At 44.4% G+C, this 288,358-nt stretch overlaps 1 protein-coding gene across 1 annotated transcript; it reads left to right on the top strand.

Moving 5' to 3' along the window:
* The first annotated feature begins 121,550 nt into the window (after positions 1–121,550).
* On the top strand, positions 121,551–261,045 carry RIMS4 (regulating synaptic membrane exocytosis 4). The gene is made up of 7 exons (XM_030212126.1): positions 121,551–122,012; positions 197,083–197,224; positions 208,745–208,840; positions 236,684–236,796; positions 247,535–247,636; positions 251,751–251,890; positions 259,800–261,045. The coding sequence occupies exons 1-7, from the start codon at positions 121,916–121,918 to the stop codon at positions 260,016–260,018; spliced, it is 909 nt and encodes a 302-aa protein (XP_030067986.1). The 5' UTR covers positions 121,551–121,915; the 3' UTR covers positions 260,019–261,045.
* Positions 261,046–288,358: the final 27,313 nt, after the last annotated feature.

Raw genomic sequence — 288,358 nt, 5'->3', positions numbered from 1 at the left:
GAAATATGTCCTAAGAAGCACTGTTACAATTTTTTAATCTGTGGATGAATAATAAGCCATCAGCAATCTTAGGATTCAGTCTAGCTCTCCTGTTTTCCACAGTCCATCCTGCAATAGAAGATGTCTTCTCGGAAGATGTGCTGGTAGTAGGAATGTACAGGATCCCCCGTGCACATTTTGCTTGTTTTTCCAAAAAAAAATTAAAACATCATCACCTGCATCACTTGAACATTAAAAACTGTCCAATTCATTATCAGCCTTCAAAGTAGAGAATGGCACGGGGACAAAGTGTGTTCCTGTCCCCACAGGCTCTGACCCCATCCCCGCCCTGATCTCATGGGATCTGTCCGCATCCCCACCCCGTCCCTTCGGCCTCTATCCCCGTGGGCCCTGTCCCCGTGCCCATCCCTGTGGTTACCGCAGGTCCCCGTCCCCATGTCATTCTCTACTCCCATCTCTTGCATCCCCTCCACCTTCCAGTATACAATAGGTTGTAAATGCACTACACAATTAGCCTGGGAAGTAGATGCAGTGCATTCTGGGTAGTGACTGTGACAGTTGGTAAGTAAACAAAACAGGCAGAGCTGGTGGGGAGGGATGAGCATGGAAATGGGGGGAGAAAGAGAGAAGGAAGGGAGAGAGAACAAGGATCAAGCTAAACGCTACCAAAGATTTGACAAACTTTGCAAGAAAGGATGCTGACTGAGAGTAGAACATAGAAAAGGTGACACCAAAAATGAAGCGGGAGGTGGTGGAAATGAAAACGGTAACAGAATTCAAACACGCGTGGGATAAACATAAAAGAATGTCCATGAATACTTCTTCCCCCCATGCATTCCGAACGTCCTAATCTCAGCTCAGAATGCAGTGGTTCCCAAAACCTGGTCCTGGAGGTGCCCCTGCCAGTCAGGTTTTCATGATATCCACAATGAACATTCATGACAGTGATTTGCATACCAAAGAGGCAGTGCATGCAAATCTCTGTCATGAATATTCATTGTGGATATCCTGAAAACCTGACTGGCTGGGATACCTCCAGGACCAGGTTTGGGAACCACTGCCATAATGCATATTTAATTTGTCCACAGAATAAAGTTTCATAACGTTATCTAAGTGTAGTGTATGGGGATAATTTTAGAAAGCATGTCCTTCTGTGTGTAAAGCATGTTTTTACATGAGAAAGTGATCTTATAGGTCGTACATGCATGAAAAAGTAGGCACATGGAAAGACTGTGCCTATTCATAGTTTAAAAGGAGTGTGGAGTTGTGATGTACGCACATTATCTGTAAAGAGAAAAAAAAAACACTGAAGTGGAGGAACAAGAGATGTCTTACAAAATACCCAAAATAGTAGAACAGTAAGGTCAGTGGATGAATCTTCCAACACTAAACACTCATTGAAGCCGGTAAATTCTCAGGAATCTAGTTTACTGAATGGCTGAGACCCAACACGGGACTGTGTTTCAGCTCAAAATACTCTGCCTCAGGGGTCTTCTGCAGATAAAATCTGAAAACTATCCATCCAGAGGATTTAAGCAAGAAACATTGGTTCCAACGATTTTGTCTGACACAGTGCTTAGCTGAGAAGCAGTCCCATGGATTTTCTTTCCGATAAGTACATAAATACACATGTACTGCCATACTGGGACAGACCAAAGGTCCATCAAGCCCAGCATCCAGTTTCCAACAGTGGCCAATCCAGGACACAAATACCTGGTAAGAGCCGGAAAAAGCTCAATACATTTTATGTTGCTTGTTTCGTGCTTATGTGCTGTGGACAGATAGTTTTCAGATTTTACTTGTAGAAGACCCCTGAGGCAGACTTTTTCAAGCCAAACCACGACTTTGTAATGGGCTTTGCTCTATGGAGCCTCTCCGCTTAACCATTGAGCTTCCTCAAGAGCTGCCCTTCTACGCCACTACATTCCTCAATGCACAGCTAGTACAATTAATCACACAGCAGCATCTCCCATCCCCCCACACAAGACCAGCATATCTCTCTCACTCCCCTCCACCTCTGATTTCTGGCAGCTCCCTTTCTCTCTCAACCTCCCACTTCCCTGGTCTAGCAGAGGTAGTGACTCATACACACTGCTAGCAGCCAGCCATTTTTCCCTTTGTAGTGTTCAGCCCATGTGGAAACAGGAAGTTACATCAGAGGGGGCAGGACGCTGCAGAGGGAAGATTCCAGGGCCTGCTGCTGCTGGAAGTGTATGTGAATCACTACCACTGGCAGGGGAAAGACACCTTTAAAGGTAGCCTGGGGAGGTGAGATGTTGAGACAGAGGGGGAGCTGTCAGACTGTGTGTATAGGGCGGAGGGGTCGAAAGGAGGGGGCATACTTGACTTGGGGATGGAGGGGAGGGAGAGAAATAGCTAGATGTGTGGGAGGTGGGAGATACTGCCAGGAACTTGTTTTCTCAGCTCAAATATTGTCAGTGCATTTATTGTAGCGAAAAAGGTGCTGGTACTCAAATGCCAGGCCACCCTTCAGGGACTGAGGTGATCACTGAGGGACCCACCCCACAATAGCCAGGCCCCTTGCAACCAGTCACAGAATCTATGACAAGGCAGAATTTGCATGTAGAGCCTGAGCTCTTTTATTAAAACTTGGGGTCCATGGGTCAATTTTAGCAGACAATGGAAAAGGTGCCGGTACTCAGTACCCCCAAGTACCCCCTCAAAAAAAGCCCTGAATATTGTAGAAAACCCATCACCAGGTTTGGAAACACAATTATCCAAGAAATTAAGCTTCGCATCAGCTCCCCCTCCTCCCAGCCACAACTCAAACCCACCCTTTCTAATAGCTTCAGCATCATCCCCCCCCCCATTCTATCCCCAGGATAAATAACAGTATCAGCATCCCCCCCCCTTATTAAAGTCAATATTGTTAGTTTCCCTTGCTTGCGCCTAATATCGGTCCTTTAATTGTAAGATTAACCACAATTAAAACTTTTAATCAAACAATGAATTACAATTTAAAATTTTTAATTGAAAAGAAGCCCTAATACCTTATCTATATCTGTATCTATACATTGGAATCAGGGGCGTATCTGAGGTTCGGTGGTAGGGGGGGCAGGGGCTAGAGTGAGAGGGCACATTATAGCCCCCCCCTACCGCTGTCAACCCCCCCTACCGCTGTTAACACTCCCTCCCTCCCTCCCCCGCCTACCGCCGTCACCTACCCCGAGGTCCACTTCCTCCGGCTTTTTAAAATATTGCTTCAGCTGGCGGGGGACCCCAACCCCCCGCCAGCCCAGCCGCGATCTTTAACTTTTTCATCCTCATCGTGCAGCGCGCCGTGAAAGCTGCATGCATCTTTAGTTCCAGTTGGATGGAGTCTGACGTCGCAGCACGTTGTAACGTCAACGTGCTGCGACGTCAGACTCCATCCAACTGGAACTAAAGATGCATGCAGCTTTCACGGCGCGCTGCACGATGAGGATGAAAAAGTTAAAGATCGCGGCTGGGCTGGCGGGGGGTTGGGGTCCCCCGCCAGCTGAAGCAATATTTTAAAAAGCCGGAGGAAGTGGACCTCGGGGTAGGTGACGGCGGTAGGCGAGGGAGGTAGGGTTAACGGCGGTAGGGGGGTCCGGGGCAAAATCTGCGGGGGCCCAGGCCCCTGTGGCCCCACGCAGATACGCCCCTGATTGGAATTATATTCAGTAGATGACATGATATAGGAATAGACAGAAACAGTGTCATAGCTCACCATGCATAGAGGAGAGACCTCAATAAATGTGCCGTGTTGTAGAGTTGTAGCAAGTCCGCTATTTATGGCTTTAAGTGCTAAACCAAAGCAATATGTGGACAGATACAGATTTCCTCAGAGAGGCCACCAGAATGAGAACAAGCAGACCATGAAATGCCTGAACAAATGAAAAGGAGCATGTCAAAGTGGCAGAGCGATACTAAAGAGAAATAGAACAGCCCAGGCAAGGGCTGGAATACATGAACTGGGAATAAACTGTTACAGCATTTTCAATTTAAATGTTATTTTTATTGCTTTACTTAAATTACGCAAGTAATAACTTGTTACATGCAACACAGGGAAATAATACAAATTCAATATGTCTTCACATACAAAGAAAAAATGAAAAAAAAAAACTTTTTGACTTCATTTTTGTTTCGTGTTTAACCCTTCCTTAGACCACAAACTTGGGGAGTGACCAAAACATTTAAGGGAATCAAAGTGGAATACAATAAACAAGGAAAGGCCCAGCCCGCCCTACAAAATGAAAAAAAAACCCTTTTTGACTTCATTTTTGTTTCGTATTTAACCCTTCCTTAGACCACAAGTGGAGGAGTGGCCTAGTGGTTAGGGTGGTGGACTATGGTCCTGGGGAACTGAGTTCAATTCCTGGCACAGGTAGCTCCTTGTGAGTCTGGGCAAGTCACTTAACCCTCCATTGCCCCAGGTACAAATAAGTACCTAAGCTGCATTGAGCCTGCCATGAGTGGGAAAGCACAGGGTACAAATGTAACAAAATAAATAAACTTGGGGAGTGACCAAAACATTTAAGGAAATCAAAGTGGAATACAATAAAAACAACGAAAGGCCCAGCCCGCCCTACAAAATGAAAAAAAACCCTTTTTGACTTCATTTTTGTTTCGTATTTAACCCTTCCTTAGACCACAAGTGGAGGAGTGGCCTCCTGGTTAGGGTGGTGGACTATGGTCCTGGGGAACTGAGTTCGATTCCTGGCACAGGCAGCTCCTTGTGAGTCTGGGCAAGTCACTTAACCCTCCATTGCCCCAGGTACAAATAAGTATCTAAGCTGCATTGAGCCTGCCATGAGTGGGAAAGCACGGGGTACAAATGTAACAAAATAAATAAACTTGGGGAGTGACCAAAACATTTAAGGAAATCAAAGTGGAATACAATAAAAACAAGGAAAGGCCCAGCCCGCCCTACGTTAAATCATACAACCTATTTAACAGCTGTTAATTCCCCCAATACCCTCTTCAGGTCTATGAAAGCCCTAAGCTGATCTGGTACAAAAAAAAACAACATATTTGATTCCCAAATATTTAACTATGCATTTACAAGGGTAAGCTAAAAAAAATAGCCCCCAGCAATTTTGTTTCATCTCTCATATCTAAGAAACTTTTTCGTTTGTCTTGAGTAGATCTAGTGACATCTGGGAATATCCTTAATTTTTGACCACAACATTTTTGGTTAACATTCTTAAAGCATAACTTCAAAATGGCATTAAAGTCTTGTTTAAGAAGGGTGGAGATACAGGGAGGGGGAGGGGGAGGAACGAGGGGGGAGGGGGATTCCATAAGGGTGACTACATGTTATGACTTGCAAATATCGATGGGGAGGCAGTTTGAATTTGATCCTTGCAAGAAGCTTAGAAGATAATAACAAAAAGGGGTGGGTTGGGGATAAAAAGCAATGACACATAATTGCGTCGTGTACTTTAATATAGGAATTTTTCTTGTGTATCATCAGACAGTGGATCTTGTAAATCTCAGTATGTCACCAATAAAAATGTTGAAACATAAAGAGGCATATTTTCAAAGCACTTTGGGAGGCTTAAGTTCCATAGGTTTCTATGGAACTTTGGGAGGCTAAGTGCTTTGAAAATGAGCCCAACAGTCTTGTTCAAATACGAATGATACCAATAATGTGGCCCTTTTTGTTACTTCTGATAATGAGTCCTCCAAAATCAAGGAAATATTTCTTAAATCGTCCAATTTCTCCTCTTCCTGGACCTGTTCCATTTCTTCATAAGAACCTACTTGTCTCTTCTTTTCTGGAAGAAAGAATATCTTATTTATAGCAGGGGCGTATCTGCGTGGGGCCACAGGGGCCTGGGCCCCCGCAGATTTCGCCCTGGACCCCCCTACCACAGACCCTCTCCACCTCCCCCTCCCGCCCGCCCGCCACCAACCCGTCGCCGATCTTTGCTGGCGGGGGACCCCAAGCCCCCGCCAGCCGAAGTCCTCTCTTCCGTGCAGGATGCAAGTTTCAACGCTTCCTGTTCTTCTGAGTCTGACGTCCTGCACGTACAACGTGCAGAACGTCAGACTCAGAATTTGGAATTCAGTCTGACGTCCTGCGCGTTGTATGTGCAGGACGTCAGACTCAGAAGAACAGGAAGCGTTGAAACTTGCAGCGGCGCAGCCTGCATGGAAGAGAGGACCTCGGCTGGCGGGGGGTTGGGATCCCCCGCCAGCAAAGGTAAGTGACAGCAGCGGGGGAGGGTGTCATTGGTGGCGAGGGGGGGTCCGGAAATGGTGGGGGGGGGGGGGATCGGTGGCGCCGGGGGGGGGGGGCTAAAATGTGCCCCCTCCCTCTGGCTCTGGCCCCCCCTACCGCCCGAGTCCAGATACGCCCCTGATTTATAGGAGGAATATTTTGAGCTGAAATTTTCAATAAGGTATTTTTAAAATAGTTCTAAAGGAAGAATTCCAACAGGCCTTGGGAAGTTGAATATCCTCATATTTAGACGACTTATAATTTTCAATTTGTTCTATTTTTTGACGTATAAGCGTATTATCTTTCATAACTGCTGAAACATTGTCCTTAATAGTCACAACATCAGTTTGATATTTTAGTACCTGATCATTGAAGTTCTGCTTTAATTTATCCATCGATTTGGAAAGCTGCTCCACCATTGAAACTAGTTTTGTTGTTTCCTGGGTTGATTTTGGAGCAGAAAAGTTCCGTTTCTCAATTGCCTGCCAGAGGGCGTCAAGGGTTACCACCATGGGAGAGTTCTATACACCCTTCTTATCCAAGGTCTCCACTTCCACTGGCGGCCGCCCTGGTGAGGAGCCGCTACCACAGGACCGAACTCCAACGCCTTACGCGTTCTTGGGACCCACGACTCGGCAGGACATGGTGGTATCTCGGCTTGCGGGGGGAATAATGTTGTTTCATGATCCAGGGGTATCGAGGTTCCTCCCTTGGTACATACAGCGGAACTTCCCCCGGCTATAGTCCGTGGGCACCGGAGTGCGAAGCTGTGGAGGGTTTGCTGCTTTGGGGAAGACGCAAGGGCTGGAAGCGGTAAGGACCTTACAATCCCCTTTCTTTTATAATGAGGCATAGCGGCAGCGGTAATCAATTCACTTCAAAAAAATCTTCAGCAAGCCCTCCTAAACAGCCTCACTCCTCTCAGCGTGTCGGCGGCATCTTGGTCACCCCCCCCCCCCCCAGCAGCATTTTCAATTTAATGCAAATTATAGGTCTCAGTCTGGCAAACTGAAAACACAAACATGCTCTGTAGGTTCCTTAGAGGTCATTGTCTAAACAGGGCATATTCTGCCCTCTCTCTGGGTGACTGGCAGTCAAACAAGGGAAAATAACTTATAGTTCAGATGTGGTGGACAAGAGGTTTTGTCTTGCAAACTGGGAGTTTGTTCTCCACCAGCGCTCTCTCTCTCTCAAGCAAAAGAGGCTGGGAGATTGCAGCAACACACTGAATAATGTTGCTGTTTATACTTTTGCACTTTTGATAGTGTCACAGTAGCTTGAGGAGGGTAATACAGCAAAATACAGCATAGGCAGTTTCAGTTCACGGTGGAGATATGCTGCAGACTAACTCTACAGATCTGATGGAGAGAGAAAGGGGGGGGGGGGGGGCAACTAGCCCAGCATGCACAGGGAACAAGGCAAGCCAATAGAAAGAGTCCCAAAAGACACAGGGAGCTGGATATGTACTCTGAAAGAACCTATTACAGGGAACTACAGGATTACAGAGTTTTTGTAGTTCAAGGGCATGACCCATTTCCCTGCCTCCATGCAAATGAGGGGCAGAACAGGACATTTTTTCACACACTAAGTCACTCAGAAATGAAATATAGATAACAGGGCTGATATCATAGGCAGTCGGTGGCCCAACTGTTTGGGGAGGCTAATGGGGGCGGGGTTAGGGGTGGGGCCAGGGGCGGGGCTTACATCCATAATTGTCTGACAACACAGAAAAAAAATAAGTAAAAATAAGTCACAATTAATACCTTTTATTACATTTAGATATTAAATATGTATCATATGTCAAAGAATAAAGTGGTTGCTCAAAGCATATACTAACCACAATTGCTCAACTGTAAAACACTATGCACAAATTTATGCAAAAACACACTCAGAACCTTACTGTACCATAACACTGGGCAGACCCTAATAAACCAATATACTACCCATACGGAAAATGCAGACCATCAACAATATGAAACAAGGGATCATAATATCACAATTCTCATGTAGAGCCACAGAACACCCTTTTAGGGTGGATAGTGTTCACAATGAGCTCCTTTTATGAACGACTATATGTAGATCCTTCAAGAGGTAGTGTGTCATGATTTAGGCTCTAAAACCCTTTCTGATGATTTGGTGCCACCTCAGTAAGGCCAATACACAATCTCTCCACTGCAAAACACTATACACAAACTTGTGCAAAAACACACTCATAACCTTAGCAAACCATAACAGCTCTAATTCCAAGGACAGGACGAGCTACAACCTTATGCATGGAAAGGCAGCACTGTAATTACATTGGGCTTTAAAACACCAGTACATAACCTAGTGAAACAAAAAAAAAACCCAAAATGGACTGTAAATACTACACACTAGTAGAATACTGCACCTTGATTACACATGAAAACCACATGACACAACAGATATGAAGACAAAACTGGAAAGTTACCTCAAGAAGTCAGACTCAGCATGGAGCAATACTAGAAAAATTTAAACTTACATGCAAAATATCACAGATGCACATTTCCAAAAGCTGATATATTCCAGTTAATAAATTCCGAATAAAATACTTTTTTCTACCTTTGTTGTCTGATCATTTAGTTTTTCTATTCGCTTTGGTCCCAGTGTCTTCTGTTTTATGCAGTGTCTTCTTTCCATTTGATATTTTTTCTCTCACCATGTCCACAATCCTCCTGTGTCCTTATGCGTCCTGTCTACCATCTGTAGCCCTGTCCCTATCCTTCAGTATCCTGATCCAGCTCTTAAATTCAACAGTTTTCCCTCCATCCATATCCAGCATTTCTCCTCACTCCCCTCCATCCATGTGCATATACTTCCCTCCCCTCCATCCATGTCCAGCACCTTCCCTCTTTCTCTCCTACCATGCCATCCAGTGTTATCCTTCTTTCTCTCTCCATCTTTCCACCCATTACCCTCTCCCAATCCTTCCGTCCATTGTCTTCCTCTATCTCCCCTTCCTTCTAGACAGTTCTCTCTCTTGACCCTTTTCCATTCAGCATGTCCTCTCTCACCCCATCCTTCCAGTGTCTTTCCTCTTTCCCTCCCTACCAGTTTCTTCCCTCCTTCCAGCATTTTTCCTCTTTCTCCCTCCTTTCATCCAGCCAGCATTTCTCAGTCTAACAGCTAGGGTCTCCCCCAGTTTCTCCCCAGCAGCTTCTCTCTCTCTCTCTCCTGCCCATGTCCCCTCTTTCTCTCCCCATCTCTTTCTGGCTCTCCCCTGCTTTTTTTCCATGTCCCTGGCTCTCCCCTGTTCTTTTCCATGGCTCCTCTTTCTCTCCCCATCTCTTTCTGGCTCTCCCCTGCTTTTTTCCATGTCCCTGGCTCTCCCCTGCTCTTTTCCATGTCCCCTCTTTCTTTCCCTATTGCTCTCTGGCTGTCCCCTGCTCTCCTTCTCTCTCCTCCTACCGTTCCCACACGTTCTCTTCTCTCCCTCCGGCCCGGGCTTCTTTACAGCAGCGCGGACATAAGAAGAAAAAGAAGCGCGGGGCCGCAGCAGCGTTCAGACATGCGCTGTCGGCTCTGCCGGTCCTCTGCCCCCAGAATGGGAAATTGACATCATGGGGCAGACACCAGCAGAGCCGACAGCGCATGTCTGAACGCTGCTGCAGCCCTGCGCTTCTTTTTCTTTTTATGTTATGCTGGCTCCGAGAGAAGCGGCTGCCGCTGCGCTGCTCAATAGAAGTGGCGGCAGCAGAAGATTTCGTTGTCAGGAGTCTCAGGGTACATTTGGAGAGGGAGGCAGGTGGGGCCACCGCGAAGCTCACAGCTGGGCTGGGGAGGCTTAGCCTCCCCAAGCCTCTTATACGGGGCGCCTATGGCTGATATTCAGACCATTGGAGGTAGCCGGGTTGCCTCCCGCAATCAGCGGTGTGCCCAGATATTCAATTCTGGGCTGTTTCCAGTGACCGGCATTGAATATCTGGGTTTGGCACTGACCGGTTAAGTTTAAACTGGCCAAAGATATTCCAGCTATTTTGGCAGCCTAATTTGGCCACCCATGGCCTGAATATTGGTAGATAGCTGATTATATCACGCGATATAACTGGCTATCCGCTAAGTTGTAACCACTGGCTCCCTATCCATTTTCGCATCCTGTTCAAACTTCTTCTACTAACCTATAAATGTACTCACTCTGCTGCTCCCCAGTATCTCTCCACACTCGTCCTTCCCTACACCCCTTCCCGTGCACTCCGCTCCATGGATAAATCCTTCTTATCTGTTCCCTTCTCCACTATTGCCAACTCCAGACTTTGCGCCTTCTGTCTCGCTGCACCCTACGCCTGGAATAAACTTCCTGAGCCCCTACGTCTTGCCCCATCCTTGGCCACCTTTAAATCTAGACTGAAAGCCCACCTCTTTAACATTGCTTTTGACTCGTAACCACTTGTAACCACTCGCCTCCACCTACCCTCCTCTCCTCCTTCCTGTACACATTAATTGATTTGATTACTTTATTTTTTGTCTATTAGATTGTAAGCTCTATGAGCAGGGACTGTCTTTCTTCTATGTTTGTGCAGCGCTGCGTACGCCTTGTAGCGCTATAGAAATGCTAAATAGTAGTAGTAGCAATATTCAGTGGGAGATAACCAGCTACCTCCTGCTGAATATTACCAGATAATGGTAGGGTATAGATCAATTGGACACACTCTCTCTGTAATAAAGGGGAGTCTCATACAGTCACAGAGGCACAAACGTTCTTGTCAATAAGACATGCCTTACTTATGTGCTGTTTCGCTCATATGTTTTGTCAAGGGACAGTCCTGAGGATATAAAATTGTATAAAGAAATATATTGTAACCAGGTGCCTCTCTTGTGCAGCCAAGGATAGAACAATCTCCTCCAGCCACAGTCTCCCGGCACAATGAAGAAATAGATGTCCACCAGTAACTTCAATCTTAAGAACTTTTATTCCATGCAGGTTTCTAGTACACAGTTCCAACAGCAGCATAGCACATACCAGGATTCAATACAGGCTTACAGGCTCCCGTCTGGTCTCTTTATTCAGTGCACAATAAACAATAATTCAATTCCCCAGACAAACAGTTCTTTCAGTTCATCATCACAGTTCAGTCACCCAGCAGCATTTTCTACCTTCTATCCTCTTTACCTTCAGGAGAGTTCAATATTTTAGGGACTCCTTCTACCCAAGGGTTTTCCCCTGCATCAGCTTCCCTCCTTCTGCTTCTCTCTCCTGAACTGAACTCCACTCCTGGGACTCCTTCCCACCTGCCTAATCAATCCCTGACTTCAGCTACCACCACCAATCATTCTCCTTCCATTAGCTTCCTCACACCCAAACCAGCTGAGTTGAGCCTTAGACTAATGAGACCAATGATGAGCTCCTGCACACAGGGTTTCCCAACTCTCTTTCCACCTAGTGGCAGCCACTCTACACAACCTGCCGGCTTACACCCATGTCTTCCCTGATTGCAGCTAGGAGTCTAGTCCGGGTTCTTCATCTCCCCCTCTGGCTCCTTGCCTGCACTGCCTTCTGGGACTTGTATTTCAGACTGAAACTGCCTTAACCCAACTATCCTGGAGGTGACTTTATCACAATATTAAGAGAAAATATCCACCTCATCTCCAGTAAATGAATTTTAGATCATCAGGACTGTCCCTTGACAAAGCATATGAGCGAAACAGGCACCTGTCAGGGCTGTGAGGAGTCCTGGCATTAAGAAGGACACATACACAGATAAGGGTTTATTATCTCCACTGCGGTGAATGAAAAATTATGAATGTGAGCATATTGGCCACACTCATAGAATAAGGACATTTAAAGTTGGATATAAAAAGTACACTAAGAGCACAATGAGCACTAAAAAATGAATTAAAAAGTATAATGGAAGGTAGGGGGTTGTCTATGATTATGCTTGTCACTTAAGTAAGGCATATCTTATTGACAAGAACGTTTGTGCCTCTGTGACTGTATGAGACTCCCCTTTATTACAGAGAGAGTGTGTCCAATTGATCTATACCCTACCATTTTCTGTAGAGTACGTTAGTACATTTGAGGTAGAGCGCAGCCACTTAGCTTTTCGAGAATATTACCAGATAGCCAGTTAAGTGCCATATCGGGCGGAACATGTTTGGACCCCATAGCTAACACCCAGTTAATTGAATCAGCTGATTGGTGACACACTTGCAAGGACTGAGGAGAGACATGAGGGGAGGTCTGTAAAATATAGTGTGGAGTGGAACAGGTGGCTATGAATCACTTGTTTACTCTTTCCAAAAATACATGGACTAGGGGCATGCAATGAAGCTACTAAGTAGTAAATTTAAAACAAATCAGAGCAAATATTTCTTCACTCAACATGTAACTAAACTCTGGATTTCTGGCCAGATAATGCAGTAAAAGCAGTTAGCATAGCAGGGCTTAAAAAAGATTTGGACACGTTCCTAAAAGAAAAGTCCATATGCCATTATTAAGATGGACTTGAGAAAAATCCAATGCTTATTTCTGGAATAAGCAGCATAAAATCTGCTTTACTTTATTGGGTTCTTGTTTTTAGACTGTGTATGTTGTACGTAATCCATGTAGTATACTAAGATAATGTAGAATATAAATACTTGAATAAATGAACAAACAAACAAATAAAAAAAGTACTTGTGACCTGGATTGGCACTGTTGGAAACAGGATACTGGGACTAATGGATCTTCAGTCTTTCCCAGTATGGCAGTACTTACGTTCTTATGTGTAAGTTAAAGTTCATTTCATTCCCGATATACTGCAAAATCACTAAAAAAATATCGAAGTGGTTTACAAAAATCATTAGAGTGGGGTTTAACACAGAAAAAAACAGAACAAACAAAAAAGGACAAAACCACAGAACATAAGTACAAAAGTAATGCCACACTGGGAAAAGACCAAGGGTCCATCAAGCCCAGCATCCTGTCCACGATAGCGGCCAATCCAGGCCAAGGACACCTGGCAAGCTTCCCAAACGTACAAACATTCTATACATGTTATTCCTGGAATTGTGGATTTTTCCCAAGTGCATTTAGTAGCGGTTTATGGACTTGTCCTTTAGGAAACCGTCTAACCCCTTTTTAAACTCTGCCAAGCTAACCGCCTTCACCATGTTCTCCGGCAACGAATTCCAGCGTTTAATTATGTGTTGGGTGAAGAAACATTTTCTCCGATTTGTTTTAAATTTACTACACTGTAGTTTCATCGCATGCTCCCTAGTCCTAGTATTGTTGGAAAGCGTGAACAGACGCTTCATATCCACCTGTTCCACTCCACTCATTATTTTATATACCTCTATCATCTCTCCCCTCAGCCGTCTCTTCTCCAAGCTGAAAAGCCCTAGCCTCCTTAGCAGGGGCGTAGCCAGCCTTCCGTGGGGGAGGGGTCCAGAGCCCGGGGGGAGGGGGCACATTTTAGCCCTCCCCCCGGCGGCGCCCACCCCCCGCCACCGACATTGCCGCCCCCCCCTCCCGCCGCGAACCCGCCGCCGCTGCAGCCTACCTTTACTTTTGCTGGTGGGGGATCCCACTCCCCGCCAGCCGACGTCTTCTTCTCAGTCGCTTCCTGCTCTTCAATTTGTTTGCTGACGTCCTGCACGTTGTATGTGCAGGATGTCAGACTCAGAGAACAGAACTGTTCTCTGAGTCTGATGTCCTGCACGTTCAGGACGTCAGCAAACAAATTGAAGAGCAGGAAGGACTGAGAAGACGTCGACTGGCGGGGAGTGGGATCCCCCGCCAGCAAAAGTAAAGGTAGGTGGCGGCGGGGGCGGGTTCGCCGGGCGGGGGGTCTGGGGGTGAATCTGCGGGGGCCCCGGCCCCCTCAGGCCCCACGTAGCTATGCCACTGCTCCTTAGTCTTTCTTCATAGGGAAGTCGTCCCATCCCCGCTATCATTTTAGTCACCCTTCGCTGCACCTTTTCCAATTCTACTATATCATTCTTGAGATGCGGCGACCAGAATTGAACACAATACTCAAGGTACGGTCGCACCATGGAGCGATACAACTGCATTATAACATCCTGACACCTGTTTTCCACACCTTTCCTAATAATACCCAACGTTATATTCACTTTCCTAGCCGCAGCAGCACACTGAGCAGAAAGCAAAACTAAGGAAAAAGAGTCAAGGAAAGGTAGTTCCAGCCTTAATAGGGTAAAAAGGCACAACAGGGAAAGAAAAACAAGAGGCAACAGGCTATCATCTATAAACGAGTCAGCACAATAGATGGTACTCAGTCGATTCTGGGAAAAAGCCTGAGAAGATAATTTGTTTTCAGGTGCTTTCCAGATGTCTCCACCGAGTACTACAATAAACCTTTGCAACTACCGTGGAGTCCTGAGATGTCTGATCCTCTCCTGGGTCATCACCGCTCTTCTGATTGTTTGCTTCCCAGAGGTCTCAATAAATCGATTTCAAAATGTGATAGATTTGAGAAATCACCACAGGCCTTAAGGAGGACACTTTTGAGTAGCAGCATTAAAGAATTCCACTTCGAATAGGTAAAATACTTCAGATCTTCATATGACTTTCCTGAAGATTGAATGTTCAGAAAAGAGCTGAACTCCTAAATAAGGATCCTACTTTTACACAGTAGCACTGTAAATGATGGCAGATAAGAAGCTGCACGGTCCATCCAGTCTCACCAACAAGGTGGTCAGAGCTCTATACAGGTTATAGTCATTCATGAGTAACATCTAGTAACATAGTAGATGACGGCAGAAAAAGACCTGCACGGTCCATCCAGTCTGCCCAACAAGATAAACTCATATGTGCTACTTTTTGTGTATATCCTACCTTGATTTGTACCTGTCCTCTTCAGGGCACAGACCGTATAAGTCTGCCCAGCACTATCCCCGCCTCCCAACCACCAGCCCCGCCTCCCACCACCGGCTCTGACACAGACCGTATAAGTCTGCCCAGCACTATCCCCTCCTCTCAACCACCAGCCTCGCCTCCCACCACCAGCTCTGGCTCAGACCGTATGAGTCTGCCCAGCATTTTCCCCGCCTCCCAACCACCAGCCCTGCCTCCCACCACTGGCTGGCAATTAGCCATCGTGCCAACCACATATAGGCATTTATAAATATGACAGTCTTGGAACAATATATATTTAAGTCAGGGGCGTAGCCAGACGTCATGGTGGGAGGGGGCCAGAGCCCAAGGTGGGGGGGGCACTTTTAGTCTGCCGCTTCGCTACCTCCCCCGCCACCCTGCAGCATCAAATACATGGGCTGGCGGGGTACCCATCCTCCGCTAGCTGAAGCATTGTCCAGCACCGGTCTCTGGCGCCACCAGGCTGCCTGCCCTGCTTTGTCTTCTCCTCACGTCCTGCATGCTCCTTTTAGTGAAATTGAGCATGCTCAGTTTCACTAAAAGGAGCGTGCCGGACATGAGGGGAAGACAGAGCAGGGCAGGCAACGGGGCGGCGCTGGAGACCGGTGCTGGACAACGCTTCAGCTGGTGGAGATTAGGGACTACTACTACTACTGCTATTAAACATTTCTATAGCGCTACTAGACTTACGCAGCGCTGTACAAATTAACATGAAAAGACAGTCCCTGCTCAACAGAGCTTACAATCTACAGCAAAACCAGGAGCCCACAGAAAATTTGAGTGGCCCAAGCCCCCGTGGCCCCAGGCAGCTACGTCACTGGTTTAAGTATTCTGTTAATATATGGCCTTCTTTCTCTTCTTTTTTTTTGAACGCAAGAGGGGATACTTGTATTGTGCGTTCAAATGTTCTATGTTATCTTTCTCTCACTTTTTTCTCATTTTTTCTCTTCTTTCCTTCCCCAATCTCCCTGCTGTTATTCCTTCATTTTTCCCCTATCACGGACACTGCCCACTTCAGGGGTATTGGGCACCAATGTTCTGTCCGTTCTCACCCCTACTTTAAATACTCTTCTATTCTTCTGTCTTTTTACTTTCTTCCCTGATTTTCTTCATGCCCTGCGCTGAACTAACACACCTGCTTCTCTGCCCTTTTCTATGCTGATCTCTTTTCCCTACTTTGTTAATGCAGTGGGGATGATTCTTTGAGTTCTAACTTTCACTTCTACTTTCTGTTCTGTTCTTTCTCACCCTCTTTCTTTCTCCTATCCTGTCCATCTCTTTGATTTGCGTGAAGTACGCAAGACTGTGCTTGTTGTGTGAAAGATGCATAACAACGAATCCAGGCGACTGCGATTTGGGGTTTGCTGTAAGTTTATTTCAATGTTCAAAATCTTTGGATTGGTCTTTATGCTAGCATACTCGCTTAACAATCCTTAGAGATTGTGCATTTTCTGTTTCCCATTCCACCTTGTGTTCAGTCTTAATCCCTGCTTTTCAAATCCCTGTCCCTCTGTTCTCACTCTGTTCTTTCTTTTTCTTTTCTCCCCAATCCCTTTTCTCCTTTATCCTAACTTCTTCTGCCTACCTCTGCCTATCAGTCCCCTGGGTCTATCCTTGCTCTTTTTGCTTCTGTATGTTCCCGGATCGGGGGAATTTTCTTTACTCTGGGAGAACAGCACGCTTTCAGATTGCTCTCCTCTAAACTCCTTCTGTTTTCTCTGTTCTTAAAACTGACAGCCCCCACCTTTTCACTGCCTTCACTCTGTGTGTGCGACTCTATTCCTCCTCATTCCTTCTCTTGAACTTCCTACAACTCTCTTCTTTTTTCAGCTGCAAACACTAATTACGGGGCTCAGCTTTGTAGCTGCTTACCTCCGTTCAACTGTTGTTTTCCCCTTATCTCTAAATTTCTCTGCCTCCCATGACTTTGAACAAGTGCAAGCCGTATCCAAATCTTTGCGTATTACACTTCTCATAAGACCCTATTCAGTTCTTTTAGTTCTCTGAACTATGCTTTCCCTCTAACAGCCCACAGCCCCCCTTCCTGTCTACATTTCTCTCGGCTATTTTTCCTTACGCTGCATTATAACCTCTGATTTCCGTTTCTCCTTACAGATATATAGTTTCTATCTTATGCTCCGGTGCTATCTTTTCAGCTGTTATGAATAACTGCGTAGTATCTCTTATTCCGTCCTTTTTTTTCCTTTTGCATCTTTGTGTGTGTCTCTGCACTCCGTCTGATTTGGATTCTTGTGTGAACTATACTGTTCCGTCTCTGCTTTTCTCAGTTCTTATCTCTGTATGCCGCTGTCATACCAGGCACTGGCTTCCACCTGTTTAAATCTGGCTTGGCTTTTTCACTTTGAAGCGCATTTCTTGTCCGTTATTATTTACTGCGTAGTTCACCTAATTGTCCTTTTTCACTGCTGCTCAGTCCTGTGCTCTCACCCCACCCCCATAGCCATTTCTTTTTTCCTTAAATCCAATCTGAATTCCTTCCTAATCCTCCCTGCCCTCTTCTCTGATGCTCCGCCGACTGTTCGTGGTCCGTGGAGAGTTTATAGGGATGTGGCCCGCACGATACTAATTGGGGTAACTTAACACCTTGCATGCACCTTTTTGGCTTCTGGTGCTAACTGGAAATCATTTTTTGATTCCCTGTGGGACTGGTCTTTTTCCTTCCCAGTCCCATGCGCTGTGGGTTTTGGTTTTCTTTCTGGAACACAGCTTGTTACATTGTTAGTAGTTGTTGTATTGCATGTGTGCTCCCTCTTGGGCTCCGAGTCTGCCTTTGTGGATCTGTTTGAGTTTGCCCGAGGAGCTGAAGTTCTAAACCCTTTTTTATTTTCCCTCACATGTTTCTGTAACTTTTAAGAGTTTTCCCTAATAAGCGCTGTAGCTCACTATCTCAAGGACACGACAATCTGGGAAGCTTGCCCACTTTAGCTGCCTTATCAGTTCAGAGGAGGCTCAGTTCATTTTTAAATGCTAAGAAAGTAATTTTTTCCCCTTCTCCGTCCGTTTTTTCTGTTCTATGCTGAAGCGGTACAAGTTAACCGGTCATTTATCCTCCTAAATTCATCTAACTATATCTAATTCTCTGGTATATTTCCTTAGCAGGTATCATAATTGTTAAATGACTTATCTTTTCATGCCTCATGCTGCCAAGTCCGTTAGACGGGCACCTCTGAGCATGTAACAATATACGGATGTATTCTTTTTCTTTCACTTTTAAGATTATGACACCGCATCTTAGTCTAAGACTCTGCATTCTCCTTTTATTAGGACGTTGTCTCCCACTCCCCAAAATTTATGCTCATACTGCTTTGACTTTTGTGCGTTGCCCTCTATTTCAGCTTACTTCCCTTAAACAATAGATACTCTAATGCTTTCTCACTCTGTCTCTAAGTCATGATTTTAAACCCGAGACAGGTTTCTTTATTTTTGCGCTGCTAGTGACAGCCTGATAGACTTCATTGTGCTATACCATGTGCCTACAAAGTGTTAAAAAGGTATCTTTCCTTCAAACATGCATAACTTACCCCTTGCAAAACCGGCTTTTTCCCTTTTTGTCCTACTGCGGCTTTCTGTGATTACATTGCAATGCTTCTTTAATCTGTTTTTGGTATTATGTTGATAGTTCATTTACGTGGCCCCCCATGATTTATGTTATATGATCCTGGTTTTCGTACTTTAAATGGTATTATTTAATTCCTACAGATGTTACTTTCTTTTGCCCTGCATAGATATATGTCTTAATGTTCCACTATCATGTCACATTTACCTTAGTATGATTAATACGCATGTATTTCTTGTTGGATGTTCAACCGGTAGTGTTTTAGGAAGACTGTTGCATATTTTGGTTATATTGTTGAGAAGCAACTGTTTTTGTTACATTTAAATGCTATCATATTGTGCTTGTGCTCTATAATACAGGAATATAGCGTGATTTCCAGAGCATGCTAGCTACAGACTCTTTCTTGTAAAAATATTTGTGCTCAAATTCTCATAACTTTTACTTCTATAATGGCAGTGCTGGCCCGCTGCCCATCTATAATCTTTAACACTAAGTTACGTATGTCAAAACTGTCCTACAAGGTTAAGTATTTCACAGTCTTTTTCAGCTTTGTTCGTCTTGCATGACTGAGTTTGTACTGCTTGCCCTAGCTTCCTTTCTGTTCCGCTCTACTACCTCCAAGCTTTCCTTTCATAGTTTGCTGTGTGGCAACCTTAGTATACACTGTAAACTAAGGTGCCTTACCCGAAGAGCTCACATGTTTTTCTCCCTTTAAAACAAAATTCTTTCTTGCTACCTTTCTAGCTGTGAACCACACTTCCTGCATTCTATTTAAAACTGCACAGCTACCTTTGTTTCCTCTTGTTATTACAGTTTCGTTCTGTGCACACCCCTGATAAGATTGCTGTTCGGAGTGTGTCCCTTTTTCCTCGTACCCGCTTGTATGTCTCCTTATTTTATTTGTTTATTTATAACTTTCTTTCACCGTTAGCTGGATACACCGATTACGGCGTTCAGCTCTCTAGCCACTTTTGTTTTACTTCTCTCTAATAAAGGAAAGGTCTGTTTCCTCTCGACGGCTGTTTTCAAGTTCTCAGCTTTTTATGACTGAGACTTCTCGCTCTATACTTGCAGTCTCATTTCTCTGTATTTTTGCTTTCCCCATTTACAAGTGCATAGCTGTCTATTTTTCTTTTTTTCTGTGGCTGTTTTATAAATAACTTCCCCTCCATTCTCTGCCCTCTCTGTCTCTCGTATCTGTTAATCTCTAGCTTTGGAATGTATTATCCTGTTTCTAATAATCTCCGGTAATAACCTTTCGCCCTGTACTGCAACGGCACCCTTCTTTTCTCCTGACTATGCTTCCTGCTCTTACATATAGTCTGTCTGTAAGGTTACGTTCTCTTCTCTGCCACTTATTTATTTTATTTTAATTTTGATAGTCTCTTGGCTACTATTTTCAGTTGTTTTATTAAATTTGTACTTGTCCTAGCAGTTGTTATCACACCCTTTTAATTTACAATTTATTTTGGGATAATGTTATACTCTTAATTAATGCTTAAGGTTTGTTATTTATTTTCCTATTTGAAATTTGTTTAGACGCTATATGGATTATATCTTGCCCCCGTTATAAGCTAGGCGCTATGCTGTCCCCGCCCATCAGCTTCTATTGCTTGCATTATCTATTTTACTGTTTGTGTTATACTGCGCTAGATATGAGGGGATCTTATTCACTCTCTAGATAAGATTCTCATATAGTTCAGGTTTCTTGTGCTCTGTTTTAATGACGTACTCGTTTTAAAGACCTTAATAGATATGCATATAAAATATGTTTTCCCTTTTCTGTTGAGAAGATGATGACTGCGTGCCATGAGAATACAGCGTTGCTTCACTTCTTCAGTTATTTCCTGTTGGTTCTTTATAACCCAATCCACCTTTTCTTTCCTTCTAATGCTGCAGCTGTTTGTCGTCATTTAGACATATCATTTCAGTCACTGATTAGTATGTTATGTTATAATGTCTTTGTTAATATACATTTTCTTGCCTTTTGTTGAAATCGGTTTTCCAGTTATATATATGGTTCTCCTCTGTTACCCTTATTATAGTATGTAGTAGTTTCATGTCTTGTTTAAGTCTATATTTTGTTTTCATATACAGCTTCCAACCTACCCTTACAGCTTATTTTTGCCTTACATTACAAATTAGGTAGGCCCAGTTTTTATCATATAATATGTACACTTATCTTTCCTAATTAGTTTTCTTCTTTTACTACAGGTATGAATGAATTTATTTGTACTGTTTGCCCTTGTATTGCAGGCTTTCTTATTGTTACTGTTCCACTCTAATGCTTTTGAGTTTCCTTCTCCTGGTTTGTTGAGTGGAAAATATATTGTCTAGTGAATGATGAACGTGGAATTTTTCACATTTTTTGTCCTGACTAAGGTGTTCCAACTAAAGGCTCTTTTTATGACTGTGACTTTCCCAAAGAGCTTACATTTGTTTTGCTTTGGAATATTTCGTTTTTCTCTCTCTATTTTTCTATCACTTCTATAGTAATTTTCAGGGGCTTTTTCCCTGGGACATACTATACTTTTATTGTTTTCTTATATACCAGTGTCACGCTATAACCATTGGGTTTGATACCGATGTCTGGGACTTACATCCATTGAGGGTGCTCCTTCAATGGATGACGGTATCTCATTTATTAGATTTTGAGCAGACTTCCATTCCATTTTCGGAGTGGCCTGCGGATTCGGCATTATTGCCCATATAGGGGTTACCTGTATAGATGATCGCCGTGACAATAAAGGGACGCCTAAGGCATTGGTTGAGATTGTATACAGGTTGACTGGGGCCCTAAATTTTTGTTCTCTTTTAGACGAATATTTAAGCATCTATTGGGGGTTAGCGACAAAATGGCGAGTGTATTCCCATATTTCTAACCGGCGAAAACCAATTAGATCGCTGCCCTTTAATTTTAGAGAACTTATTTTCGCTGTTCGCTAAAATCTTTTTTGGAGTTTTTGCTTCCCCCACTTTTGGGGTTTTCAATATGGCGAGTGTTATCCCATATCCAAATTCATGGCGAGTGTTATCCCATGTGCGATCCCAGGCGAGTGTAGTCCCATCACATGGCGAGTGTTATCCCATGTCAAAATTCATGGCGAGTGTTATCCCATGGTCAATTTCTATAGAAGCATACTCTGGAGGGCAGTATTTTTAGAGTAGGTTATATATAGTAAGTGACACAACTGACTCCTGCGCTATTCTCATATTCATGGCTATCATTTCTTTGTTAATATAACCTGCGGCAAAAGCATAGGGCTTTCCGCCAATTAGTAATTTATATTTTAGGTTCCACTTCTGGGACGCTCTTGAAGACGCGTGAGTATAAAGGTGTTTTCTATACGCATGATGCATGTTTTCCTTTGAATGATCTTCTTTTGCACCCTTTTTATTTATGTATATATATTTATAGAGGTACCTATTATAATTCTTCGAACTAGGATCTAATTTGAGATTTAATTTGCCATTTTACACTGCACACCTCCCCCCCCCCATGTGGATTGCTTTCCCCTTACTCCTAAATCCATTATGTCCACTCAGTCCTCCACTAGCCCCCTGGAAAGAGTTCTTAACTTTTTCCCCGCTGATAAAAAAGAACTTTCCCGTTTATGTCAGACCTGGCACACTGTTTGGTCCGCTAAAGACCCAGGACTAGAATGGCCATCAAGGGGCTCATTTGATCAGGGCAAACTCCAAGCCTTGGTCTGCTATAATGAATCCAACAAAACAGGAAAATCTAGGGATAAGCATTTAGCTGCTATTAATAAATTTATACTTATTGCACAAAACCAGCATGACAGAGCCCTAGCGAAGTCTGATTGCGATCAAACCCCTTGCCAAGAGGCAATAACACCTACGGCCCCTCCACCCTATGATGCTGCTACCGCTGCAGGTACTACCAAGCTTCTACCATGTGCAGTGGGATATACACCAATACCCCCAGGATATTGTGATAAACCTCAGCTACAGATTTCTCAGGGATCTCAGACACAGACCCCCTTATCTCAAGGATCTCAGACAGTGATACCCTCGCTGCCTGCGGTACCTCCCGCTCCTATGATATTTGACCCACCTACTACCGTACACATTGCCGGGGTAGTTGATCTATCTCTTCCCTCATCACCAAAGGACCCAATTCCAATATCTCAGGGGTCAGTACAAACTCAGACGCCTTTAACCCCTTCAACAATCCCAGTGGCCCAACCAGTAGCCCTGATTTCGGCCCAATTACCCACTGTTACCTCTGCTCCAACGATGCAAGCAACAACCCAGACGCTAACCCCACCACCGCCTCATGTATATCGTACTATTGGAGGCTATGAGATTGAAATACCCCCTCCCATTATTGAGCAATACCCTTGTGTCCCGAACCCACCGGTTCCGGTCACCGTCCAGCACCCTACCATCAATCAAATTGATGTGGCTGCCCAGACCTCCACTTGTCCTGGTCTAAGATCAGGATTGACCTCACACATGACCACCCAAACGACTACCTACCCACATATGGGACACACAACTCAGACATCACCTCCACCACTACGTTTGGACTCTTCTGTCCAAACTGGTCCCTTGCCCGCTGAATCCCTACAGTCTATCCTATCCCAATTACGACAGATGGGTTTCATTCCATGTAGTCCTGCTACACAGACACGGGCTATTTGTCAGGAACTCTATGATCGGGGTTTCATTAAACCACCCCCTGCTCCAGTGAACCCTTCAATGCCCATTCTAGAACCTCAGTGTTCTATTCCTCCTAGATGGGACACGTTAGGTGCACGGCCAATGCGTCCCTTGGTACTCCCAGCCAAACCAGCTAATAAGGAGCGACCGAAGGTTAGACTCTCCCCATTAGACGAAGCATGGGAAGTTTTAAAACAACAACTCCCTACAAAATCGGACATAGAGGATATTCGAAACGAGCCTCCTCCGATGTTCCATTTCTCCCCTTTTTCAGATAGTGAAGTAATCCCTTCCCTTACAGACGATTCACCTCGTTTTACGTTACCTAATACCCCAGTCCCCTCAGAAGAACAATACGGTCACGCATTGGCTAGTATGGGAGATGGCCTCGCGTTTGTTTCAGAGGGACTTCGTTCCTTACGCAAGTCCCTGACAACACAACCGCGCCCTGATACCCCGGACACCGTGGTATCTGTTGCACCAAAATCTGATTTTCCTCAACAACATGATCTTATTTCTCATCATACCAGACAACGCCACCCTCAAAGTTATCTTACTAATGAGGGATCTAACCGCTGCCTTACAGTCATTGATAGTCCCCATCATTCTACAGTTTTGCCCGCCCTAAATACCAGTACAGAACCTATCCTATCTGGTCCACCTAGCACACCTGCTCAATATGTGGCATTACATGAGAATTCATGGCATTATGTTCAACCATGGATTGATAACCTTGCAGGATGGTCTGAGGCACTCCAGCCCCAGTCCGCCCTTTTTCCACGTGAAGGATCCCTACGACCAGACAAGCTCTCATTAGTGAGAGACCTCATTTATGATCACCCTGACCCTCATTGGGATCAGAAAACAACACTTTATCTAATCCAGGGCTTTCAGGTTTGGAAAAAGTATGAGAATCAGTTTCCCCCAACCGCCACGAAACCATTGGAGAAAATAAAACTTTTTCCCCTGTTGAATAAAATGTCCGGAGGTGTCCCTCATACGGAATATACTCCACTTTCAGCGGTTGAATTGAATAGCCTTATACTACAGCTCCCGGATATTGCACAGGGAGGTAATCGATGGTTGAAGAAATTACAAGACATAACCCTGGGGACCACTCTGTCAGTCGGCGATATGAAAGCGCTCCTGGGCAGAACCCCACACGTTAGTGTCACTGACATATTCACTCAATCGGGCTATGCAAAATTTGTTACAGATACCCAATATGATGGTAACCCTTTGACTGAAATTCAGACAAAAATATTTCAGGAAATCCGGACCATGTATCCGACCCTTAAAGACTTTTCGGTTATCACTTCCCAAAGATGGGAAATGGATTCAGAGCCTATTGAGGCTTATTTACTCAGACTCCAAGACCTATATAAGGAAGAAACAGAGAAAAAATTTGACTCTGATAATGCCCTCCCAGTATTCTACCATTTACTGAAGGGAACCTTACCTTCAGAAATTAAACTTAAGTTGGAGAACACCGTGGGTCTCCACCTGGAAAAATGGCCTAAAATTCGTGAACACATCCTTCATCATTGCAGACGACTTATTAAAAGCAAGCAAAATGAAGCCCAACATCGTAAGACAGTACACACTAACTTGGAAGTGCTGCAGACTGAAGATCTCAAAGAGAAAAGAGCCTCTAGGAGCTCTGACCCTGATACCAATACTCCTGACACTTCTCCCCCTGTTATTGTTATGTATGCTGACCAACGCTATGACAATAATGGCCGAAATCGGCCCTACCGCCCAGACCGTAGAATTGATTACCCAGAAGAACGAGGTCGTCGCTCTCTACCCCAACGAGGTCCCCCAAGGGGCCCTCTTGAGGATACTAGGCGACAACGAGACTACCGTTCCCGGCCTAGCCCTGATCGCTATCCTGATGTGCTCTGTTATCGCTGCCAACAATATGGTCATTATGCTGCTGAATGTCTTCAGACACAGCCATATAGATTTAGAAAATCGCAGGTCCGTCAAAATCCCCCTGAACGGCAGTCATTCCCTTTATGGAACCCGGATCAACACCGTCCGCAGTGACCACAGATTTAGGGATCAATATTACCCACCCCATAATGACTAGGCGTTACCCCAAACCCGATTTGATTTTGTTGCTCTCAGTCACTCATACTACTCAGCTCCTCATTTAGTATCCAGAAACCATTTCTCTGTATGTTTCTGTTTCTATTACAGGTGACATGTCTTTATCTTATATTTTTTTAGGTTTAATTGCAAGTGTATGTTTATGGTACCATACAAATGACCTAACTGAGTCAGCAAGTTCTTTATTTGTTTTTTTTGCATACCTTCCCTGGGGAGTTCTTATCAACTGCAGGGATAAGCGATCCCCAGAGGATGTTCATTTTATGTTTTTTTATATAAACCTTAACTGACTTATTTATGCCATTTTTCTCTATACGGGATCCCTTTTAAATAAAAGCTGTGTATTGCACATTTTTAAAATGTTTTCTGCTTTAACTGTTATGCTGTTTAAATTAATGTGACATTCACTTCTTTAGTTTTTTCATGAATATAAAGCCTTCATTTTTGAAATTTCTCTATAATATGTGTTCTTTGAAAATTACTATGAAAGGTTCTATATTATATGCCATCTAAAACACTGTTTATTTGTGATGTTGTTTAAAATAACTAGTGCTGATATTCACTTCCTGGCTCTCTATTGAGATGAACGAACTGTTTTCTTTTCAAGTCTTATCTACAACTTTCAAACTTCCTTCCCTGCCTCTTAAAGATTTATAGTTTTACGATACAGTTCCAGCATTTTTGGTTCTCAATAGGGTTTGTAGATTAACCCTTGCATAACATAACTAACTGGTAAATCAAAACTAAAGAAATTAAGGTTGCTATTATTTTAAAGCTATGTTCAGATAAGACTAGCTCCAATTGCCAAATTTCCTTTTATTGAGAACCGTACCTCTGGAACCAGTTAAAGTAATTAACTTGTTTTCCTCTCCTGAAGTATTACTTTTATGAAGACTAATTACACCAGCATGAAGTATTAATATAGAAATTTCAACTTACAGTTTTTGTCTGATGTATAGACCTATTTTCAGTCACCATAATATCCACTGCTTGCAGTGAGCAATAAACTCAAATTAGATACAGGAAGCACCGTTATTTCGTGATTTCCTTAAGACTGAATGACAGAGATTAACCCTTGTAGTTCTTATTTTCTCTAGAGTTCATCTTTACAAATGCTTTGGACTCAGTATATGATACAGGAATTCATTACGTGTTTCAGATTTTTAATAACTATTCTATGATTCTGTATTATCCTTGTTACTTTTTGTTTGGAATTCAGATCATACTGGTCAATTTGTACATTTATTGCATTAATAAAAATTGTTATTATATCTTTGATTTTTGAATTTTACTAAAATGTTTAAAAAAAAAAAAAAAAAAAAAAAAAAATGTTTCTACTTGTTTGCTGCTTATAAAACTGCTTCTCCTCTGTATTTAAAATATACTCTAAATTGTAAATTGATTGCTGGGAATATATAAGCTTATTTTTAGCTATCCCTCTGAATGTGAATCTTGATATGCTGTCATAATTTAGGGCCCAAAATTGTGAAAGCATAGAAATGATCAAATTAAAATTTAATATAAGTTTTATTTTCCAAATTGGTTCTGACCTATTACAGAGGACTATAGGTTATTGTCCTTCTCATTTGACCTATTTTAACCTTGTAAAGGTCACGTGAGGAGGCCTCATAGAAATATATAGTTTTTTACATTTCTGATATTAGCTTTTCTCTATCTCTCTAAATATCATATTAAAAGCTGCATTTTCCTGGAACAGACTCTGACCACAATGTTTCCTCAGACTCTGCTTACTTCCCGTGCCAGCAACATCAACTTTACAAAGAACATTTTATTATTCCTACTGGTAATTTGTGATATTATATATTGACACTATGCTCCACCTACTGATGCGCAAAGGAACTAACAATGCATTTTATAATCTATTCTTTCTAATGGTCCTATGCTAAGATTTGACCACTTGATTTTACTTCTTATATCACCTCTATTTATTAAGTCCTGTAGGTTGAGTGAAGACTGTCAATCCAATTTCTGATCTACCGCCTCTAGTTTAGTACTTCTACTGCAACTGACTTCTGGCAAGAAAAAGAAGCACCAACTTCTCCAATGAGAATTTTCTTTTGTCCAAATGATGTCATTAATTTAGACTTTCTTGGTTATGCTCTCAAATAATTTGTTGTATTGAATATTTTTGCAGGCTTCTCATCTTTTTCAGAACCTACATGTCACTTTACGTATGAGCTCTCTATTACAGCGGACAGCGACCGTGATTTCAGAAGATACTTCCATCACTTGGACTACTTATGAGTTTTTAAATTTCTGCACATTAGACTTCTGCTCTGAATATGACTATTTGCTAATCTACCCTTCTGAATCATCTCACTCGTAAGTCCTGCTGGCCTCCTGCAGCTGAGGGCTCAACCCTTGGTGAATGGTAGTCATCGTAGGTGAAGATTCCATATCTATTGGCGATAGATTGCAACGCATTGCCCTCCATACATCAATAATTGAACATTTACCATCATCTCTAAATTTTAATTGTTTTTTATAATCTTCTCTTTTGTTCCATATACTTTACCATTGTTATTTGATCATGTCTTTGTCTTTGTAATAATTACCAATCTGTCTTGCACATTATGCAAGCCAGAAGTGTAGATATATTATGCAAATCCCAATTTCTAGTATTAAGAGGGTTGCAATTGACCCCTACCAAACAGGAGATATTAATGAAAATTGGCTTTTCATTATTGAACCCTTCTGGTTTCCCTTTTGCTTTTGCACTTAATTAGCACTGTTTTCTCCATGTTTACATTGTCTTTCATGTCTATTCAATTCACCCTGACTATGCCCACTAAGATATAGCAATATATCATTCAGGCATACAGTTATTTGCTTATTCCTTTGCCAGCCTCTGGCTCTTGATGGACTGATTATGATGGTGTATGCCTAGAATAAAGATCTATCCAGGCCCAAATGATGTTAGATCCCCCAAGGTTGTAGCAATAATCTTTACACCTTGCAAACTGCTGGACCACAAGTCTTGGGTCCATGTGAAAAATATACGGGTTTACTCAACCGCAGAACCAGATGTTACAAGCCTAACCATCTCAAGACCGGCAACTTCCTTCAGCAAGCCAGCCTGAAAACCCAGCCCTGTTAGATCTCCTTCCAGATTCTTCAACGCTTCCACCGCCTCAACCATGAACTGATACTTAATTTGAGAACTACTGTTGCTGTTTATGGACATTATAGATTCATATTTTGTTTTATTTTTAGTTTTAGCAGTAATCCTGTCTAGAAAAGGTTTTATTTTATTTTCCTATTATTTCCTTTATTGTTCTAATTGTTTTTCTAAGAGTTTCCCCGTTATTTCTGTATGTAACTCAAATTGAAGTTGATATTGCTCAGATACAAGAGTTATGCAATTGTTTAACTCTGGTGTAGGCTTACTTACGTTGCATGTCTTTCTGTAGGTTTGACTAAGCTCCAAGAGGGTAACGGATATATACAATACTTCCCATACTTCCAGGTCATTATGCATATGTCAAGATCCATGCAGACCTTGGTTAATATACCCGCATACCTATATTTCATGGGATTTTGTAAATGATCTCATGGATTAGCCCCATTCATAAAACCTCTCTCACTACAGTAAGCCTCAATCACATAGATATGAATAAGATAGAACCGGCATATGAAAAGGTTGCAGAAAATTATTAGTGTACTAACTATAAGTTTGTGTAGGATTGACATAATTGAAGTATTGTCAGGATGATGAGTTCACACCGTAAACAAAACAAATTGTACCAGTTGACCTTAAGACTCAGATAATTTGATGGCCTCATAGAATACCTTCTGGAATGGATGGTACCACGGTACGTTAACCCTGGTGTCACCCTATGGGATAGGGTGAAGAGGGGAATGTTAATATATGGCCTGGCTTTGGATCTACCACTGGAATAGTGAGGGCCAAAGCTATGAAGCCTAAAATAACTGAAGAAGTACTGACTAGGCCAAATAACAAGTACATGATTTAATATTTGAGAATCTGTAAAAAGCGGTTCTGAATAATGAGTCCTGCTACAAATTGGTACAATTTTTAATTCAAATTCAGCTCCTGTACTGGGGAAAACAAAAACAAAAAGGATGGCTCAGATGAACAAAATGGAGCCTATTACATAGTTCTTAAGATGAACAAAATGGAGCCTATTACAGAGTTCTTAAGATGGTGTGAAAAGTATGTGAAAACTATTGCAACAGGGAACAGGTGTCTCAGAAATGAGATGTGAAAAAAGAACTTGTTCCCAAAACATACTGATAAGCCCGCGTGGGAACGTATCATCTCAGAAATTGAGAGCTAGGTTTCCCACCATTGACTTCTATGGAGAGGTTGTGTATAAAAGAGGGGAAAATGTGCCTTAACTGGGAGTTTTTCTCAGAGGGCGAAGCTCTGTCCGGTTGTACTCAGAATCTCTCTGCTGAATGTACCTGATTAAAGTCTGATGTCTGTATTTGTACCAACTTGAAGACTTGTCTTTGGGTAAGAAATAAATAGTATCTATCTATTTAAACCTATCTCTGTCTTTATACTATCTTCTCTTTACCTTACATTTAGCTTACAAGGCAGATCACATACACTCAGTCTCTGGAGAAACTTAGACAGAATTTTAATAGGCATTATCTGGGAACATAAATGGCCCAGAGTATACCTAGATCCAGGAAGACAGAAAGCAGTAGTTATGGGAATTAGATTTCTATTACAGCCCCTAATGCAAACCCAGAGCAGACCTCCTTGTGATTGGGTGACAATGAAGGTGGGAGAAATCAGACAGAGCCTGTTATGTGAAATAGGTATCTTTAGTCCCCCGTGTGATCTGGAGTCAGAAAGAGGTCCAAGAGGGGGAAATTAAAACAATTCTTAACAGTATTTCAACATTAAGACATCTTCCCCTTCCCCTTGAGAAGCACAGCACCCTCGCTCATAGCATATGATAATAAAGTGATATACATTACACAGGTACGATCTTCACCTGTATCTTGCCATTTATGGGACACAGACCGTAGAAGGTCTGTCCGGCATTGACCTTAGTTCCCAGCTAGTGGAGTTGCTGAATCTACATCTGCCTTTGTCATTGAAGGACACAAACCGTCTGTCCGGCACTGGCCTTAATTCCCAACTACTTTTGCCTATCATAACACCTAAGTAGTCATGTTTTGATTCCATGCATCCTGCTTCTATTTAGGCTTCCCCTTTGTTTATCCCACACATCCTTGAATTCCGTCACTGTTTTAGTCTCCACCACCTCTACCGGGAGGGCATTCCTGATGTTACTATCAAGTCTACTGCCTTGCAACCAGGGCCGCAGAGAGACTGAGCTGGGCCCGGGGCAGGGTGCCGCCGCCCACCTCCCCAAGGATCATCGCCATTGCTGCCACTGCTGCCCCCCTGCCCGCCACAACTGTAAATACCTTGGCTGGTGGGGATCCCAAGGCCCCGCCAGCAGAAGAGGCTTCCTCCAGCGCTGCTTTTCTTCACTCTGCCCCACGGCCTGCCCCTGCAGCTGCTTTTGCTCTCACATCGCGCATGCTTGGCTTCAAAACCGAGCATGCGTGGCCTGAGGGGAAAAGCAGCCGCTTGGCAGGCGGGGCCTGAGAGGGAGCCCCATCAGCCTGCTGTGTCTGCTCTTCCAGGTCCTCCTCAGCCTCCAAGGGGGGCCCAGCGTAGAAGTTTTCTCTCTTCTGCTCCTGTCAGGACATGATCAGCCAGGTCCCATCAGGAGCAGGAGAGAGAGAGAGAGAGACCCCGGCGCCGGGTCCCCCTTGGAGGCCCAGGCCTGGGGAATTTTGTCCCCACCCCCACCCCCGCTCTCGGAGGCCCTGCCTGCTACATCTATTCTTGCTTTGGGTTTTGGACTACATGTTCAGGGGAACATCCAGCCTGTGACAGGGATACATGTTGTGTGTGTCGGGGGTACATCTAGCCTGTGTCGGGGGTACTTTCTTTTAAAACATGCCTAATACTGAATAGGCTGTGGGCAGCAGTTTGTTATGTAAGACTCAACAGGGTTTTTGAAGCTGTGTTTCTGGAAAATAATATTTTAGTTCATCTTAGAAGACAACTATGCCAATTGGGTAGCACTAGTCTACACTCTCCAGGGTAGTACTTAACAGTTATCGGTTTGGGGAGATGTTTCAGCTGTACTATGCTTGCAACATGAGTCCCTCATAGCATAGAACAGTTAATTTAATTCCACATCTGCCATTCCTCATCTCTTAAAATATCTCAGACTGACATTCCTCATTTATAGCGAGCTTCCTAGTAATATGTTACTGTTTCACTTTAGTCAGTCTAAAAACTGTCACCATACATTAGGATGGAACAAGATGGATAAACAATTCTTTGTTTCTATTTTGTGACATCAATTTGAAAAGCAATTTCTTCTAGTGAACCACCACTGCAGGTAGATAGCAAGTGATGTAACCCCATTTTAAGCAAATGCTTCTGAGATCTTGTATCATGCAGGTGACTTTTCATGTTCAGTAGCACATGAGCGCCTTCCTCTACGGTACCCACTTTGCATCAGCATCAAGGGACTTACATCGCATGGTTTATGTTTTATTAAGTCATTTTTTCTACTGTCGTGTGTAATATCAGCAACGTGGTTTACATTAACATTCGTTAAAAAGACCGCAAAAAGTGGAAAGCACACAAAAGTCCCATGGGATAGACAAGGCCAAAAACAAGAAGTGGGAACTGGATCGAGCTCTTCAAAAACAGATTCAGAACTCTCAATGTGAAATGAAAGACATTTATTTAAGATTTCTCAACATGGTACCGTGTTTTGGCACGCACGTGCTTGCCTCAGCAGTCTGTGTAAATATAAATAAATGCATAATGAGACAATAAATAAACAAACAATCATAAGATAATGCATAATAATAAATAACAATGATATAAAATGAATACAATTAAATAAAACAGAACAAAGTACAACTTAAGATAGATTAATGAAGGACAAGGTTACAACATTGTATATCTTTAAAAACACGGAAGGAATAATGTATATATACAGCTAAAAACGTAAAACAAACCTTGATGCGTATCTTTGACAATCACATCTATCCTTGGCAATATGTCTTGCAAAATAAACATTAGTTGGTCTAAAGAGATAAAAGTAAGGATAAGAACACACTTTACCTTGATGCATTGTGTAATGTGATGTAAAGTGTGGATATCAAGGAGAAAGTAATCCACCTAGGTGGATGAACACTAACCCCCACGCAGATATCTTTACACTGTTATATTTGCGTGGGGGTTAGTGTTCATCCACCTAGGTGGATTACTTTCTCCTTGATCTCTTCAGACCGGACCATGACTCCCCAGGGATGGGAACACACAATATGTTATAGTGAAGAATATGTCAACAACCCGTTTCCCTGGAGTCATTGGTCCACTTCCCACTTTCTTTACACTGTAAAGTGTGGATATACCATTGGTCATTAAACCAGCATGAACATTGTGATATTGAAGTGATGAATATGGTGATAGAAATAGTGATATTATATGAATGAAGAAACACCTTATATAATAAAATGAAATAAACAAAAGCGAAAATGCAAAGTGCTAATGAATGCATGATTCATCCAAAAGTGACCTTGAAGAAAAATGTTTTTAGTTCATATAAGATGTTTCAGTGTATAAGAGAGAAGAGTTTGACGATGATGAGGCTATGAAGAGGAATCCTGAATACTGAGGGATACTGAAGGAATAAACAGAAGATTAGTATTGGGTGACAAAATTAGATCTTAAGTCTACCAAAGTATGCCGTACAATGGAGTTCCCCAAGGGAGCACTTTGTTTTATTCAATGTGTTTTGGATACCTCTTTGTCGTTTGTTGAATTGTTTGGATTTGCAATTTAAGTTATAAGCTGATGACATTCAGTTTCTTGTTGAAATAGACCAAGGAGTCGATTTTGCTTTTCATAAACTTTCCTTGCATTTGAACGGTATTCAGCAATGGATGAATGGCGATAGACTGAAATTAAATATGATTAAAACACAGATTCTTTTACTGTCGAGCCATTCATCGAATGACATCCCTGAATGCTGTAAAATGAGTGATTTTTCTATCCCAATTCTCAATCAAGTTTGAAACCTTGGAGTTATTCTAATTTAAAGAAAGTTGCACATGAGGTCAGAGAAATGGTTAAATATTATCTCAGCTAGGGTAGGAGTAGATAAGAATCTTCATATTTCAGTAAGCATATGGTTTATCAATGGAAAATAGACATGCAACATCTAAGACAGGACCTTGACATAATATGCTGCTAGGTTTGACACAGTGTATGCCTATGATTGACTAAGTAGGGAATCTTATTGACTAAGGTCTGAGGAAATGCAAGATGTCATGATGTCAGCATTTTTAATTGTATGGTTTAATGATGTATTTAATGGTGTATGTTATTATCGTTTAATGTGAGCAAGTGCAAGGTGATGCATGTGGGAAAAAAGAACCCGAATTATAGCTACGTCATGCAAGGTTCCACGTTAGGAGTTACGGACCAAGAAAGGGATCTGGGTGTCGTCGTCGATAACACGCTGAAACCTTCTGCTCAGTGTGCTGCTGCAGCTAGGAAAGCGAATAGAATGTTGGGTATTATTAGGAAAGGTATGGAAAACAGGTGTGAGGATGTTTAAAATGCTGTTGTATCGCTCCATGGTGCGACCGCACCTTGAGTATTGTGTTCAATTCTGGTCGCCGCATCTCAAGAAAGATATAGTAGAATTGGAAAAGGTGCAGCGAAGGGCGACTAAAATGATAGTGGGGATGGGACGACTTCCCTATGAAGAAAGACTAAGGAGGCTAGGGCTATTCAGTTTGGAGAAGAGACGGCTGAGGGGAGACATGATAGAGGTATATAAAATAATGAGTGGAGTGGAACAGGTGGATGTGAAGCGTCTGTTCACGCTTTCCAAAAATACTAGGACTAGGGGGCATGCGATGAAACTACAGTGTAGTAAATTTAAAACAAATCGGAGAAAATGTTTCTTCACCCAACGTGTAATTAAACTCTGAAATTCATTGCCGGAAAATGTGGTGAAGGCGGTTAGCTTAGCAGAGTTTAAAAAGGGGTTGGACGGTTTCCTAAAGGACAAGTCCATAAACCGCTACTAAACGGACTTGGAAAAATCCAAAATCCCAGGAATAACATGTATAGAATGTTTGTACGTTTGGGAAGCTTGCCAGGTGCCCTTGGCCTGGATTGGCCGCTGTCGTGGACAAGATGCTGGGCTCGATGGACCCTTGGTCTTTTCCCAGTATGGCATTACTTATGTACTTATGTACTTATCGTGAACCGCCAAGAACATTTTGAATTGTTTAGGATAAATAAATAGAGTATATAAGAGGGTATCTGATACTACCAAAGAAGACAGATATTGTGGCAAGCTGGTAGAAAAAGCTTGTGAGCTAACATCAAGATCTTAAATCTAGGCCTGTATGAAACAGGGAGCCCATGTTTGCCCATAAGCACTGGTCGTACTTCCAAGCTTAACGAAGAAATGATTCAGTGATGACCAGTGAGGGGAGCTGATGAACCACTCAGGAGTCCACCAGATGTAAAGACTTACTCTCAGTCCATCTAGTGGACTCCTGAGTGGTTTGTCATCTCCCCCATTGGGAGACCATCACCGCTTTTCTTCATCTTGTTTCCTGTGGTGAATCTTCCTCTACTTTCGGAGTGTTTCCAAGCTCGATATAGAGGATTAACAGCACTTTGTTGTACATTTTGGAATCTTTTAGAGTAATTCATAAGGGGGCACCTATTGCTAGGCATCAAGGATATGCCTCTTTGGAGAGTATTCTATAAAGAAACCTAGGCGCCTATTTTTATTGGAGAAAACTAGCTTAACAGATCACAAACATGCTTATAGTTTCAGCACAGTTACTTCCTGCAGCCATAAAGCTGGTGCAAACATTTGTCCCTCACTTGTTAAAGAACAGGCACCCCCCTGTATACCCACCCACCATTGCATATTGGCAAGTACTTACAGAGTTGTGCATAGTTGGAAAATGGTTATGTATGCATGTACTGTGCGTGCTGTGTTCACATATGTGCATAAATGACTAGAGTTCTGCCAAATTTCTATATGCTCCTGCTGCTTATATCTAGGCATCTCCTTATAGAATTATCCCCTTGAATGTCTAGATGGCACACAGTAGGAAACCATTTTATAAAAGGAATATAGGTGCCTATCTTCTGGGTATTAATATGCCTAATATTTAGATGTGAGCGTTTACACTCTCGGTAAAGCTGCCGTATATGTGAATGCCTAAGTGTGGCAAGTACCCTTGTAACTTACAGTAAGTGGGAGCCCTATCTATGTCCCACCCAGGCCCCGCCCCTGTGTACACCCCTATGCAAATACACGCCATCAGGGGCATTCTCGAAAGAGAAGGGTGCCCATCTTCCGACACAATTCGGGAGATGGGCGTCCTTCTCTCAGGGTCGCCCAAATGGGCATAATCGAAAGCTGATTTTGGGTGCCCTCAACTGCAGTCCATCGCGGGAATGACTAAAGTTCACGGGGGTGTGTCGGGGCGTAGTAAAGGCAGAACTGGGGCGTGCTTACGAGATGGGCGTCCTCGGCCCATAATGGAAAAAAGAAGGGCGTCCCTGATGAGCATTTAGTCGACTTTACTTGGTCCATTTTTTTTCATGACCAAGCCACAAAAAGGTGCCCGAACTGACCAGATGACCACTGGAGGGAATTGGGGATGACCTCCCCTTACTCCCCAAGTGGTCACCAACCCCCTCCCACTCTCAAATAAAAAATTAAATTTTTTTTTTTGCCAGCCTCAGCTCCATCACAGCAGTATGCAGGTCTCTGGAGCAGTTTTAGTGGGTGCAGTGCACTTCAGGCAGGCAGACCCAGGCCCATCCCCCCCTACCTGTTACACTTGTGCTGGTAAATGTGAGCCCTTCAAAACCCACCTGAAACCCACTGTACCCACATGTAGGTGCCCCCATTCACCCTTAAGGGCTATGGTAGTTGTGTACAGTTGTGGGGAGTGGGTTTGGGGGGGCTCAGCACCGAAGGTAAGGGAGCTATGCACCTGGGAGCAATATGTGAAGTCCACTGCTGTGCCCCCTAGGGTGCCCGGTTGGTATCCTGGCATGTGAGGGGGACCAGTGCACTACGAATGCTGGCTCCTTCCATGACCAAATGGCTTGGATTTGGTCATTTTTGAGATGGGTGTCCTCGGTTTCCATTATTGCTGAAAACTGGGAACGACCATCTCTAAGGTCGACCTAAATGTTGAGATTTGGGTGTCCCTGACCGTAATATCGAAATGAAAGATGAACGCCCATCTTGTTTCAATAATAGCGGTTTCCTCACCCCTTCATGGGGCCGTCCTGCGGGGACGCCCTCAGGAAAACTTGGGTGCCCCGTTCGATTATGCCCCTCCACATAAGTTAAGTGGGTCTTTGCAGAATAGTACTTAGGGAGCAAGCTGGCATTTTACACATATGCATGAATATACTACTACTACTACTTAACATTTCTAGAGCGCTACTAGGGTTACGCAGCGCTGTACAATTTAACAAAGAGAGACAGTCCCTGCTCAAAGAGCTTACAATCTAATAGACAAGTGAATGGTCGGTCCGATAGGGGCAGTCAAATTGGGGCAGTCTGGATTCACTGAACGGTAAGGGTTAGGTGCCGAACGCAGCATTGAAGAGGTGGGCTTTAAGCAAAGACTTGAAGACGGGCAGGGAGGGGGCTTGGCGTAAGGACTCAGGAAGGTTGTTCCAAGCATAGGGTGAGGCGAGGCAGAATGAGCGGAGCCTGGAGTTGGCGGTGGTGGAGAAGGGTAATGAGAGGAGGGATTTATCCTGTGAACGGAGGTTACGGGCGGGAACGTAAGGGGAGATGAGGGTAGAGAGATAGTGAGGGGCAGCAGACTGAGTGCATTTGTAGGTAAGAAGGAGAAGCTTGAATTGAATGCGGTATCTGATCGGAAGCCAATGAAGTGACTATATTCTATTATAATCAGAGGTAGCTACTACACCTCATAGACCTCTGTATACTCCAGCAATAATCGACAGTGTTGTGGTGTGAGCCGGTAAACCTCAGTAACAACGCACTGTGTTTGATTGTATACTACAGCGGGCGAAAGTCGGCAGGATGGTCAGAGGCTATTGTTTAGGGGGTCTTCCTTGATAAAGCTGCATAGCGAAACACATGCCGTGTCGGAAGAGACCCCCGAGCTGACTTCATACTTTTCATGACAGTACACTTATCTTTAAAGTGTGATGTTTTAAATCAAGTAGTATAAATTATTGAATGAGATTTTGTAAAATAATATATAGTGCAGGGTGGTGGTGGCCTGAAACCGGTGAGGACTGCAACAAGTAAGACAGAGTGTTTATAACGATCAAACACCGGCTCACACCACAACACTGTCGATTATTGCTGGAGTGTACAGAGGTCTATGAGGTGTAGTAGTTACTCCTGATTGTAATTGTACACAATCCAGTATTCAACTATAAGTGCCTGTGCTATTGGTCTATACTATATTCTAAACATTTAAGCATGTAAAAGCACACAGAGCAGGTGCGTAGGGGGTGGGAGGGGGCCAGAGCCCGAGGTTGGGGGCACATTTTGAGTGCCACCCCACCGCCATGCCTCGCCAAGGGGTCCCCAACCCCCGCCAGCTGAAGCCTTCTTCAGTGCCGGTCTCCGGCGCAGCTGCGTTCGCTGCCCTGTTCTTCTTTCTTCTTGCTCCTCCTGTGCACGCTGACACTCCTTTACGTGCGCAGCCAGTCTACGGCATAGCAAATGCGACTGCGCCGTAGACCGGCGCTGAAGAAGGCTTCGGATGGCGGGGGTCGGGGACCCCCACTAGCCAAACCAGGGGTCCGGATGAAATTTGTGGGGGCCCAGGCCCCCCCCCCCATAGCTACATCCCTGACACAGAGAAATGTTAGCACCTAGGTTATAGAATTTCCCCTATTACATACTGAAGCACCTTTTTAATTCAACAACATTGGAAGCAATGCTCTGTCTGTCTATTCCAACCTAGTGAGTGTTCATAACAAAATATCTGTTCCCTTCTGTTGTTGCAGTACATGGATTTTTTTTTCTTATTTTGCCTTGTAGAAGCCAGTAGAGCTAGCAGGAAAACATGATCTGCAGAGATAAAGAACTGCTGCTCCCCAGGGAGACCCTTTGTGGCTGGAGAATGCTGACTTGTACCCTGCTAAAAATATATTAGCCATATCTGCGGTTTGCACTCCATGGTGAGCATTCAGTTAACACAAAATGAGCTCCGAGTGCCCTTCTTGTAGGAGAAAGCTCCGTAAATTGGTTTCTTCTCGGAGAATGACAGTCATAGTGAAGTGTGAGGCATGGGGTATAGTAAGCAATGGATTTCAAAGCAACAATCTTTCTAGGCGGGCTATAGCTGTATGAGGTTTAAGACAACTGCGAACAAATCAAAAAATGTTTTCTACTTTCCAGTCTGTTGATTTAGATTTTGTTGTCCACAGAGTTAAAATCTTGTTGGCTAATCACGTCATTTGTGACGTACTGTACTGTATGACTAATTTTGGTTAAACCTTGCATAGAAGTTTTTTTTTTTTTTTTCCCCCTTTATGGCTTCATCAAACTGTATTGTCCCATGTATAAACAATTTACAGCGGGAAGAAACCATGATCAAGTGTTGACAGGAAGCTATTGCTATTTTTATTGGGGGGGGGGGGGGGGTTAATGCAAGGTAGATGTAAAGTGAAAAATGAAAAGGCCAAGTAAAGTTTGATGAAGGCATTCAAGACATGGACCCGACCCTGACAAAGATAATGCAAAGCAAGAGTGGAGGAGTGACCTAGTGGTTAGAACACCGGTCTTGAAATCCACAGGTGGCTGGTTCAAATCCCACTCCTGCTCCTTGTGATCTTGGGCAAGTCACTTAACCCTCCATTGCCTCAGGTACAAACTTAGATTGTGAGCCCTCCTGGGACAGAGAAATATCCAGAGTACCTGAATGTAACTCACCTTGAGCTACTACTGAAAAAGTGTGGGCAAAATCCAAATAAATTATTTGAGATTCTGTTGCTATTATATGAGATTTTACATGGAATGTTGCTACTATTTGAGATTCTATATGGAATGTTGATATTATCTGAGATTCTATATGGAATGTTGCTACTATTTGAAATTCTGTTGCTACTATTTGAGATTCTACATGGAATGTTGCTATAGTGGAGGAGTGGCAGAGTGGTTAGAGCACCAGTCTTGCAATCCAGAGGTGGCTGGTTCAAATCCCACTGCTGCTCCTTGTGATCTTGGGCAAGTCACTTAACCCTCCATTGCCTCAGGTACAAACTTAGATTGTGAGCCCTCCCAGGACAGAGAAATATCCAGAGTACCCGAATGTAACTCACCTTAAGCTACTACTGGAAAAGGTGTGAGCAAAATCTAAGTTAATAATAATATGTCAGCCAGTGGTCCTGGTTTTTGCAACTAGCCTTAAAGCTAAGTTCTAAAAAAACAGAAGTTTTCAATTTTTAAAGTAATAAGCTTTTAGGTTTTTGATAGAAACAGAAACAATATACATATATAAGCAATTTGCATGAGAATAAAATGGATTAATAATTCAGACCTATGAAGAGGTAATGGCGAGTTAAGCGAGTTGAGAGTGTGTTCATCTCTTGACAAATGAACCGCCACTGCATGTTTTCTGCCACTGAGGTCCTTGATAATTAAAGGAGAAAATTAGATAAAAAGCACAAAAGAAAAAGAAGGAAAAAAAAGATTAGGACATTCGTTGGCTACAATGTCATTTTGAAACAGTGCACTGAAATTTGTTATATTGAAAGTATGTGAGGCTTTAGGCTCCTTTGGTCTGTTAGAAGGTAGATGTAAAGGCCAACAAAATCAAGCTGGTATATGGTAGTGCCAGCAAAAGATCTGGTAGAGTCATTGGCATATGGGTGTCACACACTTGTGGAATCGCAAGCATATGGGCAGTGCTAGGCTTTCCATCCCCAGCAGGGGGATCCTCTCATGCTATAAATTGCTGCCCAAATTGAAGCTCCATTTGCTTGCTTAAATTTTTAGATTACTCGCACTTATGTGGGTAACTGTACACTTGCGTGAGTAAGTGCTAGATGAGCGCTCAGCGCTCATCTATAAAGGATGCGTGCAACTTGCTTAGGGGCCCTTTCACTAAGCCGCGTAAGCGTCTACCAAAATGGAGTTACCGCCCGACTGCCGCGCAGCTCTTGCGGTAATTTTATTTTTGGCGCGTGTCTGATACGCGGGTTTGAAAAATATTTTTTATTTTTGGGCACGCATAACGGACATGCACAGGATTCTTTACCGCTAGGTCAATAGCTGGCGGTAAGGTCTCAGACTCAAATGGACGCACGGCAATTTTGATTTTGCCGCACGTCCATTTTCAGCAAAAAAAGGCCTTTTTTTACAGGAGTGTTAAAACATGGAGCGGCGCACGCCCAAAACCCATGCCTACACTACCGCAAGCCATTTCTCAATGCACCTTAGTAAAAGGACCCCTTAGTGCATAAATGCAAATGGGTGATCAAAGGGGAGGAGCATAGGGGGGACCAACATTTACAAGTGTAACTTACAGAATAGTGTAAGTTATGCACTAAAGTGTTGCATGTAGGCAAGCACTCATGGCTTGGGCTGGGCCAGATTCTCCATCACTGGCAGCACTAGCTCAGACAGCAGAATATGGGCAGTCCCTTGCTTTCCAGGAGCAACAGCACAAGGAGTGGTACCAGCATTCAGGTAGTGGCAGGCTTGCTATCACCAGCAGGGTTGCAAAATTTCCAGAGGGGTAGCCATGTTAGTCTGATGCAGTAGAAATCACAAAGAGGCTGCTAACACCTTATAGGCCAATACATTTAGGACAAGTGACCACTTTATCAGGTGTTAATCTGATTATGTGAACTCTTATCTCCAATCTACAGGTACTACGGACAATTTTAATGACAGGTTACAGATTACTAATAGCAGATCAGCAATTTCATGTTTGAGTTCTTCCAGTACCCTTGGATGCATACCATCCGGTTCAGGCGATTTGCTACTCTTTAATTTGTTGATTTGGCTCAGTACGTCTTCCAGGCTCATTGAGCTTTCTTTCAGATAAATAGCTACTATGCTTTTAGACATTCTTTGAAAACATATCTGTTCAATTATTATTTACTGAAGGAATAAAGTAATTTTAGATGTTTTAGATTTTAAAATTTTTTAATGTATTTCTAGGATGTTTGCCCATTTCTTTAAGATCTGTGATCAGTCTTGAGCCAGAGTCTGGTTAAGCAGAATAGAAATGACAATATTAGATTAACATAAACAAATATATGTAAGATGAGTTGGGTGTTCTTAGGTTTTAATGGTAGCCATGCCTTTCATATAGCCACATTCAGGATGTAGCTGGTGCGAGATGCACCTGGTGGTAGCTAGTCATATTGCACTCTTACCTGGAATTATTCTGTATCATTCATCACTATTCCAGAGCTTAATTCGATCTCTTAGAATCTACAATGAGTTTAGCTTACAAAATGGACATATGCGAGTCCTGGGCAGTCTTCAGAATGCTCTGTTGCTATGGGAAACCGAAATTCCTATTTCCTGTTGGCTATGTCCCATTGATTTTCTGACGGCAACGAGTAACACTTCAAACTTCAATGCTGGTCAAAATAATTTATCCTTGGATACAATTTATAACAACAACAACAACAACAATAATAATAACAATAGCAACCTTTACAGTGGGAGTGCTGAGGGAGAAAAATGTATTATATACCCTGTTGCTAAAACATATCAAAAGTAATTACAGGTATCATTTACTAAAGCTTTTCGACATTGGCATGAAAAGAGAAAAGAAAAGAAAAGGGGGAGTAGGGAGAACTGTCCTGGTTCCTGCCTGTTCTACTAATACTATTACTACTTATCATTTATTTAACGCTACTAGACGTACGCAGCGCTGTACACTTGAACATGAAGAGACAGTCCCTGCTCGACAGAACTTACAATCTAATTAGGACAGACAAACAGGACAAACAAGAGGTAAGGGGATATTAAAGTGAGGATGATAAAATAAGGGTTCTGAACAAGTGAATAAGGGTTAGGAGTTAAAAGCTGCATCAAAAAGGTGGGCTTTTAGCTTAGATTTGGAGACGGCCAGAGATGGAGCTTGACGTACCGGCTCAGGAAGTCTATTTCAGGCATATGGTGCAGGAAGATAAAAGGAACGGAGTCTGGAGTTAGCGGTGGAGGAGAAGGGTGCAGATAAGAGAGATTTATGCAGTGAATGAAGTTCCCGGAGAGCAGTGTAGGGAGTGATGAGAGTGGAGAGGTACTGAGGAGCTGCAGCTGGGTGGTTCCTATGGAGGAAGGCCTGCCCAGGAAGAAACCCCGTTCCCTGCTGGTGTCATCATGCACACCAGAGCTCTTTAAAGATAGACTCCCTGCGGAGCTACCTACATTGCATTTATTTTATTTTACTAGTAGGCATAGTATTATTGGTATGGAAGACCAAGCTGAAGGTCTCTATAGGAACTCCAACAGTGGTTAGAGGTTTGATAGATTGCCATCTTTCTCACTCTTAAGTGGTGAGTGGAACAGGTCAAGGTCATGTGGTGACTGTTTATTTTATTTATTGCATTTGTATCCCACATTTTCCCACCTATTTGCAGGCTCAATGTGGCTTACATAGTTTGATGTGACATTGTCATACAGGATATCAGATACAGTTAGTGATGTGCTAAGATTAAATAAGGGAAGAAAGAAGGAAGGTGTTAGGCGGGTAAGTATAGACAGTGGACTTTCATAGCTGGGTGGGTTGGTAAGAAGGATTAGTAGAGTTGTAAGTTCTCTTTGTAGGACTTGTTGAAGTAATATGTCTTCAGAGATTTGCGAGAGTTGTTTGTTTCGTCGATTGTTTTAAGGTCTGTAGGTAATGCATTCCATAACTGCGTGCTCATGTAAGAGAAGGTAGTGGCATGCATCAGCTTGTATTTTAGACCTTTACAGCTGGGGAAGTGCAGATTGAGAAATTTGCGAGATGATCTTGTGGCGTTTCTGGGAGGTAAGTCCATGAGGTTTAGCATGTAGATCGGGGCATCTGCGTGAATGATTTTGTGTACAATCGTGCAGATCTTGAACGCAATGCGTTCTTTAAGTGGGAGCCAGTGAAGTTTCTCTCTTAGGGGTTTTATGCTTTCAGGGGCCTTTTCGAGCCCCATAATTCAGAAACGTTCAGGTCCTCCAAATACTTTTTCTACTCAGCTGGTGGAACAGCTTGGAGACCCCAGTGAAGTTGAAACTGGGGAAGCCTTTTTATTGTCAACAGATGTTTCTATCCTGCTACCTAATGTGCATCTCCCTAGGGCGATTTGTTTGCCCAATGACTGGGGCAGTTTGGGGGTACTGAGACGCCTTTGGATGAACTTTCCTTAAGTGATGTGGAGGGGCATTTTCAATATGACGTCTAAGTCCAACTTTGGCCGTTTTGCTCAAACCGTCCAAAATTCAAGTGGGGAATATAGCCATTTTCAAAACAGAAAAACATCTATCTTTTTTTTTCTAGATGTTTTGTGCTCAAAACGTTTATCTTTTTGGTCCACTTCTGGAAAAAAAAAAAGTATCCAAGTGCAAAACGTAGAAAATCAAGTCATTGCCCTCCCCTTGTTCCTTCTCACCCAGTACTTCCCTCGCCCTTAATTGTCTTGTCTGTCTGTATTTTTAGATTGTAAGCTCTATTGAGCAGGGACTGTCTCTCTGTATCAGGTGTTCAGCGCTGCGTGCGTCTGGTAGCGCTATACAAATGCTAATAATAATAATAATGTAGGAAGGGTCAGCATTTTTAGTAGGCTGGTCCCCCAGACATCCCAGGAGAGCAGTGGGGCACCCTAGGGGGGCACTGCAGTGGACTTCATATGAATGCTACCAGGTACGTATCTCACCGTTGTTCCCTTCTCTTGTCTGCTGAGCCCTCCAAAACTCACCCAAACCCACTATGATTTATAACAAATTACTTCTCTACGTATGAAAAGTTATTCCGTTTTTATACTTCCTCTGTGTACATCCATCCCGTATGTTCCACAAACTGGCATGTCTGAAAATATAAGTGAGATTAAATTAAAATGCTACAACAATAAAGAATGACAATGTGGTTGCAGCAGCTCATAAGTTTGTTTGCTTTGTTTTGAGTGTACACAGAACGACAGCTGCAGGGGGAAGGAGAAACAGAGACTAATCTAAGTGGCTTCAACTTTTTGACATCAAGCCGTCTTCTCAATCAAGGAATGCCCTAATCCCACCCCCGAAACACCTCTGACATGCCCCCTTGTGGTTTGGAGGAACTGCATAGATAAACCTCTGCAAAACAAGTTTCAAAAGTACTAATTTTGACGTTTTTGTGAGAAAAACATCAAACTGCTGCTTTATACCACTTTTTAGATGCTTTTCTCTTTTGAAAATGAGCTCCATATTGACTTTGGTTAATAGGGCTAAATTCTTATTACAGGGTGCTGTAGAGCAAATTGCAGCTTTTTCTCAGGATACAACTGATAAGTGATTTGAGAATACTTCAAATCGAAGGTGCTGTGGGGAAATTAAAGTCTCGGGTGCAGGTAACTCAGGCTGCAGGTGTGCTACACATGAAAGATACGATCTGGTTGATATTCAAGATGATGTAAGCAACTGGAAAAGGCCACTGACTGGTTAAACCACTTGCTCACACTAATTTTCAGTAGCACTTAACCGGTTACCGCTACTGAAAATGAATGGTTAGTGCTTAAATGAAAACCGGCTATTTGGGGGGGGGGGGGGGGGGGGGGGGGGGCATTTCGGGGGTGGAGTCAGCACTTGGCCAGTTTAGTGCCATTATTCAGCAGTTAAGCGATCAGGGTAACTGCATAAACGGGACTGCATAAAACACAGTCCTATCTTCATGTGGCAACCTATGGCCGATTAAAGGGCCCTTTTACTAAGGCGAGTGGGTGCCTACGTGCATCCAACGTGTGTCAGATTGGAACTACCGCCCAGCTACTGCGTGCCCCGAGCGATCATTCCCATTTTTGATGTGTGTCCACAACACGTGGCAGAAAATCTTTTCTATTTTCTACCGTGTGGTGCTTACCCGGTGGTAATCGGCAGTCTACATTTGCTGATGCTTACCGCCTGGGTAGCGTGAGAGACCTTACCACCAATCAATGGGTGGCGGGTAAGGTCTCTGGCCGAAAATGGACGTGCGCTGGCTTTGATTTTGCCGTACGTCCATTTTCGGCCACAAAAAAAGGCCTTTTTTTCCAGGCACGCTAAGAAATCGACCTGAGCAGGGCCGGTCTTAGGGTGAGGTGACCGAGGTGACCGCATAGGGCTTTGTGCTCAAGGGGGCCCCGCGCAGTGCGCCTCCGCCCCGCCCGCCCGAGTTCCAGTCCCCCTCCCTCTGAATTTTAAAAGTTACCTCGTCGGGTTACAGGCAGCGGCAGGAGTGAGAAGCGTGCGAGCTGCTCACCGGCGCTTCAGGAGCCTTCCTTTCCCTCTCTCAGCTCTGGCTCTACAGCAGCGCAGACCATTTTCGGCGCGCCTTAGTAAAAGGGCCCCTAAGTTCTAAATATCGACTTTACCACCTATGTGTTAGCCAGTGCCACATAAGCCAGATATTCAGTGCTGAAACCTGGACATGGGAATAACGTTGGCACCGGTCACCGCCAGTGACTGAATATTTACCATAATATCTTTATGAAGGCAGGTTGAGTTTCTCTTCAGCTCAGAATCTGAGATTTCCTAACTGTCTCAGGACTTATCTGCTATTCTTTTTTATTTTGTCACAAAATTACACTTAAGTGTGTAAGTGTTAACATTCTGTACATTTACATGCACAAGGGATGCATATATGCAGGTGCCCAGTTATAGAAATGCCCTGGTATTGGTCATATTCTCCAGGAAAAGCAGAATAAACCATAAGCCTGAGAGATGATTCGCTCAATATAGAGCCTGTAAAGGTCTTACCAGTTTTATTTATTTATTTATTTGTTACATTTGTATCCCACATTTTCCCACCTATTTGCAGGCTCAATGTAGCTTACATAGTACCGTACTGGTGATCGCCAATATCGGTATGAACAAATACAGAGTGATGTTGCTAAGGATGTAAAAAAAATGGAAGCGGTGCAAAGAAAAGCTACGAGAATGGTATGGGATTTGCGTTCCAAGACGTATGACCAAAGACTTGCTGACCTGAACATGTATACCCTGGAGGAAAGGAGGAATAGGGGTGATATGATACAGACATTCAAATATTTGAAAGGTATTAATCCGCAAACAAATCTTTTCTGGAGATGGGAAGGCGGTAGAACGAGAGGACATGAAATGAGATTGAAGGGGGGCAGACTCAGGAAAGATGTCAGGAAGTATTTTTTCACAGAGAGAGTGGTGGATGCTTGGAATGCCCTCCCGCGGGAGGTGGTGGAGAAGAAAACGGTAACAGAATTCAAACATGCGTGGGATATACATAAAGGAATCCTGTGCAGAAGGAATGGATCCTCAGAAGCTTAGCCGAAATTGGGTGGTGGAGCCGGTGGAGGGAAGAGGGGTTGGTGGTGGGGAGGTGAAGATAGTGGTGGGCAGACTTATACGGTCTGTGCCAGATCCAGTGGTGGGAGGCGGGACTGGTGGTTGGGAGGTGGGGAATAGTGCTGGGCAGACTTATACGGTCTGTGCCAGAGCCAGTGGTGGGAGGTGGGGCTGGTGGTTGGGAGGAGGGGATAGTGCTGGCCAGACTTATACGGTCTGTGCCCTGAAAAAGACAGGTACAAATCAAGGTAAGGTATACACATCAGTTTATCTTGTTGGGCAGACTGGATGGACCGTGCGGGTCTTTTTCTGCCATCATCTACTATGTTACTATGTGTTACAGACACGTTAGGGAATCGTAAGGGGGAAGAGTTAAGTTGTGATTTATGATTTTTTTTTTCAGACTGCCCCTTTGAAAGACGTACTTTTTTGCCAATGACTTAGGGGCGCTTTTAGCAAGGCGTGGTAGGCTCTACGCGCGTGCCAAAATAAGACTACTGCCAGGTTTGGATTTGGCGCGCGCCCATACCACCAGGACAAATTTTTTTTTAAAATTTCCTACTGTGAGTGGCATTTTCGGCATTAATCAGCAGTTGGCACGTGCCAACCGGTCACTGTGCATGTAGCATGTGAGCCCTTACCGCTAGATCAATGGGTGGCATTAAGGGGCTCAGGCTGTTGTCCATAATAGTATGTAAACATTGTACATAATGATAATTATGCACTGCAATTTGAGCAGCGAGCATGGAACTTTGGTACATTCTTTTACCCATCAAGTCTATAGATTTAAGGTCCTTGTTTGGAGAATAAGGAATACAGTCTTTAGATGCTTTGTTCTTCCTCATTGCAGATTTGACTTATCAAAGAAACATGAGACAATTGTTGCTTGCCATGTCCTAAAACTTCCTACACTCAATATTTATTATCTGAATTTCATTTAGTTGGTCTAACTGAAATAGGAGTTGACCAAATAGATACGTACAGGTCTTGAAGTATTTCACCTATAGGGAGCCGCAATACTCTCCTTATGAAGGTCATTGTCCCGTTCCGGGCCCTTACCTGGCGGTCCGCGGGCCGGAGCGGGAGGCTGGGGCGCCCATGGGATGCGGGGCGACGGGGGAAGGCTGCCACAGGGATCGCCGCGACTGCAAGTTGCTCCGAGGCCGGCGATCCTCAAGAACTAACGCCGGCCTCGGAGAAGGAGATCCGCCGGCCAAGATGGCGGCGCCGGCGTCGGCGGCCTCCTCGCTGCAGCAGGACCAGCGAGGAGGCTCCGCCCACTTGCGCCGGATTGGCGCATCCACGTGGGAACTCCGCCCATCGGACGAGAGGACCAATCCGGTCCCCACTGCCGGCCTGGGCGGAGAGGATTGGTTCCAGCTGTTTGCCTGCCAGGACAAGCGGGGGATTTAAACGGAAGCACGGAGGGGATCCAGTGCTTCCGTTTTGTTGTTTGAAGCCATCCTGCTAGTGACTTCCAAGCCTGTGTTTGTTCCTCGTGGCAGCTAGCCGTCCGGCTAGCTACTTCCAAGCCTGTGTTTGTTCCTCGTGGCAGCTAGCCGTCCTGCTAGCTATTTCCAAGCCGGTGTTTGTTCCTCGTGGCAGCTAGCCGTCCTGCTAGCTACTTCCAAGACTGTGTTTGTTCCTCGTAACAGCTAGCCGTCCTGCTAGCTTCTTCCAAGACTGTGTTTGTTCCTCGTGACAGCTAGCCGTCCTGCTAGCTACTTCCAAGCCTGTGTTTGTTCCTCGTGGCAGCTAGCCGTCCTGCTAGCTATTTCCAAGACTGTGTTTGTTCCTCGTGACAGCTAGCCGTCCTGCTAGCCACTTCCAAGACTGTGTTTGCTCCTCGTGACAGCTAGCCGTCCTGCTAGCTATTTCCAAGACTGTGTTTGTCCCTCGTGACCGCTAGCCGTCCTGCTAGCTTCTTCCAAGACTGTGCTTGTCCCTGTTGTCAGCTAGCCGTCCTGCTTGTCACTTCCGCAGACGGTATCCGCTCCCAGTGCGCAGCTAGCCGCCCGGCTAAGTTACGCTCACCAAGGACTCTGTACCCACATCCAGCCAGGCCAGCCGTCACCCCGTGGTTCCAGCAGTCCTGCTGGCCGCCCGCAGCTGAGGGCTCAACCCTCGGTGAACGGCGGTCGCCGCGGGTGAAGATTCGGGGTGCTCGGTTATTTCCGGGGCCTAGTGGAGCTCGGGAAAACTCGAGAGCTCACCAACACCAGAGTGACATCAGAGCCGCGACAGAAAACGGAAGCCATGAGCTCGCCGACGCAACCTGATCTACGGGACCTGGCCAAGGTTCTCCAGCAGCAACAGGAACAGCTTAATGCCCTGTCTGGGGCGCTCCAGAACGTATGTTCTCAACTTTCCACGCTTCAGGTACAGAACCAGGCCGCTGCGGTCCAAGGGGCCGCAGCAGCTCCCTGTATGGGAGGGTTCCGCGTGGGACCTCGGTTCCCTGAACCCGCACGTTACGACGGGAACCCGGGAGGTTGTCGAGGGTTCCTCCACCAGTGTAATCTGGCCTTCCGGATGCAACCGGAGGCTTTTGCTTCGGACCAAAGTAAGGTGGGCTACATTATGGGCCTTTGTGAAGGAAAGGCCCGGGACTGGGTGGCCCCCCTGGACGAACAACATGATCCCATTTTGGAGGATTATAGCGAATTTCAGCGCCGGTTCCGGATGGTGTTTGACCTTCCGGGAAGACCCTCCTCCGTGGCATCGGAACTGCTCCGGATTCAGCAGGGAGAAGGTACGGTGGCCGACTATGCCATCCGGTTTCGTACCTTAGCCGCGGAGCTGCGTTGGAATCCGGAGTCCTTGATGGCCATTTTTATGGAGGGATTACAAGAACGAATCAAGGATGAATTGGCGGGACGGGAGATTCCCGGACAATTGGATGCCCTCATCTCACTCTGTATCCGGGTGGATACCCGATTCCAGGAGCGAGCCAGAGCCCGGGTGGAGCGGCAGAAGTGGGCACGAGGGGCCTCCCGGACGAGCAAAGGGCCGTCCTCTCGCCAGGGGAACCGGGAGACTACGGAGCCCGGGGAAGAGCCAATGGTGATGGGCCGGCAACGGTTGACTCCCGCCGAAAGACAGCAACGACAGTCTAATGGACTGTGCTTCTATTGTGGGCAGGCTGGGCACTTCCTCCGGACTTGTTCCATCCGGCCGGGAAATGCGCCCCCCAAGGCACCCTGAGGGGAGGGTTCTTGGGGCACTCCGCTCCCCTACAGGACACCTTGATCATCCTACCGGTGACCTTACGGTGGCAGGAGGCCACGGTTCAGACCCGAGCCCTGGTGGACTCGGGGTCTGGGGGCAATTTTATTGGGCTCGAACTGCTGCAGCAAATGGGCTGGCCCACGCTCCCTCGGAGGCCAATGCTGCGGATAACCTCCATCCAGGGAACTACCCTTCCCCAGCCGGTCACTGAGATTACTCCTATGTTGGGACTGCAAGTGGGGGAGGACCATCGGGAGGAAGCCGAATTCTTAGTGTTGTCCCGGACCATCCACCCCGTGGTTCTGGGATTGCCATGGCTACGATACCACAACCCGGTTATCGACTGGACCGGGGGAAAGATTCAAGCATGGGGCAATTCCTGTCAAGAGACCTGTTGTAAGGATCGGGCTGGCAGCTGTCCGGCTTTAAATACGTTGCCCGGGGAAGGACCGGGTGACTTGGGTTCCCTGCCTATGGAGTATAGAGACTTTGCAGATGTGTTTAGTCCCAAGGAGGCGGAGGTACTACCGCCGCATCGGTCTTTTGACTGTGCTATTAATCTGAAGACAGATACGGTACCCCCACGGGGCCGACTGTACAAACTGTCCCGAGGAGAGTTCAAGGCAATGCGAGATTATATCCATGAGAATCTACGGAAAGGGTTCATTCAGCCGTCTACATCCCCAGCCGGGGCAGGGTTCTTTTTCGTTACCAAGAAGGATGGGACCCTGAGACCTTGTATTGATTATCGGGGATTAAATGCCATCACCGTGAAGGATCGGTTCCCGCTGCCACTCATTCCCGAGCTCTTGGACAGACTGCAAGGAGCTCAGATCTTCACGAAGTTGGATTTGCGGGGGGCCTACAATCTAGTACGAATCCGGTCAGGGGACGAATGGAAAACAGCTTTCAACACCCACGAGGGACATTTTGAATATCGGGTAATGCCATTCGGTCTCTGCAATGCCCCTGCGGTATTTCAACGTCTTATCAATTGCGTACTAGAAGAATTGCTAAATTCCACGGTGATTGTGTATCTGGACGACATCCTAGTTTACTCCAAGGACCCCATGGAGCATCCGGCCCATGTACGTGCAGTGCTGTACCGCCTACGTCAAGCCCATCTATTTGCTAAGCTGAGTAAGTGCGCTTTCCATCAGCGATCCTTACCCTTTTTGGGGCATATCCTGCTTCCAGGGGGGTTACAGATGGAGCCAGACAAGCTTCAAGTCATTCGAGAGTGGCCTCAACCGAAGGGCCTGAAGGCCTTGCAACGATTCCTGGGCTTCGCCAATTACTATCGCCAATTTATTCCCCAGTACTCCAGGTTGACAACCCCGTTGACGGCGCTCACCCATAAGAACGCGAGGGTCAGGGATTGGCCGCCAGAGGCGCAAGCAGCTTTTCGTCAGATAAAAGAGGCTTTTGAGTCCGCATCTATTCTGTTGACCCCCGACCCTGAGAAACCTTTCATGGTAGAGGTGGATGCGTCCGCCCTAGGGGCCGGGGCGGTCATTTCTCAGATCAACCCCGAAGGCCGGCGTCAACCGTGCTCCTTCTTTTCACGTAAATTCTCTCCTGCCGAACGGAATTATACGGTAGGGGATAGAGAACTCTTGGCGCTGAAACTAGCACTGCAGGAGTGGAGACACTTACTGGAAGGAGCGGAACATCGGTTCACGGTCATCACTGATCATAAGAACCTCCTGTACCTCCAAGAGGCCCAGCGGCTGAACCCCCGACAGGCCCGGTGGTCATTATTCTTTGCCAGGTTTCATTTTCAATTAGTGTTCCGGGCGGCCTCCCAGAATACCCCGGCAGATGCGCTCTCCCGGGCCTTTGAGGTACCAGAAGAGACTAAGGAGACTCATCCGATGTTAGACCCCGCTTGTCTCAGTGCGGCCACAGGGGAGGTTGCCCAAATCCAGAAATTCGTGGCGGCCGCCGACCGGAAAAGGGTTCTGCAATGGGGGCACTCGTCTAGATGGGCCGGGCACTTCGGGTACCAAAAGACACTCCGATTCATCACGAGACATTATCGATGGCCACAGATGAGACGAGATATCCTCCAGTTTGTTACCTCGTGCCCGGTATGTGCCCGAACCAAGCCAGTAGGAGGACCCCCCGTGGGAGACCTACAACCACTGCCCGTACCGACCAGCCCCTGGTCGGAGATATCCATGGACTTTATCACGGACTTACCTCGTTCCCAGGGTCATACCGTGATCTGGGTGGTGATAGATCGGTTCTCTAAAATGGCTCACTTTGTCCCATTCACGAACCTTCCGTCGGCCGCTCCTCTAGCCCAAGCGTTCATTCACCACATTTTTCGACTACATGGACTGCCCACTCGGATTATCAGTGACCGGGGGCCCCAATTTACCTCCCACTTCTGGAGAACTTTGTGCACGGCCTTGGGGGTGGAGAACCATTTTTCATCCGCTTACCATCCTCAAACCAACGGCATGGTTGAGAGGATTAACCAAACCCTGAAAGGATTCTTACGAGCCTTTGTCAACCAACGACAAGATAACTGGGCTTCTCTACTCCCCTGGGCCGAGTTCGCTTATAACCAAAGTGACCACTCATCCTCCGGGCAGTCCCCGTTCTTCCTGGTATATGGACGACATCCCAGGCTTCCTGGGCCGTTCCCGGCTACCGCCATGACCCCGGCGGAGGACCAAGTCGTAGCCGACCTACAAGAGGTCTGGAAGATGGCTAGGGAACAATTACAGAAAACCGCGACCAAGGACAAGATCTTTGCTGACCGCCATCGGCGGCCCGCTCCCGTGCTCCAACCAGGACAGAAAGTATGGCTAAGCACGAAACATCTGAGACTCCGGGGATCTTCCCGAAGACTGGGACCTCGATATGCGGGACCATATGCAATCCAAGAACGAATTGGGCCGGTAACGTATCGATTGCGGTTACCCGCCACCCTACGAGTACATAACGCCTTCCATATCTCGCTATTGAAAAGGTTCCGGGAGTCCGGGTGGCACCCGCATCCAGCCCAAGAAGAGGATCTCCAGGTGGTCCCGGACCCGGAGTACGAGGTAGGGGAGATTCTCGACTCAAAGTGGCGGCGGGGAAGACTGTATTATTTGTTATCATGGAAATCTTTTGGCCCCGAAGATAATTCCTGGGAACCCGTGACTAATGTTCATGCTCCAGAATTGGTCAAAGCCTTCCACGCCCGATATCCGTCCAAACCCGGGCCCCGGAGGAAGGGGTCTTCCGGGGAGGATACTGTCCCGTTCCGGGCCCTTACCTGGCGGTCCGCGGGCCGGAGCGGGAGGCTGGGGCGCCCATGGGATGCGGGGCGACGGGGGAAGGCTGCCACAGGGATCGCCGCGACTGCAAGTTGCTCCGAGGCCGGCGATCCTCAAGAACTAACGCCGGCCTCGGAGAAGGAGATCCGCCGGCCAATATGGCGGCGCCGGCGTCGGCGGCCTCCTCGCTGCAGCAGGACCAGCGAGGAGGCTCCGCCCACTTGCGCCGGATTGGCGCATCCACGTGGGAACTCCGCCCATCGGACGAGAGGACCAATCCGGTCCCCACTGCCGGCCTGGGCGGAGAGGATTGGTTCCAGCTGTTTGCCTGCCAGGACAAGCGGGGGATTTAAACGGAAGCACGGAGGGGATCCAGTGCTTCCGTTTTGTTGTTTGAAGCCATCCTGCTAGTGACTTCCACGCCTGTGTTTGTTCCTCGTGGCAGCTAGCCGTCCGGCTAGCTACTTCCAAGCCTGTGTTTGTTCCTCGTGGCAGCTAGCCGTCCTGCTAGCTATTTCCAAGCCGGTGTTTGTTCCTCGTGGCAGCTAGCCGTCCTGCTAGCTACTTCCAAGACTGTGTTTGTTCCTCGTAACAGCTAGCCGTCCTGCTAGCTTCTTCCAAGACTGTGTTTGTTCCTCGTGACAGCTAGCCGTCCTGCTAGCTACTTCCAAGCCTGTGTTTGTTCCTCGTGGCAGCTAGCCGTCCTGCTAGCTATTTCCAAGACTGTGTTTGTTCCTCGTGACAGCTAGCCGTCCTGCTAGCCACTTCCAAGACTGTGTTTGCTCCTCGTGACAGCTAGCCGTCCTGCTAGCTATTTCCAAGACTGTGTTTGTCCCTCGTGACCGCTAGCCGTCCTGCTAGCTTCTTCCAAGACTGTGCTTGTCCCTGTTGTCAGCTAGCCGTCCTGCTTGTCACTTCCGCAGACGGTATCCGCTCCCAGTGCGCAGCTAGCCGCCCGGCTAAGTTACGCTCACCAAGGACTCTGTACCCACATCCAGCCAGGCCAGCCGTCACCCCGTGGTTCCAGCAGTCCTGCTGGCCGCCCGCAGCTGAGGGCTCAACCCTCGGTGAACGGCGGTCGCCGCGGGTGAAGATTCGGGGTGCTCGGTTATTTCCGGGGCCTAGTGGAGCTCGGGAAAACTCGAGAGCTCACCAACACCAGAGTGACATCAGAGCCGCGACAGTCATATAATGGACATATAATTGACCCCCTCTCTACCCCTCCTCTACTCTCTACTCTGTCTTGCATATGTATTATTATATTGTACTTTTCCTACAACATTGTACGCCACATAGAGCCTGCCTTGGTGGGATTATGTGGGATATAAATGTTCACAATAAATAAATAAAATAAATAATAACTCGTCCTCTCTACGATTCCCTAATGTGTCTGTACACACAAACCTTATTCTACCACATTACTGTATTTGTTCATACCGGAATTGGCGAACGCCATTACGGTACTATGTAAGCCACATTGAGCCTGCAAATAGGTGGGAAAATGTGGGATACAAATGTAACAAATAAATAAATAAATAAATAAATATGCACATGCTGGTTTCAATTTTACTGCAGGCCCTTTTCCCGGCCTATTGAAAAAAAAGCCCTTTTTCCCAGACACGGTAAAAACTGGCCTAGTGCGCGCCAAAAACGCGCACTCACACTACTGCAGGACACTTTTTGCAAAAGGACCCTTTACTGCCTTCAAAACATGTGGGTATTATTATACATGTTTAATATGTTGTTTTGTTTATGTTTTATGTTGTATTTTAGTTTGACTTCATTTAAATACTATTTGTACTAATCTTTGGCATGCAAATTGTTAGTCCTCTGAACATTCTGCGCAGCTTAACGCCAGTGCTAATCCAACGCAAATCGGCTCTAGTGGTGACGTTAGGTTCTGAGCGTCGGCCCATTAGAGTTTAGGGAGCAGAGTGGGAATTAGGATTGACAGTACCAAGATTTGAAGCATTTATCTCTCACTTCCTAAACAAAGATGCCTGAATGCGTCCCGTGTGCTGTTGAACCTGACCGTGACATTTTCATCGCTCACTGTAGCCCTGCCAGGTCTTCGTGATGTATCCAAGTCCTAACTGCAACACTGCAGCATCCGTCGCTGATAAAAGATCTGGCTTGGAAAATAATATATAAAGCAATCCTCCTAGAGGAATGAATGAAATATTTAAAATAATGCTTTTTACTGAAGTATGATCATTCATCAATTCTTCCTGCTACTGTCTCTTTATCCTTAACTATATTTCCCTCACCCGTGATACCTATTTTTAATTCTGTCATGCTATTAGCCATGTAGAACAAATTAAATCAATGCCCGAACAGCTGAAATGAGTTCTGCAGGATTTCTAATAGCTTTTCCCTATTTTTCCCCTTTGTACCACCAGCTGTTAATTTAATAGATCTTGCAGGGGAATAAACATTATGCTCCAGTTGGCAGTAAATGGGCCGAGGCTTCAAAGACTATTTTCCTTTATTGCTAAGTGAAAATATGTCAGATGCTAGTTCTGGGGGAAAATAAGTACACCACCACATCCAAGTGTCATAAATCCTCAAAAGAAGTAAACAACTTCTGTACAAAGGGTTAGATTTAAAGGCTATGAACCGGAAAAAAAAAATCGCACTTGCTGTGCCGTTGTTGTCTGATCAGCAGTATTACACACCAAGAAAGAATGAACCCCCCCCCCCCTCTCAATTGAGACATGCCTGTTGACTGCAACTCTGAAGCCCAATCTCCACTCTCCTAAGACTGAAGGCTTTGGAAATGCAGAACTGGCTATTCAGTACAATCTGACACAGGAAAGATATAAAGAAATGCTCATTTGCCACGCTGTGGATGGGTTGGTACCAGTTGGTCCCGGAAACCAGTTATTTCAGTGCCATCAGGTTGATGGTCACCAGGTACTGACTGTCTGTCAAGGTCACAGGGATTTAGAAGGTCAGAGTTCCATACAACAAACTAAACTCTTTGGTTTGGTAACACTGGAACTTGATGGTGAGGAATGGTGGTGAGAGACGAAGGAGGGAGAAGATATACTAGATGTTGGAATGGGGATTGTTATGTGTCCAGGACAGTGGAGTATCGATGACGAAGCAAACAAAGTTGACTTGGTTGAGAAGTGATATCCTGAATGTGACCATGGGTCTACAGCTGACACTTGGGATATATTCTTGCAGTGTGGATGGGAATAACTGGGCAGACTGGATAGGTCAATTGTTTTTTTTTTTTGTTTGTTTGTTTTTTTCTTCCATCAACTACTATGTTATTATTTTCCTCACACACAAAACAACTCATCCTCTGTCTTTAATGGTCAATGAGCTGGAACCACAACAGCATGGTAGAAGCACATTGTAAACTGAATATACACAAATACCTTATAACCTTGAAAGAATAAACAAAAGCTTTCAGCTACCTGGTCAAGAGTTTTGGCTTAAATGTGATTTTTTTCCCCTGTAATATATATATATATATATATATATATATATATATATATATATATATATATATATATATACAGTGGGGGAAATAAGTATTTGATCCCTTGCTGATTTTGTAAGTTTGCCCACTGACAAAGACATGAGCAGCCCATAATTGAAGGGTAGGTTATTGGTAACAGTGAGAGATAGCACATCACAAATTAAATCCGGAAAATCACATTGTGGAAAGTATATGAATTTATTTGCATTCTGCAGAGGGAAATAAGTATTTGATCCCCCACCAACCAGTAAGAGATCTGGCCCCTACAGACCAGGTAGATGCTCCAAATCAACTCGTTACCTGCATGACAGACAGCTGTCGGCAATGGTCACCTGTATGAAAGACACCTGTCCACAGACTCAGTGAATCAGTCAGACTCTAACCTCTACAAAATGGCCAAGAGCAAGGAGCTGTCTAAGGATGTCAGGGACAAGATCATACACCTGCACAAGGCTGGAATGGGCTACAAAACCATCAGTAAGATGCTGGGCGAGAAGGAGACAACTGTTGGTGCCATAGTAAGAAAATGGAAGAAGTACAAAATGACTGTCAATCGACAAAGATCTGGGGCTCCACGCAAAATCTCACCTCGTGGGGTATCCTTGATCATGAGGAAGGTTAGAAATCAGCCTACAACTACAAGGGGGGAACTTGTCAATGATCTCAAGGCAGCTGGGACCACTGTCACCACGAAAACCATTGGTAACACATTACGACATAACGGATTGCAATCCTGCAGTGCCCGCAAGGTCCCCCTGCTCCGGAAGGCACATGTGACGGCCCGTCTGAAGTTTGCCAGTGAACACCTGGATGATGCCGAGAGTGATTGGGAGAAGGTGCTGTGGTCAGATGAGACAAAAATTGAGCTCTTTGGCATGAACTCAACTCGCCGTGTTTGGAGGAAGAGAAATGCTGCCTATGACCCAAAGAACACCGTCCCCACTGTCAAGCATGGAGGTGGAAATGTTATGTTTTGGGGGTGTTTCTCTGCTAAGGGCACAGGACTACTTCACCGCATCAATGGGAGAATGGATGGGGCCATGTACCGTACAATTCTGAGTGACAACCTCCTTCCCGCCGCCAGGGCCTTAAAAATGGGTCGTGGCTGGGTCTTCCAGCACGACAATGACCCAAAACATACAGCCAAGGCAACAAAGGAGTGGCTCAGGAAGAAGCACATTAGGGTCATGGAGTGGCCTAGCCAGTCACCAGACCTTAATCCCATTGAAAACTTATGGAGGGAGCTGAAGCTGCGAGTTGCCAAGCGACAGCCCAGAACTCTTAATGATTTAGAGATGATCTGCAAAGAGGAGTGGACCAAAATTCCTCCTGACATGTGTGCAAACCTCATCATCAACTACAGAAGACGTCTGACCGCTGTGCTTGCCAACAAGGGTTTTGCCACCAAGTATTAGGTCTTGTTTGCCAGAGGGATTAAATACTTATTTCCCTCTGCAGAATGCAAATAAATTCATATACTTTCCACAATGTGATTTTCCGGATTTAATTTGTGATGTGCTATCTCTCACTGTTACCAATAACCTACCCTTCAATTATGGGCTGCTCATGTCTTTGTCAGTGGGCAAACTTACAAAATCAGCAAGGGATCAAATACTTATTTCCCCCACTGTATATATATATATAACCCACATTATACCCAGCAAACTTGGGTTCAATGTGGCTTACATCTGAAAATACAGTGAGACAGAATAATATAATTCAGTTATATCATGGGAGCAAGTACATGGCTATGTTTGAAACATTTAAGACATTTGAGATTAGCATATATACCCAACTGGGCATTTAAAAATCTGTCCTTTAATGATGCTGCAAAATCCTAGCCATAAGTATAGACAGTTATTCAAATATTATCACAGGCACACACCAGAAAAGGCATCCATACACACATTTTATTTATTGATTTATTTATTTATTGCGTTTGTACCCCACATTTTCCCACCTATTTGCAGGCTCAATGTGGCTTACATTGTACCGTAAAGGCGTTCGTCAACTCCGGTATAAACAGTTACACAGTGATGTTGTGGTAGAATGAGGTTCATGTGGAACAAACACATTAGGGAATCGTATAGAGGAAGAGTTACGTTATGTCCATTATGTGCTTTTGTTTCGTAGTGTTGCAGGGTTCAGGCATTTAAAGGCCAGATGCACTAATCTTTACGAGGCAATAACGAGCAAGTAGTAAACCCTGGCATGCACTAAATAGCAGCTAACGCAAACTGGGTTACTCTTTTAGGGGTCCTGTCTGGAATTCACCATACACTTGCACTCACCAATCTTCCAGTCATCAGCTGCCCTGCAATGCAACACAATTTTTTCCTCACACTCTTTCACTGAATTACAGTCAATTTCTCTCTCTCACACCAGGACACTCATCACACAGGTCTGGCTCCTTCAGCTTCTTCAGTTCCTGTGACCTTGTCACCAGCCCCAGTGTTGCCAATTAACCAGTGTCAAAACCTGCCCAAAATTTCACACCCCACCCCCGCCGTCATCAACCTCGCCTCTGCCGTCATCAGCTCCACCCCCGCCGTCATCAGCTCCACCCCTGCTGTCACCAGCCCCCGCCCCCGCTGTCACCAGCCCCGCCCCTGACATCACCAGCCCCGCCCCACCATCACCAGCCCCGCCCCGGTGTCATTAACCACTCCCCCAACGTCACTAAACACCCCCCAACGTCACTAACCACGCCCCCAAACCGCAGCGCCGGCGGAGAAAAAAAAACCGCCCGGGAAAAAAAAGCAGCCAAAAAAAAACGCAACCCGCAGCGGTCAGAAATTTCTCGCAGCGGGTCGCGGAAAACCGCCCAATTGGGCGGGAAAACTGCCCATCTGGCAACCTTGACCAGCCCTGTCTCCCCTAGCAATAGGACTGCAGCTTGACCATCTGACCTAGCAGCACCAATAAAACGCTAGCTTGTGGCAGGTGAACCAACTTTTACAGTTTGCAAACTTTTCACAAACTCCATTTTGAAATCTGATTTTCCCATTAAAGTGTATGGAGAAAATGGATTTCCATACAAAATACAAGGTAAATTACATTACACTTTAATAAAAATTGTACCACCATCCAGGTCACATTTTGCTGAATCCCATCCATGTTTTATTTAAAAAAAAAACATTAATAGGCACCATTACACACTATTTTTATCTAAAAACCCCAAAGTGCCAGCAGACCCCGGGGCAGCCCTAGCAGACCCAGGATGGCTCAAAAATCACCGTGGCCATCCCGGATTGCAGGTGAACTCCTTTAAAGGGGCACTGATTGATCGGATAGGTCTGGGGAGTGCATTCCAGAGTTGGCTGCCCAAGAAGGAGAAGCTGGATCCATAATAGGTCCTGCACTTTAGTTTACTTTACAGATAACCTGGATATTTCTTGCTGATGCCCTGATCTGCCTGGCATGGAATATCTAGGTTTAAATTAGCAGGCAGCAGTCAGCGTTTTAAGGAACGCTGACTACTGCCATCTGAATATAGACCCATTAGTTATTCTCCTAGAACTGCAAGGAGGATTAAGCTATTGTGTTACCTAATCCAAAGTTAAACAACTGAATGAAATTCTTCAGGTTTAAAAGAGCCCGCATTCCAGAATGAAAATGTTTTCAAAATGAAAAATGTAGCGTGAGGTGGTAATTGTGTTGGAGTTAAACAGCTTATTTCTGCATGCAGACACATCAGCTACCTATTGTCAGAAAAGAAAATGCAAACCCCAGATATTGTTTGTTGTATAGTGGAAATGAATCATGCTGACTACATGCTTAGTGTGTTCCAAAATCACTGAGTGCTTTAGAATTTTTACTTGGCAGACTATTTTATGGTGGCAGTGGCACTCTCTGGTGGGAACTCAAGATGAGATGGAATTGTTAAGCTAACAGTGAGGGGGAGGAGTGGCCTAGTGGTCAGGGTGGTGGACTTTGGTCCTGAGGAACTGAGTTTGATTCCCACTTCAGGCACAGGCAGCTCCTTGTGACTCTGGGCAAGTCACTTAACCCTCCATTGCCCCGTGTAAGCCGCATTGAGCCTGCCATGAGTGGGAAAGCGCAGGGTACAAATGTAACAAAAATAAATAGATACTATTGGAGATTCTACATGGAATGTTGCTACTATTGGAGATTCTACATGGAATGTTGCTATTCCACTAGCAACATTCCATGTAGAAGCCTGCGCGGCCACATTGGTGATCTGCAAGGGCCGGCTTCTACATGGAATGTTGCTAGTGGAATAGCAACATTCCATGTAGAATCTCAAATAGTAGCAACAGTGGAGGAGTGGCCTAGTGGTTAGGGTGGTGGACTTTGGTCCTGAGGAACTGAGGAACTGAGTTTGATTCCCACTTCAGGCACAGGCAGCACCTTCTGACTCTGGGCAAGTCACTTAACCCTCCATTGCCTACCGCATTGAGCCTGCCATGAGTGGGAAAGCGCGGGGTACAAATATAACAAAAAATAAAATAAACATCAGCGTGAGTGGATCTCAGCAGAGTGAGAAGGCCATCAGAAATGTAATGTCTTGGGGACCGGAGGAGGTAGAATATTTGCGAGAGCCCACACTGGGGGAGTAAGAGGTGCTTGACAAGTTCTTTGCTGCAGCAGCACATCCTCTGACATCATCAGCCAGTGCCGTGGGTGGAGTAAAAGAGCACACCAGTTTGTGAAAGTGTTAGGGACAGTGGCGTTCCAAGGGGGTGCGGTGGGTGCAGTCTGCCCTGGGTGCACGCCTATAGGGGGTGCCGCATGCACCTGTCCTTCGTTCGTTCCATGATCCCTCTGCCCCAAAACAGGAAGTAACCTATTCCGGGGCAGAGGGAGCATGGAACGAACAAAGGACAGGCGCGCGGCACCCCCCCCCCCCAGCGGCGTGCACCCAGGGGGGGGTTCTTTCACGGGGGTGTCCTTTCGCCGGGGGGGGGGGGGTTGCGCTGCATCCGGGAGGGCGCTGCACCCATGGGGCGGGGCGCATCGGTGATCCGCCCCGGGTGTCAGCCCCCCTAGGAACGCCACTGGTTAGGGACTGAAAGGAGGTGGTGTATCTGTGAGAGCCCACAACGGGAGAAGTGCCCGACAGTGTGCTGCGGCAGCTAAGAAAGCAAATAGAATGTTAGGTATTATTAGGAACGGAATGGAAAACAAAAGTGAGGACATTATAATGTCTTTGTATCGGTCCATGGTACGACCGCACCTTGAATGTTGTGCTGAATTCTGGTTACCGCATCTCAAAAAAGATATAGAGGGGCATTTTCGAAAGGTCGTCCAAGTAGGACGCCCTCGCGAAGTCGTCCAAAATCCGGTAGGTATAATCGAAAAATAGTATTGGACGTCCTTAGACATTCCATTATTGCAACGCGAAACCCCCAAATCAGGGACACCCAAAATATAGTAAAAAAGGACGCCCATCTTCCAGAACCGCCAAAGGACGTCCCCAACATTCACTGTATTTGCCAACATTTGCCATATGAAGGTCCTTCGGCGGTTCTACGAGAAAGGCGCCCTTATTACTATACTTTGGACTTCTCTGATGTATCTGGTTGTTCCGCAAGTACAGCGCATGTAGTTGCGGACATCCAGGTACTGGAAATATAAGGAATATTAATAAGTGCAAAGTACAGTAACAAGGACATGTTTCTTGCAGAACTGCCGAATGATGTCCATCTTACTATGAATTTTCCTTATATTTCCCGTACCTGGATGGTCGCACCTACATGCACTGTACTTGCGGAACATGTCATCTCATTCATCTCAGAGGAGGTTAGTTGGAAGTTGCAGCCACACTCACGGGAGGGTAGCTGCAACCTCAGGCCTTGATCTGGGACAGAGGTGTCATGACTTACTAGTTGCCTATTAGCCACATGGAAACTGATATTGTACACAACGTTTGCATTATTAAATAATTACATTTACAAATGAGTACAGGTGCCCTGTTTATAATACTTACGCCGAGTCCTGAGGCGCCGTCTCACTTCCCTGATCATGTCAGGGCTCTGTCTCTTGATGCGGCGGAACCTCCGCCGGAGGGACTCGAGGTCCCTCCGAATGCCAACTCTTCTGCAAGATATAAGTTTGTATACCAGGAGTCAGGGGATGGCCCTTCTTGCCTTCAGCACACAAATTCATTTGGAAATCAAATAGGAGAGACTCACAACGCTGATTGGGGGGGGGGGGGGTGACGACATTACATTGGTACAGATGATGTCATTGAGGTGGACATGAGGACAGAGAGTACCGTTTGTGTGCAGTATTGTAGGGATGTGGGAATGTTTTTGCTTTCTAGTACATAGATTCTATTAATGAGTGTGCATGTGCACATATCACTGATTACCCTTGAATGCAGACTACAGTTTGTGCTTACGTTGTTGAGGGAGCTCTTATATGTGTAGCTACAGGAGGGGGCCCTGATAGCCCAGGAGGGGGGGGGGGGTGAGCAAACACTTACCTCTCCAACCTGTCCCTTATCTCACCCCAGGCTTGGATGGAGAGAGTCCTGGGGGGCAGGTGGTGGTGGTGCCTGAAGAGGATACGCCTGTGCTTGGTGCACAGCCGCACCAAGTATATAGTTTCAGCTTGGCTGAAATTGGGTTCCCTGCGGAGACACATGTTTCTCAGTGAATAACCATTGGAAAGCGTGCATCACCTTATATGGACGCCCATGCGTGATGGGCGTCCTTACACGTACAGTTCCATATATGGACGACCATCCCATATATGGACAGGTCAGTACGTGCACGTCTTGGCATCTATAATGGCTCCACACATGGATGGCTGTGACACATGGATGTTCATGGACTGTCGTCATGTGTGCGGGACCTACGTGCGGAGTTTTCCTTATATGGATCATTATCAAGTGTGCGAACTTCATATATACACAATAAAATATGTATGTTCCTTATATTTCCCATAGCTGCATGTTCTGCAAGTACAGTGCATGTAGTTGCGGACATCCAGGTACGGGGAAAATATAAGGAACATTGAGAAGTATAAAGTACAGTAACAAGGACGCGTTTCTCACATAACTGCCGTATTTTTCCTATACTTTGGGTGTCCCTGATTTGGGCGTTTTCATCTTCGATAATGGAATGTCTAAGGGCGTCCTTTTTCCTATACTTTGGGCGCCCCTGATTTGGGTGTTTTCAACCGCAATAATGGAAGGTCTAAGGGCGCCCATATTATTTTTCGATTATACCTATCTGATTTTGGCCGACTTCGTGAGGGCGCCCAAATTCAGATTTGGATGACCTTTTGATTATGCCCCTCTATGTGAAAGAAGTACAGAGACAACTAATGGACATACATTTTTATGAGAAATTGAATAAGGATCTGACTGAAGGATTAAAGAGAGCAATAGCCTTAGAGGGAGACTGCGTCAAAAGCAAGACTTTGGTTTCTTAAAAGTGGATCACCCAAACATCCCTGTGTACTAAGTATTATTCAAAATGCATAAATCCCTGACCAACCCTGCAGGTAAACCAAACTTTCTTAGACTGAACAAACCATACGCTGACAAAAATGCTTAATCTAAAATCCAAATTCACCTACTCTTAACAAAAGGTTTCAGCTATAATTAAGCAATACTTTCCTGCGTAATGCTCATCTTGTTTGAAAAGGTCTGAATGTTCTTTCTGGATTATTTGCATAAATTAATCATATCCAGTACAATCAGAATGGCAAATCATTGCATGTGCTAGCAATCAGTTCTAAATCCCAACACAATCTCACTATAGAAGAGCAGGTCTTTGCTGACAGATTAAAACCTGGCTCCACAGTCTTATGAGATATAAAACCTGTTATAAAAAGTAGATGAGTTTAAAAAATATTAATCATTTTCCATAATGCATTTCTTGTTCAATCTAAAACAGTGCTTCCAAGTCTTTTTGTGCATGTGGCCCCTTGATTATTTATTTATTTATTTGTTACATTTGTATCCCACATTTTCCCACATATTTGCAGGCTCAATGTGGCTTACATAATACCATGAAGGCATTCGCCAAATCCGGTACGGGATAGGTACAAAATGTTGTACTGGGATAGGGAAGATATGTTGTATTGAGATAGGGAAGATAACATTTAATCAAGTTGGGTTGAGGTAAAAGAGTTCATTAATGTCCAATACGATCTTTAATAGTGAAGTGTTGCAGGGTTGAGTCATTTAAGTTGGGTCATTCGGATATGCCCTTCTGAATAGGTGAGTCTTTAATGACTTTCTGAATTTTAGGTAATCATAAGTTGTTTTCACCACTTGTGGCAATGAAATTGTGTGACCCCCCCCCCCCCCCCCCCCCCGGAGGTGCAGAATAATGATGCACTTATGGAAAGCCCACCTAGGATGTGATCCTAAAGGCACATTTTGTGATCTCATTTGGCGTCCCGACCCACAGTTTGGAAAGCTCTGATCTAAAACAAGGCTTCTTCAACCTGTTGAAGGGACCCCACAGCCACTCTTCGTTATTGGTTATCCATTTTGCTGGTCTCTCATTGTCTACAACAAATACTCATGAGATGCGTTTCCAAATACTAGGTTTCCGATGTCTGAAAATTTAACTCGAGCATCTTTAATTTAACTCATGAATATTCTGAAAACTCAACTAGCTGTGGGGTTCCCAGGACAGAAAGTGGTAGGAATAGGGTTTAGAAAGATGGTGGTGGGAGGTTTAAACGTTGATTTAAGTATTGAAACTTGCATGTTGATATAGACAGGATAGTAAGGTAGCAGTGAAGAAGATAACAAAAACTGGCTTGGATGAGGAATTTGCCCTTCTCTGTACCTTTTCTAGTTTCACTATATTTTTATTTATTTATTTATTTATCACATTTATACTCCACATTTTCCCACATGTTTGCAGGCTCAATGTGGCTTAGAATAAACCGAAAAGGCTATTGCCAGTCCAGCAGTTATACAACTACAATAGATTGTGGTAATCAGAGAGGATAGAAAGAACAAGGTATAAAGGGAAAAGGGTAAGATAGTCCAAAATGATCCGTTTATATGCTGTTTTCAAGGATTTGATGTTTTATGTTGGTTCCTGGGAGTAGGTCTTCCGGAATAGGCTGGTCTTGAGTAATTTCCTAAAGTTGAGATGGTTTTGAGTGGTTTTGACTGCTTTTGGCAATGCATTCCATAATTGGGTGCTGATAAAGGAAAAGGAGGAAGCTTAGGTGGATTTATATTTGAGGCCGTTACAGGTAGGATAGTGGAGATTTAGGAATGAACGGGATGTGCTTGATGTATTCCTGGCTGGAAGATTTTTTTGAAATGCGGTGACCAGAATTGCGTACAGTATTCGTGGTGCACGGAGGCTTACAAAGGCACTATAGTCTCAGTTTCGTTCTCTATTCCTTTCCTAATAATTCCTACATTTTATTTGCCGTCTTTAGTTATCACTGCACGCTGAATGGAGGGTTTCAACATATGATCAACAATGACACCTAAATCCTTTTCTTAGGCAGTTACTCCTAATGTGAAACCTTTCATCACGTAGCTGTAGTTTGGGTTCTTCTTTCCTACATGTATTATGTTGCTCTTGCTTACATTAAATGTCATCTGCTGTTTTGATGGCCAGTCTAGTAAGTCCTCTTCTTAACAACTTTGAATAACTTTTCTGTGTATGCTTGTGCATGTGTATTGTGATAAAGTCACCTCCAGGATAGTTGGGTTAAGGGAGTTTCAGTCTGAAATACAAGTCCCAGAAGGCATTGCAGGCAAGGAGCCAGAGAGTGAGATGAAGAACCCGGACTGGACTCCTAGCTGCAATCAGGGAAGACATGGGTGTAAGCTGGCAGGTTGTGTAGAGTGGCTGCCACTAGGCGGAAAGAGAGTTAGGAAACCCTGTGTGCAGGAGCTCGTCATTGGTCTCATTAGTTTAATGCTCAACTCAGCTGGTTTGGGTGTGAGGAAGCTAATGGAAGGAGAATGATTGGTTGTGGTAGCTGAAGCCAGGGATTGATTAGGCATGTGGGAAGGAGTCCCAGCAGTGGAGTTCAGTTCAGGAGAGAGAAGCAGAAGGAGAGAAGCAGTTGCAGGCTGGAAACCCTTGGGCAGGGAGGTCCCTAAAGTACTAAAGCAGGCTGAAATTCCTTGAGTGAGAGGAAGTCCCAAAAGTATTGAATTCACTGTGAAGCTGATGCAGGGGAAAACCCTTGGGTAGAAGGAGTCCCTAAAATATTGAACTCTCCTGAAGGCAAAAGAGGATAGAAGGTAGAAACTGCTGCTTGGTGACTGAACTGTGATGATGAACTGAAAGAACTGTTTGTCTTGGGAATTGAATTACTGTTTATTGTACACTGGATAAAGAGCCCAGACTGGAGCTGACTGTAAGCCTGTATTGAATCCTGGTATGTGCTATGTTGCTATTGGAACTGTGTACTAGAAACCTGCATGGAATAAAAGTTCTTAAGATTGAAGTTACTGGTGGACATCTGTTTCTTCACTGTACCGGGAGCCTGTGGCTGGAGGAGATTGTTCTATCCTTGGCTGCACAAGAGAGGTACCTGGTTACAGTATACATCTAAAAAAATGAACTTGCATACCTATGTATATATTTTTGTGTCTTGTATAAATGGAGCTTCCATTTTCAAAATTTGAGCTGGAGCGGAGAAGTCCAATACAAGGGAAGTATTTTTTTTTTTTAGCTTGGCGGATTTACCCAGCTAACTATTAAGTTAATAAACAGATTCCTTTGAAAATTGCCCCAATACTGCCTCCCCTATGTCCACATTCTTCCCGAATCACCAAAGAAAGCTAAATACCATTTTCTTTTGCTGCTTTCATTTGTGAAGCTTTTTTTTTCATATGTAAAACTTCAGAAATGTATACTTTCAGATACATTGACTATAACATGACAGACCTCATAGACCTACCAACCAGAAATCATCACAACATATCTAAATCTCCACTACCCAAGCTGCAAAGGACTTAAATACAAATCAATTTACGCATCCAGCTTCTCCTACATATGCACACAACTGTGGAATGCACTACCAAAAGTCTTGAAAACAACATACGGCCACCTAAACTTCCGGAAATCACTAAAAACGAACCTGTTTGAAAAGGCTTATCCTACCGACCCAACTTAAATGCCTGAACTCTGCAACACTGCATAACTAAAGTATGTAATGGACATACCACAATTCCTTAATGTGACCGTTCCACATGAATCTTATTTTACCACATCTTACTTTGTATTTGTTCACACCAGGGTCAGCGAACGCCTCTCCGGTATTATGTAAGCCACGTTGAGCCTGCAAAAAGGTGGGAAAATGTGGGATACAAATGTAACAAACAAATAAATAAATAAATGTCATACAGATAGTCAGGCTGGTACAGCTGGGGGATTTCCTTAGCTGGAGCAGTGTAGAAGGGAACGACTGGGTGGAGTGGATCCTTATCTGTCATCATCTACCCTGTAGGTTCCTGAAATCAGCAGAAATGGGACAAAGACACAGCATCATCCACTACTGTTCTCGTTCCGTAGTGGGATTTGTGATTTAGGGCCATGCAGTAGTTTTGGTAATGCTAGCAATCCATATGGTGCAAAATGTATAATGGACGGTTATTTTAGGTCAACGACGAAAAATAACTGACCCTGAAAAGCTTAGTTCAGTTCTTAAAGCTGCCTAGAATACAAACTGCCCAAAACACAGCAGCTTGACTTATCTTCGGAGCATCAAAGTTCAACAGTTCCAGACCTCTTCGTGAGAAATTATACTGGCTACCTGTACAGGAGCGAATAACTTTTAAAATTTGCACCCTAGCCCATAAGATCCTCTACGGAGCAGCTCCAGCATATAAGGATGCCCTTGTCAACCTACCACCAAGGAATTCGCTTCGATCTTCTCGTTCATACTTAAACCTCCATTACCCTGCGTGTTCTGGTCTCAAGTACCACATATGCTTCCACCTTTTCCTATATCAGCACTCATTTGCGGAATACATTACCTAAATCTGTAAAAACGGTTCAAGATCATCTGACTCTCCGGAAGTCTCTCAAGACCTACTTATTTGGGCAAGCTTACCCTAAAGATCCTGTCCTGCCTCTGTGATTCCTGGACTCCAACTCCTCTAAAGATCTTTCTTGGCATTCTGTTTGCTTTTTTGGCCACTGTTGCACACTGGTCAGATTTCAGCGTATTTTCTACAATGACACCTAGATCTTTTTCTTGAGTGCTGACTTCTAAGGTGGACCCTAGCATCAGGTAACTGTTTCGGATTATTCTTCCCAATGTGCATCATTTTACATTTGTCAACACTGAATTTCACTGTGTCATGATAAAAAGATATGGGTGTTTGGCACAACGCAGACCAGAAGAAGCCATTTTACACTGAGCCTGACATCAAGAAATGAGCGCCAAAAATAGCACCAAGCTGTATTCCAGAACAGACTGTATGCGAGTAGCTGCTGTTCTAGAATACGTGAATAAGGAAGGAGATAATCTCCAATATGTAGCCACGATCACTTACATGATCCCGCCCATTACCTGCTCATGCTCCACCTTTGTGCATGCCCCTTCGCACATTTGCAGGCATGGCAAATAGCTCCAACCACATACATGGGCAAATGCTTTCCAAAAATACTAGGACTAGGGGGCATGCGATGAAACTACAGTGTAGTAAATTTAAAGCAAATCGGAGAAAATGTTTCTTCACCCAACGCATAATTAAACTCTGGAATTCGTTGCCGGAGAACGTGGTGAAGGCGGTTAGCTTGGCAGAGTTTAAAAAGGGGTTAGATGGTTTCCTAAAGGACAAGTCCATAAACCACTACTAAATGGACTTGGGAAAAATCTACAATTCCAGGAATAACATGTATAGAATGTTTGTACTTTTGGGAAGCTCGCCAGGTGCCCTTGGCCTGGATTGGCCGCTGTCGTGGACAGGATGCTGGACTCGATGGACCCTTGGTCTTTTCCCAGTGTGGTATTACTTATGTACTTATGGTGCTTATCTGCTTACGTGCTAGTATTTAACACATGTGGATATTTGGAACTTACCCATAGGTGCAAATTTATAGAATTGCCTTTTTAGGGTGTATATAATCTGTCCCCCACGTTAGCCGTCACATCTGGATAAAGGGTCTGTATGATTTTGGAAGTGTACAGACAGCATTGCCTTTTCATAATTGAGTCAATAAAAATATGGAATCCTGTTCCCTGGGAATGACACATCCACCAATACTCAGCACTATAGCAGGTATTCATAAATTCTGGAGAAAGCGCATGAAGTCAATCTAATATTGTATATTAATTTAAGGAAAGAAGTCAGAGGCTTTCAGAACACTTAATTTAGCTTTTGTTTCACTCCAGGTATTTTACTCCAAGGGACTATTTTAAGAGATCAAACGTGAAACATTGAACAACACAATTGAATTAATCTTTTGAAGTCATTCTGTGTCCCCTGGGACAGACAATAGTGTTAAATCAAAAGCTCAGTTATTCCACAAAGTCTATTTATCAAATGATTTCTCTCACTCTGGGCTTATGATATGTGAAGCAGGATCACAGACAAAGACACTGTACTGAGGCTGAGAGTTGCTGCTGGTGCCCCTGCCCCCCTACCCCTGTGGCCACCATTCACTCTAAGCTGAGTGGGAGTTCTCAACTCAGCCCTGCCAGTGGGGGGTGCTGTTTCACTATTATATTTTCAACAGTGAGGGACAGGCAAGCTCTGCAGTACTCCAGGGAACCTGCCTGTCCCTAGGGATTGAAACCACATTATTGAAGCAGCGCCCCCTACTGGCAGCAATGCAGTTGGAGGGCTCTCGCTCAGCTTACAGAGAACACCTCTCCCTGATTGCTAGCTCGGACTGAAAGCTCTACCCCCACAATGGGCCGGGCTGGGCTGCTGTTCACATGGGGACCCTTTTACAAAGCAGTGGTAAGCCCGCTACGGGCTTACTGCATGGCAAATCCAGAACTACTGCTGGACCAGCACGGACGCCGGTGGTAGCTCCACCCAAACGTGCGCCTTTTCTGGCACTAGCAAAAATATTTGAAAACTATTTCCATAGGGGGTTACCGAGCAGTAATTAGGCAGTGCCTAGATTTTGGTGCAGAACTCAAAGTGCGATACAGATAGAATCCAGGGTTTAGTGCTATTCTATAAAGGGCACAGATCTTCTACAGAATAGCACTCGGCGCTGACTTCAGTGCCATTTATAGAATCTAGTCCATAGGGAGCAGATTGCCTGAAGTTAGGCACCAGGGATGATGTGTGCTAAGGGCCAAATTCTATATATGACGCCTAAAATCCACGTGGAAAACTTTTCCACCTAAGCATCTGTATAATAATTTGTACCTCAACGTTCTATGGCTGGCTGGCTGGCTGGGTTCATAACATTCTGACGTCAGCAAGCCTCCAGCATTCCCTTCCCTCTCACTGTCCTGCCCTCGTGTAAAGACGAAATGATGTCAGAGGAAGGCGGAACAGTGAGAGGGAAGGGAACGCTGGAGGTGAGCTGACATCAGGATGTTACGAACGGATAGGAAGGCAGGGCAGGGCACAGGACAATCACTGGACATGGAGGGGAGGACAGAATCGAGGGACATCGAGGGGAGGGGAGGGCAGGGCAGGGCAGAGGAGAATCGATGGACATGGATGGGATGGGAGGAGAGGAGAGAAGCGCGGGGCACGGATGGGAGGGCAGGGCAGAGGAGAATCGCTGGACATGGAGAGGAGGCCAGAATCGCGGGACACGGAGGGGAGGGCAGGGCAGAGGAGAATCGCTGGACATGGATGGGATGGGAGGAGAGGAGAGAAGCGCGGGGCACGGATGGGAGGGCAGGGCAGAGGAGAATCGCTGGACATGGAGGGGAGGCCAGAATCGCGGGACACGGAGGGGAGGCCAGGGCAGAGGAGAATCGCTGGACATGGAGGGGAGGCCAGGGCAGAGGAGAATCGCTGGACATGGAGGGGAGGCCAGAGTCCTGGGATACGGAGGGGAGGGCAGGGCAGAGGAGAATCGCTGGACATGGAGGGGATGGGAGGGGAGGGAAGAGTCACGGGACATGGAGGGGAGGATGGGAGGGGAGGGGAGGGGAGGAGAGTGAAGAATCACGGGACATGAAGGGGAAGGCAGGGGAGAGAGGAGAAATCGCTTAGATGAGAGCCTTCCTAGGGCCCATTTCATTTTTGACGAAACGGGTTTGGTTGCACTAGTATTCTATAAGTGACACCTAGATTTAGACATTGTATATAGAATAGGCTTAGTTGATATCCCAGCTCCTAAAAATTTGCGCATCCATTTACTCTAATGAAAACATGGCGTAAATCCTGGCACATGGATTTAGACGCAGCAGGCCATATTCTACAACTATGTGTGTAAATTTCAGAATGCCCATGAAACACCCATTTCCCTGCCCACAACATGCCCCTTTTTGGCATGGTAAAGTGGGTGCAGATCTCTAGGCACGCTATATAGAATCTGGGGATAAGTGTGAATTCTGTAATGGCAGATATGCGTGCAACTGCTGTGATAGAATAATAGTGTATGTTTGGATTTATGTGCCTTGCTTTAGTCATGAGTACTTAATGCTAGCTCAATGGCTGGTGTAAATGCTCATATCTAACTGTAGGCAGTTAGGTGCATAAATGGTAGCATTCAATATTTATTTAGATTTTGCTCACACCTTTTTTTCAGTAGTAGCTCAAGGTGAGTTACATTCAGGTACTCTGGATATTTCTCTGTTCCCAGGAAGACTCACAATCTAAGCTTGTACCTGAGGCAATGGAGGGTTAAGTGACTTGCCCAAGATCACAAGGAGCAGCAGTAGGATTTGAACCAGCCACCTCTGGATTGCAAGACCTGGTGCTCTAACCACTAGGCTACTCCTCCACTATAGCAGCATTCCATGTAGAATCTCAGATAGTAGTAACAGAATCTCAAATAATTTATTTGGATTTTGCTCACACCTTCTTCAGTAGTAGTTCAAGGTGAGTTACATTCAGGTACTCTGGATATTTCTTTGTCCCAGGAGGGCTCACAATCTAAGCTTGTACCTGAGACAATGGAGGGTTAAGTGACTTTCCCAAGATCACAAGGAGCAGCAGTGGGATTGGAACCGACCACCTCTGGATTGCAAGACCTGCATGTGTAGCTGCTTTGACAGCTTGAGGTATCTTGGGCATTTTTAATAACAGTAAGCAAATCTGAGGACTACCAGTGGTGTAGCCGTGGGTGGGCTGGGGTCCACCCACTTTGGGGTCAGGCTCACCCGAAATCAATGCTCCAAAGGCATGGCTGGCAGCGATCCATAAGCCCCACCAACAGAGGATCTCCTCCCAGCAGAAAGAACACTTACATTCCGGGCAGCGGTGCTGCCGCATCACCCCTCGTGCTTGCTCAGTTTGCACACACGTGCAGAGGCTGGCCATGTCGGTGGCTCTCGGACACTACCATCAGCTGAACAGGATACAAGTGTTCTTTCTGCCGGGAGGAGGTCTTCAGCTGGCGGGGCTTGCAGATCCCCGCCAGCTCAGGTATTTCTTTAGGTTTGATGGGGGACAGGGCAGGGGAGAGCACCAGATGGAGGAGGGGCTGAGGAGGGCAGGGAGAGCACCGGAGGGGGGCTGTGGAGGGCGGGGAAAATATTAGTTTTCGGTTCCACCCTCTTTGGCTTCAGTCAAACTTTAAATTTGCCATCTGGCTTTGCTCCTGGGTCTAGCTTAGTGGTTAGTGCAGTGGCTGGTACCCCCCCAAGGGACCCATGTTTGAATTCCACTTCAACTCATTTTTTTAAAAATTGAGGCCTCCTACTGTACCTAAATATGACACCTGTAAGCCTGAAGTACATTAGTACATAAGCACCGCCATACTGGGAAAGACCAAGGGTCCATCAAGCTCAGCATCCTGTCTCCGACAGCGGCCAATCCAGGCTTTAAAAACCCGGCAACCCTCCCCCCCCAAAAAAAAAATTAATAATGTTCAATGGACTTTTCCCTCAGGAATCTGTCCAAACCCCCTTTAAATTCCATAAGGCCAGCTGCTGTCACTACATTCTATTCTATTGAACGTGTTCATTCAGGTACAGTAGACATTTTTCTTTTCCTAGAAGGCTCACAAACGAAAGTAAAATGTACGGCCAGATGAAGTGGGATTTGAACCCGGGTCCCCTGATTTCTCATCCCTCTGCTCTCACACTAGGCTTCCCCTTTGCTCTGCATAGACGTGTGTGGCCATTTTATTAGATGGAATGCTTCTATTCTGCTATATAGACATCCATTTCCCTTGTTTTACTCCGTTCAGACTGTGAATGTTTCATTTCCTAAAATGGATGTTCATGCTGGATGTTTCCAGCACATGGATATCCATCTCACATATTTTCAAACAGGCTATATCCTGTTCTAAAATGCATGTGAGATGGATATCTACTACTACTACTACTATTTAGCATTTCTATAGCGCTACAAGGCGTACGCAGCGCTGCACAAACATAGAAGAAAGACAGTCCCTGCTCAAAGAGCTTACAATCTAATAGACAAAAAATAAATAAAGTAAGCAAATCAAATCAATTAATGTGAACAGGAAGGAAGAGAGGAGGGTAGGTGGAGGCAGGTGGTTACAAGTGGTTACGAGTCAAAAGCAATGTTAAAGAGGTGGGCTGTCAGTCTAGATTTAAAGGTGGCCAAGGATGGGGCAAGACGTAGGGGCTCAGGAAATTTATTCCAGGCGTAGGGTGCAGCGAGACAGAAGGCGCAAAGTCGGGAGTTGGCAGTAGTGGAAAAGGGATCAGATAAGAAGGATTTATCCATGGAGCGGAGTGCACGGGAAGGGGGGTAGGGAAGGACGAGTGTGGAGAGATACTGGGGAGCAGCAGAGTGAGTACATTTATAGGTTAGTAGAAGAAGTTTGAACAGGATGCAAAAACGGATAGGGAGCCAGTGAAGGGTCTTGAGGAGAGGGGTAGTATGAGTAAAGCGACCCTGGCGGAAGACGAGACGGGCAGCAGAGTTTTGAACCGACTGGAGAGGGGAGAGGTGACTAAGTGGGAGGCCAGCAAGAAGCAGATTGCAGTAGTCTAAACGAGAGATGACAAGGGTGTGGATGAGGGTTTTGGTAGAGTGCTCGGAAAGAAAGGGGCGGATTTTATGGATGTTGTAAAGAAAGAAATGACAGGTCTTGGCAATCTACTGGATATGAGCAGAGAAGGAGAGAGAAGAGTCAAAGATGACCCCAAGGTTTCGAGCTGAGGAGACAGGGAGAATGAGAGAGCCATCAACAGAAATAGAAAACGGGGGGAGCGGGGAGGAGGGTTTGGGGGGGAAAATGAGAAGCTCGGTTTTGGTCATATTTAATTTCAGGTGGCGTTGAGACATCCAGACAGCAATGTCAGACAAGCACGCTGAAACTTTGGTTTGGATGCAAGGTGAGATATCAGGGGTAGAAAGGTAGATTTGGGAGTCATCAGCATAGAGATGGTAGGAAAAGCCATGGGATGAGATTAATGAACCAAGGGAAGAAGTGTAGATAGAAAAGAGGAGGGGACCAAGAACAGAACCCTGAGGTACGCCGACAGGCAGAGGGATAGAAGTAGAAGAGGATCCACCAGAGTGAACACTAAAGGTGCGGAGGGAGAGGTAGGAAGAGAACCAGGAAAGGACAGAGCCCTGGAATCCAAGTGAGGATTTGTGATAGTGATAGTAACATAAGTACATAAGTACATAAGTAGTGCCATACTGGGAAAGACCAAAGGTCCAGCTAGCCCAGCATCCTGTCACCGACAGTGGCCAATCCAGGTCAAGGGCACCTGGCACGCTCCCCAAACGTAAAAACATTCCAGACAAGTTATACCTAAAAATGCGGAATTTTTCCAAGTCCATTTAATAGCGGTCTATGGACTTGTCCTTTAGGAATCTATCTAACCCCTTTTTAAACTCCGTCAAGCTAACCGCCCGTACCACGTTCTCCGGCAACGAATTCCAGAGTCTAATTACACGTTGGGTGAAGAAAAATTTTCTCCGATTCGTTTTAAATTTACCACACTGTAGCTTCAACTCATGCCCTCTAGTCCTATTATTTTTGGATAGCGTGAACAGTCGCTTCACATCCACCCGATCCATTCCACTCATTATTTTATACACTTCTGTCATATCTCCCCTCAGCCGTCTCTTCTCCAAGCTGAAAAGCCCTAGCCTTCTCAGCCTCTCTTCATAGGAAAGTCGTCCCATCCCCACTATCATTTTCGTCGCCCTTCGCTGTACCTTTTCCAATTCTACTATATCTTTTTTGAGATACGGAGACCAGTACTGAACACAATACTCCAGGTGCGGTCGCACCATGGAGCGATACAACGGCATTATAACATCCGCACACCTGGACTCCATACCCTTCCTAATAACACCCAACATTCTATTTGCTTTCCTAGCCGCAGCAGCACACTGAGCAGAAGGTTTCAGCGTATCATCGACGACGACACCCAGATCCCTTTCTTGATCCGTAACTCCTAACGCGGAACCTTGCAAGACGTAGCTATAATTCGGGTTCCTCTTACCCACATGCATCACTTTGCACTTGTCAACATTGAACTTCATCTGCCACTTGCACGCCCATTCTCCCAGTCTCGCAAGGTCCTCCTGTAATCGTTCACATTCCTCCTGCGACTTGACGACCCTGAATAATTTTGTGTCATCGGCGAATTTAATTACCTCACTAGTTATTCCCATCTCTAGGTCATTTATAATACATTAAAAAGCAACGGACCCAGCACAGACCCCTGCGGGACCCCACTAACTACCCTCCTCCACTGAGAATACTGGCCACGCAATCCTACTCTCTGCTTCCTATCTTTCAACCAGTTCTTAATCCATAATAATACCCTACCTCCGATTCCATGACTCTGCAATTTCTTCAGGAGTCTTCGTGCGGCACTTTGTCAAACGCCTTCTGAAAATCCAGATATACAATATCAACCGGCTCCCCATTGTCCACATGTTTGCTTACCCCCTCAAAAAAATGCATTAGATTGGTGAGGCAAGACTTCCCTTCACTAAATCCGTGCTGACTTTGTCTCATCAGTCCATGTTTTTGTATATGCTCTGCAATTTTATTCTTAATAATAGCCTCCACCATCTTGCCCGGCACCGACGTCAGACTCACCGGTCTATAATTTCCCGGATCTCCTCTGGAACCCTTCTTAAAAATCGGAGTAACATTGGCTACCCTCCAGTCTTCCGGTACTACACTCGATTTTAGGGACAGATTGCATATTTCTAACAGTAGCTCCGCAAGTTCATTTTTTAGTTCTATTAATACATATAGTAACATAGTAGATGACGGCAGAAAAAGACCTGCACGGTCCATCCAGTCTGCCCAACAAGATAAATTCATATGTGCTACTTTTTATTTGTACCTGTCCTCTTCAGGGCACAGACCGTATAAGTCTGGCCAGCACTATCCCCGCCTCCCAACCACCAGCCCCGCCTCCCACCACCGGCTCTGGCACAGACTGTATAAGTCTGGCCAGCACTATCCCCGCCTCCCAACCACCAGCCCCACCTCCCGCCACCGGCTCTGCAATAGACTGTATAAGTCTGCCCAGCACTATCCCCGCCTCCCAACCACCAGCCCCGCCTCCCGCCACCGGCTCTGGCACAGACTGTATAAGTCTGCCCAGCATTATCCCCGCCTCCCACCACCGGCTCTGCCACAGACCGTATAAGTCTGCCCAGCACTATCCCCGCCTCCCAACCACCAGCCCCGCCTCCCACCACCAGCTCTGGCACAGACCGTATAAGTCTGCCCTGCACTATCCCCACCTCCCAACCACCAGTCCCGCCTCCCACCACCGGCTCTGGCACAGACCGTATAAGTCTGCCCAGCACTATCCCCGCCTCCCAACCACCAGTCCCGCCTCCCAACCAGCAGTCCCGCCTCCCACCACCGGCTCTGGCACAGACCATATAAGTCTGGCCAGCACTATCCCCGCCTCCCAACCACCAGCCCTGCCTCCCGCCACCGGCTCTGGCACAGACTTTATAAGTCTGCCCAGCACTATCCCCGCCTCCCACCACCGGCTCTGCCACAGACCGTATAAGTCTGCCCAGCACTATCTCCGCCTCCCAACCACCAGCCCCGCCTCCCGCCACCGGCTCTGGCACAGACCGTATAAGTCTGCCCAGCACTATCCCCACCTCCCAACCACTAACCCCACCTCCCACCACCGGCTCTGCCACCTAAACTCGGCTAAGCTCCCAAGGATACATTCCTTCTGAACAGGATTCCTTTATGTTTATCCCACGCATGTTTGAATTCTATTACCATTTTCATCTCCACCACCATTACACATAATTTATGCTTACATATATTGAACAGCCCTTTTTTTTTTTTTGCATGGACTAGCACGATAAAGAAAATAGAAGACCAGCCAAAGCTGCCTCAGTAGCAGTGCTGTGTGGAAGATCCCTGCTTTGATAATCAAGTTGTGCTTTTCATTACCTGGTTTGGCAGGAGCAGGAAGTATTGTGTAGACATTCTGTAGCCCCCTGCTATGGCAGAGATGCCACAGTCCCCGGTTCCAGGATGGAGATTTTTGGCCAATCCTGGTTTTGAACTTATCCCAAAGCAGTGTGAGATTTGTAGTGCCTGATCCTGCTCATTGAAATCAGTCCTGGAAGTCCCATAATGCACCAGCAGAAATCCGGGACTGTTCTAAAATCTCCAGCCTGGAACTAGGTAACTTGGCATCTCTGCTGTGGCCTAAATTATGACCATTTTATGGCTGATGGAGCCACGGATGACACCTAGTGGCCCAATTTAAGGTCCATCATTGCACGGTTCCAGAAGGATGAGCCCTGGCATGTGACCCCCCCCCCCCCCAGTCCAGGACCAATATTTCATTGAACAGACTAGGTATTTGGGGGGGGGGGGGGTGAAGAATATAAAAGTAATGAATTATGTTTGCTTGTTATTCTTATAGTTAAGGAGTAAGTAGCCTTGTGGCTCAACCAGTGGGTTGAGATCCAAGTCAACCAGGATTCAAATCCCCACTTGTGACCTTGGGCAAGTCACTTCACCCTCCAGTACCTCAGTGCAACTTAGATCAAATGCTCTCTTGGATAGGGAAGTAACTACAGTTCCTGAATTATAATTCGTCTTGAGTTGCATCTAAAATCCAGATTACATAGGAAATAAATCAAGAAATTATTTCCTACCCAGTATGTATATTTTAAAAAAATATATTAAAATAGTGGAAACAGCTCCAGGAGTTCCTATTGAGCTGGAGACCCTAAGGAGCAGGAAGAAGTTGCCAGGTTCTAAAAATAGAAATCAAACAGATAAACAGTACAAAAATTAGCATGTTGTAGTTTCAGCACTAGGTCGATACTTTGTAAGAACAGTAACCAAACTTTGTGCTATTTGTGTTCTATTTTTGTACCTTTAGTTAACAATCTGCATTAACGGACTGTCATGCTTTGTTTGAGCCAATCCTCAGTGGGGTTGGGTGTTGGTTTAACCATAGCACATCGAGTGAGAAGAGATGCTTTTATGTTGCATTCGCTGTGGATGCTGTTAAAATTACATAAATAGAAGAAGTGTTGGCAGAGTGTATCTGACTTTGTACAGAGATCTGCCCACACATCCTGATTCAGAGATGAAGGGATTGACCTACAACCATTGGAAGGTTGTTGGGTGGCTACTCAGTCTTGCGCCTACACATTCTGCCAAGTCAGACTATAGAAAAGAAAGCAAACTATTATCAGACTAGAAAGGCTTTGTTTAGAGCAGGGAGAATTGGTTATTGTGTGTGTGGAGGAGTGGAGAAGTAGCCTAATGGTTACTGCAGTGGGCTTTGATCCTAGAAACCTGGGTTCATGTCCCACTGCAGCTCCTTCTGACCTTGGGCAAAGTCACTTAACCCTCCATTGCTCCAGGTACAAATAAGTACCTGTATATACTATCAGGCTTATTTTCAAAAGAGAAGGGCGCCCATCTTTCAACACAAATCACAAGATGGGCATCCTTCTCCCTGGGTTGCCCAAATCAGCATAATCAAAAAACAATTTTGGGCGTCCTCAACTGCTTTCTGTCGTGGGGATGGCCAAAGTTCACAGGGGCATGCTTAACACATGGGCATCCTCTGCCGATAATGGAAAAAAGAAGGGTGTCCCTAACGAGCACTTGGCCAACTTTACTTGGTCCATTTTTTCTTGCGACCAAGCCTCAAAAAGGTGCCCAAACTGACCAGATGACCACCGAAGGGAATCAGGGATGACCTCCCCTTACTCCCCCAGTGGTCACTAACCCACTCCCACCCTAAAAAAAAAACCTTTAAAAATATTTTTTGCCAGCCTCTATGTCAGCCTCAAATATCATACCCAGCTCCCTGACAGCAGTATGCAGGTCCCTGGAGCAGTTTTAGTGGGTGTAGTGCACTTCAGGCAGGCAGACCCAGGCCCATCCCCCCCTACCTGTTACACTTGTGGTGGTAAATGGGAGCCCTTCAAAACCCACCACAAACCCACTGTACCCACATGTAGGTGCCCCCCTTCACCTGTAAGGGTATGGCAGTGTTGCTAAGTTGTGGGAAGTGCCCCCCTTCACCTGTAAGGGCTATGGTAGTGTTATACAGTTGTGAGAAATGGGTTTTTGGGGGGCTCAGCACCGAAGGTAAGGGAACTATGTACCTGGGAGCAATTTGTGAAGTCCACTGCAGTGCCCCCTAGGGTGCCCGGCTGGTGTTCTGGCATGTCAGGGGGACCAGTGCACTACGAATGCTGACTCCTCCCACGACCAAATGAGTTGGATTCGGTCGTTTCTGAGATGGGCGTCCTCGGTTTCCATTATCGCCGAAAACTGGGGACGACCATCTCTAAGGACGACCATCTCTAAGGTCGACCTAAATGTTGAGATTTGGGCGTCCCCGACCGTATTATCAAAACGAAAGATGGCCACCCATCTTCTTTCAATAATATGGATTTCCCTGCCCCTTCGCCGGGACGTCCTGCGAGGACGTCCTCAGGAAAACATGGGCACCCTGTTCGATTATGCCCCTCCACGTAAACCACTTTGAACATAGTTGCAAAAGGTTCCCTTTCCCTATTTGAGATTCTACATGGAATGTTGCTACTAGTTGAGATTCTGTTGCTACTATTTGAGGTTCTGTTGCTACTAATTAAGATTCTACATGGAATGTTGCTACTATCTGAGATTCTACATGGCATGTTGTTAGTGGAGGAGTAGCCTAATGGTTAGTGCTGTGGGCTTTGATCCTGGTAACCTGGGTTCAAGTCCCACTGCAGATCCTTGACAAGTTAGCTAGGGGCACTTTTACTAAGCCACATAGGCGCCTATGAGTGCCAAATTGAAGTTACCGCATGGCCCCTTGTGGTAGTTTCAATTTTGCCACGCATCTGAAAAATATTTTTATTTTCTGACGCGTGGCAGCTACGTATGTCAAGTGGAATTTGACGTGGTTACCGCGTGAGACCTTACCGCTAGGTCAATGGCTTGCGGTAAGTTCTCAGACCCAAAATGGACGCGCAGCAATTTTCATTTTGCCGCACATCCATTTTCGGCAAAAACTAAAGAGGCATTTTTTGTAGGTGCGCTAAAAAATAATTCTGCGCAGGCCCAAAACACGCATCTACACTACCGCAGGCCATTTTTCATCGTACCTTAGTAAAAGGACCCCTTAACCCTCCGTTGCTCCAGGAACGAAAACAACCTTAGATTATGATCCCTCTATGGACAGAGAAAGTAACTGTATATAAAGACTACACCTAGTAGCGCTATAGAAATGATTAGTAGTTATGGACATAATATGATTATGCAAATGCTATTTAGTAGAAATAACTAAGGAACATTTTTAAAAAGTTGCAAAACTTTGCAACATATTTATTTATTGTATTTGTACCCCACATTATCCCACCTTTTTGCAGGCTCAATGTGGCTTACAGAGTGTTGTTATGATGCAATCATTACATGATCTTAAGTACAGTCGATAAAAGGCTGAAGGTAGGTGTTGTGAGAGGTGTTTTTGATGCACCTGAGAAGTTTGAGGAATGATTTATTAAGGATGTCTTTAGTATGCTTTGTTGAAGAGATATGTCTTCAAAGATTTGCGAAAGCTGGTTAGCTTGTCCATATTTTTCAGGGCCATGGGTAATGCGTTCCAGATCTGTGTGCTTTTATACGCAAAAGTAGTAGCGTATGACTGTTTGTATTTAATTCCTTTACAGCTGGGAAAGTTCAGATTGAGGAATTTGCGGGCTGATCTTTTGGCGTTTCTAGGTGGTAGGTCCACTAGGTTTAACATATAGAGTGGGGCTTCTGCGTGGATGATTTTGTGGATGGTTGTGCAGATCTTGAACTCAATTCGTTCCTTGAGTGGTAGTCAATGTAGTTTTTCTCTTAGAGGTTTCGCCCTCTCGTATTTAGTTTTTCCAAAGATGAGTCTAGCTGCGGTGTTCTGGGCTGTTTGGAGTTTTTTAATGGTCTGTTCTTTACAACCTGCGTACAAAGTGTTACAGTAGTCCAGATGACTTATTACTAATGACTGTACTAGGGTACGGAAGATGTTTCTTGGGAAAAAAGGTTTTATTCTCTTGAGTTTCCACATCGAGTAGAACATTTTTTTCGTTGTATTCTTCATGTGGGTATCGAGTGTGAGGTATCGATCAATAGTGACTCCAAGAATTTTCAGATTTTCATACATACATACATACATACAGCTATTAGGCTGCTGGAGATGGGTGGCGAAAGTGATTGTGGTACTCCATTGTATGTACATTTTCATTGGTTACCGGTATTCTTGCCCAAATTGGCATGCACAATTTTTGGTAACTTTTATGGAATTAGGGGTTAAACAGCATGCGCTAATCATTCTGCGCTAGCTGGTTAATGCATTCATGCCCATTTGCCACCCATGCCAATCCCCCTCTGAAAATCTTTTTACGAAATTATTACTGCACAGCTTAGCATGCAAAACTAAGCCAAATGTCATACAATGATCTGGTCTTGTGCTAACCACAATGTTAAGGGCTTAGCATCATTTTAGTAAGAGCCTCTTAATTAAATAAAGTTTAAAAGTAGGAAAAGTAAGATTTGGCCTGAAAGAGAGAACATGATCCAGTAACAGTGGTTGTCAACTTTGGAATCCCACTGCTATTTTAAATGCAGCTATATCCTAAAATGAATTTAACATTTCTTTAATATGGGGGGCAGTCATCAACATGGGCTACCATTATAAAGGTGTATTATACCACAACTCATGGTATACACATACCTTATGAAACCACATAAGTACATAAGTGTTGCCATACTGGGAAAGACCAAAGTCCATCAAGCCCAGCATCCTGTTTCCTACAGTGGCCAATACAGGTCACAAATACCTGGCAAGATCCCAAAAAGTACAAAACATTTTACACTGCTTATCCCAGAAATAGTGGATTACACATTAATTGATTTGATTTGCTTACTTTATTTTTGGAAAAGGTGCAGCGAAGGGCGACTAAAATGACAGCGGGGATGGGACGACTTCCCTATGAAGAAAGACTAAGGAGGCTAGGGCTATACAGCTTGGAGAAGAGACGGCTGAGGGGAGACATGATAGAGGTATATAAAATAATGAGTGGAGTGGAACAGGTGGATGTGAAGCGTCTGTTCACGCTTTCCAAAAATACTAGGACTAGGGGGCATGCGATGAAACTACAGTGTAGTAAATTTAAAACAAATCGGAGAAAATGTTTCTTCACCCAACGTGTAATTAAACTCTGGAATTCGTTGCCGGAGAACGTGGTGAAGGCGGATAGCTTGGCAGAGTTTTAAAAGGGGTTGGACGGTTTCCTAAAGGACAAGTCCATAAACCGCTACTAAACGGACTTGGAAAACTCCAAAATTCCAGGAATAACATGTATAGAATGTTTGTACGTTTGGGAAGCTTGCCAGGTGCCCTTGGCCTGGATTGGCCGCTGTCGTGGACAGGATGCTGGGCTCGATGGACCCTTGGTCTTTTCCCAGTATGGCATTACTTATGTACTTATGTTAGATTGTAAGCTCTTTGAGCAGGGACTGTCTTTCTTCTATGTTTGTGCAGCGCTGCGTACGCCTTGTAGCACTATAAAATGCTAAATAGTAGTAGTAGTACATGTAAAATATACAACTACGTGAGGCCTCTTACACATTTTATGACCCAGTACAGTTGTGAACTTTCAGAGTAAGAAATTGGGTGTAGAAGTGATCACTGTGAATGTGTCAGCTTATGGAGTAATATATTTCCTGTGGGTTGGGTTTTCAGCATCTAATTTGTTAGCATTTTTCCCCCTTATTTCTGAGAGTTCTCTGTTTCTTTTCTATTCTTGGCTTCTCTCTAATTGTGCTCTGCAGTTTTTCATTTCTAATGGCTTTTGTTTTAATTGTCATATTTTAAATTGCTTGTGGGAATAATTGTTCCTTATTATGAAAAATTTCTGTTCAAGATTGTATATTGGAAACTAAAATAAATAAATAAATAAATAGGCATGCTTAGTGTTTTCATTGGCTCTACAAATACAGACTAGATTCAGCAAATGGCACCCAAATATGGGCATTGCGAAGAGTGCTGAGCCCTTAAAAATAAACGGTGCTACTACTACTGCTTATCACTTCTATAGCGCTACAAGGCATACGCAGCGCTGTACACCATACATGAAAAAGACAGTCCCTGCTCAAAGAGCTCACAATCTAAAAATGGAATGTTGCTAGTGGAATAGCAACATTCCATGTAGAATCTCAAATAGTAGCAACAGAATCTCCAATAGTAGCAACATTCCATGTAGAATCTCAAGTAGTAGCAACATTCCAGAATCTCAAATAGTAACAACATCCCATGTTCCACTGCACTAACCACTAGGCTACTCCTCCACTAGCAACATTCCATCTAGAAGCCTGCCTTTGCAGATCAGCAACGCAGCTGTGCGGCCGTATTGCTGATCTGCAAGGGCAGGCTTCTACATTACTACTACTACTTATCACTTCTATAGCACTACAAGGCATACGCTGTACACCATACATGAAAAGACAGTCCCTGCTCAAAGAGCTCACAATCTAAATATGGAATGTTGCTAGTGGAATAGCACCATTCCATGTAGAATCTCAAGTAATAGCAACATTCCATGTTCCACTGCACTAACCACTAGGCTACTCTTCCACTAGCAACATTCCATGTAGAAGCCTGCCCTTGCAGATCAGTAACGCGGCCGCGCAGGCTTCTGTTTCTGTGAGTCTGACGTGAGGTGCAGCGAGATAAAAGGAATGGAGTCTGGAATTAGCAGTAGAGGAGAAGGGGACAGACAAGAGAGATTTATCCACAGAACGGAGTACCCGAGGGGGGGCGTAGGGTGCTCTGATCTGGACATCATTTATAGAATAGCGCTTGGCGCTGGGATCTGTGCCCAATTTTGGGTGCAAGGATTTACACCGAAACCTGGTGTAAATCCCCAAGCCTAAATTAGGTGCAAATCTGTCATATTCTCTAATACTGACCGCATCTGTAGAGAATGCCTATGCCCCTCCCAGGGCCACGCCCCCTTTTCAGTTGTGCACTGAAAAACTAGAATAGCGCCCAGCACGGTACATGTGTAAATTCAAATAGATTTAGCACTTAATTATTGGCACTAATTGGCTTGTTACACTATTAAATTGCACACGAAGCTTGAGTGCACATTCAAACTTGCACATGCAATTTTGAGTGACCGTTATAAAATTTCTCCTGCACATGAATAGTCAAGCAATGTCATCCTTAGCTTTTCAGCTGATGAAGGAAATGTATTAAATTAGTCCAGGCTTGTCCAAGTTCATTCCTCGAGGGCTGCAAGCAGACCAGGTTTCAGGATATCCCTAATGAATATGCATGAAAGATCTGCATACAACGGATGTAGTAGGAATGCAAATCTTTCTCATGCATATTCATTAAGAATGTCCTGAAAACCTGGCCTGTTTGCAGCCCTCGAGGCCTGGATTAGTCCAGCAAAATGGCATTGCTTTATACCAAGTTGTAGGGTATACACAAAAAGTAGCACATATGAGTTTATCTTGTTGGGCAGACTGGATGGACCGTGCAGGTCTTTTTCTGCCGTCATCTACTATGTTACCACGTATGTTACATGCTGGCCCTATGAAACCAAGACTCAAGTGGCTAGATTGCACACCATGCGATAAAACATATTAATGCATGTTATTTTCCACAGGTCCCATTTTTTTTTAAATTTTTGTTTATTGAATTTTTACAGCTACATCAAGCATACATCTTGAATCCAGGTAAAGATGATTATAAACACATAATCAATAGAAAAAGAAAGTATATAATGCATAATAAAAAGAAATTCTTAAACTATTTACTCATCTTTAGTCCACAATATCAGGGGTACACACAATATTGAAGGAAATTAAGTATATTAAATCAGAATCAAACTTCTAATTCTGGAGTAAGGCGGCTGATAAGAGCAACCAGGTGACTTTATATTAATTACGGAGTTGACGTTGTTATAGTCCTTGATGGTGGTAGCAGTGAATCTCTCAGTTTGGCTTCTAAAAAATTATTAAGTTGCTTTGCCTCAAAAAAATACATATTCGATAGAATTTAATTTTATTACTCACTTGCAGGGAAAATTCAGCCAAAATAGTGTGCCGAGTTGTAGTACCTTCAGCCTCAGTTTAAGAAATTCTTGTCTCTTCTTTTGTGTGGTTCTGGAGACGTCAGGATGCATTCTTATTTTACAGCTCAGGAAATCTTGTCCACAGGTCCCATTTTATTCAATAGAATGTGTTCTAATTACATGAAGTGATGGTCTTAGCACGTGCTAACATGGTAGTGCAATTTAATACATCTAACTCGAAATGTGTTCCCATGTGACCGAGCATCTTTTCTTTCCGAGGTTCTCACTGGCTAGCTACAGATGCACTGAGATGCGCCTACACAGGCTGCTGATTCAGACCAACCATGAGAAAGTGAAACACAGGCCTGGAATGGAGGACCAGTCGAGGACAGGCGCCTACACAGGCTGCTGATTCAGACAAAGGGAAAGAAACATTCACTGTGTGATTGACTATTCAGAGATGTGCACCTACGCACTGTGCTGCTACTGAGACAGGATATGAGATGAAGTCACTGGTCTGCACGGTGATTCGCTCAGGTCTCTCACTATTCCTCTGCCTGATCTGAAGAAAGCAAAAGGGAATCTTGCAAGTCTATCAGCTGTCATTTATTCTACATCTGAACGAACTGCAAAATCTGCTCCATACCAGCCTGTGAGGGAGTGAGTGGCATAGTGGTAGGCGTGTCCCTAGGAACACTCCGTCACTGAGGTTGCAGGCTGGCCACCTTACAGCAGGTGGTGCTAAACCTGCCATGTCAGAGGCTGAAGCAGAGCCAATGTCCGCATAGGAATGCTAGGTTGTCTGTCCAGGAGGGCAGGGCTCAACAGTGAGCAGGAAGGAGGCCCTCTGGCAGAATAGAACAGGGAGGTCCTGGGAGGAACATAGTAGATGATGGCAGAAAAAGACCTGCAGGTCCATCCAGTCTGCCCAACAAGATAAACTCATATGTGCTACTTTTTGTGTATACCTTACCTTGATTTGTATCTGTCATTTTCAGGGCACAGACCGTATAAGTCTGCCCAGCACTATCCCCGCCTCCCAACCACCAGCCCCGCCTCCCACCCAATCTCAGCTAAGCTTCTGAGGATCCATTCCCTCGGAACAGGATTCCTTTATGTTTATCCCACGCATGTTTGAATTCCGTTACCGTTTTCCTCTCCACCACCTCCCATCCTGCAGTGTAGGCCTCTCCTGCTTTTTGTAAGGCAGGGGTTCTCCACCCAGTCCTCGGGACACACCTAACCAGTTGGGATTTCAGGATACCCCCACTGTACGTGTAATCCCCCATTATAATGGGAATTACTAGAACTGTTGAGCAACCCCTCCTTAGAGTCACTTGGGGGAGGGAAGTGGCTGGAAATGGAGAGAAAGAAGCCCATCCACAAGGGGACTGTTTATGGGTTAGTGCCAGTGGTGTGCTGGTAAATTTTTAACAACAGGCTCTCTCCCCGGTCCACCTCGGAACCCCCCCCCCCCCCCCGTCCACCACTGCGCCCCCCATCCACCTCTGTGCTCCCCCCGTCCACCTCTGCGCCCCCCCCCAAAAAAAATTGCAGAGCTGGCTATAGCCGGGGGGAGGGGGGGAGGGCAATGCATTACTCTCGCCAGGGAAAAAAAATTAAATGATCCCAGGTTCCAATCTAATTCATGTTTAATATGGGATAAAATGCCATAAATAAGTAAATAAATATAAACTTTTAACGTTCAGCACCTGATTCTCAAAGTGGACATATTCCAAACACTATAATGAAAATAAAATTATTTTTTCTACCTTTGTTGTCTGGTGACTTTGTTTTTCTGATCATGCTGGCCCAGTATCCGATTCTGCTGCTATCTGTCCTCTTAACTCCATTTCCAGGGCTTCCTTTCCATTTATTTCTTTACTTTCTGCCTTTCTTCTTCATTTCTTGTCCTACATCCGTAAGTAAAAGCTGGGTCCTCCGCAAACTTGACTGTCCAGCGGATCCAGCTTCTGCCTATTTTCTTCATCCATATGCAGTTTTTCTCCTCTCTTCCTTTTCCCTCATCTCATCTCCTTCCTCACTCTTCCCTCCTCTCCAATTACCAAAACTGACACAATCAATAAATCAAAAATAAATTTATTTTTCTACCTTTTTTTGGTCTGGTTTTTTTTCCCCTAATCGTATTGTTCCTAGTTTCTGCTTCTTCTTTCTTCTATCCTCTTAGTGTGCTGTCTGTCCAGAGCCTCCTGCCCATTTGCCATTTCTTTTCTGTATTCCTATCTTCTTCATTTCCTCATTGATTTTTTTCATACTCAGCTTTCTTCAATTTATTTTCTGCATCTTAAATTAAATGTCTCCTTCTCATCCTCCAGTCTTCAAGCTCCCTCTTTCTACTGTTTCTATCTAGCTCTCCATCTGTCCCTCACCCTCGTCAAACATCTCTCCTCTTTTCCCTTCTTCTTAAACCACATCAGGCATCTCTCCTGTCTTCCCTTCCCTCATGACGTTATGTCACCCTGATCTTCCCTGTCACCTATCTCCATGTTCAGTACGTCCTCCCATCTCCCTTTCCACTATGTCCAGCATGCCCCCCCCCCCAGTTTCCCATGTTACTCCATTTCCAGGATCTCCCCTTCCACCTTCTTCTGTGGCCAGTATATCCTCCATCTACTTTTCCACAATACCCAGTGTCTCCCCCTGATCTCCCCTTCCAGTTGGCTTCCAGCATGTTCTCCTGATGTCTCTTTTCACATGGCCTCCTCTCCAGCATCTTCCGCCAATCTCTCCTTCCATCCACCTCTCTCTAGCGTCTACCCGCCTCCTCACCAACATTTCCCCAATGTTTCCTTCCACCCGCTATCCCGTTTGGGTAGAGGGTGGAATAGGGGAGGGAAGGAGGTGCTAGATGCTTGTATCCTAGATGCCGGGGTGTGGTGGACATGGTGGCAGCTGTGATGCGGCAATCCAGTGCAGCAAGCTTTAGGTGCCCCTACACTTGAGCCCTCTAAGCCCAGTTTCCCTATTCTTTTCCCCCCAGAGTCCAGCATATCCCCTTTCCCAAACCAAGAAGGTCTGTCATTTTTCTTCTCCCTCCCCTTTCCCATGTATTCCTACATTTCCCTTCTCTGTCTGTCTTTCTCTCCTCCTTCCCCATCCAACATTGCCCCTTCTTGCCCCCCTCCCTATTCCCTTCTTCCTGGTGTCCAGCAATGCATATCCCAACCCACAACTGTGTGCCATCTTTCTTCTCCCTCCCTTGCCCCATATATTCCAGCATCCACCTCACTCCTTCCATGTCCAGCTTTATCCCCCCCCCCCCATCCACTCCCTTCCCTCAAGCCTGTTCTCATTCCATTGCTGGACTTCCCCTGCCCAACGTGTTGAAGGATCAATCTCTCTTTCTTTCTCTCCCCTCCCCTGTTCTGCTTTGTCCCTTCATGCACTCTTCCCCCCGCCCCCCGCTCCCTCACCTCAAACCTGTCCTCGTCTCGTGGATCTTTCCCAGTGCAGCCAGAAGTAGAAACGGCAGATGCGGAGCCTCGTGCTGTTGTGAATTAAGTTGGAAGAGCCGCCCCCTTCTTGGCAGCAGGAAGTGCGTGAGAGCGAGGGAGGGTGCATCCGGCAGACAGAACCCCCCCCCCCCCCCCCCCCCCCCGGCTGTAACAACGGAGTCTGTAACCAGCTGGTTTTAGTTTCTGCTCATCGGGGCTTTACTGTGAAGGAGCTGCAGGGCAGTACTAGAACAGATCTGAAGGGAGAGAGCGGGCGGGGGAAGAAGAAGGGGAGAGAGATACTAGAACGCTTTCAGCAGGGAAGGGACAAGGGAGAGTAACGCATTCAGTCCAGCAGCATTGGGGAGGGATTCACCACTGCGGCTGCTGCTGCGATGATAACGATGAAGGAATCAACTATTTACCCCCCAGAGTGGCGGGTTGCGCCGCCCCTGGGAGCCGGCTCGCCTGCCGGAACAACCGGCTCGCGAGAACTTTAAAAATTTAACAAACGGCTCTTGCGAGCCGGTGCGAGCCGGCTCCAGCACACCACTGGTTAGTGCTGAGGAAAATGTTTCTGGTTATTGAATGACGGAGGAGTTTGAAGTTAATGAATATTGTTGTTGGGGAGAGTTTGAGGTCTTTGGTTACCTCTATCCCCACTAGGGCCCTTGTGGAGGAGGGGGGGTCCTGGATGGGTTCAAGAAACTAAGGCTGAACTAAGTGGACATTTCTGCCAGTAAAGTATTAACCACAGTGCCGTAGCGAGGGTGCCTGACACCCGGGGCGGGTCGCCGCTGCGCCCCCCCTCCGGAGCGCTCCCCCCCCGAAACGCACCCAACCTTTCAGCAGGGGGCAGGCGGGAGGGCCGATCCGCACCCAGTGCACGTCACTGGGAGCTGCGTCGGCTCTGCTGCTTCCCTGCTTTCTCTGCCCCGGAACAGGAAGTAACCTGTTCCGGGGCAGAAAGAGCAGGGAACCAGCGAGCCGACACCCCCCCCCCCCAGCGCGTGCACCCAGGGCGGACCGCCCCACCGCCCCCCCCTTCCTACGCCACTGATAACCATGAAGTGGAGGAGGACTCTGGGTGAGAAGCAGGGGAACCCAGCCTGGGAGCAAGGACAGGAAAGAGCCTGTGAGGGAGCAAGGACAAGAAAGAGCCTGTGATAAAGTACATTGCTGCTCAAAGCCGTCAGAACCTGGGTTATTAGTAACTAATTGTGAGATTTTGTTGCACTAAATGGGACCTGTACTAAAATAGCATGAGTTAGTGGTAAAACAACACTTTTTAATGGTAGCCCACATTGATAAACTTCTCCCTTACCACCCTTGTTAACTAAGCTGCATGGCAATGCCCACACAGCCCATTCACTTTGAATGGGCTGTGTCGGCATTAGCGCACAGCGGGGGGGGGGGGGGGGGGGGGGGGGGGGGGGAGGGGGGGTTAGTATGAAGAGTTTCAGTCTCTGGTAACCAGAGCTGATATTGTGATGTCATAATGCCTCATTCCACCAATGCCTAACAGCCAACCTCAGCAGTGATGTCATAATGGCTTGATTGTTCTATACTTGGCTCATTTTTATAACATAGTAGCCATTAAGCCTGTTAAAACGGGCGAGATTTCCAGCTACCCTCCTTGCTGCTGCTCCCGCCCCCCTCCGTATCGGGCCCCCTGCACTGACCTGACAGCGCCTCTCACCTCCGTGTGAAAGCGCTGCAGGCAGCAGCTGCTGCCTGCAGCGCTTTCACACGGAGGTGAGAGACACTGTCAGGTCAGTGCAGGGGGCCCGATACAGAGGGGGGTGGGGGCGGCGGAGGGGATGGGGGGGAGGGTGGAGGTTGGTGCGCTCGATGTTCATTTCCAGGCGGCAGCGTCTGACAGTCCGACTCCGTTTCCCCCTCTGTTCCGTCCTCTGGCATCATCAAGTCTTGACGAGAGGGCGGGACAGAGAGGGAAGTCTCTACTGCGCATTTGCAGGTGAGTCGGTCTCTTGCCATTTATATGTTTGATAGCAATGATTTTGATTTCTAGAGACATCTCTTTTATAAGAGGGGAAGTTATCAACATGGGCTACCATTAAGACATGTTATTTTACCGTTAACCCCAGTAATTAGTAGCTAGGTCTTGCTGCATAAAATGGGACCTGTGCTAAAATAGCATGAGTTGTGGTATAATAACCCTCTTTAATAGTAGCCCATGTTGATAACTGTCCCCCTTATTAAAGAAATGTTAAATTCATTTTAGAAGGATATCGCTGCGTATAAAATAACAACAGGTTCTAAAGTTGACAACCACCGTTACTGGAGCATGCTCCTAATTCCTTGTTACATAGTAACATAGTAGATGACGGCAGAAAAAGACCTGCACGGTCCATCCAGTCTGCCCAACAAGATAACTCATATTTGCTGCTTTTTGTGTATACCCTACTTTGATTTGTACCTGTGCTCTTCAGGGCACAGACCGTATAAGTCTGCCCCGCACTACCCCCGCCTCCCCACCACCAGCCCCACCTCCCAACCACCGGCTCTGGCACAGGCACAGACCGTATAAGTCTGCCCAGCACTATCCTCGCCTCCCCACCACCAGCCCTGCCTCCCAACCACCAGCTCTGGCACAGACCGCACAAGTCTGTCCAGCACTATCCCCGCCTCCCAACCACCAGTCCCACTTCCCACCACCGGCTCTGGCACAGACCGTATAAGTCTGCCCAGCCCTATCCCCGCCTCCCAACCACCAGCCCCGCCTCCCAACCACTAGTCCCGCCTTCCACCACCGGCTCTGGAACAGACCGTATAAGTCTGCCCAGCACTATCCCCGCTTCCCAACCACCAGTCCCGCTTCCCACCACCGTCTCTGGCACAGACCGTATAAGTCTGCCCAGCCCTATCCCCGCCTCCCAACCACCAGCCCCGCCTCCCAACCACTAGTCCCGCCTTCCACCACCGGCTCTGGAACAGACCGTATAAGTCTGCCCAGCCCTATCCCTGCCTCCCAACCACCAGCCCCGCCTCCCAACCACTAGTCCCGCCTCCCACCACCAGCTCTGGAACAGACCGTATAACTCTGTCCAGCACTATCCCCGCCTCCCAACCACCAGCCCCAACTCCCAACCACCGGCTCTGGCACAGGCACAGACCGTATAAGTCTGCCCAGCCCTATCCCCGCCTCCCAACCACCAGCCCCGCCTCCCGATCTTGACTGCGTTTCTTAAACAATCATGACTCCTTTCACTTTACTTTAAAGAACTCATCCTACTTTTATTAACAATGGGCTGTCATAGAAATTCTGGCAAAGTCAGCAATTCAACAAATGTTGTGGCTAAGTTCTATTTCAGTTCCTCTTTTCAGTAGCCATGCTGTAACTTACCATGGCATCTTCTTAAATATGGCAATAATTAATAGTGCCCTTGTTACAGAGCACAAACTGAGCATGTGATGGCTGAGCTAGCTATAAATCATCACAGCCTTTCCATCTGGTTCACGGTCTATTTATACCCCAATGGCTCTAATTATCTCTGGGAGCCTGTTCTGCTAGTAAAACTGAAAAATTGTTCTTGAAGGGTGTGATCACAAATTTACTTTTTTTTTTTTAAATAGACCAAATGTCACAGTCTCTTTTTTTTGGGGGGGGGGGGGGGGAGGGGGAGCAGTAGTCTCCTCTTTCTCCTACATTTTACAGTTTAATCGGAATCAGTGCACAGATTCTAGTACCATTACCCTTAATTCATATCTACTCAGAGAGTTTTCCATTATTTTCATAGACCCAACCTCTTACTGTTTCTGCTCTGTAGCAATGATTCTAAGGCTAGGAACACAAGAATATAAGGGGGTCCTTTTACTAAGGTGTGCTGAAAAACAGCCTTCAGTAGTGTAGACGCATGTTTTGGGCGCGTGTAGAATTATTTTTCAGCGCACCTACAAAAAATGCCTTTTTTGTTTTGCCAGAAACAGACGTGCAGCAAAATCAAAATTGCCATGCGTCCAATTTGGGTCTGGGACCTTGCCGCCAACCATTGACCTAGCGGTAAAGAATCCGGGCGGTAATGACCTATGTGCGCCAAATGTCACTTGGCGCGTCCGTTACGCGCGCCCAAAAATAAAAAATATTTTTCAGATGCGCATATCGGACACACACCAAAAATGAAACTACTGCAAGAGCCACATGGTAGGCGGGCGGTAACTCCATTTTAGCGCACGTTGGGCATGCGTAGACGCTTATGCGGCTTAGTAAAAGGGCACCTAGGTGCTGCCATACTGGGACAGACCGAAGGTTCATCAAGCCCACAGTGGCCAATGCCTTAGTAAAAGGACCCATATATTTGTTTTATTCTGATCCATGACATTTGCAGAATTTTCTTGATGCTAGATCTGAAACCAATACCTATAGCCATCTTGATTCCTATAGTAATGAATAATTGATCCCGTAGTGGGTATTTAAATAACTGATTTGATTCCTTTTCTTTAGTTTTCCTTTTCGAGGGTAATCTTCAGTAATCCCCTCTTTAATTTCTTTTCTTTCTAGTCCTGTTAATTGTGATATTTTCGATGAATATTGCTTGCTATATTTTTGTGGATTTCCATTGATGTTTTTCCGTGCAATGTTCTCGCTTCTTGACTTTAAGCATGTAACTACTGCTTGTAATTGTATAAATATTGTAAAATAAACAATATATATGTAACCCCCTGTTTGTAAAGCCATGCCAGCGGCTGCCAATGCGCTAATGCCGACACAGCCCATATACTTTGAATGGGCTGTGTCAGCATCGTCGCATGGCAGCTCCTTTGTAAACAGGGGAGGGGGAGGGTGGAATAAATAAATTAAATGCATAAATTAAAAAAACACCTCTATCTATCCTCTTGGGAACAAATACGTTTTTACCATCATATGGAATTTTTCATGTCACTCTTAAATTTAATTTCTGTGGGCAATTTGTTTCACCAAGTGGATGAATGCTGAAAAACTTTTGATTAGTGCACAATGAGGGGCATAATCGAACGCGAACGCCCATCTCCATGGGTGTCTATGTCCGAGAACTGGTACTTGAAGGGGCGGGACAGACCGTGTTTTCGAAACAAAATGGGCGCCCATCTTTTTTTCGATAATACGGTTTGTGGCTGGCAAATGCATCGGATGTGTGCGGATTTGAGCTGGGCGGTTTCATTTTTCAGTGATAATGGAAACCGAAGGCGCCCAGCTCAAAAATGAACAAATCCAAGGCATTGGGTCGTGGGAGGGGCCAGGATTCGTAGTGCACTGGTTCCCCTCACATGCCAGGACACCAACTGGGCACCCTAGGGGGCACTTGTAACAATAAAAAAAAAAGTAAAATACCTCCCAAGTCCATAGCTCCCTTCCTTTGGGTGCTGAGCCCCCCAAATCCTCCCCAAAACCCACTGCCCACAACTCTACACCATTACCGTAGCCCTTATAGCTGAAGGGAGCACCTAGATGTGGGTACAGTGGGCTTTGGGGGCGGTTTGGAGGGCTCCCATTTACCACCACAAGTGTAACAGGTAGGGGGGATGGGCCTGGGTCCACCTGGGTGAAGTCCACTGCACCCACTAACAACTGCTCCAGGGACCTGCATACTGCTATGATGGAGCTGGGTATGACATTTGAGGCTGGCAGACAGGCTGGCAAAAATGTTTTTAAAGTTCTTTTTTTTTTTTTGTGGGAGGGGGTTAGTGACCACTAGGGGAGTCCGGGGAGGTCATCCCCGATTCCCTCCGGTGGTCATCTGGGCAGTTGGGGCACTTTTTGGGGACTTATTTGTGAAAAAAAGGGGTCCAAAAAAAGTGACCCAAATTCGTGGTAAAAACGCCTTTTTTTTATTATCGGCCGAAGGCGCCCCTCTCTCCTTGGCCAATAAACACGCCCCAGTCCCGCCTTCACCACGCCTCCGACATGCCCGATCAACTTTGTTCGTTCCCGTGACGGAGTGCAGTTGAAGACGGCCAAAACCGGCTTTCGATTATACCGATTTGGGCGCCTTTGCGAGATGGCCGCCCCTCTCCCGATTTGGGTCGAAATATGGGCGCCCATCACTTTCGAAAATAAGGCTGAATATGTCTTAAATTTTCGAGTGTGGGACTGCTGCTAACATTTCGATGTGGTCCTAATCCCTTGGTCTCATTGCAGTTATTATACAACCAGGGCATGTACAAGGGTATTGGGCTCTTTGAAAATTGTCCACCTACTTTGCTGCTGCATATAACTGCTGTTTCATTGAGTCTGTGACTATTGGGTTGGTTTGATTGTTTTTGCTCTTGGAGCCCTTCTGAAGCTGCTGCCTAGTCAGCCTGATGGTTGGGCTGGCCCTGTATGTAACTCCATCAAGATTTAAAAAAAAAGGCAGGGCTTCTAAGATTAGTCCAAAGCAGCCTTAATGTCCAGTCTCCCTCTGTCTATTTACCATTTCTTTAATTGCTGGTTGACCTCCTGCTGAACTCATCTTCTTCCTCCATGCACCTCCCAATTACTAGCTGTAAACCAATCTGTAGGAGAGATTCATATGTATCTCAAGTGCCTTTCTAATTTGTAATCTTATATTGTAACTAGGCTTCTGAAGATGATGGGTGAGTTTAATAAAGAATCAGCATTTACAATCAGGTTTAATAAACCTTAAACCTTTAGTTTTGGAATAAAAATCAGAAGGGGATAAAAATTAAATCGAATCACCTTTTCACAGTACCTGCACGTCCTTGAGCTTCGTGGATTGCTCCCTGCTTGCAGTATATGAGTAAAATGAATGTCCTCGGTTTGATTAATAGCTTATCTCTTTCTTTGGATGTCCAAGTGTTCACACTGAACATAAGAACAGCCTGGGTCAGACAAGTGGTCCAGATCTAGTCCAGTATCCTGCTTCCAACAGTGGTCAATCCAAGTCACAAGCACCTGGCAGAATCCCAAAGGGTAGCAAGATTCCAGAATCCCAAAGGGTAGCAAGATTCCATACTACGGATCCCAGAGATAAATAGTGGCTTTCCCTATGTAGAGATGTATCTGCCATTTCGGAAACCTTCTCCTATTCAAATGACACTCATTAAGTACAGAGGTCATAATCCCTTTGCAATATCATTTTTGATGGAGGAAAACACTGGGGAATGGGGAGGACTCCCATAATCCCTTGTGTCCAGTGCTGCTCAAAATGTGCAATTTTATAAAAGATTATTTTTATATGTCATAAGTATTGCCACACTGGGACAGACCAAAGGTGCATCAAGCCCAGCATCCTGTTTCCAACAGTGGCCAATCCAGGTCACAAATACCTAGCAAGGTCCCAAAAAAGCTCAATACATTTTATGCTGCTTATCCCAGAAATAAGCAGTGGATGTTTCCCAAGTAAATTTAATAATGGTCTATGGACTTTTCCTTTAGGAAGCCGTCAGACCCCTTTTAAACCCCACTAAGCTAACCGCCTTTACCACATTCTCTGGCAATGAATTCCAGAGTTTAATTACAAGCTTGGTGAAGAAAACTTTTCTCTGATTCATATTAAATTTACTACTTTGTAGCTTCATCGCATGCCCCCTAGTCTTAGTATTTTCGGAAAGAGTAAACAAACGATTCACGTCTACCCGTTCCACTGCACTCATTATTTTATAAACCTCTATCATATCTCCCCTCACCCTTCTCTTCTTCAAGCTGAAGAGCCCTAAATGCTTCAGCCTTTCCTCATAGGGAAGGCGTCTCATCCCCTTTGTTTAATTATTTGTTGCATTTGTATCCCACATTTTCCCACCTGTTTGCAGGCTCAATGTAGCTTACAATGTTCTGTCATGGCATTCGCCATTACAGAGTACAAGATACAGTTGGTATTACATAAACAACATGTATAACATAATAGAATTAAGCAAACAGGTATAGAAAGAAAAACGTTCAGAATATCAGGTAAGTGGTGATGTGTTACAATTCCTATTATTGATCATTGTGGTATGCCTTGTTGAAGAGATAAGTCTTCAGTGATTTACAAAAGTTGGTGAGATCGTAAATTTTTTTCAGGTCAAGTGGTAGTGCATTCCATAGCTGCGTGCTCATGTATTTTATCATTTTCATCACCCTTCTCTGTACCTTTTCTAATCCCACTAATTCTCTCTCTCTCTCGCTCTCTCTCTCTCTCTCTCTCCCAGGGAGCAGCTGTAAATCTTGATGTAGATTTTTATAATCATAGATGTGCATTTCCCTTCCAAAATAGGAATACATGTGTAAGTTTTTGGTTTTGCCCTAGTCCCACCCAACTACATTTCCTTTCTATAGACACATAATACAAATATAAACATTTACAGGTGTAACTTCCAGCATTCTAGAATTGGAGTTTTCAACATTTATTCAATAACGTTTATTCAGTATACACACGTGAAAACCGGTATTTAAGGGGACAATTCCAAAGATGGCATCTGGGTGCCTAGATTTTGTTGTAGACTAGAGCCAGGCATTTAGGCAGTAACACTTGCACCATATCAAAGACAGGTGTAAGTGTTGGCACCTTGGTGCTCAACTTACGGTATTCTATAAGTTTGGTGCCTAAGTGTGTGATCTGCCCATGCCCTACTCTCATGCACACCCCCTTTGCAGTCATGAACTAAAGCAATTAGATGCTAATTTATAGAATAGCACCTAAATTCAGTTAGATGCTAATTAGTAAGCAGTCTTGAATGCAAAAATTATGGGGACAGGCTTATGAACCTCAACACGTATACGCTGGAAGAGAGGAGGGAGAGAGGAGACACGATAGAGACGTACATTTATGTACAGGAAGAGAGCCTTTTTCAAATGAAGGAGAGCTCTGGAATGAGGGGGCATCCAACAAAGTTAAGAGGGAATAGGCTTAGGAGTAACCCGAGGAAGTATTATTTCACAGAAAGGGTGGTGGAGGCGTGGAATGGCCTCCCGGTGGAGGTGGTGGAGTCGAGGACTGTTCCAGAATTTAAAAAGGTATGGGATAAGCATGTGGGATCGCTTAGGAACAGGAAGAATTAGGGGTTACAGAGGATAGGCAGACTGGATGGGTCATATGGCCTTTATCTGCCGTCATGTTTCTATTTTTCTATACCCATTTACGTGCTTAACTTCCATTTGAGCGCTTACAGTTTGTGGCACTACATAGAATTAAGGGAGTAAATGTGTAACTCGTGAATAGGGCTTCTCAAATAAGGGTCTTGATATGGTTTTAGCCACAGAACATAGCTTAATTGTTTGTGCCCCAGCCTCAGGGGTATCCCTCAACCCCAGTATCTGAGAGGTCCACTACAGATATATTTATTGTACAAAACAAAGAGATCACATCACCCCCTCTTCAGAAAACTTCCAGTAGAACAGAGGATTCAGTTTAAAACTTTGACTCTGATGTTCAAAGCCCTTCATACTGGTCTACCCGACTATTTAGCTAGATCATTCCTAACTCTCCCATTTGAATATTCTGTTCAATAAACAGTCATAGACTTATTCTCCCCAATCCATCCCAAGCATATTGGGAATGCACAAGAAAAAGTACTTTTTGCTTTCTGGCCCTCTTCTTGTGGAACTATTTACCTCTCCCTCTATGATCAGAAACTACATTTACCGTGTTTCCCCGAAAATAAGACACTGTCTTATATTAATTTTTGCCCCCAAAAATGTACTAGGTCTTATTTTCAGGGGCTGTCTTATTTTTCGGGGATACATCGGGGTTGGATCGGGGTTGGCCCGCCCGCCCTCCGTCGCTCGCGGAACTAACCTTAAACGCCTCCTTTCACCTTCGCAGCAAGCAGCAGCAGGGCAGGCCACTCCTTCCTTCTGTGTCCTGCCCTCGCCTGACATAACGTCCGCGAGGGCGGGGCACGGAAGGAAGGAGAGGTCTGCCCTGCTGCTGCTTGCTGCGAAGGTGAAAGGAGGCATTTAAGGTTAGTTCCGGGTGGATGGAGGGGGGGCCCGGCAACCTCGGGTGGGGGGGGGGCGGCCCTGCTTTCAAACAAAAATTTGCTAGGTCTTACTTTCGGGGGAGGCCTTATATCTACCAATTCAGGAAAACCTCTACTAGGTCTTATTTTCGGGGGATGTCTTACTTTCGGGGAAACAGGGTAGTGACTTCAAAATTAGCCTGAAAGCCCATCTTTTTTTCTTTAGTCATAAACTGATCTTCCTAACTTGCAGAGAAGTTTTGCAGCTGGCTAGCCTGATTAGCACTGCAGGATGATTATGTTACTGATTTTATTTGTTCTCTCCCTCTCTTTACTTTTGGATGATTGCATTGTATGACTGGTGGACCCTTTCCTCTATCTTATGGAGTTTATTTTTATTTATTTTTGTTACATTTGTACCCCGCGCTTTCCCACTCATGGCAGGCTCAATGCGGCTTACTTGGGGCAATGGAGGGTTAAGTGACTTGCCCAAAGTCACAAGGAGCTGCCTGTGCTGGGAATTGAACTCCTCCACTGTTGCTACTATTTAAGATTCTACATGGAATGTTGCTATTCCACTAGCAACATTCCATATAGAAGTCGGCCCTTGCAGATCACCAATGTGGCAGCGCAGGCTTCTGTGAGTCTGACGTACGTGCAGGACGTCAGACTCACAGAAACAGAAGCCTGCGCAGCCTTCTACATGGAATGTTGCTAGTGGAATAGCAACATTCCATGTAGAATCTCCAATAGTATCTATTTTATTTTTGTTACATTTGTACCCTGCGCTTTTCCACTCATGGCAGGCTCAATGCAGCTTACATGGGGCAATGGAGGGTTAAATGACTTGCCCAGAGTCACAAGGAGCTGCCTGTGCCTGAAGTGGGAATCAAACTCAGTTCCTCAGGACCAAAGTCCACCACCCTAACCACTAGGCCACTCCTCCACTGTTGCTACTATTTGAGATTCCACTAGCAACATTCCATGTAGAAGTCGGCCCTTGCAGATCACCAATGTGGCCACAGGCTTCTGCTTCTGTGAGTCTGACGTCCTGCACGTACGTGCAGGACGTCAGACTCACAGAAGCCTGCGCAGCCTTCTACATGGAATGTTGCTAGTGGAATAGCAACATTCTGTGTAGAATCTCCAATAGTATCTATTTTATTTTTGTTACATTTGTACCCTGCGCTTTCCCACTCATGGCAGGCTCAATGCGGCTTACATGAGGCAATGGAGGGTTAAGTGACTTGCCCAGAGTCACAAGGAGCTGCCTGTGCCTGAAGTGGGAATCGAACTCAGTTCCTCAGTTCCCCAGGACCAAAGTCCACCACCCTAACCACTAGGCCAAGAGTTCCTTCTTGCTTTTAACTTTTTGATCGTCAGGCTGATTTGCTTTGTAAAAAGGGTGATTTATCAAATCATAATAAGACAACACAAAGACTGGAGGTGACCACAAAGGAAAAGTCTGTTCCAGGAATGTATCCTCGGAAGTCTTTATTAGCAAATGAACAGTTCTCAAACTCCAATACACTATTTGTGTGGATGGACCCAACCCATATTTTGGCTTTCACGCCTTCCTTTGTGGTCACTTCCAGTCTTTGTGAAAGGGAAATGGGATGGGACTTGGAGCAATGGAAGGTCACAAGGAGCTGCAGTGGGAACTGAGCCCAGTTCCCCAGGATCAAAGTCTGTGGCACTAACCACTAGGCTACTCCTCCACTCCTTGTGTTGTCTTGCTGTGACTTGTGGAAGGGTGTGTTTTTCTCTTTGATTTGGAAATCAAATCATAATAAACATAAAACATTTTGATTATTATTGTTGCTAGGTTACAAGTCATCCTGGGTCCATTTTGGATTAGGGTGGGGTATACATTAAAATGTAAGTAAAATGATTTTTTGGAAGTCTGTGACTACTGGGGAACACAGACGGGAGTGGAAATGCGTTCTCTGATTTTACTGATCCATTGAACAACAGGTCTCTATTTACATGCTTGACTCAGTTACAGGCGTTCCTAATGCAAATACATCTGTAGAGGTAACGCATGTTAAAACTCTATCATGCATCACTTATGCCTATTTGCCATATTCCTGACTAGTCAAGCTTAATCTCCACAACCTCAGACACTGACTTACAGGTAAATTTTCTTTTAAATGCCTGTGATATGTTCCGATCTGTAGTTTTTCAACATACAGTGGTAATGAAATGGTCTTTGTTGTTTTCTAATTAAAACATCCAAGAACAGAATTTCCAGATTACTCACACTCCTTTTAAACTTTACATTGTGTCCCTGGAGTCTAGCCAGTCTCTAAGCTGATATAAGTCATCAGCTGTGCCTTTCCAGAGAATCAAAATATCATCTATAATACCTTCTCCAAAGCACTAAATGCCTTTCCAGAGAATCAAAATCTCATCTGTAGCATCTTCTCCAAAGAATCAAATTATGAGGAGAGACTTGCGGACCTGAACATGTATACCCTGGAGGAAAGGAGAAACAGGGGTGATATGATATAGGTATTAATCCGCAAACGAACCTTTTCCGGAGATAGGAAGGCGGTAGAGGACATGAAATGAGATTGAAGGGGGGCAGACTTAAGAAAAATGTCAGGAAGTATTTTTTCACGGAGAGAGTGGTGGATCCTTGGAATGCCCTCCTACAGGAGGTGGTAACGGAATTCAAACATGCGTGGGATAAACAAAAAGGAATCCTGTTGAGAAGGAATGGATCCTCAGAAGCTTAACCGAGATTGGGTGGCAGAGCCGGTGGTGGGAGGCGGGGCTGGTGGTTGGGAGGCGGGGCTAGTGCTGGGCAGACTTCTATGGTCTGTGCCCTGAAAATGGCAGATACAAATCAAGGTAATGTATACACAAAAAGTAGCACATATGAGTTTATCTTGTTGGGCAGACTGGATGGACCGTGCAGGTCTTTTTCTGCCGTCATCTACTATGTTACTCACGTTACTTCTAAAGCACTAAGGAGGCAACTGCATAAGTGAGTGCCTCCTTTTAGGCATTGTTGCTGCAAGAGGAATCTATTCTATAATGGCATCTGGGTACCAAGATCCTGTTACAGAATACTAGTGTAACATTGTATTGGTGTACCTAATACTTAGAGACAGAAAAACAGCAAAGGTGGTCCAGGAAGGAGGAACAACCAACGATGCAAATGTAATGTTTTCATTGGAGAAGCAAAAACAAAAAAGGAGGTAAAAACCCTCACGAAACCGTGGGATATAAAACAAAAAGTGAGGAGAGTGGATGAGGATACCAACAATTGTATATTTATTCACTTAAAAATTAAAAAATTAAAAAATAACAATGTACATAAAAATGACCCAAAAGTTTTGACAACAGCCATCATCGGGGGTCATCAAATTCTTCAATAGCAAACTTGGCCAAGTCATGTCCTTCTGCAATAACAACATTAAATTTGCGTCGTTGGCTGTTCCTCCTTCCAGGACCACCTTTGCTGGTTTTTGTGTCTCTTTGCTGGTTCTGCAAAGGTCACATTCATGTTTTTGTGCCTAATTTTTAGATGCCTCAAATACACTAGCCATAGACCTGATGTAACTGTGGGAACCCAAATGTTGCAAGGGTGCATGTAACTTACTGTATTCCATAAATAACATGTGTAATGCCACCCTTGCATTTACACACTATCAGCTGCATTCTATAAAATGCGCCCAAATTGGCATGTCAAAATTTGGGCATGATCTTGAGATGCGCATGCAACGTAATTGGTTAATGAGGCAACTAGTATCTATAATTGGTGCTCACAATCAATTATTGGTGCTAATTGGCACCGATTAGATTTGCGTGTGCATCTTGCTATGCAGTATTCTATAACGCTGCATGCCCAAATTCCACAGCATGCAACCCAAAAAAGGGAGTGTGACCATGGAAGGGGTGTGGGTGGGTTGGGGCATTCCTAAAATGTGTGCACAGTGTTAAAGAATACTGAAGATGCATGCCCAAATTAGGCTTCATGATTTACACCAGGTTTCAGCATGCGTAAGTGATGGTGCCCAAATTTGGACATGGCAGTCGATACTCAGTGCTATAAAGGGTGTCATCCCAGAGTGGCCTTTATAGAATAGTGCTGAGTGCCGATTTTTGACCACCATTTACTGAATTCGGCCCTATGCTAATTATGCACACCCCTTACAAAACAACGCTTGGGTATTTTGCTGTCACTTACACACACACACAAGTGCACACTTACCTGAGAAAGTGATAATATTCTGTACACTCACTTGCCCAAGTGGTGCGTTAATGTGAGACCCAGCAAAGCCGGGGTTATTGGGGGGGGAGGGGAGCCTGGAGTGGCTAGGGCTCTTCAGCTTGGAGGAAAGGCAGCTGAGGGGAGATGTGATGTAGGTCTGTGGAGTGCTGAGTAGAGTGGAGTGGGTGGACGTGAAATGCTTGTTTGCTCTTTCCAGGGTACAATGAAGCTGCTAAGTAGTAAATTTAAAACAAACCAAAGAAAATTATTTCTTCTCTCAATCTGTAATTAAACTCTGGAATTCATTGCTAGAGAATATGATGAAAGCAGCTAGCTTAGCAGGGTTAAAAAAAAAGGTTTGGCTAATTTCCTAAAAGTCCATAAGTTATTATGAAGATGGACTTTGGAAACTCCACTGCTTATTTCTAGGATAAGCAGCATAAAATCTGTTTTACTGCTCTGGGATCTTGCCAGGTCCTTGCGACCTAGATTGGAAACAGGATACTGGGCTTGATGGACCTTCGGTCTGTCATAGTATAGCAACGCAAAAAGAAAAAAAGTATGTTGAAAGTATTCTGCTTAAAAACAGTATAATGCAGTCAGTTTTGGACACTGACAAAGTTGAAAGATAAAAAATGAATACAAGCATATAATCACTTTTTCTGATTCCAGAAATGATTTTCTTGTGATGAACATGGTTATCACTATCCCATTCAGAGCAAATTTCCTTAACGAAGGTGAAGAATGAGGGATGAGGAAGAAACAAATGTGAAGTTTACCTTGGGCTACTTGCCAGACAGCTAAATGGCTATTTTATTTTAATTGACTGTGCTGCTGGTGCGGCACAAAAGCTGCCCAATTTGGCAAAGGATTTGATGTTTTCTTGGAAGCCCTTAGAATCGTTTTTAGCAGCAGGCTTATTAACACTACCAATAAAATATTTCATCCCTTTTTTAATGGAATTTTGTGCTTCCACATTATCTTGCTGAAATACTGCCTTATTCACTAAAGACTGATTTAAAATTTCTAAATAAAAAAAATGCTAACTGATAATAGATTCTGGAATTCCAGTTTACTTTCTTATGTATGTTTTCCTTCACCTGTTCCTTACTCAGTGGAGGAGTGGCCTAGTGGACTTTGGTCCTGAGGAACTGAGTTCGATTCCCGGCACAGGTAGCTCCTTGTGACTCTGGGCAAGTCACTTAACCCTCCATTGCCTGCCGCATTGAGGCTGCCATGAGCGCGGGTTACAAATGTAACTAAAAAAAAAAATTCAGGGACTCAAAAGCCCTTTATGTGGTCCATTTAGGCTCTCTATACTCCAGGAGAGGAGCACACATGAAAGCACAGGAGCTATGAAAATATTCCAAATCGAACAAACAGGACAACAATTGTTCCAAAATCTATTTTATCTTGAAAGTTGTGCAGCAGTAAGGATAGAACATGGAGATGTCTGGTTGGGGGGGGGGGGGCAGTGGTGGAAAGAGCATGGAGATGAATGATTGGTGGGAATAAGACTGTAGGGGTGAGTGGCTGGTGGGGGGGGGGGGGGGGGAAGAGTATGGGACTAGGATATTAGGGATAAGAAAAGGGCAATCAATCTGATGATGATACCTTTAGCCAAACTGCTGGCTAACCAAAACCTCAGCCCTTACATATATGCAGACGATGTCACAATCTACATCCCGTTCAAACATGATCTAAACGAAATCACCAATGAGATCAACCAAAGCCTCCATATAATGCACACCTGGGCAGATGCATTCCAACTAAAACTTAATGCAGAAAAAACACAATGTCTTGTACTTACCTCACAACATAACACAAAACACTTCTCCACCATAACCACATCATACTGCTCTCTCCCTATCTCAAAAAACTTGAAAATTCTTGGAGTCACCATTGATCGAAACCTCACCCTTGATGACCACGTGAAGAACACAACGAAAAAGATGTTCTACTCCATGTGGAAGCTTAAAAGAGTAAAACCTTTCTTCCCGAGGTACGTATTCCGCACCCTGGTACAGTCAATGGTAATAAGTCATCTGCACTTCTGCAACGCACTATACGCTGGATGCAAAGAACAAACTATCAAAAAACTACAAACTGCCCAGAATACTGCCGCCAGACTCATATTTGGAAAAACTAAATATGAAAATGCAAAACCCTTAAGAGAGAAGCTCCACTGGCTCCCACTTAGGGAGCACATTACGTTCAAGATCTGCACGATTATACACAAAATCATTCACGCAAACGCCCCAATCTACATGCTAAACCTCATAGATTTACCTCCAAGAAACGCCACAAGAGCATCCCACAAGTTCCTCGACCTGCACTTCCCCAGTTGTAAAGGACTGAAGTACAAGCAGATGCACAATACTACATTCTCATACTTGGGCACGAAATTGTGGAATGCACTGCCTACAGACCTGAGAACAATCAACGAAACAACTATTTTTTGCAGGTCTCTAAAGACATATCTCTTCAACAAGGCATACAATGAGAACTAATGGGCAAACAAATCCGCCTGACAACCCACTCAGCCAAGATAACTCACCTACTATAACTACCTAATCACTATAACTACCTAATCACCCCTTTCTTCTTCCTCCTACCCTTACCTAACCTCGACACAATATTAAATGTATCTGTCACCCTGCAATGACTTTGCTAACAAAATATGTAAGCCTCATTGAACCCGCAATGACTATGTTAAAAAAAACTATGTAAGCCACATTGAGCCTGCAAATAGTAACATAGTAACATAGTAGATGACGGCAGAAAAAGACCTGCATGGTCCATCCAGTCTGCCCAAGACAAACTCATATGTGTATTCCTTACCTTGAATGTGTACCTGTCCTTTTCAGGGCACAGACTGTATAAGTCTGCCCAGCAGTATTTCCCGCCTCCCAACCACCAGTCCCGCCTCCCATCATCGGCTCTGGTACAGACCGTATAAGTCTGCCCTCCCCTATCCTAGCCTCCCAACCACCAAACCCTCTTCCCCCCACCTGCTCCGCCACCCAATTTCAGCTAAGCAAATAGGTGGGATATTGTGGGATACAAATGCAATAAATAAATAAAATAAATACAAAAAATCTGGAAGTGAATGGGGAGGTAGAATGGGGCTGAGTGACTGATTTGGGGAAGAGCGTAAGTGATGGATTGGGGGTGGATGAGGGAAAGTGAGGGACAAATTAGCAGGAGAGTGTAGGAATGGAGTGGGGAGGATGATCAAAAATGGGGAGTGGAGGAGAAATGGGGGATAAAAAGAGGTAGCCGAATGAGCAAGTAGGGAAGTGTGGAAGGGGTAGGGAAAAGGGAGAGAGTGTAGTTTTGTGGGAGGGGTCATAAAGTCCATTAGAGTGGTGAGGGTGCAAGGCAGTGTGGGATATACTATAACACTCCTCCAGCCCTCTACGGTCCTTTACATGAACATTCCCTTGCAGACCTTCCCCACCCCATGTCCCCCAAACTCTGACAAACACGCTCCCCCAAACCTCACAGTTCCCTCTTCACATACAGAGGCGTCCATCTTTGAAGACCTGCTGGACACATACAGAGCCTTCGTCAGGGGATCTTCATAGCCAGCAAAGCAATAATGAAAGAAGGTTGCACTCAAAATACGATTAACAGTAGTAAAACTTGCAGCATCACAGAGCTGCATGGTTTCAAATTTCTGCATCCAGTTTCGGGAGACCCATGGGCAACTCTTCTTTTCTATTCTAGGCATGAGACCATTTATGCCTCCTTGCAGTTAAATGATATCCCCTGGATTCTATATATGGCACTGAAAAATCTGCACTGAAATTTAGGTGCGGTGTCAAGGTGCATGCACAATTAAATTGGTAAATAAGCTATCAAGTATGAATTAATGAGCCTTAACAGTCAATAACTGCACTTCAAGGACACCTCATGCATCTTCTTGCTCACTAGTCTAGAACACCCTGTGCCTAACTCCTCTAGCATGCAACACAAAAGGGGGTGTGGCCAGGGGAGGGGCATTCCAAAAAGGTATGGGCCCTATTGCAGAATAGTGACATTTATATGCTGAAATGCCATGAGTTGGGTGCAGAACAGCAATTAGGCACTCATGTAAATTTAAATAGTGAAGGGAGCTTTCAATCAATCCTTCTCCATACGCTCAACTTCTCAAATAACTTAACCTTTATATTACCCAGATCCAGGTGATCAGAAAGTCATAATAGGACCCGTCAGATCAATGCGTCTACCTCCTAATTGGCTAAAATAATTCTTCATGAGCCAAGCATACTTATAGAGGTGGTACCGTAATCCTCATCAATCCCATCAGTGTTTTGAACTTGCATTTTTTTGATAATTTCTATATTTTTAAAATTATTTTACTATTTTCACAACCATTCTTATTCTTAATCTTGATTTCCTTCTGTTATACGCAAATCGATTGCTTCTGCTATGCATAAGTCAAACTTATTTAAGAGCAATACTTAGCTTATCAGCTTTTTCAGCTACTTTCCATAATACACAGTGGAGACTAATAATCACCGACATAGATCCATGTTTCGCTACATGCTGTTTCAAGGTAGTCTCCCACAGTAATTTAAGCTAAGGTTAAGTTATTTCAGAAGTTGAGCATATGGAGAAAGATGAGTTGGGTGCTGGCATTTATACCAGGTTTCAGGTGACGTAAATTCCAGTGCTCAACTTTAGGTGCGGAAATGGGCTCTAAGCGCTATTCTGTAAAGCGTGCTCATCTTGGAGAACATTTTTCTTCACCCAACGCATAATTAAACTCTGGAATTCGTTCCCGGAGAACGTGGTGAAGGCGGATAGCTTGGCAGAGTTTAAAAAGGGGTTAGACGGTTTCCTAAAGGACAAGTCCATAAACCGCTACTAAATAGACTTGGGAAAAATCCACAATTCCAGGAATAACATGTATAGAATGTTTGTACATTTGGGAAGCTTGCCAGGTGCCTTTGGCCTGGATTGGCCGCTGTCATGGACACGATGCTGGGCTCGATGGACCCTTGGTCTTTTCCCAGTGTGACATTATTTATGTACTTATGTACGCTTAGCACTGATGTCGTCCGGCACTGAGTTTTGAGCGCCATTCATAGAATTGCCCCCCTCCCCATAAAAATTAGGTGCAACCTTAGAAAATAAGCATATAGTGCATTCACACACATAACTGCCAATTCTGGCACCTCTTTGGCGCACAAAGCAGCAGTAAGCCACCGTGGGCTTACCACATGGCAATCTGGAACTACCACCTTCCCAACGTGGGCACTGGTGGTAGGTCTATCCCTAGCATGCGGCTTTTCCAGTACTAGTAGAAATATTTTAAAACTATTCCCACAGGGGGCTTACCCGGTAGTAATCGGGCAGCGCCATGCGCCCACCAGTTACCACCGAGTTAGCATGGGAGCCCTTACCGCCACATCACTGGGTGGCGGTAAGAGCTCCCCCTACATGGCCACGTGGTAAGTGCAATCTTACCGCACAGCCATTTCTTTTGGCCTTTTACTCGCGGCATTAAAAAGGGGCTCAGCCACTAGCGCTGGGCTCCTTTTACCATAACTTAGTAAAAGGACCCCTAAGCTATAGAATTCTACTTCACATAAATAAGTGGCAAGATAACATCAAAGTATTGAGCATTTCACTCAAAGCGACACTTATATGACATTTATACTTTAGAAAAGGCACAGAGGGGTTGAACCTGTATTGACCATACATAGAACATTAAAAACATAGAGGAGGGGAGTTAATATGCACTGAGTGGCAAGTATAACTCTAAAAACAAAACAAGAAAAAAGGAGGGAACATCTCTAAAGTGTAAGAAGGCTTTTCTGATGGTAAACGCCTCTTATTGACCTATAAGTGCATTCACTCTGCAGCCCCTCACTACCTCTCTACCCTCATCTCTCCCTACACTCCTTCCCAAGAACTCCGTTCACTAGGTAAATCTCTCCTAACTGCACCTTTCTCCTCCACCGCTAACTCCAGACTCCGTTCCTTTTATCTTGCCGCACCTTATGCCTGGAATAAACTTCCTGAGATGCTACGTCAAGCTCCATCTCTGGCCGTCTTCAAATCTGGGCTAAAGGCCCACCTTTTTGATGTTGCTTTTGACTCCTAACTTTTCACTTGATGAGAGGAAGACAAGATAAAGGTTACACATAGGTCCCTTATCCCTATGTGTCCTATCTGTATATCCTACCCTTATTGCTTATTTGTCCTGTCTGTCCTGATTTAGATTGTAAGCTCTCTTGAGGAGGGACTGTCTCTTCTTCATGTTCAATTGTGAAGCGCTGCGTACGACTGGTAATGCTATAGAAATGATTTGTAGTAGTAGTAGTATGGGACAATTATATTCAGTCATTATCACCTAGGGCCGGTAGTGGACTGCTGAATACTCTTTGAGCCAGGTGGTGGGGATCTCGGTGTGGAACTTAAGCATCATGGATCTCTCTCTCTCTCTCTCTCTCTCCTTTTTGTTTTATTGTTTTTGTTGTTGCTACTTCTTTTCAGAGGGTCATAAGAATCCAGGCCCTCTCTATCCTATTTTCTGGTCACTGCTGTTGGGTTTGGGAGGGGTTATATTGCGAAAACTGGGATGACCGTCGTTGGTTGGTTTGATGTTCTTACTGTTTATTGGTCATCAATAAAAATGATTTAAATATTTAAAAAATGGGGGGGGGGGGGGGGGGTAAAACCTGCACACAGTGGCAGGTACCACTCTAAAATCAAAAGGTGGAGGTGAAATCTCCACAGAGTGGGAGGTGCAGCCTTAAAAAGAAACAAACAAAAAAGGGATGTGGATGAAACCTACATAAAACGGCAAGTACAACTCTAAAAGCAGTAGGAGGTGGTAACCTGCATGGAGTAGCAGGTGTAATCCTGAAAACAAAAGTCGGGGGGGGGGGGGGGCATAACTTTCATTGAGTGGCAAACACAACCCTATCTACCTTTCTGGGCACACTTAATGGGCCATGCTGGTCTTTGTCTGCTGTCATGTATTATATTACTATGCTTTCCAGTCCAGGAATCTTCTCATTGGTGCACTAGGGGCTCGAAGCATGGTGGAAGCAGTATTCAGAGGCCCCCATGACTAGGTGGTAGGGAAGAACAAACTGAGGGGGTCTTTTGCAAAAGTGCACTAGCTCTAAATGCTAGAGACACCCGTATATTCCTATGGGCATCGTTAGCGTTTAGCGGATGCTAATCATTAGCGTGCACTAAAAACACTGGCGCACCTTTGAAGAAGGGGTCCTGAGAGAATTGCACAACAAAGACACTTAGCAATGAAATTCAGGATGCATGCATGATGAGTTCTGAAGGATAAACTGAGCCTTGACCTTTGGCCTACCAAGAACCATTAAGGAGATGACTGGGTTATAATATAATATAGAAGGGCTGTTTTGTTCTCTTTTATATCATATTTATTTATTTATTTATTATCTCATTTGTACCCCACAGTTTCCCAACAGTGTCAGGCTCAAAGTGGCTTACAATGCACCACAGAGGCAGGCGCCAATGCAGTAAAATGAAGCTAATACAGCAGAAAACCTACAAGAGATAACGGGGAAGAATAGGAATGGATGGCAGGAGAAGGGAAGTTTTGAGGGAAGAGGGAAGGGGGATATGTCCAAATGTCTCTAGATCGGTGTGCTTCCAGTAGTGGAGTCACTGGAAGAGTCCGCAGGGTAGGCACTTCTGAATAACATGGTCTTCAGTGATTTCCGGAAAGTTAGATGATCTGTGATGGTTTTGATGGTCCTCGGTAAAGAATTCCAAAACTGAGTGCTTATGAAAGAGAAGGAGGTAGCATACATAGACTTGTACTTGATTCCATTGCAGTTCGGATAGTGGAGGGTAAGATATGAACGGGAGAGCCGGAACGTATTCCGAAGCGGTAGGGAGATGAGATCTATCGTATAGCCAGGTACTTCTCCATAAAGGATTTGGTGAACTAGAGAGCAGAGTTTAAAGGTGATAAGATCTTTGACAGGGAGCCAATGTAGTTTCTTTCGAAGGGGCGTGGCAGACTCAAACTTGGACTTACCACAAACCAATCTGGCCGCTGTGTTTTGGGCTGGCTGCAGTTTCTTAAGCAGGTGCTGTTTACGTCCAGCATCCAGTCCGTTACAGTAATCCAGGTGGCATAGTACGACGGACTGTATGAACAATATAAACAATGTGCCAGTGTAAGCCTACCAGATTGCCAGTAAATATATTTTGTAGGAAATGGCAACCTAGTTCTGAGCAGAAGTGAAAGAAGGCAAGGACCCCCATATACCCAAAAGGTTCCCCTTTCCTGGCTGCAGCGCTGTATTTTCTTACCTGCATTACTGAGAGACTTGAGCATTATAGCAAGCAACAAAAATCCATCAACGTTTAAATGTGAAGCAGATAAGCTTCTAGATTGCCTTAGATAAAGACACTGTAGAATTAAACGAGCTTGTCTATTATGCGAGGAACAAATGGTGCATGCACATAAAAGATTAGAACGGGAATATGTCATATATTTCACAGATGATTTCCGAGATGAAAAAATGATTGGTCTTTATAAGTAATTTGGAAGGATCTTGTTTCTCTCCAATCAAGTTAAATTATCCTTTCAGCTTGAAGCAGCCTCTGGCTCTGTGCGTCTGTTGCGTTGGCAGATTTTCCTGCATGTTAAGCAAGCCTGATCTCAGCGCTGTTATGATATGTTTAATAACAGCTGGAAGTACTCTAGGTTATTTGAGCAGCCTACTTCAGATCGTGGTCTTATTCAACAAGGGTGTATGAGTTCTGTACATGAAGAGAAAATGCGATTTCCTTTTTTTACTACAGTAGTAAAATAAAACAAAGGGTGATTGTGGATGTAAAGCGTCTGTTCACGCTTTCCAAAAATACTAGGACTAGGGGGCATGCGATGAAACTACAGTGTAGTAAATTTAAAACAAATTGGAGAAAATCTTTCTTCACCCAACGTGTAATTAAACTCTGGAATTCGTTGCCGGAGGAAGTGGTGAAGGCGGTTAGCTTAGCAGAGTTTAAAAAGGGGTTGGACGATTTCCTAAAGGACAAGTCCATAAACCGCTACTAAACGGACTTGGAAAAATCCAAAATTCCAGGAATAACATGTATAGAATGTTTGTACGTTTAGGAAGCTCGCCAGGTGCCCTTGGCCTGGATTGGCCGCTGTCGTGGACAGGATGCTGGGCTCGATGGACCCTTGGTCTTTTCCCAGTGTGGCATTACTTGTGTACTTATGTCCTCTACTTGGCTCACTTTTATTACATAGAGCAGTGATTTAACCTATTGTGATGTCATAGTGGCTCATTCCACCAATAAGAGCCAACCTCATTAGTGATGTCACAATGGCTTGATTGTATAGAATGTTTGTACGTTTGGGAAGCTTGCCAGGTGCCCTTGGCCTGGATTGGCCGCTGTCATGGACAGGATGCTGGGCTCGATGGACCCTTGGTCTTTTCCCAGTATGGCATTACTTATGTACTTATGAAATAAAGTGATATGCTGTAATAAGTAGTACAGTGCATGAAAAGGACACTGATAAAGAGAGAGAGAGAGAGATGCTTCAGTGGGTTATACGAGAGCAATTTTTTCAAACTACCAAGCAGGTTATTAAGGTGAGGGGGTATTATTAAGGTGTGTTATGGTCCTAATGTGTGTTATCTGCCCCTTAGCGTGTGTTAAAGAGCAATAACGCATGTCATATTACCGTCACACAGGCTATTATTAGGTATTGCAGGAAACAGTAATGAGATGCAAATCATGCAAATACATGCACCATAGCTCATTATTATTTAAATTGAATAATGCCGCTAATGGTTATATTATATTACATTGCAAAAGGCTGTTATATTCTGCTTACACCGTAAAGTTCTATGTGGATTACAAGATTTAAAGAAACCAGACAGCCCCTGGGAAGAACATCAAGATCTTAAACTCTGGAATTCATTGCCAGAGAATGTGATAAAAACAATTAGCTTAGCAGGATTTTAAAAAGGTTTGGATAATTTCCTAAAAGAAAAGTCCATAAGTCATTATTAAGATGGACTTGGGGAAAATCCATTGCTTATTTCTAGGATAAGCAGAATGAAATCTGTTTTTACTGTTCTGGGATCTTGGCTTGACTTCTGCTAAGCCTTGACTCTTGTTGTCCCAGCTCCTGAACTTATCCTCTGAATCCTCCTCTTCACTCCCAGGATCAGTGAAAACCTAAGCAATACCGCATTCAGTTCAAGCTTCTCCTTCTTACCTACAAATGTACTCAATCTGCTGCCCCTCATTACCTCTCTACCCTCATCTCCCCTTATGTTCCCACCCGAAACCTCCGTTCACAGGACAAATTTCTCCTCTTAGTACCCTTCTCCACCACTGCCAACTCCAGGCTCCGCCCATTCTGCCTCGCCTCACCCTATGCCTGGAACAACCTTCCTGAGCCCTTACGTCAAGCCCCCTCCCTGCCCATCTTCAAGTCTCTGCTTAAAGCCCACCTCTTCAATGCTGCCTTCAGCACCTAATTCTTACCTTCAGGATATCCAGACTGCCCCAATTTGACTGCCCCTATCGTATTGTCTACTCACTTGTCCTTTAGATTGTAAGCTCTTTGAGCAGGGCCTGTCCTTTTATGTTAAATTGTACAGCGCTGCGTAACCCTAGTAGCGCTTTAGAAATGTTAAGTAGTAGTAGTAGTAGTAGTAGTAATACAGTACTATGAAGTGCAGTAGCCTAGCAATCCCTATCACCACACTTGTGATGGATCAATGGCTTGGGCTGGCCAAAGACTTCTACTTGTATCATATGGTGGTTGAGTTAACCAACTAATTACCTATTCAGTTTTCCCTCCAATATGAGGTTTCTTCCTATCGATACCTCCCTGGTAAGCAGAGCTCCCTGCAGTTCTAGAAACACAGGTGACGTAGAAAAGTCACAATACATTAATTAGCAGGATCACAAGAGTCGTCTGCCCTCCAATATGATAGAACTTTCGTGGTCCCTATGCATATAATACATGAATAAATTATATTTATTTTTCCACTGCAAATCTAAGTCAGAAACATTATTTATGTCTGCACTGCAGGAAAATATTAGTTCTTATGCTGTATCAACCCTTCATCTGAATCAAAATTAGATGCAGTAGTTGATATTAACATAAATCTGATTTGCACAGCCAAATATATGTGTATGAACACTAAGTCCTACTTTCAGAAGATTTCTTCCTTCCTGTGCCTTGAGCAAAACTCATTTGAGAGCTAGACTTATTGCATTTTCAGTAGAAGTGAAGATTTGTCTTTATGTTGCCTTGCTGTAATTTGTAGATACATCTTTCCAGATTATGCCTTGCTCATTTGCTGGCTTAAATCAAGAAGTTGTCATGTTAGCATGATCTCCAGAATGTAGTTTACATTAGTGTGGACAGAGATGTCAAAGTAAGGATAATAACATATATTTTGGGGCATATGTTTGGCAAGACTTTCTTGAGATATATTGCTACAAAATAATTCATGGTACCAGGGGCGTAGCAAACGTGGGGCCACGGGGGCATGGCCCCCCGTAGATTTTGCCCTGCCCCCCCTGCTGCCAATCCCTTCGACCCCCCGCCAGCCGAAGTCCTCTTCTCCAGCGCGGCCGCGTTACTGATCTGCAAGGCTTCTGTTTCTGTGAGTCTGACGTCCTGCAGGACGTCAGACTCACAGAAACAGAAGCCTTGCAGATCAGCAACGCGGCTCTGCTGGAGAAGAGGACTTTGGCTGGCAGGGGTTGGGGACCCCTGCCAGCAAAGGTACCTGACAGCTGCGGTGGGGGAGGGTTGGCAGCGGTGGGAAGGGGGGGTTGAAAGGGTTGGCACCGGGGGGTCAAAGGTGGTGGTGGCGGCAGCAGCGGAGTGGGTAAAAAATGGTGGTGGTGGGGGTCGGCGGAGCCGGGGGGGGGGGGGGTTAAAATGTGCCCCCTCACCTCGGGCTCTGGACCCCCCTCCCGCCGAAGTCTGGCTATGCCCCTGCATGGTACTGTTACAAGAAATATTTAAGGACAGAGAATAGTCTTTTGTTAAGGGCAGTAGATGTGCTGATGGCTTTAGGTAGCCACCCAGCCAAGCTTTTGTTATCAGTAGTTATCAAAGGGGAGAAAAGGGGGGGGGGGATGAAAGCCAGACCAGTTTATCTGATTCTGTCTCAATAAGTCTTTAAAGCTGTATTTTTATATTGGTATCTGATCCAGCAAAATCAATAACTCCGCTACACATTTAATTCTGACAACTAACTCATATCATGCTACACTACTAACGTCTTTGTATATCTGGCTGTTTGAGTGAAACACTTTGGTGCGGTATTTATAAGAGATCAGTTCACTCTAGATGCTATGAATTAGAAATACAAAACACACTGCTATATAAAGGGAAAAATCCTCAAGCGCATCGGCTGCTTAGGTTGGGGTAGATGCCGGCGTTGATCTAGGCAATTCACTTCAGCTATGTTTAGTCATGGATATTAAAAGTGATTTTTTAAAAAAAAGGAAACCAGGTTGGCTTTTTAAAAATCGCACATGTCAAGAGATTACAGGGCATACCTTTGAGAGAATCTGAAGCCAGACTGGGATATAGAACTCAAAACATGGCACCAAAGCAACTTGGGGAAACCAGTGCTGCAGGTTAGTAACTCCCATGGTAAACTAATAATGCAACTTTGATTCGGCTCCCCAAAATGTTATTTATCTCATTGGAAGACTTGGGCCACTAAAGGGGCTGGTGCATAAAATAAGATCCCTCACCCTGACCCCCTAGCAGAAGGTTTTTATGCTCCTCCCAGACCCCTCCCTTGGAAATGGAGAGACCTTCTTCTGGTGTTGCCGGTGATGGTGGTTGGGAGGGTTGGAAGCTGTGTGTGTGTGTGTGTGTGGGGGGGGGGGGGGGGTCTTATTATATGCACCTTTTCCTGGGAGTGTTGGGCTATGTGTTAGGTGCCCAATGCTTTCATGGGGGGGGGGGGGGGGGGGAATAATGCCAACTTTGAGATTGGAATTATTTTTCCACGAATACCACTTGTGAATTTTAACACAAATTTGCATATCAAGTATGTGCTCTGAATACATTTTCATGCTTTGGTTACCCGACTGACCCAACTTAAATGCCTCAACCCTGCAACACTTCACAATCAAAGATCGCATTAGACATTAACAAACCCTTTACCTTAAACCCAACTTCACTGATTCTTAGCTTCCCTATCCCACTACAACATGTATTGTACTTATCCCCTACCGGACTTGGTGAATGCCTTTATGGTATTATGTAAGCCACATTGAGCCTGCAAATATGTGGGAAAATGTGGGATACAAACAGGGCTTTTTTTGAGGGGGTACTTGGGGGTACTGAGTACCGGCACTTTTTCCATTGTCTGCTAAAATTGGCGCATAGACTCCAAGTTTTAATGAAAGAGCTCAGGCTCTACACACTAATTGTGCCTTGTCATAGATTCTGTGACTGGTTGCAGGGGGCCTGGCTATTGTGGGGTGGATCCCTCAGTGATTACCCCATCCCTGAAGGGTTGCCTAGCATTTGAGTACCGGCACCTTTTTTGCTAGAAAGAACGCACTGGATACAAATGTAACAAATAAATAAATAAATAATTATGTGGCATGCATTGTGGTGAACTATCATGTGTTACAGTAGAGTAGCACATGATTTTGCCATTTAACACATGTTGAATGGTAAATATTGCATTATTCCCATGGGGCCCTGTTTTCTAAGCCATACTAGAGGTGCGTTAGCATTTTTTAGTGTACGCTAAGCATTAGTATGTGCATCTATATGGTTAGCACGTGCTTAGTTTTAGAATGCGCTAAAAAGGCTAGTGCACCTTAGTAAACAGGGCCCTTAATATGTTAGTAACTACTATCCCACTTAGCCTAACCTAGACAGGGAGGGAGTTCCAAATGAATGAATAGCTAGAGCTTAATTAGAGCTAGGTTTTGGTTTTAGGTACAATGAAATGCTGTGTTGTAGTTTGTAGACCTTTGCTCTAGGGAGAAGTGCACAGCCGAGCACTGACAATCTCCAGCTGTTGCCATTTGCCTCTGGTTCCCTCTTCTACTCTCCAGGCCACTTACTGCCGCATTTTGGTTGCTGCCGCCCATTCGCTCCAGTCTCTTTCTTCAACCGTTGATCGTTGCGGGTGGGCCGTTGGGCCTTTTAGATACGACCTGGTTGCTGCAGCCATCGTCTGGGGAGCTGGTATGGTCGGTTGAAGACAGGGGCGTAGCCAGATAGCAGATTTTGGGTGGGCCTAGGCAAGAAGTGGGTGGGCACCAAATGTTCTCTTCCCCACCCCCACATCAAAAAAATATCTCAGCTGGTGGGAAAATGCTTCTCTCCAGTCTCCACTTTGGTAGTCTGCAGCAGGCATGCGCTGAAAACTGAGCATGCGAAGGTGCCAGTATTGTGGAGAGCAGCATTTTCATTACCATGTGCTACTGTTGGATGGGCCTGGGCCCTAAGTGGGTGGGCCCTGGCCCACCCAGGTCCACCTGTGGCTACGCCACTGGTTGAAGAGCGGCTTTTGACTCCTTCTGCAGCCTGCTATTTCGACTTGGCCTGTTCGGCAGCTCTCGTCTCATCCTGCCTCACACAATAAGTCAAAACCTTCTCAACATCGGAGTTTGCACAGGCAGCCACAGAGATTCAGCCTACTCCAAGGCTTCAACGTATCGCCTGAAGTCCTTTCTACCAACATATTTGTGGACCATCTTTAAATTCTTTTCACCTTTCAACTTATTATTTGTTTTTTCTGTTTCTTTGATTCTATCTTTTTGATTCTAATTTAATTGTAACTGTATCACCTCTGATCTGGCAATAGCCTATCAGTGCATTGTAAGCCACTTTGAGCCTGCAAAACTGTGGGAAAAATGTGGGGTATAAATGTACAAATAAATAAATAAAATAAATAAAACACTGGGAGTGGGAGGGGCCTTGTTCTGTAGACATCTGAAATTCCATAGACATGGCTGGTGCTATGTCAGAGTGATTCTAGGTATGATAAATACTGCTTCCCGCTTCCCACCTAGTCCAATATAAAATCAAACTGAGCAGATAGAAATGTCTGACTCAAACCTTTTATAAAGAAAGACCTAGTTGTTATATGAAAAATGATTATGCCACAGAAAATTTGCAGCTATAAGTAGTAGGAGGTGTTGTAATAAAAAAAAATCCTGTAAACAATAACAGAGTCTTAAATACATTTTTAAGTTCATTTGAGGGTATGAAACCTACTGTTCATAATTTTCATGTTACCGCAAGCAGCAGGAAATTCTTTCCATTGATGACTTTTTTCTGCTTCACTTAACTATAAGCCCTAAAGATGATACACACATATGAAGATTTACAACTGAGCTTTGGAATTATTCTTTTTCCTAATCTTCTTTGTCCTTATATGTTTCTGTGTATGTGAAATTTCCAGGTCTGGTGTTTTATAGTTCCTATTCTACTTTGAAGTAGTTTATTGAAATAAATAGAGTGAGCATTTTTAAATCCAGAAAAGGACAATAATATCAATTTATTTTTGCCACTATTACAGTTGGAATAAAATTCCTTGAAATCTTTCTCTTTTTGGTAATTGTGTAATTAGTTTAGGTTTTATAAGGTGTGAGAAATATTGTATCCAGCAGGTGCAGTCCTCCCAGAGAATAGGGACCTGATGATGTACAAATTTTAAAGGCATTTGAAATAATTATATCCAATATCTTGAATGAACTACATCAAAAAACCCAGATATCTGTTATGTTTTACCTCCAAACCTGGCCAAAGGTTTGAAGTCTTTCTCCTTATTGCTGTTGATGTTATTTTATTGACCCCCTGGTTTTGCGTCATTTTGTTCTGTTCTTGTCAGACAGCAGACCAGATCTGGATTTTTTTTTTTTTAATTGGGAATGATCTTCTGGAAACATAATTCCTTGGAAAGGATGAAAATAAGGCTTGCTTCCATAGGCTGTAAAGCATGCATATCTAGTTACCGTGTCTCTTGAGGAAGCAAAACCTTTTTGCACTCGGCTGCATTCTTCAATATTTTGTCTTGCCAAGCCAAAAAAAAGATGGTGTGCCTTGGAAGAAAAATCTGCAGACCTCAGTCAAAGACCTCTTCCAGCTGCTGTATTAGATATTCTTAGAAATGATAATCCTGGAATCAGCAAAATATTGGCTGCAAAGGATGACGACGATCCTATCATGACAAAAGAGTCCCTCCCTCTAAAACTAGACAATCTTGTTTCTAGCTTATGAATTCATTCTATCATTTTCCAGAAAAAGTATACATTGAAGACCGTGGAGACTAAAGAACAGCGTCATTAAATTCATGGGCTTGCTTTCTTTTAAAAAGTATCACCCACTCACCATTTTCAGGAAGCTCCTTCAGCAGAAATGTTTAAACACATTTCAAGAATCTGAAAAGCAGTTAGCTTTGATGTGGTTGCTCTTTGTTGTGCGGGAGCTGTCCACTTCATGGTACTGAACTGAACAGCAGCAAAAGGCACTCTAGGTTTATTAGTCACGCTTGTTTAAAAATACTTACGATAGCTGCACCAACACGCAGCAGTGAAGCCTACTTTCCACTTATTCCTTTAGACAATTTAAATAACCAGCCAATTCCTTTTCTAAGAAAACAATTTCTATCAGGATTGGACTCATACTTAGTTGTTGTGCTTGTTCGTTTTGCACATACCATGCAGTAATGAACGTGGCTAGTAAGCAGCCAGTGTGTGTTGGATTATGATCTGTTTCTCAAATATTACATTGAAGCTACGAAAGCCTATGGTATAATACATAGATGCAACAAAGTAGCAGGTGAAGTAGTTTATGTTCGGAGAATCCTCTAATCACAATACATTCAAAGCTATTTAGTGGGAACAGAAATGTAAGTTTCATCAAGTGATTTTACTTTGTCACTTTGACTCCGAGGAATCACAGCACACCCTCGAGGGAGAGTAAGTAGCGATCATTTGTTAAAATAAAGAGGATTTGGTAATCATTAGAATGTCCACTATTTGTAATTATCAGAATACACATTTAGAATTCCTGAAAAATCGAGTTGGCCAGGATGGAATAAGAAAGTGATGAACACAATTCAAATTTGCTATTGAAAGAAAAAAAAAAGTATGAATCCATTCAGACATAGCAATGATGATAGTGAGTTAGTCTTCTGTTTCTAAGCCTGTCAGCCGTCTTGATGTAGCTGAAGGGGTTAAACCTTCGCTGTCCCTTTAAAGTCTCTGCCGGCGGTTTTCTACCACCTCGCAGCAGCAGCAGCAGAGGCAGATACCGCCCCCTCACCCTCCAGAACCGTTCCCCATTGGAGCACCCGTTTCCCGACCGTGACGCCATCGCCCCCTCCCGCGCCTGACGTCACAGCACTGGGCTGTGAATGAAGGTAGGTGCTGGAGCAGAAGTGGCGCGCGCCGAGGGAGTAGCGGTGCTCGCGCGTTTGACTCTTTCTTGACCCGTATTGGGTTTTTTTCCCCACCTCCTTTTAATTATTTGCAATTCTCCAACGAGCCGGAGGTTAAGTTGCATCTTCCGAGCGCGGTGCATTTTCAGTTTCTTTTTTTGCCCTAGAATTGGAAAGTGGAGGAGGCGAGAGGACGGCAGACGGCAGAATCCGATGCCCGGACGCCTCTGACGGTGGCTAGAAGGGAGCGAGCAGAAGCCGCTGTTTCCTCTTCTTGCTGAGGGCCCCGAAATTCAGCCAAAACGCCGCGTGCCGTGCTTCGAGTGAAAAATGCGGCGGCAAAACTGGCCAAGCCGTCGGCGGAGCCCGGGAGCGCCCCCGGCGGCCTGTACATGGAGCGGTCCCAGAGCCGGATCAGCCTGTCGGCGTCCTTCGAGGCTCTGGCCGTCTACTTCCCCTGCATGAACTCTTTCGATGAGGATGATGGGGGTAAGTGGCAGAGCGGCCCATCTTATGCAATAGATTTTGAATAATTTAAACTTGCACCGTATCTCTACAATTTCCACCTGCTCTAAAAAATAATGCTCATTACTGGGATATTGGTTAGTGGCTCTTCTGATTGGGGGGGGGGGGGGGGGGGGAGAGTAGCTGACCCGTTTAATTCTATCCTTTGATGTCTCTTTCTGTGGACTTGCTTGGCTGTGATGCTTTGTGAACGAAACAAAACCTTCAGCAGTCAGGTTTATAGCAGCACTTTGTATGATCAGTTAAGGTTAAAAGTAGGAGCCACATTTTTATCCACTATTTCTTTCCTAGAGGACAGAGTTGATGCAGAAAGGCAACCAACTTCAGGCTTCCTGAAGTGAATGCGATGCTTTTGATGACAGAAATATATCAACAACAGCCCTTCTTCGTATTCAGTCAGAAGTGCAGACATTTAAATCGTTAAGCGAAATTCTTGCAGTCTCTAAAGTGACAGATTTGGTGGTAGTGAAAACAATACCTATTTTATCCTTTGGACTCGTATAGCTAATTATAAATGAGGCTTATTGTTTCAATAAATAGCATTCCTTTGCACACCTGAGAATGATATATTGCACAACAGTGATGGCTTTATGGATATGTTTTTTGAGTCTTTGCGTGCAGATTAAATGTCTGTGGTAGGTTACAGTAGGGGTATCAGTATTTTAAAACTTGTATTCCCTCCTCATTTCTGATTGTATATTAACCAACTTTCGATCCTATAACATCATTTTTGCAAAGGAAACAATGGATGTAGGTTTAATAAATATATTATAATCTGGAAACATTAATGATATTTTCCATTACACTGGAGATGAAACAACTGTAGATGCAAGACATCATAAATACAATGTCACAATTATATTTGGCTTGGTTTATTTATATAATGTGTAACAATTTGAACCTGCTGGAGGTTTAGATGCTTAATTTATTCATATATTGGATTATAGTGCTGGCTAACTATCGGACTAGGATGGCTGTATATAAAACAGAAGAAACTACAGTGGGATTTATATCGGATGCTAAAAAATATTTAGGTGTCATTGAAATATGCTGACTGGATGACATGGCTCGTTTTAAATAATGACAAAAGATTAACACACATGTAAAAGTATGGGATTGCAGATAGATGATGATGTCAGTGTATATGCAGATTTAGTAACTAGGACATGAGGTTGGACAGAAAATCAGTCCACAAGACCCTGGGACAATGAGTGACTGTTCTGCATAAATTCAGAGAGGAGGAGACAAAACCTAAGAAATTTCTAGACCTAGCTGCCCCCTATACTAAAGCGTAGCACGTGCTAATGGAATTAGTGTGCACTAACCCCCGATTCTATATATGGTGTCCAAATTTGGACATGCTTCCAAGATGCATGCTCAAATTAATCGGCTTATGATCTGCTGACCATCAATAATTGTATGTTAATTGGCACTGAGTTAGGATTTGCGTGTGCATCTGGCTGGTGCTTAAATATCATAGCATGCAACCCAAAAGGGGATGTGGCTATGGGGGGGGGGGGCATGCATGGGTCTGGGGTGTTCCAAAAGATGTGATGTACTGACCCCATTATTCTTTAACCCATTAGTGCCCAATGTAACAAATCAATTTGTTCCCATATGGCTTATTGTGGGAACATTGGGCACTAATGGGTTAATACTGTGCTTGGGTGCCAGGATTTACAGCGGGCGTTAGTCTGGTGCCCAATTGACACTAAGCATTATTCTATAAAGGGTATGTGCCCTTTATAGAACAGTGCTTGGTGCTGATATTATCTGGCATCCATCTTTGAGTACCGTATATAGAATTGCACCCTAAATGTTAAGAAGCCCATAAGTATAGAATGGACTTCTTAGTATTTATCGTCCACTGAGCTTTAGTAAAAGGACCCCTTAGTGACATTGTTAGATATGAGTAATAATAGGGCCTGAATTTACTATGGGTTTTTCCCCCACTGTATCTACAGTGAACATAAGTTTATGGAATTGAGCATGAGCTTAATTCACTAATCAGTTCTCCGGTATGTAAAGAGGGTTAAGAAGTGCAAAATACAAAGTATTTATTTTTCTGAACTAACGTCATACATTTCTTGACTAGTTTTTGTGATCTGACACTTGTTTTTGCAAGTTAATTTAAGAAAGATAGTCAAGAATTGTATTTAATCCAATGAAAAGATATAACCTTTATTTTCATGCACTTAAATGAACCAACGCTGCAGCCAACTATCTGATACATAATCAATGCTTGGATTATCTTCCTGATGTAATTCCACTTGCACTCATCAACTTGAAATGCTGAATTAAAGTGGGCACGTCACCTAGTTGTTTCTGTAATGAAGAAAAAGGCAAACGTCTTCCTATTTTTGTCACAAAGGAAACGTAGAGATTGTTGCCATCTGCAAAGTTCTTTTCCATTGTCTGATGCTGTTAGCAAGATCTCATCAGTAGCTGGATTTACAAGCAGTGGAAGGAAGGAATCTCAAAGTTCACAAATTTTATGATTGAAACGCATTCTTGTGTCCGGGTGCTACATTAAAAAAAAATTTTTTTTGGCAACAGATGCGTAAATAATCATAGCTAATTCCTCGTGGTTTGTTTTTGTGCAAAGATGTGTAAAATTCTGTGACACTTGCTTATGTGTTTTGATGTTGGCCACCGTGAGATGTGTGATATGGTAGGTTAGATATTTTTAAAAATGGATGGATCTGCCACGAAATAAAGCAAAGCAGCTTTACTTACTTGACAGCGTAGCCTATGTAGGACAAGGAAAATGCCCCAGATACCCTAAGACGTCTTGGACGGGAGGGGAACAGAATAACATGTTACTCTGATTCTTAATTTGTCCTTCTTCATAAGATGAGGATCTCAGGATTAGTAAGAATGTTATTTTAAAATATTAATTTTGATGTAGAAAAGGTGATGTTTCAAAAGTGCAAGTGAATGTTCTAATCTGTGCCCTTCCTCTCCAATAACTATAGTAATTAATCATAGGGTAAACCAGCTGAGATAGAAATCCACAAGTGTTCGCACGGAATGTAAAAACTACTGGTAAACCTCAGTTCTCAAAGGTCACAAGCCAGCTAGATTTTCAAGATATCTATATTGTATGTGCATGAAATGCATTTGTATGTGCTTCCTCCTTTGTATGTACATCTCATGCACATTATTTATGGGTGTCCAGAAAATCCAAGTGGGTTGCAACACTAAGGGACCAGAGTTGCCTGCTTCTGGAGTAACCTAAAAACCTGTCTCCTGAAGGTTGCCTGACATGGAGGAGAGGAATCAAGTTGATGGATCAATCAAATCAGAGCAGTGAATCTCAACCCTGTCCTTAGGACACAGCTAACCAGGATATCAACAACGAATAGGCATGAGATGAATTTGTACGCATTACTCCCATTGCATAGCTCTCATGCATATCCTGAAAATCCGACTTGTTAATTGTGTCCAGAGCTGAAAACCTCCAAACTAGAGTGAGGAAAAATGTGTATGTGAGAGGACGCTTACAATGAAATTAGTCTGCATCTTTTTTTATGGTGTTCATTATTTCAATGGATTTTGTGGAATTTCTACAAATATCTCTTCGAAGGATTTATATATCGTATCCATGCTTCAGGTTAAGGAAAAGTGTGCAAAGTAATATTTTTATTTATTGTAGTGAGTATCCAGGGCTTAGTTCTCAAAATGGAAGAAATGATGAGGAAAACTCCATCTTAACAGAGTCAGAGCCTGACACAGTTAACCCTTAAGAATAAGAAACTTGAGTTGGGGGACTCTGAACAAATATGGCCACCAGGAGGGACTACATCTCCCATGATGCCATGGAGTAAGCCCAGAGATAGTAATATGTGGGTCAAGCTAGCTTATTAAGAAGGATGGTTCATTTTGCTACATAAACCTGCTGTTGATAATAGTTTACCTCTGTGTTTGTGGAATGCCGAAGAGAAAGGGGAAGCCGAGGGGGACCTCTTCCTCCCAAGGTTGAAACCCCCTCCCTTCGTCAAACATCTATCTCAGCATTCCTGGCTTCCCTGCTGGTGCTGGGGAGAGCACTGGTTTGGAGAGTGATTTATCACTCAGTCCAGCTGGCCCTTTAACGCCTCTGTTCCCGAAACCCACTGAGCAGTGCAGGAGAAGATGAATCTTTCTTCTCTGAAGGAGAGGCAAATTCCGGATAAGAACACTGAGGTGCGGGAGGCAATGGAGGAAGCCCAAGGTTCTCAGGCAGCAGGGGCGGCACAAGAATTTAGTGTTTTACAAGCTGAAACTGCTTAACTTCTGGCAGGGACACAGCCCCTGATAAGACCTGCCGAGATTTCGCTGGAGACAATTTGGACAACCCTGGAAAGCCTCCACAAGGTCTGTTTGTCTTTTATTTCTGTGTCACTAAATAATGCAACACAAGTTAAATCTTTAAAGGCTGAATTAGAAATAATCTCTGATAAGCAATTGAAGATGGATGGAGAGTTGAGAAAAATATGTGAAGTCCAAACCCAGGTAGTTGGTGAAAAATTAATGACTATAAGGAAAATTGAAAATTTAGAAAATTCCTTGCGGACTCAAAACCTAAGAGTTTTGAATTTTCCTTTGAATGACTTAATATCACCAAAAGAAATGTTCTTTAAATTTTTGAGAGAGGAGTTTAAGTACTCTGAACAAATGTATCCTCCTGTACACAAAATATATTACTTGCCAGTTAAACCACAAGAAAAAACACGAGAACAAGAATCTCAGGTTCAGCCTGGAGGTCAAGCACAGGACTTGGACCTGACTACTTTTCTAGAACAATCCACTGAAGAAGAAAAAAAGAGATCTACGTTAATTGTGACGTTTGTCTTCCTCCAAGATAAGGAAGCAATATTGAAACTTTATTTCCAGAGATCTAAGATAGATTTTCTAGGAGGGAGAATTCTTATTTTTCCTGATGTATCCAAGTGGACACAAATGCGAAGAAAGAAGTTTCTTGAATTAAGACAAGACGTGATAATTATTGCAGGCCAAGTTTCAATTGCGCTTCCCGTGCAAATGTGTTGTAATATATGGGGACAAGAAATGTATTTTCTATGAGGTTGATCAACTTTCTGATTTTATAAAGGCCAGGAGGCAATCTGGGCATTCCTCATAGTTTAAAGGGATTGTATAAATAAGAAGCCTAAATTTTTGTTTTGCTAATTTTGTTAATTTCCAACTCCTCTTGGGTTATTCTTTAGGACATCTTGAGGGGCATAATTGAACGAAAACGTCTATCTCCATGGGCGTTTATCTCCGAGAACGGGTCCGTGAAGGGGCGGACCGAACCGTATGTTCGAAAAAAAAAAAAATAGACGTCCATGTTTTATTCGACAATTTGTGAGCTGGTTGTTTTTGTTTTTCAGTGATAATGGAAAATGAAAGCGCCCAGCTCAAAAATGAATAAATCCAAGGCATTTGTTCGTGGGAGGGGCCAGGATTCGTAGTGCACTGGTCCCCCTCACATGCCAGGACACCAACCGGGCACCCTAGGGGGCACTTTTACAAAAACAAAAAAAAAGGTAAAAGAGCTCCCAGGTGCATAGCACCCTTCCCTTGTGTGTTGAGCCCCCCAAATCCCCCTCAAAACCCACTGCCCACAAGTCTACACCATTACTATAGCCCTAAGGGGTGAAGGGGGGGCACCAACATGTGGGTACAGTGGGTTTGGGGGGGTTGGACGACTAAGCATTAAGCAGCACAATTGTAACAGGTGGGGGGGGGATGGGCCTGGGTCCACCTGCCTGAAGTCCACTGCACCCCCTAACAACTGCTCCAGGGACCTGCATACTGCTGCCAGGGTATGACATTTGAGGGTGAAAATAAAAAGTTGTGAAACATCATGTTTTGTGGTGGGAGGGGGTTAGTGACCACTGGGGGAGTCAGGGGAGGTCATCCCCGATTCCCTCTGGTGGTAATCTGGTCATTTAGGGCACTTTTTGGGGCCTTATTCGTGGAAAAAACAGGGTCCAGGAAAAGTGCCCTAAATTCTAGCTACAAACGCATACTTTTTTTCCATTATTGGCGAAAGGCGTCCATCTCTCCTCGGCCGATAACCACGCCCCAGTTCCACCTTCGCCACGCCTCCGACATGCCCCCGTCAACTTTGTACGCTTCCCCGATGGAGTGCAGTTGAAAACGTCCAAAATCGGCTTTCCATTATACCGATTTATTCGTTTTTGTGAGATAAACGTCTATCTCCCGGTTTGGGTCGAAATCTAGGCGTTTTTCTCTTTCAATTATAAGGTGTCTTGGGTCTCAATAAGTGGACTAATTCAGAGCTTTGAGTCAGCTGATGTACGTATTTGAAAATGATTTTTTGAAACTAAGTGTATCATATGCCCTGTAATATTTCCTCAAAGATATTTATCTTTGTAAAACCATATGTTTAAAATGAATGAATAAATAAATAAATAAAATAAAAAAAGGATGTTTCAAAGTAAGAGGTTTTTCCCTGAGGAACAGACGGCGGCCGTTTGCAGCAGAGGAGATTTCCTACAGGAGACAGTTCAGGGCCTACAGCCCCAGAGAAGGAGAGAGAGTTCACAGCTGAGGAGGAGGAGGAGGAGGAGGGCTTTGCCTGCACCTTAAGAAGGAAAGCTTGGAGACTTGGGCCCAGATGCACAAAACCTAACGAGCCCACAACTTGCGTTTTAAACTGGTTCCAGCCAGTTTAAAACGCAAGTAGTTCACCCCGGGCATGCACTAAGGGCATTTTCCCTGCCACGGTAGCAGGCAACGAAAACGGAATGCAAATGTTTGAAAAGCTATTATAATGAGCTGCAGTACCGTTGCAGCCCATTATAATCAGATGCACTACCGTTTTTCCGATTCCCTTACCATAGGAACCCTAACGAGATGTCTGACCTCTTGTTAGGGCTCCTGTGAGGGAATCGGAAAGGAAAAGGGCCCCCAAAAAAGGTAAAAAAAAAAAGCAGGGAGCGCAGGTGAGGGGCGTCCTTTAAGGATGTACTCTCCCTGTGCTTCTGAGAGACGTCTTTTTTTTTTTTTTTTGCAGTTTTTTGTTCTGCCGGCGCTCGTGTTTTTTTTCCCCCTTGTTGAGAGTCTTCGCCGCTCCACTTACCCCTCCACAGCGAAATTTTTCTATTTTCCTGGTTGCCGGAGAATTGGGACGTCCCTTTAGATTAGGCTCCTCTTCCTGGTCTCTTCAGCCAATCAGAGCGCGTTTCGCTGACAACAGCCAGCTAAGCCCGCTTTGATTGGCTGAAGACACCAGGAAGAGGAGCCTAATCTAAAGGGACGTCCCGATTCTCCGACTCAGGTACCGAAGGACTAGAGAATGCAAGTGATGCATTCGCTATGGAATCGGTAGGGAACGGGAATTGCCAATGTCTTTCATGCATCTGGGCCTGAGGCCAAAGGAAGCCACTGTTTATGGAGGACAGGAATGCACAGATCTGTAGATTTTATTTGTTCTGCTCATTGTGAGAAATAAGGAAATTCTGTTTTAATACTAGTAGGATATTGGTAGAGCTGCCAAGTTGACCATTCCAGGAGGAAGACTTATTTGCTGGTTCTGGATTTCTGTCAGCCTCGTTGGGGTGCATTATGGGACCTGCAGCACTGATTTCAATGGATAGAATCATGGACTGCAAATAATACACTTCTTTAGGATGTAATTTTAAAACCAGCATTGGTCAAAAAGTCTCCCTGGAATGGGTAACTTGGCAGCTCTGGTCTATTGTTCTGCTGAGGGTGGTAACATAGCTAGACTTTCTTCCTATAGTCAACGGTAGAAAAGCAATGATGGAGAGTGAAGGGCTGCACATGAGTTTGATTTTAAAGGAAAACCTGGACTGGATTATTTGGACTAGAAATATCTTCATTACTTTTGAACCGAGGCTGTGAATGTTTCTGGCAGGGAGTCGGGCTGAAGCCTGGCTGAGATAAAGAGTGGGGCTGTGTTTATCAGAGTGGGATTGACCCAGAGTTTCAGGGTAAAAGAACTGTTGAGAGCATGCGTATTTGTTGCCTTGCTAATGTGCTACAAGGGTTAGACAACCCTATCACCAGTGCACTTGAGGTTCCAGAACTACCATTTGGGATATAAGGAAGAATGTGGGGAAAGGCGGTTAGCTTAGCGGAGTTTAAAAAAGGTTTGGACAGCTTCCTGAAGGAAAAGTCCATAGACCATTATTAAATGGACTTGGGGAAAATCCACTATTTCTGGGATAAGCAGTATAAAATGTTTTGTACATTTTTGGGATCTTGCTGGGTATTTGTGACCTGGATTGGCCACTGTGGGAAACAGGATGCTGGGCTCGATGGGCCTTTGGTCTTTCCCAGTATGGCAATACTTATGTACTTATGTACCCAGTTGACTGAGGTGCTATGAAGAATGGTAGAGGGAGGCATTCTGCAAGAAATCTGCTGCAGTATTTAAAAGTTCACTATTTATCGTGTTGGTTTCTACACGTTGTTATTGTGCATATTTAAGAGATTCAGGAGTTTGTTTTTTACATATTGATGGGGCCAGATGGCATACGTCCGAGGGTACTGAAGGAATTTAGGGAAGTTCTAACAGTCCACTGTCTGATCTTTTCAAATCTTCTCTAAAGTTGGGAGGACTAGAGAGGAGCAGATGTGGTCCCTCTCCACAAAAGGGGTAGTAAGGAAGAGGTTGGGAATTACAGGCTGGTAAGTCTGACTTCTGTGGTAAGTAAATTATAAGTACATAAGTATTGCCACACCGGGACAGACCAAAGGTCCATCAAGCCCAGCATCCTGTTTCTAACAGTGGCCAGTCCAGGTCACAAATACCTGGCAAGATCCCAGAAGACTTAATACATTTTATGCTGTTTATCACAGAAACAAGCAGTGGATTTTCCCCGTCAATTTAATAATGGTCTGTGGAGTTTTCCTTTAGGAAGCCAACCAGACACTTTAAAAATAGAGAATAGTTAAGTTTTTAGAAGCCAATGGATTACAGGACCTGTGACAATGTGGTTTCACTAGAGGTAGGTCTTGTCAGACAAATGTGATTAATTTCTTTCACTGGGTGACATAAAATCCCTAGCATTGTCTGGATTAGATCTTCAAGATTCTTCTCTCTCTCTCTCTTTTATTGTGTACTAGTAAAAGAAGCCCATTTCAGAGCAAATGAAACGGGCGCTAGCAAGGTTTTCGTCGCCAACACCCCCCTCCCTCCCTCCCTGGCCAACCCCTTCATTGTTCTGGCATTGCTCCGCCCCCAACATCATGACGTTAGGCACGAGGGCGGGGCCCGGAGCAATTTTCCACCCCCTCCCTGCCTCCCTCCCTGCCAACCCCTTCGTTGTTCTGCCATTGCTCCACCCTCAAGGGCGGGGCCCGGAGCGATTTCCCACCTTCCTGCCTCCCTCCCTGCCAACCCCTTCGTTGTTCTGCCATTGCTCTGCCCTGGAGGGCGGGGCCCAGAGCGATTTCCCACCCACCCCCGCCTCCCTCCCTGCCAACCCCTTCGTTGTTCTGCCATTGCTCCACCCTCGAGGGCGGGGCCCGGAGCGATTTCCCACCCCCCCTCCTCCCTGCCTCCCTCCCTGCCAACCCCTTCGTTGTTCTGCCATTGCTCCGCACTCGAGGGCGGGGCCCGGAGCGATTTTGGTGGCTTCACCACCACGAACCTTCGAACCTTTTTGAAGGAAGTCAGAGCTTGGCTTCACTGACATCAGTGTCCTCAGAACGTTGAGGGTGAGTTTTATTGTAGTAGATGTTTTGTCTTCTATTTACCTATTCCTGTTTTGAAATTTGGAAATGTGGGGCATGAATAATATTGATTTGATGTGAATACAGTTCTGCTGTCTGTGTGTTGCTCTGTGTGATTTTTACCCTTTCAGCTGGTTTTGCATCTTCTCTTTTTTTTTTTTAGTCTGGATAGGAAGTCTCACAACTGATTGATTAGATTGTATATGGGAGAGTGCAAGGGGGAGAGGGAAAGGGCATCTTGGGAAGTATTGGAAGATGGGGATCTCAAGATTAGTAAGAAGTGCCATTGTTAATCATTGATCATGATGTAAGAAGAAAAGCTGATATTTCAAAGGTGCAAGAGAACGTTCTAATCAATGCCCTTCCTCTTCAGTCACTATAGCCTGTAGTCTTAAATGCACATAGCAGGAAATGACAGACGAAGACCGCCTGGCTCACCTAATCTGCTGAGCATTTATCATCTGCTTTGCAGTTATCAAGTGAAAGTGTGAAAGAAACACAGAATGGTTTTAGTTCAAGTATGAGTAAGATATCAGGAAACTTGTAGAGGTTTTGAAAATGTTTATGGCCTCAACAGTGCATTATCTCATAATTTCAGAGCCATGGCTTGAGGTCAGCCTCCATACACTGGCTCCCAATTAAAGAAGTATTGCCTTCAAAATCTGCACGATTGTTCATAAAATCATTTACGGAGACGCCCCGTCATATATGCTTGACCTCGTGGACCTCCCACCCAGAAATGCCAAAAGATCTGCCCGCACCTACACTTCCCCAGCTGCAAAGGATTAAAATACAATCATGCATCCAGCTTTTCCTACATGAGCACGCAGTCGTGGAATGCACTACCAAATCACTTGAAAACAATCAACGAAATAACTAACTTTTGCAAATCGCTGAAAACCTATCTCTTCACCAAAGCCTACCACAAGAACTCATAACTAACTACAACGCATCACCACTCCTACCTTATTATGACTGTCTTCTCTCTATAATTGCTTGATTACATCGACTTGTTATTCTTGTTAAGTGACTTGCCCAGAGTCACAAGGAACTGCCTGTGCCTGAAGTGGGAATCGAACTCAGTTCCTCAGTTCCCCAAAGTCCACCACCCTAACCACCCTAACCACTAGGCCACTCCTCCACTCTGTAACACCAATTGTATTTTTTGTACCCTGAAATGGTGATGCCATAACAGGTCTTTGTTAGCCACATTGAGCCTGCAAATAGGTGGGAAAATGTGGGATACAAGTGCAATAAATAAATAAAATAAATGGAGGAAATTTGCAAAGCTGCAGCATGGTCATCCGTGCATACATTCACATCTCATTACTGCCTTTGAGCAGGATACCCAACGTGATAGCTGGTTCGGGCAGGTTCGGTGTCTAGAATCCAACTCCACCCCCTAGGCTCAATTTTGTTGAGTTCCAGGCTGCACCTTCCCAGCTAGGATGTACATATTTTCAGGTTAATTGACTTCCAGACCTCAATGTTTTGAGTCCCTGTTCTCCTAGCATTGTGGTTTTCAGTGAGCTTGGTAGCTAGGGGTTCCCAGCTGTGAGAATATGAAGGCCTTTCTTGTCCTCAGAGAAAGCAAAGGTACTCACCTATAGCAGGTGTTCTTCAAGGACAGCAGACCAAGTAGTCTCGCTTACCCTCCCACCTCCCCTTGGATGAGTGGGGGACCCGTCGGATGATGCCACCCAACTGTGAAAATACTTGGCCTGCTGTCCTTGGAGAAAACCTGCTACAGATGAGTAACTTTGCGTTGCTTTACTTCAGGGCTAAATTCAGAGTATTACTACTGTTTCGTAATTCTTTGCAGAATGATGCTCTGTATTATCTGAATTCTGTATTAAAAATCTAAAGACCACGTCGGGCCCTTTTCCTTTGCGTGTCCAGTTGAGTGGAGTAGATAACAAGGCTAGACAGCAGCAGTGGGCATTTTAACACACACATGCACTAGCATGAGACCTGCTACATCTTGCACTGTCCAGCAGGAAGTGTGCATTGAAGGGAGCCGAACACGGCAAGTCTTGAGCATTTGTAGGTACTCGGAGGACCTGTGCAACGCTCAGTTTCATTTTGATGCAGGCACAAGCAGGATGGGTAGAGGTAGAATGGGATTCAATTTCCATGGCAAGGGTTCTTAGAGAGGCAAGGTCAGGTAGGAAAATGACGGGTGTTGGATCAATTCAAATTGAGTTCATTGGTTTATTGAAGGCTGAAATAAAGAAGTGAGTTTTCAGTGAGCTGCGAAATAACATATAATCGTTACTGTGCTTGATTGATGTAGATAAGGAATTCCAAGTATATCAAGAACATACACAAAAAGCATAGCAGAAAAACCACAACAAAGACTTGCCAAATGAATTTCCCTAACCATGACTAGCAGCTGTAAGCTTAATACTCAAGCTAAACTGAAAAGGCCTGGGCAAAAAGAAATGATTTTAACTGTTTCCTAAACTGAAGGATCGAAGTTATAATACGTACTTTCACAGGTGAAGAATTCCAAAGAGACGCGCCCGCAATCTGAAGTATCGCTGAACGGTTAGCTTCAAGTCTAACACATTTAATGGAAAGAATATCCAATAAAAATTTATCCGCAGAACATAAACTACTAGATGGCTGATACAGTATTAAAGATGAAGCTAACTCCAGGGGTGCATCATTGCTCAAGCCCTTAAAAATCAAGGTCAACACCTTATACCTAATCCGCCAAAGCACACTTTATAGAATTGCCCCTTTTGGGGGGGAATTCTATGTATGGCGCCTAAAAAAAAATCAGTGTAGAAAACATTGTTGCCTAAACATATTCTATAAGCGCGCCTAGATTTAGGCGCGGTGTATAGAAAACACTTAGTTGATATCCCAGTGCCTAAAACTGTGTGTGTCCATTTACTGGTGTAAATCCTGGCAAGTAGATTTAGGTGCAGAGGTCCGTATTCTATAACTACGCACATAAATTTCGGAATGCCCATGAAATGCTCATTTCCCCATCTGCGTATGTTAGAAGTTGAGTGCAGTGTGTTATAGAATACGCTTAACGAGTTGTGTATGTAAATTCTAATTATCAATTAGTGCTTATTGCTTGTTAAGGGCTGTTATCAATGCCAATTAGGTTGTTAAGCCTAAGTTACGCGTGGTGTTAGCCACCTGGATTTTGACGCAGATCTCTAGGCATGCTATATAGAATTCGGGGTTTTGTGTCATAAATTAGGTTTGTTGTTCATTTGTTTAGGTTTAGGAGTTTGATTCACAAAGATGCATTAGCACGGGAAATCTATATTTCCCTACAACAAAATGTGATAACATTATAACTAGTGTAAGCTGTGCCATGTTAAGGTGCTAATGTGGCTTTTCAAGTCACTCTCTCAGGTGCCTGGTGATAAAATACAGTGTTAAGCGCCTAACTTTAATCCCTGTCCTAAATCCACCCTGTCCTAAATCCACCCTGTAGCCATCTACTCCTCAGGCTTCTAGATTTGACATTTGTGAAACTAGAAGCCTAAATGTAGGTACTTGGCTGTAGTCCATTTTCAAAGGAACAGGTTCAGGACCCTAACTCCATGGGCAGTGAAACGATTTGAGAATCGCCCCATAAAATTTTACTCATCCTTAAGTGAAGCACTGACATGGGAAAGGGAAACAATGATTTATTGAGTGAGAGAGGCAAAAATTAGACCAGAAGCTATGGAGAAGCAGGAAAGAAGGTGTGGGTTGTTTAGACCTAAGGGTAGAATTACTTGAAAGGGAATGTCAGTTCTGCTTGATAATGAGGTCATAATTATGGCATTACAATGCTATTTTTTTTTAATCGATCAAGGTGGACATCTATTAAGATGAGTTATTACACTGTTAACGTGAGTTATTGCATAAAATGGGGCCTGTGCTAAAAGCATGAGTTAGTGGTGAAAAAAACACATCTTAATGATAGCCCATGTCTAACTGCACCCCTTAATATCGTATTTTTGCCTTTGTATTGAATGAGCTGGAAACACTATAACAAGTAGCAGATTAACTCCAGTCTTAATTGCCATCTATATCTATCTATCTTCTTCTATATATATAAAAGGCAAGACCAACGTTCTGAAGCCTCCAGCCGGAAGTGTGAAGCGCCAGAGATATCCGGTTTCCCCATGAGTGAAGGAAAACAGCACAGCACGAAATCCCTCTCTCTGTAACAGTAAAGGACTCAGAGGGGGAGGGGAGAGAGATGCCCTCACTCTCTCTGTAACACAGAACAGCAGGAAACTTAACACTGAAGGACTGGACTCCAAGGGGGGAGGGGGAGGGAGAGAGGGCAGAGGGCAGGGACACACACTCCCACATGCACACTCTGAAGAAAACCTTGCTAGCCCCCCGTTTCATTTGCATCAGAAACGGGGCTTTTTTACTAGTAAATCAATAAATTCCATGTAGCCAAATCTGGAAGAGTTTGCATGTTTTAGACATCAAAACAATTGAACAACCCTATTTTGATCAGAAAGACAGTTTTTGAAGCCAACTATTTCTTGTTGCTCTTTAAATAGCTTTTTAGAAGTAAAAATGTACTTTAAAAATAAATCCAAATGGCTTACTGTTGAACAGAGAAAAATTGCTTTTTAGAATAAATTCTGATATGATTGTACTTTGCCGTGAATCCAGCTCTCAGAAAGAGAGGACTATTCCATCTTGGGTCATTGTATATTTAAAATGTATAACTTGGGGGGTGGGGGGAGCAGTACACCAGTAGCATAACTCCCTCTCCCTCCAAGTGCTCTTATCGAAGTGGGTTTCCTTTAAGTTGGGTCATTTTACTATCTCCAAGTACCATGAGACCTTTTGCTAAAATAGCATGGCTTGTGGCAAAATAACCCAAGAATGCTAAGCCGCTTTGATAACTCTCCCCCCCCCCCCCCTTAATATGGTATAGTCCATTTTCAAGTGTTAGGATCCTCACAGTGAACATTGGTTGCAGATCTTTGATTGAGATATTCATTTGGTTAATATAAGTTGTATAGACCCATGACTGTAGCAAAGTGGGTAAGAATGCTTCTTTAAGGAGGCACTTGAGTGTCTGATTACTTTTTTATAAGGAAGTCAAAGATCTGTTAGCAAATTGTTTCCGATATAATTTTATTTTATCGGGTTTTTTACATTTTATTTTGCATGGGATGACTGGATTTTTTTAATTGTAAGATTGGATGGCTTGACTTCTGTCATGTCTTCGCATGCTGTTTCATTTACCTATATTTTTATACTTTAGATTATTGCTTTGTGTATTTACTAATTTGATATATATTATGTTTATGTTGAAATATTATCATGTACCTTGCCTAGAGCATTCAAGTGGATTAGCCATAAATAAATGTAACAGATATATGAATGAGAGAATATGTGATGCTAATTCATACCTCCTGTGAATATCTCTATTTGCATAGATGCCTGCGAGATTAAACAATTCTTTAACCAGTGATGAGAGTTCTAATAAGTACGAATCTCTCAAAACTAAAAATGATTTCCCTTAACATTTAAGATTTCTCATTCGAGTTTGAGAAAGTTCAAACAAGATTGCCCAGTTGCGACATTATGTAGGAGGTCGGAGTTCAGTTTCCAAGCATGATTTCTGCGCAAGGGCAGCTGGGACTGGAGATATTGTGAAGAAAGCAACTGTGGTCTAGTTTCAGCTATTGCACGAGAGTGATATGTCGTGGAAGAATGTAGAGTGCATGGGTATCAAGTTTTGGAGGCAGCTTTGGCCAAGAAGTGGACTATTTCTGCAATGGCTGGGTTAGACAGGAAGGAGAAGGTTAAAATTAATAGTAATTTTGACTTTTATGTGGCAGCTTTCTCAGGGGATCTTTTACTAAGTGGCAGTAAGCCCAACACAGGCTTTACCGCTCACTAAACTGGAAGTACCGCTGGGCTACTGCAGCAGCCCCGGAGGTAGTTCCCCTTCCCCCCCCCCCCAGCACGTGCCATTTTGGGTGCTACAAAAATAACAAAGTAACAGCAATAGAAAGGAGTGGAGACTGCCAGTGGGTGGAAAAAATGTCATAGGAGCTCAATTTGTGAAAAAAATCTTTATTTAAAAGGCCCGACACAGCTGTGTTTCAGCTGATGCTTGTGTGAAAGGTCAGTTGCACTGTCCAAACTCTTAAACATAAACCTAGAATACTGTGCAATGCCTGCTATATATTAGGTGACCCCTTTACACCAGGTCTATGGCAGATGCTCAAATGGCCATATAGATTGTGCTGTCATCTCCCATTACTGGGGTGAGGTGCCCTATTTTAGAATCAACTCCATCATAGCTATGAAAGTCTCTCGATTTCTCACTCCATGTTGCGACCGCACCTCGAATATTGCATTCAGTTCTGTTCGCCGCATCTCAAAAAAGATATAGTGGAATTAGAAAAGGTGCAGAGAAGGATGACCAAAAATGGTAAAGGGGATGGGACGACTTCCCTATGAGGCAAGGCTAAAGCGGCTAGGGCTCTTCAGCTTGGAGAAAAGACGGCTGAGGGGGGAGATATGATAGAGGTCTATAAAATAATGAGTGGAGTGGAAAATGTAGACGTGAAGCGTCTGTTTACTCTTTCCAAAAATACTAGGACATGCAATGAAGCCACAAAGTAGTAAATTTAAAACAAATCGGAGAAACGTTTTCTTCCCTCAACGTGTAATTAAACTCTGGAATTCGTTGCCAGAGAATGTGGTAAAGGTGGTTAGCTTAGCGGGGTTTTAAAAAAAGCTTTGGGTGGCTTCCTAAAGGAAAAGCCCATAGATAAGCAGCATAAAATGTTTTGTACTTTTTAGGGCTCTTGCCAAGTATTTGTGACCTGGATTGGCCACTGTTGGAAACAGGATGCTGGACTTGATGGATCTTTGGTCTGTCCCTGTATGGCAATACTTATGTACTTATGAAGGGTCAGGTGAATCAATTTCATATAATTGAAGACTCTTGAATAGGAGCGTATTTTAATTTTTTGTTTCTGTTGAATCTCTGTGGTATGGCAAGGATTCAGGTGTGAAAGCTTATGAACTAGTATGATGAACCCGCCAACAACTTCCGATAATTGAATTAAAGGGCTGATCGGGGTTTTCTGTAGATTACTATTTCTGTTTGATGAAAGTTTATTACAGATATAAATGAGTCCCTATAGCAAACGTTCTCAAGGAAAGTTACATATGTAACTTTGTAAGGCTAAGCGCTTTGAAAATACACCTCATGGGGTCCAGCTGGCAAAGATAAGTATACCTCAGCGAGGTGTAATTATTATTACAAAAACTGTCTTGCGAAGATATCGTTGCTTGTCAGTGCTTGCTGAGTTCTGAGTTAATGGGCTGTTCTGCATAATATTACTTTGCAGCAGCTCAGTTTTAATAAGCTTTTATAAATGGCAAAAGTCCACTGCTTCGGAAGGGGAAATTTATGATTTTTTTTTTAACTTTTAAAAATGCTTGCATTTCAAGTTTCATTTGGCAAAAAAACAAAACCTGAGCTGCTACAAAGCAGTATTATGCAGAGCAGCCCATTGCAAAAAAACTGTCTTGTGAAAATATCTTTGCTTGTCAAATCTTGCTGAATTCTGCGTTTATCTCAAACCGGTGAATCCGCATCCAAGTTCAAACAAAATCTACCCGATTTCCAGGGTCTTCGGCAATTGGATTCATCCATAAATTCCCATGAATTAGCAATTGTGACAAATCCACATTAATTCTGTTTGGATGCCTCTTAGATTTACTGTGAATTTTCCAGTGATCTTCACCAGAAAATCTGATGATAAATCCAAAATTATGTCAAATTTTAGCCCAGCTGAAATGAATCAGTTCAAATTTTCTACACATCTCTACTAAGATTAGCTGATTTGGCATGCGTAACGATGGGCGTTGAACAGGTACGGTCTCATTGCTACCTTGTGTGTCAGAGTCCGTAACTAGCTGCAGTAGCTTGATTTATGAACAGAACCCAGCTTGATGGTTTGTGAAAGTGTCAAGAGGTGATTAATTTGGTTATTAATATGAGTTGGTCAGAAAGTATTGAATGAATACACCAAGTTTAAAAACGACATCATGATAAGTAGAGAGAAATAATTTTAGAGAAATTTAGGTTTGTGAAGTAGCTAATGGTACTGTTTAGTTTGGGTGAATAAATCTCTAAAGCGTTGACACACATTAGATTAGAGATGGAGGAAAAGTTTCCAAGAAAATTCTGTCTCTGGGCACAGTCAGCATCATTCTAAACGTAGAAGTGAAGCCAAAAAATACGCCTGCACTTGAGATTTTAATTATGGGAATAAATGAGTTCACAGTTGGGAAGCAGAGTTATTGTTTAAAATGATTCAGCTCTTTTGAAAATAGTTTTAATAAGAGCATGTAATCACAACTTTCCCGGTGCTAGGAGCTCCTGATAGGGGGTCAATGTGTGCATGAATAAATTCCTTGAAATCATCTCATGGGGTTTAATTTTGAGTTAACACTGTTTCCCCCAGATTTTATAAATGGCGACTAAAGTTGCGTGCTCAAATCAACGCCCGAGGCTGATTTTGCATGCGCGACTTAATTGCTTAAGCCAGTCAGTGCCGATAATTGACTAACAACCAATTGGTGTTAATTGGCCTTATTTAGGACTTCCATGCAGATCCGCTCATAAATCCTAACGCATGTAAACTTTTGAGGGTGTGGCTAGGGGGCATTCCAGAACTTTACATACATAAATACAGAATTCAGCTGAACCGCCCCTAATTTAGGTGGCCTCGTTTATACCTGCTTTTAGCAGGCATAATCGTCAGCAGCGAAAGTCAGGTATAAGCGTACAGTTTATAGAATAGCGCTCGGTAAAATAGTGTAAAATGTTTGGCGCCATTTATAGAATTTACCCCTTTGTCTGTTCCAAATTTAGCACGAATATTTTCTTGTAGGCAATAAAAAAATGCCCAATTCATTAGGATTTATTCGCTGCCTATTTGAAGAAACGCTCCTGAGGCAGTATACAGCAAGAATAGGCCATACGTACAGAATAGACAATATTCATATAATAAACGTATTCATATAATCTTGAGGTCCTCGAGAGCTACAATCCAGTCGGGTTTTCAGAATTTCCTCAATGAATATGCATGACATCTATTTGCATGCACTGCCTCCATTGTACGCAAATCTCATGCATGGGTTGCGTGTTCACATGCAGAAATTACCGCAGGGTGCCTGAGTGCGCCGTGCAGCAGTGCATTTTAACTTGCGATAAGCACACGTGACCCCTATATACAACCTTGGGAGTACTTCCTTTAAATGTAGCCAAAAATATGTGCCTTGTGGAACAATCCCCATGGATTCTGTATAACGTGACCAAAATTGCACGTGTAAATCGGTCATATTCTGGATTTGTCCATGCGCAATTTAAGTACTTAACAAGCCAATCAGCTTCGATAATTGCCACTTAACCAATGGCCACTAATTGGCATCAATTAGAATTTGCATTCACAACTTGCTAGGCGTATTCTGTCAAGTGGTGCTTATAGATTCTAATGCATGCTGCCAAAAAGGGGAAGTGTGCATGGGTACGGAATAGGCGGAGCATGAGAGTTCCAAAAATCTACAAGCACAGTTATACAATACTGCTTGGCGTCTAACTTAGGTTCTGATATTTACACCATGTTCTACTTGGCGTAAATGGACGTACCTATAGGTAAGTGCAGGCAGGCCACTAGGTGTATTCTATAAACCGCGCCTAAATCTAGGCACGGTTTACAAAATATGCCTAGGTGGAAATATATTCTGCGCCGATTTTTCAGACGCCGTATGTAGAATCTAGGCCAATGTTTAGCACCAATAAAGAAGACCAATTTTTAGGCTTTAGGTTTAAATACTATAGAGGCTATTTACTAATGATGTTAGGGTGTCCTAAGACATATTTTATTTATTTATTTATTGCATTTGTACCCCACATTTTCCCCACCTATTTGCAGGCTCAATGTGGCTTACATAGTACCGTCAAAGTAGTTTGCCCAGTTGGTGGATAACAAATACAAAGTTGTATAGTGATCGTATGAGGTATAAGTGGAGGGTCGGAATGGATGAAGATTGCGTGTTGTCCTGTTTGATCATAGTCATGCTGTGTTGGTAGGTGAAGAGGGTTATTTTATTCCTGTGGAACTTGGGACAGTGCATGCTAGCCATTAGTAAATGAACTATTTGTATAAATGGTTTCACAAATTGTCTATGGGGAAAATACACGGTACAGAGAATCCATAGCATAAAAGATTCTGTGTTAGTATTATTGTTTGAATTGTCTACGCATTGAGATTTGTTACATTATATTGGCTAATGTCAGGTCATGAATAAATATATATATATTTTTAGATTTTGTTGGTATAAATATTGTAAGGTAAATGCAAATATAAATGATTAATTGTTTGCAAGCCTTGTTTTCTTAATTTGGTTGTTTGCTTGCTTTTTAAATCTGAATTTAGCTAAAGAAAAGCCACTGACGTTCCTTTCTGAAGGAGGTCTAGTTGCTGAAACAGTACCACTAGCAGCAAGGAACAGGAAGTTAGACCATGCATCCTGTTAACTGATTCAGTTGTGTAGTCAAATTGCGCTGTCAAAAAACAATCCTTCAGAAAGTGGAGAAGAGAACCAACTGAAAGTAACAGGATAGATCATAAGGAATGCCAAGCCAAATGCAAAGCGGAGATAAGGAGGGCAAAAAAGGACTTTGAGAAGAAATTAGCGTTGGAAACAAAAATACATAGTAAAAATTTTTTTAGATACATTAAAAGCAGGAAACCGGCCAAAGAGTCGGTTGGGCCGCTGGACGAAAATGGTGTTAAAGGGGCGATCAGGGAGGACAAAGCCGTAGCGGAGAAATTAAATGAATTCTTTGCTTCGGTCTTCACCGAGGAGGATTTGGGGAGGACACCGGTGCCGGAAAGAATATTTGAAGCGGGGGAGTCGGAGAAACTAAACGAATTCTCTGTAACCTTGGAGGATGTAATGGGTCAGTTCAGCAAGCTGAAGAGTAGTAAATCACCGGGACCTGATGGTATTCATCCCAGAGTATTAATAGAACTAAAAAATGAACTTGCGGAGCTACTGTTAGAAATATGCAATCTGTCCCTAAAATCGAGTGTAGTACCGGAAGACTGGAGGGTAGCCAATGTTACTCCGATTTTTAAGAAGGGTTCCAGAGGAGATCCGGGAAATTATAGACCGGTGAGTCTGACGTCGGTGCCGGGCAAGATGGTGGAGGCTATTATTAAGAATAAAATTGCAGAGCATATACAAAAACATGGACTGATGAGACAAAGTCAGCACGGATTTAGTGAAGGGAAGTCTTGCCTCACCAATCTAATGCATTTTTTTGAGGGGGTAAGCAAACATGTGGACAATGGGGAGCCGGTTGATATTGTATATCTGGATTTTCAGAAGGCGTTTAACAAAGTGCCGCACGAAAGACTCCTGAAGAAATTGCAGAGTCATGGAATCGGAGGTAGGGTATTATTATGGATTAAGAACTGGTTGAAAGATAGGAAGCAGAGAGTAGGATTGCGTGGCCAGTATTCTCAGTGGAGGAGGGTAGTTAGTGGGGTCCCGCAGGGGTCTGTGCTGGGTCCGTTGCTTTTTAATGTATTTATAAATGACCTAGAGATGGGAATAACTAGTGAGGTAATTAAATTCGCTGATGACACAAAATTATTCAGGGTCGTCAAGCCGCAGGAGGAATGTGAACGATTACAGGAGGACCTTGCGAGACTGGGAGATTGGGCGTGCAAGTGGCAGATGAAGTTCAATGTTGACAAGTGCAAAGTGATGCATGTGGGTAAGAGGAACCCGAATTATAGCTACGTCTTGCAAGGTTCCGCGTTAGGAGTTACGGATCAAGAAAGGGATCTGGGTGTCGTCGTCAATGATACGCTGAAACCTTCTGCTCAGTGTGCTGCTGCGGCTAGGAAAGCGAATAGAATGTTGGGTGTTATTAGGAAGGGTATGGAGTCCAGGTGTGCGGATGTTATAATGCCGTTGTATCGCTCCATGGTGCGACCGCACCTGGAGTATTGTGTTCAGTACTGGTCTCCGTATCTCAAAAAAGATATAGTAGAATTGGAAAAGGTACAGCGAAGGGCGACGAAAATGATAGTGGGGATGGGACGACTTTCCTATGAAGAGAGGCTGAGAAGGCTAGGGCTTTTCAGCTTGGAGAAGAGACGGCTGAGGGGAGATATGATAGAAGTGTATAAAATAATGAGTGGAATGGATCGGGTGGATGTGAAGCGACTGTTCACGCTATCCAAAAATACTAGGACTAGAGGGCATGAGTTGAAGCTACAGTGTGGTAAATTTAAAACGAATCGGAGAAAATTTTTCTTCACCCAACGTGTAATTAGACTCTGGAATTCGTTGCCGGAGAACGTGGTACGGGCGGTTAGCTTGACGGAGTTTAAAAAGGGGTTAGATAGATTCCTAAAGGACAAGTCCATAGACCGCTATTAAATGGACTTGGAAAAATTCCGCATTTTTAGGTATAACTTGTCTGGAATGTTTTTACGTTTAGGGAGCGTGCCAGGTGCCCTTGACCTGGATTGGCCACTGTCGGTGACAGGATGCTGGGCTAGATGGACCTTTGGTCTTTCCCAGTATGGCACTACTTATGTACTTATGTTGAGATTTTTGTTGTTGCATTCCCATGGAGGGGGCTTCTGGTGGGTTTTGTATATTCTGAAGAATGTTTGTTGCAGCAGGGTTTGAAATGAATTTGGTAATAAATTAGTTGCTTAACAAGACAGGTGTAGAGCAGTGGAGTAGCTACGTGGGGCCTGAGGGGGCCTGGGCCCCCGTAGATTTGGCCCTGGCCCCCCCGGCGACGATCCCCTTGAACCCTCCCTCCCGCCACCGTCCGCCCCGCCGCCGCCGCATCAGATACCTCATTTGCTGCAGCCGAAGAGAGTCTTCTTTAGATCAGCGCCGGAGTAGCGCCTTCGTTCAAGGAAGTTCCTGCTGTGATGAGCTGTTTCTGACGCCTTATGTCCTGCACGTAAGGCGTCAGAAACAGCTCATCACAGCAGGAACTTCCTTGAACGAAGGCGCTACTCCGGCGCTGAACTAAAGAAGACTCTCTTCGACTGCAGGAAACGAGGTATCTGATGCGGCGGCGGAGAAGGTGGTGGGGTAGGGTTGGTGGCGGGAGGGGGGTCCAGTGTGGCGGCTGCAGCGGCTGGGGGGTGCGACGGCGGGGGGGGGGCTAAACAGTGCCCCCCCACCTCGGGCTCTGGCCCCCCCTCCCAGCGAGGTCTGGCTACGCCCCTGGTGTAGAGTAATGCTAATGATGGATGCTCTTGACATTGACCATTTAGCCCAATGGGCATCGTTTTCAATTACTGTTGCCCAAAATACAGACTAGAAATATGTATTTAATCTGGGTTTAGTGTGGGAGACTAGCAACATAGAAGACACCAGGTAGTAAATGAAACAAATAGGACTAGATTCTAAAAAAATCGGCACCAATGGAAAACACGCTTAGGCGTATTCTGTAAGCCATGTCCAAAGTTAGGCGTGGTTTCCAGAATTCGCCTCAACCCATCCATGTGACTAGAATTTAGGCACAAGAATTTAAGCCAATGAAAACCTGGTGTAAATGGCCATGCCTAACTTTAGGCCTGGAGTAGGTTATTCTAGAACACTGAGCATAAATTTTTGGAATGCCCACAACCCGTCCATGCTCCTCCCATAGTAATGCCCACTTTTGGGATCTGCACGGTAGAATTTACAGGGAATACTTTATAGAATACACTTAGCGAGTATTACGTATTAATTCTAATTATTGCCCATTAGTGCTGATAATTTGCTTGTTAACATCCGGTTATCAGTGCTGATTGGTTTGTTATTAAATTACACGCCCAAATCATTTGCATGCATAACTCAAGGCGCCATATATAGAATCCAGGGTTACTGGGCAATATTAAATGTTGTCTTTTGAATGACTATCGATGCGGAGATTACACGCGGACCACTGAACCCTGAAGCAGGTCTACGAAACGACGGCCATCGTTGGTCGTGGCCGACGTGCATAAAGAACCCGCAAGATAAACCACACCAGACAAAGCTAAGTATATTCTGGTGTGAGTTTTGTCGTTTTCAAGAGAAGTTGGTCTAACTATTTAAATTATGCAAAGTAAAGTGCTTTAACATACAATACTGTTTAGACCCAACGGAGGTTTTTAGGCCAATGATGATGAAGTCCAGCCCCTGAAGCTAAGTTAAGCTAGGGGCTTCTCGAGGCCTTTCCTCTTAAATTCATCAATAGAAATCAAACAAAATAAAACATGGAAAAGAAAATAAGATGATACCTTTTTTATTGGACATAACTTAATACATTTCTTGATTAGCTTTCGAAGGTTGCCCTTCTTCGTCAGATTGGAAATAAGCAAATAAGCCGCATGAAAAAGCAAGTGAACAAACTTTTACCACATTTGCTTATTTCCGATCTGACGAAGAAGGGCAACCTTAGAAAGCTAATCATGAAATGTATTAAGTTATGTCCAATAAAAAAGGTACCATCTTATTTTCTTTTCCATGTTTTATTTTGTTTGATTTCTATTGATAACCTTAAGAGTGGACTAACACGGCTACCACACTCCTCCTCTTAAATTCAGACATACTCATGCTTTATTATTGGGATCTCCCCACTATCTATATTTTTATTTGCACCAATAGGGAGACCACCTCCAGTTTCATTTAACAATATTAAATGTTGGCCATTGGATTTTTAGAGTTGGGCTATATACTGTTAAGGCCACCATTTATGTGACATAGTAACATATACATAGTAACATAGTAGATGACGGCAGAAAAAGACCTGCATGGTCCATCTAGTCTGCCCAAGATAAACTCATATCTTGAATTTGTACCTGTCTTTTTCAGGGCACAGAACGTATAAGTCTGCCCAGCAGTATTTCCCGCCTCCCAACCACCAGTCCCGTCTCCCATCACCGGCTCTGGTACAGACCGTAAAAGTCTGCCCTCCCCTATCCTAGCCTCCCAACCACCAACCCCTCTTCCCCCCACCTGCTCCGCCACCCAATTTCAGCTAAGCTTCTAAGGATCCATTCCTGCTGCACAGGATTCCTTTATGCCTATCCCACGCATGTTTGAATTCTGTTACCGTTTTCATCACCACCTCCCGCGGGAGGGCATTCCAAGCATCCACCACCCTCTCCGTGAAAAAATACTTCCTGACATCTTTTTTGAGTCTGCCCCCCTTCATTCTCATTTCATGTCCTCTCGTTCTACCGCCTTCCCATCTCCGGAAAAGATTTTTTTGCGGATTAATACCTTTCAAGTATTTGAATGTCTGTATCATATCACCCCTGTTCCTCCTTTCCTCCAGGGTATACATGTTCAGGTCAGCAAGTCTTTGGTCATACGTCTTGGAACGCAAATCCCATACCATTCTTCTAGCTTCCTCAGATCCCTTTTCATGCTAGGTACCCGGATAGTTTTCCAAGCACTGGCACTGAATGCTAGCGGTTCCTGGATAACTTTGGCTCTTCCTATTCTCCACCCCCAGAGTTACCCTAGCACAGAGCAGATAGTACCATGGCAGTCAGGCATGATATTTGGGGGCATCATCCAGTTAGGAGCTGCTGCTGAATATCATGCTGGGATCTGGTCAGGAGGATCCAGTCTGCCCAACAGTCACATTCATTATTAATTCAAGATTAAATCAACAACGAATATGATATTATATACTTGATCATGATCTTTCTTTGGTGTTTCTGGGACGTAGACCATAGAAGTTTGCCCTGCTCTGTTCTTATGTTCCAACTACTGCAGTTGTCGTCAGAGCTCAGTCCATTGTATCCAAATCCACCTTGTCATTTGCGGGACACAGACCGTAAAAGTCTGCCCAGCACTGTCCTCGCATTCCAAATTACTGGAGTTTCCATTGACGCCCTCTACAGCCCATCCTAAGCCAGATCGCCATATTCGGGACTCAGACCGTAAAAACCAACCCAGCACCGGCCTTAGTTTTCTTTTGTTTTGAAAATATTTTTATTAAGGTTCAGGACACCAAACATTTCAGCACATCACAGATATGTCCAATGCAAAAGCAATAACACTAACAGTAACATTATATCGAAGTACATCTCCAATGGCTACTCCTCTGACCTGCGGCTGAGCTGACAACTCTGCTTTCATTTCCAGCACTTTGAAAGAAAATTGGTTGTCGCTTCCTTGACCAGCCCAGGCAAATAACAATTCAGCACTCCATCTACCTTATTTTATATTTTATATCCCCCCACACATCCAGCACTCCCTACCCCCCTTCCCCCCCCCAACCCCCCTCCCGCCCACTCTTGGAGAAATTTGGGGTCCGGGATTCAACACCACATAAAGCTGCCACAAAGATCTATATGCTTGGCCGCTCTGTCTAGAAGATTTAGAGCGTTCCTCCTCCCAGCGAGCCATCTGTGTCATCCTACCCTTCCAATGTTGCACACTCGGTGGTAGCACCGGCCTTAGTTGATGCACCCAGAGTTGCCATCTAAGCACCACTTGACATTCAAACACATTTATAGATATAAATAGGTACAGGATATTTTTAATTTATGTTGCTTGGTTTCAGATGTCAATGTTGACTCTCTAAGTCAGTGCTTCTCAATCCAGTCCTTGAGACACATCTAGACCTATCAGGTTGTCGGCGCGGATTGGCTTGTTAATTAAGTATTGTGAGCCATGTGGCCAAACTATCTTGTACAACTTAAGGCGCCATTTATAGAATTTGGGGGTAATTGGATAATGCAGGGTTAACGTGGGAGGTGGTATATTGTGTTCACACTTAATTTTTTGGCATGTTCCGTGCATTAATGGCATCCTTAGTGTACGATCTGCAAATAAAAAAAAAAGAAATGCCCTACAAAATTCCCTATTTAAATCTTGGATTAGTGAATGGGAAAATCCTGCGCTAGAATGCATTAAGCCCAGATTTTCTTGCTCTTTAGTAAAAGGGCTCCTAAATCTTTTTGAAATCTGTTCCCGAGCATGAAAACTCAATCACTGCCAGAGTTTGCATTGTTGTTCCTAACATGAAGGCCCACAAAGAGATGACTTGTCTTGGTCTTCTTGTCATTATTTTAGGCTGTATCATGGCAGCCCTACAGTTACAAGCAATCTGGGACAGATCTGGACTATATTTAAGGCTGTGCTATTTCAATATGACAGCTAGATACCGAACACCTACACCTTTGTTGTGACTGTGATTCATTCCCAAGCCGATGTCATTAGCATATTATTAGCTGTAATAGCTGCAACCACATTTAATGGCAAGTTTTATTAAGCGCGCCCAGAAACACAAGTAAAAGCATGGATGGGCTTGCTGCACCCCAGAAAATGCTTGCATGAGAAAATAGAGTGCAATTAATGGGATCCTAAAACTTGTATTCTGTTGAATTATTTTAAAAAATAGTTTATAATTTATAATCAATCAAAATCTTATCAGAATTCAGTGCCTATGGATTTTTTTCTTTTTTGCTTGATCTAGGTTATTCTATTTCTCTCTGTCGATCTGCATATTAGTGTTTGATTGCATTTCCTGAAGATTCATAGCTTTATTGTGGAATGGACTCCCAAATGCTGTGAAAACAATCAATGACCACCTAAATTTCATGAAATCATAAAAAACCCACCTCTTCAAAAAGGCCTGTCCCACCGATCCAACGTAAATCCCCACATCCAGCAACACAGCACAACCAACAATCGTACTGGACAATTTATTATCCGTATTCTCTTCGACCCCATGACGCCTGACTCACATCTACCTCGTCCACAACATAACCTGTATTTGTTATCAACCGAACTGGCAAACGCCTTTACGGTACTATGTAAGCCACATTGAGCCTGCAAATAGGTGGGAAAATGTGGGGTACAAATGTAACAAATTATTTTTTTATTTGAACATCAAATGAAGGAAGATATCATGGCGCTCTTTGAAGTTCATTTTAATCGGGCTCAGTGTACCCAAGACAACAGGGATTTCTGTATCGTTTTATAATATTTTTGTGATCTCTGGTTGCATTGGTAGGTATTTCTCCACACATGGCCTAGAACACTCTGCTCCATGGATAAATCCTTCTTATCTGTTCCCTTCTCCACTACTGCCAACTCCAGACTTCGCGCCTTCTGTCTCGCTGCACCCTACGCCTGGAATAAACTTCCTGAGCCCCTACGTCTTGCCCTATCCTTGGCCACCTTTAAATCTAGACTGAAAGCCCACCTCTTTAACATTGCTTTTGACTCGTAACCACTTGTAACCACTCGCCTCCACCTACCCTCCTCTCCTCTTTCCTCTACACATTAATTGATTTGCTTGCTTTATTTTTTGTCTATTAGATTGTAAGCTCTTTGAGCAGGGACTGTCTTCTATGTTTGTGCAGCGCTGCGTATGCCTTGTAGCACTATAGAAGTGATAAGTAGTAGTAGTAGTCTCTTGTAACCAGAGCTAATATTGTGATGTCATAATGCCTCAGGCCACCAATAAGAGCCAACCTCATCAGTGATGTCACAATGGCTTGATTGTCCTATACTTGGCTCACTTTTATTACATAGCTCTTTGAGCAGGGACTGTCTTTCTTCTATGTTTGTGCAGCACTGCGTATGCCTTGTAGCGCTATAGAAATGCTAAATAGTAGTAGTAGTAACATGGGTAGCAACCACAGTCCTTGAGGGCCATAACCCAGTTGGGTTTTCAGGATTTCCACAATAAATATGCAAGATTGATATACATGTACTGCTTCCATTCTACGCAAATAGACCTCATGCATAGTCATTGTGGAAATCTTGAAAACACAACTGGGTTTGTAGCTGTCGAGGACTGCGCTTATCTACCCTTGGTCTACAGTAATCACTTGGTGATGGCATTTCTGATAGCAGTGTGCCTTTCCTTTTGCCAGAAACGGGCATGTCTCCCTATCAAAACGTCTTTAATTCTCCACAATTCTGTCGGTCGTGATCCTAATGTTTTTCTGGGAGCAGGTGTAACTGCATGTATGTTAGGTGACATGTGAATGTCCTTCATGTTTCAGCATTTACATCTGCACCAAAGCAGATTTAAGTGTGTTCCAGTTACTCTTTGGGACTTTGGCTGTGCATGAGTGATTGAGGGGACAATTATGACTACTTCTATGATTTTTAAAACCACCTAAAAATGGTCTTTTCTCTTGGTTCTTGTAGGACATCCAGTTTTGTAAAATATGGCGCTTTAAACACATGTAGTTTTTGTAAAATTTACAACTACATGTTTATAATCCTGAGTGATGCTGCTCTTTTCTGAATGTGTTCCATACTGAGATAGGCATATTCACTGTACATACCCAGCACTTAGCAGTGTTTTCTGCTATCCTTATACAGAGGCTATTAGAGCCAAAAGAACATCTTTCAGAATATGGAAAAAAAGATCCAATTGAAGAAAACAAGAAGCAACTTAAGCACCGGCAAGTTAGATGCAAAGCATTGATAAAGAAGGCCAAAAGCGAATACAAAGAGAAGCTTTGTAAAAGGGCACTCGGGGAGGTCAGGGCCATTGCAGAGAGGCTGAATGAGTTCTTTCCCTCGGTCTTCACTGACGAAGATATAAGAGATCTACCTGTACCAAAGATGGCTTTCAAGGGTGACGATGCAGTGGAACTGAACAATCTTGGTGAACCTGGTAAATGTACTGAGCCAAATTGACAAAGAATAGTAAATCACCTGGACCGCATGGTCTAAATCCCAGGGTACTGAAAAAACTCAAACATGAAATTGCTGGTCTGCTGTTAATCATGTGTAAACTGTCGCTAAAATCATCTGTGAACACACAGATAAACATGGTTTAATGGGACAGAGTCAACATGGATTCAACGAAGGAAAATCTTGCCTCACCAATTTGCTTCATTACTTTGAATGCATGACTAAACATGTGGATAAAGGTATATTGTATATATTTTGAAAACTTAATAAAATTTCTGGGGGAAAAAAACTAACTTTTTGCTTTTCTAAAAGCTGAAAATGAATTTCTGATTTAGACTGAAGAATAAACATTCGCCCTACTCCTTCATACAGAATTTCAAAATCTGTAAGATGATCATGCTTTATGGTTCTATTTAATTGTTTATTTTGTATATCTGTGAGTTTCACCTGCTGGGTATCACGAACATACCTAAATCTCCACCACCCAAGCTGCAAAGGGCTCAAATACAAATCAACCTACGCATCCAGCTTCTCCTATATAAGTACACAACTATGGAACGCATTACCAAGCGCCGTGAAAACAACATATGACCACTTAAACTTCCGGAAACTACTAAAAACTAACCTGTTCAAAAAGGCATACCCTAACGATCCAACTTAAATGCCTGAACCCTGCAACATAACAAAACCAAAACTCGTATTGGACATAGCTTAACTCTTCCTCCTTACGATTCCCCAATGTGTCTAGCACACATGACCTTTACTTTACCACAACCTCACTCTGTATTTGTTCATACCAGTATTGGCGATCGCCTCTACGGTACTATGTAAGCCACATTGAGCCTGCAAATAGGTGGGAAAATGTGGGATACAAATGTAACAAATAAAATAAATAACTTTTGGCTGAAGTTCAGTAAAGGCTTCCGATCAACTGGAGGCAGATGCCACTAGTCTAGCAGCAAATAAATCTCGCATTTTAACAGACATCGGAACAAGGATGTACTCGAAAACTACACTTTCCACCCCTTCTCCTCCCTGTGCTCATTGTGGATATCATGAAAAAAGATTGGTGTGTCCTGAAGACTGGGTTGAGAACCCCTGACCTAGAGACTGGTGACTTCCTTAGACATGTATGAGTATTGCAGTTCTCATTTCCATCATGCTCTGTGGCACACTCGCCAAAAATTGGGTCATCGTGATAAAGCGATAGTGACTGTAGTTGTCTGCATCTTGAGCGTTGTCTTAGGTGGCGAGGATGTTACTAAGGTCTGTAAATGGAATAAGGCAGTTTTTTTTCCACAAATAACCCACATTAATTGGCAAAAACAATTTGCCTTTAAAGCAATGCAAGCAATAGTTTTGCATTTTTAGTTTTGTAAATGACTTTGATACTTATACATGGAAGGTAGTATATCAAGTTCAATGAACCATAGACTAATAATGAGTTGCAAAGCATGCAAATGCATATCGAACAGCTCATTACTATGCAAAATGGAAAGCATAGCTTGCATGGGCTTCTCTGTCCTCTTCATTCCTTCCTGACCTGTTTGTTTTTTTCCCCCCTCTTTCACCCAGCTTTTCCAGTAATGATTGTTTTTCCTTCACTTCCTTTTCTTTGTTTTACGTTTTGTTTTTAAAGTTTTAAATCACCTAGCTTAATTTATGATCTAGAGAAGGGAATAACTAGTGAAGTAATTAAATTTTGCTGATGATACAAAGTTATTCAGAGTTGTTAAATCGCAAGAGGATTGTGAAAAATTGTAAGATGACCTTATGAGACTGGACATCCAAATGGCTAATGATGATTAGTGTGAGCAAATGGAAAGTGATGCACGTGGGAAAGAGGAACCAGAACTATAGCTACGTGATGCAAACTTCCCCATTAGGAGTCACCGATCAGGAAAAGGATCTAGGTGTCATTGAGGGGCATAATCGAACGGGGGCGGCCATCTCCGGGGACGGCCCCCCAAGAAGGGGCGGAGCCAACTGTATTATCGAACAAGTTGGACGTCCGTCTTTCATTTCGATAATACGGTCGGGGCCGGCCAAATCTCAACATTTAGGTCAACCTTAGAGATGGTCGACCTAAATGTTGAGATCGCCGGACTTAGAGATGGCTGGCCTCGGTTTTCGCCGATAATGTAAACCGAGGCCGACCATCTCAAAACTGGCCAAATCCAAGTCATTTTGGTCGTGGGAGGAGCCAGCATTTGTAGTGCACTGGTCCTCCTCACATGCCAGGACACCAACCAGGCACCTTAGGGGGCACTGCAGTGGACTTCATTAATTGCTCCCAGGTACATAGTTTCCTTCCCTTGGGTGCTGAGCCCCCCAAATCCCCCCCCCCAAACCCACTCCCTACCACTGTACACCACTACCATAGCCCTTATGGGTGAAGGCGGGCACCTACATGTGGGTACAGTGGGTTTAGGGTGGGTTTTGGAGGGCTCACATTTACCACCACAAGTGTAACAGGTAGTGGGGGGGATGGGCCTGGGTCCACCTACCTGAAGTGCACTACACCCACTAAAACTGCTGCAGGGACCTGCATACTACTGTCATGGAGCTGGGTACGACATTTCAGGCTGGCAGAGGCTGGCAAAAAAATGTTTTTAAATTTGTTTTTTTTTTAGGGTGGGAGGGGGTTGGTGACCACTGGGGGAGTAAGGGGAGGTGATCCCCGATTCCCTCTGTTGGTCATTGGGTCAGTTCAGACACCTTTTTGAGGTTTGGTCCTGAAAATAAATGGACCAAGTAAAGTCGGCCAAATGCTCGTCAGGGCCGCCCTTCTTTTTTCCATTATCGGCCCAGGGCGCCCATGTGTTAACCACGCCCCCATCCCGCCTTCGCTATGCCTCCCACATGCCCCCTTAAACTTTCGCCGCTCCTGCAATGGACTGCAGTTGAGGGCGGCCAAAATTGGCTTTCTATTATACCGATTTGGCCGCCGTTAAGAGAAGGGCGCCCATCTCCCTATTTGTGTCGGAAGATGGGCGCTCTTCTCCTTCGAAAATAAGCAGAATTGTTGATGATACGCTGAAACCGTCTGCTCAGTGTGTAGCGGCGGCTAAGAAAGCAAATAGAACGTTAGGTATTATTAGGAAAGGAATGGAAAATAAAAATGAGGATGTTATAATGCCTGTATATTGCTCCATGGTGCGACCGCATCTCAAGTACTGTGTGCATTTCTGGTCACCACATCTCAAAAAAGATATAGTGGAATTAGAAAAGGTACAGGGAAGGGTGACAAAAATGATAAAGGGGATGGGAAAACTTCCCTATGAGGAAAGGCTGAAGCAGCTGGGGCTGTTCAGCTTGGAGAAAAGATGGCTGACGGGAGATATGATAGAGGTCTATAAAATGATGAGTGGAGTGGAATGGGTAGATGTGAATCACTTGTTTACTCTTTCCAAAAATACTAGAACTAGGGGGCACACAATAAAGCTACAAAGTAGTCATTTTAAAACAAATTGGAAAAAATATGTCTTCTCAACGTGTAATTAAACTCTAGAATTCATTGACAAAGACTTTAGTAAAAGTAGTTAGCAGGGTTTTAAAAAGGTTTGGATAACTTCCTAAAAGAAAAGTCCATAAGCCATTATTAATGTGGCCTTGGGGAAAATCCACTGCTTATTTCTAGAATAAGCATCATAAAATGTACTGTTTTGGGATCTTGCCAGGTACTTGTGACCTGGGTTGGCCACTATTGGAAACGGAATACTGGGCTTGATGGACTTTCGGTCTGTCTCAGTATGGCAAACTCTCATGTTCTTACAATACAACTACAGAAGCAGCATTATTTATCTCTCCTTCCTGGAAGCATTGGGACGCTAAAGTGGTGTGAAATGGGGGGGAGGGGGGGTTGTGGGGAAGGAGAGATCCCTAGACTTTCTTGCCCCAGTTGCTTGTAACATCAGAATGGCTGCCTGTGCCCCCTAGTGGTAGTCTTGCAGTGTTCCGCTACAGGGACAGGCTGCCAAATATGGGAGGTACCACAGGTTATGATTTGCAAGTAAATCATACTGCACTATATAGTAATACATTTTACCCCTCCTTAACAACTACCCCCCCCCCCCTCCCGGTAGTGCTGTGTCTATATAAGCCTCACAGTGCTTGCTTTATCATGGGTTTTCTCTTATTGTAAAAAGCAGTGGGTAAATTGAGCCTGTCAGGATTGAGCACTGTTTTTTTATTTTTTTTTTGTCAGGAGAAAGATCTGGATTTAAACACTGCAGCTTCCTGATGCTGTACAAGGAGCTCCGTGCTACACTTTTTAAATCACATAAGGGATAATCAGTTATCCGCTCTGAACCAATTAATCTTCATGTATGTTAAGAAGGTATAGAATGGCTGGCTTGGTAGTTTAATGGCAGTGCTGCAGACTGCTGAGCAGAGGGATCTGAACTCATTCCAGCTCAAATACTTCATTCCTGAGGTTGGCTAGGTCTGGAGAAGCTAAGCACAAAAGCAACATCCAGTGACTGGATTTTTAAGGCTACTGATATATATATATATACTAGACTTTGAGCCCGTAAAAACGGGCTATTATAGGAAGGGGGGGTTGAAAGGCCCGCCCCCACCGCCGAGTTCGCCGCTGCCCCTCCCCCTCCGAGTTCGCGCCCCCCCCACCGAGCCGTCACCACCCACCTTCCACCTGGCCGGGCCCTCGCTCCGCTATTGAAACAGCGAGGGTCCGGGAAGGCAGCACTGAGCTCTGCTGAGCTGCCGACATCGGCTTTCGTTCTTCTTCTCTGCCTGTTCCGCCCCCCGTCATCACGTATTGACGTGGGGGCGGGGCAGAGAAGGTCTCTACTGCGCATTTGCGGCGAGTACGGTCACTCGCCGTTTATATGTTTGATATATATATATTTTGTTTGTTACATTTGTAATCTGCGCTTTCCCACTCGTGGCAGACTCAATGCAGCTTACATGGGGCAATGGACTTGCCCAGAGTCACAAGGAGCCACTTGTGCCTGAAGTGGGAATTGAACTCAGTTCCTCAGTTCCCCAGGACCAAAGTCCACCACCCTAACCACTAGGCCACTCCTCCACTGTTGCTACTATTTGAGATTCTACATGGAATGTTGCTATTCCACTAGTGAAGTCGGCCCTTGCAGATCATCTCACCAATGTGGCCGCGCAGGCTTCTGCGAGTCTGACGTCCTGCACGTATGTGCAGGACGTCAGACTCACAGAAACAGAAGCCTGCGCAGCCTTCTACATGGAATGTTGCTAGTGGAATAGCAACATTCCATGTAGAATCTCCAATAGTAGCAACATTCCATGCAGAATCTCCAATAGTATCTATTTTATTTTTGTTACATTTGTACCCCGCACATTCCCACTCATGGCAGGCTCAATGCAGCTTACATGGGGCAATGGAGGGTTAAGTGACTTGCCCATTGTCACAAGGAGCCGCCTGTGCCTGAACTTGTACAGCGCTGCGTAACCCTGGCAGCGCTTTAGAAATGCTAAGTAGTAGTAGTAGTAGAAATGGGAATCGAACTCAGTTCCTCAGTTCCCCAGGACCAAAGTCCACCACCCTAACCACTAGGCCACTCCTCCACTCAGAGTTTCAAAAGGAAACCTGGCGTATGGTCCTCAGCCACAGAATGCCACTGCAGTTGTTGGGCTAAGTAAGTTTTTGCTATTTAAAGAAATAGTTGTAATCTTATCCCTGCTAGACCAGCAAATGGTGGCAGGATAACTTGTTATTGGACCAGACTTCCAGGGATTCAGGCTATGGCTTGAAGTCTCTGATTGAGTCTGTTGGTCATGAGACCTTTGCCTAGATGGAGCAGGAGGGTGGGTCCCTCCAAGCCCCAAGCTTCAGCTTGTGGACCTTAGCTTGTGAGGCTGGAGCCGGATTCGGTCCTGCAAAAATATGACTGGGTGTCCAGCCTCAGGTTACAGGTGGTATCTGAGCAACACCCTGGTTGGCTGGGGTTCCAGGACCGGCTGACAGTGAGGTTTCTGTGGGCTCCTAATGTCCCTTCCACCCCTTGGTCCCCCTTCCTTCCAGCTCTCTTCAGGGTTCTTCCCTCAAATTGTTTTTTTTTTTTTGTTACATTTGTACCCTGCGCTTTCCCACTCATGGCAGGCTCAATGCAGCTTACATGGGGCAATGGAGGGTTAAGTGACTTGCCCAAAGTTACAAGGAGCTGCCTGTGCCTGAAGTGGGAATTGAACTCAATTCCTCAGTTCCCCAGGACCAAAGTCCACCACCCTAACCACTAGGCCACTCCTAGTTGTTGTTTTTGTTTTCCAAAAATTAACATTAAAAGGAGGAGAGAGAGTACATGTATATTTGTTTAAAAAACAAACGAGCTTTGTAGCCAGGGAACTGAAGAGAACAGTGAAGTGGCTTGCTCAGAGTTATAGATGGCAAGATGAAACCTTGTTTCTTGGGATTGATGAGATCTTGGGATAGAGTTCAGGTTGGCAGGAAGGGAAGGAGAAATCAGTCACTGCCAACTCTTTTTGTTTTCCTCACTGCAGTGGTTGGGTTTTCTGTCGGCAGGAACCATGGCCGTTTTGGGGCCAGCTCCTTCTTCTCGTGGAGGCTCCCTAGCCCTAATGGTCCGGCATATACTTGGTGGTAGTAACGTAGTAACATAGTAGATGACGGCGATCAGTGCTGCCTTCGACGTCCCTCTGTTCTTCCTGGGCCCGCCCTCCTCTGACATGGGTAACTTATGTCAGAGGAGGGAGGGCCCAGGAAGAACAGAGGGACGTTGGAGAAGGCAGCACTGATCGCCGATCAGCTGTTCTTGCCTGTGCAGCGCCTTCACACAGAGGTGAGAGGCGCTGCGTGGGCCGGTAAAGCGGAGGGGGGGGCCGCTAGAGGGGGGGAGCGGCGGCGATGAGCTCAGGGGGGCGGGGCACGGGGGGCGGAGGATGGCGGGATGCGGAGCTGTGGGAGGAGAAAAACAGAGAGAGGAAGGGAGGGGGACCGGGGCTGCTAAACTTTGTTTTTTTGTTTTTATTTTTTATTTAATACATGCGGAAGCGGGGAGCAGCGGCGACCTCGGGGGTGGGAGCGGGGGCAAGGCCGTCCATACAGGACGCTCCTGACGAGCGCCCTTGCCCCCTCCCGGTCCTTTTTTGATTTTGTTTTCGTTTCATTTCTATTGTATGCAGAGGGAAGCGGGGAGCCACATGTTTGTGTTGTCTTTGTTTTTCAACATGCCAGCTTGGAATTTTAAGGTGCAAGGGGAAGCGGGGAGATGACAGCTCAGGCCTTAACGACAGGTCTGACCTTACGTTAAATTTATCACGGTAAATGATACGTTGCAATCGTCGGTATGGTTAGTGCATTCCGAATTGTCCACATTTCAATGGTAGTTACTCGTTTGCATTCCGTTTTCGTTAGCTGCTAGCATCGTCGGAAAATGGCCTTTAATGCATGCTACGGTTGAAAATTTCTTCGTTAAAGGGTCGTTAAGGTTTAGTGCATCTAGCCCTCAATGTATACAGTGGTGGAAATAAGTATTTGATCCCTTGCTGATTTTGTAAGTGTGCCCACTGACAAAGACATGAGCAGCCCATAATTGAAGGGTAGGTTATTGGTAACAGTGAGAGATAGCACATCACAAATTAAATCCGGAAAATCACATTGTGGAAAGTATATGAATTTATTTGCATTCTGCAGAGGGAAATAAGTATTTAATCCCTCTGGCAAACAAGACCTAATACTTGGTGGCAAAACCCTTGTTGGCAAGCACAGCGGTCAGACGTCTTCTGTAGTTGATGATGAGGTTTGCACACATGTCAGGAGGAATTTTGGTCCACTCCTCTTTGCAGATCATCTCTAAATCATTAAGAGTTCTGGGCTGTCGCTTGGCAACTCGCAGCTTCAGCTCCCTCCATAAGTTTTCAATGGGATTAAGGTCTGGTGACTGGCTAGGCCACTCCATGACCCTAATGTGCTTCTTCCTGAGCCACTCCTTTGTTGCCTTGGCTGTATGTTTTGGGTCATTGTCGTGCTGGAAGACCCAGCCACGACCCATTTTTAAGGCCCTGGCGGAGGGAAGGAGGTTGTCACTCAGAATTGTACGGTACATGGCCCCATCCATTCTCCCATTGATGCGGTGAAGTAGTCCTGTGCCCTTAGCAGAGAAACACCCCCAAAACATAACATTTCCACCTCCATGCTTGACAGTGGGGACGGTGTTCTTTGGGTCATAGGCAGCATTTCTCTTCCTCCAAACACGGCGAGTTGAGTTCATGCCAAAGAGCTCAATTTTTGTCTCATCTGACCACAGCACCTTCTCCCAATCACTCTCGGCATCATCCAGGTGTTCACTGGCAAACTTCAGACGGGCCGTCACATGTGCCTTCCGGAGCAGGGGGACCTTGCGGGCACTGCAGGATTGCAATCCGTTATGTCGTAATGTGTTACCAATGGTTTTCGTGGTGACAGTGGTCCCAGCTGCCTTGAGATCATTGACAAGTTCCCCCCTTGTAGTTGTAGGCTGATTTCTAACCTTCCTCATGATCAAGGATACCCCACGAGGTGAGATTTTGCGTGGAGCCCCAGATCTTTGTCGATTGACAGTCATTTTGTACTTCTTCCATTTTCTTACTATGGCACCAACAGTTGTCTCCTTCTCGCCCAGCGTCTTACTGATGGTTTTGTAGCCCATTCCAGCCTTGTGCAGGTGTATGATCTTGTCCCTGACATCCTTAGACAGCTCCTTGCTCTTGGCCATTTTGTAGAGGTTAGAGTCTGACTGATTCACTGAGTCTGTGGACAGGTGTCTTTCATACAGGTGACCATTGCCGACAGCTGTCTGTCATGCAGGTAACGAGTTGATTTGGAGCATCTACCTGGTCTGTAGGGGCCAGATCTCTTACTGGTTGGTGGGGGATCAAATACTTATTTCCCTCTGCAGAATGCAAATAAATTCATATACTTTCCACAATGTGATTTTCCGGATTTAATTTGTGATGTGCTATCTCTCACTGTTACCAATAACCTACCCTTCAATTATGGGCTGCTCATGTCTTTGTCAGTGGGCAAACTTACAAAATCAGCAAGGGATCAAATACTTATTTCCACCACTGTATATAAATGCACAATGTCTCTTTATTAAAAAAAAAAAAAAAACAGAGACATGGAAGCCCCACCTTCACAATATTTACAATAATCTTCTAAGCTCAGCTGAACTGCACCTGTGTAGAAGAAATACATTTCTTAAATATATATAGTACCTAATGTAATTAATTAATCTATTTTAATTCAGTAAAAGCATTTAAAGTTAGTTTGCTCTGTTTTCCTTACTGGGATATAACAATACATCAATAAGCTGATCTCTAGGGAAATCAGGTTATACATTAAGTAGCTTCCTGCTTGTAGTCCCTGGATTGACTAGCAAATCATTTTCCGCTCAATAATTCATCCACCCCCAACTGTTTTATTGTCATTTCAATTTATTATCTGGTTCATTGAAAGCTACAATGAACGAAAGCTCTTATTTAGGTAAAGGCAGTAATTTGAAAAAAAAAATTGCCCTTTAAAATTAATAATACTAACATCTGTGGTTGCAGAAAGGGGAAGAAAGAGGTTTTCAAAGCCCTTTTTATTTTGCAATAAAACCATGGAAAACTAACTGCTGCTGTTTTTTGTTCTTGACCATTAGTACTGATTTTTCTTGAAAATAAAGAGCTTTGAGTAGCCGAATTGGGGAACTGAAGAAAACATTCTGGTGGAAAAGGTATTCAGTGTCGTCAGGCAAATGAAAATGATTGCATGCAGCCTTTAAAAAGTGTGCATCAGAGGCCAGACATATCTCGGCAAAAGCAAACGAAGCCTGTTTTGTGCATTTTACGAGACTTGCAAGTGAATGCTTTGCCTCTACCAATTTGCCTTTGGCCTTTTTCAACTTACGTGCATAATTGCCAGGAAAATTCTGCTTGGATATTCTATAGCACTGAAAAAAAAGTGACACACGCAAACTTAGTGGTACATATTCACAGTGATTTTAAATGGCCAGGAAAGGCTGCTTTCCATGTCAGTCGCTTGTCCGGGGCTGAGCAAGTATAATCATCAGCACTTAACTGGGCAGTGCTGCTGAATATTATTGATCCTCTAACCAATGAGGTTAAAGATGAGGTGGGGGGTGGAGTTAGGGCAAAGCAGGCCACCTATCAGGTTAGCAGCAATATTCAGTCTGCTAGGTAACCACATCCTTAGGACAGAAAAAAGGCTGCACTCACTTTATGTGGTGAAGTTAACCAGGCACCAGTCTGAATATTGACCGGTGCCTGACTAACCTCCAGGTAGTGGCAGAGACAGCCTGAGGCTGACCCCTCTTCTGATCCCCCCTCTCAACCACCCTTAGTCATGATAGGGTCCCCCCCCCCCCCCCTAAACCTACCTAAGATCCCTGGTGGTCCAGCAGGGCAATGGGGTTAGAAGCAAACCCCACCCTCTCCTGAACAAAATGGTTACTGTGATTGCAGCCATTTTTTTGAGGTAGATATTTGGGGGCAGAATCAAACCCCACTTGCTCCTGCCCCTATTACCCTGCATCATCAGAAGCTTGGCTAGCAGAGTGCATATAATTTTTTTTCAAATGCAAACGTTGCCCTTTCGTCATTTGACCCAATTTTATAGAATTATTTTCATAACTCATAAGAAGCTACTTGGCTTTCAAGGTGTAAAACCGGAGCCTCTGCCAATATGGCCAGGTTTCGATAACTTAATCAGGGTAGAGGTCCGAACCAAATCTCTGTAATACTTCTTCCAACTGCAGGACAAGTATTACAGTGATGTGGTTCGGATCTCTACCCTGATGAAGTTATCGAAACCTGGCCATGTTGGCAGAGGGTTCGGTTTTGACCAGCTTGAAAGCTTAGTAGCGTCTTATGAGTTGATAAGAAAATAATTTTTTAAAATTGGGTCAAATGATGAAACGGCAGCATATACATTTGAAAAATTATATGCACTCAGCTAGCCAAGCTTCTGAGGATCCACAACAAACTTTTAAGTTTGTATGTACTGGTGACATTTGATGAGAATTGTTCATCTGCTGGGATAGTGTTTTCATTGTAAACATAATAAAAAGCACATTGATTGTTTTGTTTTTTTTAAGTTTCAGAAGCATATAAATATTCAGATCTATTTTTTTAAATAAGTAATTTTCTGATGCCTGCAAGATGTGGAAGGGCATTTTTAAATATGACATCCAAATCCGATTTTGGACATTTTGCAAAAATCGTCCAAAACTCCAGTGTCAAATCTGGTCATTTTCAAACCAGAAAAATGTCTATCTTTTTGTTTAAAAAAACGTCCTATTTTAGACATTTTTGTTCTCTGTGCTTCTTTTTTTAAAGGTCATTTTCAAACAAAAACCATCCAAGGGAGAACTCACAAAAACAAGCTGTTGGGATGTCTGGGGGCCAATAGGTTTAATAGACTGGCTTTATAGCAGAGCATTGGGGTAGCCTAAGGGGCATTGCAGTGAACTTGGCAGAAAAGGACCGAGGTATACATCACTTCATAACCCCCTCCAAGAATAGCAAGACAATGTACTCTACCCAACTGTACACCGCTACAAATGTAGTAAATTTAAAATGAATTGGAGAAAAATTTTCTTCACTCAACGTGTAATTAAACTCTGGAATTCGTTGCCAGAGAATGTGGTAAAGGCGGTTAGCTTAGCGGAGTTTAAAAAAGGTTTGGACGGCTTTCTAAAGGAAAAGTCCATAGACCGTTATTAAATGGACTTGGGGAAAATCCACTTTCTGCTGTAAGCAGTATAAAATGTTTTGTACATATTTCTGATCTTGCTGGGTATTTGTGACCTGGATTGGCCACTGTTGGAAATAGGATGCTGGGCTTGATAGACCTTTGGTCTTTCCCAGTATGGCAATACTTATGTACTTATATATGTGGATTTGGTAGGTATTTTGTGGGTTTTGAGGCCCTCACATTTTCCACCACAAGTGTACTAGTTAGTGGAATATGGACCTGGGTCCCCTTCTCTACAGTCCACTGCACTGACCACTAGACTACTCCAGAGACCCGCTTGCTGCTGTAAGAGGAATGCCATTAGGTATGTACTATCACTTTCACCTCTTGGAGGGGGGTCAGTGATTAGGGGATTAAGGGGGTCATCTGGTCATCTTCCAGTGGTCATCTGGTCAGTGTGGGCACCTTTTTGGTACTTAGTGATTATTGAAGCAGGATACTTTTACAGTGTTCCATTATCGCAGAAAAACATCCAAATCAAAAGCCCACACTAGTCCAGCCCGAAACATGCCTCCAACAGGCCCTCTTGAGATTTAGACAAACTGCATAGAAAAAATCTTTAAAATGTGTTTAAAAAATAGCAATTTGGACATTTTGTGAAAAAAAGAAATATCAGTCTGCCACTTCCATTTTTTTTTAGACGTTTTCTGTTTTGAAAATGAACCCCATAGGAAAGATTTTATGTATTTATTTTTTTGGAAGGGGGAGGGGGATTTGGAAGATGGGGGCTATGGAGACCTCTACAGATATGTGGTTGGGGTCACTTGAATGCAAGGATGCGAGTGAGAGGTTTTGGATGTGTATATGTGTATGACTGCATGGGTAGCAAGAGATTTATTTTTCAATGAGGGGGGTATTTCTACAGATGTGTAGTTGGCATCTGACTGCAGTGTGTGTGTGTGACTGAGTGAATGGATTTGAGTAGCTGAGAGCAGAGGATTCCCACAGCTGTGCAATTGGGGCCTTTGTGTGACTGTATGGCTAGTGCATATGGTGTGTTTTAGAAGATGCAGTGTGTTTGCGTGTTGTTTGATCGCCGTATTGTCACACTCCTTCTTTCTCCCCTATGTCTTCTCTCAACCTCTTCCCTTTGCCCTCCTTTCCTTTTTCCTTCCGTTTAGCTAATTGCCTCTTACCTTCCCACCAGAGGCTCTTCCAGGTAATCCAATTCTTCAGACTCCAGTATTCTTTCATTATCCCTCTTCCCTAGAGTGAAACCTTTTCCCCAGGCTCACTACCTTTCTCTCATCCTTCTCCAGTTTAACCATTCATAGTAACATAGTAACATAGTAGATGACGGCAGAAAAAGACCTGCATGGTCCATCCAGTCTGCCCAAGACAAACTCATATATGTATACCTTACCTTGAATTTGTACCTGTCCTTTTCAGGGCCCAGCAGTATTTCCCACCTCCCAACCACCAGTCCCGCCTCCCATCATCGGCTCTGGTACAGACCGTATAAGTCTGCCCTCCCCTATCCTAGCCTCCCAACCACCAACCCCTCTTCCCCTCACCTGCTCCACCACCCAATTTCAGCTAAACATCTGAGGATCCATTCCTTATGCACAGGATTCCTTTATGCACATCCCACGCATGTTTGAACTCCGTTACTGTTTTCATCTCCACCACCTCCCGCGGGAGGGCATTCCAAGCGTCCACCACCCTCTCCGTGAAAAAATACTTCCTGACATCTTTCCTGAGTCTGCCCCCCTTCAATCTCATTTCACGTCCTCTCGTTCTACCGCCTTCCCATCTCCGGAAAAGATTCGTTTGCGGATTAATACCTTTCAAATATTTGAACGTCTGTATCATATCACCCCTGTTCCTCCTTTCCTCCAGGGTGTACATGTTCAGGTCAGCAAGTCTCTCTTCATACGTCTTGTAACGCAAATCCCATACCATCCTCGTAAGCTTTTCTTTGCACCGCTTCCATTTTTTTAACATCCTTCGCAAGGTACGGCCTCCAAAACTGAACACAATACTCCAGGTGGGGCCTCACCAACGACTTATACAGGGGCATCAACACCTCTTTTCTTCTGCTGGTCACACCTCTCTCTATACAGCCTAGCAATCTTCAAGCTATGGCCACCGCCTTGTCGCACTGTTTCGTCGCCTTCAGGTCCTCAGATACTATCACCCCAAGATCCCTCTCCCTGTCCATGCCTATCCATTTATCCACTTCTGCTTCCAGGCTCCAACCATATACCCACCCATGCTGCCTCCAAGCTCACCCCATCATTTTCACCCCTTCCAGATTCATGCTTTCTCATCCCTCACTCCTCCAGGACAGTGGCGTAGCAAGGGGGGGGGGGGGCGGGAGGGGCGGTCCGCCCTGGGTGTCAGCTCAGGGGCGGGGGGGGGGCTCCCTGCCAGCTCCCCCCCGGTGCATCGACACCCTCTGACCAGCTCCCGCACCCTACCTTTAAAAAGAATATCGGAATCCGAGGCGAGGCGCAGCGCCTCGCGCCTGCCCTGCATGTAAAAGAAATGTGGACCGTCGGGCCTTCCCTCGCTCTATCTGTCCCCCCCTCTGCTGACGCAACTTCCTATTTCCGTAAGGGCGGGACAGACAGAGCGAGAGAAGGCCCGATGGTTCACATTTCTTTTACATGCAGGGCAGGCGCGAGGGGCTGCGCCTCGCCTCGGATTCCGATATTCTTTTTAAAGGTAGGGTGCGGGAGCTGGTCGGAGGGTGTCGATGCGCCGAGGAGGGGGGATGTCATCGTGCTGCACCCGGGGGGGGGGGGGGGGTGCAACGGCGAACTGCCCCGCCCCGGGTGGCAGCCCCCCCTGCTTACACCACTGCTCCAGGATTGCCTCCACAAATTAATACCCTTTCTCAGCTACCACCACAGATCTATTCCCCTCTTTCTTATCAACACTGACCTCCTCAGTGTCATCACCTGTATCTTCCTCCCCTCCCCAAGGTTGATTCCCCCCTCTCTCCGGCCGGTCCCTTTTTTCAAGTATTTTACTCTTCCTAATTAAAGTTGGCAAGAGATGGAGATCAAAGGGGATGTTTTGGGCTATCATCCTCCTGCATGGCCAGTAGCTGTAGTGATCTTTGGGGTGGGGGAAAGTGACAGCAGGGCTGGCAGCAGTGATTGTCAATGAGAGAAGGGATTCCAGTACCAGGCTGGTGGCACAATCATGGTGAGGTGAAGAAGAGCCAATGTGGGTGACAGTGGTGACAGAAGAGGTTCAGAACAAACGACTTAAGTGGTACAAAAGAGAGCATGGGTTTACTGTAGTGCAGCCGAGATTTGGGGCATTATTCAGGAGATTTGGGACGTGGTGCTCATGTGCCCAGTGCTAAGGATGCCCTTGACATCATGGCTGCTTTTCCAGCTCTTCCTTTAACTTCTCCTTGGTGGTCACCCCTCAGGCCAGTGCCCAGGGGTCATACACTCCTTCACTATGCCGTGGAACAAGGGTTCAGCAAATCAATACAGAACTGCAAAAGATGATCTTCTGTCGATAAGGCAATCAATGGACAAACTGCAACCCTAGGCAAGAATTACCTTCCCTTTCCGGTTCAAAGGCTTGCAAACTGACTCAAAAGGGGTGGTGTGATGTCTAGGGTGGTCACCCTTCTTCCTACTCCTTGGAATGGCCATGAATTTTGGGGGTTATAATTTCTACCTTTCTTAAAACTATAAGCAGAACATATTCATTTGCAGATCCTCGGTTAATATGACTTCCCTGGCATTAGAAATAAGATTGGATGGCATAACTAGGACACTGTGATCTACTTCCTTATGCTTAACTATATGATTCTGAGATCATCCTTTTAATATTATTTCTAGTTTGTGAATACTTTGGGAGATGCTTTTGCCTAGAAGGTGAACTACTGTTTTTCATTGTATCTATTTAACATTTAACAGAAGGATAAGCAAAATCCTATAATACACTGCCATATTTTCAGTATGGAGAGTGTGAATTGTATGTGACGTTTAATAAACACAGCATATAAAATCAATTGGGTAGGGGGCAAGGGACATGGAAAGTGTTTCAAGGGCAGAAAGGCCGTTGTACCAGAAAAAAAAAGATGTCGGGGCACAGAAGAAGTACTAATATAAATTGCAGGTCATCGACTGTAAGATGTTATAATGGGTAATGCTTGGAAGCTGCCCAGATTGTTGCTGTACTGGTGTGGAACATGGTTTTTCCACCTAAGATTAGCTGGGGCAGAGAGCCCTGTTGAGCATGTGAAAGAGAAGCTATCATTATTAAAACAAAATATAAAACATTTAGGTTCCTTATACTGAGGTCCGCCAAGCCTTACCGCGGGATGTGCTAAAGTATCTTGCAATTTCCTTATTTGTGTGCTGTTATTATTTTTTTTAAATTAATTTTGGGAGGGTACATGGGTGAGGAATGGCTGTGGAAGTGCTAAACAGTTAGTATATCATATAGCAAGGACTATATGTATTCTTTATACGGTGCAGGGATACTGATTATTAAACAAATTTCAAAATCCGTCCCAGGCACACACGCTCTTCATCACCATAAGGAATGTATGCCATACATTAATTATGTAGTGTTACAATTGCAGCCAACTCTGAAAATCTTATGACACTACATAATTAATGTATGATATATATTCCTTATGGTGATGAAGAGTGTGTGTGCCTGGGACGGATTTTGAAATTTGTTTATTAACCAGTTGGTATATTCACGTTAATGTTGGGTTAATGCAGGAGCCCTTAGTGCCTTCTAATTAGGAGGCGTTAAGGGCTCCCATGTTATTTGCAGTTGATGTGTGCGAATGTCTACATTAGCGCATGACCTGGATGTGTTAGAAATGGGCTTAGTACATGGCATAGTCCCGCTTTAGGATGTACTAAGGGGGAAATTTTATATATGATGCCTTAAAAATTGGCAAAATCTCTACCAAAGGTAAAGGTAGAAACCCCTACGTGAAATCCATGAAAAAGTCCATGAAGTAGGGGGTGGGCCAAGAATTCTCCACAGCCTGATGTCAGTAGTAAACCAACTTTATTCAGCACCACCTGTGTACTTGACCCAACACGGGGCCTTGTTTCGACAGAACAACCGTCTGCTTCAGGGGTCACACACTACACCTAAAGAAACACCAAACATTAAAATCATATATATATAAAAAAACATTAAAATGATCTGAAAAACCTTGTAACGTGTGTAACAAAAAAGAGTGTATGTGAACAAAAAACTGGTACCTACATTGAATATATATATATATATATATATATATATATATATATATAATGATAAAATAATATGAGCATGAAAACAAAAAATAAAAAAAAAGAGGTGAAAATATTGCATAAAAAACTAACCTTGCAACGGAAATCACGAAATATGGATGCAGAACAATGCAACTTGTAATGATAAACCTAAATATAAAGAGACAGAAAAGAAACAAATGTGTAGCAATGGACTGTGTATACTGAATCACAAAAGTCTGCTGACAGGCACTAAACAAATCAAAGTAGGTAAAAAAAAGTGTGGGCAGTGATATTAATAAAAAATAAAACTGGATATCAACGGGCTGTGTATACTAAAACATTAAAGTTACTAACAGGCAAGTGTAAAATCAGCAGGATGTTGCTAGAGCAGACTGTAGGTAAATGAACCATGTATTCTAAAACATTTAAATAATAAAAACCCGGCAAATGTAAGAAAATAGCAGGATATCTCTCAAAAAATATTTTAGCAATAACATCTGTTACACATGTGTTATAAGGTTTTGCAGATTATTTTAATGTTTTTTACATATATGATTTTAATGTTTGGCATTTCTTTATGCGGCCCCTGAAGCAGACGGTTATTCCATGCAAACACGGCCCCGTGTCGGGTCAGGTCAAGTACACGTGTGGTGCTGAATAAAGTTGGTTTACTAGTGATATCAGGCTGTGGAAATTTCTTGGTCCACCCCTACTTCTTGGAGTGGAGGAGTGGCCTAGTGGTTAGAGCACAGGTCTTGCAGTCCAGAGGTGGCCAGTTCAAATCCCACTGCTGCTCCTAGTGATCTTGGGCAAGTCACTTAACCCTCCATTGCCTCAGGTACAAACTTAGATTGTGAGCCCTCCTGGGACAGAGAAATATCCAGAGTAACCTGAATGTAACTCACCTTGAGCTACTACTGAAAAAGGTGTGAGCAAAATCCAAATAAATTATTTGAGATTCTGTTGCTACTATCTGAGATTTTACATGGAATGTTGCTACTATTTGAGATTCTATATGGAATGTTGATATTATCTGAAATTCTACATAGAATGTTGCTATAGTGGAGGAGTGGCTTAGTGGTTAGAGCACCAGTCTTGCAGTCCAGAGGTGGCCAGTTCAAATCCCACTCCTGCTCCTTGTGATCTTGGGCAAGTCACTTAACCCTCCATTGCCTCAGGTACAAACTTAGATTGTGAGCCCTCCTGGGACAGAGAAATACCCAGTGTACCTGAATGTAACACACCTTGAGCTACTACTGAAAAAGGTGTGAGCAAATATTTCAGATTCTACATGGAATGTTGCTATTCCACTAGCAACATTCTATGTAGAAGCCTGCCCTTGCAGATCAGCCATGCCCATGCAGGCTTCTGTTTCTGTGAGTCTGACGTCCTGCACATACGTGCAGAACGTCAGACTCACAGGAGCCTGCGTGGCTGCATTGCTGATCTGCAAGGGCCAGGCTCCTACATGGAATGTTGCTAGTGGAGGAGTAGCCTAGTGGTTAGTGCAGTGGAACACTGAACGTTGCTAATATTGGTGATTCTACATGGACTGTTGCTGAGTGGAGGAGTGGCCTAGTGGTTAGAGCATGGGGAGCATGGATCTTGCAATCTAGAGGTGGCTGGTTCAAATCCCACTGCTGCTCCTTGCCATCTTGGGCAAGTCAGTTAACCCTCCATTGCCTCAGGTACAAACTTAGATCGTGAGCCCTCCTGGGACAGAGAAATATCCAGAGTACCTGAATGTAACTCACCTTGAGCTACTACTGAAAAAAGGTGTGAGCAAAATCTAAATAAATAAATAAAAATCGGTGCCATAAAACCACGCAGTTAGCATGATTGTATAAACTATGCCTAAAGGTAGGTATAGAATGTGCCGTTCATACGCCTACAATTTAGGCCACCAGAAACCAGGCCTAAATACCTGTGCCTAACTTAGGCGCACATCGGGTGCATTCCATAACAGTGCGCACAGTTTTTTGGAACACCAACAACCCGCCCTTTCCACGGCCGTGGCAACACCTTTTTTTGGCTGTGCGCACTAGAATTTAGGCATACCGCATTATAGAATATGTCTAGAACGTTGTGCGCGTAAATTCTAATTACAGCCAATTAGTGCCACTAATTAAGTACCAATTATTGGCACTGATTGGCTTGTTAATTAAGTTGTGCTTGCAATTTGGCCGTGCGGCCAAATTAACATGCAGAATTTAAGGCACCATATACAGGATTTGGGGGTAAGCCCATTTTGTACCACATCTCAGTAAAAGTAACCCTTAACCGGCTATAAGTTTCAGTCTTGTACATTTTACATTAACTCCTGGTGCAGCCGGTAGGAGAAACATATTTTATGTCATCACTTTGTTATTACGGTTTTAATCTGTTTTTTTGATGTTGTTTGCATACTTCCTTCCCCCCCCCCCCCCCATTCCATTTGTAGTGCAGTTTTCAGACTTCCTTGAAGACTCACGTGTACCTGGTACTCACGAGAATGTCAGACAATTATTTGACATTGGGCTGGTGGGTGCCGCAGGCAGTCTAAACCCTATATATTTTTCAGATATAAAGTATGTCAGGTTAATAATTATTGGGGGATTTCAGAATGAAATTGTAGTATCTTGATCCTCTTAAATGTACTCTACTGTGAACGGGGAGGGTGGGGAGTTTTTAAATGTTCCTTGTATGCAGGTAAACACCTATTTACCTACGGAGAATTCCTGTAAAATTTGCCCTGCCAGTGGTGTAGGCAGATGGCAAATTTTGGGTGGTCAAGCGATTTCCTTTCTTCCCGCCTTCCTAGCCACCCCTCCCCAATTCAACTTAAAATATAAAAGCTAAACTGGCAGGCACCCACAAGCCCTGCCAGCTGAAGACCTCATTCAAGTGTGTCCAGAACTCGCTGCTTGTGTGGGGTGCTGGCATTGCTGGCTCAGGAATGCTGACTGCCGAGCGTTTCAGCAGGGGAGATCTGGGCACCTTCAGAGGAGGTCTTCAGCTGATGGGGTTTAGGGATCCCCCCCGCCAGCTATAGCAAGGGTGCACCACCGTTGGGTGGGCCCAGAAATGGCTGTGCCACTCCTCTCTGTAAAGGATGTTTGTAACATCCAAATAGTGTTCAACTCTCGGGCAGAATTAAAATGTAGATGGTAAATGTTTATTGCAATTTTAACTAAAAATTTCTTGCATGCTAGTACTATGTAAATTCTACAGAGGCTCATTTTTAGTGTCGGCATGATAACATTTTGTGCATCACTCATTTTATTAAGGGAATTCTAATGTGTACGCTTTTAAATGTTATTGTTGCACATGTTAAAAAGCTTTCCAATACAAGTTTTAGTGCATAAATTCCGTAATGAATTTAATTTCTAGGAGTACATGAGACAGTATAATTAGATATTCATTTTCCTAAATAATATTGAAACGTTTCTCATTGACAGCAACAGAGCTTCTCAACATTACAGCCAACGATAAATATTACAAAACCTAGAGTAATGCTTTGGACATCTGTTGTGAAAAGCAGACTTTTGCGTAATCTAATGTGGTAGATTTGCAGAAAGGAATCCGATGTGTTGCCAGGTTTTTTTGCATGCATTGTGTTTTTATTTCTCATGTGTATTGCTGGAAAGTACTGTCATTGTCATGATGTGCACTCCAGAAAAGACATCAACAAATTAGTCACAAAGTGGGAAGGCAGCTATTAAAAACAAAACATGTTTATAGCTCGTCTGAGGTTAACTGAAGAATCATAACGTTAAATTTTAGGATTTATGTCTGTCTATATGAACCTATTGTTGTATATCTATTGAAGCCTGCATTTAATGAGTTAAGGACCTCTTTTACCAAGCTACGGCAAAAGGGAGCCTGCGCTGGCGTCGGCACGTGTTTGACGCGCGCCGAGGCCTCATTTTACTGCAGCAGGTAAAAAGTAGATATATCTTTTTTTTGAGGACGTGGCCGCGTTGCAAATGCTTCACTAGGTGCGTGGCCATTTTGGCCGGGGGGGGGGGGGGAGAGGAGCCCTTACCGCCACAAGGGCTCCTATGCTAACCTGGCGGTAACCAGGCAGTGCACGGCACTGATTACCGCCAGGTACACACCGGCACTACAAAAATAGATATATTTTTTGTAGCGCCGGATATGACGGCACGCTGGGGGTGGGAACTACCGCCAGGCTGCTGTAGTAGCCTGGCAGTAGTTTGTTTATTATTACATTTGTACCCCGCGCTTTTCCACTCAAAACAGGTTCAATGCGGTTTACATAATAATTTGGATTACAGAGTATTGATAGAGAAAATATAGGTTAATTATAGCAGAATAGTAAAAGAGACAGGTAGGTAAAGATGGGGAAGGGTGAAGGGAGTAGGAGAGGTATGAGCAAGGGGTAGATGAGCATTGGAGGAGGGGTGGAGAGGGGGCGGGAGGGGGATGGGACAAGGGAAAAGTATAGGGAAATTAGGTGGGAGATGTAGTCTGAGTCATTGTCTTCGGGATATGTGTTGGGTAGAAGGGATCCTTGGATTAGATTGGTTCATTTGGGTAGGCTTGCTTGATCCAGGTGGGTTTTTAGTGATTTCTGGAAGGTTAGATAGTCGCTGATTGATCGGATGGGTCTGGGGAGGGCATTCCAGAGTTGTCTACCTAAGAAGGAGAAGTTGGATTCATAATAAGTTTTGTACTTGAGTCCTTTGCAGTTGAGGTAATGCAGGTTAAGGTAAGTCTGTGAAGTTTCAGACATGTTTCTGGTGGGAAGGTCAATCGGATTGAGCATATAACTCGGAGATTCATCGTGGATAATCTTGTGGATTAATGTGTGGACCTTGAAGTTGATTCGTTCTCTGATAGGGAGCCAGTGAAGTTTTTCACGAAGAGGTGTAGTGCATTCAAATCGTGATTTGCCAAAAATGAGTTCCTTTTTAGCGACTGGTAAGCCCGCATAGGGCTTACCGCCGCTTTGTAAAAAGGGCCCTAAAAAGAATTGTGTGTCTTAATAAGACTGTGTGGGAAGGTCAGTTTTCCGTAAGTGGTGAAGTTGGCACTTGATACAGCATTATTGGGAGGAAGTCATTGAGGCGTGACAAAATAGGAGATGCAAATCTTCCCTCCCCACCAGGGACTTACAATTTCAGGGTCTGTAGAATGAGCAAGTAAGCAGAGTCAATCATTCTATTATTGGCAGTGCTTTTTTTGAGGGGGTACTTGGGGGTTCTGAGTACCGGCACCTTTTCCGTTGTCTGCTAAAATTGACCCATGGAACCCAAGCTTTAATGATAGAACTCAGACTCTACACACCAATTCTGCCTTGTAATAGATTCTGTGACTGGTTGCAGGGGGCCCTGGCTATTATGGGGTGGGTCCCTCAGTGATCACCCCACTCCTGAAAGGTGGCCTAGCATTTGAGTACCGGCACCTTTTTTGCTAAAAAAAAAAAAAAACCACACTGATTATTGGTGAACAGGAGGAATATCCTGGGATAATGGAACTGCTATTGATTTTACAAAACTTTGGGCACTTTTACTGTGGAGAAACTCAAATGTTATGCTAGAGAGCAAGGATAGGCAACCTTGATCCTTGAGGGCTGCAACCAGTGGAGCGCTGGAGCTGGCTCGCCTGAGCTGTTTGTTATTTTTTAATGAATTTTGGGAGCCGGTTGTTAAACTTTAACAACCGGCTGCCAAAATTTGGGCTGGGGTGGCTCAGGTCCCTTCCTGGCAGCGTCAGCTCCAGCTGCCCTGTGGCTGGACTTCTCACTCCGAGTCCGACCCTTGTGGCAAAACAAAAAACAGCATGAAACCGTGCGCGGGGCCATAGCCCTGCGCGTACCGCTGTCGCTCCCTTCCTCCTCCCTCTCCAAAACAGGAAGTTACATCCTGAGGGGAGGGAGGAGGAGGAAGGAAGCCGGCGGTGGCGCGTGCAGGGCTATGGCCCCGCGCATGGTTTCATGCTGTTTTTTGTTTTGCCCGCCGCAAGCATAAGGATCACAGCTCATGGTTCTTGCTTCAAACCGCCGAAGTACCGGCCCTGGAGGCGAAAGGAAGCTGGCAACAGCAAATGCAGGGCTGCAGTTCAAAGAGGTTAGATTGAGAACAGAAGACGCATCAAGTCAAGATTCCTCGGAGGTTTGTCTCTTTCCCCTACCCCGCGCAGCCATCATCCCAAACAAAGCATACAATCCTTTGAGCTGCTGCATCCAGTGGAGGAGTGGCCTAGTGGTTAGGGTGGTGGACTTTGGTCCTGGGGAACTGAGGAACTGAGTTTGATTCCCGGCACAGGCAGCTCCTTGTGACTCTGGGCAAGTCACTTAACCCTCCATTGCCTGCCGCATTGAGCCTGCCATGAGTGGGAAAGCGCAGGGTACAAATGTAACAAAAATAAAATAGATACTATTGGAGATTCTACATGGAATGTTGCTATTCCACTAGCAACATTCCATGTAGAAGGCTGCGCAGGCTTCTGTTTCTGTGAGTCTGACGTCCTGCACGTACGTGCAGGACGTCAGACTCACAGAAGCAGAAGCCTGCGCGGCCACATTGGTGATCTGCAAGGGCCGACTTCTACATGGAATGTTGCTAGTGGAATAGCAACATTCCATGTAGAATCTCAAATAGTAGCAACAGTGGAGGAGTGGCCTAGTGGTTAGGGTGGTGGACTTTGGTCCTGAGGAACTGAGTTTGATTCCCGGCACAGGCAGCTCCTTGTGACTCCTTGGCAAATCACTTAACCCTCCATTGCCTGCCGCATTGAGCCTGCCATGAGTGGGAAAGTGCGGGTTACAAATGTAACAGAAATAAAATAAATAAATAAATGTTGTCGTTCTTTAATGTTGGTAGCATTTTTATTTAATCTCACTTATATGTTCAAACATGCCAGATTTTCATAGGTAGAGTAGTAGTTTGTTATAAATCGTAATTAGTGTGTCATTTGGAGGAGGGGCTGGTTATAGGGACACTCTAGCACGTGCTGTGTTCATGCAGAGATTTTTTTTTTCTCCTGGTAAAGAGCCACTAAAACAGGCATCATGTTATGAGAATCAGAGTTTCTATCTATTTATTTACTTATTTTAAGTTATGACATTTATATCCCACGTTAAACATAAATTGGGTTGAAACCTGGGAGCATTTAATATCTTTTTTTCCCCTGTGCCTAGATCAAAAGAGAAAGATAGTCTGTATCCCTGCCATCAAAGGCATGCCTAGCATGCCCGCATGGGGGGCGGAGGGGAGAGTGAGTGTTGCTTTCATTCCACCTCAGCCCACCCCCATCCCCCTCATTCTTCAGCTGGCTATGCCCGGACAGAGAGCCTGTCAAAACTTTTCCAGCACACCACTGAGCCTGCAACCCAGTTGGGTTTTCAGGATTCCCCCCAAACAGATCTCATCCATGTTCTTGGGGGCAATCTTGAAAACCTGACTGGTATAGAGTTTGCCGCCCTCGAAGACCGAGGTTGCTCATTCCTGTGCTAGAGAAAGTTACTGCAACTACTTAGTCAAGCAGAGGTTGGTCTTAGATTTCATAGGCTTAATATTAGTAGAAATTCCAGGGTGTTGCACTCCTTTTGTGTGTATTAGGGAAGAAGGAAAGCTGGAGTGAGAGGATATGGGGGGAGGTAACGAAGGGGTAGAAATAAAAGGGGCTTTGACACAGGAGACGGTTCTCATGTGAAACAAAAATGAGACTACATAGGTAAGAAGGATAAGTACTTAAGTACCGCCATATTGGGAAAAGACCAAGGGTCCATCAAGCCCAGCATCCTGTCTCTGACAGTGGCCAATCCAGGCCTCAAGAACCCGGCAAAAACCCCAAAACAAAAATTTAAATTAATAATGTTCAATGGACTTTTCCTTCAGGAATCTGTCCAAACCCCCTTTAAACTCAGCAGGGCCAACTGCTGTCACTACATTCTCCGGCAACGAGTTCCAGAGTCTGTCTACGCGCTGAGTAAAGAAAAACTTTCTCCGATTTGTTTTAAATCTACCACATTCTAGCTTCATCTTATGTCATAAAACTTTCTCGGAGGACAAGCAGACCCCACCACGTTCTCATAGCTGGGTGACATCCTCCGACAGAGCCCGGTGCGGACGCTGAGTAGCGAGATCAGGAACTTTCTAGGAGAGTCCCACTGCTCATGCGCTGATAACCTTCCTGCCTGATGTGTGAGCGTAGATTCCTCAGTCCTCGTTTTTCTGCAGAACATAGTAGATGACGGCAGAAAAAGACCTGCACATTCCATCCAGTCTGCCCAACAAGATAAACTCACATGTGCTACTTTTTGTGTATACCCTACCTTGATTTGTACCTGTCCTTTTCAGGGCACAGACCGTATAAGTCTGCCCAGCACTAGCCCCACCTCCCAACCACCAGCCCCGCCTCCCACCACCAACTCTGGCACAGACAGTATGTCTGCCCAGCACTAGCCCCACCTCCCAACCACCAGCCCCGCCTCCCACCACCGACTCTGGCACAGACAGTATAAGTCTGCCCAGCACTAGCCCCACCTCCCAACCACCAGCCCCGCCTCCCACCACCGACTCTGGCACAGACCATATAAGTCTGCCATCACCATCTCCACCTCCCTCCACCGGCTCGGCCACCCAATCTCAGCTAAGCTCCTTAGGATCCATTCCTTACAACAGAGAGGGTGCTCCTTCCTGTTCTCCACAAGTGCAGTATGTGCTTTTTTTTCTTCTCTTGTCCTTTCCTGTGCAGATTTTCAAGTCTTCTCAGATATTTTTCTCTTTATTTTACCCTTTCTTCAGTTTCCCTTTTAATTGCTTTTATTTTTTACGGCCCTTGAAGTTTCCTTTATTTTTTTTTGCATATTGGTATGGCCTTTTTAGGCCGGAGCCCCGACCTTGATTTGAACGCTGCCCCCTTTTCCAGTTCAAAATTGAGGAGTTTAATTTGACTGTGATCCTTTTCTTGATGTCCAAGAAGACCCACAATGGCTTCAAGAGATGCGCCCAATGTAATATGGTGATTTCCGTGATGGACCTGCACAACCGTTATACTACTACTACTTATCATTTCTGTAGCACTACTAGACGTACGCAGTGCTGTACACTTGAACATGAAGAGAGAGTCCCTGCTCGACAGAGCTTATGATCTAATCAGGACAGACAAACAGCACACATAAGGGATAAGGGCAAAGAGTAGCAAGATTCCGGAATCCCAAAGAGTAGCAAGATTCCGGAATCCCAAAGAGTAGCAACATTCTGTGCGGAATCCCAAAGAGTAGCAGGACTCCAGAATCCCAAACACTACTACTACTTATCATTTCTATAGTGCTACTAGACGTACGCAGCGCTGTACACTTGAACATGAAGAGACAGTCCCTGCTCGACACTTCCATAGGGGTAAGATGTGGTTGCTTAGAATAAGTTGAGATAAGTGAAATGGGTAGGGGAGGTAGAGGTAAGGGAGGAAGGGGTGTTATAACCTGTACTATGTAAGCCACACTGAACCTGCTATCGAGCGGGAAAGAGTGGAGTATAAATGTAACAAATAAATAAATTTCTGCTCCCCCTTTTTCAGGTCACACGTAAATGCCAGTTATATCTTATTAATTTCAATCGTTACTTGTTAAGCCAACTATTGGTGCTAATTAGCTCATTATTCGATTAAATGTGTGAGCAAAAAAATCCAAATAAATAAAAATAAAATAAATTGTGCACACAATTTTTGGTGACTTCTATAGAATTAGGGGGAATGTGTATTGAATTTCAACTGGGTATTTTTTTTTAAACCCCTCTGTGCCTTATTAGCAACTAAGGAGCCATGCTCTGAGACTATAGAGAGAGATTTTTGCAGACGTGGACGGCGGATTTATGGAACAAGCACCCAGCAAGTATGAAGTCTGCATAAATACCATGGGTGGGAATTGAAGGCAAGGGACAAACACTGAGGTTCCCTAGCAATAAGAAAGTGGACATCAAGTTAGGGCTGCCGTAGATGGGGAAATAAGGCAGAAGGATACTTTTTTTTTTAATTTCTCATTTCTTGTGTGTGTGTGTGTGTGTTTGTACGCATGCACGCCTGTGTTTCTTGGCAACGTCATGTCAAAATGAGTTTGCAAAGCTGGCATTCTTATCACCGCAGACCTAGCAGAGGGGGAGGGGAAGGAATTATTTGGTGACACAGAAGGTGACCGGGAAAATGCCATGCCCTTTAAATATACTAACACGCAGCATTTGTAATGAGTGAAAACAAAAAAATAATTGTTTCCATTAGGATTAGAGGTTTTTTTTTTCTTATGAAGAACATGAATCATTGATTATTAACACATGCTGTGCTTCAAAGCGATGTCTATGTATATCATTTAGAGAAAATGAATCCATTTACGTTCAGTCAATAACCTGCTACTCTTGTTGAATCAGTGCCAATTAATTTAAACGGTACGATATGCATCAGAGACGAACATTCTACATAGGACAATGTAATTTGCTCCTTGCTGTGCGGAAAGGCCTCGCTGCTCAAATCTCCGGCGCTGTTCTGAATAGTGCTGTAAAATTACCGCCAGAAGAACACCACCCTAATGCTCGGCGCTAATGAGGAGGAGTGGCCTAGTGGTTAGGGTGGTGGACTTTGGTCCTGAGGAACTGAGTTTGATTCCCACTTCAGGCACAGGCAGCTCCTTGTGACTCTGGGCAAGTCACTTAACCCTCCATTGCCCCATGTAAGCCGCATTGAGCCTGCCATGAGTGGGAAAGCGCGGGGTACAAATGTAACTAAATTAAATAAATAAATAAATATAGGTGCACTCATGTTTTTAGGGAGTCTGTGGGAGGATTGTGCTTGGCCCCAAGTGCAGAAGAGTTTCATGGTCAGCTCAGATCCTGTGCACATTTGTCTGGGAAAACCTCACATTGGCGTTTGTTTTCTGCAGCCAAAATATAAGCAATTTTAATTTTTAATTATTTAATTTATTTTTAGCTTGAATGCATATATTTAGATGCAGGAAACAGATGCCAATGTCTGCTTTTCTTGGGCGTTTTTTTTTTCCATGGATGCTTTAAATTTAGATGCAGGAAGCAGACGCCAGTGTCTGCTTTCGCTAGGGTCTGCTGTTTCTCACAACCAGCACTCAACGGCTTAGATGGGCTTCCTTCTGCTTCCATAAGCAATCAAAAGCAGCAGATTTTGCAGAAAGATTCATGAGAGAAGATTTTCTTCCAACCCCCTAACGCCTTTTTGCAGTGGTAATGTGGGTTTTTTGAGGGGGTGCTCTTTTCTGAGCATTGGGGAGGAATACAAAATGACCTCATTTGTGTGCTCTCTGTGCTAGTGCCTGGCACACTTGTTCTTTCCCACTCTAGACCCCTCTGAACATTCTGCAGAGATAAATGTGGGCAACTAGTACAGCACATTTGTACCCTGCGCTTTCCCACTCATGGCAGGCTCAATGCGGCTTACATGGGGCAATGGAGGGTTAAGTGACTTGCCCAGAGTCACAAGGAGCTGCCTGTGCCTGAAGTGGGAATCGAACTCAGTTCCCCGGGACCAAAGTCCACCACCCTAACCACTAGGCCACTCCTCCACTCTAGCGCCTGTATTTACTTTTGAGCATCAGGGCCTAAGGGAAGGACCTCTGTTCTCACCCTTTTAACTCACATTTAAAATCTAGGTTTTTGCCTTCCCCAGCCAAATGGAAATGTGAGTACGGAGCCATTAATGGGAAGGTGAGTAATGACAATGAGAAGAATGGTAATAGAATCATCTTATAAGGGGACACCGAGGGCTGGCTCAAGGGACTGTGGCACCCTGAGCCAACGTTTGCTTCGGTGTCCCCTTCCGCCCTCAATCTAGTATCTTACTCAATGCCTTCCCTCCCCATCTAGCCTCAGTCAGTCAGGGCCATTTTGAAATAGGGACCTGGGGGGGAGGAGGGGCAGGAGCAACTCCTGCCCTATTTGGACTTCAGAGACCCCCCCTCCCCCAGGGATGAAGTAACAGACAATTGGGGGTAAAGAATCTGGGAGTAGGCCTGAGTTGCTTAAAGTGTTAAATTTTGGCAGTACAGAGAAGTGGAAGGGAAGATGCTATGGCTCAGAAGGAAAACAAAATGAAGTATAATTTAGTTTTGTTTCACGTTCCAGACAAAATGAAACAAAATCACATCCTTAGTAAATTTCTAGCACTGAGGTAAGCTACCAGAGCCGTGCAACATAAGAAACGGGAAGGAGGTACCTACAAGACTATCTGTACTTCAGGAAGCAGGTGAAAACTTTAATGGAAGAAGTAACGAACTTGCTATTAGATTGTAAGCTCTTTGAGCAGGGACTGTCTTTCTTCTATGTTCGTGCAGCGCTGCGTACGCCTTGTAGCGCTATAGAAATGCTAAATAGTAGTAGTAGTAGTCTCTTGTAACCAGAGCTAATATTGTGATGTCATAATGCCTCAGGCCACCAATAAGGGCCAACCTCATCAGTGATGTCACAATGGCTTGATTGTCCTATACTTGGCTTACTTTTATTACATAACTCTTTGAGCAGGGACTGTCTTTCTTCTATGTTCGTGCAGCGCTGCGTACGCCTTGTAGCGCTATAGAAATGCTAAATAGTAGTAGTAGTAGTCTCTTGTAACCAGAGCTAATATTGTGATGTCATAATGCCTCAGGCCACCAATAAGGGCCAACCTCATCAGTGATGTCACAATGGCTTGATTGTCCTATACTTGGCTTACTTTTATTACATAGCTCTTTGAGCAGGGACTGTCTTTCTTCTATGTTCGTGCAGCGCTGCGTACGCCTTGTAGCGCTATAGAAATGCTAAATAGTAGTAGTAGTAGTCTCTTGTAACCAGAGCTAATATTGTGATGTCATAATGCCTCAGGCCACCAATAAGGGCCAACCTCATCAGTGATGTCACAATGGCTTGATTGTCCTATACTTGGCTCACTTTTATTACATAGCTCTTTGAGCAGGGACTGTCTTTCTTCTATGTTTGTGCAGCGCTGCGTACGCCTTGTAGCGCTATAGAAATGCTAAATAGTAGTAGTAGTAGTCACCACTCCTACCCTAGATAATATAATATTCAAGCACCTTTTCTGACCTCATTTGCAACTTAGTATCTTATTTTCTTACTCCTGTTACTCTATCTTATCTATCTATATGTTTCATCTTTGCTTACACCCTATGTTGTCTATTAAAATGCTTTATTGCATACTAGTAAAAAAAGGCCCGTTTCAGAAAGAAATGAAACGGGCGCTAGCAAGGTTTTCCTTGGAGTGTGTATGTTTGAGAGAGTGTGTGTGAGAGTGACTGTGTGAGAGAGTGAATGTGCGAGTGTATGTGACAGAGAGTGAGACTGCTGGGTGCGAGTGTGTCTGTGAGAGAGAGTGTGTGCCACCCCCTCCCTTCGAGTTCCAGGGTCGTCACCCCCTCCCTTCGAGTTCCGGGGTCGTCCCCTCCCTCCCAGTTCCAGTGTCGTCGTCACTCCCTTCCTCCCTTCCAGTTCCAGGCCCCCTCCCTACGAAGCTTGAAAGTCATCTTGACTTACCTCGGGGTTACGGCGGCCGCCAGCAGCGCTAAAGGGCATGCAGGCTCGGCCGTTTTCTCTCTCTCAGCCGTGGTCCCACCCTCATTTCCTGTTTCTGTAAGGGCGGGGCCACAGCTCAGAGAGAGAAAAGGGCCTAGGCTGCACGCCTTTTACCGCTGCTGGCGGCCGCCATAACCCTGACTTGGTAAGTGAAGATGGAACGACCGGCACCGATACCTGAGTGGGAAGCGAGAGGGACGTGGGGTTGCGGAGGAGAGCAGCAGCGATGCAGAGGCGACCACAGTAACATCTCCTGACGTCAGGCACGCAGGCGTCTACTGTGGGCAAGTGACGTCAGGAGATGGTTACGAACGCAGGTAGCCTCATTGGAACGTTGGAGGAGCAAATTATTAGATTAGAAGATTGTGTTCACATTGTACCATAATTTGTATTGTGTTTGAATATTTTTATTGCTGTAATTGTCTATTGCTTATGTTTGACTTATTCTTGCTGTACACCGCCTTGAGTGAAATCCTTCAGAAAGGTGGTAAATAGATCCCTAATAACTAACTAATGTGTGAATTCCTTGATAATCTGTTCTCTGCACTCTGGGTGCCAGAGAGCAGGTATCATGTATCTATTTCTAATTTTTTTTTTTTTTTACCTGATCATCTCCTTCACCTTTTCAGTTAGACGGGGGAGGGGGGGGGGGGAGACAATAAAGCAGGAAAGGAAAACCAATAAAACAACTATTGAGAGTTGTATCTTTGAAATATCACCTGAAGCAAATTTACAAAAATAGAATTGTGGCTCTTGAGCTCCTAAGAAGAGTGACAGAAAGGCGGAAGAGGTTTCAGTTGCTTGGAAAAGGAATAAAGTCACGGGATGTGTCAAACCCAGTGGTGCATCATCAGGCAAGGCATTTCTGTTGGATGATTGCATTATATTTTTTTGCAAAGATCTACTGTAACCCAGATTTTGTCGAGCAGTATTTAAGTTAACCAATTTAATTCTCAGTATGTTGAGAGCATGTTGCATAGCTTAAGTCAGGTTTATATACATTTTCTTGTGCTCTGGGAGCCAGACTCATAAATGATTAGAATATTTAGGGGCCCTTTTACTAAGCCGCCTAAGCGTCTGCGTGCGACCAATGCACGCCAAAATGGAGTTACTGCCCGGCTACCGCGTGGCTCTTGCGGTAATTTCATTTTTGGCGCACGTCCAATGTGCGCATCCGAAAAAGAATTTTTATTTTCGGACGTGCGCCAAATGGAATTTGACGCGTGTAGGTCATTACCGCCTGGTTACTGCGTGGGACTATACCGCTAGGTCAATGGCTGGCGGAAAGGTCTCAGACCCAAAATGGATGCGTGGCAATTTTCATTTTGCCGCACGTCCATTTTCAGCAAAAATTTTACAAAAAGGCATTTTTTTGCAGGCACACTGAAAAATGATTCTGCGCACACCCAAAACACGCGTCTTCACTACCGCAGGCCATTTTTCAGCACACCTTTGTAAAAGGGCCCTTTATTTGTTTGTTTATTAATGTGCACCCCAGTGGTCTCAGTCTCTGGTCACTGCCAACTGCCCATCCACCTGTGCACCCCCACTCCATCTACCCTAGGCCCAGCATTAGATTCTTCACTTAGCCCTAGCATCAGCCTCCCTTCTGCTATCCCTACTACTACTTAACATTTCTAAAGCGCTACTAGGGTTACGCAGCGCTGTACAGTTTAACAAAGAAGGACAGTCCCTGCTCAAAGGAGCTTACAATCTAAAGGACGAAATGTCAAGGTGGTCAGTCTAGATTTCCTGAATAGAGGTGTAGTGGTTAGGTGCCGAAGGCGACATTGAAGAGGTGGGCTTTGAGCAAGGATTTGAAGATGGGCAGGGAGGGGGCTTGGCGTATGGGCTCAGGGAGTTTATTCCAAGCATAGGGTGAGGCGAGGCAGAAAGGGCAGAGCCTGGAGTTGGCGATGGTGGAGAAGGGTGCTGAGAGGAGGGATTTGTCCTGTGAGCGGAGGTTTCGGGTAGGAACGTAAGTACCTGCTGCCTCTTCCCAGCCCTCGTGTCGGGCCTCAGCTCCCCTCTGCCATCTCCACCTCACAGCATCTTCCCTTTCTCCCATTGTCGTCCCCATCGTCAGAGCATTGTATCTTTATTCCCAGCATCAATCTCCTCCTCCTCTTGCTACCTGTCCAGCGCTGCAGTAGGAGCTTGTGTTTTTGCTGCCCCGCTCTGCCTGTCCTTGGCTGGCTCTGTCCGTTGACACCAGGCAGCATAGTTGGAAGCGGAAGGCGGGTGCTTATGGTATGTCTGCAGTACTCCATGTAAGTCCTTATCAAAGACCTGTACGGAAGCATTCTCGCTTCCTTTTTATGTTGGTTCTGCCTCTCCCTAAGCATTCCAGTGCCTCTGGCTTCACCCACCAACTTGGTACACTGTGTTGTTACCTTTTTCTCACACTGGCGTTTACAAGCGACGCATTCTTTTAATCCACCAATGGTCTTTTAAAAGACCAGTTATGCTCATATTTTAAAGATACTTCGCCAAAATACTTGTGATTGTCGAAATATCTTTACCAAGACTCCTGAGGCAGGCTCATATGTGCCGAAATATGGTACCATGCTGAGTCATCATCAAATAAAAGTTTTTAACTACAACTCGAGAGTGCTTGGTCTGTTTTGAAGAGCCTGATCCTGTTCCCACTTCTCGTTTGGTTGTGTTTTTCACGTGGGACTTTGGTGTTTTTTTTCCATTTCTGTGGTTCTGTTACCTTGAGTTTTTTTTTTTTGTTACATTTGTACCCCACGCTTTCCCACTCATGGCAGGCTCAATGCGGCTTACATATACAGGTACTTATTTTGTACCTGGGGCAATGGAGGGGTTAAGTGACTTGCCCAGAGTCACAAGGAGCTGCCCGTGCCTGAAGTGGGAATCAAATTCAGTTCCCCAGGACCAGAGTCCACCACCCTAACCACTAGGCCACATCCTAGGCATTTATTCATTTGATTGTGTGTGTATGTATGTATGTATGTATGTATGAGGAAGGGATCCTCAGGAGCTTAGCCTAGAATGGGTGGCAGAGCTGGTGGTTGGGAGGTGGGGCTAGTGCTGGGCAGACTTATACGGTCTGTGCTGGGGCTGGTGGTTGGGCGGCGGGGATAGTGCTGGGCAGACTTATACGGTCTGTGTCAAAGCCGGTGGTGGGAGGCAGGGATAGTGCTGGGCAGACTTATACGTTCTGTGCCAGAGCTGGTGGTGGGAGGCGGGACTGGTAGTTGGGAGGCGGGGATAGTGCTGGGCAGACTTATAGGGTCTGTGCCAGAGCTGGTGGTTGGGAGGCGGGGTTGGTGGTTGGGAGGCGGGGATAGGGCTGGCCAGACTTATATGGTCTGTACACTGAAGAGGACAGTACAAATAAAAAAGTAGCACATATGAATTTATCTTCTTGGGCAGACTGGATGGACCGTGCAGGTCTTTTTCTGCCGTCATCTACTATGTTTACTATGTTTTATATATATATCTATATATATATATAGATATAGATATATATATATGGTTTATTATCTGAGCACTATTTTGACCCATGAGGCAGGTGGCTCTTTCCGCCGATATACGGCCCATATCGGGTCCTTCTCCTGGTGCTTTGACTGAAAGAATTTTCAAGCAACATTTCCGCGTTGGCTCATCATTGGTTTTGTTTTGCTCTGTTATTGTAATCAGCAGATGTTATCCAAGTCTGCTATTAGAATGCATCCATTTACTTCAAGCACTTGAATCTAATGATAACTAATTCCTTATTTTTGCAAAAATCATCTATGGAGCACAAGGGATATAAAAAGGCACAAGATATTTTACGAAAGGCTCAGTGAATACAGAACCTTTAAAAAATAAACTAACAAACCCTATAAGGGTTTAGAAACACCGGGAGACTGTTCCACAGATTTACCACCCTTTCCACGAAGAAATATTACCTTGGTTTACTCCCGAGTCTGTCCCCTTTCACCTTTATCCTGTGCCTCCCTCATTCCAGAGTTTCATTTTAGGTGAAAGAAACTCACCTCCTGTGTATTTATGCATGGAGGTATTTTAATGTCTCTATCATATCTCCCATCCCCAGCTTGGGAAAGGCATGTGTGTTTGGCAGTCTCCGTCTTTGGCATTAGCAAAGGAAACGGCCGTTTTACAAAAAAAAAAAAAAAAATTTGCTCAAATATACGGCATTATCAGAGCTCTATACTTGTAAATGTTGAGGCTTAACATGTGTAGACAGAAGATTTTGCAGCCTATGCATGTAAGTGCCAGATTTAGTAAAAACTGGACATCTAAGAGGTAAATACAGTTACCCCTCAATCACTTTTCAAATCCCAGGTTCAAACGAGCAGTTAGAACTTGTTTACCTGTGACTTGGAGCTGGTTTTATCAGTGATGATCCTAGGTCGGCTGCCACCCGGGGCGGATCGCCGATGCGGACCCCCCCCCCCCCCCCGGGTGCACACTTAGCTGCTGGGAGCAGCCGCGCGGCTCTCTGCTCCGCTGGTTCCCTGCTCCCTCTGCCCCGGAACAGGTTACTTCCTGTTCCGGGGAAGAGGGAGCAGGGAACCAGCAGAGCCCTGCCCTGCGCACGGCTGCTCTCTGCACTCCTCCAGCGGCGTTCACCCGGGGCGGACCACCCCCACCTCCCCGCCCTTGGTACGCCGCTGGGTTTCATTGCTGTTTGGAAACTTTTTTTTTTTTTTTGGTCTTGTGTTTGTGTTGCTGTTTCAAAATAGGAAATAGACACAGTTTCTGGCCCATCCCAGCTAGGCCTAGAATATACCCTTTTCAAAACCATGCGTGTCATGAATATACCCAACAAGCAGTGGCTTTTCTAAAATCACTACTTATATGCATTATGGATATTTGCAAGTGCATATTTCATGTAACCCTTTTAAAATGACCTCTAAACCTGATCTGGGCTTGGCTTAGGTCTTGACAGTAGGTGCATATGTGACTGTTTAATTCTCTGCTTTTTCCTAAGCTCGGCAGAAAATGTTGGTTGACCTAAAGAATAACGGTGGCAGATTTCCTGCCTGGATTGGGAATAATGCTTAATTCCCAGCTAATTAAATTATTATTTATTTTGACAGTGATGGATTCAGTCACAAATGATTACCTCAAGGCCCAAGCACTGTGTGAAAACCTCACCTCAGTATCATCTCAACTGCTGAGCTGCACTGGGAATCGTTATGATTCGCCAGCTAAATGAGTACAGTACTGTTTTGCAGAAAGAGTACCCCATAGGCCCACACTGTTCATAGTTTGTTCATATTTTTTGTACCATGCCTTCATTTGTGCAGAATACAAAGACCAGGGCAGGGGCGACCCTACCATTAGGCCACCTGAGGTGGGGGCCTCAGATGGCACTCTTCTGAGGTGGCATCATCTCCCGCCCTTACTTCCCCAACCCCTTTCCACCAATTTGCCTTTTATTTCTTGTTTTTCCAAAGGCGGTGGCAGCTGCGATTCCCAGAGACTGTCTTTCTGCTGCTCCCGGCCCCTTCTGTCTACTGCGGCCTGCCTTCGAAGAAACATAAAGTTATGTCAGAGAGGCAGGCCGCAGTAGACAGAAGGGGGCCGGCTCTAGCGGCAGGGCAGTCTCTGGGAATTACTGCTACCTGCTTTGGAAAAACAAGAAAGAAAAGGTAAATTTGTGGAAGGGGGCTGGGGAAGGAAGGGGGGGAGATGGCAGACCGTGGCGGGGAGGGGGCAGCAGTGGCAGCTCATTCCTCGCCTCAGGCGGCAGATTGTCTTGTGCTGTCCGGGGACCCAGGGTAATGATATTTGTACGCAAATAGAAAAAAATAAATCCAAATTTTCTTTGCTTAGTTTTGAAAATGAGTAGTAGGAGTCATTTCAAGAATTGAAATAGGATTGGTTTCCTAATCACTACTGAACACATGCAAGAAAGAGAGATTTTTAACTTCAAAATTTACACTATCAGGGGCGGCCCGACCATTAGGCCACTTGTGGAGGCCTCAGGCAGCACTCTTCAGGAGTGGCATCTCCCTGGCATTACCTGGCAGCAGTGGCATCTCCCCGGTGTTACCCGGCAGTGATTCCCATATGCTGCCCTGCCGCCTGCATCTGGCATCTCCCCTTCGCAGCCGCAGCGTTACCCAGCAGCAACAGCGATTTCCCATATGTTGCCCTGCTGCTGCCACCCGCCTCTTCCCTTTACTGTGGCCACCTCTCTGATGTAACTTCCTGTTTCGTCAGAGGCTCAGGCAGCTGCAGTAAAGGGAAGAGGCGGGTGCCGGCAGCAGAGCAATGCCACAAACGGGCTGGAGGTAGGAAGGGGGGCAGCGGCATCCTGTCTCCGCCTCAGGTGGCATCTTACCTTGGGCTGGCCCTGCTGACTGTGACTTGAGTTCTCAGTGTGATTGGGGCTATGAAATGTTTTGGTTATGTTGTGTAATTGAATATGGTCTCCCTGAGTAGCAGCTGGTTTTAGGGAAGGCAATTTTCAAAAGCCATGTTTTTGAGTAAATAAGCTGTCTGAAAATTGCTTAACTGGCATGTGGTTAAGTGTGCATTGGGATCCACAGCCTGCAAGCTTTTACCCTTTAGAAAAATAGTTGGGGTTAGGTCAGTGGAAGCAACAACAACATATTGCAATTTTAAAACTTATGGGGCCCTTTTACGAAGCTGCTGTAAAAGGTTTCCTGAGCTGATGTCTGTGTGTGTGTTTGATGCATGCTGAGGCCCCCTTTTACCGCAGCAGGTAAAAGGCAGGAGTTTTTTTTTTCCCAAGAAATGGCTGTGCGGCAAGTGAAGGACTTGCCTTGTGCCCATTTCGAGTGGGAGCACTTAACGCCACCCATTGAGGTGGCAGTAAGGGCTCCCGCACTACCCCCTGCGCTGCCCAAGCTCGGAGTCTGCTCTCTGCTGTGCCCCGCCCTCACGGAAGCAGGAAGTTGGGTCAGAAGAAGGGGACAGGCCGAGCAGAGCATCTCCAAACTTGGGCAGACAGTCCATGTGAATCTCTACCGCTGCCAAAAACCTGGTCAGACAAAAAAAGGTATTGAGTGCCAGACCTGGGGCCAGAGGAAGGGGTTGAGGGAGGAGGGAGGGAGTCAGCCTGCCCCGCCACATTATTTGAAAAAAAAAAATGTCAGCCGCCAGTGGCGTAGGAAGGGGGGGGGGGGCGGGAGGGGCGGTCCGCCCCGGGTGCACGCGCTCGGGGGGTGCCGGCCCCGCTGGTTCCCTGCTCTCTCTGCCCCGGAACAGGTTACTTCCTGTTCCGGGGCAGAGAGAGCAGGGAACCAGTGGGGCCGACGCAGCTCTGAGTGAAGTGCACTCGTGGCGGATCGGCCCTCCCGCAGGTAAGAATGCGCTCCGGGGGGGGGGGGGGGGAGTTCGCTCCAGGGGGGGGGGGGGGCGCCGTGCTGCACCCGGGGGAGGGTGCGCAGCGGCGACCCGCCCCGGGTGTCATTAGCCCTTGCTACGGCACTGTCAGCCGCAGGCTCCGGACTGCAGAGCGCAGTTCGCCATTTCAGTAAGCCTGATGATTCATTTCTACACGCAGCGATAGTACGCGGTTCAAGGTCTTTGCCTCCCTAGTACCGCGTACTGTCGGTGTGTCACTGTAATTGCTATTTTCAGGATTTCATTCTCAGCTGCCTGCCATCTATCCTGCATTTCTGGTTTTCTGCAGTCCCTGTCACTTAGCATAATAACCCACTGCGCTGAAACTGCAGGAGGACATAGGCTGCTTGGAACTCTTTGCATCTTTTAGACGTTATTGCTTCGGCAATTTATTTCTGGCTGAATGAAAATTAAAACAGTTTCTTTTACAGATGGGTAAGTGGAAACGAGGGGGAGGGGGAGGAAATATGTACATATTTAGAAGCCAGAGTACAGTTGGCCACTAAATGAAGCTTCTTTTGTCTGATGCATCTGTTAGTCATAGTAAAATAAAGGTTTTGGTGTTGACAGTAAGAGAGAGAGAATCAAAACTTTGCAGCTGTTTACGAATTGCTTTGCATGACACACGGGGTGGGCAGCCACAGTTCTTGAGGGCCACAACCCAGTTGAGTTTTCAACATTTTCCACAATGATTACGGGTGAGATTGATTTACATGTACTGCTTTCATCGTATGCAAATAGATCTCATGCATATTCATTATGGAAATCTTGAAAACCCCCTAGATTGTAAGCTCTGTCGAGCAGGGACTGTTTCTTCATGTTCAAGTGTACAGCGTTGCGTACGTCTAGTAGCACTATAGAAATGATAAGTAGTAGTCTTTGGGATTCTGGAATCTTGCTATTATTTGGGTTCCGGAATCTTGCTATTGTTTGGGGTTCCGGAATCTTGCTACTGTTTGGGGTTCCGGAATCTTGCTACTCTTTGGGGTTCCGGAATCTTGCTACTCTTTGGGATTCCGGAATTTTGCTACTCTTTGGGATTCCACACAGAATCTTGCTACTCTTTGGGGTTCCAGAATCTTGCTACTCTTTGGGATTCTGGAATCTTGCTACTCTTTGTCCTTATCCCTTATTTGTCCTGTTTGTCTGTCCTAATTACATTGTCAAGCAGGGACTGTCTATTCATGTTCAAGTGTACAGTGCTGCGTATGTATAGTAGCGCTATAGAAATAAGTAGTAGTAGTACTACTACTAATCATTTCTATATAGCTACCAGATGTATGCAGCGCTATACACATCACAGCACAACAAAAGAAAATGTTTTTGTGTGCTACTGGGCAAAAACCATTTGTCCTATACTAAATTCAGCGTGCGTATTCCAAATCCGAAGTCAGAATTGTTGTAACACATCAGGAAAGTTTGTTATGCATAAGTTTGCCCAAACGAATTAAGCACTTGGAAAGCATTGAATAATTTTTTTCAGAACGAGTTTTACTCCAACAATTACCTGATCTACATCAAAGTTTTCATACTAAACAGTATATGAAAATGTAATGGAATAACAAAATTTCAAAAAAAGTCTTGTATTCCAGTTTAAAAGTCTTACTTCCACAAGGCCCAGTACTGTTAAAAGTGCTTCAGGCATCTGCTTTTGCGTTTGTGACCGGTCATATTTTCCCGTTGCAAAAACCAGCAATGGTCCCCCATCATGTTGGGATTCCAGCGGCCTTGATATCTGTTCTCCATTGTAGAAATGTCTTTATGGAACCTCTCTCCATGTTCGTCACCCAAATTGGGTGGGAAAAAGTCAAGATGGGAATGTAAGAAATGCATTTTCAATGACATTCTGCAGCCAAGTTGTTCATATGCTTTAAGCATGTTGTCTACTAGTTCAGCATAGTTTTCAGCTCGTCTGTTCCCAAGGAAGTTCTGCACTACTCGCACAAATGCATCCCAAGCATTAATATTATAAGTGAATAGGCTTTGCATGTATAACTTAAAATCTAGACGTGTCAGGCAAATTCGGAGTTCATATTTGGAATCGGCGGGTTCAATTTAGTATAAATCACATGTTTTTCTCTCAGTAGCAAAATCATTGTTGCGTTGTGATATACAGGTACTTTCTCTGTCCCTAGGGGGCTCACAATCTAAGTTTTTTTTGTACCTGGGGCAATGGAGGGTTAAGTGACTTGTCCAAGGTCACAAGGAGCAGCAGTGAGAATCGAATTCAGGTTGCCAGGATCAAAGCCTGCTGCACTAACCCTTAGGCTACTCCTCCACTGGGCTGTGGCTCTCATGGACCTAGGTTGCCCACCCCTGTTGTATGAAATACAGAAAATGATTCTCTGTTCAGCTGGATGGTTGGTATGCAAAGCTTTCTACTTTTACAGAGCTGCCAAGTTAACCCAGTTCTAAGAGGGAGATTTTAGACAGGTCTGAGATTTCAGGCAGACCCTGTCTTGATGCATCCTGGGACCTGCTGCATTGATTTTGATGGATAGAGAATCAAGGATGACAAATAATGGACTCCTTTTGAGATGTAAGCTCAAGGGCAGCACCTGCCAAAACGTCTGCCCCCTTGAACGGGGTAACTTGGCAGCGCTGGGAGAATTGATGTGCCCTGAAATAAGAGAGAATTTGGGTTATAGAGAGAAGCTAATGAATGAGGTCAGTGAAGATCAAATGGATCACTTTTACATAATTCATGTGCATGATTGATTGGTGCGTTGATTTGTCATCAGCTGTTTGGCACTGAAAACATTTCTTTAGCTAGTACATCACCTGTTCAGTTCTATTAAAGGGATGATAGTAAATATAATAGATCAGGTCTGCTGGGTTAATGTTCTAACATTAGATCACGTTTTCATTTTTGGCTTAATTTCCTAGGCACAGCACTGTTTGAAAATAGGAGGTAGCAACCCAAAGACAATGGCAAATTGTACCATTTATATAAATGTTAATGTTTTTGACTCACACGAAGGCCTCTATCAAAAATGTTTAGCATGAATACTGTTAAATATGCTGAGTATAAAATTATTTTCACTGTTCCGGCTCACACCTGCTTTTTTTTCCGCTTCTCTTCATGAGAGGGTGCATCTAGATTTTCCTTCTTAATTTATTTACAGCGCCACAAATATCTTCAGATGGGCACAACTGGAAACCTAGTTTCACACCTAAGGTATCCAAACATTTTTAAAAATCTGTAGTTCATCGTTACCCAAATAAAAATATAGGGCACGATAGTCAGCCGGTGGCAATCAGCGTTTTGCTGATCTCCACCTGCAGTTAAATCCGGATGTTCAATAGGCCACGTCTGGGCTTCGGCCTTTGATACCTGGTTTTGCGGAGCTGGTTAACTCATAGCTGGTTAAGTCCGATATTCAGCACTTAACTGACTTTTATTTGGTCCTATTTATGCAGTTAATCTTGCCGGCTAAGGACCGACTCTGCTCCCTGAACATCCCCAAAATAGTTGGTTTGGTTCGCAGTTCGGAGCTTTTTTTTTTGTTACATTTCTACCCCGCGCTTTCCCACTCATGGCAGGCTCAATGCGGCTTACATGGGGCAATGGAGGGTTAAGTGACTTGCCCAGAGTCACAAGGAGCTGCCTGTGCCTGAAGTATGAATCCAACTCAGTTCCTCAGGACCAAAGTCCACCACCCTAACCACTAGGCCACTCCTCCACTGTTGCTACTATTGGAGATTCTACATGGAATGTTGCTAGTGGAATAGCAACATTCCATGTAGAATCTCCAATAGTAGCAACATTCCATGTAGAATCTCCAATAGTATCTATTTTATTTTTGTTACATTTGTACCCTGCGCTTTCCCACTCATGGCAGGTTCAATGCGGCTTACATGGGGCAATGGAGGGTTGTGACTTGCCCAGAGTCACAAGGAGCTGCCTGTGCTTGAAGTGGGAATCGAACTCAGTTCCTCAGTTCCCCCACCCTAACCACTAGGCCACTCCTCCGCTTTGGGTGTCTCGGGTACGGTTCTTGAATGGCTTATTTCTTTTTTTAAGTAACTGTTCTTTTTCGATTGTGCAAGGGACTTCTAATTCAGCTTCACTTTCTCTCACTTTTGGATTTCCCTAGGGCTCGGTTCTGTCACCTTCTCTCTTCAGTCTGTGTGTGAGTCCCCTATCATTATTTATTCAGACTCGGGGGGAATCAGTTTATATTCTTACACTGATGATCTCCTGTTAATTCATTATACTGATCCACAGTCCATCAGCCTTCCACCACTGCAGGATTGTTTTCGTGAAGTTGCAAATTGGTTAGTTCAACATCATCTTGTTTTGAACCCCGAGAAGACAATTTCTCGTTGGATCACTGGTTCTTCCCATATTCCTCAGGTAACTCTCTAATATGCCAGGTACTTTCATTTGTCTTTGAGTCATTTTGGACTCTGAGCTATCTTTTACCCCTCAAGTGTCCCAGGTAATGAGGACCAGCTTCTATTTCCTTCAACATCTTAGGACAATTCAAAATCTGGTTGATACCTCATCTCTTATCACTCTTTTCTATGCGTATATAAATTCAAATTATGATTACAGTAACTCTGTTTACTCAGGTTTGTTCAAGGTGAACTTGAAGTGACTTCAAACACTTCAGAGCACTGCGGCTTATATTGTTTGCAAAATTAAATGTCATGATCATGTATCTCCGCTTTTACAACAACTTCATTGGCTCCCCATAGAGTACTGTATTAAATGTAAAATTCTTGTATGGTTTTCCTTCCTGTCTTGCATCACTATACACCAGCACGTACCCTACGCTCTTTAACTGATAACAGGCTTGTGTTGCCCTCTCCCTCTAAAACACGGTGGGAGTCCACAAGAGCATCAGCATTCTACTTTCTTGCCCCTGCCCTTTGGAACTCGCTCCCCCAAAATGTGAGATTAGAAGATTCTTTACTGATGTTCCGCAAGGCACTCAAAACGTACTTTTTTGAATTGGCCTTTTCCTAATATATTATGATTATTTCAGTCAGGTGCCCTGCAGCAAGGGCAGCACTATTGTATTGAATTGACTTGTATGGGATTTTACTGCATTGATGGGCTTTTATTTTAATTTTATTATGTTCTGCATATATTGATGTACCTTGAGTGTTTTCTTTCTTATGTTAGACAGACTGTACTATTTGAAGTATGAGTTTCTGTATGTTTGTGGCTTGTGTGATTGAGCTCTTTCCTATCATTACTATTGAGTCCTTTTCCCTGTTTTATTTTGTATTTTATCTTGTACACCATTTTGATTTGTTTCAACGAGGATTGGTATATCAAATTGTAATAAAAGATAAACGATAATCGGTTATGTTCAGCTGAAAATTAGTGGTTAGCCCTCAACAGATGATTTAACCATCCAGGAGCCGATTTTGGCTGGTTAAATTGCCTTGAATCCCATAGGGAATATGGCACACAGAAATGACAGAAAAATATCTCTCTACCTGTAAATTAATCTACCTCACCAACTAAAATCCAAATCTTGCAAATTCTTCTAAAAAAGCAGCTGTGAACACTAACATTTTAATGGCTAAAATAGGACATTATTAGGGTCTAAGGCATTCTTTTTTTCCTTAGGGGCCTTTCACTAAGCTGCGTTAGGCGCTAATGCATGCCTAACACAGCAAAAATGACCTAACACGGGACTCGCTAAAGTACATAAGTATTGCCGCACTGGGACAGACCAAAGGTCCATCAAGCCCAGCAGCATCCTGTGTCCAACAGTGGCCAATCCAGGTCACAAGTACCTGGCAGAAACCTAAATAGTAGCAACATTCCATGTAGAACACCAAAGAATAGCAAGATTCCATTCAGAATCCCAGAGAGTAGCAAATTTCTGGAATTCTAAAGAATAACAAGATTCCATGCAGAATTTCAAAGTGTAGCAACATTCCATGTAGAACCCCAAAGAGTAGCAAGATTCAAATCAGTCACCGTACTTTCAAATTCTTCCTACTTTCTTACTCATCTATATGTTACAACTTTGCCTTACACTTCACTACCAATTATAATGTTCTATTACGTATTGTGTTGTCATTGCAAGTAGTATACCATGCCATATTTTATATTGTTGAATATTTTTACTGCTGTAATTGCCTGTTGCTCATGTTTGATCTATTCTTACTGTACACCGCCTTGAGTGAATTCCTTCAAAAAGGCAGTAAATAAATCCTAATAATAAATAAATAAGATTCCATTCAGAATCCCAAGGACATAAGTGTTGCTATACTGGGACAGACCAGAGGCCCATCAAGCCCAGCATCCTGTTTCCAACAGTGGCCAATCTAGGTCACAAATACCTGGCAAGATCCCAGAAAAGCTCAATACATTTTATGCTGCTTGTCCCAGAAATCAATTTAATAATGGTCTATGGACTTTTCCTTTAGGAAGCCATCCAGATCTTTTTTTTTAAACCCCCACTAAGCTAACCGCATTTACCACATTCTCTGGCAACAAATTCCTTATTAGTTTTGTGAACTGTGCGGTAATTATTATTTTTTTTATTTTTTTTGAGGCCGTCATGCAGAGAATGGGCATGGATGCACTAATCAGCCAGTAGGGGGTGGTAAGTGCTCCCACACTAATTTTTTCTTACTAAAGGTTGTATGCTAATGCAAACATTAGCACATGACCAGAAATTCAAATAATTCAAAAATGCCCTTTTTGCTGACTGTACTAGAAATGGGTTCAGCATATGGGAAAGACTTGCATTAGAGCACTTTAAGCCCATTTCTTAACACAGCTTAGTGAAATGACCCCCCCCCCCCCCTTTATTACTAGTAGGAAGCGAGAAGGGTGCGTTTACCACAGCAAAATATATATTTTAGCTCTGAACAAATAGCAAAGTCTGATCTCCAATGGTGGTACTTTGAATAGTCGAAGTATATTAAAGAAAAATTGTTCCAGTATGTTAAAGGATGCATATTCAAACTTAATCAGATCACAGTTCTTTCTGAATGCACCTCATAAATGCTCCATTTAATAGCAGAATGTTTAGCCTTAATGGAGAGAGAAGATCAAATAAGGTTGAAAGAAGAAAGCAACACTCTAAAATTCCAGAAAAGATATGGTACTAATAGAACGTTAGTAACATTATGGTTCACCGGTATATAATCTACAATAAATATGCCTTGTTTCATCACCAATAGCATTTATAAGCGGGGCTTCTAGACCTGTGTGTTTCCCAGTCTGCACTTTTATCTATCTTGATCTCGCCATAGTAATTACTGTATTTTTCGGACTATAAGACGCACCGGACCATAAGACGCACGTAGGTTTTCCTCCCAAATTTGGAGGAAAAAAAGTGCATCTTATAGTCCAAAAAATAGGCCCCCCTCCCTGTTCCAGGCACCCTCCCTCCGTTACAGGGTCCCTCCCTCCGTTACAGGCACCCCTCTCTCCCTCCGTTGGAATTTTAAAACTCCTCACCTCGTCGGGGCAAAGGTAGTTGGGGCCTGGTGGTCCAGCCCCTGTGTTTGACAGGTTTGGGCTTTTGACAGCCCAGACCTGTCAAACAAATGCGGGAGGATTGTGCTGAGAGCAAGCTCAGGCACAGTTCTCCCGCAGTTCTACCCCATGATCAGGAAAAAAAAAGTGCGTCTTATAGTCCGAAAAATACGGTATGTACGATTACAGGAGTGCAGAATAACATAGACCCCCCCCCCCCACACACACACACACACACACTAACAACAAATCAAAACAAAATAACAAGGAAAAAACCCCCAAATTCTCAATCTCAAATCTGTTTTGTCGTTTTTTTTCCCCGTCTTAGATGGTGATGGCAGACGAGGCAAAGGGGTTATTCAGCGCAGTACAGAGACGGGACTGGCCGTTGAGATGCCAAGTCGAACAGTACGTCAAGCGAGCCACGAATCCATCGAGGACAGTATGAACAGCTATGGCTCTGAAGGAAAGTAAGTCCTGTTGGGCAATTCTGTGCTGTTTATTATTAAGCTTATGTGTTAAAATTTCAGCGACCTGCATTTGGACACCATGAGCTTGGGTGTCCATACTTTGAAATACTCAAAGTATGAAGGAGGTAAAAACAAGGGAATGGATGTTGTCATGGGAGCACAGGAACCAGGGGCGTAGCTAGGTGGGGCCATGGGGGCATGGGCCCCCACAGATTTAGCCCTGGCCCCCTCTACTTTCAACCCCACCGCTGCTGCCGCCCCTCCCCCGTCACCGCCGACAGGTACCTTTGCTGGCAGGGGTCCCTAACCCCCACTAGCTGTTCTTCAGCGCTGGTCTGTTTCTGTGAGTCCTGACTCCTGACATCCTGCATGTACGTCCTATACATGTTCTATACATTAAGGTATAGTGGGTATTTTTCTGTCCCTGAAGTGCTCACAAAAATTAAAAAATAAATACAGTGAACTGCAGGGGGATTTGAACCAGGATCCCCTGGCTGAGCTCACTGCTCTAATCATTTTGGCTACTCCTTCAGGCCACATGGACATCTGTGTGGCCATTTTATTACACAAATATCCATAGTTCCTGAACTGTCACAGAGCCTTCGCAGTTTCACATTTGGGGTGGGCAGCAGCCACTGGGGGATTAAGGGGTGACTTCCCTTAATCCCTCCGGCGGAGAGCTGCTCTATCAGAGCAGCTTTCTGTAAACTGGATGTGCTGGGTACCAGATCTAAATACCAATGTCCATCTTTCTGGACATAGATGCTCCTTTCTTTTCTGAAACTGGAGTTGGATGTCTGTATTTTGGCCCCTCCCTAGTTCCCATGCCCATAGGAGCCAGCTCTGTGGGTGCTTGAGCAACCCCAAAACTCCTTGACTGTGTTCATGGAGACGTTATTTCCATTGTGTTTAGCACGTCCAATAAATTTGAAAAGTTGGCTCCCATGCCCTCGCCCCTTGCCGTGATGACATACCTGCAGTTTTACATGTCCATAGCCTGCCTTTGTAAAATCAGAATTTAGACGTCCGTGCTATATAGATGTCTAAATGTCATTTTTAAGACCTTCAAAACATGACTAGAGCTGCTAAAATAAGGGCCACAGTGTTCTGAGTATGAATATGCATGAAAAAAATTGTTGAGTTCGGTTTTTTTTTCCGGGGGGGTGGTGGGAGGTGGTCATTCTTGGACGTAATGGGGCTCATGTTTGAAATGGAAAAAAAAGGCACAAAGCAACGGATGGATTTTGTTGGGTTTTTTTTTGCAAAAAGTCCAAATCACTATTTTTGAAACTCATTTTTGGAAGTGCTAAACACAATGGAAATAACTTCTCCTTGAACACAGTCAAGGAGTTTGTTAAATACTGGGGTTGCTCAAGCACCCACGGAGCATGGGAACTAGGGAAGGGCCAAAATATGGACATCCAACTCCAGTCGGAGTGGAGGAGTGGCCTAGTGGTTAGGGTGGTGGACTTTGGTCCTGGGGAACTGAGTTTGATTCCCACTTCAGGCACAGGCAGCTGCTTGTGACTCTGGGCAAGTCACTTAACCCTCCATTGCCCCATGTAAGCCGCATTGAGCCTGCTATGAGTGGGAAAGCGCAAGGTACAAATGTAACAAAAATAAAATAGATACTATTGGAGATTCTACATGGAATGTTGCTATTCCACTAGCAACATTTCATGTAGAAGGCTGCGCAGGCTTCTGTTTCTGTGAGTCCGTGCAGGACGTCAGACTCACAGAAGCAGAAGCCTGCGCGGCCACATTGGTGATCTGCAAGGGCCGACTTCTACATGGAATGTTGCTAGTGGAATAGCAACATTCCATGTAGAATCTCAAATAGTAGCAACAGTGGAGGAGTGGCCTAGTGGTTAGGGTGGTGGACTCTGGTCCTGAGGAACTGAGTTCAATTCCCACTTCAGGCACAGGCAACTCCTTGTGACTCTGGGCAAGTCACTTAACCCTCCATTGCCCCATGTAAGGTGCATTGAGCCTGCCATGAGTGGGAAAGCGTGGGGTACAAATGTAACAAAAATAAAATAAAATTTTTAGGATGTTTTTCTATGCAGTTCATTGAAATCTCAAGGGAGCTTGTTGGAGGTGTGTTTTGGGCAGGACTAGGGTGGGATTATAATTTGGACATTTTTCTGCAATAATGGAACACTGTAAAAATGTCCAGGGCAAAAAAAATAAGACATTTTTTGGCTAGACCTGTTTCAGTAACAACTAAGAGCCAAAAAGGTGCCCAGTCTGACCAGATAACCATTGGAGAGATAAAGGCATGATCTCCCCCCTCCCATCCTAAATTCCCCAGTGGTCACTGATCCCCTGCCACCCCCCTAAGAGTTGAAAGTGACCGTACAAGCCAGACTCTATGACAGCTGAAGATACAATGGCCATTCCTCTTAGACCATCTAGCAGATCCCTGGAATAGCCTAGTGGTTGGTGCAGTGGACTTGTGACCTAGATTGGCCCCTGTTGGAAAGAAGATACTGGGCTTCATGGACCTTCGTTCTGGCCCAGTATGGCAACGCTTATGTACCCAGGCCCATATCCCACTCTAAACTGCTACACTTATGGTAGAAAGTGTGAGTGCCTCAAAAACCACAAAATACCTTCTGAACCCCCACATATGGGTGACATCTGCAGCCGTAAAGGCTATTGTAATGATGTACAGTTGGGTACAGTACATGTTTTGCTATTCCTGGGGGGGCTCACCATACAATATAAGGGGGTTATGATGTGATGTGCACCTGGGACCTTTTATGTGAAGTTCACTGCAGTGCCCACTAGGCTGCCCTACTGCTCTGCTGGGGTGGCCAATCTAGTAAGACTGTTGGCCCTCAGACTTCCCAATGGCTTGTGTTTCACATGAACATTTTTTTTGTTTTAAAATGACCCTAAAAAAAAGACGCACTTGAGTGCAAAAATGTCTAAAACGGTGATTCTCGAAGCAAAAAGAGACGTTTTCGGGTTCAAAAATAGACTGGCACTGGATTTTTGGTCTTTTTTTGCAAAACGTCCAAATTTGGATATGGACGTCGTATCGAAAATGCCCCCCTTGATTATTTTCGTATTTGTTTTAATACATTTTAAATGCATATTGTTTGAACATGCTTGCACAGTATTTCGGAGGGCATACAAGTGCAGGCAACGCAGCTGATTAACATTAAAGTAGATAACTGCAAATTGCATTGAACTGCTATCAAAAAACTGAACTGTACCTCAAGAGATGTAGTTAACTGTCTTTTGAAAGTAGCAGCAAAATATTGTTCCTGCTGATTTTTCTGCCTCAGTCCCCAACTTCCATTCTCCTGAAAGGGCTTCTCCTTACAATATTACAACACTTCCATACTGGCAAGAGCACTTCCTTCATAGTAATACAGCACCGTCTGTGCTGTAAATGACATGGTATCTCACGCCCAGTAAGAACACTCCTAAACCTAGAAGCACAAAATCTCTCCGAGTTGGTTTCAGGGGGCTCTTAGCCCTGATTTAATCACCTCCCCCCACCAGGAGCTGAAAGATTCAAGGGGTGCTCAGAAGCCTGTACATACTCGCAGCTTGACAGAGAAGGATAGCTGCTAGAGAAGCCAATTTACTCTGGTAAATGACTATTTGCTTACGTAGACAGCTTTGAAAATTGTAGTCAAATTCTCTCGTGGAACAGCACGCTAGATGGAGTTTTTTTCACTCCAGCAGGTGAAGCCACCCAGCTGTCCCTTGTGTTTCAATTATGATATTGTACCAGACTCTGCAATGTGTAAGTTGGAAGCCTAAGAAATTATACATTTGGTTCACAGTTTAATTATCCTCTCCCATCTGCTCTAAGCCGCGTTCTTTATTCTCATTTATATTTTGTTTTTCTTTATTCCCTCGTCTCGTGAAATTTCACTGGGAATGGTTCTGTATTTAGCGAAGGTTTTATACAGTCGTAGTGTTATAAACATCAGCCCTGTACGTTCTGTGCTAGTGGTCCAATCCAAAAGTTAGACCGTGCCAAAAAACTTTAAATTATTTTAAATCGCTCTTTGGGGTCCTTTTTTTTACTAAGCTTGCAGTAACAAGTGGCCTTATTCGTGCCCTTACGTGGGTCATTCCCGCACGATAAGGCCTTTTTTTTACCACAGCTGTAAAAACCCAGATTCTCTATTTCATTAATGGCTTTGCAGTGTTGCCATTTAAAAAAATTATTACAGGAGCATTTACTGCCACCTGTTTTGTAGGCGATGAGGGTTCCCGCGCTATTTATTTATTACATTTGTATCCCACATTTTCCCACCTATTTGCAGGCTCAATGTGGCTTACATAGTACTGGAGATGTGTTTGCAGACTCCGGTGTAAACAAATACACAGTGATGTTGAGATAAGATTAATGTTCATGTGGTCCAACCACATAAGGGAATCATGCAACGGGAGAGTTATGTTATACCCGTTATGTTTTAGTTTTGTTGTGTTGCAGAGATCAGGAATTCATGTTGGATTGGTAGGATATGCCTTTTTTTTTTTAATCTGTGCACTAACCAGTTAGCATGCAGTAATGCAGACATACTACTTGGTTAGTACAGGAGCACCCCCACTCTTTGCCCCTGATATGCCCCTCCCCACCAAAAAAAATTACCATGCAGTTTGCACGCACACATGCCACGTGGGACAATTTGACGCTTCCTGCTTAAGGCCATTTTTGTTGCATTAGATGCACCTTAGCGGTTAACACAGCTTAGTAAAAGGATGGGCAGTATTCACAATGGAGAAGGGTAGTTAGTGGGGTTCCTCAGGGGTCCGTGCTAGGACCGCTGCTTTTTAATATATTTATAAATGATTTAGAAATGGGAGTAACTAGCGAGGTAATTAAATTTGCTGATGACACAAAGTTATTCAAAGTCGTTAAATCGCGACAGGATTGTGAAAAATTACAAGAGGACCTTACGAGACTGGGAGACTGGGCGGCTAAATGGCAGATGATGTTTAATGTGAGCAAGTGCAAGGTGATGCATGTGGGAAAAAAGAACCCGAATTATAGGTACGTCATGCAAGGTTCCACGTTAGGAGTTACGGACCAAGAAAGGGATCTGGGTGTCGTCGTCGATAACACACTGAAACCTTCTGCTCAGTGTGCTGCTGCGGCTAAGAAAGCGAATAGAATGTTGGGTATTATTAGGAAAGGTATGGAAAACAGGTGTGAGGATGTTATAATGCCGTTGTATCGCTCCATGGTGCGACCGCACCTTGAGTATTGTGTTCAATTCTGGTCGCCGCATCTCAAGAAAGATATAGTAGAATTGGAAAAGGTGCAGCGAAGTGCGACTAAAATGATAGCGGGGATGGGAGGACTTCCCTATGAAGAAAGACTAAGGAGGCTAGGGCTATACAGCTTGGAGAAGAGACGGCTGAGGGGAGACATGATAGAGGTATATAAAATAATGAATGGAGTGGAACAGGTGGATGTGAAGCATCTGTTCACGCTTTCCAAAAATACTAGGACTAGGGGGCATGCGATGAAACTACAGTGTAGTAAATTTAAAACAAATCGGAGAAAATGTTTCTTCACCCAACGTGTAATTAAACTCTGGAATTCGTTGCCGGAGAAAGTGGTGAAGGCGGTTAGCTTAGCAGAGTTTAAAAAGGGGTTGGACGGTTTCCTAAAGGACAAGTCCATAAACCGCTACTAAACGGACTTGGAAAAATCCAAAATTCCAGGAATAACATGTATAGAATGTTTGTACATTTGGGAAGCTTGCCAGGTGCCCTTGGCCTGGATTGGCCGCTGTCGTGGACAGGATGCTGGGCTCCATGGACCCTTGGTCTTTTCCCAGTATGGCATTACTTATGTACTTATAAGCATACAAACAACAAAAGTAACAGACTGAAGCACACAGGGGGAGATTCTAAATATGGCGCCAGCTAAGCATATTCTATAAGCGGGGCCTAGATTCTGGCACGGTATCTCGGTGCCTAAAACTGCGCGCATCCATTTACTGCAATGAAAACATGACATAAACTCCCTTATATGGCGTATAGCCCTGCCCAGCGCATCCCAGGATACACTGGGCAGGGCTGGGCGCCGCTGTTTTGCGGCGTCACAGGAAGAGGAGGGAGGCAGGCTACCCTCCAACACACAAGGTAGGGGGGGACTGGACCACCAGGGACCCCTTGCTGAGGGACTAGGGAGGGCTGGAGACCCACCGGATCTCCAGCCCTCCTTGAACCTGGGGAGGGGGGTATCATCGGAGGGGACTGGATGTCCAGCGGACCTCCAGCCCCCCTGTCGCTGGGGGGGGGGGTAGGGGGTTGGTTGGTCACCCATTAGGCCACCAGGAACCCTTTGCTGGGGGAGTTAGGGGGGGCTGGAGACCCACCGAATCTCCAGTCCTCCCTGAACCTGGGGGGGGGGGGGATCGTCGAGGGGACCAGATGTCCAGTGGACCTCCAGCCCCCCTGTTGCTTGGGGGGAGGGGGGTTGGTCACACACTGGGCCACCAGGGACTGTTTTGGAAATGTTGAGGGGAGTTAGGGGGGCTGGAGACCCACCGGATCTCCAGCCCTCCCTGAACCTGGGGGGGGGGGATTGTCGGGGGGACTGGACCTCCAGCCCCCATTGCTCGGGGCAGAGGTAGTTGGGGCCTAGTGGTCCCATGGACCTCCAGCCCCTGTGTTTGACAGGTTTGGGCTTTTGACAGCCCAGACCTGTCAAACAAGTGCGGGAGGATTGTGCTGAGCGCATGCTCAGGCACAGTTCTCCCGCACTTCTACCCCATGATCAGAGATAATTGCATGCTTAAATTTGCATGCAATTATCTCTGATCATAGGTCTAATAATGCCCCACGCTGTTCCAGCGCTATTTTTGGAGCGCTGTTTGGAACACCGCGGGGTTTTGATCATCTGTCTGCAGGTTTGGGAACCGCTGCTTTAATCTAAGAAATTCTTAATCCCAGCATTCACTCTACTCAAAGAGCTAAAAGATGAAACAATTTAAAATTAGAAATCTTTGAGCACAGCACACTCACTGTGATGCCAGCAGCGAAGTATTCTATTTCAGAAAAAAAACATTGATACAACTGAAAAATATCATGCACAAAAAAAGGAATTTTTCTCCACTTATTGTCAAACATTCTACAGTGTAAATAATGAAGGGATTTCAAATATAATCGAAATCTGTTGAGTCTATAAATCAAGGTTTATCTGGACATACAGAGTCACTAGTAAGGTCTTTGTGAGTACTGGTCTTTCCAAAGCAGGTCTTAACACCTAACACTTTGAGCAACGTGTTAAAAATAGCTGATGCTTTCAGCGGATTGGGCAGAACATGAGCTGTAATGAATGTCCTTGAACTACTTTCATTAAAAATTGCCCCTGAAACCTGTTTTCCAATAGATGTCCATTCTCGCAGAAAATATTTATAGTACATTAAAAAAAAAATAGAGAGAGTGGAATGCTTTTAAAACAAAATTCTTCTCCTTGTGATTCACTAAACCGATACCTATCAGTGCCCTGTCTTTCAAGCCTTCTTGAGCACGTTAACCTGTGTGAATGAAAACGTAATAGAACATTCTAATTCTTGACCTTTTGTTCCTTTGGAATATTAATATATTTTAAACCAGCTCAGATGCTGATGATTGAACAGTCGTCTTTTGGGTTTTTTTTGGTAACCTTCCTCTTTATTAGGTGCAGCATCAAAGAAATGTACAAAAAAGCATAAAAATGCCCCAATTTAAGTTCACTCTTTTTTTGTATTTTGAAAATTTAATAACATTTTTTATTATTTTTATTATTTGTTGCATTTGTATCCCACATTTTCCCACCTTTTTGCAGGCTCAATGTGGCTTATATTATGCCGTAATGGTGATCGCCATTTCTGGAATGATAAATACAAAGTGGTATTGCATTAAAGTACATAAGTGATAGAGTAAGTTAGATAATCAGTTCATTTCCGGCGTGAGAAATAAGGTGGTAGTGCGTTAACGTTCATTAGTGACAGAGTGATTGAAGCAATCAGGTATGGAGAGTTCGGTTTTGTCTGGTTCTGGTGGAGTTCCATTGTCTGGTATTTAGGATGGATCATTGTGGTATGTCTTTTTGAACAGGTTGGTCTTTAGTAATTTTCGGAAGGTTGCTAGGTCATGCATTGTTTTTATGACATCTGGTAGTGCATTCCATAGTTGCGTGCTGATGTAGGAGAAGCTGGATGCGTATATTGATTTATATTTAAGTCCTTTGCAACTGGGGTAGTGGAGGTTCAAGAATGTGCGTGCTGACCTTTTTGTGATCCTGGTTGGTAAATCTATGAGGTTTGACATATATGCTGGGGCCTCGCTGTGAATGATTTTATGGACCAGGGTACAGATTTTGAATGCAATTTGTTATTTTAGTGGGAGTTTTTCTCTTAGGGGTTTGGCGCTTTCGTATTTCGCTTTTCCAAATATGAGTCTGGCTGCAATGTTTTGGGCAGTTTGGAGTTTCTTAATGATTTGTTCTTTGCATCCGGCGTAAATGGCATTACAGTAATCTAGGTGGCTTAGCACCATTGATTGTACCATGCTGCGGAATATATCCCTTAGGAAGAAAGGTTTTACTCTTTTGAGTTTCCACATTGAATGGAACATTTTCTTTGTTGTATTTTTTGCGTGGCTTTCTAGTGTGAGATTTCGGTCAATTGTAACTCCGAGAATTTTCAGGCTGTCCGAGACAGGAAGGGTGTAGTCTGGGGTGTTTATAGTGGTGGGTTTGTTCGTGTTATATTGTGATGAGAGGATGAGACATTGTGTTTTTTCTGCGTTGAGCTTTAGTTGGAATGCATCTGCCCATGAGTTCATTATTTGGAGGCTGTGTTTGATTTCATTTGTGATTTCTGTTAGAACATGTGTGAACGGGATGTAGATCGTGACATCGTTGGTGCAGATGTAGGGATTGAGGCCTTGGTTGGATAGCAATTGGGGTTGGTGAGAGTGGGGATCCCTGGGGTACTCCACATTCAGGTTTCCATGGTGATGATGTATTCGAATTAGATGTCACTTGATATGTTCTTGCGGTTAGGAAGTCAATGATCCATCTTAGTGCGTTTCCTTCAATCCCAAAGTATTCTAGGATGTTCAATAGTATTTTATGGCTAACCATGTCGAACACGCTGGACATGTCGAATTGTAGGAGAAGTACACTGTTGCCAGTTGCAACTATTTGTTTGAATTTGGTTAGGAGAGTGATTAATACTGTTTCGGTGCTGTGGTTGGATCGAAATCCTGATTGTGATTCATGTAGTACTGAAAATTTGTAAAAGTAGTCGCGAAGTTGTTTGGTTACCATACTTTACTTTCCATTAGTTTTATTGCCAGGGGGATGGATGCTACCGGGCGGTAGTTGGTTATGTCATTTGCTTTTTCTCTTTAAATCTTTGGGTATTGGGGTGAGTAATATATTTCCTTTATCCTTAGTGAAGAGTTCATGTTGTAGCATGTAGTTTAGGTATGACTTGAGGTCTGTTATGAAGCGTTGAGGGACGGATTGTATTAGGTTGTTGGGACATATGTCTAGTTTGCAGTGGGATTTGGCGAATTTGTTGATTGCTTGGGTGACGGTTATGTCGGTCAGTAGATCAAAGTTTATCCAGATTTGGTCTGCTGGGTATTCATCGGTGATTGGGTCCAGACAGTTAATGAATTTTTCGTGGTTGGTGGTATTAAGTGATAACGTGGATCATAGTTTTATAATTTTCTCCTTGAAGTGTTTAGCCAGACTGTCTGCTGATGGGGTGTCTGTGTTGGTTGTGGTAACCAATGTGGTGTCAAGTAATTTGTTCATGAGTTGGAAAGGTTTATGTGTGTCTTTGTAATCTGGCCCTATTTTGGATTTGTAGTATGACCTTTTGGTTTGTTTCCATGCGTTAAGTGTATGTTCATCCTTTCATTTTTTTTTCCGTGCTCGTTCAAGTCTCCTTACTTGTGTTTTTAATTTTTTTCAGTTCTTCATTAAAACATGGTATCGAGATGTGTCTTCGTGAATATTGAGATGTGCCATATTTTTCCGGCATTTCAAAATATCCTGTATTGCTATAGCAGTCCTAATCTGAAGCACTGCATGGATCTGATGCCACACTTGTTGCCAAAATTTGTTTACTGTAAAGCAGTACAAGAACAGGTGGTCCAGAGTTCCTGGATGAGAAGCATTGGTCTAACAGAAGTTAGAGATGGTCAGGTCCAACTTTTGCAGTCTAACTGGAGTCAATTTAATATAATTTTAATTGAATTTAATTAACATATTTATATTCCGCCAAACCAGCTAGTTCAGGGCGGTTTACAATAAAAGAGATATAAATATAGAAAAATATTCCAAAATTACAAAACACTGTTAAAAAAAAAATCAATATTATATAGCTAAAAATAAAAATACAACAAGATTATAAATCACTACATTCTCAGAACAAAAGAAAATATCACTTAGAAGAGCAGTTAAATAACCACGTCTTCAAATTTCTGCAAAATAACATAATTCATAATATCTTATATAATAAATCTCACCTCCAACATTCTGAGGCTGCCTGGAACCGTGGATCCCTTGGAGGTGGTCTGGAGTAGATAATAGTGACGTCACACAACCCACACCAGATTGGCCAGTAGAAGGGAGAGGGGCTAAGCCACGATACAGGGAGCAGCGAATCAGCACAACACAGGGAATGCATAGCAGCAGGAACAGAAGCCACTCTCACACAGTCACTCTCACATACATGCTCTCAAACATACACACTCAGAGGAAAACCTTGCTAGCGCCCGTTTCCTTTCAAACAGAAACGGGCCTTTTTTTACTAGTTATGAATAAACTGTGGCAACAGATTCCAAGTTCTGTTCCTTTGCCTACCAGTGTCTGTTGTTCTGTGGTTTTCACCCTGTGCACTGTGCAGTATAGCGACTGTGTGACAGAAACAGAGGCCACACGTCTGATATCGTAGGATCAGTGAAGCTTTTTGGTCTTCTAACACATGCGCATCAGTTTCCATCTCCCAGTTATTATTGGGAGGAGATTTTTTTATAAACTTTAACTCTAGTAAGCTTTTCCCTGAATTTCTCCGTTCTACCAAAACGTATCTGTTTTAGGTTATGAAGTAAATGTTATTTATACCAGAGTATAAAACCCTCTTCTACACTAGCATTATTTTATCGTAAGGTATGATGTGCTTTGAGTATGATCAGGGCAGCCGCGAGTACATTCAGAATCAAAAAAGGCAAACCATCTGTATCTGGCACGGTAAACGGAAAAGTTTGAATAGTGCAGGAGGAGCTGTGCACAGAGGTTTACACCAAAATTCTTAAGTAGAGAGGTGTGGTAGCCGTGTTAGTCCACTCTTAAAGGTTATCAATAGAAATCAAACCATGTTTTATTTTGTTTGATTTCTATTGATAACCACCAAAATTCTGAGATCTTGGAAAGCATTTTCCATCATGGTACCATTGGATATCATCAAGATTCAATCCTGCTTGTCGACGGAAAATAAATACCTTGTGTGGTAATATATATTTTTTTCCTTTTTACAGAAGCAAAGAATCATTTGACCCTCCTCTCCTTGGAGTGACACCTATGGAAACGGATGGCTTCCAGCCAGCCAGCCCAAAAAATGGCCTTGTTGACCAGTAAGTGGACTTCTCGGTGCCTAACAGTCACCCATGCAAGTAACTTAACTGTAAGAAAAAAGAAAAAGTAAGTCTGTATAAAACAAAGAAAATTACCAGCTTCTGAATATGATTTTTTTAAAATTGGAAAGATGGTGTTTGAAAGGGTGCAGGGTTCACTGTCTGTCCTCATTCCTCTTTTTGTTTTTCTCTGTACGTCACCCCATCACCCTTAGCACTGACCATGTGATGAGGAGATCACTGCTTATCAATGATTACTGGCAGTGTCCTGCTTAAAAAAAATAAACTTCAAGTCTTAGATACAATTAACATAGTAAATGACGGCAGAAAAAGACCTGCACGGTCCATCCAGTCTGCCCTACAAGATAAACTCATATGTGCTACTTTTTGTGTATACCTTACCTTGATTTGTACCTTTTTCAGGGCACAGACCATGTAAGTCTGCCCAGCACTATTCCCGCCTCCCAACCACCAGCCCCGCCTCCCACCACCGGCTCTGGCACAGACCGTATAAGTCTGCACAGCACTATCCCCGCCTTCGGCTCTGCCACCCAATCTCGGCTAAGCTCCTTAGGATCCATTCCAATTAATGGAGGAAAAAGACCTCAGCTCGGCAGCTAGTATGATCTCTTAGCGCCAACACACCTCAGACTCCCGTATTATCATAGGTCAAAAAACCTCCACATATTTAAATTACATCCGTGTTTTTAAATTGTCAGTTATCGGTTCCTCAGGTTTTTCTTCTGTTTTCTAAATTTTCAAAAACTACACCATAATTGCCTCATTGTAGCAAGAACAAATGAAGTCACTTAGCTTTCACTTTGCCCAACGGGGCTCTCCGTTTCACTCTTTATAAAGCTTCATCAGTGTGAATGAAGAGCTTTAAGTTGTTATTTTTTTCAGCTTTGAAAATTGTTTTTACAAGAGTTTTTTTTGCTGAATCAGTGTCTAGGGCTTTTTTTTTTTTTCAATAGTGCCCTGCTTGAGCCATACAGAAATGTAGGCAACCCATGCTTGCCCAGCCCATAACAGGATCCATGTCTCCAAAACCTGCCTTCCACCTGCACACCAGACTCTTTCACCTAATGTTGCTTGCTCAGGCTTCTGTCTTTCTTCTTTCTCCTCTGCCATAATGACAGCTCTTTGTTTTCTCATTCCTCATGCACTGTCCCAAAAGTTTTTGTTTCTTCTTGTTTCCTTGTACGTCCAGCTGAGTTGGAACCTGTTTTGGGATTGAATACCATGAATCTTCCTTTCAAACTACGTAGGGTTTTTTTTCTTCTTGTTTTATACCCCTCCCAACTTATGTTTGGTGCAGTCATTACAGTGTCAGTAAGGACTGGGACTATGCACCAAGGCTGCTTCTGGAACCCTAGAATCATGGTTTTAAAATCCATCTACTAGATAATGACCCTTGAGCAACAAGTGTTATTCCCTTTGTACTAGGGACAGTGGATGTTGCCTCTGCAGGGTCCTTAGCGCCAGGCAACCTGGGGAACAGAAATCTAAACCCGAGGATTGAATTGGGGATCTTCCATGTTACAATACAGTGCACTAACCACGAGAGTCAATGAGCTAGCCAAAGATAGTTGAAAATAGAGGCAAACCAAATTTCAGTTTTGGCATAAGTAGAGGAGTGTGGTAGCCGTTTTGGCATAGAAACTGGCCATGTGTCGGTATATTTTTGTCTGAAACTGAAACTTTCGGCCATTTCCCTCCCTCCATTTCTTCCTCCTTCCCTGAACAAGAAGAGCCATCCCTCTCTCTCCTCCCCTCCCAGACCTATCTGTGAGTCTCCCCAAGGAGTGATACCTGTATAAAATATGTAAACCATAGGTGCCGACTCCGTGGGTGCTGTGGGTGCTCAAGCACCCCCAATAATTTGGCAGTGGCACATGACGACAGCGGCGTGACCGCTCCCTCCCTGCACCATCCGTCCCGACTCCCGACTCCTTGCCCTGCTGGCTGCACCGCTGTCTATGCTGTCCGTCCGCCCACTCGCTCCGCCTCCTACCTGGCTCCTTCCTTCAATGCTCCGGACTGACTCTCCGTGTGCAGACACTGCCTTCGTTTGCCGTCGGAAGCTTTCCCTCTGGCTCTGCTCTGCTCTGTTTCCGGTCCCGCATAGGCGGGATGATCAATCAATCATCTTCATGCTGCAACAGAGAGGCAGAGCACAGAGGAGCTTCCGGTCCCGGAGCGGAGCCGCCGTCGCGACGCCGAGGAAGCCCGAACTTAGGCAGTGGTGGGGTGGATCGGTGGCACCTCGTGTGACGGCGTGATCATGTCCTCAGTCCTGTCCCTCCCGAGTCCCGGGCCGGCTCCCGCTCCAGTCCCTGATGCTCCTTGCCATGGCCCGCCCTGCACAGCTTCATTGTTCAACTTCCGGGCCCATGTGCAGCAGTTTCCTGTCCCGCATAGGCGGGAATCGCGGGATGCTGCAGCCTGCAGGCAGCAGAGGGAGAGCTCGGGAGCACAAAGGCAGCTGCTGTGTGGTCAGTGGTGTGCTTATCAGCGGTCCGGATTGAAGGGCAGAGACTGAGAGCGAGCCAGAGAGGACGAGGTACAGGGAAAGGTGCCAGCCCAGCCCCAGACGACGTAGGTAAGGTTATTTATTTAGGTGTGTAGACATATAAATCTGCATTACAGTGTGTTAAGCCTAAAGCTTAATGTAGTTCAGTAGAAGGGCCCCCTGGTCTAGTTAGCTTGTACGAAGGTGGTTATTGGTGGAATTTATTATAAAATAGTATGAGCATTTGAACCCAATAATTTCATAGAACCCATATCCCTGTGGTGCTGGTGAGGCTGGAAATCGCAGTGCTTTCTCAGGAGGGAGCCTGGAGCTGGGAGGGAGGGGGGCTGCAATGCAGAGGGAGGGGGAGGAGAGGGGGCGGGGGTGCGGTGGGGAATGCACCACCTGTAAAAAAAAAAAATTTCAGCACCCCCAATCATTTTGAAAAGTTGGCTCCTATGATGTGAACTGCTTTGGTTGTTCCACAGAAAGGCAGTATATCAAATGCTTCAGCTGCTGCCATTTCTGCTGAAACCTGCAGCAATAGTCTCGTGAGGCCTGCCGCTGAAGGTCACAGGAGCCATTTTGAGATTTGAGCAGGCATAGATAGGCTGGAGTGACACTGAACCTGTCCTGCATATGGCATGCCAGTTTCAAAATGGCTGCCACTGAAGGTCTCGGCAGCCATTTTGACAGCAGAGACAGACTCCTGCTCCAGTTAGCCCACTTGGGTTTAAGGTAGGCCAGGGGGTTGCTCGCAGGTGGGTCCAGGAGGGGGTGGCTGTGGTCGCAGGAAGAAAGAGTGGGTGCTCTTCAGGAGGTGGGACCAAGCCAGTTTCATTTTGGCTTTGGCTTCTGTTTCAGCCAAAACCAAATGACGCATACTGGCCACAGGTTTGTTTTCAGCTGAAATCGAAAAACCAGGTTTCGGTCAGCCTCTAGTTAAAACCCCCCAACATTTTTCTTGTATTTATGTATGAATGACAAATATGCTGCTTCACCCAAAGCCATTTTGCTCCTGTCTGCACTGATTGTACTGTTAGTAATAGGTCACAGATGGACTCACACAACCTGCCCCAAAAGGCATTCTTTTCCTTTTTTTTCTTAGAAAAAAGGTCAACAATAGATGAGAAATGTGTTAATGTACATTTATAATTTTGTTTGATTGCTTCACATTCCTGTGGCTCTGTAATCACATAGCTCTGTTGACAAAGTAGGTTCGTGCTCCCCTCGGATTCTGAACATGCTTTTTGTATACTTTAAATTGGTTTTAAAAGGCTACTTTGAAGAGTGGTTAGCTGAATGGGAACATCTGGGGGAAGTAGAAAAGCAGTAGGCAAAACTGAAAGGAGATATTTTAAAGGCTGCAGACCTTTCGGTTGGGAAAGAAGATATGAGGACAAGGTGGCTACTGTGGTTCTCAAAAGAAGTAGGTGGAGGAGTAGCCTAGTGGTTAGTGCAGCGGACTCTGATCCTGGGGAACTGGGTTCGATTCCCACTGCAGCTCCTTGTGACTCTGGGCAAGTCACTTAACCCTCCATTGCCCCAGGTACAAAATAAGCACCTGAATATATGTAAACCACTTTGAATGTAGTTGGAAAAGCCTCAGAAAGGCGGTATATCAAGTTCCATTTCCCTTTCCCTATTTGAGATTCTAAATGGAATGTTGCTACTATTTGAGATTCTACATGGAATGTTAATGTTGCTATTCCACTAGCAACATTCCATGTAGAAGCCTGCCCTTGCAAATCAGCAACGCGGCCGCGCAGGCTTCTGTTTCTGTGAGCCTGACGTTCTGCAGGACGTCAGGCTCACAGAAACAGAAGCCTGCGCGGCCGCATTGTTTATCTGCAAGGGCAGGCTTCTACATGGAATGTTGCTAGTGGAGGAGTAGCCTAGTGGTTAGTGCAGCGGACTCTGATTCTGGGAAACTGGGTTCGATTCCCACTGCAGCTCCTTGTGACTCTGGGCAAGTCACTTAACCCTCCATTGCCCCTGGTACAAAATAAGTACCTGAATATATGTAAACCGCTTTGAATGTAGTTGCAAAAACCTCAGAAAGGCAGTATATCAAGTCCCATTTCCCTTTCCCTATTTGAGATTCTAAATGGAATGTTGGCTAGTGTTTGAGATTCTGTTGCTACTGTTTGAGATTCTACATGGAATGTTGCTATTCCACTAGCAACGTTCCATGTAGAAACCTGCCCTTGCAGATCAGCAACGCGGCCACGCAGGCTTCTGTTTCTGTGAGTCTGACGTCCTGCAGAACGTCAGGCTCACAGAAACAGAAGCTTGCACGGCCGCATCTGCAAGAGCAAGCTTCTACATGGAAAGTTGCTAGTGGAGGAGTAGCCTTGTGGTTAGTGCAGCGGACTCTGATTCTGGGGAACTGGGTTCGATTCCCATTGCAGCTCCTTGTGACTCTGGGCAAGTCACTTAACCCTCCATTGCCCCTGGTACAAAATAAGTACCTGAATATATATAAACCACTTTGAATGTAGTTGGAAAAACCACAGAAAGGCGGAATATAATTCCCATTCCCAAAAGATAAAGAAAAGAGGTTAGCAATTTATAAAACAGAGATTGCAGAAAGAAGGTGATGGGCAACTGTATCTGGAAAAGCTAAGAGCAGCCAGTAAAGTCAGAAAACCGGGAAGAAAGGCAGGAGAGGGGGAGATATGCTAGAGACATTTAAAATACCTCCATGGCATAAATGCCCAGGAGAGGAGTCTCTTTCAATTGAAAGGAAGCTCTGGAACGAGAGGAGATAGGATGAAGGTGAAATTGGACAGTCCCAGGAGTAACTTGAGGAAATACTTCTTCATGGAAAGGGTGGTGAACTCATGGAACGACCTCCCGGGTGCAGGTGTTGGAGATGAAAACTGTATCTGAATTAAGAAAGTGTGAAATAAGTTCATAGGATCTCTGAGAGAGGAAGGCAGAATAGATGGACTTATTTTTCTCTGTTTTATGCAAATGGAAACAAAAATAGACAATACAGTAAATTGGGGGATCAGAAAGGCAAAAGTGGCATGATCAAACTGAAGGGTGAAGGGGAGCAATGTGTAGAAGCTGATCAGGATAAATCAGAATTGCTTAACAAATACATCTATTCTGAAGTCACAGATGAAGACCCAGTAGTAGAAAACACACATGGAAATAAGGTAGACCTCAAACGGTTTTCAAAAGACAGTGTTCATGAGGAGCTAGCTAAACGTAAACTAGACAAAGCGATGGCATACATCCGAGGGTACTGAATGACCTTAAAGAACATAAGAATAGCCATATTGGATCAGACCAATGGTTCATCAAGCCCAGTACCTTGTTTCCACCAGTGGCCAAGTCAGGTCACAAGTACCTGGCAGAAACCCAAATAGTAGCAACAGTCCATGCTAACAATCCCAGGGCAAGCAGTGGCTTCCCCATGTCTGTCTCAATAGCAGACTATTGACTTTTCCTCCAGGAACTTGTCCAACTCTTTTTTTTAAACCCAGACATTCTAACTGCTGTTACTACATCCTCTGGCAATGAGTTCTAGAGTTTCTGTTCGCTGAGTGAAAAATATTTTCTCCTATTTGTTTTAAAAGTATTTCCATGTAATTTCCTTGAGTGTCCCCTAGTCTTTGTACTTTTTGAAAGAGTAAAAAAATCGATTCAGTCCTACTCGTTCTACACCACTCAGGATTTTGTAGACCTTGGTCGTATCTCCCCTCAGGCATCTTTGCCAAGCTGAAGAGACTTAACCTCTTTAGCCTTTTCTCATATGAGAAGAGTTCCATCCACTTTATCACTTTGGTCTCTCTTCTAATTCCGCTATGTCTTTTTTTGAGATATAGCGTCTAAAACGGAACATAATACTCAAGTTCTGGTAGCTCAGCTGACTGGAATTTTCAATGCTTCTTAAGTAGAGGAGTGTGGTAGCCGTGTTAGTCCACTCTTAAGGTTATCAATAGAAATCAAACAAAATAAAACATGGAAAAGAAAATAAGATGATACCTTTTTTATTGGACATAACTTAATACATTTCTTGATTAGCTTTCGAAGGTTGCCCTTCTTCCTCAGATCGGAAATAAGCAAATGTGCTAGCTGACAGTGTATATAAGTGAAAACATTCAAGCATTACTATGACAGTCTGACAGGGTGGGAGGAGGGGGGTGGGTAGGAAGTATGCATGAGGACATCAAAGCATATCATTGATATTCTAACAGGGTGGGTGTGGATAGGTGAGGGGAGGGTGATCAACAGAGACATACAGCTTTATGGTTTATAATGGGCTAGGAACCCCAGATCCTTGTTAAGTCCTTTCTGTTGGGTGTTAATTCAAAAGTGGTCCAAGAGGATTGGAGGAGGACAGATGTTGTCCCTCTCAACAAAAGTGAAAGTAAGTCTGATTTCTGGATAGTGTGGTTTCTGGAATCCTGTGGATTGCAAGACCTGAGGCAACATGATTTTCCTGGAGGTGGGCCTTGTCAGACAAATCTGATTAATTCATGTAAGTAGGTGACCAGAGAGTTGGATCAAGGGAGACGCTAGATGTGGCATACTTGGATTTCAGCAAAGCCTTTGCCTATGGGTAACTTATAAATACTACTACTACTACTACTCAACATTTCTAAAGCGCTACTAGGGTTACGCAGCGCTGTACAATTTAACATGGAAGGACAGTCCCTGCTCGAAGAGCTTACAATCTAAAAGACAAATGTACAGTTAATCTGAAAGGTCAGACAGATTGGGGCAACCTATATGTTCGAAAGGTTAGGTTCCGAAAGCAGCATTGAAGAGGTGAGCTTTAAGCAAGGATTTGAAGATGGGTAGGGAGGGGGCTTGGCGTAGGGATTCAGGAAGTTTGTTCCAAGCATAGGGTGAGGCAAGGCAAAATGAGCGGAGCCTGGAGTTGGCAATGGTGGAGAAGGATACTGAGAGGAGGGATTTGTCTTGTGAGCGGAGGTTACGTGCAGGAACGTAGGGGGAGATGAGGGTAGAGAGGTAGTGAGGAGCAGCAGACCGGGTGCATTTGTAAGTAAGGAGGAGAAGCTTGAATTGGATGCGGTATCTGATCGGAAGCCAGTGAAGTGACTTGAGGAGAGGGGTGATATGAGTATATCGGTTCTGGCGGAATATAAGACATGCGGCAGAGTTCTGAATGGGAGTGGGAGGCCAGTGAGGAGCAAGTTGCAGTAGTCGAGGCGAGAGGTAATGAGAGCGTGGACGAGAGTTCGGGTGGTGTGCTCAGTGAGGAAAGGGCGAATTTTGTTGATGTTGAAAAGGAAGAAGCGACAGGTTTTGGCAGTCTGCTGGATATGAGCAGAGAAGGAGAGGGAGGAGTCGAAGATGACCCCGAGGTTGCGGGCAGATGAGACAGGGAGGATGAGGGTGCCATCAACTGAGATAGAGAGTGGGGGAAGAGGAGAAATGGGCTTAGGTGGAAAGATGAGTGCCTGTATTATGGGCCCTAAAGAGTTCCACTCCTGAAGCAACATTTGTTAATGTGAAATGAAGGCCTCAGTTGGGCATTGTTTGAACAGATGTGGGTGTTTTTCAACAAAGAATAAACTATTAAGTTCAATGTTGAAGGAATGATTTTATAAGACAACCGAAAGGACTGTTTTTGAACCAACGGTTGCATGCATTAACCTGAAAGTTGGCTTTGGGTTGGATTTCTGAGGTCCTTGTTCTTCTTTTGTTATAACTGTTCTCTAGAAAGTTGTCATATTAGAATATTGAATGCATTATTCCATAGCGTAATTGGTAAACGTCTGATTTTTGATTAGTTTTGCATGTGCCATGAGAGGAACGAACCTCGCTTCTAAACCGTGGTCTATTGAATATAATCTCAATACTGCTGGAGCTCACCTTAGTACTTTTTCTTCTGTAAAAGACAAAATATTTGGATAATTGATGATGATAAACTTGCAGAATCAGCAGGGGTACATTTATATGCCATTTAAAGTAAAATGGTAAATGATTGTATATTTGCTGTAGACTCTCACGGGACATGTGATAGTTGCCAGGAACTGCATAAGGGGAGTTTACATGTTCCTCTTCTTGCCTCCAATCCCCTCTCTTCTCCCCCCCCCCCCCCCCGGACCTACATTTATTGGCCTGGTGGTCTAGTGATCGATGAGGTTAGGAATGAACCCCATTCACTCCTGTCCCTCATGGCTGCTGATAGAAAATGGCCGCCATGACCCTTAATGGCAGTATCTTGGTACGTGAGTTGTTATAGGTAGAGGATGTTTCCTTGTACTTCCAGCTGAGATGGAACCAGTAGAGATCACAGCGGCCATTTTGTATCTGCATCCTGGAGGGGCAGAAGTGAGTAGGGTTCACTCCTGCCCCCATCGACCAGTAGACCACCAAACCAGTTAAGGTAGGCCCGAGGGGGAGAGGGGTCCTGCTGCGACTTGGGTGAGGGCAGGAGGGGGAACTTGGAGCTTGTATGAGGGGAGGAGGCAAGAAAGAAGAGAGGTCTTCTCCATCTGCAGGCTGGTACTGCTATTTTTGTGGTCCTGTGTGCCTGGTTAGCTATGGAAGCATCAGCACTGACTATTGCTGTCAGCCCTATAACTCTACTCTCCTCCCCGAATCTGCCTACTACTACTACTACTTAGCATTTCTATAGCGCTGCCAGGGTTACGCAGCGCTGTACAAGTTTAAACATGGGGAAGGACAGTCCCTGCTCAAGAGAGCTTACAATCTAAAGGTAACAAACTATGTAGTCAGTGTAGGTATCATGAATGGGGAAGGTGGTTAGGCGCCAAAAGCAAGGGAGAAGAGATGGGCTTTGAGTAAGGACTTGAAAATGGTCAGGGAGGGCGCATGGCGTATGGGCTCGGGAAGTCTGTTCCAGGCATAAGGTGATGCGAGGCAGAAGGGGCGGAGTCTGGAGTTAGCGGTGGTGGAGAAGGGTACAGATAGGAGTGATTTGTCCTGAGAGCGGAGGTTACGGGTGGGAACATACGGGGAGAGGAGGGTAGAGAGGTAATGGGGGGGCTGCAGATTGAGTGCACTTGAAGGTCAATAGGAGAAGCTTGAATTGTATACGGTAGCGGATCGGGAGCCAGTGAAGCGACTTGAGGAGAGGGGTGATATGAGAGTATCGGTTCACGCGGTAGATAAGACGTGCAGCGGAATTTTGGATAGATTGTAACGCTGCCTATTTTCACAGTGGTCAGTTGGTGCCAATATGTAGCTGCCATGCCTGTTGTAAGTGCCACCAAATACTGCTTAAATCGCTTTGAATATAGGGCCCTACATTTCTTGTAAACTGCTCGTAAGCTATTAAAGCAGTGTGTGTTCAGGATCAGGGGGTATCTTCCTGTCGCTGGAGGGCTCACAATCCTGAATTTGTACCTGAGGCAGTGTGAGGAAGTGAAGTAACTTGCCCAAGATCACAAGGAGCAGCAGTGGAATTTAAACTGGGCCCCACCTGTTCTCAGCCCGCTCCTTAACCACAAGGTCCACTCCACTTCCGCATTTTTCCTGAAGGACAACGGATTTATTTATTTATTTATTACATTTGTGCCCCGCGCTTTCCCACTCAAGGCAGGTTCAATGTGACTTACATAGTATTAGGGGTTACAGAGTGTTGCTGGAGAAAATATAGGTGAAGTGTATTAGAATAATGAAAGAGAAGGGAGATGGGATACGGGATAATACAGGTATCCATGCACCTTCGCAGGGCCATCCTGCGAGGACGCCCTCATGAAAACTTGGGCGCCCCATTTGATTATTCCCTCCACGGGTTCCTCATGAAGTAAGTGCCTCTTCACCCTTAGGATAGCATATGTTCCTTGTGCCACCCAAGCATGCCTGGGAAAGGGCTAACCAGTGCAGACTGATGACGTGAATAAACATCACAGACTATATTATATTGATTCCTGGACTCCAACTCCTCGAAAGATCTTGTGGACTTAACTACTTTCTCTTAACCCAGAACCTTTCCGCCCCACATATCACTTTCCTTTAATTGTACTTTCCTGTTTAACTAAATGCTAAACTAAGCCACATTGAGCCTGCCAGTGGTGGGAAATTGTGGGGTATAAATGATATAAAATAAATAAACATAGGGAATTTTGGTGGGAGACGTAGTCTGGTTCACTGTTTTTGTCTCCTGGATATGTGTTAGGGAGATGGGTTCATAGGGTTAGTATTTGGGTAGGCTTGCTTGAACAGGTGGGTTATTAGTGATTTCCGGAATCTCAAAGGGGGAGACTGTAATGGGGGAACCATCACTGGAGAAAAAACAGTTCTGCTACAGCCCCTGCTGTATCTCTAGCTAGAGAACAGATAAGATGATCAGGATGCTTTGGGATTTAACGGACCTGTTTGTTAAAGTGCGTTAAGCAGTTGGCTCCTGAGTTAGCCTGTGTGCTGCTAGTGCACAAGCATTGTAATTGTTGCTGCACTGATGTGCTAATGGCTTTGGAAATGGGCCTGGACTGTGCATTGCAGTCACCACATAATATTTTATGCAGTAGGACCTAATTACTAATAATACCGTCTCCACAGCATTTCCAGACTCTGCCAGCCCAAGAAGCAGAAGCTGGCCTCGGGAAGTGAACCCAGGTCTCCTGCATGGCAGCAGGCCACCAAGCAGGTGCTGTAAATCTTTTAAAGAAATTCACGCATCCGCTTTCGATTTTAAAGCTGGCCTAGAATTATGAAGATACTGTGGAATATTAATCTTACGAAATAAATAAATAAATAAATAAGTAAATAAGCAAAGGATAACAATTTACCAGTATCAGGAAATAAAGGGGAAAAACAGAATGGCCTCTCGAGTGAAGGCTTTTATTTGCAAGACCAAATGTGGCTTCAGTTGAAACGATGTTCAAGCAGTGGCCTCTTATAAAATTACCCTCACAGTGTACTCCAATTAAAACTGCTGGGTTGTACTATTAATGCTTTCACGTGGGCACTGATGAATTTTAAAAATGAAAGCAGGTGCTTATTTCTACTTTGAAACGTTACCCCAGGAATTTGGATTTAGCTCAGACCATTATCAGCGATAGTTCAAGGTGAGTTGCATTTAGGTACTCTAGGTATTTCCTTGTCCCTGGAAGACTTACAATCTAAGGAGACCTTTTACTAAAGTGTGGAAAGTATTTTGCATTCACCGCATGTTTGACACCAAAATTAATGTGGATTTAAGCGCAAAGCCTTTGCAGTAAATGCAGACGGCTTGACCTACATCTGCTCTGTGTTTACCGCACAGGGCGGACAGTTACCGCAATGCCCTGCATTACCTTCAGGTAACATGGTGTGAGTCCAGCATAAATAAACAAGTGACAGACGGCGCGTCCAACCACACTCCCCACCCACCCTCACCATTGAAGCTCCCACCCCACCTTTACACCCTGGCTCCCTGGTCGTAACCAACCAACTCCTCTCTCCTCCCCTTCTAACTGTAGAAATCATTGGTGGTAGAATGGTTCCCCCTCCGCTATCACCCAGGACCACTGTACCACCAATGACTTCTACAGGTATGATTTGAGGGGAGGGGGAGGTTTGCACTCCACGGTATGGGGGGGGGGGAGGTGGATTATGGCCAGAGGTGAAGTTTACAGGCGGGGGGAGCTTCAATGGCAAGGGCTGGTGGGAGAGGATTGGGTGCTGGGAAGTGTTCGGGAGAGGGATCGTCAGTGCAGGTTGAGTGGCACCGCAAACCTTGGTTTTACAGCAGCTGCACTTCCTGTCTCCTCTTGAGCTGGCAGTAAATGCAACCATGCTATTGGCAGTTGTGACGGCTAGTATGCTGTACTGCCTTGCACGCTATACGACACAGCCGGCCACACCTCCGCCTGCCAACGTTTCACCCTGTATTGTCAGGCAGTCCATATGGGATTTTTTTTTCTGCAGCGGCTGCCTTTTTAACACATAAGACAATAGCATGGGTCTGTGCTACTGTCTACCACCTGGTAAACCCTGCGTTAGCTTCTTGGGGCCCCTAAGTTTGCACCTGAGGAAATGGAGGTTTAGAAATTTCCTCATAGTGACAAGCAGCAGTGGAATGTGAACTGGGCTTCACTGGTGCTGTAATATCCAGGTTAGACAGGAAAACAAAAAGCGAAGAGGGAAATCCTCACGTACAACAAAAGCAATGGACACAAAGAGTGAGGACGAGTTGAAGAGGAAATCAGGAAGTCTTTATTATTAACTAAATAAGGACCCAACATGACCGTGTCGGGTCGTTATTTAGTTAATAATAAAGACTTCCTGATTTCCTCTTCAACTTGTCCTCACTCTTTGTGTCCATATCCAGGTTAGAAACATAAGAACATAAGAGTAGCCATACTGGGTCAGGCCAATGGTCCATCTAGCCCAGTATCCTGTTTTCAAAACTGTGGCCAAGCCAGGTCACAAGTACCTGGGAGAAACCCAAAAAGTAGCACCATTCCATGTAGAACCCCAAATAGTAGCAAGATTCCGTGTAGAACCCCAAAGAGTAGTAGTATCATTCTATTCAGAATCTCCAATAGTAGCAAGATTCCGTGTAGAACCCCCGAAGAGTAGTAACATTCTATTCAGAATCTCCAGTAGTAGCAACATTCCGTGTAGAACCCCCGAAGAATAGTAACATTCTATTCAGAATCTCAAATAGTAGCAACATTCCGTGTAGAATCCCCGAAGAGTAGCTTCATGGCAACACTCCGTACTACAAATCCAAGGGCAAGCAGTTGTTTCCCATGTCTGTCTCAATAGCAGACTATGGACTTTCCCTCCAGGAATTTGTCCAAACCTTTATACATATACATTTATACCTGCTTTTTGAAATGCACACATGTCCAGGGGTAATTTACCCAAACATACTATTATCCACATATTGGGAAGGCAATCTTATAAAAACCTTTCTAAATGCTTTCTAAATGTCCCTAAAATGCTTATTCACAGCAATGTCTTTTAAAATGTCCCCAATCCTATCTGTATTATGTTGGCTTCTGGGTCTGTCTGTCATTGCACTAAAGAAATTATTTCAATAAACACAGAATTGAGCTCTGACACCTTTGGATCTATTCCCAAATCAGAAGGGTCAACAGAAACTTTGGATAGAGGTCAGTCTCGGAGGATGCCTTAGCATCTGTTCTTCTGATCAGCTGATCTGACAGGATGGCCAGGCCCTACCCAGCTGCAAGAAAACAGGGACATCTAGTCCCTTCACATTTATGGGAAAGAAGGACAAATAAATAAAGCAAAGTATGAAAGAACTGCATATGCTAAAGACTGACAAGAAGTGGGGCTAATCCCTGCAGGGATTTCTACACACAGGCAAAATGTTTGAGTGATGTACTGTGCTATATCAGTAAAGGTTCTGCAGCGTGCTGTGATATGTCTACAGACCCCAAGAAGGGTAATCAGTCACACTGAACCCCAGCAGAAGGTACATAATCTTCTCCTCTGTGTCCTGTGCCATGATTCAGACGTGCTGATTTCGGTAGGAATAAGCCCTGTACTATTGTAAAATTCTTCTCACTGCAGGTCACCTGCAGCTCTGGATACAGCCATGTTCACGAACCAAGCGTGACTAATTTCAGAGCCCCTGCCTCTCCCTGGAGGAGGAGGGGGGAGCAAGAGTGGTTTGTATGTAAATAGAAACTTGACAACATGTTCGTTTTAGCACTTGTGTACTTCTCAAATATACCATTTTCTCTTGCAATGATAAATAGATCAAAGAATGCTTCTTTCTCCTCTAACAGGAAATACGCATTCGTCTTTCTCATAGGAGAAAGGGCCGAGTGCAGTGGGCTGAGAATCTGGGAAACTGGGTTTGATACCCACTGCATAAGTACATAAGCATCGCCTTGTTGGGACAGACCAAGGGTCCATTGAACCCAGCACCTGTCACCGACAGCGGCCAAAAGAACAAGCAATTTGTCCCGCCCATCCTAGAAATGCTGTATTATTTCCTCGTCCATTCAATAACATTCTATGGCTTTTTCCTCCAGGAAGCCATCCAACCCTTTATTTGAAGTCCGCTAAGTTAACCGCCTTAACCACTTTTTCCGGCAGCGAATTCCAGAGTTTAACTACGCGTTGAGTGAAGAAAAATTTCCTCCGATTCATTTTAAATTTACCACACTGCAGCTTCATCGCATGCCCCCTTGTCCTAGTATTTTTGGAAAGTGTAAACAGACACTGCACATCGACCCGTTCCATTCCAGTCATTATCTTATAGACCTCTATGATATCTCCCCTCAGCCGCCTTTTCTCCAAGCTGAAGAGCCCCAGCCTCTTCAGCCTTTCCTGATAGGGGAGTCATCCCACCCCCTGTATCATCTTTGTCGCCTTTCTCTGCACCTTTTCCAATTCCACCATGTCTTTTTTGAGGTGCGGCGAATCCATTGCCCAGGTAAAAAAAAACTTAGTTTGTGAGTCCATAGGGACTGAGAAAGTACCTGAAGTACCTGCACATAATACATGTAAATTGCTTTGATTGTATCAGAGAAAGGCAGTATATGAAATTCATGGCCCTTACCCTTTACACACAGGTTCATGATCAGCTGCAAAGACAAGTCAGACTGAGGGTAGCTAAGGACACCAGAATGATAGATTAATTTGACAGGAGTCTAGATTAGATTAGGTACGGGCATTCGTTTGAAATGACATGGGAAATGTAAACAATATGCCTTCTTTCCTCTTTTTCCTTCCTCTCTGTTCTTTTCCCTCCCTGCTGCTCATCAGCTTAATTTTTGTATTTATTCTCCCTTCCCTCTTGCCATCAACTGTCATTGTAATTCTCTTCTTAGTTCATTGTAAGCCGCTTTGGGGCTGCGTTCCGTGGCAAAAGGCGGGGTATAAATGATCTAAAAATAAATAAATAAATATGTCCCATGTAGTTTCACATCTTTAACCCAAAATGGCAAAGAAAAATGACACTTTGGGGGGGTTTTATTCAGTGTTATTACAGGCATGTTATGGTGCCGGCAAACCACTCCGATCCCCTCCGATTCCTCAGCATCAATTCCCCCTCCCCACCCCCACCAATGGAAGAGGCAGTTGATGCTCTTCCCCAACCAATGGAGAAGCAGTTGATTCTCTTCCCCAACCAATGGAGAAGCAGTTGATTCTCTTCCCCAACCAATGGAGAAGCAGTTGATTCTCTTCCCCAACCAAAGGAGAAGCAGTTGATTCTCTTCCCCAGCCAATGGAGAAGCAGTTGATCCTCCCCACCTGATCTCAGCCACGGATCGTACTGGAGTCCCTGATGCTCTAGTGGAAGCAGGAGTGATCCCCATCAGTGGCAGCCCTACCATTAGGCCAGCTGAGGTGGAGGCCTCAGGCGGCACTCTCCAGGAGCGGCATCTCCCCCCCCCCCTTCCCTCCTCAACCCATCAGGGATGGGTCAGCTGATGATGGGTCAGCTGATGATCTGTTTACATACATAAGTATTGCCACACTGGGACAGGCCAAAGGTCCATCAAGCCCAGCATCATGTTTCCAACAGTGGCCAATCCAGGTCACAAATACCTGTCAAGAGCCCAAAAAAGTTCAATACATTTTATGCTTCTTATCCCAGAAATAAGCAGTGGCTTTTCCCCAAGTCCATTTTAATAATGGTCTATGGACTTTTCCTTTAGGAAGCTGGCCAGACCTTACTTAAACCCCGCTAAGCTAACCACATTTACCACATTTTCTGGCAACGAATTCCAGAGTTTAATTACATGTTAAGTGAAGAAATGTTTTCTCCAATTCATATTAAATTCACTACTTTGTAGCTTCATCACATGCCCCCTAGTCCTAGTATTTTTTTTGAAAGAGTAAACAAATGATTCATGTCTACCTGTTCCACTCCACTCATTATTTTATAGACCTCTTATCATATCTCCCCTCAGCCACCTTTTTTCCAAGCTGAAGAACCCTAGCCGCTTCCCTATACCCCCCCCCCCCCCCCCAGGAGAGGCAGGGGCTCTGAAATTAGTTGTGCTTGGTTTCTGAACATGGCTGTATCCTAGGTTGGCTGCTACCCAGGGCGGATCGCTGCTGTGCACCCCCCCCCCCCCCGGGGTGCAGCGGCGTCTGTCCCCCCAGGGTGCAGCATGACACCCCCTCTCCGGTGCAATGACACCCCCTCCCCGGTGCATCAAGCCCCCCCCCCAGGTGCATTCTTGGCTGCTGGAGGGTGCAGAGAGCAGCCTTGCGCCTGTTGGCACCACTGGCTTCTTGCTCCCTCTGCCCCGGAACAGGAAGTAACCTGTTCCGGGGCAGAGGGAGCAGGGAATCAGCGGAGCTGACGGGCGCATGGCTTCTCTCTGCACCCTTCAGCAGCGTGCACCCGGGGTGGACCACCCCCCCACTGCCCCGCCCTTGCTACGCCACTGCTGTACCCAGAGCTGCAGGTAACCTGCAGTGGAAAGAGTTTTAAAATATTACAGGGTTTATTCCTACTGACATCAGCACGTCTGAATCATGGCACAGGACACAGAGGAGAAGATTATGAACCTTCTGCTGGGGTTCAGTGTGACTGATTACCCTTCTTGGGATCTGTAGACATATCACAGCACGCTGCAGAACCTTTATTGGTATAGCATGGTACATCACTCAAATATTTTTGATGATCAGGAGGTTTAGGTTGTGATGGGCCAGGAGGGAGTCAGAGGAGTGATGCTGATGTTAAAAGTGAAGAAAACAAATTATTCTTTGCATACATATCCCTCCTTAGCCCAATGGGTGGTCAAATCAAATGCAGAGGTTCGTGTTCCCTCCCCCCATCCTCTTTTTGAGTTATGGTATGTTGACTGGAAAGGTGAGGGGTATATGTTTAAAGCTGAGCTTGTTTTTCAATTCCCCCATCTGCAATTTGAATATTTTTAACTCAGGAAGCCTATTGAGGATGTAGTTGAAGTGGTTTGTCAACAGATTCTTAGTGTTCCTTTCTTGGAAGGCTGCATGTTTGCCATTTTCATTTATTGTGTGATAACACTGCACGTCCCCTTGAGTGTCAAAGTGGTTTACATGGAAATCAGTAAGCATGCAAGGTATACAATGAGAAATGCTTGAGCAAGCTCTGATCAATTATGGGTCATGCATAACAAATCAGCTAAGGTCTGCTTTGCCGTGCTGAGTCTGAGACTTGCTTGCCTCCAGTGTTAACCAGAGGTAGTTAAAATAGGTCAGATCTTCTGAGCTCCACATAAGGCCCCTGTGCGGGGGCTAAATATGAACTAAGAGCCAGGTTCAGTAGCATTTTCGGTCCGGTATTAAATTGACCAAATGAAAAGAAGCATTGTGTGCAAAAATGGTTAAGCATTTAATGGAAGACATCTGAATGAGATTGCCCATGCTTTTATTCTGAATTTAGCGTGCTGACAGCCATAGGCGCAGGGCCGTGCCGATGCGGTAAGCGAGGTAAGCGCCGCAGGGGGGCGCCCACCTCTGGAGGGCGCCGCCGCGGTGCTTACCCTCGCCCCGCGCCGCAAAGGCCTTTAAATATTTCACCTGGGTCGCAGCAGCGTCAGTGAAAGCGCTGCCGACCAGCAAGGGCGGGGCGGTGGGGGCGGTCCGCCCCGAGTGTCATAAAAAAGGGGGGTGCCGCCGCTCCCGCTGCTCTTCTTCCTGGCAGCCCCTCCCCCGCACCAGCCCTTTAAAAATAAATTGCCGACGCGATAGGGAGCGCAGCACCTCGTGTGCAAGTAAAAGAAGCGGATCCGATCATCTCATTGGGCCTTTCCTCACTGTCCCGCCCTCCTCTGACGCAACTTCCTATTTCCTCTAGGGCGGGACAGTGAAGGAAGGCCCAATGAGATGATCGGATCCGCTTCTTTTACTTGCACACGAGGTGCTGCGCTCCCTATCGCGTCGGCAATTTATTTTTAAAGACCGGGTGGCAGGGAGAAGACGAGGCAGGGTGAGGGTGGGGGACAGATGGGGTGAAGGTGGGGGGGACTCGGATAGCAGAAGGGACTGGGTGGGAGACAGATGGGGTGAGGGGGACTCGGATGGGCAGAAGGGACTGGGTGGGGGCCAGATGGGGTGAGGGGGACTCGGATGGGCAGAAGGGACTGGGTGGGAGACAGATGGGGTGAGGGTGGGGGGCACTTGGATAGCAGAAGGGACTGGGTGGGAGACAGATGGGGTGAGGAGGACTCGGATGGGCAGAAGGGACTGGGTGGGAGACAGATGGGGTGAGGGTGGGGGCACTTGGATAGCAGAAGGGACTGGGTGGGAGACAAATGGGGTGAGGGTGGGGGCACTTGGATAGCAGAAGGGACTGGGTGGGAGACAGATGGGGTGAGGGGGACTCAGATGGGCAGAAGGGACTGGGTGGGAGACAGATGGGGTGAGGGGGACTCGGATGGGCAGAAGGGACTGGGTGGGAGACAGATGGGGTGAGGGTGGGGTGCACTTGGATAGCAGAAGGGACTGGGTGGGAGACAGATGGGGTGAGGGGGACTCGGATGGGCAGAAGGGACTGGGTGGGAGACAGATGATGGGGTGAGGGTGGGGGCACTTGGATAGCAGAAGGGACTGGGTGGGAGACAGATGGGGTGAGGGGGACTCGGATGGGCAGAAGGGACTGGGTGGGAGCCAGATGGGATGAGGTGGACTCGGATGGGCAGAAGGGACTGGGTGGGAGACAGATGGGGTGAGGGTGGGGGGCACTTGGATAGCAGAAGGGACTGGGTGGGAGACAGATGGGGTGAGGAGGACTCGGATGGGCAGAAGGGACTGGGTGGGAGACAGATGGGGTGAGGGGGACTCGGGCAGAAGGGACTGGGTGGGAGACAGATGGGGTGAGGGTGGGGGGCACTTGGATAGCAGAAGGGACTGGGTGGGAGCCAGATGGGGTGAGGGGGACTCGGATGGGCAGAAGGGACTGGGTGGGAGACAGATGGGGTGAGGGTGGGGGGGCACTTGGATAGCAGAAGGGACTGGGTGGGAGACAAATGGGTGAGGGTGGGGGCACTTGGATAGCAGAAGGGACTGGGTGGGAGACAGATGGGGTGAGGGGGACTCAGATGGGCAGAAGGGACTGGGTGGGAGACAGATGGGGTGAGGGGGACTCGGATGGGCAGAAGGGACTGGGTGGGAGACAGATGGGGTGAGGGTGGGGGCACTTGGATAGCAGAAGGGACTGGGTGGGAGACAGATAGGGTGAGGGGGACTTGGATGGGCAGAAGGGACTGGGTGGGAGACAGATGGGAGAAGGGGCATGGATCTGGAACTGGGGTCTGAAAAGTGAGCAGGAGGGAGAATGGGGTCATGCCTGGGGCAGAGGTGGATGGGAGAATCAATGGATCTGGAACTAGGGGCAGCCGCAGGTGGGAACTGGGAGCCGAAAAGAGGGGGCATTGAGAGAGGGGGGATAGATCCTGGATGGAATGGGGAGTGAGAGGGAGGGCAGACCCTGAATGGATGGGAGGGGGAAAGAGAGAGGGCAAATGGTGAATCGAAGGAGCAGAGAGAAAGGGCAGACAGTGGATAGAAGGGAGTGAAAGAGCAGACAGTGGATGGAAGGGGCAGAGATAGAGGGCAAATGCTGGAGGGAAAGGAGAGAGAGAGGGCAGATGGTGGATGGAGGGGGAGAGAGAGATGGCAGACTGGGGCAGATGGTGGATGGAAGGGGCAGAAATAGAGGGCAGATGTGGATGGAAGGCACATTAGAGAGGGCAGACACTGGATGGCAGAGAGAGAGCGAAGACAGATGCTGGATGGAAGGAAGACGGTGAAAAGAAGATGAGGAAAGCAGAAACCAAAGACAACAAACTGTAAATATATATTTTTATTATTTTGCTTTAGGATATAGTATTTTAGCTGTGTTAATAAATGTTTATAAATAGAACATGTAAATAAGGTAATCTTTTTATTGGACTAATTTTAATACATTTTGACTTAACTTTCAGAGAACAAAACCCCCTTCCTCAGATCAGGATAGGATACTGTAACAGCACTATACTGTATTGACCTGAGGAAGGAGATTTTGGCCTCTGGAAGTTAAATGTATTAGTCCAATAAAATGGTATTATTTTATTTTCTGTATTTGTTTTATTTCTATTTGTTAATTTGTAAAGTGGTGATTGGTATTTGTTAGTTTTTTCAAATTTACATCTGCTGTCTTTATATTTTGCACAGTACTAGGAGACATTTTCTGTTTCTGTGGCGTTGCATTATATGCAGAGTCTGGCATTGGGGGTTCAGTTTAATTTTGTCTAAATAGAAAGTTTATGATTACTTATTCTATAGTGGATTAGGGTGTATCTGTGTTTGTGAAAAAGACATGGCTTTCAGTTGGCATTGACTGTGCAGGATCGACGATCTGTACTATTCTGTCTGGTTTCGTTTTACAATAGGTGAATTGATGTTCTAGTGCTCACTGTAGTGCTTAAGATGCTTTCCTTTTCCTTGTGTGACTCATAGAAACGACTGCTTATGGTATGGTAAAATTGCTCTATAGGTCGTGTTTTGTATTCTCGGTATGCCTAGTACTGGATTTGGGGGGGGGGGGGGGGGGGGGGTGTTAAAAAAATGACCGGCCCCGGGTGTCAACTACCCTAGCTACGCCACTGCTGCCGACGTCTCCCTTCCCTTGCACTCGTTGGTTCCCACAGTGTCCCGCCTTCTTCTGACGTCAGAAGAAGGCGGACACTGAGGGAACCAAGAGCGCAAAGGGAAGGGAGATGTCGGCAGCGCTCCACTTTCACTGACGCTGCTGCGACCAGAAGTAAAAGATTTAAAGGCCCCAGGGCGCGGAGGGAAGGGCAGAGAGGCATGGATGGGAGGGCAGAGAGGCATCGATGGGAGGGCAGGGCCCAGGGAGAGGACAAATTGCTGGAAGGGGAGGGGAGAGAGGATTGCTGGCTATGGATGGAGGAGGGAAGGGCAGAGAGGGACAAGGATGGACATGGGGGCCCAGGGAGAGGACAAATTGCTGGAAATGGAGGGGAGGGGAGAGAGGAGGATTGCTGGCTATGGATGGAGGAGGGAAGGGCAGAGAGGGACAAGAATGGACATGGATGGGAGGGCAGGACCCAGGGAGAGAGGAGAAATTGCTGGAAATGGATATAGAGCAAGAAATGAAGAAGAAAGGAGAAAAGTAAAGAAATAAATGGAAAGGAAGCCCTGGAAATGGAGTTAAGAGGACAGATAGCAGCAGAATCAGATACTGGACCAGCATGATTGAAAAAAGAAAGTCACCAGACAACAAAGGTAGAAAAAAAATCATTTTATTTTCATTTTAGCATTTGGAATATGTCCACTTTGAGAATTTACATCTGCTATCTTATTTTGCAATGTATACCAATTTGTTTCTAAGAATATTGCTGACAATTCCTTTCAGTGTGGCAAGTGGTGAGCGATCATTTTCATGGGGGGGGGGGCGCCAATTGATAGTCTGCAGGGGGGCGCCAGAGACCCTAGGCACGGCCCTGCATAGGCGCCCCGTATAAGAGGCTTGGGGAGGCTAAGCCTCCCCAGCCCAATCGTGGACTTCCGCTTGTGATGTAGCCCACCCCCCCGCCCCGCGCATTTTGATCTTTTATTTCCGTGGCAGCGACGTCAATGAAGAAAAAGACTACAGGCTCGCCGCCAGCTTCTCCCTTCTCTCTGCACACAGTGTCCCGCCTTCTGCGGTGATGCATTTCCTGTTTCCGCGAGAGCGGGACACTGTGTGCAGAGAGACTCACAGAAGCAGAAGCCTGCGCGGCCACATTGGTGATCTACAAGGGCCGACTTCACTAGTGGAATAGCAACATTCCATGTAGAATCTCAAATAGCAACAGTGGAGGAGTGGCCTAGTGGTTAGGGTGGTGGACTTTGGTCCTGGGGAACTGAGGAACTGAGTTCGATTCCCACTTCAGGCACAGGCAGCTCCTTGTGACTCTGGGCAAGTCACTTAACCCTCCATTGCCCCATGTAAGCCGCATTGAGCCTGCCATGAGTGGGAAAGCGCGGGGTACAAATGTAACAAAAAAAAAAAAAATGTGCCGGTACTCAATACCCCCAAGTACCCCCTCAAAAAAAGCCCTGCTACTACGACTGTAGTACAGTGTACTACTGAGACTGTGAGCCTGCTAGGGACAGACCCAGTACCTGTAAAATGAAGCTGTAAACCGCTTAGATCAGTGCTTCCCAAACTGTGCGCTGCGGCACGCTGGTGCACCGTGACAAACTTGCTGGGGTGCCGTGGCAAATCCCGACCTCCCTCCTGCCCAAACTGCTACTGCAGACAGCAGCGCTAGAAAAACAAAAACCAGTGGTGTACCTAGGTCGGCTCTCACCCGGGGCGGATCGCCGATGCGCCCCCCCCCCCCGGGTGCAGCACAATACCCCCCCCCCCCCCCCAGCGCATCAACTCCCCTCCCGGTGCATTCATTGCTGCTGGGAGCAACCGCGCGGCTCCCTGCCCCCTCTGCTCCGGAACAGGAAATAACCTGTTCCGGGGCAGAGGGAGCAGGGAAACAGCGGAGCCGACAGGCGTGCGGCTGTTCTCTGCATCCCTCCAGCGGTGTGCACCCAGGGCGAACCGCCCCCACCACCCGCCCTTGCTACGCCACTGACAAAGACAACAACAACAAAAAGCAAGCGCATGGCTGCAGCAGCCTTCAAGCATGTACTGTCAGTTCTGCCAGTCCTCTCCCCCCCCCCCCCCCCGGAACGTGCGGGGGGGGGGGGGGAGGTGCAGAGGACCAGCAGAGCTGACAGCGGATGCCTGAAGGCTGCTGCAGCCCCCTGCTGGCTTTTTTTTCTTTTTGTTTTAAGTTGCAGCCACTGGGGACAGGGAGCAGATGGCCTTCAGGACTCCCTGAGGCGACTGCCAAGGAGGTTGGCTGAAAACAGGAAACGGGATGAAGTCAAAAAGTTGAAGCCAATAGGTCAGTCTCTGTTTCCCTTTCCATTCAAAACAAAGCAAGCAACCCTATGAGTTGCTGCATCCAAGTTGTCATTCTTTATTGTTGGTAGCATTTTTTATTTAATCTCACTTATATTTTTAAACATGCTGGCTTGTGCAGCATACAGATGTACAAAGAGGAAGCATAATAATGGAATAACTTTTCATAGGTAGAATAGTAATTTGTTATAAATCGTAATCAGTGTGTCATTTAGAGGAGCTGGTTTTAGGGACACCCTAGCATTGTTATATTTGTGCAGAGAAAAAAAATGGAGATGTGTGTGACTGGGGCGGTGGGGGGGGGGGGGGGGGGGGTGCCGTGAAAAATTGCTCAGACACAAAGGGTGCTGTGAATTGAAAAGGTTTGGGAACCACTGAATGAATAAATATTAGGGATTATAGCAGGGGCGTAGCGGGGAGGGGGGGGTCCAGAACCCGAGGTGAGGGGGCACATTTAGCACCCCCCCCCCCCCCCGGCACCGCCAACCCGCAGCCGCCGTCGCCTACCTTTGCTGGCGGGGGACCCCAACCTCCGCCAGCCGAGGTCCTCTTCTTCCGGCGCAAGACTTTGTTCTGTTTCTGTGAGTCTGACGTGCAGGACAGAAACAGAACGAAGTCTTGCGCCGGAAGAAGAACATCTCGGCTGGCGGGGGTTGGGGTCCCCCGCCGGCAAAGGTAGCCGACGGCGATGGTGGGGGAGGGTTGGCGGCGGGAGGGGGGTCCAGGGCCAAATGTACAGGGGCCCAGGCCCCCGTGGCCCCACGTAGCTACGCCACTGGATTATAGGGTCCTTTTACTAAGTTTCAGTAAGAAGTGACCTCAGCACACCCTTACGTGGGTTTTTCCTGCTCGCTAAGGCCATTTTTACTGCAGCTAGAAATGGGCAATTTCCTACATTTTACGTTAATAGCCACACGCACCTACCGACACCTATTTTGTAAGCAGTAAGGGCTCATGCGCTAATACTGTGGTAATCCCAGTTGGTGTACAGTATTGTAGCTGAACTAACTGATTAGTGTGGAAATGCTCACACTCTGCCCCCGCCAAGAAAAACTAAATATCTTTTAGCATGTGGTTACTCTGTGCAGATTTGGAAATTACCACAAGACACCTGAGCATCAGCAGCGTATTTAGTCAAGGTGCATGTGTTGCGTATGCACCCACTGTCATACCACCCCTCCCCCCCCCCAGCCCATGCATTTACCATCATCTCTTCTCCAGTCTTTGCCTGGGCAGTGGCAGCGGCTCTCATATCTGTATCATGTTACTGATTTTATAAATTACCTGGGGGAGGGGGTGGAGTGGTAGCAGAAATGTGTTTTCATCGATAACTTTTACCACTGCGTTTGCTATGCTGACTTATGAGATTCTAGGTGAATCAATAAATCTGAATTAAAAAAAAAAAAGGCAAGACGCAGATGTTTTTTCTAAAGCATGTTATTTAAGATTTCCTGCAGCTTTGTAAGATCTTTGCTGTTTCAGGATCAACCATTAAAGAGTATTCAACCTCTTAGAAACAAAAGTGCAAAATATAATGAAGCATATCGATGCCATTATATACGTCTTCCCGCTGAGATGCTGGGAGCACAATTAATGGCAGACAAATACAGGCAAAAATGTCAAATTCTTCTTATTGAGAGGGATGTGAATGAAAGCATAATAGCGGCATTTTGGTGATTAAATGTATGCTCATTGTCCACTAAAATGTGTTATTTTGGACTGATACCTTTTAATTTTTTTTTAAATTTAAGAATGTTTATTTGGCAGTACTTTGGGTTTTTTTTGTTTGTTTGTTTTGTTTTTTTGTGGGCTTATTGGCATCCGACTGATTTCCATCGCACTTGAGTGGCTTTATTGATCATTAATTGTACCATTCTTCACCCATATTTTGTGATTTTCTACAGCAAGTAATCAGACCCCTGATTCAGACGGTTATTCCGTTGAAACACGGCCCCGTGTCGGGTCATACACTAGTATGGTGCTGAATAAAAGATGTTTTTATCGATGCCTAGCTGTAAAGCATTTCAAGTTTGCCACTTGCAGGGACTGGAGGAATGGAGGTACCTCCTATGCATGAGTGTAGTTTAGGGTTAGCTGCCATAATAAATTCTGAATAGAATGGGGTGTGTGTGCGTGGGGGAGTTGTTTCCAGGTTTAGAGGCTGTCTGGTTTATAATTGTCATGCAGTATTTTGATTTCCTTCCCATGTACCTAGCTTGCAATGAATAATAGCTTTTTGACCAGTGGCATATTTAGAGAATTTGTCGCAGTTCTCTGTGTACTGTACATGCTGAAAAGTATGACTTTTCCATAAACCAGTAACAAAAAATAAAGAAAAGAAACCGAGACTCTAAAAATACTACTACTACTTAACATTTCTAGAGCGCTACTAGGGTTACGCAGCGCTGTACAAAGAGAGACAGTCCCTGCTCAAAGAGCTTACAATCTAATAGACAAGTGAACGGTCAGTCCGATAGCAACAAACAAGATAATGAAGAGTCCAGTAATAATACAAAGATATATGGTACTGTTTTTAAAAACGAGGAAAAGACCTCAAAACACTCAAACACTTACTATGATTCCGGCGTCTTCCAGTGCTGTCTTCAAAATGACTGCACTGGGCAGGGCAGGGTAGCATCCACTGGGCCACCAGGCATTTTGGGGGGTTGTTGGGAGGGGTCGGTGGGGACTGGAGGTCCACCGGACCGCCACCTCTCATGTCACTGTCTGGCTTTGGGTTTGGGGGCACTAGGACTGAATGATGGCAGGGGGTCTGGGGGTTCCAATGGACCTCCGTCTCCTGCATTTGACAAATCTGGGCTTTTGATAGCCCAGACCTGTCAATCAAGTGCGGAAGGATCATGCGCCCATACTTTTCCCCTATGATCAGAGCTAATAGCGTGCCTAAATTTGCATGCTGTTAGCTCTGATCAGGGGGGTGTTATTGCCCTGTACTGTTCAGGCGCTAATTTTAGAGCTGTGTTTGGAACAGCGCAGGGCTTCTCATCATCGGGGCATTAGTGCACTTATAATGCTGGCTAAGGTAAAGGTGTATTTGAAGACACGGCAGCATTCTCTATATTGTTTTCATGGCTCTGGTGCAAGGTATTACGTACTCTAGACAAACCTCAGAAACTGGAGGTAGGGTTTGCAGAGCATTGGGCAGGAATGGGGAGCCCTGTCCAGCATGCATTTTCATTCTTGCAGGCCCCCAATCCTCCCTCCAAAAGCAATCAAGGCCCTGGTGACTAGTGCCCCCCCCCCCCCCCGGCACAGCTTCACAGGGCTCAGGAGGTGCAGCAGACCTCCAGCCCTCTGCCACTCCCCCCCCTGATACAAGGGCCTGAGAGGAGCTGGAGATGTGGTGGATGTCCAGCCCACCTAACCCCCCCCCCCTCCAAGAACCAAAAAGAAAGTAAACCCTTGTGGCCCAAGTTTGCTGCCACCTGAACCCTGAGCTTCCCTGGTGGCCTAGCGGAGCATCCCCCCCCCCCATACCTTGTCGCTGGAGGAGGGAGTAGTGCACTCGTCCAGCACCATCTTCAAAAATGGCGGCACCCTGCCCTGCCCATTGCATCCTGATCATCTGCCTGTTGGGGAGCCTCCAGGAGAGGGTTGAGAAGAACTGACTTAATGATCTCTACGCTCAGCTTGGCTCATCCCTTCCAGTTGTTCTTTACTGAACTTTATTTTTACTGACCTTTTAAGCTTTTAATAGTAGGAGCGTTTAGGTCTGGATCAACGTCTAGCGTTTCGGTACAGTACAGTGGTTCCCGAACCTGTCCTGGAGGCTCCCCAACCAATCAAGTTTTCAAGATTTCCACAATGAATATACATGAAAGAAGTTTTCATGCAAAGGAGGCAAATCTATTTCATGAATATTCAAGGTGGATATCCTGAAAACCAGGGGCGTAGCCACGGGTGGGACTGGACGGGCCCAGGCCCAGCCACTTTTGCTCCAGGCCCGCCCAGCCTCTTCTGCCCGCTCTCCCCGTCCGCGTGGTCTGCTCACATTTACTGCCCTGAAGCGCCGTTCTCCCTCCAGCACCGGCGATTCCTATAGCCAGCCTTCTGCCAGCGCGCGTTGTCGGGGCCTCTTCTCAGGCACGTCCCGCCTACTCTGCAACTTCCTGCATCCCACCTTTGTGGAAAACAGGAAGTTGAAGAGTAGGCGGGACGTGCCTGAGAAGAGGCCCCGACGACGTGCATTGGCAGAAGGCTGGCTATGGGAATCGCCGGTGCTGGAGGGAGAACAGCTCTTTAGGTCAGTAAAAATGGCCAGAACTGACCATGTGCAGGGGGCGGTGGGCGGGCGGAGAGGAAATGCGAGGCCTGTGCCCACCCAGTCCACCTCCAGGCCCATCTAAAAATTAAACTCTGTCTACGCTACTGCTGAAAACCTGACTAGTTGGGGAGCCTCCATGACAGGTTTGGGAGCCACTGGTGGTGTAATTGTTAATTAGCTCTTCACTTGCACCTGAAGTTTTTCCAATCTGCTTCTCCATAGCTTGAACTACAGTGGAATGTGTCTGGCATCTGATGGACAGTTTAGTGACTTCCTCTCTGGCATGGGTCCTGCACAGTTCGTTGGTCGTCAGACTCTTGCAACCACATCAATGGGTGAGTACTATAATATATCTGCAACCATAAAATGAATGATAAAAGGTCCCGACTAGTCAGGGCCCTGTTTACTAAGCCACGCTATAGGCACGCTAGTGTTTTTTTTAGTATACGCTAACTCTAGACACACCCGTGGGAATATATGAGTGTCTCTAGTGTTTAACGCACACCAAAAATGCTAGTGCACCTTAGTAAACAAATCAATTTATGCATCCAGCTTTTCTTACATAAGTACACAACTGTGGAACGCTTTGCCCAGCACCGTGAAATCTATCCACAACCATCTTAACTTCAGGAAGTCACTGAAAACCAACTTGTTTAAGAAGGCCTACCCCCCCCCCCCCCCCCGACCCAAATTAACTTTCTACTTCCTGTGACACAGCAAAACTATGGACCGTTTTGGACTTTTATCACAACCTCCTCTATATTTCTTTGTTGCTTTTATTTATGTTTCTTATATGCCTACTACTATATTGTGTATTTGTATTTTACCGAACCGGACCCTGCCTCTACGGTATTGTGTAAGCCACATTGAGCCTGCAACTAAGCGGGAAAATGTGGGGTATAAATGTGTTAAATAAATAAACAGGGCCTATAGTCCTCCATTGCCCCAAGCATAGGAGCCAACTTTTCAAAATTATTGGGGGTGCTAAGCCCAGTGGAAATAACCCCTCCCTGGACACATACATGGAATTTTCTCAATATTGGGGGTGCTCAAGCACCCACAGAGTCAGCTCCTATGGTGCAATATATAGCTTAGATTGTGAGCCCGATAGAGCAGGGCCACCGAAAGGGTGGGGGGACTGGCAGAGGGGGAAAATTCCCCAGGCCCAGCCTCCAAGGGGGGCCCGGCGCCGGGTTCTCCCTCTCCTGACGGGCCCCGAGTGATCGTGTCCCAACAGGAGCAGGAGAGAGAAAACTCCGGCGCTGCTCATCACTCACCTCTACCGCCGTGCCAAGCGGCTGCTTTTCCCCTCAGGTCCATGCTCGATTTTGAAACCAAGCATGTGCGACAAGAGAAAAAAAGCAGGGGCAGGGCAGGCACAGAATGATGAGCGGCCTGGATTCTTCCACAGGCGGGGCCTTGGGATCCCTGCCAGCCCCAAGGTATCTCAGTTGCAACAGCGGTGATCCTGGGGGGAGGGGGCAGCAGCGTCAATGATTGGGGGTGGGTGGGGGGTGACGGCGGCAGCAGCAGCAGCCCCAGCCCTGCCCCGGGCCCGACTCAATTTCTCAGCTTCATTAGAGAGAGTGCAAAGTACATGCATCAAAAACAGAATTACTGCCCGGGCACACGGTAGCTGAGAATTAGTTCTAATTTGATGCACATTGGACAGGCATGGACGTCTACCCGCCTTAGTAAAAGGACCCCTTAGGGTGGAGATTATGGAATACTATAATTTATGCGCCTGTGTACGGTTAGATGAGAGCGTTTATGCCGGCCATTGAGCTACCGTAAATTCTCGTGCCTAAAGTTAGGGGAGTAAATGTGAACTTACGCACGTATTCTAGAACAGCAGTTGTGAACACAGCTGACCTTATAGAAGACCCTGTTTACAAAGGTGCGCTAGCGTTTTTAGCACGTGCCATCCATGTAGCGTGTCTCTAGCACATCTTAGTAAACAGGGCCCAGAATTTGCTTTTAGCACGCATCATCCTGGTACTTAATTGTAGATGATCTATAGAGAATTGCCCCCTAAAGATACAGAAATCTGAGGGAGCAGTACACAGTGGAGGACAGGAGGGGGTAGGGGTGCACTGAGGGTGGTCTGGGTCCCCCACCCGGCTGCTGCCTGACACCCCCCTTGCAGCAATGCTGCTTCCCCCCCCTACCGCTGCAGCCAACTCCCCCACTGCCCCAGTCATACCTGCAGGGCCCTGGTGGTTTAGTGGTCTCTGCAGGGGGGGGGGGGTAAAGCAAAGCTATTTCCTGCCTGCTCACTGCCGCTATTCCCCCATCTGCCGGTGCTGCCATGTTTTCAAAAAGGCGGCTCAGACTTCCCGAGGTTGTCTCGCAGGTCTCGACAGTCTCACGAGACTTTTGCAGAGAGTCTCGGCCGCCATTTTTAAAATACGGTGGTGCCGGGCAGGGAGACTAGCGGCAGCACAACGGGCAGGAAAGAACATGTTTCCTTCCCCGCAGAGGCCACTACACTAGATCACCAGCGGTGCACCTTTAAAGGTAAGACTGGGGAGGGCTGTAGTGTGGGGGGGGGGGGCATCCGGGCAGAGCCCCTGGGCCCTCAGGCACTTCCCGGTTGCCTGAATGGTCAGTCTGCCTCTGGGAGGGAGGAGGTGTGAGGATCGGGTTACTGATGTTCACCAACTGGGGAAGAGATCCCAAGGTTGACTTTATCTAGAGATTTCAAGGAGGTGGAAGGGTTTGATCAGAGTCAAGGAAGAGGTATAACTAGTAGAATAAAGAAGTAAATGAGAAGTTGTACAGGAGACAATCAACTAGAATGCAATCAACTTTGTAACCCGGTACACTCATTTTGGGGCAGGGAAATAACCTGCCTGAAATGGCAGTTTCAACCATAAATGAAGACATGCTCAGAGCAGCAGTTAGCAATCCTGAATACTCCAATGTGCAAACTGGATGAGCTATGCTGCCCCTTTATCTGCCATCATTTACTGGAAGATGAGCTGGAATGGGTGGGTTTTTAATTATTTTCCTAAAGGCAGAACAATTTAGGGAAGTTAGGAGAAAATTTAGCTGGTAGCATAGAAAGGTGAAAAAGGGGCGCTCTCTAGGTTGCCTTTTGAAAGGATGGGGAAATACATTTCTCTCATCGATTGCATATTACTAATGTCCCTCAAGATATGACCAAATTAAACATTTTAAATTGCTTCTCTAACCCCTGATACCCAGAACTAATAGAATGTGCTGATACCGTTAAAAAATATGTTTACTAGAACACAAATGTTAAATTGGCATAACTATCTGTTGACTAAGCACTGACCTTGAACGAATTTCATTTACAGTATCATACGCGGAATCATAATAGAGAAACAAAGAACTTGAAATGCACTGTGGCAAAATATTTTTACCTTGGTTTTCTTTGGGGGTGGGAGGGAGAGAGGAAATTATGCGGAGAGCTTAGAAAGGGTAACGATAAAGGAGGAATACTTGTAACGTTGCATTGGAAGGCAGAGCTCTGGTTATCTAAAATCAAAGGTGATGCTCCTATACCCCAAATGCTACTTAGTAGCATTTTAAAATCTCTTTTTTTTTTTATGTACTGTGCATGTAATATGTCTAAACATTTATGTTTCAGTTACTAGACAGTTATTCATGCATTGGGAGTGGAAAAACCTGTGAATCTTTAGGTATGATGCCCGGCACATTTGAAAGTAGCTGTGGGACCTTTTTACTAAGTCGCATAGGCGCCTTCGCGCGCCCAACGTGCGCCAATTCGGAACTACCACCCGGCTACCGCGTGGCCCAGGCGGTGATTTCATTTTTTACGCGCGTCCACCATGCATGCCAGAAATTTTCCAGCGCATTGTCCAGTTAACGCATGAGACCTTACCACTAGGTCAGTTGGTGACGGTAAGGTCTTAGGGCCAAAATGGACACGCGCCAATTTTTATTTTGCCGCACATCCATTTTCAACCCCCAAAAATAAGGCCTTTTTTTTTTTTAAGGTGCACTGAAAAATATAAAAAGATATACCATAATGAGCCATCATAAATGACCTAACATCAAAACTCTACCAAAACCAGGTAAAACCAAATTCTCTACACCTGACCGCTTCAATCAATTTTCACCAATGAACATTAACGCATCACCCCCTTTCTCTCATGCCTGAAATGAACTGTCTATCTAACTTACTTTATAATTTACTTCAACATTTATGAACTTTAATATAACACTATTTTGTATTTCTCATTCCGGAATGCCGATCGCCATTACGGCATAATGTAAGCCACATTGAGCCTGCAAAAAAGGTGGGAAAATGTGGGATACAAATGCAACAAATAAATAAATAAAATGGACCTGCGCGCTTCCGATACACGTGTCTCCACCAGCGCAGGCCATTTTCCAGCGCACCTTAGTAAAAGGACCCCTGTATTTGCTAATGCTGCATACTGTAATAGTGACGGGAAGTGTTGTCCAGCGTCCATGCTGTCATGACCTGTTCTGGCTCCTGTAATTTCAGTGTGTTCCTTTAGAGGTTACAGTGATAAAGGCTTTGCATTGTGTGTGATTTTTTACAATGATACAGTATTGCTTCAGGAAGTCAATGAAACAAGCTCTCATTCTCTGGGGTATCCATTTCTCCTTCAACATTGTATCCACTATCATGTAGCATTATATAACCACTAGCAGTTTCTGAAATAATTACTAAGTTGTTGTGTGATGCTTGGCACCCCTACTTTCTTTGTTAATATCAATATTTTTATTTGATATTTTTAATATCAATAATTTCTCTCTCTCTCTCTCTCTCTCTCTCTCTCTCTCTCTCTATATATATATATATATATATATATATATAACTGTTGTGATCTTCTGTATATAAAATGGTATGGTAGCCGTGTTAGTCCATTTTTAAAGGTAATAAATACAAATAAAACAAAACAGAGAAAAGAAAATAAGGTGATACCTTTTTTATTGGACCAACTTAATACATTTTTTTGATTCGCTTTCGAAGGTAACCCTTCTGCAGATCAGTGGGAAAATGTGGGATACAAATGTTATAAATAAATAAGTGAAACACAAGAGCATTCCAATGACAGTCTCACAGGAAGAGGGTGGGGTGGGTTAGGTGAGAAACAGGGAGAGCTGGGTGGATGAGAGACAGGGAGAGATGGATGGTTGATAAGAGAGTGACAAAGCAGTAGAATTTTATGGTTTACTAGTAAAACAGGCCCATTTCTGACACAAATGAAACGGGCGGGCGCTAGCAAGGTTTTCTTCGGAGTGTGTATGTTTGAGAGAGTGTGTGTGAGAGAGAGAGAGAGTGAATGTGCGAGTGTGTGTGTGTGTGTGTGTGTGTGAGAGAGAGTGAGACTGCTGGGTGTGAGTGTGTCTCCCCTGCCCCCCCTCCAGCCACCCACAGAGTCTCCTCTGTCCCCTGCCCCCCTCCAGCCACCCAGTGAGTGTCTCCTCTGTCCCCTGCTCCCCCTCCAGCCACCCAGCGAGTCTCCTCTGTTCCCTTGCCCCCTATCTCCCCTGCCCCCCATCTAGCCACCCAGCGATTCTTCTTTTTCCCTTGCCCCCCCCTCCAGCCACCCAACGAATCTCCTCTCTCCCCTGCCCCCCCTCCAGCCACCCAGCGATTGTCCTATCTCCCCTGCCCCCCCTCCAGCCACTCCTCCACTTTAATCAGCATATATTAAATTCCCCCCTTGTGCTACAGAAAAGCACCGAGCACATCCTATATAATAAAACGCACCTCCAACGTTCTGAAGCCGAGAAAGTGAAGCTAAAAGTTCCGGAACGTTGCAGGAATGCTTCAAGGCTTGAAGGCTTCACTTTCTCGGCTTCAGAACGTTGGAGATGCATTTTATTATATAGGATAATGGGATGGAAAGCCCAGATCTTTAAGTCCTGTCTGATGGATGTCAAAATACTTCATCATTTTGACTTCAAAGGTCTTACATTCCAAGTTTTCTTTTAGTATTCTCACCATAAAATCGTTGATGCACTGTTCTGGTTTTGTAAAGTGCTGTTCCACAGAGGTGACATCCTGGTTGGCATTTCATATGATGTCTATGTAGATTAAATCTCATCTTTAGCATTTGGCTTGTTTCTCCAGTATAGCACCCTTCTTCACACTTTTTGCTTTGAATGATATATACCACATTTGAAGATCAGCATGTGAAGGATCTCCTTATGCAGAAAGTTTTTCCCTTGTGAGTAGCTGTAGGATCCTGTGAGATGTGTTGGCACAGTTTGCAGCTTGGTATATTGCAGGGACGTGTGTGCCAGTCTCTTCTTTTTGAACTTGTATTGGGAGCTTGCTTTTCGTTAATGGGTTTTAAATTAGGTGGCTGTTGGAAAGCCAGCACTGATGACAATTTTGTGGATATTTTGTAGGTTTTTTTATGGCAACTCTTTCTGGTGGGGAGGGGTGGTGCAGAATTTTCTCATGTTTGCTGGAAAGTTGTGTTTTCACTCTGTCTGAAACTTTCTATGTAGTTGTCCAGTGTGTTTTGTCCATTGCGTGGGGTGAAATATGTGTTCGTTTGTTTAAAACTGTATTCCAGTCTGTTAGGAATGCAGAAAAATCTTCTCGAACATTCCTGAATCTTCATTTTCCCAATTGCAAAGGTCTGAAATACAAATTAATACACACCTCAACCTTCTCCTACATGAGCACGCAACTCTGGAAAGCGTTACCACGCTATCTGAAAGCGACCTATGAACTGGCCAACTTCCGCAAACTACTAAAGACTCATCTCTTTGAAAAAATTTACCACAAAGATCAAAACATGTAAAAATCTCCAAATACACCCAGTAATGTCGTAACGCGTCTAATGTCTTATGATGTCTCTGCTACACCACTATTTTGTATTGCTATTATCTGATAATGTCTTCTTTAAAACAACGATCTTGTATTGTTAAGGTCTAATAATGTCTTTTGTAATACCACTATCTTGTACTTCATGACCATGTAACCCAAAATCCTTCTGTAAAACCAAATCTATATCCTCTTCTCATTTCCAGTATCCATGATGTATTGTAAGCCACATTGAGCCTGCAAAGAGGTGGGAAAACGTGGGATACAAATGCAATAAATAAATAGGAGTCTCTCTCTCTCTCTTTTGTGGAAGTGTACCTTGAAACAGAGTTTTCTAAAGAATTCTTCCAGGTCTGGGTACAGTTGTATTTCATCTAGTTTGCTGGAAGGACAAAAAGATCTTCTGTGAAATTGCTGGTCTAGGTATTTTTTTCCTTTCTTTATAATTATTGCAGAATGAACCATAGCCTCCTTCTCATGGTTATTTGTCAACCACTGGCCATGTATGTGTATGTATATGTGTATCTGTGATCTGTGTGTATGTGAGTGTGTGTATGAATAGTAACAGAGAGAAAAATAGACAAATTAACGATTTCATAGGTGATCACAATGGTTACATAGATAAAATATTGATATTTAAAGAAATTAAAGGCTCTAAATACAGCAACTGTAGCTGTATTTTTTGTTTGTTTTTTTAAATTATGGCAGCCTACCCTAATGTCCCAACCTAATCTTACCATCTCCCACTCCCAATTCTCTTCTGACTTCAAATTACTATGTAAGCCGCATTGAGCCTGCATTGTGTGAGAAAGCGAGGGGTACAAATGTAATAAATAAATATTGACTAAGGGGCTCATTGATACACTTTTTGTTAATGGGTCATAAGCTTTTGAGGACCATAGTCCTCTTCAGATGCATGAAGTGAAGTTCAGAAGATCGGTGAATTTACATGAAGAAGCACCTGGGAAGGAGTGTGATACACAGTAAAGAGAAAACATTGAAGAGGGCAGGGTGTGCAAGCAATTAACTGAACTATGCTGATTTTATCACTCTATCCTTGTATATGAGAGAGAACAAAGATAGGATCATCTCAGAGTTAGGTCCATTCACACCTGTAATGAGCCATAAAAACATTGTCCCTAATCAGGTGTAGGGTGCTAATGTTAAGACACTTCTCCTATTGACCTATAAGTGCATTCACTCTGCCGCTCTCCAGTACCTCTCCACTCTTGTCTCCCCCTACGTTCCCCCTCGAGTGCTCCGTTCTGTTGATAAACCTCTCTTGTCCGTCCCTTTCTCCTCTACTGCTAATGCAAGACTCCGTTTCTTTTATCTCGCTGCACCTCATGCCTGGAATGGACTTCCCAAGCCTGTACGTCTAGCCCCGTCTTTAGCTGTTTTCAAGTCCAAACTCAAAACCCACCTCTTTGCCACTGCTTTTGACTCCTAACTCACTTACCCTGTCCTTTGTCCACACCTCTTTATTCCCTTAACCTTAATTGTTCTGTCTGTTTACCTGTCTTATCTAGATTGTAAGCTCTTTGAGCAGGGGCTGTCTTCTGTGTATGGTGTACAGAGCTGCGTATGCCTTGTAGCGCTATAGAAATGATAAGTAGATAGAAGTATGGCAACCTTAAGTGAGGGTGGCCTAGAAGGTTGAAATGTTGGCCTATTCTTTGAATGTTGCTATTTCTAATGTCAGATATGGGTCCATTTATTAGTTTTCTTGGGGACTGATCTGAACTACGTCTTCCATTCACTTTTTAGTACTTCCTGTTTACTCTGTATCCCACCCCTTGCTGCTTCATGTATATTACCCACCTCCTGAACTTCGCATCATGGATCTGATGGCGTGGGGTCTGGTCCTCGAAAGCTCGTGCCTCAATAAATTGGTTAGTCGATAACAGGGGTTCTCAATCCGGTCCTTGGGACACACCTAGTCAGTCTGGCTAGGTGTGTCCCAAAGACAGTGGAGAACCACTGGCCTATAAGATGCCCCCTGCCGCTATCATTTTTATTAGGCCAGACTAACAGAGCTACCCCTTTAAAACGTTTTGTTATAGTGAATGAAATTTGAGGATGGGGATTTGCCGTTAATCAAAGACTGGACGTATTCCAGGCATGAATGAATACAGATTGCTGTAGTTATATTGACAGGTTGCCCGGTGGAAACAGCATTAGTTAAAAAAAAAAATAATTAATTAAATTTTCCAGTTGGCACCATGTATTACTTTCCAGTCTGCCACTGTTTCAGTGAGTAATAGTTTTGATTGGTTCCCGCTTGCTAACTTGTAAATCCCCAGTCACTGCAGAATAGGTTTTCGAATTCTTCCTGCACTGGCAGCTGCCGGCACCAGGATCGAGCTTGCTTGCCGTCAGTTGATTCCTTTCTTTAAAGTCTACAGTTTCCCATGCTAAAGGACGTCCTATTCCTGTTCGTTTATGGTTTTTGACATTTCCCTTAACAGTTGTTTTTTTTACATTTGATATCAGTGCAACTAGGATTGAAGTTTTTCCTGTACATCCCTTTTACTGCTGGGTAATAGTGGCAATAGAACCAAGAGTCTATATAACTGAGCATTCAGACCATGACCATCACGTATAAATTCTTTATTCATTAAAGAAAAAGTCTGTAGACAAGTAGACTAATCCCTCAGTCTCAAAATTATAGACGAAAGTTGAGCTCAACTGACTGCTCATAAACATATGATCAGCCTGGTGATGGCCTCTAAGGTGGTCAACTGGATTTAAAAATTTGGTTGGTTGACTGAGAGACACCGGAGGGGGGTGGTGAACGGCGTCCATTTGGAAGAAAGAAAGGTGAATAGTGGAGTGCCTCATGGACTAGGGCCGATTCTCTTCATCATCTATGTAAGTGATATCCCTGAAAGCTTAGAAGGGAGAATTCACTTCTTTGGGGATGACAAGAAGATCGGCAACAGAGTGGACACCCCAGAAGAAGTAGGCAAAATGAGAAGTGATCTTCAAAAACCAGAGGACTAATTGGATGCTTTAATTCTAAAGAGTGCAGGGTGATGCGTTCAGGATACCAAAACCCAAACGAACTGTATGCAGCAGGAGGAGAGAGGCTGATAAGCACAGGCCAGGAGAAAGAACTTGGGGTGATAGTGTCTGATGATCACATGGTTGTGAAATAACACGAAAGTGACTGAAACCAGAAGGTTGTAGGCTGCACAGTGAGGGTCGTAGCAAGCAGAGAGGAGGAGGTTATAATGTCCCCTATACAGGACACTGGCGAGGCCTCACTCTGAGTACTATGTTCAGATTTGGAGGCTGTATTTTGTTAATGACATAGAGGCTAGAGTTGGTACAGAGGAAAGCAACAAAAGTGGCAAGAGGTCATCAGAAGACATATCCTAGTGGACAGGAGGGACAGAGGGGATACGATACAGATCTTTAAATACTTGAAAAGCCTTTTCCAAACAAGGAGACATGATATGAAGCTACAGGGAGGCAGAATCAAAAGCACCGCCAGGAAATATTTTTTTCATGGAAAGGGTGGCAGAAGCCTGGAATGCCCTCCTGAAAGGTGAAACAAAAATAGTGCTGGAATTTTAAAAGGAGTGAGATATACACAGTAGATCCCTAAAGGGCAAATAACTACTTCTAAGAAATCCTGGGGAATGTAAGCTGCACTGTGCAGCATAGGCAACCTCAACAACCTTCCTGAGCGTACTCGGTAGGCCATATTGGTTTTCTGTGCCGTTATTTACTATATTGCTATGATTGGTCTGTACCTTTTTTTTTTTACCTTGCCTTAAAGATCTGTGCTTGTCCTATGCTTTCTTGACTTCTGTGTTTGCCCATGTTGCCTCCAGGGGACGTCTATTCCGTGCACCCACCAATCTTACTGTGAAGAAATGCTTCCTTTCCCCACTCCTAAATCCAACTTTCAAAATGCCTTTCCTCATGTCCATACCACAGTTCAGTGATGAAGTGTTGCAGCCAAATTCACAGATTAATAGAAATCTGACGAGAGCCATAAGTTGAACGCTTCTGCTGTGGCCCCTGAAAATGGCATGAGGCAAATAGTAGCCTCGAGGTGAAAATTGTAATATTCTATCAGTTGTTCTGAGTCATCCAGGACCAGCTTTGGGAACCATGGTAATATACTGTATTGTTTCTGAAGGTGTATACAGCCTTTAGAACAATTCTGATTAATTTTATCGCAGATTTAAATCTTGATCTCAAATGGATATGGTACTTATCTTTAGTTCTTCTTACTCTGAACATTCCTTTTCCATTTTCAGGTGATGTTGAGGTTGGTTTGCTGGAGAGGAGTGGACAACTGGAAGTGGAGATCATTCAAGCCCGGGGATTGACAGCGAAGGCTGGCTCCAGAACCCCTCCAGGTACTGAAAATTGAATACATCAGTATCTTTTTTTTGTTTGTTTGTTTTGGGGTTTGTTTGTTTGTTTGTTTGAAAGAGAAGATTGCTGTAAGGCATAAGAAATAGATCCTGCATCTAGATGGCTGTTGTAGCTTAGAAAGAATTCAGGTTTCTCCTGGACCAATATGATGACTTCTGCACAGTTTCAATCCAATCTGTATTAAAACGGATTAATGCACCTAGATTTCCCTGACTGCCTGCAGCCTGGCTATAAGGTTAAGGGGGCTTCGGCAAGACATGGACCATAAAAAGCATTCCAAAGGGTAAAGGATACGTAGGTTAGAGCCCCCAGCCAGCCAGCAGGTTTTCAAGATATCCACAATTGAGTGTTCATAAGAGAGATTAGCTTGCAGCGGAGGCAGCGCACGCAAATTTCTCTCATGAATATTCATTGTGGGTATCCGAAAACCTGACTGGCTGGGGGGCCTTCAGGACCACTGGGTTAGAGGATGCCCCCCCCCCCAACATTTTTCCAAATAACCCAAAACCAAATGTACTGTTATTAAAAAAAATATATTACTATTAGTTATTAGTTGAATTTAATATAATATTTGGATGTTTATGTACAGACAAAGAGATAAATATTCTGTTTATAAGCACAAAGGTTTGGGGGGGGAGAAAATGTGGGAGGGAGGGAGGGGGGGGGGGGAGGAAAAAACCTAGATAACAGAAACCAATGATTGTTCCATATAAGTATGTTATATTATTTACACAATTTTACATCGAAATGTACATTCATGTTTAACATGCTGAACCATTAATAAAAACTGTTGAAATATAAAAAAATATATTACTATTATTGGCAACTTCATCCTATGCCCCCTCATTCCAGAGCTTCCTTTCAATTGAAAGAGATTCACCTCCTGTGCATTGATGCCTCATAAGTCTCTCTATCATATCTCCCCTCTCCTGCCTTTTTGTCCCAAAGAATACATATTCAGATTTTTGTCCGTCTCCATACACATTATGATGAAGACCACTGACTCTATTAGTAGCTGCCCTCTAGACTGACTCCATCATGTTGATATCTTTTTGAAGGTGCGGCCTCAAGAATTGTACACGATATTCTAAGGGCCCTGTTTAGTAAGGTGAATTAGTATTTTTTGTTTTTGTTTCCACGATTTTTATTGATGACAAGTCAAAAAGTACAAATCCTCCTCAACACAGCAAGTTCAGTGCAAACATACAATTCTCAAAGTAGGAACACATCAAAATACAACATTACTTACAGTCATCAAACTCCTAGTGAACTGTTTGTTGAAATACACCGTAAACATATTTACTTAAAATACTGCTATATTTCTAGTCAACTAACCCATTAATACTTAAGTATTGAAGGTGCATTAGTATTTTTAATGCACCTACAATTAGCGCACGTTGTAGGCGTGTACATGGTTAACGCGCGTTAAAAATGCTAATGTGCCTATAATGCGGCTTAGTAAACAGGGCCTTTAATGAGGTCTCACCAGTGTCTTATACAGGGGCATCATCGCCTGCTTTTACCTACTGGCCATTCCTGTACCTATGCACCAACTTGGGACATCCTTTCTAAAATGCTGTTCCACTCTACAAGGGCACATTTGCATGTGTTTTGGTTTTCCCCCTCGTTACCACAATTACCCTTTAAATCCCTCAGGTTGGCTTTATCAACGTGGCCAGGTGACATGTAAACACCAAGAAACACATGTGAAAATGACCTCTTGAAATTACACATTGCAGTTAGAATTGTGGCGGGTGAAACACCTAAAAGAAGAGTAATTAGTATAAGTGAAACTAATTAGTACCCACTTCAAAACATAAACAAGTTTCTTGTGGAGCACACTATGTGCGGGATCTTAAATAATGAATTATTTTTACCCTTGGTTGAGTCTGTGAAGCAGCCAAATAAAGTTGCTAGGTTACCAGGCTGTTCGGAATATTTTAGAAATTAGAGGGTTTTGTAGAGCGATGCTCTCAAAGAGCTATGATGACGTCTTCAGGGGCTAGTCTGTACTGCTATGCACCCTTCAAGGATTAAAATAAACAGGTTTTTAAAAATTATTATTATAAAGATTACTGCATTTGAAGGAGACCAGAGTTCGATTCTGTCCGTCAGGATTATATGGGCTGGGAATCTTCTGGAAGCTGGGACTCTCCAGGGTTCACCTGGTCACTCTGAGATTCTCTCGAAATCACGAGGCTGTAGAAAGAACGCTGAAATCTCTAGGTGTCACTGAGATCAGCACTGTTTGTGTTAGTCTGTCCCTGATCTTCTAAGTTCCGTCCAATAACAAGTGCTACTTGCCCATCACCCGCTGCCATGCCTTAAAAATATAAAGGGGTCTTTTTATTAATCTTCATTAAACTAACATTGATAGTTAAACATCCTGTGCTACCTGTCAGTAGGGGTGGGAACTGGGCAAGACTTGGACAAGCCAGACAACAAATAGGCAGGCGATTCTCAAGATCCAGCACGGAATAGAAAAAAAGATGCGAATTGCCAATGGCAATGTTGAGAAAAATAATTTATTCACCACAGTATTTAAATTAGGCCCGACACGGCCGTGTTTCGCCCTCCTAAAGGGTCTAGCATATAACCAGTGGTGTAGCCATAGGTGGGCCTGGGTGGCCCAGGGCCCACCTACTTAGGATTCAGGCCCACCCAAAAGTAACAAACGTTTAGCGGTAGCTGGTGGGGATCCCAAACTCCATCTGGTGAAGACTTTTCCGTGATGGTAACGAAAACGCTACTCTCCATGATACCGGCACCTGTACATGTTCAGTTTTCAGCGCATGCCTGCTGCAGACTGCCATGGTGGAAAGAAGCATTTTCCCGCCAGCTGAGATATTTTTTTTTGGTGGTGGTGGTGGTGGGGAGAGAACACTTGGTGCCCACCCACTTCTTGCCTAGGCCCACCCAAAATCTGTTGTCTGGCTACGCCCCTGCATATAACTGTAAAAAAAAAAATATATATATACATGTGTGTATAAATAAATCATACCTGAACAACATACTAAAAGATAAAACATAAATAAAATCATTTATAAATAAACAAATAAATCACACAAATATATACATACATGTCATGTCTGTCAATAGCACAGCTGAACATACCCTCCTCTCACTCCCCAATCCACACCCCCCCCCCCCCAAGACCTACCTGGTGGTCAGCAGTGGTAATTCAGTGGGTCCATGGCTGTAGTGATCCTCCTCCACTACCACCTGGGTTGGTACTGTCATTCAAAGTGGTCCTAATGACCCCTAGTGGTAGTCTGATGGGACTGCTGCTAGTGTGCATCCTTCCATATAAGGAGATTCAGTGTTTACTCAGTTGATCTAATGCACATTAACATAAAAGTTCTAATGCATGTTAAAGCTTTTTTTTTTTTATTAAACAAATAAGTGAAAAGAACTGAAATACTTCACAACTGGGGAAAGAGCCCAAATAAACTGAAAAATGTGCCCTGTGAGCGTTGTAGTCTGCTCATTCCCTTAGGTCACTTCAACTCTTGGTGGCCATTTTGAATCGGCGCCGAGATCACGAACAGGAAGGATGCATGCAGGGCAGTGCTCCAGGCAGGAAAGAGGGGGGCTCTTTCCTGCCCCGAAGGCGGAAGAGGTCACTCAACCACCAGGGCAGTAGTAAGTAAGGGGAGGGGAGGCTAGAAATCTGCCCGTTTGTCCGGATTTCTAGACAAACGGGCAGGCTGGCAGGCGGGTCGTCCTATAGGACGGCCCGCCCAACAGCCTGCCCGTTTGTCCAGAAATCCGGACAAACGGGCAGATTGGCAAAACCCGCCTGGTTGCCCGGACATGTCCTCAAAAACAGGACATGTCCGGGTAAATCCGGACATATGGTAACCCTAGTTTAAATAAAATAGAAAAGAGCAAAGAAATCTGCCCCCCCCCCCCAAAAAAAAAAGTAAACTGTTTTGTCATAACATTTCCAAACACCTCTGACGCTTCTGACCGCGCTATCTTAAGCCCTTTGGAGGTTCAAGGTGTACGTTGCTTGTGCTTAAAGTAGTTTGGTGGCAAAACATTGCATTTTGCAGAAGCACAACTTCCACTGATGCTTATGTCTTCACTTTACAGCTGCATACATCAAGCTTTATTTACTAGAAAATGGGGTGTGTATTGCAAAGAAGAAGACGAAGGTGGCCCGCCGGTCCTTAGATCCCCTCTACAATCAGGTGCTGGTGTTCACAGAAGGCCCACAAGGCAAAGTTTTGCAGGTAAGAAGCAGCATGGGAGTGAGGGTGGGGCTGACTTTTTCCCTTATGAATTATAACAAATATGGCCACATCAATATATATGCAAACATCAATAAACTTTTCATACAATTAGTCAAAATGCAAAGTTCTCTCATCAGGCGTAACAACAAGCACCCCCAAGCTCCTTATTTTCCCTCCTCTCCTCCCTCTTCCTGAAGAGCAGACTTGTCCAAGTTCAGTCCTCCAGGGCTGCAAGCAGACCAGCTTTTCAAGATATTCCTAATGAATATGCATGAGAAGGATCTGCATACAATGGATGTAGTGGGCATGCAAATCTTTATTATGCATATTCATTAGGGATATCCTGCAAACCTAGCCTGTTTGCAGCCCTTGAGGGCTGAACATGGCAAGCCTGCCTTACAGTTTGTATCAGGCCTCCATACATAAGCTACAATTTTTCAGACTTACTACACTTGTATGTATTTAGTAGAATATATAGGTTGCCAATCTATGGAAGCAGTCCATAATGGGAGAGATATGTAAACAATAAAAACAATAGGGAGAATACGTAAGATGTACATCAGTCTAATCTCACATAACTTGGGCTTCAAAGGAAGAAAAGGTTCGATATTGTCTGCATAGATTCAGTAGGACACATCCGAACCTTATTAAACCGATTGGTGATAAGTAGAGCTTAAACAAAATAGGGACAGTGGGCATCCCTGCAGGAGTCTCGTTTTTTAGATTTTGCTAACTTAAGTGATCCCTCTCCCTGTACACATGTTTCATACAGTCTGAAAAATAAGATTCAAACAACGTTAAGGCATGAAGACCCATCCCTAATCGTATTCAACGGGGTTCAACAAATCCCAGGTGCTAGGTAGCTCTGGTGTCTCGAAATTGGATCCTGGTGCCCAGGATTTCATGTCCTCTAGTCCTGGCTGCCTCCCCCGAAAAGAGGCTTTCCTGACATCTGCATTGCGCTGCTGCTGAGCTCAGAATGAATTAGAGCCACACAGGCCGGAACAAAAAAAAGAGCAGATCAGCGATAGAGGTATACAAACTTTATTAGAAAACAATGCCCGGACACAGGCCGTGTTTCGCCAAGCAGGGCTGCGTCAGGAGCTACAGAAATAAAATTTGAAAAATACATAAATTCACATATATAGAAAATACTAAAAACAAAAACAACCAAAGGTGCTATAATACCATATAAATACAATAAAAACCATGACATAAAGATAAAAATAGAACATCTGATTACTATAATGTTGGGCAACCCGTGATGATTAAATAAGAAATACATAAAATAAATATCAAACAAATAATATTGAAGCTAACGTATATAATATAGATAAATATCCAAGTAATAAAAACATAAAATAATACAGGTTCGCCGTAAATAAACGTTGAACGTTAACTAAAGGGGAGGGTGGGGATATAATGTTAAAAGTTTGATGATGGACTATGGCAAATTTGGTTTTACTGAGCCCATATTCTCATTTGCTTTTCAATGTATTTCCATTGTGAAATGTGTGCGTCTTGTACTGTCATCAATAAAAATGTTGAACCATAAAAAATAATATAGGTTAAAAAAATATATATATCCAACTGATGAAATTATACATATATAAATAATAATTACAATTACATATGTAAAAATACACGGATAAGACGGTCTTCCTGATGTACATACAACCAGCCCTTTTAATGATATTTACATTTGATCACAGGCCAAATTTGTGTGATTAAGGCTTGTGAAAAATCACATATTTTATTGCAACAACAACCAAATTGCAGCAATAACTATACCTCTGTGAGATGTGGTAATGCTGCTGGAAAGTTAGCAGTTTTCACCTGTAATATCGCTACCATGGAATGACTGTTAAACTGATGTACATGAATTTGCAGCTTATTGGCAATTTTGCATACGTGTTGCAACTGGCTTCACAAACACAAATTTGTGCATGTTGGAATTTCACATTTGTGTGTGTGAAGCAGTTTTGTGGCTTAGTAGAGCAGCCTCCATGTTTAGCATGTTTGTTAAAACATTTCTCCTTGTCCGTTTGAATCTAAAGGCCACTGAACTTCAGGCCATGTCATCTGTTTCTCTGTTTTCCCTGGTTTTTTTTTCCTTGTTACTCAGGGGCCATTTTACTAAAGTTTAGTGTAAGCTTAGTGCGCGTTAACGGACGTTAGCTTGCACAGAGGCCCTTCGCGTAGGCGCCTAGCCGCACCCAATGCGCGTCAGTTCGGAGTTACCACCCGGCCACTGTGTAGCACGGGCGGTAATTTCATTTTTTACCCGAGCCCGCTACACGCGCCGGAAAATAATTTTTATTTTCTGGCGCATGGTGGAAACCGGGCGTTAATCGTCATTCTACGCACTTAGACAATTACCGCGTGAGACCTTACTGCTAAGTCAGTGGGTGCTGGTAAGGTCTCAGACTCAAAATGGACGTGTGCCAATTTTTTAATTTTTAAAAGTGCCTTTTTTTATAGGTGCTCTGAAAAATGGATCTGTGTGTGCCCAAAACATGCATCTACACTAGCGCAGCCCATTTTTCAGCACACCTTAGTAAAAGGAACCCACAAAGTGTTAAGAAGCACATTAAATACCTGTGGCCTTCTTAGAATGTGGCATGTGCTAATTCTATTAGCTAAGCTTTAGTAAAAGTGCCCTTCAGTGTTCTGGCCAAAAATGTATGCCTGCTGTATGGCATGAAGGAATAGTCGAGTGGGGCGGCGGATTTACTGCGCAGTATTAAATTAACTGGGTGGCCAGTAAAATTAGCCAGGTCATGCCACTCATTCCAAAGCTCCTGGAAAGAACACTGCTATGCCCTAAACCCAAAAACAAAATACTTCAGTCCATGCATCATGCACTAATTAAAGCTCCACTTTAATTAGTGCTGTGTTTAATACATTTTTAGCAGGAAAAAAAGGAAATTTATTTGCAAAGGCAAAAAGAAAGCAGTATGCAGTTAATGTTGCATTCCAAACTGTGCAAAAAAAAGAATTAATATCAAGTTTCGAATAAACTTGTTAAGGAGGCAGTCATAATTTAAACCTTATGGGCCAAATTATGTATAACGTGCCTAGAGATCGACGCCGAAATCCTGGCATATTCAATAACAATGTGTGTAACATAATTGGCTTAAGCCAATTAGTGTATTTAACAGCACTTAACAAGCAATAATGAGCAGTAATTGGGAATAATTAGAATTTACGCACTTAACTCACTAAGCGGATTCTGTAATGAATTGCACCTAAATTCTAAAGCGGGGAAATGGGCATTATTTGGGCGTTCCCAAATTTACGTGCGTTATAGAATATGGCCCAGTGCGCGTAAATCTACGTGCAGGGATTTACGCCACGTTTTCATTGGTGTAAATGGACTCGCTTAGTTTTAAGCGCTAGGATATCAACTAAGCGTATTCTGTATACCATACCTAAATCTAGGCATCGCTTATAGCAGTGATTCCCAAACCTGGTCCCGGAGGCACCCCAGCCAGTTGGGTTTTCAGGATCTCCACTATGAATATTCATGAGAGAGACTGCATGCAAAGCTCTCTCATGAATATTAATGAGATATCCTGAAAACCTGACTGGCTGGGGTGCCTCCAGGACCAGGTTTGGGAACCACTGGCTTATAGATGTGGCTTAAAGTCAGATAGTCAAGATCCTACCTAAACCTACACTACCCAAATTGCAAAGGACTGAAATACAAAACAACTTACGGAGCCGGCTTCTCCTACACAAGCGCACAGCTATGGAATGGGCTCCCAAAAGCTGTGAAAACAATCCACGATCACTTGAACTTCAGGAAATCACTAAAAACCTACCTCTTCAAAAAGGCCTACCCCAACGACCCCATGTAACGCTCTTCACCTACCAACACAGCATGACTGTGATCGAACAGGACATCACGTAATCTTCATCCATTCCGACCCTCCACTTATACCTCATATGATCCACAGTGTTTACCACAGTAATAAAAGCAAAAGTATTTGGGCAAAGTACAAATCTGTGCTTGTTTTTCTATGGCTAATTTTTAAATGGGCAGAATCTACCCCTTAATTCTAGGAAGTTGTGTGCACAAATTTGCTTTCAAAATTCTAGAATAAGGGCAGTTGTATGCATAATTTAATTTAATAATGAGTTGATAATTGGTGTTAACGAGCAACAGGCTAATTGACCTTCATTGACGCTAATTCGCACCGATCAGCAGTTACATGTGTAACTGGCCTTAGAATTTGCACTTACCCTGGATTCTATACCGCGCACCTAGAGATCCGTGCCGAAATTTGTGCATTCTATAACAAAGCACGTAACTTAATTGGCTTAACAAGCTAATCAGCGTTGATAAGAGCGCTTAACAAGCAATAATGAGCACTGATTGGCAGTGATTAGAATTTACGCACATAACTCGCTAAGTGTATTCTGTAGTGAACTGTACCTAAATTCTAATTTGCACAGTTCGAAAGGGGCAGGGAAATGGGTGTTTTTGTAGACGTTACAAAATTTATGCGTGCAGTTATAGAATACGGCCTAGTGCGTGTAAATCTGCGTGCAGGGATTTAGGCCACGTTTTCATTGGGTTAAATGAACGCACACAGTTTTAGGCGCTAGGATTTCTGCCTAAGAGTATTCTATATAATGCGCCTAAACCTAAGCACTGCTTACAGAAAACGCTTTAAGCGGAAATCTTTACCATGTGGGTGTTTTAGACACCATATATAGAATCTGGCCCTTTAGCGCACCTCATTTCGACGCCTAAATTTCGGCGACCTTTTCAGACTTTGTGTCTTAGTGTGTAGTTTGGATTATTCAAATTTACATGTGTTTTCTTGCCCTGAGAGCACATGTTAAACTAGTGAGTTAAAAGCACACATAATGTTTTCACATACAATAAATACTGTTACTCGTGTACAGGGTGTTTTTAACCCCTACCACTGTTTCGTCATTTATTCTGGTTCTTGTGGATAGTCTGCCAGTTTGTTTTCCGAAACACAATGTTATTTCAGTAACAGAATAAAACAACAATATCAAACCGCTCTCGTACCTTTCACACAATACTATTGGCATGAGTCAGTCTGATAAATAACCCTGTGTTTGACACCGGGATTTGCTGTATCATTTTACCTCTGACACAGCCTGAGGGCAAAACATGGCCATGTCGGGTTTTTTTTAATAAAGGATTACATCTTTCAAGGACCCTTTTTATCTACCGTAAGGCAGCTGCAGTCACCAACTAGGTGATTTCCAGTTCAACACACCCCTCTTGAGCTTCATTATAGATGGAGTACATTTCGTTCCCCATCAGATTCATGGGAAAGGGCACTAAATATTGCTTTAGGAAGGTTTGCAATGAGTGAGGGATTTTTTTTGGGGGGGGGAGAGGAGAAATGTATCATTTTGTGTTGTCTGTTATAAAAAGTAGACCGATACATATATATAAAAACACGTGCAGAGTTTTGTTTAATTTCAAAACGAAATTAAAAAAAAAAATGTTTAATTTTGAGTAATGTAATTTATCCATTCAATAATGCTGCTTTTCACCAGGGTAAGGGTCATTCTCTTTCGATAGCCTAAAGTTAGGTGAAACGTCTCAAAAAGCATTTCTGCAAGTTCCCCCCAATTGTACCTACCATACATGTACCTCACTTTGTATTCATTCATACTATGTATTTGTTCAGACCGGAATCGGCTAACACCGTTAACGGTTATATATAAGCCACATTGAGCCTGCAAAAAGGTAGGAAAATGTGGGGTACAAATGTAACAAATAATAATAATAATAACTGCTGATATGCAATACCAGCCTAAGTCTGCGTTTTCATGCCTAACTTTAGACACAAGCTCATGTGCCAGCTGAAAGGCCTGCTGTAAAAGGTACTGGCAGTTAGGCATCTAAATGACAGTATTTTATAACATTGCACCTTATTGCTTGGCATGCCCCTGACCCACCCATGCACCCCCTTCGAAGTTATGCCCCATAAAAATTAAGGCACTTGGGTTATAGAATAGGGGTGTAAGTCAGTAACTACAAATTATTGCTGATTAGTGATTAAAGCCAATTACTGATTCATATTGCCAATTAAGCATCACTTTAGTGCTAACTAGGAAATTAAGGGGCCTTTTTTTACTACCTGGCAGTAGGGTACCGCCAGATTTGCACATGGGAAATCGGCCCTACTGCTGGTCTCACTCAGGATCCTGATGGTAGTTCTGGCTTCTGGTGCATTCTGTTTCTGGCGCTAGGAAATTGTTTTTGTTTTCTAGCGTTGGGGGGTGTTCCCGGCTGTAATGGGGGTGCCGTGCGTGGCCTGGTTAGCACCAGAGCCCTTGATGCCTCCTAAATAAGAGGCAGGAAGGGCTCTACCGGCAAAGGTCATGCACCAGTCTGTTTCATTAGTGCAATGACCATTTACTGGCGGTAAAAGATGGCCTCGGCGCATGGCAGTGCCATGCCATGCGCCAACACCACCGCAGGTCACCTTATACCTGTCGTTTGGTGAAAAGGACCCCTTTGCTTGTTTATTTAGTGGGATTTATTAACTGCCGTTACGAACGGATTCACCCAAGGCGGTGTACAAAAGGTCTAGTTTAACACAAAACTTACAATTTTGTTAACATCTTAACAACAATAGTATAATGACCAAATACAATAAATGGCCCTTTTACTAAGCCACGTAAGCGTCAATTGTGCACCAAAATGGAGTTACTGCCCAGCTACCACGTGGCTCATGCAGTAATTTCATTTTTGGCGCACGTCTGAAAAAATGATTTTCGGATGCGTGCCAAGTGGCATTTGACATGCGTGGGTCATTACGTCCCGGTTACCACGTGAGTCTTTACCGCTAGGTCAATGGCTGGCGGTAAGGTCGCAGACCCAAAATGGACGCGCGGCAATTTTGATTTTGCCGCACGCCCATTTTCAGCAAAAATGTTTTTTAAAAAACGCCTTTTTTACAGGCGCGCTGAAAAATGGATCGGTGCGCGCCCAAAACCCACGCCTACACTATCGCAAGCCATTTTGCAGCGCACCATAGTAAAAGGACCCCTAAGTGAGGTAAATGTGGAAATATGATTTCAGTACAATGCAAACAATACTATAATAGCATGGAAGAATATTCAAATAACAGATATTATATTCATGTAATTGACCCAATTCTTTAACCGCATACCCAATTACGGGTGCCATTTAAAGAATGTGGAGGATTGCATTTTAATGTGCAGTAATTAAGTTAACCAGCATTAGTTCATCAGTTAGTGTATATTACATCAAGTTAGCATGCCCTAAAATTTTTAAGTGGTGCTAATGGACCCAATGCATCTCCTTGTGTTGTGTCTTTGTCTGTGAAACGTGCACAGTCATAAAATTACACTTAGGGTTCAGGCCCACCCAACAGTAGCACACATTTAGTAGTAGGTTGTGGGGATCCTAAACTTGGCCAGCTGAAGACTTCCCCCCATGGTAACGAAGACGCTACTCTCCATGATACCGGCACCTTCACATGCTCAGTTTTCAGCACAAAGAAGCGTTGTCCCGACACTGAGAATTTTTTGGTGGTGGTTGGGGGAGGGGGGAGAGCACATGGTGCCCACCCACTTTTTGCCTAGGCCCACCCAAAATCTGTTGCCTGGCTACGCCCCCCTGGTGCTAACGGACCCAATGCACCTCCTAGTTCTCTGTCTTTTGAAAATCTAGCAAAGTCCACATGGTGAAACGTTCAGCACATTTTTACTCATGTGCACAGTCATAAAATGTATTCCTTTGTTGACCACTAAAGTAACTTTTCCCTTTAACATGTAGAATGTTTTAAATATTGGCTTTCGTTGTGCATCTTATGCCTTTTCTTTATAAAATGTTAATTTGATAGCTGATTTAATATGAAGGGTAACATTAAAAAAATGTCTGTCTTAGGTGATGGTCTGGGGAAATTATGGACGAATGGAGCGTAAACAATTCATGGGGGTTGCAAGAATTCTTTTGGAAGAACTGGATTTGTCAAGCTTGGTGATTGGCTGGTACAAGCTCTTTCCAGCGTCCTCGATGGTGGATCCATCCACCGGTCCTCTTCTGCGCCAGTCGTCACAGCTTTCCTTGGAAAGCACAGTCGGACCTACCTGTGACAAATCTTAATGAGCAAGAGAGTGACCTGCTGCTTTTATTACTGCACTGTCAAGGGTTTGTTTGCTGGATCTCTGACCTCAAGCATACTGCATGTTTGATCAGTTCCTTTGGATTCTGAAGCAGAGGGTTGACCTCATGACCGTTGACTGAAGAAAGTATGAAGTTGGCCTAAGACGCAAGGTGTAATTGTGAAATCATATGTATACCTCTAATTTCTTTTCACATCAGTATCATATGTAGAGCTAATAATAATTTTGACATTTTCGTCAATGAAACGGTTGCAGCGTCTTTCACCTCCAACCTCCCCATCCCCACCCTTTAAAAAGGGAAGCGTTTTCCATTTTTTTTCTGGTCAATCAAATTAAATAAGAGAGAAGGGTATATTTAAAGCCCATAGTCATTTTTATGTTTCCTTAAAAACAAATTACTTCTCCGAAAATAATCTGCAACCTGTCAAATTTAGGAGTGTTTATTTAGGGTCAGAAAAAGCTAGCTACTGTGTTTTTAAATTGTGCCAAATTACCAGAAAGTGTCTTTACTGCTTGGCCAGTGTTGGTGTTGAAGCATTTTTGGTGTGAAAATTAAATATATTTGATTAGAATAGGGTAATTATAACAGAGTAGCCATATGTAGTTTCTCTACTTATCAATCAGGGCAGCACTGGAATGAAAAAGTCAGATGACAAAATCCTTCAAGAGACGAGCCATTGTTTTTCAGCCCATGGTCCAACTGCTCCTTCCACGGCTTGAAAGGACTATGTTTGCTGCATGTTTTCATCACAGTATTATCGAGCTTCTGTACTTTTTTAGTATATATCTTTGTGAAGTATCAATTTTCTTTCTGATACTTCATTCAGTTCTTTTTAAAGCACAAATTGATGACCAGAGACAAGGTCTAATTTGGATCGTTGATGAAATAAAACAGGAAATTGCAAGAGGAGATGTCATGAAAGGGCTTTTGAAAGGTAAAGCTTTTGTTTTCCTTCGGTGGGGAGAGATGGGAAGCTGCTAAAACTAATTGCTTTTTCTGAATTTAGGATGGCATGAAATTGAAATTATATGCAGTGTAGCTGACAAGTTAAAGTGTCAGAATAAAAAAAAAATAGAAGCATGAAGGTCGAAGCATGTATCCTTTTTCTGTATTAAAAAAGGGTTTTTTTAAGAGAATAATGAATAAACCAAAAAAAGAATTGGGTTGTTGAAGCAGAAGCTCCCCCAAATCATGTCTTCATATATAAGAATTAAAATTTGCTACATGAGAGCGGAATAGTCCACTATGTATGTAGGTAATTTAAATGATATGAAATTTATACCTGGTGATTTTTACTTTCATAAATTTAAGAATTTTGTAGGGTTATATCAAGTCTACATTCCTTCTCTATTAATGCATTTCATTCTATCTTTTAAAAAAATTTGATGATTAAAGCCTAAACTGAAGCTGCAGTTCAGGTCCAGAGAATATTTTGATTAGTATTAAGAATCCTTCGATCAAATTGTTTTAAAAAAACATTTAATACAATTAATATGAGTCTACTGGTCTACATTAGTCACATACAGTAGAAAATAACTTGAAATTTTTTTTCCAAGCTCGCAAGTATTATATATTTTATGAAATAGGATTTTCCCGAGTTTGCATATGTCGGTATTTAATGATATCATTTAAAGATCATTAAGATTGGATACAGCATAGAGGCAGCTGTTCCGGTCGATTAAGATGGAAGAAATGCCTTAGTGCATGTGGTCATATGACCATAATGCTCTGTTGATCATTCATATCAAACACAGAATTTTAGGCAAAATAAAGGTTTTCAATCTTGTAAAAATGTACGTCTGTCCTCAGTGTATACACATTTTATAATTTAGTATTCAATTTATATGTAAATCAATATATATAAATGGTGAGTGTCGTACTCACTCGCAAATGCGCAGTAGAGACCCTCTCTGCCCCGGCCCCCGCGTCAATACTTGATGACGAGAGCGGAACAGAGAGGGTCTCTATTGCGCATTTGCGAGGGACACCGCTGTCGTTAACACTCCCCCCACCCGGAGTCGCCACCACCCACCTTCCACCCGGTCGGGCCCTCGCTCCGCTATTGAAACAGCGAGGGCACGCAGCACACAGCTCTGCTGAGCTGCCGTCGGCCTTCCTTCTTCTTCTCTGCCTGTGTCCCGCCCTCGACGACGTTACGTCACACGCGGGCGGGACACAGGCAGAGAAGAAGGAAGGCCACGGCAGCTCAGTCAGCCAGCAGTACAGCTGTGCGCTGCGTGCCCTCGCTATTTCAATAGCGGAGCGAGGGCTCGATCGGGTGGAAGGTGGGTGGCGACGGCTCCGGGGGGGGGGGGGGACGAACTCGGAGGGGGAGCGGCAGCGGCAAACTCGGCGGCGGGGTGGGGGGGGGCCTTTGTGGATGTGCACAGTTTTTTTTTTGAAAAAGCACATTTACTGTAATTATCTCTGTAGCTTTTCTTCTTGGTGTATATTGTACCACCACATCTGTATGGATTAGATTTAGGTCAATTTTCTTGTGGTTTCCAGTACTGAATCTTTTATGAAACCTACTTAGAAAAAGGTACAGTAGAAAACTTGATGCATTCTACCTCCAGTGATGGGATGGTAGGGTTACACGATGAACTGAAAGTCTGAATTTGAAAATATTTGTATTTATATGATTTTTTTTTTTCAAAGTACACAATGCATAAGCAAGCAAAGACCCATAAGACGGCTACTGGGTTAAGTCCTTCTGTACGTTTTGCACAGATGTCTTCATTTTTGCCGGTTCCCTGGAATGTTCTCATTTTCAAAGGATGGTCCGTCTTCTGCTGCAGGTTTTGGTTAAGGCTACATGAATACAGCATCGCAGCTGTGGTTTCTGTGCCCTAATGCTCTGGTTCTTGACAGGATATTTGAAAGTTCTGTTTTAAATGTAATTTAATGCATGATGAGAAGCACTGTTGTAGACCCTGCATCTAGGTTTCCTTTCACTTAGGAATGATGGGGCACATGGAAGCACATTTTCAAAAGGTATGCATGCACCTTTGTGCACAAACATATTTCAGAAGCATGATGTAAGTCAGATGTGTTTGCAGCATATTATGACATGGGGTCTGTTTGCTAACTTGAGACATGCATTACAAATTAGTAAATAAACCCTAGATTTTTGCAATTCCTCTCATCCAGGGCACACCTCTTTTCTGTGCGGCCAAATAAGGACACATTTTTAGGTGACTAAAACTCCCGATACCCAGATATGGCTGAACCAGGTATCCTAACTCTGTTTTACCTGCATAAAAGGCACTTGTGCCTTTCAGTGTCTTCTCCTTTCTTGTTGCTTGAGGCCTCATGTTCAAGGAGCAGGTGGAATGATGAGTGCGAGAGACTTCAAACATCAACGCTGAAGGCTTATTGCCTCTCTATATATGACAAACACACAGAAGAACAGGAGCCCTCGCAATCACAAAACGTGTCCAACGCAGCAAAGGTGACAAAAAAGGGGCAACTAGATGATGTCCAAAATAAAAGGAGTTGATTAAAGCATCCAAAGACTTGACGTGAGCCGTGTTTCGGCCACACTGGCCTGCCTCAGGAGTCTTCAGTAGGATGTCTCTAAACCTGGCTATTCAAATAAACATCAGTTCTTGCTCCTTGTTCTAAGTCAAGTTGCTAGCTCAGAATAACGTGGTCTAACAGAATAAGCTTTAATAAACTCCTTATATTTTGGACATCATCTAGTTGCCCCCCTTTTTTGTCACCTTTGCTGTGTTGGACACGCTCTCAATACATGATCCATTATTAGATAAGAGACGGGATCAATGGCACATTTTAGCATGTATCAAGTCAAAATGGGGATTTCCTGTATCCTGTTTTGCTACTTCTTTGGTTAATAATAAGCCGGAAACAAAATGGTGTACATGGCTAGAACAGGGGCGTAGCTACGTGGGGGCATGGGACATACGTGCAGGACGTCAGACTCACAGAAACAGAAACCTTGCAGATCAGCAACGCGGCCGCGCTGGAGAAGAGGACTTCGGCTGGCGGGGGTTGGGGACCCCCGCCAGCAAAGGTACCCAACAACGTTGGCGGCGGCGGGAGAGGGTTGGCGGCGAGAAGGGGGGGGTAGAAATGTCGAAATGGTTGGTGCTGGGGGTGGTCAAAGGTGGTGGGGGGAGGGTCGGCGGTGCCGGGGGGCTAAAATGTGCCCCCTCACCTCGGGCTCTGGACCCCCCCCCTCCGGCCGAAGTCTGGCTACGCCCCTGTTCTAGAACCCAACTCTAATAAACATTATATAGATACAGAATAGGACCAGGTGAGGGTTTGCAGGAAAGTTTCAGAATGCTTATGTATATATATCCACTTACGTATTTTTGTATTTGCACAAGCCATTACTACCGGTATCTAAACTTTTAGGGACTCTTTTACTAAACTGCGTTAAGTACTAATGCATGCTTATTGTGAGAAAAAAAGGCCTAAATGCGCTAAAGCGTTTTGCAATAATTTACTTGTTAACATGTACTAATCGTGTGCTTTTATAATTTTTTTGGGAGGTGGTGTGTCATGGGGACGGAATGGGTGTGGAAGCGTAACCCATCTGACACATTTCGTATTAGCATATACTAACCTAGATTCTTCCAATGAAAGTTATGCGCTGATAGACGATTTTCACATACTAATCAGCGCCATTAATTGGCCACTAACAACCAATTATTGACACTAATTAGAATTTAGGTACGCAATTGTCTACCTTCCCCCCCCCCTTTCTTGGGTCAGCATTAGCACACCAGCAGCTGCTAGTGTAGCTTGGTAAACAAGGAGGGAGGGTAAGTGTATTCTTTAAAGTGATGCACGTAGATTCTAATGCGCGGATCGCAAAAGGGGATGTGACCGTGGGAAGGGGCATGGGTGTTTGTGAAACTTATGCGCATTGTTACAAAATATTCCCGATCCATTTCTAAATAAGAATTGGGCATTTACGTCAGGTTTTAGCACCTCCTAAATAGGTGCCTTGCAGGTCTCGAGCATTAATGGAATAATTTAGTTTCGGATCTGCAGAAAAAGAAAAAAAGTCCTATTTTAGGGATGTGCTAGAAATGGGCTTACCGTGTGGGGAAAGTCCCATGTTAGAACGCACTAAGGGAGCCCTTTTACAATGCCGCGGTAGAGCTACTGCAGCATTGGCATACAACAATTCGGTAGTACCACAGGGGCCCGGCGGTAGTGCCTGTCCACACCGTGCGCCATTTCAGGCACTCCCATTTTTTAGGACATTTAACATGGAGGCTTACCCTGCAGTAATCAGGTAGTGCCACATGCTGCCCATTTACTGCTGGAGTAGCACAGGAGCCCTTACCACCTCCTTAAATAGTAGCGGTTAGGGCTTTCCCGGGAAATGGCCATGCAGCAAGGATTTGACTTGCCACGTAGCAGTTGCCTAAAAAAAAAAGCCTTTTACCCACTGAGTTAAAAGGAGGGGGTAGAGGTATATAAAATAAGAGTGGAGTGGAACAGGTGGATGTGAAGTGTCTGTTCACGCTTTCCAAAAATACTAGGACTAGGGGGCATGCGATGAAACTACAGTGTAGTAAATTTAAAACAAATAGGAGAAAAATTTTCTTCACCCAACGCGTAATTAAACTCTGGAATTCGTTGCCGGAGAATGTGGTGAAGGCGGTTAGCTTGGCAGAGTTTAAAAAGGGTTTGAACGGTTTCCTAAAAGACAAGTCCATAAACTGCTACTAAATGGACTTGGGAAAAATCCACAATTACGGGAATAACATGTATAGAATGTACGTTTGGGAAGCTCGCCAGGTGCCCTTGACCTGGATTGGCCGCTGTCGGGGACAGGATGTTGGGCTTGATGGGCCTTTGGTCTTTTCCCAGTATGGCATTACTTATGTACTTATGACCTTGGCGCGTGGCAAACTGACGCCACTGCAGGGGTCCTTTTACCGCAGCATGCCGTTTCCTAGCACAGATTAGTAAAAGAGCCCTTTAATGATGTATAATCAAAGGTTTGTTAACAAAATGTCGAGTTGCCTATACTAGTTTTGCTGCTGTTAACAAATCATTGGCTTTAGCACGCTATGTTACGTAGACAAAGTACAGTTTTTAAACAAAATCTGCCTACATTTTCTTTCATGATATGAATATTGTGAAACAGAAGAGAATTTTAACAAAACAAGCTTCTGTTTTTCAGCAAACCAGATAAAGTAGCCATTTCAGGATTGCTCTCTTGCTATTGAGTAGAGAGGTGTGGTAGCCCTGTTAGTCCACTTTTAAAGGTAATCAATAGAAATAAAACATGGAAAAGAAAAATAAGATGATACCTTTTTTATTGCCCTTCTTCGTCAGATCTGACGAAGAAGGGCAACCTTCGAAAGCTAATCAAGAAATGTATAAAGTTATGTCCAATAAAAAAGGTATCATCTTATTTTCTTTTCCATGTTTTATTTTGTTTGATTTCTATAGATTCTACATGGAATGTTGCTATTCCACTAGCAACATTCCATGTAGAAGTCGGCCCTTGTAGATCAGCAATGTGGCCGCGCAGGCTTCTGCTTCTGTGAGTCTGACGTCCTGCACGTAGGTGCAGGACGTCAGACTCACAGAAACAGAAGCCTGCGCAGCCTTCTACATGGAATGTTGCTAGTGGAATAGCAACATTCCATGTAGAATCTCCAATAGTAGCAACATTCCATGTAGAATCTCCAATGGTATCTATTTTACTGTCATAGTAATGCTTGAATGTTTTCACTTATATACACTGTCAGCTAGCACATTTGCTTATTTCCGATCTGAGGAAGAAGGGCAACCTTCGAAAGCTAATCAAGAAATGTATTAAGTTATGTCCAATAAAAAAGGTATCATCTTATTTTCTTTTCCATGTTTTATTTTGTTTTATTTATCTTGCTATTTAAAGCGTATTCAAAGTTCGTTATGTTAATTGTTTTTAGGGAAGTACTTTCCTTTTAAAATGACAGGGATTCAGTATCACCTGTTTCATCGTGTCATTTTCCAACTGAAATGACAGAGAAAAAAAATCAATAATGTTTTTATTTTAGTATGCACTGAATTGTGTTAGTGCTTGCTAAATCATTTTAGAATGTATTAAAACTAGTTTTTAAATGAACAGGAAAAGAAAGCTTTCTTTTTTCCATGCACACTCCTGCGTGCCATTAAAATAGACCCTTTTGGGGGGAAAAATTAACAAATCATTACTTCAAGAATCAGACAGAAGATTTTCCATTAAAATCAACTGCTTAGTTTCTGTTTGACTAAGTGGTAGGAAATAATCATTTCGGGCCTCGTTTATTAAACACGCTAGCGATTCCCGCACAGCAAATGCAACGCAGTCCATTCCAAACGAATGAGCTGCGGTGCATTTTCCGCTCCGGGAATCGCTAGCATGGTTTGGTAAAAGAGGCCCTTAGGGCGATAAGAATTTAGCCAGTGTCAAAGGCGCTATTGAACCAAAGGTGGTTGAATTCACAGAGCAGAGACCTGCTCAGCCAGTTCTTTGAAATTCTGTACAGTTCTTGTGTAAAAACTTCAGAAAGCCCAGATAGGCTGGAAAGCAATAATCTGTCCCATTCAGTGTACGGAATGTTTTTTCAAGACATTACTGGTATGGTGGTGGCAACTAGTTAAAAAAAAAAAAAAGAAAAAAGGGAAGTGTAATTTGAATACTGTTTCTGGAAAAAAAACACATCTGTTCTAGAGTTTAATCAAGATTTTAAAAAATTAAGAAATAGGAAGGATATTACCCTCCCCCCCCCCCCCTTTTACAAAGCCGCACTAGCGGCTGCCACTTAGTAATGCAGACACAGCCCATTTGCTTTATTTATTTATTTAGATTTTGCTTACACCTTTTTCAGTAGTAGCCCAAGGTGAGTTACATTCAGGTAAACTTGATATTTCTCTGTCCCAGGAGGGCTCACAATCTAAGTTTGTACCTGAGGCAATGGAGGGTTAAGTGACTTGCCCAAGATCACAGGGAACAGCAGTGGGATTTGAACCAGCCACCTCTGGATTGCAAGATCAGTGCTCTAACCACTAGGCCACTCTTCCACTATAACAACATTCCATGTAGAATCTCAAATAGTAGCAACAGAATTTCAAATAGTAGCAACATTCCATGTAGACCAACATTCCATGTAGAATCTCAGATAATATCAACATTCCATATAGAATCTCAAATATAGAATCTCAAATAGTAGCAACATTCCATGTAGAATCTCAGATAGTAGCAACAGAATCTCAAATAATTTATTTGGATTTTGCTCACACCTTTTTCAGTAGTAGCTCAAGGTGAGTTACATTCAGGTACTCTGGATATTTCTCTGTCCCAGGAGGGCTCACAATCTAAGATTTTACCTGAGGCAATGGAGGGTTAAGTGACTTGCCCAAGATCACAAGGAGTTGAATGGGTTGTGTCAGCATTACCACACTGGCAGCCACTAGGGTAGCCAGTCGAGCACCAGATTTCATGCTGGCCCCAATACCTTTCCCTTCCCTGTAAAGTGTTTTGCCAGAGGAACAAAAGATGAAATAAAACCATACTGAATGGGACCTGTAATTGTTACAATAATATCGAGCAGTCATGCAAAATCTAGTAAATGTATTTTTGTGAACAGGCCTGTCAACATAAATCTAAAAATAGGGGTGTTTTAGATACAAATGAAAAACAAATTGTAGAAGTTTGTAAAAACAATAATACTGAACCTGTTGTATAAATTGAACAAAAATATGTAAATGTACATTTTCTGAACATTGCAGTCTCTATTTGCATTAACTAAAATATTTCATGTTAGTGTCTTTCTACTGCAGTGCATTGGTCATTTACAGTATGCCGTACCTCTACTGAAATTCAGAGGGACTAATACAGTATGTTACGTATTCTGTACTTTTGTTAAATATGGGTCATCTTTTATCATTTTAGCTGGGCCTCCATTTCCTATAAGGTCGTAAGGATGAACTGAAACTATCATCCTTCTGCTGCTTTCAAAATGGCTGTCACGGCTGACAGTAGAAACTTTATGCTCAGGATTAGATTACCAGAGACGTTCTTAGGCAGAGTAAGATCTTTCACTTGGATGAACAATAAATGTTTTTTTTCTGTTAAAAATTTCAAAGTGAATGATCAAGGGCTATAGTATTAGACTCTGGGCAAGTCACTTAACCCTCCATTGCCTGCCGCATTGAGGCTGCCATGAGTGGGAAAGCACGGGGTACAAATGTAACAAAAATAAAATGGATACTATTGGAGATTCTACATGGAATGTTGCTATTCCACTAGCAACATTCCATGTAGAAGGCTGCGCAGGCTTCTGTTTCTGTGAGTCTGACGTCCTGCACGTACGTGCAGGACGTCAGACTCACAGAAGCAGAAGCCTGCGTGGCCACATTGGTGATCTGCAAGGGTCAACTTCTACATGGAATGTTGCTAGTGGAATAGCAACATTCCATGTAGAATCTCAAATAGTAGCAACAGTGGAGGAGTGGCCTAGTGGTTAGGGTGGTGGACTTTAGTCCTGAGGAACTGAGTTCAATTCCCACTTCAGGCACAGGCAGCTCCTTGTGACTCTGGGCAAGTCACTTAACCCTCCATTGCCCCATGTAAGCTGCATTGAGCCTGCCATGAATGGGAAAGCACAGGGTACAAAAATAAAATAGATACTATTGGAGATTCTACATGGAGTGTTGCTATTCCATGTAGAAGGCTGCGCAGGCTTCTGTTTCTGTGAGTCTGACGTCCTGCATGTATGTGCGGGACATCAGATTCACAGAAGCAGAAGCCTGCGCAGCCACATTGGTGATCTGCAAGGGCCGACTTCTACATGGAATGTTGCTAGTGGAATAGCAACATCCCATGTAGAATCTCAAATAGTAGCAACAGTGGAGGAGTGGCCTAGTGGTTAGGGGTGGTGGTGACTCTGGAACTGAGTTTGATTCCTGCTTCAGGCACAGGCAGCTCCTTGTGACTCTGGGCAAGTCACTTAACCCTCCATTGCCCCATGTAAGCTGCATTGAGCCTGCCATGAGTGGGAAAGCGCAGGGTACAAATGTAACAAAAATAAAATAGATACTATTGGAGATTCTACATGGAATGTTGCTATTCCATGTAGAAGCCTGCGTGGCCACATTGGTGATCGATCTGCAAGGGCCGACTTCTACATGGAATGTTGCTAGTGGAATAGCAACATAGAATCTCAAATAGTAGCAACAGTGGAGGAGTGGCCTAGTGGTTAGGGTGGTGGACTCTGGTCCTGAGGAACTGAGTTTGATTCCCGCTTCAGGCACAGGCAGCTCCTTGTGACTCTGGGCAAGTCACTTAACCCTCCATTGCCCCATGTAAGCTGCATTGAGCCTGCCATGAGTGGGAAAGCGCAGGGTACAAATGTAACAAAAATAAAATAGATACTATTGGAGATTCTACATGGAATGTTGCTATTCCATGTAGAAGCCTGCGTGGCCACATTGGTGATCGATCTGCAAGGGCTGACTTCTACATGGAATGTTGCTAGTGGAATAGCAACATAGAATCTCAAATAGTAGCAACAGTGGAGGAGTGGCCTAGTGGTTAGGGTGGTGGACTCTGGTCCTGAGGAACTGAGTTTGATTCCCGCTTCAGGCACAGGCAGCTCCTTGTGACTCTGGGCAAGTCACTTAACCCTCCATTGCCCCATGTAAGCCGCATTGAGCCTGCCATGAGTGGGAAAGCGCGGGGAACAAATGTAACAAAAAATAAATAAAACAAAGGGTTTTTTTGGTACTGAATTGATTGGATGGTTAAAGACAAATAATACGTTATAAACAAACACAGAACAGCCTAAAATATTCTCAGACTTGCCTAGAGTAGGACGTCAAGTCATTTGCTGTTCATTATCATTAAGCCTCAGGATGAGCTTCAGGCTAAAAAATGTTTTATGGTTCCCATAACCAGTATAGATCCCCTAGGACCTAATGCTGTGCTAATTAAATATTCTGCTAATTCGGTAGGAAAGAAATGAAAATCTTGGCAGATTCCTTTTAGAAATCAGCATAAATCCTTCAAGTGCGTTGGGTCTAATGTATGAAAGATTGCCTTCCATTCTCTGCCTAAGGGAAAATCTTTGCCTTGTCTAAAATTCCCATTTGCCCATATTTCACTGGAACCTAATTATGGTTGATTTACAATGTATTTCTTTTTTTTTTTTTTTTTTTTTAATATTGTTTTTATTGCAATACACAGTGCCAATTTCCAGATGAAAATAAACAAATGTATCTAATTTGTACAGAAATCTCTGCGGGTCCATATTTAACATGCATGAACTTTATACATTGTAACACCCAATACAAGGGTCCATCCCCAACACCTTGCATTGCATTTTTGTCTTATCCCTATCCATCATTCATACTCTAACCACCTTTCAAACCTTATGTATCATATCACAACATACACCCCCATACACTCTCCCCTTCTATATTCCCCTCCCCCCCCTACCCCATCGCATTTAAGCAGGAGGCCCACAGATAAGCATATTGTCTATTTTTCAGTCTGGGAGAGCTGCGGTAGACCTGAATCTCGTATTTCCCCACCTCTCGCATACGTGTTTTCCACAGTTCTCCCGATACCGACCCCGAGGAGGTCCAGCAGTGCAATATAGTCTTCCTGACCAACAGTAACGAGACGTACAGAAATCGCTGTTGTGGTGGTCTAAGTCCCTGGCTCACCAACAAGGATTGATCCCCCAACAAGAGAGTTGCATAGTCCCACTCCACAACTGTACATAATATATTATTTAGAAGTTGAAATGCTTCGTTCCAAACCACCAAGGCCGGACACTCCAGGAAAGAATGGACAAGGTCTCCCCCTTCCTTGTTACATTTACTGCATCCATCCTTGTCCCAGAGTCCCATAATGACCCCTTTAGCTTTAGAGATGTACGCTCTGTGCAAAATCTTGTATTGTGTCTCTTGTAGATCCACTGCTTTAACCATATTATGTAGTGTAGAGAAAAGTTTTTCAAAACCCTGTCCCGTGTATGTAGTCCCTAAATCCTCATTCCAACGGTTCACCAATTTTTCCATACCACCCGTAGGCCCTTTCAATGTTAATACCTTATACCAAGTGGACAAGCTGTTGGCTTTGCTGGGCATCTGCAATAAGATTTTATCTAACGGCCCCCAAGTCCAGCCATCCCCGTATTGATCCTTTATTGATGACCAATAATGCCGAACTTGCATATACTGTAACAAATTACTATTTGGAACCGCCCAATTCTCCTTTACCTGTTCAAATGTAAAGAATACCGACTGTTCTTCATCCACAAGTTGACCCAGTATCCTACATCCCTTATCCTCCCATCTAGAGAACATCGAGTGTCCCATACCCGCCGGGAATGCTACATTACCCGTCATACTGAGGTACGGGGAAGCATCTGGGGAACGCTGTTGTTGCCGCCTCCACCATATCCAAGCTCTCCTTAACGGTCTCAAAAAATCCAACCTATGGGATATCCGAGGTACCCCACTGGAGCTTAAATGCAATAAGTTAAGAAAATTCCATGGATAACTCCAGTCCTCAAACCCCTCTCTAGGAAGGAATCGTGAGCATCCCCCAACTCCCTCATAAATAAGTGTATTTCTGCTGTGAGACTATTTGAAAGCAGTATTCTTGAAATTAAAAAATAACACTTCAGTTTTGTATTGGACATCAGTCCTGAATGGCTATGATTGGATGTCTATACTTTATTCAAGTGTTTTCATTCAACATAATCATTTTATCCCAGTTTACCCTTACTCTTGCAATGCTGATTGCTATATACGTTGGACCACAACAAAGCTTAAGATTTATTTGACTGAATCCTGGTAGGCTGATTATGACACAATAAAATTTCATGGCCCCAACTACTCTAGAAAGAAGCAAGGTAGGGTGCAAAATATTTGATCTAGGAAGTGGAATTTTCCATGCTCTACAAGAATTCAGGTTTTAGTACACCACCACTGGTCATTGTTCTAAGGTTAATGGCCCCCTTGAGTATGCAGCTTTGAGATATGGTTATACTGTACTTATCAGCACTGCAGTAGGTAAAATGTAACTTTTAATTTACAGTATTCAGCGCATTTAGTTGAATGCTGTAATTTGTAATCAAAAGAATTGTAAAATGCTGTTTGTCAGGTTGTATTCGGAAACTGTATGATGGCTGATGAACAATTCAATGTCCATGTTGAGGTAATAATGTTCATATTAGTTACAATAAAGATTTTTTTTTCCTATACGGTGCTTGATGTTTTCAGTTTATACCTTAGTGGCTGTTTCACATCATCATCGAGATATGAACGGTGAGCTGTTTGCAACCATGAAGTTCAAAAACATCCCACTCTGGCTTGTTTTAGTAACTTCTTTGTTTCTGTGGAAAATAATTCCTGTGTTGCAAAGTTCGCAATGGCTGTTATTGATCCTGCACTCACTTAGGAATTCCTTGGAAAACAGTGAATGATTGTATGTCAGGTAACAAACACAGGGGCCCTTATATGAAGCTGCGTAGGCACCTACGCGTGCCCAATGCGCATCAGTTTAGAGTTACTACCCAGCTACCACGTGGCCCTTGCGGTAATTTCATTCTTGATGTGCGTCCGCTATGCACGCCAGAAAATAATTTTTGTTTTCTGGCGTGCATTCGAAACCGGGCGGTAATCATTCTACACCTGTAGATGATTACCGGACGGTTAACGCATGAGACCTTACCGCTAAGTCAATGGCTGGCGCAAAGGTCTCACACCCAAAATGGTCGCATGCCAATTTTCATTTTGACGCACGTCCATTTTCGGCAAAAATTGTAAAAAGGCATTTTCTTTTTTGCAGGCGCGCTAAAAAATGGACCCGCATGCACCCAAAACATGCACCAACACTACCTCAAGCCATTTTTCAGCGCACCTTAGTAAAAGGACCCCACAGAATGCAAGAGGCCTTGTAGTTATTTGCTATCTCGTCTTTGTGTTTTTCCTGTTATTCATTCATTCTAATTTCTATCCCGCTTAATCTCAATAATAATCTTAGTGGATTACTGCACAGATGAAAGCCAATACACTGTCAACCTTATTTGATCTCTGGCTTCATACATCCTTTCTGACCACTAAGGATACTGAATTCTTTTTCATTATCTTTATTGTCTCCACTACCTGTATGGACAGGCTGTTTAATGCATCCATCCTGCCTATAAAGATATGTATCACTTTGGGGTTTTTTTTTTTTTTAAGTTTATCCCCTCCAGGTCCACATCATGGCCTCACATGTGCATTACTTTTCTGTGAGCCCTTATTTGTGGAAGATACATGATCTTGAGATTGGTCATCATAAACTGGAAGAAAATGATATTTTATGTATAAAACTAATGTACACCTTGTGACATAGCCGGTGACTGGGCTAACCCTTAAGTTCTAATATTCAGCCGAGATAGCCTGCTATCTTGCGCTGAATATTAGTGCTTAGCTGGCTAAAGGCTATTTAACTGGCCAGTTAAATAGTGCTAAATATTGGGTGAATAAACATTTGGTCTGCCACCACTCTGCTCCAATTCAGGCTCATTTTATGAATACATAATATAAGAGTAGCCATACTGGGTCAGACCAATGGTCCATCTAGCCCGGTATCCTGTTTTCCAAACAGTGGCCAAGCCAGGTCACAACTATCTGGCAGAAACCCACCCGTGGTGGCATTCCATGTAGAACCCCAAAGAATAGCAAGATTCTGGAATTCTAAAGAGTGACAAGATTCCATGCAGAATCTAAGAGTAGCAACATTCCATTCAGAATGTCAAATACTAGCAACATTCCACGTAGAACCCCCAAATCGTGGCAGTACTCCATACTACAAATCCCAGGACAAGCAGTTGCTTCCCATGTCTGTCTCAATAGCAGACTATGGACCTTACCTCCAGGAATTTGTCCAAACCTTTTTTAAACCCAGATACGCTAACCGCTGTTACCACATCCTCCGGCAAAGAGTTCCAGAGCTTAACCGTTGAGTGAAAAAAATATTTCCTCCTTTTTGTTTTAACAGTATTTCCATGTAAGTTCCTCGAGTGTCCTCTAGTCTTTGCACTTTTGGAACGAGTAAAAAATCGATTTACTTCTACTTGTTCTACACCAATCAGAATCTTGTGGACCGCAATCATATCTCCCCTCATCCGTCTCTTTTCCAAGCTGTGGCCATTCTGTGAAAAAAAAAAAAAACAACAGCCAAACCACTGTGAATTTTATTTTAAAAAGCATTTATGTTGTCAGTATTGCTGTTGGCTGCAAGAAGAGATTTGAATATTGACATCTTTGTTTTCATAAATTAATTTAACAAGGGCCTTCAGGGAGCCCTTTGGCACCCCTCTCTGATATAATCACTGAGTTTAGGTTGGTAATATTGTGATTGAATAATATGGAACAGCTTCTATACTGTTATGCAAATGGATAGGAATAACATGGGGTATCCCTTGTGATATGGGATTATTAGAAATTTTATTACTCCCAGAAGCAATTATAAGCGTACCTGCTTGAGGGAATCCAAAGACATTCATAGAGATATTAATAAAAAGCATAGGTTGTGGATAAAGGCACAGGTACAGTATGTTTTGGTCTCATCAAAGTTTAAGGCCCTTTAATGACCTTTATGGTAAAATGAATCGAAGAAAATTTTTCTTCACTCAACGTGTAGTTAAACTCTGGAATTTGTTGCCAGAGAATGTGGTAAAGGCGGTTAGCTTAGCGGAGTTTAAAAAAAGGTTTGGACGGCTTCCTAAAGGAAAAGTCCATAGACCGTTATTAAATGGACTTGGGGGAAATCCACTATTTCTGGGATAAGCAGTATAAAATGTTTTGTACATTTTTGGGATCTTGCCGGGTATCTGTGACCTGGATTGGCCACTGTTGGAAACAGGATGCTGGGCTCGATGGACCTTTGGTCTTTCCCAGTATGGCAATACTTTTGTACTTATGTAAGCTTTATAAGTAAAATCTCATGAATAAAGGATCCCAGTTCAGTCACATTTTGGCAAACACCTCTGTTCAACTCTACTTGTGAATTTCACTTTTTTTGGCTGATATCTTTCACGAGGCTAAAATAAGATTTCAGTCCAACTGAACTTTTCACTATTTTTACTCAGTGACTGTCATTTGTCTGATACACGCATTGCAGAAGCATTTTCACGCATCACGTCCTTTACTTGAGATGCTCTACTAATTTTAGCCTAGTTTACCATATTCTTGTACCTTCTGCTTCTGGTTTGTACCCGCTTCCCTTGATCCTGTTCACCTTCGGTGCCATCCATCCTGCTTCTCAATACTTCCCCTTGTAAAGGAAAAGGGGCAAACCCAACTAGACCCTGTAACTACTCCTAAATTCCAGATGCTCTAAGCTGATGCCATCAGTGTGGCCAGGGCTGTGGGTTTCCCGCCCAATTGGGCTCCTTTCTGTGACCCGCTGCGGCTTTTTCATGCTGCGTGCGGGTTGCGGGATTTTGGGCGGCTTTTTCTTGCCCCGCCGGCGGTTTTTCGCCCGCCGTGGTTTTTTCCCACGGCCATCGGCCGCGGGTTGTCTCATTTTTGCCGCGGCCAGTGGAGACGGGCTTAATGATGTCATTTGTATGCAGATGGCCTCATTAATATTTAGTAATGATGTCATTCATATGCAAATTGACTCAATATTTATTAATGATGTTCATATGAAAATTGACTTTGTGCGGTTTGGGGCTGGTTTTGGGTGTGAACAATTTTGTCCATCTGGCAACACTGGTTGCCGTGATGAGACGTAACATTTTGTAGTTATGCCAGTACATTTCAGAAGCACCTTGCAATTCACAGCGAGTAGGAAGGTGGTCTGTGGGCTTCTGAGCAGCAGGTTGAGAACAGTTATTGTTTCAAACAGTGCTACAGGCATATAAGGGCAAGGAGTTCTTCTGCTTTAATGGGGGGGGGGGGGGGGGAGGAGTTCAAAGCATACTTTACAACCAAAAACCTATTTCTGTAAATAGAAACAAAGAAAAATGGACCGAGCTGCAGGAGCCGAAGTGTGTACCACTGAAAATTTATGATTATAATAGAACAGGCTCTGTGCAGCCCCTGTGGTTAGTTCCATATGGTTTGCCTGGCCGCTGGTCAGCTACACGTCAGCAATATTGGAAAAAGCTGAATAAGTCGCTCAAGCTACCAACACCTTTACATCCCTACTCAAATGTTTCAGAACCCCAGGAGCAGAAAGGCATTATGTTTAACTGGCACATGGTTTTGAATGAAGAAATCGGGCAGCGGTCGGACTAGTTACAAAGGAGAGTATCCCAAATCCCAGGAAAAAAATTGCAGCAACAGAAAGTGTCTGTACAGCTTCTTTTATTGCCATGCAAAAAAACCCCAAAAAAGACAACAAAAGGCCCATCGCCTGATTATTACTGCCGTAACTACTGTTATTATTGCTGCTCCTGGGTCTTATCCAAAAGTCCATACCAAGTTGCTAGGTGACACGGTGTTAAAGTTCCCAGTTGCTTAGCAACCGACTGATGATATGTCAGCATCTAGCATCACTGTTTGGAATTTAGAAATGTTGATTTTGATGCCTGCGAGTCCCTCAGCGATCCACGCTGCTTTCACATCAATACTGCTCTGCAATCACGCAGGGCCTCTGCTGTCCACCTGTCTTCAGTATGATCTCTGAGAGAAGAGCTAACACATCAAGTGTCCCTGGAGAAATAATTCATTCACGAGGCTTGGACCTTTTTAACAGACCACCACCCGCGTCCTCTGTATTGCAATATTCATTTCACTGAAGCATGCTCGAAACTGGTGGGTATCATCTAGCTACAACAAATTTTGGGACAAAGCATAGTATATAAGAACATTTGTTGTATCTATGGTGAATTTATTGGTCAACCTTTAGAGAAGCAGAGTAAAGAGCTACTTAAGAGGTCGAGAGGAGTCCTTTTACTAAGGCACGCTGAAAATGGCCTGCGGTAGTGTAGGTGCGTGTTTTGGGCGCGTGAAGAATCATTTTTCAGCACGCCTGCAAAAAAAAAAAGCCTTTTTAAAAAATTTTCACTGAAAATGGATGTTCGGCAAAATGAAAATTGCCGGGCGTCCATTTTGGGTCTGAGACCTTACTGCCAGCCATTGACCCTAGCGGTAAAGCCTTATGCTGTAACTGGGCAATAATGACCTACGCACATCGAATGCCACTTGGCATGCGTAGCTGACGTGCGCCAGAAAATTTAAAAATATTTTTTAGACGCGCATCAAAAATGAAATTACCATAGGGGTCACGTGGTAACTGGGCGGTAACTCGGAATTGGCACGTTGGGCGCACATAGGCGCTTACGTGGCTTTAGTAAAAGGGTCCCTGAGCATTGTTTGAATATTGACGTACGCAGTGCTGTACACTTGAACATGAAGAGACAGTCCCTGCTCGACAGAGCTTACAATCTAATTAGGACAGAGAAACAGGACAAATAAGGGATAAAGACAAAGGGTAGCAAGATTCCGGAATCTCAAAGACTACTACTACTACTACTTATCATTTCTAAAGTGCTACTAGACGTACGCAGCACTGTATACTTGAACATGAAGAGACAGTCCCTGCTCCACAGAGCTTACAACCTAATTAGGACAGACAAACATGACAAACGAGATAAGGGAATATTAAAGTAAGGATGCGAAAATAAGGGTTCTGAACAAAGTGAATAAGGGTTAGGAGTTAAAAGCAGCATCAAAAAGGTAGGCTTTTAGCTTAGATTTGAAGACGGCCAGAGATGGAGCTTGATGTACCGGCTCAGGAAGTCTATTCCAGGCATATGGTGCAGCAAGATAAAAGGAACGGAGTCTGGAGTTAGCAGTAGAGGAGAAGGGTGCAGATAAGAGAGATTTACCAAGTGAACGGAGTTCCCGGGAAGGAATGTAGGGAGAGATGAGAGTGGAGAGGTACTGAGGAGCTGCAGAGTGAATGCACTTATAGGTCAATAAGAGAAGTTTGAACTGTATGCGGAAACAGATAGGAAGCCAGTGAAGTGACTTGAGAGGGTTAATATGAATGTTGCATCTATTTTGAGTTCTAGAAAGGCGCTGAAGTGATAGTTCTCATCTATGTTTTGAAAGAATAAGGCGTTCTGTCCTGACATGGCAGTCCTTGAGAGAGGTGTTAATCAGGGCCCATCACTTAGGCAGAAGCCTGCCCCTGGCATTTCCTGTTATTTCCTGATCCTCCCTAATCACTGCCAACATAAGTATGCTTGAATGATGGTGCAGGGTCATGGCGGAAAGAAAGAGTGGTAGATCCTTCACACCTCAGCCTTAGGAGGGCCTCACTTCAGTCAGTTTGCCCTGAATCTTGCAACCCTCTGTCTTCAGGAGTGGCCTGGGACCCATAGAATATTTCCCATCAGAATCCAGAAATTCCAGTGTCTGTGATAGTCCATATCTGGAATCAGGTTACCAGTCCTAAAGGATGACTGTGCACTCTGTTTATTGAACTGCTGGAATAGATTGGAAAGTAGTGAAGTTTTTAGTGTAAATTAGGGCTGCATTTTTATTACAATTTTTAATTGTGGGGCATAGTCAGCAGTCCATGGGTGGAAGGCACACACTTCCTCCCCCTCCCTAAGGTATCAACTGGTGGGGGATGCCGAAGCCCCACCAGTTGAAGAAATCCACTGCCAAAGTGGCCTCCTTCCTCCTTGTACTGCCTCCAGCTGCCACTCCCTGAGCATGCTCAGTTCATGCATGAACTTCGGGAGTGCAAGCATCAGTGACTGGAGGTATGCCCCCAGACTTCCTCGTTCCTGAGGCAGTACGAGTAGAAGGAGTAACTCAAGCAATGGATTTCTTTGGCTGGAAGGGCTTCCCCACCACCCCACCCCAGGTCCATTATCTCTTTCTCTCCCCTCCCTCTTTCTTTCTCCCTCCTCTGCCCTCCCTCAGCTCCATTATTTCTCTCTTACTTCTCTTCCAACCCCCCCCCCAACACTTCTCTTTTTCTTCCTTCCTTCCTTCCATCCTCCCTCTCCACCCTAGGTCCATTATTTTTATCTTTCTTCCCTCCCTCCCTCTGAGCCCAACATCTCTCTCTCTCTCACTTTTCCCTCCAGTGCCCTCCCTCCATCCTTCTCTCCCTCAGTTCGGTTTCTCTCCCTATTTCTCCCATTCTGCACAATCCACCATCTTTTAGCCCTGTCTGTGGTTCTTTCTCAATTCCCCCTTCCCTCCCCCAAGGTCCAGCATCTTTCCCTTTCCCAACCCCTGGCTCTCTCAAGCTCCACTCCTCCCACAGTTCTCTCAAACCCCCTGTGGCTCTCTCAGGCTCCCCTCCTCCCCCTGCAGCTCTCTCAGGTCCCCCTCTCCATTGCAGACCAATGACAGCCATACAGAATGGGCAGGCTGGGTCAGTGGGAAGGTCCTGGTGCAGGCTGTAGGCAGCCTTTCAGTATGGCTGTCACTGGCCTGCAGGGCCAAATACTTGCAGTTTCAAAAGGTACTGTGAAGGGGAAGGGAGCACATGATGCCAGGCAGTATGCGATTATTAGTCACGATTAAATTTTTTAATTGTGATTTATTTATTTGTTGCATTTGTATCCCACATTTTCCCACCTATTTGCAGGCTCGATGTGGCTTACATAGTGCAGTAGTGGCAGTCGCCAATACCGGCATGAACAGATACAAAGTGAGGTTATGACAGACTAATGATCAGAATTGATAGTCATATTGGGGTTCAAGGGGAAGAGTAGGTTATGTCCAATATGAACATTTATTATATTGTGTTGCGGGGTTAGGCATTTAGGTTGAGTCGTTTGAGTATGCCTTTTTGAACAGGTAAGTCTTTAGGATGAATAATGAACGCATGAATCGATGCATGAACTGCAATTAACATGGCTGCTTTACTTCTATTAGGAGTCTGGAAATAGCAACAACGTAAGACATCTTTGACTGGGAATATCTTAGCCGAGGCTAGATGCGCTTTATTTGGCTTAAATGTATTTTATTGACATAAATCCACCTTTCCTATTTGAGCTCAGATTAAATGAGAAGTCTTTGGGAATCATGTTGTGTACCATATTTTGATTTGCATCAGGGAGTGATAGAGCTCCTAGACCCTGTTGATAAGGTTTACTCTTTTGTCAGGTTACATACTAGTTCAGAAGAATCCGCAGCCAAGCGGAGAACTCGAACGCCCCACGGGAAAACACAAGTATAAGTGAGAGTGGGATGTTTGACCACGGAAATACAAATCCTGGAGACAAGAGTCTTAAAAAGTTTGTTTATTGATGAAAAGACTCGACACAACTGTTGTGTTTCGGCCGTCAGGCCTGCATCAGGAGTCTTGCTCAATAATGTGTCATTTATTGGGTCTCAGATGCAGTGGCGTTCCTAGGGGGGGGGGGGCGGTGGGAGCGGTCCGCCCCGGGTGCACGCTGCTGGGGGGGGGGTGCCGCACACCTGTCTGCTCCGCTCGTTCCGTGCTCCCTCTGCCTCGGAACAGGTTACTTCCTGTTCCGGGGCAGAGGGAGCATGGAATGAACGAAGCCGAGAGTCGCGCGGCACCCCCCAAGCAGGTAAAAATGCACCCGGGGGGGTGTCGTTTCGCTGGGGGGGGGGGGAGAGGTGACGTTTCACCGGGGGGGGCGCTGCACCCGGGGGGGGGGCATCTGCAATACGCCCCGGGTGTCAGCCGCCCTAGGAACGCCACTGCTCAGATGCCGGAAGAACAGCTGATATGTGCAGTAGGTAGCACGTGATGTGATGATCTGTTGTACGGGTCTTTAGAAAGACCTTTGGTGATGAGCTTGCTCATAGACAAATCAAGTATCATAAAAAGATTAGCATGATCCGTCTAGTCCATGTTGTAAGGTGGTTAAAGTCGCACCTACTGCTCTGTGCATGTTACACCATCTATGCTTTTGTTCAGGGTTAAACCTGCCACTCTGTGTAGGTCACATGGCTTGATTTACGGTTGTACCCTGCTGCTCCATGCAAATTACATCCCTCTGTGCCTTTTGTTTGGGGGGGGGGGGAGAGGAATCGTACCTGCTATTCTGTGCAAGTTACCCCCCTCTATGCCAGTGGTTCCCAAACCTGGTCCTGGAGGCACCCCAGCCAGTCAGGTTTTCAGGATATCCATAATGAATATTCATGAGGGATTTGCATGCCTTTCTAAATTCTGACAGTTTGCGTCCCCGCCACCTCCACTGGGAGAGGGCATTCCAAGTATCTACGTCCATCTCCTGTGGAAAAGTATTTCCTGATGTTGCTTTCAAGTTTACCTCTTTGTGGCTTCATTTCATGCCCTCTTAGTATGTTATTCTTGCCACTTGGCCTAGAAGTAAACCCTACCAGCAGGTCCTTGTAGCTTGGGCACCTTTCCCCCTCCTCCTCCTAGATGATGAAAAACCCTCTAGGCCTGGGATATAAGTAGCAAAGGTAATTTTGGTTCATTTTTGGATTTTTTTTTCTTTGTTTCTTGATTTTGGGGCATTTTTTGCTTCAAATTCAGGTAAAAGTCAGGTTCTTACCACAGGAGTCACTATCCCAGGGGCGTAGCTAGGTGGGGGCATGGGCCCCCACAGATTTATTTTATTTTTGTTACATTTGTACCCCATGCTTGCCCACTCATGGCAGGCTCAATGCGGCAGGCAATGGAGGGTTAAGTGACTTGCCCAGAGTCACAAGGAGCTGCCTGTGCCTGAAGTGGGAATCAACAGTCCACCACCCTAACCACTAGGCCACTCCTCCACTCTTTGACGCCTTGACCCCTCTACTTTCGACCCTCCTGCCGCTCCTCCCCTGCCGCCAGGTACCTTTGCTGGCGGGGATCCCTAATCCCTGCCAGCCGAAATCTTCAGCACTGGTCTCCATCGCATTTGCTGATCTGTTTGTGAGTCCTGACGTCCTGCATGCATCCTGCACCATCCTCTATTATCTCAGTACTATAGGCAGTAGTGTACCAAGGGCGGGACGGTGGGGGAGGTCTGCCCTAGGTTCAGACAGCAAGGGGGGGGGGGTGCAGAGAAGGTGTGCAGCTGTCAGCTCTGCCGGTCCCCTACCTCCTCTAATGTTAACATCCTGTTCTGGGGAAGGAGACCGGCAGAGCCGACAGCCGTGCGCCTGCTCCGCAGGCCCACTTGCTGGGAGTAAAGGTCTGGTGATGCACTTCGGGGGGGGAGGGGGGGACACAGCGGTGACCCATCCTGGGCGGCGAACAGGCTAGGAATGCCACTGACCATAGGTTCCTGACACCCATGATTTATGCTGCTTCTGAGCAGTATTATGTCACCATCCTGGGAGCATTTGGCTTTAAAGCCATGGCCTGATACTCCCGGGCTGCATTTTAAAGATGCTGGACATAATACCTGAAAGGTCTCTCTCTCTCTCTCACACACACACACACACACACACACAAACCCCTCCTCCTCCTCCTAATAATCCCCCCATTCTGAAGTCACCTTATCCTGAATCTCTCCACCCTGAAGTCAAGTTTCCCCTTGATTGGACGACATCCTCAAGAATTTAAATCCCTACTCTAGCCCCCCCCTTCTGCTGAAGGGTTTCCCCCTCCCCAAAGACCTACATTTAAAAATCCCTGGTCCATGGTGGGATAAGGCAAGAGTGATCCCTAGTCACTCTTATCCTTGCTGGTAACAGCAACCCCTAGTGGTAGTCTTTTGGTATTACTGCTAAGAGTTATGTTTCCATATAATTGCTTTGCTGGGTTTGTTCCAAAAACTGTATTGAGTGCCCAGGACAAACGTAGTACATTTTATGACCGGTTATCAGGCACTTATACCCCAGTCATCTGGTCAAATCAAAAGAGAAATCAGGTGTATTAACACACCTTGAACACTGGTGATATTAATGGCTATGGATTGCTGTGTTTCCAAAGCCACGTTGTTCATACTGTACTGCATTCAGTGTGTATAGGTACAGGTGAGATATAGCCGCCCACACACAGTCTATTTCTATTACAATAGATAGAGCTGGATTTACCGAACAGTCTGAGACTCAATGAACGATGTCAGAGATTGCACAAAATCAATAAGATATAAATAAGCATTTGATACATTTGCGTATATCAAATTTCCAATATATTAATTTTACCTCCTTTGTGTTTAGTGTTGCCACTTCACTGTTTGGCAGAAGGAACAGCTTGTTCAGTCCTGTTTTTACCCCATTGTATGTGTGTACATGTAGCTCTATATATCACATTGTTTCCCCAACAGAGAGGTGTGGTAGCCATGTTAGTCCACTTTTAAAGGTAATCAATAGAAATAAAACATGGAAAAGACAATAAGATGATACCTTTTTCATTGGACATAACTTAATACATTTCTTGATTAGCTTTTGAAGGTTGCCCTTCGTCAGATCGGAAATAAGCAAATGTTGGTATATACTGTCATCTACCAACATTTGTTTATATCCGATCTGACGAAGAAGGGCAACCTTCGAAAGCTAATCAAGAAATGTATTAAGTTATGTCCAATAAAAAAAGGTATCATCTTATTGTCTTTTCCATGTTTTATTTTGTTTTATTTCTATTAGTTTCCCCAATAAAGGTAACTTTAAAACAATACAAGAACGTAAGACCTTTGAAGTCAGAATGATTGAATATTTTGACACCCAACAGCCAGGACTTAATAAGGATCTGGGTTTTCTAGCCCATTATAAACCATAAAGTTGTATTTCTCTGTTTATTTCTCTGTTTATCACCCTCCTCTCACCTTCCCACATCATCCTGTTAGAATATCAATGAAATGCTTTGATGTCCCCATGCATACCCCCACCCTCCCACTCTGTCAGACTGTCAAAGTAATGCTTTGATGTTTCTCTTATATATACTATCTGCTACCACATTTGCTTATTTCCGATCTGACGAAGAAGGGCAACCTTCGAAAGCTAATCAAGAAATGTATTAAGTTATGTCCAATAAAAAAGGTATAATCTTATTTTCTTTTCCATGTTTTATTTCTATTAGTTTCCCCAATAAAATCAAAAACAAAATCCATGCTTGCAAAAGGGCAAAGCCAGGACTGGATTGGTCTGCTCCTTATGATGTGGAATCTGATGTCAGCCCTATGCATTTACTTTGTGCATAGCCTGAAAAGCAAAGTGGCTGAGGATGTTCACAGGACCTAATGGGTTACTTTATAAAAGATGATACAGTTGCCATTTTGGATCAGTATTGAAGCACTCTATCCACCAGATGGCATCAGTTTCTTAGGTTTATATACACATTTTACAATGGAGAGGATGAAAAGCTGACTTAGCAATCATTTTGGACAGCACTAATTGATTGCTGTCTGTTACATATATTGTTTATTTGTTTATAAATTCTTATAGACTGTCCCTTCTGTTGTAAAGACATTCAAGGCAGTTCACAAATCATCAAAATACATTAAAGCATACCATAAAATGCATTTAAAATAAATCATTAAAAAAAAAAACTAACAACAAATTCCTTGCTATCCCACAAGCCAGTTCTCAAAATCTACTGCTGGCAGAATGCTCGGAGGGCTTTAGTTTGGGAACAACATGCACAGCAGAGATGGCTGCAAACTGTATTTATATATAGTCAAACGTATGTTAATGAGAAGTACATAAGTAATGCCACACTGGGAAAAGACCAAGGGTCCATCGAGCCCAGCATCCTGTCCACGACAGCGGCCAATCCAGGCCAAGGGCACCTGGCGAGCTTCCCAAACGTACAAATATTCTATACATGTTATTCCTGGAATTGTGGATTTTTATCAAGTCCATTTAGTAGCGGTTTATGGACTTGTCCTTTAGAAAACCGTCTAACCCCCCCCCCCCCCTTTTAAACTCTGCTAAGCTAACCGCCTTCACCACGTTCTCCGGCAACGAATTCCAGAGTTTAATTACGCTTTGGGTGAAGAAACATTTTCTCCGATTTGTTTTAAATTTACTACACTGTAGTTTCATCGCATGCCCCCTAGTCCTAGTATTTTTGGAAAGCGTGAACAGACGCTTCACATCCACCTGTTACACTCCACTCATTATTTTATATACCTCTATCATGTCTCCCCTCTTCTCCAAGCTGAAAAGCCCTAGCCTCCTTAGTCTTTCTTCATAGGGAAGTCGTCCCATCCCCGCTATCATTTTAGTCGCCCTTCGCTGCACCTTTTCCAATTCTACTATATCTTTCTTGAGATGCGGCGACCAGAATTGAACACAATACTCAAGGTGCGGTCGCACCATGGATGTTTACTGTGCCTTCTCAATTCTCAGGGAACAGTGGATAAACAAACCCTGTTCTTACTAAAGGTTTACTAACACCAGCTCGGAGCTTGCGGTGGAAGGTTTGAAGAGAGGATTTCTTTTGATTTTCAGTTTAAAATCTGCTGGTTTTGATTTCTTTTGGAAATTGAAGAAAGCCTGTAAGCACCTATACTGAGAAATAAATGCGCTCGAGTCCAAGCGAACCTGAAAGTGAAAGCACACATTGGCACCTGTTTTCTGTGCTTAAATATAAATCTTCCAATAAAGAAAAATTGAAAAGTTTATATTTAAAGGTGCAAAAGAGTCAAGCCAAAGTGTGCTTCACGGTTGGGTTTTCCTGGCGCTTACTGCAAAATTCTTCTGCACCTCTGCGAAGCACGTTCCTCCTTCTTGCTTTTGCTTTTACAATGTGCATATAATTTGAATATAATTGCCTCTGAGTACTGGAGAGCTATTTTTCTGCAGTGGTTTGACGGTTTGGGATCTGAACTGCTGCCTTTATCAGGGGAGTTCTGAGGATCGGCCTGTCAGGGAGGGAAAAGCCCAGCCAATGCTCCGCCCTATCTTCCTTTGTCACCTATCGAAACTCCTGAATTTCAGTCCCTAATCCCCTGGAACAAGGAAGGTTTTCAAGTATTTCTCTCCACCCCTCGCCTATCCACACCCATCCTGTTAGAATATCAATGATATGCTTTGATGTCCCCATGCATACCTCCTACCCACCCCCATCCTCCCACCCTGTCAGACTGTCATAGTAATGCTTGAATGTTTTCACTTATATACACTGTCAGCTAGCACATTTGCTTATTTCCGATCTGACGAAGAAGGGCAACCTTCGAAAGCTAATCAAGAAATGTATTAAGTTATGTCCAATAAAAAAGGTATCATCTTATTTTCTTTTCCATGTTTTATTTTGTTTGATTTTTATAGATTCTACATGGAATGTTGCTATTCCACTAGCAACATTCCATGTAGAAGTCGGCCCTTGCAGATCACCAATGTGGCCGCGCAGGCTTCTGCTTCTGTGAGTCTGACGTCCTGCACGTACGTGCAGGACGTCAGACTCACAGAAACAGAAGCCTGCGCAGGAATGTTGCTAGTGGAATAGCAACATTCCATGTAGAATGTCCAATAGTAGCAACATTCTATGTAGAATCTCCAATAGTATCTATTTTACTGTCATAGTAATGCTTGAATGTTTTCACTTATATACACTGTCAGCTAGCACATTTGCTTATTTCCGATCTGAGGAAGAAGGGCAACCTTCGAAAGCTAATCAAGAAATGTATTAAGTTATGTCCAATAAAAAAGGTATCATCTTATTTTCTTTTCCATGTTTTATTTTGTTTGATTTCTATTGATCACCTTCTTCCTGAAACTCAACAAAATGATCTCAGAACACACCTCACCTGACAGTCCAGTCCCTAAACTGGGAGCTGCTGCTGCAAACGTCTTGCTCACCAATCTCCCTTCCATGTGAGCTGCTTATTGCTAGGTTTTGTAAAATATCAGCACTACATATTTTCAGTTACTTATGGATTCATGGGTTAGGCTGTGATATTGTTTTCTTTCAAGAACTCTTGCACCTACTTCTGATAATGGTCTTATTATGTGCATTAAGAGAAAATACAGGAATATGCAAAATGTTGTGAAAAATTAGAGAGGAAAATACCTGATAAAGACTGTTGTCAACGATATTGAGGCTCCCAATTAAATGAGGCCACTGAGCAATTGCACTAGGTCAAAATGCAATTGTAAGTCTAAAAACCTCCCCCAATGGTCTGATAGCTCCCAAAAAACCCACAACTTTATTTGTCATCTATGGAGACTATCAAACGTCAAATATATCAGAAAAGCACTTGAGTTTGAATGCTGATTTCACTATAGGTGAGGGTTATGACACCATCCAATCTTCAAACGGTTAAGCACTTTGTTCTCTCATTGTACGATACTATTTACTGTTCAGCAAATTGGCTAAGGTCCCGACGGGGACCCGTTTCGCAGGTAGCTTCTTCTGGAGACCTTGCCAAAATATCACCGGATAGTATCATCAACCGGTCTCGTTCGTTTATGACAGCATTTTGCATATTCCTGTATTTTCCCTAAACACACCAGTG

The sequence above is a fragment of the Microcaecilia unicolor genome, chromosome 8 (assembly GCF_901765095.1).
Source record: "Microcaecilia unicolor chromosome 8, aMicUni1.1, whole genome shotgun sequence".
Classification (NCBI taxonomy): domain Eukaryota; kingdom Metazoa; phylum Chordata; class Amphibia; order Gymnophiona; family Siphonopidae; genus Microcaecilia; species Microcaecilia unicolor.
Note: the sequence above shows the minus strand (reverse complement) of the source record. Positions and strands in the feature narration are given on the sequence as shown.

Bases quoted from the DNA above. Each gene is read 5' to 3' on its own strand.
- RIMS4 (XM_030212126.1), top strand. From the start codon at position 121,916: ATGGAGCGGTCCCAGAGCCGGATCAGCCTGTCGGCGTCCTTCGAGGCT. The intron at 197,225-208,744 runs GTAAGTCCTGTT...TCCTTTTTACAG, and splicing joins AGCTATGGCTCTGAAGGAAA to AAGCAAAGAATCATTTGACC. The intron at 208,841-236,683 runs GTAAGTGGACTT...GCTTCTCCATAG, and splicing joins AAAAATGGCCTTGTTGACCA to CTTGAACTACAGTGGAATGT.